This window comes from Lissotriton vulgaris, chromosome 7, assembly GCF_964263255.1.
Source record: "Lissotriton vulgaris chromosome 7, aLisVul1.2, whole genome shotgun sequence".
In the NCBI taxonomy this organism is placed as follows: domain Eukaryota; kingdom Metazoa; phylum Chordata; class Amphibia; order Caudata; family Salamandridae; genus Lissotriton; species Lissotriton vulgaris.
In genome coordinates, this window is record NC_141695.1 from 317,457,160 (window position 1) to 317,745,517 (window position 288,358).

A 288,358-nucleotide genomic window follows, 5' to 3' on the forward strand; every position below is an offset into this window, starting at 1 on the left:
GGGTGATCTGATTGTAGAGAAAGAGTATGTGCAGCCAAAACAAGAAACTCATCGCTCATCTCACGTGAAGATAAAGAAGGAGGATAGACCTTCTCCATATAAACCCCATTTTCAGAAAAAGAAAGTTGCAGCTCTAACGGCTAAGTATGCCACTGACTTTGGGAACCCTTCTCCTGGACAGGAGTTGGGCGGTGATTCCCACTACTGTACAATGGCCATCCTGAAGGAACAGCCACTTGCTCAAGGTAAAGACATTATTGTCGTTTCTGACGAGCCTGCCCTAGATGCCTAGTAACAAAAGCCAGCACCCCTGATGCGAAAGACCTCTACTCTCGTTGAATACAATAGGCTACATCCTTTTCAGCCGTGGATGTCGACTATGTCTTTTATCCTTCTTTGCAAACATAATAATTGCCTTCTTCAATTCTGCCTCTTGACCAATATAAGTCCATCATTTAGACGGATTGTTAGACTCGGCGTTCTCTAGTTGGCAGAGGTATACACTTCTGACAAATAGGGACTCACCTCCTCTAGTCAGGGCAAGGGTATCACACACTTAGATAACCCCTGCTCACCCCCTTGGTAGCTTGGCAAAGCAGACAGGCTTATCTCAGAGGCAGTGCGTTAAGCATTTATGACCACATACAGTAATAAAGTGAAGACACTACAAATGGACACGACACAGTAGTATTATAAAAATACAAATGTTTATATAAGGCTTAGCACAAGACCAAATAACGACAAAAATATACCACAATCTTAATAAATACCTTTGGAAGGGAAAATAATAGTTCACGCGTAGTTTCTTCTTAGCACAAAGTCTTTAGTATCAAGAGCAACTCTTCTTCTTTAGGTCACAGTTCTTGGCAACAATGTAACCCACACGGGAGTCACACAACGTCGAGGCAAAGTTAATCCAAAGGTTCAGCGTCGACCGCGAGGAGCGCTACGTCGAGCCTGGAGTCACACGGACCCCCCACAACACAGTACCTTGGAAAAGTGAAGCACACGATGATCAGCGCCGTCGAGATGTCCGGCGTCGCGTCTTCGGTGTCGATCAGGCCTTGGAGTCGTCGTTGATGTCGATGATGATGTTGCAAGAGTGAGCAGCGCTCACGGCGTCGAGAGGGCTCGGGGTCGAGGCGTCGGCAGCGGCTTCGCTACTAGCGTCGATCGGGCCCAGCGGCCGGCGTCGAAGATGCGGGACACGGGAGCTGCACTCACGATATCGAGCTGGATTAGGCGGCGGCCGTCGGCGTCGGGATTGCTGGATTTCTTCAGAGGTGCTGGACTTTCAGGTTCCAGCAACAAGCACTTTCAGCAAATGGTGAAGTCCTTTAGCCCTTTGACTTCAACAGGAGGCTGGCACTCTTCCAGCCCTTGGAGATTTCCTTGGCAAAGCTTGAGAGTACACACTCAGTTCCTCTGTCCTGGTTCCTTGGCAAAAATAAAGAGGCAACTGCAGGATTCCCCCCAGCAAACAGCACTCTGGCAGAAGGGGTAGGCAAGTCCTTGGATCAGCAGGCTTCTTGTCCTTGGTTCAGGGTTCTGTTGTACATAGCTTATTCCTATCTGTCCTTTCCCTGCCTGTCCTGGCTCCAACCTTCTAGACTGTTAACATGATTCTCTCTGTGTCACGATCAATGATTCTATTCTGGTCAGTTACTGCCTGGCCAGATGGGAAACGGTCCTGTTACTTTTCTGTCTGCTGCAATAAACTACTTACCTGCCACCTTCCTGGATGTGGAGTCTTCTTGCTATTTACCACATTTTGGCGACTTCTGGACGGGAGCATCTGGCCATTTCTGCCTCATTTCGTTTGCAGCTAAAGAAAAGACTGGAAAAACGGTGATCCGTTCCCCAACGAACTCACGAGTTGCAGCGTTTGTATTTCTGTCGACTACATCTTCCGCAGCTGTTTGGCGTCGAGATTTCCGGATCCGAAGGCTTATTTCGGATTTTCTCCGCCTTTTCCTTTTCGGTTGATGTTGTCGTAAGCAGCGTCGCATAGCAACGGAGCCTGACAACAACGGTGCGTATGCTAGTCTCTCTGTTGCCATATCAACTGTCTCGCGAAGAACTGAGAGCGCGAGCAGTGACAAGAGCGTGGGCTATGACTGAGCGTCTTGCGCGCTCACAGGAACACTGAACTATTGGACGCTACGCTTTGCCTACGCGAGGTCATTAACGTGACCTCCGTGACGTCTTACGCAAGCGGCCATCTTTGTTCGTGTTTAACCTGTGTTTACCTTCGGCAGTCCAACGCTGAAAAGTTTAACGCTGAGGCGATTCAGTAATTCCGTGAGTAGACCTCAAGGACTTCAGTACACATGGAAGCAGGCCATCCAAGATACAAGTAAGCTCGTTATTTGCTGTGAGACATTTATTCTTTTAACAATATCGGCAAGCAAGTTAAAAGCGAATGTTGGGTATTGTGCTAAATCCATTATAAAGTTCGTGACCACAGCCTTCAATTCCCATTTTAGCTACTCACTAGCAGCTACATGTTATATAGACTTACAGTGCTTCGTGGTCAGCGATAAGCTTTCTTTAAGTTCAAGACTATTATGGCGCAATCCATAAATGTCGCTCTCCCTCCACAATTCCTGAGTGAACCAGGCAATCCTTCCACTCCTTGGGAGGACTGGATCATTATGTTTAATGATTATATTGAAGCCCTGGATGGAGAAGGTTTCTCTGCCAAAAGAAAGAAAGCGCTATTGATGACCACATTAGGAAAAGAAGGGCAACGACTTTTTAAATATTTACCTCAAGTTCTTTCTGCCACTTCGCAACCTTTGGATGAATTCAAAGAAGCCATTGCCAGGCTGGAGAACAGATTCGGAAGGGAAGAAAACCTAATCCTTTAACGTTATAGATTCTACAAAAACAAACATCTTGAGGGTGAAAGCATAGATGACTTTGTTGCTCGCCTACGTGAATTGTCTGTCAAATGCAACTTTGGCCAAATGGCAGATGAACATATTAGGGACCAATTAGTTGTACAAGCTAATAATAGAAAAATCCAGGAACGCTTGTGGGCCGCAAAGAACCCAACTCTCAAAGAAGCAATCGAGCTTGCTAAAGTAGTTGAGGAGAGCGAGAAATGTATTAAGGAGTTATCAAAGGGTGGTACTGATTCCAAAGTTGCTGAAATATCCCATAAAATGGTCAATAGCGACATTAGTGATGATGAAGCGGCTGCTGTTGCGATAGTTAGGAAGAAAGGTTATGTGTTACAAAAGAAGAATATGCCTCAACAGTCGTTCAATAGGCCGCAACTACAGCCTAGTAACAAATTTGTGTCTAAAATGTGCTCTAGATGTGGGAGTTATTCTCACACGTCTGACGCAAAATTTTGTTTTGCTAACAACAAGGAGTGTTTACGGTGTGGTAAAGTAGGTCATTTCGCAAAAGTATGTAAGAACAGAACCAACCAGAGAGTTACAGTAGTGAGTGATTACAATGACCTAAAGCGTGATGTCAACAAAATACTTGTATTGTATGATTCAGTGTGTGCATGTGTCGAGAAGAGAGAGCGGATAATCAAAGCAAGGTTTTTGATTGATGAGAAAAATGTCGATTTGATGGTTGACACCGGTTCCAAGTGGACTATTATTCCGTCGTCTATGCTGAAGGAAGTGTGGGGAAACAAGTGCTTGGATGTGTGTGATATTTTTCCATCCGGTTACCAGGGTGAGAAAATCAACCTTCTTGGTTACTTTAAAGCGATGATTGTTTTCAAAAATAGGTCAACCTGGGGCAAGATCTACGTGTCTGTGGATGGTCCCGCAATACTGGGACGTTCTCATCAGTACGACCTACACATAATTGTTAATCCCAGAGCTGATGAACCTGTTTTAGTTGTGGATGATTGCCACATTGATGACATTCTTGCCAATCATAGTCAGGTGTTTCGTGAGGAATTAGGTGAATTACAAGGATACACACACAGAATACTGTTAAAGGAGGGCAGTATTCCTGTACAGCACAAAGCGAGGCGAGTCCCTTTTGCCTTGCGTAATGAAGTTAAGGCTGTTTTGGAGGAGATGCTTCAGGGAGGTATCATTGAACCGATTGAAGCTTCTCCATGGGTTTCTCCCGTGGTCATCTCACAGAAACCCGACAACAAAATTCGTTTCTGTGTAGACTTACGCTCTTTGAATAAATGCGTAGTGGCTGACATATTCCCTTTACCCAATATAGGTGAATTGGTTTCCACCCTTAAAGGGGCTAGATTCTTCAGCAAGTTAGACCTTAAGCACGCCTATCACCAGATTCGTCTGGATGACAGCTCAAAACATCTTACAGCTTTTATTACAGGCGAGGGAACTTTTCAATTTACCCGGTTACCCTTTGGACTAATTTCTGCTGCCAGTGTGTTCCAGCGTATGGTTACTGAGGTATTCAAGGGATTGGATAAAGTTATCTTCTTCCAGGATGACATTCTCATTTTTGGGGATACCTTGGAGGAACATAATTGTGTTTTACGCAATGCTTTAGGTAGAATTGTTGATGCTGGTCTCACGTTACGTCGTGAAAAATGTGCATTTCTGGTCAAAGAGGTCGAATATTTGGGTTTCTGTCTCTCTGCTGAAGGTGTAAGGCCTAAGAAAAACCTTTTAGAAGCAATTGAACTAGCGCCTTCCCCTGTGGATAAGGAACAACTCAGGTCCTTCATGGGGCTAATTGAGTTCTACTCCAAGTTTGTAAAAGATTTTTCCACGAAAACAGCTCCCTTAAGATCTTTGTTAAAAAAAGGTGTCAAGTTTTCCTGGATGCATGAACAAGAGTCTTATTTTCATAGCATCAAATCTGAACTTAAGTCCTCAGATGTTCTCACTCCTTTCGACATTAGACGTTTTTCTGTTCTAATGGTCGACGCAAGTGGTGTCGGTCTTGGGGCTGTCCTTCTTCAGAAACATGAGGGAGGTGAAAAAACTGTAGCCTTTGCTTCTAGGCCCCTGTCTACCTCTGAGGTCAATTATTCCGTTATCGAGCGGGAAGCCCTTGCGGCTGCATGGGGTGTTAACTATTTTAGAACATATCTGTGGGGTTCTCGGTTTGTTCTTCGTACAGATCACAAACCCTTAGTGAATGTTTTAGCACCTGGTGGTACAGGTAAAGGTTCGCCCAGGCTAGCCAGATTAGCCTCCCGCCTTCAGGACTATCAGTTCGAAGTTGAATTTGTCCATGGTTGGAGGAATGTCCAAGCCGACTGTTTATCGCGCCTCCCTGCTTCTCCCTCTAATGCCCGAGATTCATTGAGTGAGCTGTGTGATGACAGAGCTGTTGCCTCTTTACAAGATGTTTTGTTTTTGTGTGAGAGTTCTTTTTCTGCCGAAGATTGGTCCAGAGGCATGGATGAGGATCATGTCTTAAAAGCTGTGGTTAATCTTGTTCTCAAGGGGGCAAGAAGAGAAAGTACCTTGGAACCAGCTGTCAGACCCTTCCTTAAGGTTGTTAACGAGTTGTCTGTTTTTGGGAAAAATATATTGATGAGAGGTGATCGCTATATTCCTCCTAGCTCCTTGAGGGGAAAGATTCTCAGTTTAGCTCATGAGGGTCATTTAGGCCAAACCCTTACCCAGCGGCGTGTAAAAGAAAATTTTTGGTGGCCCTCAATCGATAGTGATGCTGTAGACTGTGTGGTCAAGTGTTCTTTATGCATGGAAGGAGAGAAGCGCCTTAAGATTGTTGGCTCCCAATCTGTTGGTAACATTTCCTTTAAAAACATGCCCTGGCATACAATATGCTTGGATTTCATTGGCCCTATGTGCGAATTACCCTTAAATCAACGTTTCGCTGTGGTTGTTGTTGATTGCTTTTCCAAGTGGTTGACTGTACGTTTCATGAGGGAGATTACGACTGACTCCACAATTCTTTTTCTTAAGTCTGTTTTTATGAATGAAGGTTATCCTTCAGTTCTAATTACGGATAATGGCACCCAGCTCACCTCTAACAAAATGGCAAGTTTCATGCGTGAATGTGGTATATCTCATCACCGCACTTGCCTTTACAATCCCGAAAGTAATGGTTTGTGCGAAAGGGTCAATCGACTAGTAAAGGGTGTGATACAAATGTCAGTTGCAAGTGGTTGTTTTTCTGATGAGCGTGTACAAGAGCTGGTTTGGGCATATCGCTCAACGCCCCATGGGCAAGCCGAAAAGTCCCCTTTTGAACTAATGCGCGGTCGTTCCCCTGTTTCTAGGCTGACTCCTGCCTGGTTGAGGGAAGATAGTAAGCATTCTTCTTCTTCAAAAGCTTCTTCTCTTCCCATATCCACTGGTGATTTAGTCAAGGTCAAGCCAGGTCGCTGTACTAAGGGCCTCTCGAAGTTCAGCGGTCCATTTCGCGTTAAGAAAGCTTTTCCCCAGTTTGTTTTGCTTGAGAATGGTGCCAAATGGAACTACAGAAGGGTCGCTTTATATCAGAAAAAGGCCTCAAATGTTTCAGATTGTAACCTTGATTCTCCTGAGATGGGTTGCAGTGGCTACATGTTGTCTGCTCAAAGAGATTCTGATTTGCGTGGTTTACCTGCTGTACGGGGGGAGGTGGGTGGTGGCGATGCTTCTTCATCTGTGTGTGATGATGTGTTTGGGAGTTCTGCCTCTGCTCCTACCTCTGCTATTCCTTCTTCCAACGTTTGCTTAAGGTGTCCACGTTCTCGCCATCCTCCCGCTTATTTGAATGACTATGTTCATTAAGAGTTTTTACTGTTCTTTTGCTCTTTTCTTTTCTTGTTTTCTTTTGTTATCCAAAGGGGGGGAGATGTGTTGTACATAGCTTATTCCTATCTGTCCTTTCCCTGCCTGTCCTGGCTCCAACCTTCTAGACTGTTAACATGATTCTCTCTGTGTCACGATCAATGATTCTATTCTGGTCAGTTACTGCCTGGCCAGATGGGAAACGGTCCTGTTACTTTTCTGTCTGCTGCAATAAACTACTTACCTGCCACCTTCCTGGATGTGGAGTCTTCTTGCTATTTACCACAGGTTCCTTGTCAGAATTGATCTAAAGTCTTGGTTCAGGGGTCCTTCTCTTATACCCCTTTTTGGCTTTGATCCCTTTGTCCATGCAGGGGAACTCCCCCTCATCCCGGGTCTGTTGTGGGTGTAGCCAGGCAGAGGCACCTGGCCTATTCACGGTGCAGGATTGGGTCCTCAGACGCCCAGCGGGTGGTGGAGCCAGTATTGTCACTGGCAGGACCAGAGCTATCCGTCGCTCGGCAGGAGGTGGAGCCAGCATTGTATCGGGCAGGGCCGGCTATCAAGAGCTACTCTTCCCCTACTCTCAATGCAGATGTACCACTCACCCCACACTGACTCATTCAGAACTCTGGAGCCACCCAGCCCCTGTCACACACACACCAAACCAGCAGAAACCAGAAATAGTTAGACAAGAAAATAGTTACTTTCTAAAAGTGCTATTTTCAAACCCAGAGTCCAAAAACCATCCACACAAACAGATGCGTTATCAAACCCTGAGTTCAGGGATACCAAATTCGACATTGCACCATGCTCCCCGAGCCAGCTAGGATCATACCATTAATAATCCCGGCAGCCCATTCTAACTAATGGAGAGCAGGCGACCTTACGATAGTGAAGTACGAATATGGCGGTAGTTCACTATTAGGACATGCCAACTTTGTCAGGCCTGTCCTACCTTATACTTACAATGCACCCTGCCCTCGGGCCTACCATAGGGGTGACTAATATGGAGTTAAGGGAAGGTTTGGGGGACTGGCAAGTAGGCGTACTTGCGCAGTCCGCGTGACAGTACCAGACTGCACGTAGGTCTAGCAATGGTAGACCTGTTAGACATACTTTTACTAGGCCGCTCTTGTGGGTGGCACAACACGTGCTGCAAGCCCACTAGCAGCATTTGTATTTACAAGCCCGGCACTCCGCGTGCACTAGACTAGGGACTGACAGTAAACCAAATAAGCCAAACATGGAATCCAATCAATACAGTAATTTAACATAGGGAGCACTTGCACCGCGGCACTGATCAGTAGTGGCACAGTGCCCAGAGCGATATACCAGCAAAAACATCGTAAACAGAGGAGGCAAACAGAAAAAATGGAGGAGAGACTCAGGCCAATGATGTCAGGTCTAACACGGATGGATCTGCACAAACGGCTATAGGATCTAAGTAGCAGTATTCTGCTGCATGCCATTGTACTGATCTATTTTCATCTTTTAATTTAATACATAAACAACAATTGATAGCCATGAAAAGCGTGACCTATACAATGCTGCACTTAGAGAAAATTTAGAAAAACTCCCATTCACTATAGCTGAAAAGCCTTTTTCGCGGTCTAGTTAATGCATGGAGTTATTTCACTGCCTATATCAACATTTCAATTCACAGCTTGCATGAAACATTTTCCTGTAGTTAGATTCCAACCCATAGGTAGCAGTTACATACATGAAGTATGGTCACTTGCCTTTGCTTATCGTTGTGAACACAGTGACAAGGAAGTCTTTATCATTGGTGAAGAATGCAACTCTACTGTCGGACATTCACTTGTTTGTAAACACATAAAAATTCACCTGCGCATATACCACTTTAGCATGTTCTTTAAAAGGAATCCCGGTTCCCGCAATGCTCCCTTTCATTATGGTACTCTGTAATGGTAGTTATCTTATACTGAGTGATCAAGACTGTTGCAAAATTCGGGCTGGAGTCCCGTCTATTTTGTTTGTTTCCCAGTTAGTCACTTGTTGCAATAATGTCTTGTTTCCTCCGCCGCATGGGATTGTAGATAGCTTGCTATGGCCTTCTAGTCCAACAATTTTTTTTCTTCAAATTTGTTTATTCAGTTTTTTATTGAAAGAATACAAAATACAACATAGCAGCATTGTTACATATTAGCATGAGAAGAAGGATAGTATCTCAGGGGGTGGGGTTTATCAGTTCCCATTCAGGAGGCCATACATATCTCCGTTGTCAGAGCGAAGTGACGAGACCACAGATCTTCCCCTCTATCCTCATTTTGCCATGCATAGTGGCGTACATATAAGACAAAGATGGGGAGCCACTATCTGCACCCATTTCCTTCCTTGCTGCGCAGTCAGGGGGCCCACTGACAATGCCCTCCCAACCCACACCCTGTGTTCTATTAAGTGACATGCATTATTCCGTTCCACTCTCCCGCACTCTTACTAATCGCATCTGTATTGCCGTCCTCACCACCATCATCCCGCCTCTCCAGCTCATCCTGTTGTCCTTTATTTTCATCAAGGACATCCAGCATGCTTGCCCACATCTCAATATTTCTCTCCGCTTGTTTATCCTTATGCACTTTCCTTAATCTACATTCTCAGCTACCTCCCATTCTCTCAAGTCTGCCTTCCACATAAGGAGCGCCGGGGAAACGGGGCTAGCCGAATGGATAGTTTTGCGGCAGCGTGCTAATAGCAGGCTAAGTTGGGCAAATTTATAACGCATCTTTTGCCCCTTCTTGGGGATGGGTAACAAACCCAACAGGGAATAATGGACCGAAACCACCACTGCTACCCTTGTCACCCTGCACATCTCACCTCGTATCTCACTCGTCTGTAGCGGTAGCTTGCCCTTGTCTTGGGCTTCCAAGAGTCTTTCCAACAATGCTGGGAGCAAAGCTGAGGCATGTGCCTGATAGTACTCAACTGGGAGCCCGTCTGTTATCGGGCAGGTATCAGGCATTTCCCCCCTTAACCATCTCCCGAAGCGCCTCCTGCAGGTTGTCCAGCATTGTAACCTCACCAGTCCCTCTGCTTGTGCCGCCGTTAAACTGTGTTATTGTAATTATTCGTAATTTGTAATTACTGTGCCTGTTATCTGTGACTCTGTCCTTCTTTCGTTTTTTGTGCCTGTGCCCTTGTTTTTCCGTGCCTGTTTTCTAACCGCCCTTTTCCCGCTGCTGCTCCCCCGCAGCCCCTGCCGTCCCCGCTCCCGCCTCCCAGCTGAGTTCCCTCCCCCTTCCCTATTTAATAGTGGCCGGAGCGAGGGTGAGCAAGCAAGACCTCTGACCTATGGTCAGGGATCTGCTCTCTCCCACAGCAGCTTGCTGTTGTGCCGCTGCCGCTGATAAGTGTCTGGTAGCTGTTCGAGCCTTACCTCTGCTCTTTCACTGTTGCCCGACTTCCTTGTTGTGCCCGTTTTGTCCTTGTGTCTTTGGCTGTCTATATTGTAATTATTTGTAAATTGTAATTACTGTGCCTGTTATCTGTGACTCTGCCCTTCTTTAGTTTTTTGGCCATGTGCCTTGTTTATCTGTGCCCGGTTTCTTGCTGCCCTTTTCCCGCCGCTGCTCCCTGCGGCCCTCCCCCCTGCAGTCCCCGCTCCTGCCTCCCAGCTGAGCTTCCCTCCCCCATCCCTATTTAATGGCGGCCGCTGCGAGTGTGAGCAAGCATGACCTCTGACCTCTGGTCAGGGACCAGCTCTCTCCCCCAGCAGTGCAGCTGCCTATGATAGGTGTCTGGTAGGTGCTGTTTCCACTGTTGCCCGTCTGCCTTGTTGTGCCCATTTTGTCTCTGTGTCTTTGGCTGTCTTCATTGTAATTATAAGTAAATTGTAATTATTGTGCCTGTTATCTGTGACTCTGCACTTCTTTAGTTTTTTCTGCCTGTGCCCTTGTTTTTCCGTGCCCGTTTTCTCGCTGCCCTTTTCCTGCCGCTGCTCCCCGTTGGCCCTTCCCCCCTGCCGTCCCCACTTCCGCCTCCCAGCTGAGCATCCCTACCCCTTCCCTATATAATGGTGGCCGACCCGCAGGCACGCCGAAGGCAAGTTCGTTAGGGCCCATGCACGACCCGACCGCGACCAGCGCCAGTGACCCTGAATGTCCGACCTCCCACGAGTCTGCTGCCCCCCTCACACTCAACCCCCCGGAAGAAACAATAACTGTTAGCTATCAACGTCAAACACTACCCATGGCCAGTTCTTCTGCCATCACTGCCACCAGACCTTCACCACCCTCCGCACTCCCAGTGTCTCCGCCCCCACGCCGGATACCAGCACATCCGAGACCCTGAAGTGCATCCTACTCAAAGTGCGCTCTCTGCAAAGACAGATGGGACCTCCTTGACACCCTCTTGCCAGATGTCGCCTTCTTCACTGAAACCTGCACCAACGCCTCCGCCGCCCACGACATCGCCACCGCCATCCCTGAAGGATTAAAGATCCAGAGGAAGGATCGCCCCAACTGCCCAGGAGGAGGACTCACCATCACACACAAGAGTGCCCTCCGACCCTCCACCTCCACCACGAGTGACTCCTCCACCACCTCCGAACACCTCCAGGTCCAGATCTAGACCAGCCCTAGAACCACAGTTTGCGGCACCCTCGCCAACAGACCCCCATGTGAGAAGTTGGCCTGGTATATGATGCTCACTAGTTCTAGTGATCACCTTGTACCATGCCAAGCAACCCTTATGATGATCGGTTGTAAGTCAATCTTATAGACCAGTTATCCTAGTGGTAACGTGGACAAAGCAGTCTTAGGCTAAACTCTGAAAGGCATGTGAAGCCAGCTGTATTACCACACACAACCCCCTTGAATACCAAATGAAAGGACACCACACAGATATATATTGAAAATATATATATATTTATTAACTACAAATATCCCCTGAACTTATGAGCACAGAAGCACAAGCGTTAAACAAAACACAGTTTAAAATACACAAATGTTGCACAATATGGATGAGCCCTAGGGGCCACCTAAACCATATAGTAAGAAAGTGGTATAAGAGATACCAATCGAAAAGGAAACAGGCCTAGGGCCTTGCGAATCGCTGGAGCTGATCGGGACTAGTAGTGACTAAGTCGGGAAAGGCCCGCGGGACTCGGGTGCAGTGTTTAAAGTGCACGCACTCACCAATACAAAGTCTATGGTGCGTAAAAGTTAGAAAGTTAGTTAGTTAGGAACCTTCCGAGTGACCTAGAAAGCTGAAACTTGAGACAAAGGCCCTAGAGGTGTGTACCAGTGTGGGAACACCGGCGTTGCTGAGTTACCTCACCCACAGGAAGCGGGTGCATAGGGTCGAAGTAGTGTCGGGTTTCGTCACGCTGGTCGATGGTGCTTGGAGCTGAAGATGCTGCAGGCGGCTCGATGTGAAGAGTTCTGGTGGATCCAAGGGTGGATCTGAAGATGTGAAGACCTGAAAGCAGAGGGGACAATGTTCAAAGTCAGTAGCCAGTGACTACCGTGGAACCAGATTGGAACCAGGCGATGTTGGGTGCAAACAGGCGTTGAGGTGTAGCTTCTCTCTGCAGCCACGTGGACACCGGGGGTCGAGGACGTCCAGGAGTCGGTCACGAGCTGTCCCACGCAGGCTTCTCGCTGTTGGCGGTGTCGGCAACTTGATTGGAGCAAACAGGCCTTGGCTAATGCAAGCCACGCAGGAATCGAAAAAGGCTTACCACTCAGACCAGCAAGGTCAGAGCCGGTGCTCCCTACAGGCAAGTCTGGAGCAACCAGATCCGCAGTGTAGTTCGTCGGTTTCGTCGCCAAGATGGCCGCTGACCACGTGGCTAGTGGCCGGGATGGCGCGTCGAGTGGCACAATGCAAAAGGGCCCCACGCAGATCGTGGAGATGCTGGGGGGCTGGTCTTCGGTGCAAGGGCTGCTCGGTGGTGGTTGTTCTCAGACCCCAAAGCACAATGACGAGGATGCCTCTGATGCTGCACAGTCAGCTTTTCGGGTGTCTTCCAAGAGGTCCGGTCCCACGTCTCTCGGTGCCTCCACGGGTCCCTTCTTTGCAGGGACTGTGGATCGGGCGGTGAGAAGTCTGGGAGTCTGGGTCTTGTCAGGCTCTGGGCTCGGGCTCCGGCGGGAGGCGGGGGCAAAGCAGACGTCGAGTTGCTGGTTGGTGCCTGTGTTCACAGGGTGGCCACTCCTAGGCCACAAGGGAGATTCTCTTCAGTCTTCTGTGCAGCAGAATGTCGAAGTCCAGTCGTCTTCTTAGTTTAAAGTTGATTTCAGGATGATCTGAGGTGCTATGGCACTGCTCCCACTCTTATTCCCAATTTGAGGGGTGGATCACCTGCTAGGTCCCTCCTCTGGGTGGGACCAGGAAGGGGGGCGGTTACACCCCCTTTCCTTTGTCCCGCTCCTCGCCAGGCCTGGTCTGGAAAGTCCCAGGACCGGTTTGGACTGGCTTATGCACGGGGACACCTTGTGTGCCCCGGGCATGTCTCAATCTATTCAGCCCTGTCCTACTCAATACACAAAATCCTGTCTAGGGTGGTGCTTGCACCTCCCAAGGCAGGAAACCCTTTGTCCAAGCCTCCCTCGCTGGAAGGACTCCCAGCAGCAGGAGGTCAGACTTGTGTCTGTGGTGGCAGCATCCATTTTGTGATGCTGAGGCTCTGGTTAACTTTAACCGGGGTTACGGCTATGTACATGTCGTGTCCCTCTAGAAGGGTAGAATGCTATCCCCGTCAACAGAACTGTCGAGGGGATAGTATTCCAAATCGTATGACACCTTACTCGACATGTTTTGATAAAGCCAAACCAAAGTTAGCAAATAACCGCGAGGATTATAATGCACTTAAGAGTATATGGTATGGCAATATCCAGGAACAGCTAAGGGAGTGGTTCCCGACAGCTGCAGACAGGCTCAGCTCATGCTAGAGCACCATCTCACATATTTCCAAGCACTTCCATAGGAGTGGCTGATAGGAACATATGTGTCCAGTTAAGGTTAGATATAGGGATACTATATCTAAGTAAGAGGTGATTACACCAACTTACCCCAGCTGAGTGATCAGCCAGTTGTGTCAAATATGGAGGCCAGGCCAGGGGTGGCACAATACATGCTGCAGCCCCTGGTAGGCCTTGGAAACACCTATGCCCTGGGTACCTAGGGTACACTGTTACAGGGGCCAATAAGGTGAACCAGTATCCAATTGGGTATGCACCTAGGGTACATGGAGTCCATTTTAAGGAGAGAGAAATTAGCCTGGGTCCCTGAATAGCAGGATCCCAGGCCAACTATGTCAAAAACCAGCTAAACACCAGGCAAAAAGTTTGGGGGTAACCATAGTCAGATATCCACCTTCCTACACCCCAGACCTCGCACTTCAATCGCCACCACCATCGCTGACCTCATCGCACCTGCGCCATCGTCTCCACAGACTACTTACTCATCAGAGACCTGAATTTCCACCTCGACAACCCAAGCAACCCCAACTCCACGACCCTCCTGGACAACCTTGCCAACATTGGACTGAAACAGCGTGTCACCACACCTACCCACAAGGCAGGAAACATCTTCTACCCCATCTTCGCTAGTGGGAATAACATCCGCTTCAACCCCCATGGACGGACCACCACTGCGTACACTTCCTCGTCAACAAACCCACGCTGCCCGAACCTGTACCCCGCCCTCCATAAAGAAACTGGATCAAGGCCACCGAGGAGCAGCTCAGCAACACCGTATAACTGCGATGCCCCCACCAGCCAGACCAACGCCAACCTCGCAGATAAAAGAACTCCAGAGATGGATCACCAACTGCGCAGACAAGCGTGCACTCATACGTAATTCTGACAGCGCCCCAGGAAGGCCACCTGGTTGACCACCGACCTCCAAGAAGCCAGACGCACATGCAGACGTCTCAAGAAGAACTGGGGAAACAGCAATTCCGCGGAAGACCACACCACCTACAAGAACGCCAAGACAGAATACCACCAATACATCAAATCCACCAAAAGGATATTCATCTAGAACAAGATCCTCGCCAACTCCAGCAACCCCCAAGGAACTCCTCAGCGTCATCCAGGAATTCACCAAATCCCCCAGCAAATCCACGGACATCACTCACTCCCAGGACCTCTGCAACAAGCTTGGCTCCTAGTTCCATCTGAAAATCAAGGGCCTCTACAACAACTTAAACGACCAGACGCCTGACTCCGAAACCTCTCCCTCCCCCAGCAACGCCAGCCAGCCTACCATCCCCTCCTGGACCCCAGTCACCACCGAAGACATTGCATCGACCCTGTAAAGCATCCACTCAGGTGCCCCCACGGACCCCTGCCCCGCACATCTTCCACATAGCCGCCATCATCGCACCGGAACTTCTACGCACCATCAATTCCACCGTAGAAACCGGCATCTTTCCTGATGACTGGAAATGTGCAGAAGTCAGACCCCTACTAAAGAAACCATCAGCAGACCTCAAGGACCTCAAGAACTACCGAACCATCTTCCTCCTCCCCTTCACGGCCAAAGTCACTGAGAAGACCGTCAATGTCCAACTATCAAAATTCATTGGCGAGAATCCCATCCTCGACCCCTCCCAATCCAGATTCCGCAGCAACCACGGCACAGAGACGGCTCTACTCACTGCCACAGATGACATCCGCACACTCCTCGACCAAGGACACCCTGCAGCCTTAATCCTACCCGACCTCTCTGCAGCCTCTGACACCGTCTTCCACCACACACTCACCGCTAGACTCCACGACGCTGGCATACAGGGAACCGCCCTCGACTTGCTCCGCTCCTTCCTTACTGGCAGAACCCAAAGAATCAGACTACCACCCCTTTCTCTCCAAACACACCGAAATCAACTGCGGCATACCACAAGGATCGTCACTCAGCCACACGCTCTTCAATATCTACATGGCCACCCTCGCCACCATCTTCAGACAGCACGGACTCAGCATAGTATCCCATGCAGACGACACCCAGCTCATCCTCGCCTTTACCAAGGACCCCATCAACACTAGACTCAACTTCCAGGAAGGAATGAAGGACGCTGCATCCTGGTGAGCAACAGTTGCATGAAGCTCAACTCGGAGAAGACCGAGGTCCTCGTCCTCGGACCCTCCACCTCTGCATTGGACAACAACTGGTGCCGTACCGCCCTCGGCAGTCCCCCCACTGACCACGCCCGGAACCTCTGCATCGCACTCGACTCCTCCCTCTCCATGACCCGACAGGTCAACGCCGTCGCCAGCACCTGCTTCAACACCCTCCGCATTCGCCGAAAAACCTTCAAATGGATCCCCCCCAAATCAAGGGAAACCGTCATCCATGCACTCATAACCAGCAGACTGGACTATGAAAACACCCTCTACGCCGGTATCAACAAGTCACTGCTTTGCAAACTCCAGACCATACAGAACACCACAGCCAGACTAGTCCTCGGCATCCCCTGACACAAACACATCACACAACACCTACGCAACCTCCACTGGCTCCTTGTTGAGAAGAGAGTAACTTTCAAGATACTCACCCACGCCTACAAATGCCTCCACAACACCGGACCCCCATATATCTCAACAACAGAATCTCCTTCCACGTACCCAAGAGGAACCTCTGATCGGCGACCTTGCACTCACTGAACCCTAGAGCATCGGCAGAGCAAGAACGGGTGGCAGAACCTTCTCCTACATCGCGGCCAAGACCTGGAACAAGCTCAAGATCAACATCAGACGCGCCCCCACCCTGCACATCTTCAGGAAGACCCTCAATACCTGGCTCTTCGACTGACTGGAGCTGCTCCCCCTTCCCCCTAGCGCCTTCAGACCCTCACGGGTGAGTAACGAGCTTAAAGAATCCCTGATTGATTGATATGACAAATATGTAGCAGATTAAAATTGCCCATTACATTTTTTACCAAGCTTATCGTCTTCCCCATCCATTCAGGAAGGCAATGCTAACCCTCAACCGTCTAAGGTAAGTGTGTGTCCGGTATTGCTTAACAAAGGAAGTGAATACCCGTACATTCCAAGAAAACAGTTTTATTGCTTAAGCCATCATACATTAATTCTGTATGCATCCAACCAATCCATCCCCTGTCCTTCCTTAAAATATTTATGATGTGAGGCCAGAGAAACTCTGGTCCCATCCCTAGTATGGCACTCACTTGTTTGCGTTCCCTTAATGAAAGAAAACAGCTTCCATTCAAAGTTCGTTAATAGTTCTTTCTTTTTATTTCATTGATTTTCGTGATGTTTTTTTTTTAACCATTTAATTCACATTTCATCGTGATTATATTCCTCATACATAAGCAAGCATTATCGTAAGCGTGTCCAATGCATTTCGGGCATTAATGGCATGCCCTTCATCAGGGGATAGACACTAGAAGCAATGATATAAATCAACATTAAAATGGAAAATGATAATATTTGCAAAGTAGCAGTAAAAAGACATAAACAGTAAATGTGCATACAAAAATCCGATGTCACATCATATTGTGCCGTTTTAAAAAAATGGTAGGTGAAAGATTGTGGAACCTCATGCATTGTGAAGGTAAAAGTGTGGGTAGCAGTCGTTCACTTACATGCCTGTGTATGGTCAGTGTCGGAAATCTAGAAGAAATCGGTAAACGGAAAGAGTACGTCAGGTTCTGTAAACAAAGCTGGCTAACGAGGCTCTCCAGCATGTTTGGCAAGCGGTAAAACTAACCTGAATGGTTAAGTGTTGAAGAATTCTGTCCGGTACGTGTCTCCAAAGAACGCCGGTGAAAGCGATGTCTTCCCGCGTTGCTAAATTCAAAACATTGGGGGTCACGTGATGTATCACGTGTGACGGGGGTAGAAAACATACTGCGTTTACGATCGGATCGGATTATAGATGGTCGTGATCCAGCAGAAGACAATTACCTTTTCCGAACAAATAATAACATTTCTGTGATCACTGATCACATGGTCAATATGTTCATGTGAATAATAGAGAAGGTGAAAAATAATGAGTTGGAAAAATAATAAGATGAGGAACCTGGAATCGAACTCGGTTGCGCGTGTGTTTGCCGAATGCGATGACCTATTCCTGTAGCTACAGTGCTATGGGAATGCGAAGGGTGATGGTTAAGGGTGTGTAGTGTCAAAAGGTACATGGAATATACACAATGGCAATCAAGTCTGTCTACAGAGCAATTATATCAAAGATAACAAGAGAATTCGATTCTCTCATTTAAACCCATAGGTTTCTGGGTTGACAATTTATGAATCCAGTAGTTCTCGCGTCTCAAGAGAAATTTGTTGTTGTCTCTCCCTTCTTGTTTGGATACAGTTTCTAGGATGATGAACTTTACTTGAGAAACATTATGTTGTTGTTCTACAAAGTGTGCAGAAAGAGCTGATTTCAAATTTTTAAGTCTGATGTTAGATTTGTGTTCAGTGAGACGCACCTTGATGCGTCGCTCGGTTTTACCGACGTACATCTTCCCACAGGGGCATTTGATCCCATATATTAGGTTACTGGTATCGCAGGTGGCGTTTACTCGGAGTTTAATGGGATTGCCTTGGCTGGGATGGTTTATGATGTGCCCCCTGATAATGTTATTGCAATGGCCACAATTCAGACAAGGTTTGGTGCCAGTATATGTGATGGATTCTGCCGGTTTGTGTTGTAAAATTTCACCCAAATTCTTTGCTCTGGTGTATGCAAATAGTGGGGGTTGGCTGAATGCATTTCTGAAATCGGGTTCCAGGTTTAGGATTGTCCAATGTTTCATAATGATTCGTTTGAATTTTTTGCTGCTGGTGGAATATTTTGAAACCACTACTGTCCGTGTTTGCTCAGACTTCGTGGTGGGTGTTAAAAGTTTGGGTCTTTCAACATTTTCAATCCTCTTTTTGGTTTCATCCACTAAGGTTTTTGGGTAACCTCTTTTCATGAATTTATTGGACATTTCGTTCAGCCTTTGGTTGAGTGTTGTTCCATCTGACGTGATTCTTTTAACCCTTGCCATTTGGGAATACGGTAAGTTTCTTATCAGATTGGGTTCATGGAAGCTGGAGTGCAATAACAAGTTGTTCCTGTCGGTGGGTTTGACATAAAGATCAGTGGTGAATCCATCGGGTGTTACTGTTATTTTCACATCTAAGAAATTAACTGATGTGTCTGAAATTTCCCAGGTTAATTGGATCCTTTGATCAATAGAATTGAATCTGCTCAGTTGTAATCTCAATGTTTCCTCTGTGTCCGTCCATATGATGAAAAAATCATCTATGGACGGACACAGAGGAAACATTGAGATTACAACTGAGCAGATTCAATTCTATTGATCAAAGGATCCAATTAACCTGGGAAATTTCAGACACATCAGTTAATTTCTTAGATGTGAAAATAACAGTAACACCCGATGGATTCACCACTGATCTTTATGTCAAACCCACCGACAGGAACAACTTGTTATTGCACTCCAGCTTCCATGAACCCAATCTGATAAGAAACTTACCGTATTCCCAAATGGCAAGGGTTAAAAGAATCACGTCAGATGGAACAACACTCAACCAAAGGCTGAACGAAATGTCCAATAAATTCCTGAAAAGAGGTTACCCAAAAACCTTAGTGGATGAAACCAAAAAGAGGATTGAAAATGTTGAAAGACCCAAACTTTTAACACCCACCACGAAGTCTGAGCAAACACGGACAGTAGTGGTTTCAAAATATTCCACCAGCAGCAAAAAATTCAAACGAATCATTATGAAACATTGGACAATCCTAAACCTGGAACCCGATTTCAGAAATGCATTCAGCCAACCCCCACTATTTGCATACACCAGAGCAAAGAATTTGGGTGAAATTTTACAACACAAACCGGCAGAATCCATCACATATACTGGCACCAAACCTTGTCTGAATTGTGGCCATTGCAATAACATTATCAGGGGGCACATCATAAACCATCCCAGCCAAGGCAATCCCATTAAACTCCGAGTAAACGCCACCTGCGATACCAGTAACCTAATATATGGGATCAAATGCCCCTGTGGGAAGATGTACGTCGGTAAAACCGAGCGACGCATCAAGGTGCGTCTCACTGAACACAAATCTAACATCAGACTTAAAAATTTGAAATCAGCTCTTTCTGCACACTTTGTAGAACAACAACATAATGTTTCTCAAGTAAAGTTCATCATCCTAGAAACTGTATCCAAACAAGAAGGGAGAGACAACAACAAATTTCTCTTGAGACGCGAGAACTACTGGATTCATAAATTGTCAACCCAGAAACCTATGGGTTTAAATGAGAGAATCGAATTCTCTTGTTATCTTTGATATAATTGCTCTGTAGACAGACTTGATTGCCATTGTGTATATTCCATGTACCTTTTGACACTACACACCCTTAACCATCACCCTTCGCATTCCCATAGCACTGTAGCTACAGGAATAGGTCATCGCATTCGGCAAACACACGCGCAACCGAGTTCGATTCCAGGTTCCTCATCTTATTATTTTTCCAACTCATTATTTTTCACCTTCTCTATTATTCACACGAACATATTGACCATGTGATCAGTGATCACAGAAATGTTATTATTTGTTCGGAAAAGGTAATTGTCTTCCGCTGGATCACGACCATCTATAATCCGATCCGATCGTAAACGCAGTATGTTTTCTACCCCCGTCACACGTGATACATCACGTGACCCCCAATGTTTTGAATTTAGCAACGCGGGAAGACATCGCTTTCACCGGCGTTCTTTGGAGACACGTACCGGACAGAATTCTTCAACACTTAACCATTCAGGTTAGTTTTACCGCTTGCCAAACATGCTGGAGAGCCTCGTTAGCCAGCTTTGTTTACAGAACCTGACGTACTCTTTCCGTTTACCGATTTCTTCTAGATTTCCGACACTGACCATACACAGGCATGTAAGTGAACGACTGCTACCCACACTTTTACCTTCACAATGCATGAGGTTCCACAATCTTTCACCTACCATTTTTTTAAAACGGCACAATATGATGTGACATCGGATTTTTGTATGCACATTTACTGTTTATGTCTTTTTACTGCTACTTTGCAAATATTATCATTTTCCATTTTAATGTTGATTTATATCATTGCTTCTAGTGTCTATTCCCTGATGAAGGGCATGCCATTAATGCCCGAAATGCATTGGACACGCTTACGATAATGCTTGATTATGTATGAGGAATATAATCACGATGAAATGTGAATTAAATGGTTAAAAAAGAACATCACGAAAATCAATGAAATAAAAAGAAAGAACTATTAACGAACTTTGAATGGAAGCTGTTTTCTTTCATTAAGGGAACGCAAACAAGTGAGTGCCATACTAGGGATGGGACCAGAGTTTCTCTGGCCTCACATCATAAATATTTAAACTGACGTCGTTGGACCCTCGACGCCTCCTTATTGAGCACCACAAAATTGATCAACTAACCAAACAACAAATAAATCAAAGCAAAACTAAATAAGCGGTGCATCAATCCAACCACTATCATATTTACCCTTCCTTAAAATATGTCACTGTAACTAACAACAAAAAACACTGTAAATTAGCCTGTCGCCCCAACCCTGGGTAAACATCCCTCAACTCATTTTGTATATGCCCTCCATCCCTGTCAACTCGCCCATATCAATACCGTCACCCAAATGTTGGAGTCTAGTGAGACCTGTTGCGGATGTTACTGTATATAAGGGAATAACTCCTCTCCCAGTCCGCGTCTCCCTCCTATGTGTCCCAGAGTGCCATCCCTCCTGGCTCAGAGAGTATGTATTCAACAGATATTTAAGAAAAGCAACTGACCAATTGGCCAACAAGAATAAAAACAGAAAGCAATGATGTACTAATCAAAAGAAAGAAAAGAGGTACATGGGAGGGGTACTGCAGTCGAACATGTCCAAAGCCCCACAAAAGCAGCTGCCCACATGCATCAATCTCAACCACATACATTACCAATTGAGGTATCTATTAGGAACATACATTTATAGAGTGTCCCCAGTTATATTTCAACACAGGTAAATTTTATGGCAGTGAATGCCCCAAATAGGCACAGCAAAGCCATGTCCAGTGCAAGCACCCCTTCAAAGACAGGGTGTGTATCTTACCAGTAGGTGGGGGTGTGGTCCTTCACACAAAATGCCCAACACTACTACGTCTCCTCACCCCTCAGACCTCTGCAGTGTCCAACGGTGTACCCTGGTCTCCCCCTGTATCTCTAAACCGGTCCTAGAGAACGTCGCCAATGTGACCATTTCGACCAGTGCCCTGGCCTTCGCCTTCGCCTGCTGCTGTGATTTCAAGAAGAAGGTGCCATCAGTCCTCACCACCACTCTCGCGCCAGATCGTAATCTTCTCCTTCCTTCACCTGCTCTGTTTCCTTGGATGTGCCTCCAGTGAATGCCGAGTCGCATCTCCACTCCGCGGTCCTTGCATGCATCCGGTCTCCACCTTGTATCTCAAGCCAATCCCATGTTTCCTCAGATGTAGTGAAGAAGGTGGTCTGGCCATCATAAATCACCTTCAGCTTGACATGGTATAACAACCAACATATATTACAGCCCATAGCCGACATTTTCGGCTTGACAGCACTGAATGATTGTCTCTGTAATTGTTCTGCTATAGAGTAGTCCGGGAAGATACGAATGATTACATTAGCAAATTTCGGGTCACCTTGCTTCTGGACCGTCTGCAAAATTTCGTCACGATCCGTATAGTTCAGGAATTTAGCAATAATCGTTCGGGGGGGGGGGGCGCCTCCGGGCTGTGGAGGTGGGGCCAGCAACTGATGCGCCATCTCCACAGTGAAGAAGTTGGAGAGCCTGGCATTCACAGGTGTTGATTTTATTCATTCTTCCAAGAAGGCTTCGGCCCTCCCCGCTCAGCACCCTCCAAGAAGCCCAGAAATCGGAGGTTACACCAACATGAACCCTCCTCCGCATCCTCCATCCTAGCTTCCATTTGAGAGGGCTTCAAGCGTGCTCACCTTCTTCTTCAACAGGGATACCTCTTCTCTGAGTTCTGTCACCTGTCTCTCTGTCTCCTTTGAGCGTTCCGCCACCTTGTGTAGGTCTGCCCTCAACAGGTTCACATCTATCGCTATCGCCTCCACCGTAGCCTGAACCACCAGGCTGGACGCCTCTATGGCTGCCAAGATCTGAGTCCACCATCTGTTCCGGCACATTTGGGGATGTGCCCCCTCTGTCACCAGCTACCCCCCCCCCCCAGTTTGTGGGGCAGTGTATTAACCAATTTTGTTTGCCGCGTAGAATGTATATCTTTATCCTTGCCCATGATGCAATACGACAGACTCATTGGTCTATTGCTCTTGTCAGCGGTAAGCAGCCAAGTTCCCTAGCCCGGTCGGCCAATACCAGGAGCCCAAATTGCAGGCGGAGTCACAGTCCTTCCCGTCAATTTCCACTGTATCAAGTCGTACCAGGTATGTTTCCGCTGCAGCAGGTACTTCCGTAATGTCAGGGAGGCCTGCGCCACAGCACCATGGCTGCTAGGGCACTGCGGTGCTGGATCCTTCAAATGCACCACCGGTACCCATATAGATCAATGTGACATCCCCAATACACAGTCACTTGCGAGGTTGGCAGTTCTGTTCGGGCCAACGGCAACCTTCCACGCGATCGGCAATCACTGAGCCCTGCTGAGGCCCGACAGGGCACCATCATCACCCTAGCACAGACCACATGCACTGCGAGGAGGAGATTGTGAGTGTTCGCCACATGGGAGGCCAGATGATCCCCCCGTCTTCATTGTACCAGGGTTTATGCTAGGCCAGCACCCATGGTTTCATAGCGTTTCAAAGGAAGGAGTTCATGCAGGTAAAGGCTCTAATAATTCACTCCCCTCTTCCTCTGGTCTGAATTGGAGGTGGGAGAAAAAAGGGGGGCCTGGAGAAGGGGTCTCCAGCACCTCCTACTGCATCAACAACCCTTAGGGGGCTCACCGTGTAGCATATCCCTAGCGCTCACCGCTCAGGCCGTTGCAGCCGCAGTAGACCGAGTCTCTTGTCGCAGCATCCTCGTCAGGCAGCCTCACAGTGAACCGTGGAACTCACCAGTCCACAGCTGATTATTGTCCTCAATTACAGGCAGAATGCAGCTGCCTGCCATCCGTTTTGTGTGCCCGAGCCGACTTGAGGTCCGATCCTGGGGCAAAGCCAGACCCGCTGCGACATGGTTCTCCTCGGTCGGTGCCCTCTCCAGCAGTCCGCCATGATGTTAACATTACCAAAGGAGCAGAACCGGTCATAGGTGTTCTTCAAGGTGGGGCGGGAGGCTCCACCACATATACCCCAGGTAGGACCTAAGCATGGGGGCACAACCAGGACCTCACCTCCGACGCTTCAGCCCCCCGCCAGTGGCTCCAGGGTTTACCGCTCACCCAGCAAGATGGCCACTATGTTGCAGTGGCGGCTCCTACTCATGCCCACAGGCCGTGTTCACGCCACCGACATCTGGCGCTCCATCACTGCCTCAGAGGGCAAATCCATGCCTCTGTTGTAGCCCCCACTCATCCGTGGCTAATTGGCTTTATCCGAGGTAATGGGGGCGGCAGAATGACACTGGATTCCCTATTTGGGGCCGGAGCGAGCATTCAGTGCTGGTGCTTGGCTATCTTGCTGGCTACCCCTACATTCCAACTTTGAAGGAAGATTTCAACTAACTAAGCAGACTCAAAGCATTATTGTTCCAGCAAGAATTAGCTCTTACATCTGCTAACGAGACCTTCGAATTTCAGGTGGCTAGTACTTTTGGTGAAATACAGTCATTGTTAAACACTAACCTTCTCTGAATTAGTGCATCAAATATTTAATGCCTCCAGAAGGGCCGGCCTTACGCACTTAAGTTGTGGACTTGGGCCTTGTTAGTTCTTTTCAGACCACCTTTGGATTAATCCCGGCTTTTATCCACTCCATTTTCTCTAGCGTATTCCGAAGATTCCTGTTACTGTTATTCCTTATTTGGGGCATTCTCATCCTGTTCCTGCTTCTCCATGGTGGGTGCTACTTTTCCTGGCGCTCTGGAACTGGCATCGCTCCAACATTACTGTGAGCGTGTGAATTAAATCTTTAGAATGCTTCTACTACAAGAACTTGATCTTGATTGGTCTTTGACATTTCGGCCCGCCTGGTGTTCCAGTGCATCTGGTGTTGATTCGAGTGGACACTGGAAATAGGCCTGGCTTCGCAGACATTCGCTGCTTTGGAGTTTGGACTGCTAATGGGTTCTTTAGCGAACTATTTTCAGGATTGTCCTTTGGGCTTACAACTTCTACACAATGTGAAGTTTGAGCCATTGGTCTACGAAGAAACATGTGCATCGGTGCTTGGATCACAAGATACAGGCACTGATAACATGGACGCAGGCTGCCTGATAACTGTCTCAGCATTGGCTGAGACTGGAGGGCATGTTTGTTCTTTGGAACTCGTGACTTGGGCTGTGGACCAATTGTTATGTGCGGAGTCAGATTCCTTCATGATTCTTTGGCCTACGAAATGGCAAATAACATTATGGATTCCCCCGGATCACTTTGATTTGATCATTTATTCCAAATTGACATTTTCTTCAGTTTTTAGTTTTTGGTCATTGATATTTCTGGAGCAAATGTTTGAGTATGCTTACTTTCAAATTACATTTTATCATATCTAGTATCTTTGTAAGTGCTACTATCCTGGCCAAAGGGAGGGTGTTCTGTGTTTCCTGCATGGCCCATTGTAGTTTTTCTCTATGTTAGCCTAACTGTGTACGTTGTAGGCCTCATTTTCCTTTGCACGTTACAATAGAAACACATTTGCTTTTGTGCCACATTGTACTTTCACCCAGAACCTGTATATGTTTTCACGTTCTTTTATTGTGTCTGAACACAATAGACAATCTCAAACAACAATGTTCCTTGTTATTCTTTCTGACCAGGCACTAGCACCTAGATATAACACAAGAATACAGCTGTTGATTATTTATTTATTCATTTATTTTTTGCATTTGTATGGCGCTCAGCTACCCAACAAGGGTTTCCCGGCTCCTTTGACATTAAGTTGGTCAAAGGAAAATGCTGAGTAGGTAATTTAGCACAGTTGGTTCTGAAACAGCCAGGTTTTTACATATTTTCGGAATTTGGTGTAGCTGTCCTCCTTCCGGATATGAAGGGGAAGTGAATTCCATAAAATTGGTCCTCTGACAGAAAAGGAGTTCCCTCCAGTTCTTTGTAATTTGAATCTGAGGACGTCGAAGTTCGAGGCCGTTTGGGAGCGAAGGCTTCTTGTTGGCAGGTAGGGGAAGGCTAAGGTTTGTAGATAGGAGGGAGCCGTTTTGTTTTTAATCTTGAACATGTAGCTCAGGGTTTTGAAGCTGATCCGATGTTCAACCCTGAGCCAGTGTAATTCGTTCAGGTATTTTGATACTCTTTCGGACTTTTGAATCCTACACAAGAGTCTTGCAGCAGAGTTTTGAATCATTTGGAGTCGCTTGATAGCTGCTAAGTTTGAGCCAAGATAGAGAACATTTCCTTAGTCAATACGCGATGTTACTAGTACGTTGACTACTGTTTTTTGCGTGTCAGGGGGCAGCATCCAAATGATTTTTTTCAACCATTTTATTATGGTGAAACAGAGTCCAGCGACTTTATTTGCCTGCTGTTTCATAGATAGGGTATTATCTAAAATAACCCCTAGGTTTCTCACCTGAGTAGCTGGCGGGGGAATGTTACCCAGCTCAGGCGGCCAGTGGGAGGGTTTCCAGAGTTCCTTGTTTCTTCCCAGTAGGAGAACCTCCGTTTTATCCCCATTTAGCTTCAACTGGTTGGTGGTCATCCAGTTGAAAATCTCTTGGAGTCCGTTTTTAAGTAGGGAGGGGGCTAACGGGTTTGACTCGGAGAGGGAGAAAATAATTTGGGAGTCGTCAGCGTAGGTCATTAAGGTCAGGCCTGCGCTGTCGGCCAGGTCTGCCAATGGTCTGAGGTACAAGTTGAAAAACAGCGGGCTCAGAATGGAACCTTGTGGTACTCCATGTGGAGCCGGGAAGATGTCTGAGCTTGCGATACTGGATTTATTCTGGAAGGTTCTTTCGGAAAGAAAGGACTTGATCCACTGTAAGGCGTCGTTGCACACATGTCCTATTATGTAGATGACCACATGAGCCAAAAACAGACACATGGAACAAGGCTTCTGAGACAAGAGCACTGCTTCTGCGAAGATGTAGAGCACCCATCTATGATTGCTAAGGTATGGGGTCTGCCAGTAGACCCAGAGATTCTTGAGATATATATAGAATTTTTGCTCTAGAAGGGACTACAGGTCCCATCATGCTACTAAACATTCATGCACTATGCACAAGACCACTGAGGGCATTTAATGTAATTAAGCATGCGGAAATGAAATAAAGAGAGCGTCCTCTATTACAGTCTACGTCAGTGAGCCTATATTAAGATGTAGATTACATCGAAACACGTTAGGCGATGTTAATATTTGTCGGGATGCGAAGAGGAGGAAGGAGTGAAAACCGAATGGTTGTCTGATAGCTGTTTGCCCTTCCAAAGCTTACAGGCATTTGTTGGATAATCTATTGCACGGCTGCCCGCGCCGTGGGAAGGAGCACCATCTCAAGGTAACGAAGGAGAGACTGAGGTTCCGAACTTTTCCAGGACCGAGGGCGTTGTCAGCCTGATTTTAATGGACTCTCCAACCTGTCCCGCTTCCTACAAAGGATTTGAATGACTTTTAATTATGGATTGTGTACAGAGACCCACTTTGGGAGGATTTTTGCTCGAGAAAGGACTACAGGTCCCATCATGCTACTAAACATTCATGCACTATGCGCAAGCCCACTGAGGACAATTCATGTAATTAAGCATGCGGAAATGAAATAAAGAGAGCGTGCTCTGTCACAGTCTATGTCATTGAGCCTATGAATAGGATGTAGATTACATCAAAACGTGCCAGGCGATGTTAATATTTGTCTGGATGCGAAGGGGAGGAAGATGTGAAAACCGAATGGTTGACTGATAGCTGTGTGCCCTTCCAAAGCTTACGGGCATTTGGTGGATAAAAAAAAAAAAAATATATATATATATATATATATATATATATATATATATATATATATATATATATATATATATATATATATATATATATATATATATATATATATATATATATATATATATATATATATATATATATATATATATATATATATATATATATATATATATATATATATATATATATATATATATATATATATGAATCCCAGCCTGTCGATGCTTGACAGGCAGCAGCAGGGTGCAGACCTCGCAGCGCCACAACAGACAGCCAGAAGTCGAGCTCACAGAAAATCCAGACTCAGGTGAGTAGCAGGTTCAAAGCGTTTATTGGAAGGTAACGCGTTTCACTCCACTGGGGGGCTTGGTCACACAAATGCACTCAAGAAAGGTGAGGATATATATACAAGGTGTGGGAGGGGCTTGATTGGGGAAAAGACACGCCCAAAAGGTAAAACAGAAAATAAAGCAACAGTGTCTACATTATTTTACATGTTAAATTCACATGAAAAGCAGCATGTACCACACAAGATTACATGTTTAAATAAGTGATCAAAGCAATCTGAGAAAGGTATGTAATCAAATGCTGACATAATCATAGAGGAGCGCTTCAAGAAAATGTGAGTGGAAGTGGCTGGGTAATGAAAAAATATATGATAAAGCAATGTAGCAAGTGTCACGACATAGTGCCTATTTATGCATTGCCTGAACGATAATAGCCAACCACAGAATAGGAGAGCGCTAAAGACAATCAAGGCATATATATATAAAACCTTGCCACTTCAATCTCCTCCAAGGAGAATAATATATATGTGGCATGTATACTGCATTTCAGAGCACGATAGTTTAAATAAATATTCTAAGCTTCCTTTGTGTCTCATGGTTATCTTATTGTGGATGAGTATGAGTGAGAGAGTGAAAGGATGTGTCCTGTTTCCACAATCCCTGAGAGGGTCGAAAGTGTTATGTTCCGGGGTGCCAACTCACTTGCTTCTCTGGTAAGGTTATGGGGGCAAGTGAAGTTCTATAGCTAGTTGGACTCAGACTCATAGGTACCGAGGAGGTATGTTGTCTCAGTCCGTACATCTTGATGTTCTGTGGTTCGAAGCATTGTTCTGTTCTAAGAGCAGAATCCCTGCAACAGTTCCTTACATTACAAAGGATGCAAACCATAATACCCAGTGAGTCATTATTGGGAGTCCGGGACCCAGGTGTAAGCATTTTTGATGATTTGTACCATAAAACAATACACAAAGCAGATAGAGAAAAGCGTTAATCAAACAAATACCTAATTGATACTATATTTTATTTAAATATTTCTTTCACAAACACATTTTTAAAATAACACAATTTTAATGGAAAGGTCGGACCTTTTCTAAATTCAATTTAAGCCACTCAAGGTCCATATTACATTCTATTTGGTGCACTTGCACTGCTATCACATATCAATCGGAGGATACCAACTTAATTTTTAACCTTTAATTTAAAATTCCATAACATCTACAGAACATTTTAACATTTTCGATTTTAAATTTTTCTTCATTGTTCATATACACTTTTTAATCTGTTAATATTATTACATTTTCTAAGCAGTCGGGGACCCCTTGAGTCGGTTTTTCGGACGCCCAGCAGTTCCCAGACCACAGGTTAAGAATCATTGCTTTAGAGAAACACATCTCAAAACACACAAAAATTCTCAGGATCGGGAACAATCATCTTTTTTCATTAATCGTGTATGAGCTGCCCAAGACCATGCACTGATGCCAGAACTTCGTATTGTTTTTGCAAAACAAATACTCCTCGTTTCTCTACCTGAATCCAGACACGTCTGCACCGATGTAACACTCAGACTCACACTCTGCAGCTCTTTATCTGAATATGTTATTTCTTCCCCTCACAGCAGACTAAAAGAAACAAATGCTATGACGTGGCCATCGCTGGCCGCTTCATAGCGATTTTTATTTAATACCCTGATATCTACCAAACACCCACCCTCCTGTTCACCGCCTGCACTCCATTGCCAATGCCAATAATAGCTTGCCTATTGGCTTTGCTAGTGCTTGTTTACGTAGCAGGTGTTAGCTAACAAATGTATCTCAAGGACTGACAGTATACACGCTTTCTTTTTTTAAAGCAAATATGCACAAAAACACAAAGCTCATATAGACAAACTATTGTGATTACATGTGTAGCATAAAAAGTTAGTGATTTCCAGGTGAAGAACCTCTACCTCCAGTTGTGCCTGTGCATTCACTCCTAGCAAAATGTGTGATTAGTGAAAGCAACAGTACGAAGTTAAATTTCCAGAGAGATAGTTGACCAAAATGTGCCTAGGGATAGAGAGATGAAAGATTCAAACGCTATTCTTTAGAAGATAAAGATACGGTGCAGTGGAGTAGACCTATGCATTTACCTTTTATTACACAATAGTATCTGCATTTGTATGGAATAGGAAAAACATACCAGTAGGACCTAATATCAAGAGAAAGACCCTCAAAATCCATAGAAACCCTACACAAAGTTTGGTTCTTAAGATGGTCTGTCAAATTGCTGAAGTTATTTATAGGTCAGTATAATATACAGTTATAAGTCTAAGGACAATATCCTAATGTTCTTTTTTTGTGTCTTTTATTTGGAAATATATTTGCACTGTAGAATAACAGCAATATCTATATGGATGACTTGGGTGAGTGAATGTTATATGGTATTGTGGTTGGAGCCGGGGTGCAACTAGACTCAAACTTCGGAAAGGGGTAACTTCAGAACCTGAGTCAAAGTGTCTTGTTGGGGTTTCCTTCAATGTTGTGCTTTGTTGTATAATATGGGTAGCCTTTTTCTGGCAAATTATGGCCCATGGCACATTTTAAAACACATTGAACCAAATATGTTAGTCTCAATGTAATAGTTTTAGAGGGTTTAAGGTTCTCGCTTAAGGAATTTTAGCAGTATCAGTGGCGAATGCTACAGTTTAATAAACATTGGGCCAGTAGAGTGAGTAGGATGCAGGATTTTGGGAATAATCAGTTTCAAATAGGGTATTCAAAATGTGTTGTGCTAATTGCATTTATTTCAACATATTAGGACTTCTAAAATTTCTTACAATATATTTAGGCATTGCTCCCCAAAGAGAGTTTTGCAAAATTGGTAACAAATGGTGCAATTTAATCATGTTTTTCAGTTATTGTTCTGTTCATAGCACATTAGGTTTATGGTATTTGCAGAAAAAGCTTATTACAAGTGACAGCTCTTTTGCTGTCCTGTCGAAGAGTGCCTCGTGACCAGGCCTATAATATACAGAATGTTGTAGCTGTATTCAGTAGTACTACATGACACTATATGGTAATCCTAAACTCCTGCTTCCATTATGTATTCATTGTTTTGGTATGCTTGGTTAGTACCATTGCCAGAAATTCAACTCATCTTTGGACAGATGTTGGTGCTTACGGTCCATGAAGCTCAGAAACAAAGCATAAAGTGTGACTGTTCATGTTGCCTCTTCACCACATAAATTAGAGTTAAACAGGGAAATCAGCTGGTGCACTCATTGGCCATTTGCTAACTCTGACACAGTCCTCGCTATTCCTGGTTTTTGGGTTCATCAGTACAGTGTCAGGATCAGAAATTAATTGTGCTTTCTCCAGTATTAGGGGTGTCTTTCATAGATTCACATGCCTGAATCTGAATCATTCCCCGTCGTCGGAGTGGGAGTCCCACGGTATATATAAAAGCAATAAAATGCCATAATACATATAGCAAATATCAGAAATACCCAACCAGGAAGTAAAGTAGCACCAGCTACAGTAGAAAAAACCTTCACAATCGTGACTATCCTAGTCATTATGTATTAGTCCAAACTGCAGCCAATCAGGCGACAGCACCCACCAGAATGTTCTCCCCAGAGGCTCAGGCTCTCAGATTTTCTACCGCACGTCGTGTGAAGGGAGTCTCCCTGAGCTCTGCTCAGTTTTTCTTCAAGATTACTTAGTTTCTTCAAGTTTTACAGATGTCTTCTTCTAAATCCCTGTTCAGGGCCTGTGATTCTTGTGGGAAGCAAAGACTATTCAAAGAAGATCCCCACAAAAAATGTTTATATTGCCTTTATCCTGACCATAAGGCAAAGGAGTGCAAGATATGCCGGACCTTCCCCCCTAAGACCATCAGGGACGACTGCTGTTGTGGCTTAACAGACTCAAGGACAAGGAGGACCCTTTGTCTGAGGTAGGAAGCATTGCCTCTGGTTCTTCATTACTTTCTACTAAGAGGAAGGCTGAAACTGAAGTTTCATCTCCTAGGGCGAAGATGGCGAAGAAGGCCCAATCCTCTCTGGATACTCCTGGGCCTAGTGATTCAAAGAAGACTCTTCCACCTGGTAAGGTGGATAGTACGCCCTCTAAGAAGTCTGGGAAATCTGCAGTTCCCAAGAAATCTTCAAAATCTTTGCCTCCTCAGTTGCCACCTTTGACAATTTCAACGTCAAAAAAAGACTGTGTTTCCTCTCATGTGGCCACGTCTACCACCTGCACTATGACTTTCTCCTCTCCTAAGCCGGCTCTTGTCATGTCTTCGGCCTCATCGCCTACGCTGGTTCATGTACAGATCAGGCCTATCTCATCGTCGACGATAGTCCCGTCGACGACGGCTAGGGTACCGTCGACGAGTTCCTCGTCTACGATTATGATGTCGACGGTTGGCTCCCCGTCGGCGAAGAAAATTTTACCGTCGACGAAGCTCTCGCCGAGGACGTACCGTCGACGATGAAATCCGCGTCGACGACGAAATCCACGTCGACGAAGCTACCGTCGACGGCCTCGACGGCGTCCCCGTCGACGATGTTACCGTCGACGACCTCGTCGACGAAGAAATCCTCGTCGACGATGAAATCCACGTCAACGAAGTTACCGTTGACGACCTCGACGACGGCCCCGTCGCCGATGGTACCGTCGACGAGGCAACCAATTCAGCAGCAAACGGAGATCCCGTCGACGCCGCCTCTATCAAGCTGCACTACCTTACAAGTCTGGTCAGCACAGTCATCAGGGATTCCGCTACCATTACCTGCAACTACAGCTACGCTGTTGAAGAAAAGGGCTACTAATGAGGCGATTCCTTCTACGCTAGTAGTACCAGAGAAACTGTTGGATTCAGATGAGGAAGGATCCTATGAAGATGAAAACTTTGGAGCAGCCAGAAGCCCATCTGACCTCCAAATTAAGGTTCAAGATGATATGGAGGAAGAAATGGATGAAACAGAGCCTATGTCACATGAGGACAGGCCTGCTCCCGGCATGCAGATGCCTGAGGATTTGTTTCGCAATCTACAGTATATGCTCAGTGACTATTATAGGCGTTTCCCGCCTTCAGAGTCAGCTGACTCTCAGGTATCTACGCCAAGACCTAAAATAGCGACGCCGCTTTCAAAGCAGACACAACCAGTGGTTTCTGTGACGTTGGAGGAAGGACGTCCAGCATTGTCTGCGTCGCATATTTCAGCTCCTCAAACAGGAGATGAAGAGTTCTCAGATCATGAGGAGCAAGAAGAAGGAGAATAAGACAATAGGTCAGAATCGTCAGAGTATGAGGATTATAATGCAAACACGCCCTCTCCGGCAGAACCTACTACATCTGAGTCACCTCCTGTGGACATTGCCTCATTCCACAAGATCATGGATAGAGTAACGAAGAGGTTCATGATAACCATGGAGTCAAAACAAGAAGACTGCTTCTTGTATGACTTCAAATCTACACCACAAAAACAGAGTTGGACCATACCTATCATAGAATTCATATGGAAGGAAGGACTGAAGATCATGTCCAAGCCAAATTCTTTGCCAGCAGTGCTCCCGAGAGTAGATAAGAAATATAGGGCACCGAATTCATCTCCAGCGTGCCTTATTGGACAAGCGAAAGCAGACTCTGTGGTAGCGCAGGCAGCGCAAAAGAGGTCTTCTAACCCAACATCTCAGGTCTCTGTTCCGGCAGACAAGGACGGGAGACGTCTAGATTCCATCGGGAAAAAAGTTTCTACAATTGCAGCTACGACCATTAGAGCCGCAAACTCCCTAGCCATATTAGGGAGATACGATAGGCAGATGTGGTCGGACATCTCGCCGTATGTGGACAAACTTCCCGAGCCAGATCGGGCTGAAGCGAAGAAGATCCTTCAGGAAGGAGAGTGCGTCTCGTCGGAGATGATTGATGCTGCAGTGGACGTTGCTGCCACAGGATTTCGTCAACTAGCGGGTGCAGCTGTTCTCAGGAGGCAAGGATGGTTGAAGGCAACATCCTTTCGGCAGGAGGTCCAAACAAGGATCATAGATATGGCATTTGATGGATACTTATTTGGAAAGCATGTTGACGATGCTCTAGAAGTCATCAAAAAGGATACTGAGACAGCACGTTCGCTGGGCACTTTACAATACAGGAAGTCTTCCTTTCGTGGAGCAAGAGGAAGAGGGAATTTCTCTAATAGAGGAGGCTATAACCAACAGCGCTCCTATACTTCCGCCCAGGGAAACCAAAGATTCCAGCCATATCGGCAACAGAATTACGGACAGAGAAAAGGAAATTTCTCTCAGCCTCGAGGAAAATCTAACTATCGAGGAAGAGACAATAAGAAGTGAGGAACGCATCCTGCCGCCACTTTGTCCCAACCCGGGACAAAGTGGCGGCAGGAGGAAAATATTGGAGGAAAAATATCCCAAAATTACTTAAATTGGTCCAAAATTACCACAGACAAATGGGTTCTGGATGTGGTAGCCAGAGGTCACATTTTGGAATTCATAAAAACTCCCCCAAATTGCCCCCCAAGAGGACCGCCTCCAGCACATCTCAAGGAGCTGTTTGCCCAGATCAACACTATGATTCGGAAGGGAGCAATAGAAAGGGTACCTCATCATCAGAAAGGAAAAGGCTTCTACTGAAGATTTTTCCTTATTCGCAAAAAGTCAGAGGAATGGCGTCCCATCCTCGACCTGCGTACCCTAAACAAATTCCTCAAAAAGCTGTCATTCAGGATGCTGACACTTCAAGAAATCCTCCAATTTTTTTCGGCGGGAGAGTATATGGCAACACTCGACCTTCAGGATGCATACTTCCACGTACCAATTTTTCCCAGGCACCGGAAGTTTCTAAGGTTCAGAGTGGCTGGCAGGGACTTCCAGTTCAAAGTTCTTCCATTTGGACTGCGCTCAGGCCCCAGAGTGTTTACGAAGATACTGGCCCCGGTGGCAGCCCATCTTCGGTTGCAGTCGATACAGATATATCCATATCTAGACGATTGCCTTATCAAGGCCAGTTCTTTCGACATGGTGCAAGCTCACATTCAAACAACTCTGTCACTGATGCAAAGCCTGGGTTTCTCAGTGAACTTCGAGAAATCGCACCTCACGCCAGCAAGGAGAAAGACTTTCTTGGGAGTGACACTGGACACCAAGCTCGCCCAAGTATTTATCTCAAAGGAAAGACAGGAAAAAATACAACGGTTGGCTGCAACACTGTTATTAAAAAGGTGTGTTTCAGTGCGCATGTTCAAGTCCTTCATCGGGATGATTTCTTCCTGTATTCTTCTCACCCCCAACTGTCATCTTCGGATGAGGCCCTTGCAAGAGGAGCTCAGTCGCCAGTGGATACAAGTGTCGGGGTCCTTCGAGGATATCATCCAAATAACACCTCGAATGCGAGAAGCGATTCAATGGTGGAGTCAAGGTTGCAACATACAAGTGGGCTGCTCTTTCCTCACAGAAGTGCCCAGGTTCATAGTGACAACAGACGCTTCAATGACAGGCTGGGGTGCACACCTCCAAGGCATGACGGTCAGCAGAAAATGGAACAAAATCCAAATGAGATGGCACATAAACAGGCTAGAATTGCACGCCATCTTTCTAGCCCTGAAGTCCTTTCAGGCGACCCTAGAAGGCGCCACAGTCTTGATTCGGACAGACAACACCACCTGCATGCATTATCTAAACAAGCAGGGAGGCACAAAATCAGCCCGGCTGTCGCAACAGGCACAAGAGATTTGGAGTTGGGCCCTGGCTCACAATATCCATCTGTCAGCGGTCCATGTCCCGGGAATCGCGAATGTGTTAGCGGACTCTCTCAGCAGATCCACAGGCTGCACTCACGAGTGGGAACTACATCAACCATCTCTAGACCACATCTTTCAGACATGGGGGCATCCGGACCTGGACTTGTTTGCGACGCACCAGAACCGGAAATGCCCATACTTTGCAAGTTGGGTTCCCCACAAGGACTCGTGCGGGGATGCCCTTTCGATGAATTGGAATCAAGTGTTCGCTTACGCTTTTCCACCGATACCTCTGATCCTGAAAGTCATCAAGAAGATGAAGAAGCAGCCATGCCGGTTGATACTGATTGCTCCACGATGGGCCCGGCAATACTGGTTCACCGAGCTACTCCTTCTCTCGGAATGCAACTCTATCCGACTTCCTCGCATTCCGGATCTTCTCTCCACCCAGGAGGGCAGGGTGTACCATCCGGACCCGAGCTCGCTGAAATTGTCAGCTTGGCTCCTCAGCACATGGAATTTGCACACTTAAACATTCCACAGGATTGCCAAGAGGTACTGGCGAAAGCCAGAGCTCCATCTACGATCAAGACCTACAGATTTAAGTGGAGGCGTTTCTGTGCATGGTGCCAGTCTAATAGTCTTCATCCCATTCATGCCACACCTGAGCAAATTCTTCCCTTCTTTTTGCACTTGGCCAGATTGGGTTTGGCGCATTCTACTCTTAAGGTCTTCCTGGCTGCCATTTCTAGATTTCGTCAAGATGGATCAAATTCTTTGTTTTCTGTGCGGATCATACGACAATTTTTCAAGGGATTGTTTCGTATGTTTCCGCCTGTTCGGAAACCTCCTCCTGCATGGCATCTGAATATCGTACTAACTCAGCTCATGCGTCACCCTTTCGAGCCGATCCATAAGGTGGACCTGAAATGGATGGAAAGTGTCATTGTTACTAGCCTTAACATCTGCTAGAAGGGTTAGCGATATTCAGGCATTTACATCTATTTATTTATTTATTTAAAGCATTTATAGACCGCGAACGAAGGCCCGTGGGCATCTCGGCGCTAAAAGAATTGCTGCAGTGTTTAACCATCAAAGGGGAGCTAGAGTTTACAGATTAAAAAGCCAGGTCTTGAGTTGCGCCTTTCATCCAATTCACTACGGACTCGGTAGTACTGCGTACTAATCCAACGTACATGCCAAAAGTGCCTTTGGATTTTCTTCTGAATGAGCCGGTTGTCCTCAAGACTTTCTTTCCAACACCACAGTCTCCAGCTGAAAGAGCACTACATTCGTTAGACATTAGAAGATGTCTTAAGTTTTACCTTTCAAGAACCTCTGCCATCCGCAAGACAGACCAACTGTTTGTGGCCTATGGGCGGCAGCGCCAGGGCTGTGCAGTTTCAAAACAGACCATTGTTAGATGTGTCTCCTCTACAATTGGACTTTGTCATCAGCAGGCCGGTAGACCCTTACAGGCCTTGCCAAGAGCACATTATACAAGTGCGGTTAGCTCTTCCACTGCCCTTTTTGCTGGTGTGCCTCTTCGACAGATCTGCAGAGCTGCTACGTGGTCTAGCAGGCACACCTTTACTAGACACTACTGTCTAGATTCAGCAGACGACGCAGATGCTTCGGTTGGAAGAGCAGTGCTGCGCAATCTTTTCAAATAAGGTGAGCCTCTGTTTCCACCTCCTCCTCTATGCTCTTTAGACGTTTTCAGATGTTGATGATTATAATTATTCATTTATACTGTGTATATATATGTATATATATGTATATATATTTGATACTCTGACGTCTACGAGCGTTATGCTAGGAGTACTGCTTACTATTCTGATTCAGGCATGTGAATCTATGAAAGACACCCTTAATACTGGAGAAGAACAATAGTTACTTACCTGTAAACAGGTGGTTCTCCAGTATTGGTGTCTTTCATAGATTCACATGCAACCCGCCCGCCTCCCCCCAGAGACTCACTCAGGCATTATGGGGTTTCACTCCTGTGCGAGAAAATCTGAGAGCCTGAGCCTCTGGGGAGAACATTCTGGTGGGTGCTGTCGCCTGATTGGCTGCAGTTTGGACTAATACATAATGACTAGGATAGTCACGATTGTGAAGGTTTTTTCTACTGTAGCTGGTGCTACTTTACTTCCTGGTTGGGTATTTCTGATATTTGCTATATGTATTATGGCATTTTATTGCTTTTATATATACCGTGGGACTCCCCCTCCGACGACGGGGAATGATTCAGATTCAGGCATGTGAATCTATGAAAGACACCAATACTGGAGAACCACCTGTTTACAGGTAAGTAACTATTGTTCTTCTTTTTTTAGTTCACACTCCTTTGCCTTGTTCAGGGGTTGCCAGAAACAGTTCGCTCCCTGGTAGGTTAGGGGGGTTTACAGTGGCACTGTGAGCTAGCTGGTCTACAGGCCAACATATCCTGCGGGAGTGTCTGGAACCAGTCCAGGCATCAAGCCTTTCGTTTATGTTGTCCAAACAATGTGCAGATCCTACGTATTAGTAGGAACTACATGACATGGCACCGCCAACGTTGGTTAGGCACTCATTCAACAGTCAAATCTGAGTAGTTTAGTTGTGCTTTCTCAGAGACCCCCACTCATAATAAACCGGAGATGTCCATAGTGGGAAAAGGGAATCCACCTTGTGGAAACCATCTTTTCTTAGTTAATACTAAATGCCTACGTTTTCAGGCCTTCACAAAGTTGAGATAATATAATCAGACAAATCTTGTACTTTTCCAAGGCTTGCTCAAGAAGTACACCAGAACAGCACAGGATGCTAGCTTAGCCGCAAGTGTTTCAGCACATTATATTTAGAAATAGTTCTTCTACGTGCTATGATATTGCAATTATTTATATGGAATACTACTAAGGCTAATACATTCAATTAGAGTAGAAAGTCCCAAAGTTGCCACATACTCAGGACACGTGGTCAGCAACAGCATATCTCGGACCATAAATGGTATAACGCAGATTAGGCCTTCACTAAGTGGACAAATATTAAATTCTTCATTTGTGTTACATGCATTATGACGCTCTTTCCTTCTGTGGTTTGTACCAATAAAAGCTGTCAGAAAAATCACCTCTTTGGACTAAAATTATTTCTATTAATCTTATGTGCTGACAGAGAGTTGGTATTATTTGTTTATTTTTAATTCCAGGCTTCTACAACCTTAGCCTAGTAGGTATGTCCTAAATATTGGCTGCAGGGTTTATCAAGCTTGGAGGATTAAAGAATATTCTCATATTGTACAAACCGAATCTCAATAAATTCATTTTCATAAAAACATTTGTCATTTTTACAGTGTCCGGACATGGAGAGGACATTGAAGTGCAAGCAGCTACTCTAAATATTTCAGAAAATTGCAGACAGGCAGTTACTACGAAATTATTACAACATGACCTCCGGCAACGGGTCCAGATGTTACCTTTCTGGTCGAGGTACACAAAGCATTCAGGACAAAGGTATTTTATTCTTGTGTTACATTCCCAGCTGCAGACACATGCACAAAATTGTTTCACACTTACATTAAAGATGAGACACCAGATGAATACGTTCCATACGTGGACATAGTAGTCCCATTAACTTACCAAGAGTCAATACATTGGTTTAGAGGTTCCCTCCCCCACACCTTAGAAAACGTGGCACTCGGTCAGCTCAGTAAAGAGAGGTGACCTGGCCGGTCTTAGCTTTGTATACACCACACCCAGACATTCACAGGTTACCAGCAGCAGAAATGCACACACTATATGAAGATTTAGTATATAATGTACAGCAATCTTACACAATTTATAATACAAACACTTTTAGTTCAGCCTGTGAGGGCTGCTCAGGCTGCACAACCTCAATTGGCTACTACGGTTATCAGCTCTCAAACGCTGATAGCCATAATGGGAAAGATTCCCATCAGTCGGGAGCAAGTACTGTTCTGGATAGCATAAAAAACTGCACAGCTTGAAGCGGTTTTTCCCCCATAGGAAAAACACAGAATTGTAACAATATGTTTTGCCAATGCTGATGGCTCCCCTGATAGAAGATTGTGCCACTCTGGATACAGTCTTTGCTGCTGGTTACACCAGAAATCATGGTAACCTTTCAATAGCGGTAATACCAGATGTATTGAAACAGATACAGAATGAGTAAAGTACAGAACCTGCCCTGGACTTAGGGATGAAACTAATAGGCAAGTGTGCCCAAATTTTAGCAAATATGTTAGGCAACATAAAAGGGAGCCGCGATGGCTGTACGCCAACTCTTGAGGGAATTCAGTCCTATACAACAGTAAAGGGAGTTACCTAAGATTATTGCAGAAAAATACGCTTCTCTGGGAAGAGATAATCTGAAAGCTAGACCTGGGGAACCAGTGGTTAAGGGTAATTCTTTAAAGGATAACACTAAGCAAGCACCCGATTCTTCCAAAAAGAAATGGGACAATAAACAAAAAAATAATAACCAAAATAAACAACAATCATGAGTGGGTCTTCTCAACAGGAACACACTGAAAGGAGATACAATCTCAGAAACTGTGATAACATTAGAAAACCTGACAGGTATCAGGATACTGATACACGTTCCTCTTGTTCCTTTGAGGATCAATCTGAGAAACGCTCAGAGAGAGGACGACAGTCAGATTCAAGATCAGAAGAGCGAGTCAAGCCGAAATGGGAGCCACATCGCACCTCAGACTACATCATCAAACAAGAAGATAAACAAAAATGAACAAAACCGCAATTCAAAAATAAAAAGGAAGCAGGGAAAAAGATCAGAAAAGCCCAGGCTGCTGAGGACTGTGCTTCTGAACGGGGAATGGGCAGTGATGATGCTGGACAGTGCAGCAGAAGTCAAATTGGCACTCCAGAACCTGATGGATTTTCTGGAAGTTGTATCGCTGAGTGAGTATTTCATGGTAGAAACACCTGGTTCGAGAGTAAGTGTCCCACGTTGTTTACACAAAATAACAATCCAAATAGAAAGGGACATACAAAGACAGGTGAAGGGTCTTTTTTGGGAGGACCTGACACATAAATACGACATTTGGCTTTTGGCTTAAAAGGATTGGCCACCTGAGTTTGTAATAGATTGCCCAATGGGGGAAGAAGTCATTTTACCTGCTTTCTCCAACCTCCGAACAGAATCAATTAAAAATGTTTATGCGCAGGAGTGAGCGTCAGCTTTAGTGCCTGCTCTATACCACAATTATGTTGGGTGGTATGATGAGCATCCTCATCACGAGATCCTGTTAAAAAGATCCCTCAACCACAGAGACAGTCCCCAATTAAACATGAGGCAAATAAACAAGTCAGAGAGATCTTAGATCAACTTGAGTAAAAGGCTTTAATAGAAAATTGCACTTCATCTATGAATAAGCCTTTATTTCCCTAATGAAACCTGAAAATTCATATAGTTTAGTCTTAGATTACAAACATTTAAATGCATCCATACTCACATTTGCAGTACCGAATGCACACAGTGCTGCACTCATGAACATTGCATATAGCCATTGTCTAACCCAGGGTGGTGTAGAGTGCAAAAAAACGATGGATTTGGGCCCAGATCTTTTGACTGGGGGAGTGTGTGACATTGATCCACATTCAGTCCATCACTTGTTGTTTTTGCACTCATGAATAACATCATGCGGAAAAAATACAAAACAACACAAGACATCTCAAATTTTTTTTATGCCAGAATATAGCGCCTGGGAGTAGGTATTTGACTGCATTTTCAGTGCTAGGATCTCAGCTGCAATTTTGTCATTTACCACAAGGGAATAAGAATAGCCCTGGACTGTTTTCAGCCACAGTAACAGAGTTACTTCAAAGTATTTCTGAGGGAGGAGTGTCCTATTTAGATGATATTTATCTGACGGACAATGGCTTAATGGAACATTTGGCTAGAGTGAACAACATAATAGTGGCGTTTGCTTACCTGGGCTACAAATTTAATTTCAAGAAATCAAAAATAGCCCACCTCAGTGTCCTTTTTCTGGGACACGAATTTTTAAAAATGTGCACTGCTTCAGCCTTCAACAATTCTGAAAAGACTACAATCCATTTTAGGATTTTTGAATTTTGCACAACTTACATTTTGGATTATGCAGAAAGGATAAACTCTTCAGTGCAACCCAACACAGGAACATACTGATATTTTATACTCCGTGCAAACTGACATGCTTGCTTCCAGATATTTTTTATATATGTGTCAACACAACTAACCTGTTAATCCGCGTAGTAGCTGGACCGACTGTGTACACCTACATCACTTTCAATGAAGGTGATACGTTACCCTTAGCATACAAATCTTATCTGTACACAAATGCTGAAATGTGTTTTACACACTGAGAAAATTATTACAGCTGTACAGACTGCTGTAATGAGAGAGAGAGCCCTGGCTCAGGGAAAATGCATAGTTTTGGTTACCCCAGTACCGACTCTAGACGTGGTTACTAAAGCAAGCATTCGGAATGCTAAGACTCTACATCCAAGATGGATTAAATGGGCTAACTGTTCCACTGCAACAGATGTAGACTACAGATTTAACGCTGCATTACAAACACCAGCATTCCTGGAGTACGTACAAGAATATCCTCTGCCAAATATAATTATGCCTCCGGATTGGTATGGATGTATCATTTATACCAATGGATCTGCTCAACCTGCCGTAGGATCAAAACAGCAATATTCTACAGCATGTGCAATAGTGAAAGGGCACATGCAAGATGAAAAGTTTCTTCTTGAAAAAACACACACTCAGTCCGTAGGGGACTGTACTGCGCAGCTGGCAGAACTAAAAGCCCCGATACTGGCACTACAAAATAGGAATCGTGAATTCCCCACCCTTATCGTGTGTGATTCATTTTACTGTCTTCAGTCTTACAATAAATACCTTCCCTATTGGGGCGAAAATGGGTTTCAAGATTCCAAGGGTTGTACAATCAAGCACAAGATGCTTTGGGAACAAGTGGCACAGCTTAAAGACGGCCTGCCATGGGTTCATGTTATTCATACATTGAGTCATCAGCGTGTTATTGTTCATGTTGAAGGGAATTCAGTGGCGGATGAAGCCGCCAAGGCAACACTTCATACTCTTGCCATTACTTCTATCACTCATTCTTGTTCAAGTATAGATGAAACATTTATGATAGCTGTTAATGATACGCGCAACAGCTCACCACCGCGGAAAGGCTTTCCACTCAAGTACTCTTACAAGTTAGATGCACAAAACATTCCATATGCTCAGATTCCAGGAGTAATACCAAACACTGATCGCAGATTGGGATTGATACTAGCCGGACATGAGGGTCTGAGTACAGCTCATGCAGGGACTACTGCTGCTACAGTTTCACTACTGAAGCAGCACTACTGGTGCCCAGGTCTCACAAAACAGACCAAGAACTTTGCCTGAAATACATCTGCCAGCAGATTTAAGGCTCCACCGTAGCACATCCACCGCAAACACCTTTATTGAGCTCAGACAAACCTCTCGCATGTGCCTGTTTGGATCACTGTGGCCCCTTACACTCTGACAGGACTTACAAGTACATCTTGGTGGTAGTGGATTTATGGTCTAGATCCCTATGGGTTTGACCCCAGCACTTGGCTGACGCCCGGACTGTTATAAAGGATTTGCAAGTCTTTATTGGGACATACGCAATTAGCACACTACATTTCGACCAGGATCTCCTCTCTCTACCTTACAGGAAGTTCAGATGGAAGATTTAATATCAAATGTAGACTCCACTTTCCAAAGAAAAGCAGTGAACAACAATTACATGATACTTCTCCCAATTGAAACAACTACAACTGTACAGTCAACAAGTACATAAATTTCAATTTAAACAATTTACGACGTCTATGTCAACATGCCACAGATCGAGTCATCTTTCAGTTCTACATAACCTGCTGAGCTGCCTAAAATAGACTGAATGGCGTCTGGCTACTTTGTACATTATGATGACTTTTTATCGGATCCAAGTGAACCTGAATTGTCAACACCGCCACTCCCTTTGAAGCTACACGTTTATTCTCTCTATCTTTGGCTAAAAAGACATACCTTGTTGCTCCCTGGATACATCTCTGGGTCACAATTGGATTATGTTTCATGGTACTCTGGATTGATTTGGTCACTGTCTTTTTTTGTACTTCTGAATGGACATTATCTCTTAGAACTCTCTGCAGTCCATGTGAACTTGGTACTAAAACCAAATGCATCATCGCACCGTGTGCTGAGGGACCTGTCCCTGGTGAGCATTACAGTAATTACAGTTCCTGTTGTGGGACAAGGTATCATATGATGTGTATGGTCCTACTGAACTTTTACAAATTCCATAGTTGTTTAAAATTTCTTTAAATTATATCATTACCTCTAGTACATTCTCTGATGATTGGGACATTGCAACTGTGCATAATTTGCTTTCAGATCCAAAGCAATCAGCAGCATTTTCTAAAGATGAGTTCTATGAATTGTACAAGTGTTGGAGTGGTTATAAGAAATAATACCACAAATACAATTCCCTGTCAGCACAAAAGATGGCACAATTTATTTGGGACCAACAAACAATGCAAATACAGGCAGCACGGAGGCAGACAGCAAAGTCACTGAATGCCCAATGATGTGACATTCCTGACAACTTTTATAGGCCCAAACCACAAAGAATGCAGCATCATAATATACACAACACAAATTAAGCATGGGTAAGCATGGGCTATTAGACCAATTGGCAACTGCCTAAGCTGCACCATACCATCTATGGTCGAAAAGTCACTGTTGCTGACCACGTGTCTTAAGTAGGCAGCTTTGGGGACTTTCCACTGTAATGCAATGTATTATGTTGGTACTTTTCCATTAGCACATATCAAAAACATTTCAAAATACAATATGCTGAAATATGTGTAGCTAAGCTTTTCTATTTTCGGATCCTTCTTGTGCGCTTCAAAAGCAGTTTTAATTAAGACAATAAGACAAAATGGAAATGTACAACCATTTTGTGCAGAGATTTCTGTGTTAACTTAGCAGGGCCTAAGGAACGAATTTCAAGCATTTGGTATCATTGGTTATCAAATAAAGAAGGATGCTTCTACATCACCCCATCTGATAGCAATTCACAAATTGGAACCTTGCTCAATTTCATCTCTGTCCCTTCTTCTTCGTGTGTGTGGTGTCTTGTGCTCACACTTCTTGGCACACAGCGAGCACAGCTTGCAGCAAAGGCTGCACAGCACGCCAGACAAACGTTGATCATGATGCACAGAGTGATCTGTACCGTTATCACTATGATGATCAGCTCCAATATCCATGATCCCAAGCTTTGTAGCCATAGTAGAAATGTTTCCCACATTCCTCCTGTATGTATGCTGTGTGCTTCATCCCTGACTTTATCTATTACATCTATCGACTTGTATATATTCTTGCTGTTGTCAGGTCTATTTGAACAGCACTGCTGGTGAATGTAGTGCCAGGCTCCACCCTCTTTGTCCAAGATTATGTCTAACGCAACCCTGTTCTGTATCACTACAGCCCTCATGGCTGTCAGTTCTTCCGTAATATTTCCTAGCCCTGCTGCCGTAGAGTCAGCTAAATCCTCAATCATTTTTGCTAGCTGGTGTATCCTAACTGAGGTGTATAACACACCAGCACCAAGGATCAGGACACTGAGTCCTGTCATTACTACCCACTCCGGTGTCCTTCTAATTCGTCTTGGCTGGTGGCCCTTGTTCTCTATCTGTACCAGGTCAGTGAAGTGGGTCACGCCTTTACTCTTGCCTGTTTCCAGTGGAGAGGGACTACCCCAGCTGACAGAGAGGTATTAATCACCTTCCGGATCACCGGAGCCACAATATCTGAGACCAGATTGAGAACGGTGGGAGGTGCTACATCAGCCGATGAACCAGGTTGCTCAAAAGCCATTGAACCTTAAGGCAGTCAAGAGGGGGGAATGTCTCAAGAAGGGTCAGATCTGAACTAGGCAGCAAAGATAATGCCAACGGGGAATCCCGAAATGTTGAGTAGATATCTGCTATCTTTGATACAAAGAAATTTGCTAACTCCCTACAGCGTGTGTGAGCAAAACGAGGGTCAGCAGTGGGGGCAGGAGGAGTGACTAAGGACCTAAATATTTTAAAGATTTCCCTGGAGGAGCTGGAGGCAGAGGTAATTCTTTCTTGATAGTAATTGGACTCGGTAGTTTTAATAGCCTTTTTATAATTACGTAACACGGTCCTATAGGTATCTTTACTGGCTTCAGGATAGTCTTTCCTCCAGAGCCTCTCTTTCTGCTTGCAAAGCTGTTTAAGGGTTCTAAGTTCTGGAGTATTCCAGGCTTTTTTATTCGCCCCAGTACGAAGGGAGGGTTCAACCTTAGGTAGAACCACGTCCAGTGATTCCTCTAGCCAACGATTATAACGATCGTTTGCTTCTGAGGGATCATTACTAGATTCAGGTAGAGTTTCTACAAGTTTGAGAATCCATTTCTCCTTTGCTAATTTAGACCATGCTCGCCTAGTTTTTTTTCTAAAAACAAGCCTGGCCTGTCTGTTCCTGGCGAGTAAGGGAAAAGGACAGGATGGTATGGTCAGACCAAGGAATTAAGGTGGATTTTATGAACTCGAGCGTGCTTAGGTTATTGTAACAGTGATCCAGCGTATGTCCTGCTTTATGTGTAGGACCTTTGATAATTTGTTTAAGTTGGACCGTGTCTAACGCAGTCAACAAACTCTGACAAATCGGAGTGTCGGATTTGTTTACCTGGATGTTAAAATCTCCCAATACCGTGAAATTAGGAGCGTTACAGGACAAATTAATAACCGAACTTAACAGCTCTTCACAAAATTGTCCGATCGCCCCCGGAGGCCTATATACCAAAAGCCCCGAAAGCGAGCATATTGGGGAAAGAGTGACTGAGAACATCACACACTCCGCCCCAGGGATATTGACCTTTCTCAACTCTACAGCCTATGGATTTTTTATGTACTATGGCAATCCCTCCTCCTCGTCCGTCCGTCCGATCTTGCCTCGAAATTGCATAATTCGAGGGGAGGGCCCGGACAATATCGGGGTCGGAGCCGTCGTTAGTCCATGTTTCTGTAAGGAAAAGAACATCAATGTCCAGTTTCTCCAGTAGCAAGGAGATCTCTAGGGCGTGTTTAGGAAGGGAACGACAATTAAGCAAGGCCAGTGAGAAAGGGTGTTCCTCAGAGGCTATTATATCCGAGGTAAAATAATATAGACAACCCATGCAGGACTTATGATCCTTTTGAGTATCTAACAGGGTATAGTTCATTCCGATCTTACCTTTTAGTTGCAGGAGTTGATTCCTGTTATATGATGTCAGAGGTTTATCAGCAAGCAAAGGGGCAGGGGGGCTGGCCCCTGGGCCCGGCGTGGCCCGGACCGGCCCAGACGGGCTTGCCTTTGGCGCGCCCGCCCGCTGCGCGGACGAGATCCACCGTCCATTTTATGGGGTATAACAGGGCGGGAAGGTGGCCCGACAGCTGGTGCGTTGAGCTAACTTCCCTCACCAAAGATGGCGTCTCTCCGTGTCTTTACCGCAACAGAACCTCAATCGTTCTGGGTGGGGACCAGGGTTCAAGCCCTGCGAGTGCCAGAAAAGTTCCTCATTTATTAAAGTTAACGTATTTCACACAGTAAAAACAGCTAAGGAATGGTGATTGTTTTAGAAAAATTATGGAGCACCTAACCCCCGGCTTTCCGCCTCAGGGGAGAAGAATAAAACGCACTGATCTGTACTGCCGCGCGGGCGAGGTTTAAATACCCCGTCCGGGAAGGCTACCCGACAGCTGGTGCGGTGAGCTAACTTCCCTCACCAAAGATGGCGTCTCTCCGTGTCTTTACCGCAACAGAACCTCAATCGTTCTGGGCGGGGACCAGGGTTCAAGCCCTGCGAGTGCCAGAAAAGTTCCTTATTTATTATAATCAACGTATTTCACACAGTAAAAACAGCTAAGGAATGGTGATTGTTTTAGAATAATTATGGAGCACCTAACCCCCGGCTTTCCGCCTCGGGGGAGAAGAATAAAACGCACTGATCTGTGCTGCCGCGCGAGCGAGGTTTAAATACCCCGTCCGGGAAGGCGGCCCGACAGCTGGTGCGGTTATGTTATGTTATGTTATTATTATACTTCTATAGCGCACAGCCACTCCACGGAGTATCCCGGTGCTTTATCGAAGAAAACCCAACCGAAGAAGGGAGAACATAACACTGAAAGGACACGCAGATACAGGCAGCAACACCCAGTTAAGGGAAAAGCCAAGTCTTAACGGCCTTTCGGAAAGACAGAAGGCTAGAGGCCTGTCTCAAAGAAATTGGAAGGTCATTCCAAGCATGAGGAGCTAAGTAGCGAAAGGACCGTCCTCCTGCTCTAGCGCGTTTGATAATGGGAACACTCATTTTAGATAGGAACGAAGATCTGAGAGATCTGGAGGGGTGATACCAGGACAATCGTTTGGAAATATATTTGGGGCCTATACCATGTAGGGCCTTAAAAGTCGTGGGCAAAGTTTTAAACAAAATCCTTTTAGCAATAGGTAGCCAGTGTAGGGTTGAGAGAAGATCAGTGGCTCTGGCTTTTCTTGGAAGGCCAAAGATGGCTCGGGCCGCAGAATTCTGGGCAATTTGTAGACGCCTAACCAGATATTTGGGAAGTCCCAGAAACAAAACATTTGCATAATCCAGCCTAGAGCCGACCAGTGCTTGGACAATGATTTTCCTATGCTGGATGGAGACTAAAGGGAGAAATTTACGAAGCATCCGAAGGATGCCGAAACATTTCCCAGTGAGAGATGAAATGTGCGGTCCAAAAGATAACTCATTGTCAATAATAACTCCCAAATATTTGGCCTTCAAGGATGAGCTAGTGGGAGGGAACATATCCTGCGGCCACCAGGGTTTCCAATCAGGCTCAGAGGTACAACCAAAGAAGAGCAACTCCGACTTGTCGGAGTTGCACTTCAGTCCATGACGTCCAAACCACTCAAAAACCGCGCTCAGACAGCCCCTAACCTGGGCATTGTCAAACAGACCATCCTTGTTGCTTACAAAGAGGAGCTGGGTGTCGTCAGCATAGGTGACAATCCGGGCGCCGAAAGACTCCGCCGTCACCGCCAGGGGGGCCATAAAGATGTTAAAAAGGAGGGGGCTCAAGATGGAACCTTGGGGAACCCCCACTTCTAGTGGTGACATCTCGGCGGAGTAGGGAGGCGCCCAGATTGTCTGTCGGCGGTCGGCTAAGAAGGATTTAAGCCAATTCCACACCGTTCCCCGCAGACCAAAGTCCCAGAGTCTGGAAAGGAGAAGTGCGTGGGGAACGGTGTCGAAAGCCACCGACAGGTCAAGCATAATCAGTACAACTTTTCTTCCAACATCCAACTCCTCCCTGATGGCGTCTGTGACTTCAAGGAGCGCAGTCTCCGTGCTGAAATTTGCACGGAAGCCAGATTGAGTACTATGCAACAGACCCTTTTCCTCGATGAAATTGGAAATAGATCTGTGAACAAACCTCTCAGTCACTTTCGCCAGAGCAGGGAGTAGGGAAATGGGTCTGTAATTGGCATGGACTGAAGGGCCGAGTGCTGGTTTTTTAATGAGTGGCAGGATCATGGCGCTCTTCCAAGCCTTAGGAACTACCCCGGAAGAGAGCGATAGATTCAGGATTGGATTAACCAGGTCATTTAGAACAGGTGCCATATTTGCTAGACACTTTGCAGGGCAAGGATCCTGTGGAGATCCGGATTTAAGACTTGCCAAGATGTTAAGAGAACTCTCATGATCTAATGGAGGAAATTCACACAAGAAGGGACCTTGGTCTGGCAAGGGACACCCCAGACTCACCGTATGCTGCTGAAAAGTGGACTGGAGAGATTCTTGAATAGTGGTAATTTTCTGTACAAAATAGACAGCCAATTCCTTCAGCCAAGCTTCTGGTGGTGCGGTGAGCTAACTTCCCTCACCAAAGATGGCGTCTCTCCGTGTCTTTACCGCAACAGAACCTCAATCGTTCTGGGCGGGGACCAGGGTTTAAGCCCTGCGAGTGCCAGAAAAGTTCCTTATTTATTAAAATCAACGTATTTCACACAGTAAAAACAGCTAAGGAATGGTGATTGTTTTAGAAAAATTATGGAGCACCTAACCCCCGGCTTTCCGCCTCAGGGGAGAAGAATAAAACGAGATGAGATCTGCTTCACTTTACTTTTTTTCTGTATTCCCCTTATCCTGTTTATCCTATCCTATTTTTTTCCTGTATTCCCCTTATCCTGTTTATCCTATCCTCACATTCGAAAAGTCCCTTTTTTCCTTTAGCCATTTCTGCTAGAGTGCACCCAAACGATGCACATTCTCTAACTGCGTCCTTTTGTAGTAGTTGTGAAAATAAACAACTTTTTCCCTTTTCTCTTATTGGTAGTTTTGGTCTTCTTTTGGGCGGTGTCACTTTATTATTCCGCATACAGGAAGGGGAGGAAAGGAGTTGTTCTATTCTAAATCTTGGCATTTTCAACTCACCTTCTTTCTCTGTTCTCATGTTGTCCCCATCCTCCCTGCCCTTCCATCCCTCATTCCTCGGTGTTCTGTCAAATGTGTTTAGCATCTCTTGGTCTCTCTTTGTTGGTTGCATGTGTATGCATGGGACTCTTTTTATTTTGGGTGGCATTGTCCCCTGCCCTGTTGCAACCGTGCTACTCTCAGGAGGTGCAACTACTACGGACATGTTGTGCTGAGTGAAGAGCATATCGCCCATCAGGACGCAGCCCACGTATTTAGAGACAGGTAGGACATTGTAACTCATGCTGTTCTGTATGTGTAATTTTGGGGACATGTTCTGTTACCAGTATTATGGTCACCATTTGTTAGTTCTCAACCTATGCAGCGCGCTGCATAGGAGGGCATTTAGCCATCGGTCTTCACTTTTTCAAGCACTCCACTCGTGCTTGAAAAGTGAAGACTGCTCTCCTAAGTGCACGTGTGCCTCTCCTCGCCCACATGTCCCGGCCATTCACTCGCTCCGCCCTCTCTGTCTCCGTTTTTTTTTGCTTGCGCTTCTCTTGTGCTTCTTGTTTCCTTGTATGGAAGTGCATCATTCTATGACAGCATAAGTTGTTTTTTTATCAGAAGGCTTAATTTTGAAGACAAACTACACAAGAAATAACATCACTAGTTGAATTAAGCGTACTCCATGGTGTAGTTTGTTACAGAATGTGAGACTGGTGAAACAGAGGGTCTCTTCTGCTGGTTTGGGTGTTGCTGGTGGGTGGAACTCCGGTTGCTCTGTTTCAAGATAAATCGCCATTTCCTTCAAGGGCTTTAAAGAATTTTGCATTCTTTCATGGAGTTGTTAAACTCTTCTTTTTGATGAAGGCTACAATTTTGGCTTTGAGGTATAGTTATTTCTCCTCGATTTTGAGCTCGCTTTTTAACGTCGGAGTCCCGTGCCAAAGACCTCTTCCTCTGCACTAATGCAGCTCTCTCTGGGAATGACTTCTACCCCCTGAACTCTTGATCGCCTTTCAGAATCCCGTCTGGTTCTGAGGGCTTGCTTTCAGGTGTTTCCTTTTAGTTGTTTCCTTTTAGTTTGATCTGTGTGGCTTTTTGGGCCATTGCTATGGCTCTGAGACATTCAAAGTCTAGGTTAACTTCTTTTTTTTGTAGCCGATCAGTTCGGCTCCATCCCACATCCCACGGGTACCATATGTTTTCAGTGTCCTTTGATGACTGTTTCCTCAACACGTTCCCTCTCTCACCATTGATGACTGCGGCAGAGTCCTGTTGCTGAGCAATCTCCGCATCACCGTCACTATGTGTCCTCCGACCTAGGACTGTGTTTCTATGCCTGACATGGAATAGTGTGCCCACCTCTGCTTTTGCCTTACCTAAAGGTCTTCAGTTGTAAGTCCACGCAGGCCGGGCAACCAACCGATATGTGGTCCCTGGGCAGGCACCAATTGCAGACTTAGGGTCTATCCTCCTGCACTAGTTTTTGGTGGCATTTAGGGCAGAACCTCAAAGGTGTATGCTTAGTACCCCACAGCATTCTCTGCACCTCCGGACGAATGCCTCATGGTCCTGTGGGGTTAGCCAGACCAAAGGCTTTCACTTCAACCCCTGTCAATCTCTGTTGGTGTTCATTAGTGTCTTCGTCACATGAAGTATTTTGCTTGTGTTTTTTCTCTTTCTGACAAAGAAGGGCTTTTTCCTCCAATCGTCCAAGAACTATTTCTTCTGCACCCAAACTCCACTGTGGTAAAAGGAATCTAAAGATGGCACAAAACCAAGGCAGACCGGGGCATATGTCTGACATCCAAAGAGGAGGGACAGACCACCAAATGTCAGAAGATGCCCACTAAAAAATACATGCATTGGCATAGCCAATAGGTCTCGCCTTTGGGACCTTATAAGTATTTGGTTATGCAGCACAATATCCTTGATGCAACAACATCAACTGTTGCACGGCTAAACACTTATAAGGCCCCAAAGGTGAGACCTATTGGCTATGCCAATGCTTGTTACAAAAAGCTAGTATGCCACATGCTGTTTACAATTACACCCAATGGGAACACTGCCCAATACCAACGAAAGGTAGTTCAAATATATTTGCAAGAAAGTTTGCATATTTTTCTGGTTGTGACACATCAGACCCAGTCTCTTATTAAGCATTCACGTACATCTGCAAAGGAAAATATGCTCATGAACACAAAAAACCTGATTTACTCTGCTTTCTTTATTTCCCAACTGTCCATACAGGGTTTCAACTTTTGGAAAGACAGTATATACTCTAAATGTATCTGGGGAACAAGAGATTGGCAGATTCAGGGACAATAGGCCTAATTTAGTGCTTGCCTCATACCACATCAAATGATTTTCCTGAATAAAAAAGTGAAACAGACTTCCTGCCTTGATTTAGCTAAAGCAAAAGATTTGAACATACCTTGTATTCCCACATTTGCATGCTTTGAACATTGGTAAAAATACACAAAGTTTAGTGAGAATACATTAGATGCCATGCTCTGCAATGGAACATACAATACATCAGACCCCATCAGCATTGTTGGTGTGTTTGGCCCCTAGACACAAATAAATGTCAGTCTAGATTTCTGGGTAACTCAGGAGGATTTAAGATCAACAGGCCTGATCTAAGCTATGTACAAACAGAACACGCAGGGTTGGTGACATCATATTGTGTTGGGAAGATACGCTTAGATTGGCTACAGACATCAACACTTTCCCAGATGAAACAACACTTGTCCCTTCTTTCCGATTACTTGATTCTCAGGGATTTTTTTCTAGGTCCCAGAAACCCATGTCAAAAGTTCTTCTTGTATGGAATATACAACGAGTTATGGAAGATTTCTCAGCAGGAAGCTATAGAGAGATTGCATGAAATTGACTGGGTACATATATAACAGGCTTTGGCTCTGGCTGACAACGGTATGACCACTTTATCATCCGGAATATATTCACTGGGCAACATTATGTCTTCTGCAAATTACATAAACCAGCAGGACATGTCTATTTTACAACATGAAAAAGGCCTTCAAAACGTGGTATTAGTACTAGGATTCTGGCGCCTCTTGGTAGAGTTACACAAGTTGATTAAGGTTTATAACAATTTTGTTTAGAAATGTGTGTGTAGGTACTCATACACACGTACCAGCATACTGACAGTCAAACGTGGCTATGTGGGATAATAGATATCAGTACCGATATTTCCAGGGGTTTTAAAGACGTATTTGTGGGAGTCCAGACTGATGTAGTAACGGACAGTCAGCAAAAAGCGGGCAGGAATATATTGTATAGAATGCAAAGAGGCATATGCTGGTAAAGGCATTATAGGTATATAGGTGGGGGCATGACAAAATTAAATTGAAGATGTCATCTGCCGACCACGGGCTGCTAGAATATTGTAGACATACTTTGCATAGGACCTTGGAATGGAGCAGATAAACATTGTCAACGCAGCTATGGTCTGCTTTGTGTGTAATGGATGGTCACGCAAGGGATAGGAATATGAGTTAACATATCACTTATAGATTTCACAGAACCCGGAATCATAATTTGAAAGGAGATTGCAAATTGGACTGAATATTGTGGACACGTCGCATGAATTGGAACCCCAATGTGGGTCGGAAGTATCACCACATTTCAAGTAGGTTTTTGTATCTGGAATATAGGGTGGTTTTATTGAATTGGATTACGCATAGTGACTATTAGTACATTGACTAAAGTGTGTTGTACACCTGTTTGTCTGTCTTTCTTTTCATATTACAGAATTTACAGATTTGAAGCATTTAGGTATTTATTTTATTAATGGTTATTAGGCACAATGCCTGACGGTGTACTCACCTTTTCACTGTTTCACCGTCAATTGACTTCGGGATTGTTTTACTGATCACAAGCTGCAGTCTCCACTGTGCACTATTCACTGTAGAGCACAAACACCCGACCTATCTAAATAACGACTTTTCACAATTGAGCGCACTTATGGTAATAAGGTTGCACTTGTAATTTAGTTAGGCGTTTGGAACCTTTTGTTATTAAATCTCTCCATCATATTCGGGTTATAGTCATCCTCGTATCTAGAGGCATGCACTTGTACGGAAATTGGGATTTATCCAGTCTTAACTTATACTCTTAGTATAATCGTGTTGGTCTTACCTTGTGTTGATTAATTGCGTTTCATGGCACTAAATATGTAATTTGTATTACCTGGAAGAGGTCATGTCACATTAAATACATAGGCACTTTGTGTGTTTACATTTATACAGCCTTGAGGAAGTCGCGGGAATACACCCACAAAAAGCAACGAAACAAGTGTTAGCTGTGGCTGTTGACAACTAAAAGACAAGAACACAGAAATAAAACGAGGAAAAAAAGAACCAGATGGAAGTGTTCATAATTTATTTGCATCATGATGATACAATGAATTGTTCTCAAACATAATAGGGAAACCTGTTTGCAAATTTGACATGTGCTGGGGAGTGAAGTATATCCTATTTTACAACATGGACAGTAACAATTACATTCCATCGTAATACTGAGCTGGACGTTGCAAACACTACATTCTGGCCACGTGCCGTGATGTTACATCAACACTACCAGTCTGTTTTCTGAATATGATCAGACTGAAAGACAGATAACTATGGCATGCAGAGATGCCAAATACACCATGTTGCACATTGAAAAATTAGGCCAATTACCTTTTTCTGTGGCAGAGACACCATCCACAGACTGGATTATCCATGGTTATATCACCCTACCGGTCATGAGTCATGACTTTCCAAATCCAATATCATCTCCAATATCAACAGCTAGGCAGATCCGAAGCGCTAGGGGAAGGTTATGTGCACTGGTATTGGGAATTACTTTTCAGGTTTAAATGCAGGGAAATGTACACAGAGGTTTGTCTGAGTGGTTTTGACTGCGAGGAAGCCTTAAGTGGGTCCTTAGCTTGCAAGGACATTTCTCTTCGCAGGGCATGCAATGCTTCTGTTGTGAACTTGTCCTGTTATCTGATGGGTCCCCCAGCTGCCGTGGTACATCCAATTTTCAAATTGCTCTCTAATGGGAGCTTCTTGATGCTGAATGGTCAAGGTTGCTGTGGAATGGAAACGAGCATCACTTATCTGGTGACCGTTAATACCTTAGTCACTTGTTGTACACAAGTACTGTTTCCACCTGCCCGCAAAATTAGGGAGGCAGCGCTGCAGCCTTCCATAAATGTTTTGAACATGGTCTTTGATTCCCTTAGCAGACTAAAAGCCATGCTTTTTCAAAAGGATGTGGCCTTAACTTAAGCCATAGAGACGTTTGATCTTAAGGTTACAAGGTCCTCGTCGGAGATACACACTACTCCACAGTAAGTTCCTGCTTTTTAGGGAGTATGTCCATCGTATCTTCAACCTTTCTGATACTAGAGCAATAATGATTTTTTTTTAATGTATCGGCTCTGGACTGGTTAGCACCTTTCAGACAATCTTCGGAGTTATTCCATCATCCATACACTCCGTGCTGGGAAGCGTTTTTGGAGGACTCCCGCTTGTCCTGCTACTTTTGACAGGAATCCTGATTTTTATTTTTCTACTCCGCAATGGACATCCCAGTTTGATTCGGAATGGAGACAGCATTGCTTATGCTACGATGATGTGAGCACATGGTTCACACGTTTAGCCCACTTCGACTTCGAGAACTGGACGAACATTGGTCCTTGTCCATTATGCATGTTTGGCTTATCTGCATACAACTTGTATTCTACTGCCTGCTTTGCGGCCATGACAAAAAAGAAATATGCCTAGGATCACAACTGGTTGCTCCATTGGACGTTGTGTACTGCTGGACCCATCAACGGCCCATGGGTATTATTGTCCCCAGTGCTTCTATTGCTGATGAATGCATTTCTTGAGCCACCCTGTAATGCTTCGGCTTTCAGTGACTTGGACAACGGCCCTGGGATACGCATTGAGGATGCAGTCTCTCTCTAGCAGCTGCTGTGGGAGTTGGATGGAATCACCTTTGCTCCATAAGTCTGCTTTGAGGTGCACCTCCGGGATTGTCATCTGCGGTTATGGACAGCAACAATGTGTCTGCCACTCGGAACACATGAAATAATTGGCTTTTTTCCATGTGTCAATAATTCAGATGTTTTTATAAACAAAATTCATACAAAACAGTTTTGTTTTATTTTTCTTTTTCTAAGCACCATGGCTTTCAGAGTGCTTAGAATTTCAAACAGTATAACGACTTTAAGGCGTTTTTCGAATATTTTAAAGGGAAGCTTGCTTTTAGATGATGTTAAGAGTAGTTTTTACCTTTTATTCCATTTTTATGATATGCTGATATACTGGCTTTTTAGATAGCTTTTATATATCGACCCTTAGGATGAGGAGTGGGTGTCATATTCCTGAGTTAGGCCCATGTAGCGAATCAGCTTATTTCTTACATTGTCTAATAAAGTAAAATTTCAGCGGTGTACTTTTGCACACATTTGCGTGCACGACAATGTTGGATTTGTTTCTCTGAAACTACTTTATTTACACATCCAGCTTTGCACAACATTATCACGATGCCTTGAACATCATGTACTAGGACTCTCTATGCATCAGACACAAACGTTTTCCTATCCTCATCCACAGGGCCACAGCACTATCTACATATCCATAACATCAATAATCTAGCGTGCACAACGCAAATGCTGCTTTTTATTATAAGTAATAGGCATCCCGTTAGATTGGTAGATGTAGCACTTCTGCTGACACTGAAGGTCCCTGAATGCTGAGAAATCACCATGCACCAGTCCGACATTCCGTGAGGGGTGTCCAATTCAAGACCAAGACAGGGTGCTTCACTCTCTCCTATCAGGTAATGGGGTTGGATCGTCGCTTGGAGGGATTCTTGGCTCTACACCCTTGCACACTCTAGGTGCACTTAGTGTATGGTCCACATCGTATGAGTATGTTAGATTACCACATTGCATATATGTCTGCATATATTCATTGCTTTAGCACTGTGGTAGAAATGTATCTACTGTTTATCCTTCTGGTGCTTGTAAACTCCTTTATTTGCTTCTGACTCCCAATCATTGCAGCAAATGTATTTTATACAAGAATAACGGTTCAATAAATATATTGAAAACACCCCACTGTGTATTCTGTATACTTCTCTGGGAGAAAGTAAGCAGGAGTGACTGAGCGGAAGATTCTGTACTGTTTCCACGATCCCTGAATGATCAGGGCTGTCATGTTCAGTGGTTGACCGAAACTGTTCGCTCCCTGGTTTACAGTGCCACTGTTATCTAGCTGGTCTATGGGCCAACATATCCTGTGGGGGTGTCCGGAACAATTCTAGGCACCAAGCACTTAGTTTATGTTGTCCAAACAATGCGCAGATCCTACGGATTAGTAGGAACCATACGTCTATGCTTTATGAATCATCCTAATTTCCTTTCTCATCCCTTTTGCCACCCATTTATCTTTTTCACCAATCCCTGCCTGTTGTCAGATGCCAAAGACTGGTTACTTATAAAGCACTGCTGCCTATCTGGTGAGATGCCAATGTCATGGGCAAAATCCGTGTCATCTCCAATGCCCTACTTTCCTTCCCTCTGCCTTGAGTCCATTAATTTTCTCTCATTCCACAAATTTTCTCTCCCCCACTCCCCCTGTATTTTGAGATTATTTTATGATGTCTCAATAAGCTACTAGTGCTGGTTCCCAACAATTAGTGCCATCGGGCCCCACTGCAACCACAGGCTCAAATTATCTACTAACAGCACCCACATTGTATCAGCAATTCTTTAAGCTGTCACCAAGCTAGACACCAGCTGTGCTAGTCACCTCCGTGCAGCGGACCTTTAACGCTGCAGCGGCTTGACAACATCATTCGCCGCCATCACCCAATAGACCATAAGCCACGCCCACAGCCGGGAGGCCACGCCCCCTTTCCCTCGCAATTGTATAAGACGTCCTGATTGCTAGCGCGCGGCAGAGGTAAACCTGCTCCTGAGGCGGAAAGCCGGGAGAAACGCTTGCGAATCTTTTAATAATTGAAAACTTGTAATTGTTGTTTTATTTTACCTGCTCCCTTCCTTCTTGGCATTTCGCCCTGATACCAGCTGTGCTAGTCACCTCCGCGCAGCGGACCTTTAACGCTGCCACGGCTTGACAACATCATTCGCACCATCACCCAATAGCCCATAGGCCACGCCCACGGCCGGGAGGCCACGCCCCCTTTCCCTCGCAATTGTATAAGACGTGCTGATTGCTAGAGCGCGGCAGAGGTAAACCTGCTCCTGAGGCGAAAAGCCGGGAGAAACGCTTGCGAATCTTTTAATAATTGAAAACTTGTAATTGTTTTATTTTACCTGCTTCCTTCCTTCTTGGCATTTCGCCCTGACACCAGCTGTGCTAGTCACCTCCGCGCAGCGGACCTTTAACTCTGCCGCGGCTTGACAACATCATTCGCCGCCATCACTCAATAGCCCATAGGCCACGCCCACGGCCGGGAGGCCACGCACCCCTTTCCCCTCTATAACTATGTGCATTCCTCGTACGCGCCTAAGGCAAGCCCGTCTGCGCCCGTCCGCGACCGGCAGGGACCAGGGGCCATGAACCCTGCTCCCGCCCTTACTTACACCTCAGCTCAATTACTTTCCTTAAATGTAGTTCAGTCCATTGACCCCTCCATGCTTCAGCGCATCGTAGCCTTGGGCATTTCTGTCCCGTTGCTCCCTTCGTCTGAACCTACGTTGCTTACTCCCTGGTTACAGGTTCCTCCCCCCCCCCTGCCTCCTCCCCTCCCTCCTCATCTATCACGGCCACTGCCTGCCTGCTCAATACCAGATCGGCAGGCAAGCACCAGCTTGAGTTTTTTAATTTATTGGATACCGACGCCCCTGATTTTTTGTTTCTCACAGAGACTTGGTTTTCGGCCGATTCCCTTCCTGACCTCCTGTCCGCCCTCCCCGACTCTTACTACGCCCTTCGGGCGGATCGTCCAGCTGGTAAAGCCGGTGGGGGTGTGGCGATGATCACTCGCTCGAATCTTCAGTTTCAGCTTCTTCCCCACCCTCCCATACCTGGCGTCGATTTTTTAGTTGCCCGCTCCGTTAACCTCTTGGCCCCTCTTACAATAGTCCTTATGTATCGTCCCCCTCAGAACATGCCTTCCTTTGTGCCCGCCTTGCAAGAACTACTGGCTACCCTCGTGGTCAATAATTCTTCGGTGCTCCTTCTGGGAGACTTTAACTATTGGCCTGGCGACCCCAGGGAGGACTTGTCCTCCAAGGACTTCTCGGCCACTCTTCAGTGTCTTAATTTCCTTCCTCACCTTCACTCCCCTACCAATATTCATGGCCATATTTTAGATCAAATATGGTCAGCTAGCTGTACTATCCTCCCCCCCACAGTCCTTCCTTGCACCTGGTCCGACCATTTATTGATCTCATTTCTTATTGAGCTCGGAGCACAAGAGAAACTCCCTTTGCCCAAGAATGTTACAGCTCGTAATTGGAATCGGGTTGACCTCAATTCTCTCTGTGCCTCTCTCACTATCTCCCCTCCCGACCTATGTATTCTTTCCATTGATCATCAAGTAGACGCTGTGAACCATTGGCTGTCTACGCTCTTGCGACCGGGTGGCCCCCCCTTAGGAAAATTAAGACCTGCCGCCCCCATGACGCCCAAAAATGGTTCACAGACGAGCTGAAAATCCTTAAACTGGACCTTAAGCGCTCCGAACGCCACTGGAGACGCGACTATTGTCCCCTCTTGCGAACCAAATACAAGCTTCTTTTGGTTAATTATAAAAAGGCTATCCTTTTAGCCAAAACCACCTACTTTTCGGAGAGAATATCTTTGTCAGCCAATAAGCCCAAAGAGATTTTCTCCATAGTCCGCAACTTAGTGGCTTCGGATAGGGCCAACCCTAACCTTATCCGTTCCCAAGCCCTTTGACTGTCTCTGAACGAATTCTTTCTAGAGAAGATCGCGAAGATTAAATCCAACATTCCTTTAGCATCCTCGCCACCTCTTTCTCCTCCCTCCCTTGCTCCCCCACTGTCTTTCCCTTCTCTCGATCAGTTTCCACCTATTCCCCTGAATTCCTTTCTAGCTCTACTTCAGAAAGTGAAGTCAGGCTCCCCGGCTGACTGTGCTCCAGCTCGCATTCTGAGAGAGCTTTTAGTTCACTGCCCTGATCCCCCTCTCTCCCTTCTTAACGCCGCTATCTCCTCAGGTCTAGTCCCGAAACTCTTAAAATATGCTATACTTCGCCCCATTTTAAAAAAGCCTGGCTCAGACCCCTCTCTTCCTTCCAACTTCAGACCTATCTCCCTTCTTCCTTACCTTGGGAAGATCTTGGAGAGCTATATTACATCTTGTCTCTCTTCCTTTATTGAGAACAACCACCTCTTGACCTCCCACCAAGCCGGTTTTCGGCCGGCCCACTCTACCGAGTCAGTGGTCCTGTCCGTCCTAGACGAGCTAAAGAGCAATGCGGATTCCAACTTACCTCAAGCCTTGGTGCTCCTAGATCTGTCCGCTGCGTTTGACACGGTCGACCATTCCATCCTCCTCGGCCGTGTCTGCGCAGCGGGCGTTCGGGGCACCGCCCTCTCTTGGCTCGCCTCTTTTTTTAAAGGAAGGAATCAGGCTGTCCATCTCTCTGGCTATATTGCCCCAACCCACTTGGTTCCCTGCGGTGTCCCCCAAGGTTCTTCCCTGTCCCCTCTTCTCTTCAATCTTTACATCCGTCCCTTATTCTTTCTCTCCTTGACATGGGGGTCTCGGTATATAACTATGTGGATGACCTCCAGTTAGTATTTGATCTTTCTTCTCCTCTGCACTCCCTTCCTAAATTCCACTCCACTCTAGTTTTCATCTCAGAGTGGATGAACCGTAATCAACTCAAGCTTAATCTGGACAAGACGGAGCTGGTCCTGACTGGCCCTACCATCTCCCTGTGGTCGGCCGCCTTCTGGCCTCCCATCTTTGGCCCCCCGCCCGTACCGGCTGCTTCCGCCAAGACCTTGGGTATTAAAGTCAGTCAGGATCTCTCCATGCATGCCCAGATTAGCTAGTTGTTTCTTCCTGTTTCCTCTCCCTCCGGATTATCCGGAAAGTGTCCCGTTTCTTTTCCTCTGATGCCCTTAAACATATTATTTTGGCAATGATTCTTTCCCGTTTTGATTACGGGAATAGCCTGTATGTGGGCATTCCGGTATACGAACTTCGTCGACTACAGGCTATTCAGAATCAGGTCGCCCGTCTTATTCACCACCTTCCCAAGTCCTCTCACATCACTCCTGTTTTGAAATCCCTTCACTGGCTTCCCATCTGTTATGTTATGTTATGTTATGTTATGTTATAGGTATTTATTGTGCGCACAGCTGCTCCAGCAAAGGAGCGTCCTGGCGCCAACAACAAGGTAGAACACAACACAACACGCAGCCGAAGACAGAATAGGACAGCTAAAAGAAGAGACTAAAACAGAAATGTTTTAATGGCTTTCCGAAAAAGCATAAGAACCTCCAGCAGACGAATTTCCACCGGGAGGGAGTTCCAAATAGTTGCAGCTTTGACACAAAAGGAGCGTCCACCGGCACGACAAAGCCTGAAACGTGGGACCACGGCAAGAGCCTGGCCAAAAGAACGCAGAGCGCGTGTCGGAACGTAGAGGGACAGAAAGTTAGACAAAATCTGGGGCCCTATGCCCTTCAAAATTTTAAAAGTCAAACAAAGGAACTTAAAATCGATTCTCTTCCTCACAGGTAGCCAATGCAAGGAGCGAAGGACATTGGAGACAGGACAGAATCTGGGCAGACTGACTATCGCTCTGGCTGCTGCATTTTGTACCCGCTGTAAGCGGGTAATTTCTGCCTGATTGGCCCCCACCAGGAGAGAGCTGGCGTAATCCAGGGGAGAGATAACTGTAGCCTGAATTACCAGCTGCCTAGTTGGGGCATCAAAAAATTTAAGCACGGGTCTTAAACCTCGAAAAACGCCAAAACAACAGGCTGCTGTTTTCTTGGTATGGCCGACAAAGGTGAGGCCAGCATCCAGCCAGACTCCCAGGTTTCTTAATTCCGAAACCGGAGTCGGGGCTGGTCCCAGTTCTGAAGGCCGCCACCTGCCACCCCAAAGCTCCACTCTCTTCCCGACAATCATGATCTCTGTCTTGGTGGCATTAAGCTGGAGACAGTTCGCCGTCAGCCAGTTGGCCACCGCCTTCAGTCCATTCTGAAACCTGGGGGCGTCTTGCTCCGCATCCCCGCTGAGAGTAACCGCCAGCTGAGTGTCATCGGCATATGAGACCAGAGTCAGGCCCCACTGCCTAGCGACCTCAGCCAGCGGTCTCACGTACAGGTTGAACAACGTGGGGCTCAGCAAGGATCCCTGCGGAACCCCCATGGCCAGAGGCTGAAATTTGGACTTGAAGTGAGGGATAGCCACACAGAATGAACGATTGTCAAGGAAGGAGCGGAACCACCGTAAGGCCTGTCCCCCAACACCAATCTCCTCTAGCCGGTGCAATAGGATGCTATGGGAGACAGTGTCAAAGGCGGCGCTGAGGTCTAATAATATCAGCGCCGCCGTCTGACCAGCATCCAGCACCGCTCGTAGGTGCTCTACCATGGCAAGAAGGGCCGTTTCCGTGCTGTGCCCAGCATGAAAGCCGGTCTGCGTAGGATCTAAGGCGTTGGTCCGGGCAAGATGTTCTGACAAGGCCAGATTGACATGAGCCTCCACAATCTTCACCGGCCAGGGTAGGAGTGATATGGGGCGATAGCTTTCAGGTTTCGAGGGGTCCAATGTAGGCTTCTTAATGATTGGGGAAACCACCGCCTGCTTCCATTTAGTTGGAACCACACCTGAGTCCAGTGAAAGATTAACTAGGGAACACACTGCAGAGCGCCCCAGAAAAGACTGTTCTCTAAAAAGAGCGGGTCTAACTGGATCCGACGGAGAGCCCGATTTAATCTGCGAGGCAAGTTTATTAAACGCCTCCAAAAGTAGTGGGGGAAAAGAGTGCAAGATAGAATGGCTTTGAACCCCATCTAGGACTTCCAGGACGGTCCCCGTACTGGGGAAGGCCCGGTAGATAGCCTGGACCTTCTCCAAGAAAAAGGAAGCCAAGGCCTCACAGTGGGAAATGGACCCCACTGCCACAGAGAAAGTCCTTTTCGCCAGAAGATCTTTGACGGCCTTGAATATGGTCTTGGATGGGTTTGAGCTGTTGCGGAATTCCAAAGCATAGAATGCCGCACGAGCTCTACAGATAGCACGATGGTAAGTTTTGACGGAAGCAACATAAGCGGCCTTCAAATCAGCTCCATAAGTCTTCCGCCACGCTCTTTCCGCCCGTCTACAAGTACCCTTCAAGGCACGCAGCGCATTATCGTACCAGGGGCTCGACTCTCTAGCACTTACTTTACTTGAAACAATGGGAATCAGGGAGTCCAATGCCCTCGAAATCCAAGTGCAGAACTGGTCATAGCCTGTTTCCACATTATTCAGTGGGCCCAGTGGCTCTTCCGCTAGAAGACGATGCAGATCGTCCAAGTTTATTCCAGTGCCGCCTGGGTACCCTTCTGACCGATGGAGTGGGAGGGGTCTCAGGTAAAGGGAACCGAAAGGTCACCAGAAAATGATCTGTCCACCCTAAAGGGGAGATAGACATAACCCTAGCCTCGCCCAGGTTGGTGAAGAGTTGGTCCAAAATGTGGCCCCCTACATGGGTGGGCTGAGATACCTGTTGGAAGAGCTGAAGAGCCTCTAAATCAGCTAGAATACTGCTCACCGTCGGGTTGGTCTGAATATCAAAATGCAGGTTCAGGTCACCCAAGATGGAAAAGTTAGCACATCCCATGATTAGTGTACTAACAGCGTCTGGAAAAGTGTTTCTGAACACTACATCGCTACCAGGAGGACGGTAGACAACCATCCCTGAGAGCGTAAACTGAGGGCTGATTAAGATCTTAAAAGAGGTGCTTTCGCAGCCAGCGATGTTAAGGCCGCTCCACTTACAGTTAAAACAGGACCTGACTATGAGGGCTATGCCAGAGATCTCTCTTTAAGATGGGCTGCCTGGCATTTATGGCTCGCACTTGCACTGCCCCAGCTTTCATTAATTCTCTCATTACCCCCTACACTCCCAAGCGTGCCCTTCGTTCCTCCAATCAATCTCTCCTCATTGTTCCGCGGTTCCGTAGATCTAAAACTGGAGGTACTAGATTTTCTGTACTAACTCCCCGCTTCTGGAGCTCCCTCCCTCTGTCGCTCAGATCTATCTCAGTCTACTCCCAATTCCGTAAAGCTCTCAAGACTCATCTGTTTTCTATAGCATACTCTAACTGATCTCCTTCGGCAATTCCCATTCTATTTAGCTCTTTACCTTTAGCGCCAGGAAGCCGCTTGGTCGCAGTGCGCTTTATCAAGAATCTTCTTCATTTCATTTCATTTCATTTCATTTCATTTAATGTCTTGCAGTCATGGAGGCATTGCTGTGTCTTGTTTTCTCCTCAAGACAACTCCTACAATGGCAGTGGGTGGCGGCCTTTGAGAGAACTCCCACACCATCCTTACAAAACATTTAAAATATAATGGACAGTCCTCCACCAGTGTAGTGGAGGTATTACTTTTGCTACACAAGAGGCTTTGATGACCTCCCATCTAACCTCAATCAGGCCAAAGTTTTGCTGGACATCTTGAGCTGGGCAAGGTTCTGGAATATAGTCGGTCTTGGACAACAGACTGCAAAATCAAGATGCAGTGAGTAATGTTACTTTTGACTCATGACCTTATTTAGAGTTCCATAATAAGGGAAAAGCCTCTGATTTTAGGAGGAAATGGTAGATTCAGATGACCATATTCCTAAGGGGTCGTGTGGTGGAGGAAATCTCTTGTTATGGATTCCGCTTCAAAGTTAACTAGTCTTTCAGAAAATGGAGGATTTTGTCATTACCCCCATCTCTAAATCAAACCCTTAACCGTTTTAGAATAAGCTCTGTCAAGTGGGAGCTAGGTGCAAAAGGTGTCAGAATCAGAAACAGCATTCTTGTATTGGATCAGTTGGTGCACACAACCACTATCTTTGAATGCATAAAAATGATGTCAGGCGAGAGAGACTCAGAAAGCAGAAGGATAAAGTTATTTTGCGAGTTCAGAAAATCTTTGGCGCAGTCATAAGTGCTTCTATGGCTTAATCCATAAATCAGCGAACGTGTTCCCACACATAGTTTTGTGAATGTTTTGTCAGAATTGCATCTAAATATTTAAACTCTGCAGGACACCGTAACAGAAATCATTGATTCTATCCATTGTATGAAAGAGGATTATTCAGCAGGGTACCTATGCTCTGCTAGATGCCAGAAGCCAGACTCTGTTGCCAGAAAGGCAAAATCCTAAACTTTAGTTATCCCAGCTCCAACTACTACTGACACAATCAACTGCTCTTCTCACCCTTCGTTAGTTAATACATAAGTTGATGATTCCAGATGTTGCATAAAAGGTCCTATAATGATGACTCATATCTTGGACTGGTATATTCTCAACCAGTTCGTGTCTGAAAGTAATGTGACATGAATTAGTTGGCTCATATGCTGGCTCTTGGTGGACCAATTGTTGGCACATCTCGTGCTTGTCACATGGTGCTTCAAACCCAACAGAACTGAAGTTGTGCTTCATGACTGGAAAAAAATGTTAGTCATAAAAACAACCCAAGAGAAATATGTCTGAAATAAAGCAGACTAACTAGCTACATGATAATAGACAAAAACCTCTCTAGAAAGGCCTGCCTGTAGCTCGATGGTTTTAGCCTAAGTGTTTGCGGACTGTAGTATGAATGCCTGTTAAACTTGGTTTGGAAATTGCACTTCTTCTAGCTACTCTACTCCTTTCCAACCGGGAAAACAGAAAGGGAAGTCTCGGCCACTGTTCTCACTGTTTTTAACTCTTGGGGTGACTGCATGTGTCACTACCAAGCATGATTGTGCATTGAAGCTCAGGAGCACTTCCAGGTGGGATTACACCAACAGCCCACATACCAGTAATTGACCCAGCACCCATTGAATGTGATCTTTAGGCGAAACTACAATTGCCTGGGATAGCGATGACCAGGCACGTATCAAGACATACTGGCCGTGCAGATGCAACACAGTATGGAACGACTGAAGTCTGGTGCTTCGATAGACAGAAGTGGAATTGCAATGACTCCTTCCCCTAGGCCAGACACTCGTCTGTTGGAGTTATACTGGTGTAGCAATAAATACATCCCTCCGAAGTGTCAGAGTAATATATCCAAGTACTTGACATTTAGGAATATATAATCACCGACGGTTTCCCAAGAGGTAGAGGGCAATGAAGAAATCATACAATCCTCAGCTAATCTTATGCTATGGTAGTGTTCAAAATAAAAGTTAACAGGAAGCTGGCCCAACATAATCTTCAGCTGAGCCCCTTAATCACTTTTCCGTTGTTTTTATTCAGTTTTTTTAAATGAGCTTCTGATTAGTGAAACAGTATCAAGGTCACTCAATAAAGTAAACATCTTTAGTTTCAGAGAATAGGCTGTCGGGAAAATGATGGGGCAATTAACGAAGGCATTTTTTTACGGTGAGAAATGCCTTCATTTATGCATGAGATGTGGACAAATGTGCAGTAATAACTTCCACGCCATGTGTATTTACTAGTTAGCTTTGTAACTTAAAAAGTATCCACAAGGGGGGCGTGGCCAACTGCCGAGCATGGCGGCAGCTTAACCCGGGAGCTCCGCGAGGCATTCCGGCCCGCACATAAATCCGAATGCCCATCCGAGCATCAACCTGCCTGAAGGGGTGAAATCGGCCCCAGGGACCCAAGCGACACAGAACGATTCGCTTCCAGCGACAATCCGACGCCGGGAAGTGCCCCGTCCGTCGATGGGGAGGCGCGGCCTATAGCGACTCAGCAGCACCGGCCCTGAGTGCGGAGGCGAGCCGACCGGAAGTGCACCTCGCCCGGCCGGGAAAGAACGGAACTAGCCGGCGACCGGTCCTCCTTGACTGACAGTGAGCTCCGCCTCGGCGCTCGTACAGCGCTACACCTGAGGGCGCACTCCGCCCAAGACTCCGATTGCAGCAAGGCCAGTGGGGGACCCGCACATCATCGGGGAAGCACCCCAACAAAAGCGGCGCAAGTAGGTAGACGGCGCCTACATCGGCGCGGCCCCCCCCCACATCACTAAAATTCACCCCGGACTGCCATTAAACAAAGGGGCTGCCCACACTATCGAGGCGCCAGCCCCCGGAGGCACACTGCGACCGCCACACGCATCGGCGCGCTCCACATGCAGGAGTGACAGTATACGGAGTCAAGGACCTCCAAGCAAAGCAGGGACAATCTCTCTACTGCTTTTAAAGGCAGCCACAGACCGGCCGCACCACGGGCTGAAACGAGCCTGAATCCTGCTCTACCAACCGGCTGCATCAACGATACACAGCGGGGGAAGGTCTGCATAGACACGGGCAGCGCTAGCAGGACATCATGGCGGGCAAGAACACGAGGAGCATGTCGGCAACGCAATCGAAGCTGGACAAATTTGCCTACACCCACACCGGTCATTCGCAGGGACCTGGTCGGCACTCAGCCGGAGCCTCATCTGACGCCAATGGGACTGAGAAAGTCACCCTGGAGGCCATCATGAGAACCCTCACAGACGTACAGGCGACGGTCGGTACAATCTCCACGGAGGTGACCCTGCTTCGTGCAGATTTCAAGAAAATATCGGAGAGGGTGGCACAAGTAGAGGTGGTCACGAAATCACTTATTGAGGACACCTCGGACCTACAGGTGGCAATGGAGCGACTAGAAAAGACCACCAAACAACTTCAAGAAAAGCTGGACGACCAGGAAGGACGCTCCAGAAGGAACAACGTCCGTATTCTAGGCCTTCCGGAGTCGGAGGGGAAGGGGGCCATGGACCTGTATATAGAGGACCTTATCAAGACAAAACTGCAGCCTAAAGGGCTATCAGCCTTCTTCTCCGTTGAAAGGGCGCATCGAGTCCCCGGAGGTACACCCCAGCCAGGAGCCACACCGCGACCAGTGCTGGCCAGACTCTTCAACTATCGAGATAGGGACGCCATTTTGCAAGCGGCCAGGGTGGCGCCGCCGGTGAAGATACAAAACTCCACGCTGGCGTTCTTCCCGGACTACACGGCCGAGGTGGCCAGGCGTCGAAAATCCTTCAATGCAGTAAAAAAGACTCTGAGAGACAGGGAATTACCCTACTCGATGCTGTTCCCCGCTAAACTGCGGATTGTGGCCGAGGGGAGGACGTGGTTCTTCGACAATCCTGAGGTAGCGCGAGAATGGCTGGACGGCTGGAGACCGGCGGGCAAACCTCAACGCCCGCGCAAAGACCGCCAAGATCACCGTAAGGAGAAAACACCGGAGCATCGCACGCCCAGCCCGACCACTGAACAGGGAGCCGCCGGGGGACTGGACTCCGATCTTGAAAGAGATCCCTTTGACTCGGGACAGCCTAGCAGGGGCTGAAAGACTACGCTGGAAGCATCAAGCACTGATCACTACACTTGGGACCTTGGGCCGATGGAACCGAGTAGGGCGGGTTCAGGCCGGTGCCTGTAGGGGACTCACCAACCCCACAAGCAAGTAAGACTAGATAGGGGGGGGAATCAAGCACTCTGCCAAGTTGGGGATGCGGGCGGGTATTCGTCCGTGGTGCAGGGGAGCAGGGAGGGGGGGATGGGTTGGGAGTTTTGAAGTTCGAGTTAAAGTTAAGTTACACGGTCACGGTCATCACTATTGCGATCTCACGGGGCATGAAGACCCCACACACTATGGGGGGCGTGCACCTCCTCCGCACTCTGGCAACCTTCTCCTCCTGACAGTAGAGACCTTGGTTAATTCATACACATGGCACAACATAATCAGGCTACGCCAGCGATGGGTACCCAGGCGACGACTGTAACGCCCCCACTGAAGCTCCTTACTTGGAATGTCAGAGGGTTGGGAGACAAAATAAAAAGGGGTTTGGTGCTGCAAACAGTTAAGCGTGCTAAGTCCGACCTGGTGCTGCTACAGGAATCACATTTAGCGGGAACCACCTGTAAGGCCCTGAATAGGCGTGGTTACACCATGGCGGTACATTCCGAGTTCACCTCGGGCTCCAGGGGCACGGGGATTCTCCTCAAAAACAGCTCCCCCTTCCTGGTCACTAGCCACAAGACGGATGACCAGGGCAGGTTTGCAGCACTCTCAGGCCAGTGGGAGGGAAGGGCCCTGAATGTGGTATCAGTCTATATCCCCCCAGCGCTACACGCTACGGCCCTCCCGGCACTTAGCCGATTCCTTATTGATCTTCCAGAGGGAGATGTGATCATGGGGGGGGATTTCAATGCCATAGCGGACCCTCTACTGGACACCTCTCCCCAGCGAGCCCGCCAGAGAGGAGCCGCCACGCTCCAGGGCTTTCTATCTGCTATGGGCCTCATGGATGTCTGGCGTCGCCTGAACCCGACAGAGCAGCGTTACACACATTTCTCCGCACCACACAACACCCTCTCCCGAATCGACTACTTTTTCACTCTGGGGGTTGGAATGAGCTCGGTAGACAGTGTTGACATTATGCCACGGGGCATTTCTGATCACTCCCCGGTCACCCTTCACATTTCCACTAAGGAGAATAGGCGGGGTAGGTTATACCCGATCTATCCCACTTATCTGCAAGTTCCTGGCATCAAGAAGAAGCTTAAGTCGACAACCACACACTACTTCGAAGAGAATACTGGGTCGGTCGCCTCGCCCTCGATTCTGTGGGAGGCATATAAGACGGTCCTCAGAGGGGCATCCATATCTGCCATTACTGGGCATAAGAGGGAATCCAGGGCTACACTGGCCACATTAGAAGCGGCCTTACACACGGCAAACACTGCGCATATGACAGACCCCACTCCGGAGACACTACATGCACTACAGCTTCGCCAGCAGCAACATCAGGCACATCTTACAGCGATCACAAAGGGACACCTCGCGAATACAGCGCACAGGATCTATGACGTGGGCGACAAGGCAGGAAAGATGCTAGCGTGGCTGGATAAGCGGGGTGGCAGCAACAAAGGGATTCACGGACTCTATGATTCGAGCGGCACGCTGCGAACTCACCCAGAGCACATAGTCCAGACTCTAGCCTGTCACTTCCAGAACATTTACACACCGACGCGGCAAGTCACTGAACGGGAGGCTCTGGACACACTCCGCAACATCCATGTCCCGGTGCTCTCACCAGAGGCACAGCAGGAACTGGACGCAGACCTGACTGTTGGGGAGGTCCAATTGGCAATACAGGCGCTACAATCCGGCAAGGCCCTAGGCCCAAATGGGATCCCTGTGGAGTGGTACAAGGCGATGGACTCGGTCCTGGCCAAGCCCCTCCTTGACATGTTTAAGGACAGCCTACAGAAGTCGCTACTCCCACTAGATCAGCGCACGGCCACCATTGTGGCCATCCCGAAACCGTCCAAACCACCAACCGATTGCGCCTCATACCGACCCATCTCACTGCTCAATACAGAAGCGAAGGTCCTGGCGAAACTTCTAGCCAGCCGCCTCACCAAACATCTCACTACACTGATACACCCGGACCAATCGGGCTTTATGCCACATAGGAGCACGGCACTTAATCTGCGCAGGGTGCACGGGGTGTTGGCAAGGGCGCATCTCCTTCAGGAACAGACAGCGATACTTTCATTAGATGCTAAAATGGCGTTTGATTTGGTTGAGTGGGAATACCTTTTTGCTGTGCTAACCCGCATGGGCTTCGGGCCCCTATATATGGCATGGGTGCGATTACTATACACCCGACCGATGGCGCAGGTAGTAGCGAACGGGCATCTATCCTCCACCTTTCCATTAGGAAGGGGAACGAGGCAGGGATGCCCACTATCACCCCTGTTGTTTGCGATAGTGCTAGAACCACTGGCAATCCTGCTACGAGCGACGCCGTTGTTTAGAGGGATCGAGTGGGGCGATGGATGGGAGGACAGGGTCTCCCTCTACGCTGACGACATGTTGGTATACATGACAGACCCGGATACAGGGGTACCCGCCCTGCTGGAGATCTGCGACGAACATGGTAAAGCATCCGGATACACCCTGAACTGGAACAAGACGGTGCTCTATGTGCTAACCGGACAAGCCCCGGTATTGCCGGCGACCTGCCCTCTCACAGTGACCACCTCTTCTTTCAAGTATCTAGGTATTTATGTGACGAGAGAGGCTAAACAGTTTTATGTCGAAAATTTGCAACCGCCTCTGCAGAGGCTGCGTACAGATGTCCAGTATTGGGCTACGCTGCCACTGACCCTCTTGGGGCGCGCGGCTCTCTACAAAATGATGGCTCTCCCGAGGTTTCTGTATGTACTGGAGAACTCTCCATATGTGGTTAACCCGCAATATTTCCGGCGAGTGGCAGCGCTGGTCTCCAGCCTGCTGTGGGATAACAGGCCGGCACGTATAGCGCAGGCGAAACTAGTGAAGAGTTGGTACGAGGGAGGTATTGCGCTACCGGACCTCCAACTATATTACTGGGCAGCGCAGCTTAAAATAATTAATCAATGGATTCATGCTTCCAGGAACGATCCCGCATACAAAGCAGACTGGTTGCAACTGGGGACAGCTGGCATGTTGTCTGTACTGTACGACCGCCAGAGGGTGAAGACCCTGCTGGGCCCAACACTCCACACAGCGACACTCTGGCACATGGCGCAGTCACGTCTGGGGTGGACAGGGAAAATCACTAAGATGACACCCCTTTGGGACACCAAGGCGCTGGGCACACTTAGGACCTGTAAAGGCTTTGAGAGATGGGATGACATAGGTATCTCAGTGGTCGGAGACCTCTGGGACAAGGGCACGGTTGTTCCCCTCCAGCACCTCCAGCAGCAATACGGCCTAGGGCCCACTGAAACATTTCGCTATGTACAGATTCGACATGCACTATTGCGCGCTATCCCACCAGACACGACACTTCCAGAGTCCTCACCCCTTGAGGATAGACTGCTCACCGAATACATGGAACAAAAAGCGACCTCACTCACGTATAAGAAATTAATTAATAACACGCCTAATCCCACACTCAAGCTTAGGGAGAAATGGGTAGCTGAGCTAGATGAAATGGATGAAACGGAGTGGAATGAGGCATTGGCCTCCCCGAGGGAGGTGGGTATATCAGCTAGGTTCCGCCTGATACAGCTCAAGGTGCTCCACCGCACCTACTACACGCGCACACTGCTGCACAAGATACAAAGGGCGCAGCACCCATACTGCCTGCGGGGATGCGGGGAGGAGGGAACTCTCCTTCACACGCTATGGGAATGTCCACGCATAAGGGAACTATGGCGCCAAATTATGCGCACCGTCTCTCAAGCCATGAAAGTGTCTGTCCTTCCGGAACCTCGCAGGTGCCTGCTGAACATTTGGGAACCTACGGACCTGAACAGGTACGAACAAGTGTGGGTCACCCTTGCAATGACAGTGGCCAAACGAGACATTGCACAGAAGTGGGGTGCTCCGGAGTTACCTTCGGTGACGGGGTGGGTACGAAATATGGACCTTCTCATGATCAGGGAAAGGGCAGTGTATGTAATGAGAGCCTGCCCTCGTAAGTGGAACCGGGTGTGGCTGAAGTGGAACGCTTATAGAGGTGACCCATGTGAGGCTTTGCCAGAGGGTGAGGACTCAGACTCAGAGGAGGAAGAAGACTAGTGGCGGTTGAGGAATACTGTGAACAAGGGAGGGACCAGGGGGAATGTTGCACGCACTGACACTATGCACGAATTGCTGATTGTTAACCTGTGAGATGGTAAAGCAGAACGTATGCAGACTCTGATATAGTGATGACGACTGTTTTGGTTTTAGGAGTAATGTTCATTATTCTTGTATGTACCCACTTATGCACTGTAAGAGAAGTAGCAACCTTCTGCCGTTGAACTGTATGGGTGGGAAGGAATTTAGAGGACAGGAAGACGCTGGGCATGATGCGGCATATATCTATTTGTTGAACTTTTGTCCATCAAGCCCTGCATGAACTCGGTAACTGTTACGGTAATCTATGTTGCATGCTGTCCCCACCTGGGGAGCTAACTACAGTTAAGTTACGACAATTGCAAATGACTTACTGCTATTTCTTCTAATTTCCTGTCAATAAAGAATTTAAAAAAAAAAAAAAAAAGTATCCACAAACTTGTACATTTGTCGGCATTCACAATATTCACTTCCAGGATCCCCCCAAAACGAGATGTTGAGGAAGGTTATTTTTCCACGTTAATAAATATTTCTCTAATGGAGGGGGAAAAAAAGTGCATTTGTACATCGGTTAACATTTCCCCGGTGCTTAGCAGTACGCTATGTAGAATTATGCATTTGGGGAAATGGGAAACCATAGAACATCACATGGCATTCTCAGTAGTTTTCCTGTAAATCAGTGCTTGCATTAGCTTTCCAGATGTACTACTGGAAATGTTTCTGAATTCCAAAAATCAGTAAATCTGCACCCATTCACGGGCGTACTTTTATGATTGCAGACCTACTACTTCTTGTGAATTCCCCCTAATGTCTTTTTGCAATGTCTTTGGATTTATGGAGAGCCATAGCCATGTTTTCATAGCCTTAGAAGAGCTTGCATACTCTACTTCCTGAGCCTGGTATCTCTTTTGGGAGGATTGGTAGCATCCTATATTGAAAAAACACAACAACTATTCATTAAGAGGTAGCAAGCGGTTTATGCATTGAATTATGAGATGCAAATTCTGCTCTTGGTAGCGCTGGTAACCAATCACTGTTTTGGTTAGTGCTGTTGCATTGTTAGTGCGGGTCAGTCATGTGGCCGTCTTTTTTAGGTCTCTCCTGAGCCAGTGCATGCGCTGCTCTGGCGAGACTTTTAGTAAGGGTTTCAGAAAATGCTACCACTGTGGCCTAGAGCTTGCGGTTATGCGCGCGGCTGCGCGCTTATGAGCAGAGGCGCCATATGGCTTTCCTCGTCATGCTCTTTAAGCTTATTGCTCGCAGCTCAAGCTCACTTTCACGGCCGTGCCACTTTCACGGTCGTGCGGCCAATGCTTGTTTGGTTTGATCATTGGTCTGGATGCGCATAGAGATTGAAAGGCACAGTTGCATTACCCGTAGTTAGCTAGTCTCTGTGGAATCTGAAGATGATTAAGTCACCACAGTCAGTGGCTATGTTTCGGGGAGTCTATGAAGGCAAATTGAGAAAGACTATAAAGGCAAAATACATTAGTCAAGAAGAAAGCAGCTTAGACTTTGGTAGTGGGAAATGTCTTTAAAGCAATGAAGTATTAGGACTAGTACAGGAGTCTGACAGTAAAAAGACTTAGTTTCTCTGTATGGGAGACATACCAGTGATAAAGTCCAAACCCTGCCTTACGGACGTGAGTTATGTCAGCAATTTTTATATAACGGATCAGTCAAAAAGTCCTGATCGTCGTTATGATCCCCTATATCTTTTGTTTTGTTCGGGGATATTATACTGCACTGCGTCCACATTTTTGGATAGTAAAAAGAACCACCTAATGGCCAACAGTTCTTTGACAGTCACACAGAACAAATCCAGACATCTGTCTGGAACCTAAATCAATGCCAAGTGCGCACCAAATAAAAATCAAAAAATATGTGATGAACCGAATGACACCTCACGGGAACACCACCAACGGGGCAACTGGTATGTAAACTCCAGACTGGGCCCCTTTCTCATCATTGGTCATCAATCGGTTCAAAAGAAAATGTGTCCAAAACAACAAACAAAGAAGTGCAAGAAAACGTGGTAGCAGAGAAACTCTGCTTGTGACAAACAAAAGTGCTTAAAATCAGCAGGCACACCTCTCCACAAAATTATTGAAAAATGGGTGTGCTCTGTTGAATTAAAAAGGCTGGTTGCTATTCTAGCAAACCATTACGTAACGCCGACATGTTTCTCTTCCGTAATATTTTGGCAGATTCATCAGGGCCGCACAATTTGCTGCCACACCACTACCTGACACTTGTTCAATGTACACTGTCAAAGGAAAAGGAGGCACATTAGAAGGATTAAAAACCCAAAGCCACCTTTAGTAAAAATGCATGTCTGGTGTTGTGTTGACAATATTTACCCTCGCGCAGCTTGCTTTGCTCATACCAGCTACCGGGGAACCCAGGAATTAAAATTAGTACTCCAAAGGTGAGTTTTTGTAATCACCACGACTGTGAACATCAATCTAGGAGTCCAATGATAAACACACACTAATGTCAGCATTACTCAAGCATTTGTGATAGTTAGAGAAACAGTTAGAAAAAACTCACAGCTCTCTGATTTAATGTCAAACAAACAGAAACTGCCCATCTAAGTCCCACTCACGTGTAGCAACCTAGTTTATTGCTCTGACTGGTAATGTACTCGCAAATTCAAAATGTACAGTGTGTGGGGCAGCCTTATCCCGATTATGGTATAGAAACCAGCTACGAAATCTATTTTCAAGCACTCTTCAACTTCAATTCAATTCAATTATAGCTTTATTCGATTTTTGAAAATAAAAAACCATAAAAGCACATTTAAATACAAAATTTGTCATCTTAAAATATTTTCATTCATTTAAAACAATATGCATAAAATAGAAATTTGTGTATTTAAAAAATCCTATTTTCAGAAGGTATTATATAAAAACGTATAAAATATTTTTAGTTCATCGACGCTCTACATTTTACTGCGTATTTCAGATACTTAGCTACTGCAGCCACTGTAATTTCATCCTGTACCATATATAATTTGGTCATAGCTGGTCTGCATTGCCTTATGCCCCATAATTTTAACAACGGGGCCAAATATCTCTTTCTCCCCCATTCATAATATTTGCAAAATATTATACAATGGATGTTTGTCTGTTTGGAGATATTATCGCAAGGACAATTCATCAAGTTGGAAGACCAATCGTTTACAGTAGGGAATGTTATCATTCTGAAAAAACAATCAATCCTCATCCTTGTTAGCAATAGTCTGGTATAGACGGAGTATGCAGGAGATAAATAAAGCGGTATGCCTGCCCGGTTCAACAGGATATGATGATGGGTAATGGTTAGCTTATTACCGTCTAGATAGGAGCGCCTATCTTCAAGTAAGCCTAAGCAACATTCTTTAAGGGCCTTTTTTGTAATTAAGGAGCATGATGTAGGATTTTCAAAGAAATCAGAATGCCCTATGGAATTTAAAAATTTACTAACGTATAAAAGCCACGGTATTTTCCGTGAGGTGGCTAGACCCATACAGTCTCTGATCACATCCTTGCTAAAGTCTGTTTTATTTGAGGTCCATTACTTGTGCCACAACAATATTGGGCTTATCTTGATTATATCAGTGATATGGACCCGGGAAAGTTCATTGTGGCAGATAGTGGTAGAGGTAGATCTAGGTACTGCTAGCAAATATCTCAAATAGGCATTCTCACTGATTTGGATCTCGCGGCAATCCGCCATGCCCCACATTCCTGCGCCGTAGATCGCGGTGGAAACACATTTTGCTGCGTAAGTATTGAACAAGATCTGGACCGGCTTGCCGCCCAATTTTTTGGCAAACTTCTTTAGAGCCCCTATTTCTTGAGAAAAGGCCAGGTTGCGTGAATTGATGGCTGTGCTCCATGATCCCCTATTATTAAAAACAATACCCAAATAGGTAAAGGATTTTGTTAAGCTTATCTTTGTAGAATTTAAAAAAGTGTTGCAGTCAACTTTGTTTTTTAAAGTACAGCACATAGTAAAGGTTTTGCCCACATTTATCCTGAGCCCTCTCAGGCCCATAAATGAGGAAAAACCGGTCAGTGCTTTCTGCAGACCTAATTGTGTTCTAGACATTATGACGGCGTCGTCTGCATAAAGTAATATTGGAACTGCCATGCCGTTAATTTTGGGATAATCTACTTCCAGCTTTACCAAATAGTCTGCCACGCTATTTATATATAAATTAAAAAGGAACGGGGCAAGGATACATCCCGGTCGGACACCTTTTTTTATGGGAAAGTTTTTGGTGCATTTTCCATTTTTTCCATACCGAACCATTGCCCCCGCCCCTCGGTATAATTCCTTTATAAATGCAAGTATATTTTCATCAATTCCCAGCTCTATGAGGGTACTCCAAAGTATGCTGTGGTTAAGACAATCGAATGCTGAGCTTAGGTCAACAAAAGTCATGTATAGGTTGTTCTTCTTTACCACAGCGTATTTATTTGTAATCAAGGCTAGATTGAGACATTGCTCTACCGTGCCAAGGCCAGAAACAAATCCGTATTGGAATGTTGAGAGGACTCCATTATCTGTGGCCCAGGCTTGTAGTTGGTTCAGCAAAACTCTTCCAGCTATCTTCATCATGGAGTCAAGCAGGGAGATTGGCCTGTAACATTTTGGATCCATTCTATCTCCCTTTTTGAAGATTGGAATTATAATGGCTTCCTGCCATGTTGTGGGGAAACCTTCTAAAGCATAAGAATTTAGCACGTTTGTGAGAAGGGGGGCCCATAGGGACATATTATCTTTAAATATGTCGATTGGGATTCCGTCAGGCCCAGGAGCTTTAGATTTTGCGCTTTCCAGATTTGCCTGCTCTATTTCTGGGAGTGTAAAATATGTGAGTAATGGGAATGTATCTGTCGGGGGTCTCTGTAAGTCATTCTCTTGTAGTCTCATGGGATCGAGGTTATGAGGTTCAACCGACTCATCTATTTCGTATAACTCTGTGAGGTGGTTGATCCAGACATCCTCTGTAATAGCAACTTCTAGGAGGTCTGTCGACCTCTCCTTGAAGAAAGGAGCGTTCACTTCCCTCCAAAAAGCTGTGCTGTCTTTTAAGGTGCTAGCTTTTAATAACGCCTCCCAGGCAGCATCTTTAAGTTCCCTTTTTCTTTTTTTAATTGACTGTTTGTATGCCAGTCGGGCTGTTCTGATTTCTACTTGGTTTTTTGGTGTGTTTTTTAATGTATCTTTAAGGATATTATGGGCTTTTGAGCATTCGGAACCACCTTACAAGGCAAGAATGATTGGAAACCTGCCTTACAAAAGGTTCTGTTAAACGCTGAGACGTTGATGCGCGAGAGACACGCTCAATCATACATAATGGCCATCTTAAGCTAGTCTCCAGAGGCAGACATAGAGCCATAACGGAGTCATAGTAATATAGTCAGCGCCTTGACAGTATTTAGAGAGAGGGTGTGTTCTATACAAAACGGCTCAATGTATAAAATTGCAATGGAATGGAAAACGCCCCCATCCAAGTAGAGCATTACCAAACCATACAGGTTGGTAGGAAAAAAAATGTTTGTTAGGATTTTTTTTTAGTGTATCTATGTCATATGGACTCACATACCTAGTGTGTTAAATGCAGAACTGGGTATGTATAGCTGGGTAATTAGATGTAAGCTGGTACCTTCAAATGACTCAATGAAATAATAGAGCCAAATGTGTGGTTCACCAGAGCCCTGGTGACACCAAAGAGCAACAGAAAAAGGGGGGTACACCACATTAGAGTCTTATCCTGTTCCACTCAATAATTTTGTTAAGCCCCAACTGGTCAGTCTTTTCTCTAAAAATCCAACGTGCTTCTTTCGATAACAGGACACTCAATATTTTGTGGGGTGCTCTTCAACTTCTCTAGGACGGTCCAAGTAAATGAGTGTTTTTCACTGAAGCAATGCTGCACCAGTTTTGTCGTGAGTTTGCCTGCCTTAATAGTGCTAAGATGTTCTTGCACACTGACCTTTATTTTCCGTGAAGTTAGTACAATATATTGCAGGCCACATTGGCAAAGTAGTCTGTAGATCACATGCGTTGTGTTGCAGTTGCTAAATTGATTTAAAAACCATGCTAACACACCGCTAGTGCTTTTTTTTGTGATTTGTGTGATCAAATGTTGAGAGTATCCTCATATAACTTGCTGCATCTGTGCATCTTTACACTTTGTGTATAGAGTACCAATGGACAAAAATTGCTTAGCTTTTACGGACGAGCAGATAGCCGCAATTTTAGCAGGCCCCTCACTTTTCCCTGGAGCTCCCTTACTAGGCACCACTACAGCGAGGGAGGAATGGGAACGTTTAAGTACTCTTAACCCCTTCGATGTTCATGACGAGCTCAGCACATCATGAGGCACGGTTGAGCCGTGCTGATGACGAGCTGAGCTCGTCATGAACAATGGGAATCGATGATGGTCAGCACAGGAGGGGAATACCATCAGCAGCGATGGTGTTAAAAAAAGACAGGTCAGAATCGCTCTACATGGAGCTTTAATGACCGAATAATATACAGCCGGAGCAGCTCCAGCTAACCTTCTAGTGAGGATTGAGCCCGGTATATTTCTAGAGAGTCCTAGAGAAGGTGAAGGGCACCCCACGAAATATTGAGTGTCCTGTTAAAAGAAGCACGTTGGATTTTTAGAGAAAAGACTGACCAGTTGGGGCTTAACGAAATTATTGAGTGGAACAGGATAAGACTCTAATGTGGTGTACCCCCCTTTTTCTGTTGCTCTTTGGTGTCACCAGGGCTCTGGTGAACCACACATTTGACTCTATTATTTAATTGAGTCATTTGAAGGTACCAGCTTACATCTAGTTACCCAGCTATACATACCCAGTTCTGCATTTAACACACTAGGTTATGTGGGTCCATATGACATAGATACACAAAAAAAAAATTCTAACAACATTTTTTTTTCCTACCAACCTGTATGGTTTGGTAATGCTCTACTTGGATGGGGCCTTTTCCATTTCATTGCAATTTTATACATAGAGCCGTTTTGTATAGAACACACTCTCTCTCTAAATACTGTCAAGGCGCTGACTATATTTACAATGACTCCGTTATGGCTCTATGTCTGCCTCTGGCGACTAGCTTAAGATGACCATTATGTATGATTGAGCGTGTCTCTCGCGCATCAACGTCTCAGCGTTTAACAGAACCTTTTGTAAGGCAGGTTTCCAATCATTCTTGCCTTGTAAGGTGGTTCTCGATGACAAATGCTATCATCAGGCTTAGATTTGGCTTTACAATAGTATCTAATGACTAGGCTAAGATGGCCGCCACGCTCGTTAGACGCTGCACCACGTGACTTTTACGTAGCAGTGCCGCGGCGTTTTACAAACCGTCTTAAGTGAGGCATTTTGGGGCTGATATCCTAGAATGAGACAAGGCGTCTGTCTGGAAATACCACGGTGAGATGTAGAATATCCGGCTTGTAGTGTTCACATGCCCAAGTTGTTGAAGCGTTTGAATGTGTTCGTGTGTATAGGGCGGTGTGATAAAGTCGGAAGCAGGATTTTTTCACGCTCCGTTTTCATGTGCCCCGCCCGGTTTTAGAAGTTTGTATGGGATTGCAACAGCAATCTGTGAGGATTTTAGACAATAAAGTTGAGCATTGCTGGAAGGTGTGACAAGGACGGAAGCTGGCATTTAACACGCTTTGGTTTCACGTGCCTTCCGATACTTTTAAAGACGGTTTAGGTATTACGATAGCATTGTGCAAGGAACCTACACGCACATTACCGATTTAAAGTTGAAGAGTGCTTGAAAGTAGATTTCGTAGCTGGTTTCTACACCGTAATCGTGATAAGGCTGCCCCACACACTGTACATTTTGAATTTGCGAGTACATTACAAGTCAGAGCAATAAACTAGGTTGCTACACATGAGTGGGACTTAGATGGGCAGTTTCTGTTCGTTTGACATTAAATCAGAGAGCTGTGAGTTTTTTCTAACTGTTTCTCTAACTATCACAAATGCTTGAGTTATGCTGACATTAGTGCGTGTTTGTCATCGGACTCCTAGATTGATGTTCACAGTCGTGGTGATTACAAAAACTCACCTTTGGAGTACTAATTTGTATTCCTGGGTTCCCCGGCAGCTGGTATGAGCAAAGCAAGCTGCACGAGGGTAAATATTGTCAACACAACACCAGACATGCATTTTTACTAAAGGTGGCTTTGGGTTTTTAATCCTCCTAATGTGCCTCCTTTTCCTTTGACAGTGTACATTGAACAAGTGTCCAGTAGCAAATTGTGCGGCCCTGAAGAATCTGCCAAAATATTACGGCAGAGAAACATGTCAGCATTAGGTAATGGTTTGCTAGAATAGCTACCAGCCTAGCCTTTTTAATTCAACAGAGCACACCCATTTTTTTTGTTGTCAAATCTGTTTTTATTTCACCCCCCTATCCGGGAGCAGCAATAAGGTGACTAATACACAGCGTTAAGCCTACAACCCAACAGGGCCGGCTGCGTGGTGGCATAAGAAAGTGAAGTAGCCTTGACAATGCTCGAACAGGGATTTATACACAGTGTTTCACCTACAACCCAACAGGGCCGGTAGCGTTACGTTCAAACAACAGTCTCCGTGCAGTCACCGCCTAAGATGACCTGGTCTCAAGACCATCTGGAACAAGTAAACCAATAAGGTAAAACCTACAGGACCAAGAGGGTCCAAACTTCAATAAGATGACAGGAGAAGAGGCATCAGAATAGAGAGGACAGTAGCAATAAGCAAAAGGGAAAGATTAGAGAAGAGAAGGGTCATAGAGCACCGAGAGGGGGGCAGAGGAGGGGAGGAGAGGGACAGGCTCCGCGTCAACCAGCTGAGCTGTCGATTTCTTCGGGAGTGTTCGCGGTCTCACACATTTAAGCCTCACACCAACAGTCTATCTGGGTCAGGGGGAACCACTGCATCCTCCACCAAGCGCAGCGCCCGGAGTTTAGGGGGCATGTGACACGCGCGCTCTATTGCGCAAAAATACTTCACCAAGGGCTGCCACACCGCTTTGAAGCGCGCGTCTCGGGCCTGCAGCCGAGCTGTCAGAAGTTCCATCGTCAGGACATGCCAGAGGCGCACAAACCATGCAGCAATGGGCGGTGCTTCCGGCTATACGGAGCGATAAGCTGCCTAGCAGCTCCCAGCATTTGAAGCGCCAGCGCCCAGTCGCTCCTGGTGAGGGCCCTCAACCCTGTAGGCTTGATTCCCAGTAGCAGTGTGCAGGTGGCGTCAGGCAGAGGGAACCCCAGTATCCCCCTGATGTGGCTCAAAACCTCCTTCCAGAAGAGGGTCAGCAGAGGACAGGTCCACCAGATGTGCAAGAAGTCGCCAGTCGCTGATCGGCACCTCCAGCATACAGGGGATGAGGTCGGGAACATTTTATGTAGCCGCTGCGGCGTGTAGTACCACTGAGTCATTATTTTATATGCGTTCTCCTGCTGTGAGACACTATGGTAAGTTTGGGGTATATCACGCCATAATCTGGACCACTGTGCCGGAGTGATATCTGTGAGAAGGTGGCCTGATATGCAGTGCTCACTATTCTAGTGAACACTATGTATCAGTCCAGCAACCCTTATTGATGATTGGTTGTAAGTCAACCTTATAGACCAGCTATCCTAGTAGCGTGGATACGAGCAGTCTAAGGCTAAAGACTCGAGAGGGCGTGTTAAGCCAGCTGTTATACCACACATATACCCCTTGAACACCAAGTGAAAGGACACCACACAAGTGTTATGAAAATAAACAGTATATTTATTAAGAATCACAACAGCCCTGTACTCTTTATGAGGACAGGGTACTAAGCACAAAACAAAACTCTTACGAAAATACTTAAGTTAGCACAGTATATACAAATGCCCGAGGGGCACGGAAAACCATATACTCTGAAAGTGGAATGCGAAATTACTAGCAGGTAAGTACAGGACTAATAGGCTTTGGAATCGCTAGGACTTGACTATAGAATCGTTAGATTACTTCTAGGAGACCCAGGGGACTCGGGTGCAGAGTGTGCACTCTCACGCGTGATGCGGGACAAAGTCTATGGTAGCTAGATTTCACAGAGTTAGTGTTCTCGGGCGAACCCGACCTGGTAGGAGGAAAACGAAAGTGGATTCTGACCCTTGGATAGTGAGGCTATGCTGGGGCACCGAAATGCCGAAGTTACCTAGCCCAGGGGCTGCAGCTGCATATGTCTCAAAAGACGTCGGGAATCCTCGTAGACGGACCAGGAGCCTGGAAGAAAGATGCTGGCAGGCGACCAGTGAAGAGAGTTCGAAGTGCTCCAAGCCTGGATCTTGAAGAGTGATGACACCTGAAAGCAGAGGGGACCAAGTTTGTGACTACTAGCCAGTAGTCAGGTGGCACCAGGAGGGCACCGGATGGTAGTCACCTCGACTAGGTGAGTGGGCGACGCTGTGCTCTGCAGATCTCACGGACCAGGAGGCGTTGCCGGCGACCAGGATGGAGGAGCGAGCTGTCCCACGATGGATGAAGCTGTCGGCGTCGCTGGACCCAGGATTGGGCAACAAAGCCTTGGCGAATTCAAGCCCACGCGGTGGACTCAAAATGGCGTCTGGAGTGGACCAGGAGGGTCCGGGGTGCTTCTCTCTTGGAAGGAAGCAAGGGCCAGTCTGGAGCAACCAGACCAGCAGCAGTGATGTCGTCGGGCGTCGTTCAGAAGGCCACAAGCCAGCGGGCTAGTAGCCAAACAACGCGGTGAGCAGCAAAAAGCAGAAGGGCCCCACGCAGATCGTGGAGATGCTGGAGGGCTGATCTTCGGTGCTGGAGCTGCTCTGGGTCGGGGCTTCTCGGACCCCAAAGCACTCACCAGAGGGACACTCGGCGGGCTTGTTGTGAAGAAGTCGTGCAGTCTTGGCGATCGTCGGTCCCTCGAGGTCTCGTCGCACTCACGGTTCTCAGCTTGGCTGTAGAGGTGAGTAGAGGTCAGAGGTGCCAGGGAAGCCGGGTCTCGTCGAGCTGTGTCGTCGGATTCCTGAGGAAGGACTTGCAGCAGACCGCAGTGTGGTGCCTGCGGATGCAGGGTGACTACTCCTTAGTCACAAGGGAGAATCTTGAAGAAGAAATCTTGATGTCCTTTCGCAGAAAGTCGTGTCTTGATTCCAAAGATGATCTAATTTGAACAGGGGGCCCGCTCCTATCTTTATACTAAGAAAAGGGGCTGACCCGGTGACTAGGTCCTGCCTATGGGTGGGACTAGGAGGGGGGTGGTTACACCCCTCTCCCATGCCGGACTTTCCCCAGGCCAGGGGCTGGTGTGCCCCTGGAACTGGTTCTGACCGGCCTATGCGTAGTGAGCACCGGGGTGCCACTCAGCAGTCACCTTCCTGTAAAGCCCTGCCTACCCAGGATACACAAAATCCTGTCTGGGATGGTGCTAGCACCGCCCCGGACAGGAAACCCTTTGTCCAGGCTCCCCTCGCTGGAAGGACTCCCAGCTGCAGGGGGTCAGACTCGTGTCTGTGGTGGCAGCATCCATTTTGTGGAGCTGAGGCTTCGTTTAACCTTAACCGGGGTTCACAGTTACATACATGTCGTGTCACTCTAGAAGGGTGGAATGCTAACCCCGTCGCCAGAATTGGCGAGGGGTTAGTATTCCAATTCGTATGACACCTTACTCGACATGTTTTGATAAAGCAATACCAAAGATAGCATTTAACCGCGAGGATTATAATGCACTTAAGAGTATATGGTATGCGATATCATGGAACAGCTGTTAGGACTTGGTTCCGCAAGCTGCAGACAGGCTCAGCTCATGCCAGAGCACCATCTCACACGATTCCAAGCACTCTGCTTTCAGGATTGTTAAGGCCTGCCATAGGAGTGACTGATAGGAATCTGTGTGTCCATTTTTAGGGTTAGATATAGGTATACTATATCTAAAGCAAAGGGTGATTACACGACTTTGCCCCAGCTGTCATGCAGCCAGTTGTGTCAATTTAGGAGGCCAGCCAGGGGTGGCATAATACATGCTTCAGCCCCTGGTAGGCCCTGGGTACACCTATGCCCTGAGTTACAGGGTCTGACAAGGTGGCACAGTACCAATTGGTAAATGCACCTAGGGTACATGTTGTAATTTAGAGAGAGAACAGCCAGGCTGTGGGTCTGATTGGCAGGCCCACAGCCAGAGAAAGTCGTAAACCAGTGAAACAAAAGCAAAAAATCTGGGTGATCATAGGATTGCAGACCCTACTCTCCTACATGACCCCCCCCCCCCAAACTTTGGGACAATAAGCTAACCTTTACCAGGTGAGTCTTCTTGTTCTAAGTGGAAATATCTGGAGAGCCCATCGGCATTGCCATGATCAGTACCAGGTCTATGTTCCACTGTAAAGACCGTCCCCTGTAGGGAAATGGACCACCTAAGCAGTTTGGGGTTTTCACCCTTCATCTGATTTAGCCACAAGAGGGGCTTATGGTCGGTCTGAATCTTGAAGTGAGTGCCAAACAAGTATGGCCTCAACTTCTTCAGGGCCCAAACCACAGCAAAGGCCTCCCTCTCAATAGCTGACCAATTCTTCTCTCTGGGGGTCAGCCTTCTGCTTATAAAAGCAATGGGCTGGTCTTGACCATCAAAATTCAGTTGAGATAGAACAGCTCCCACACCCAACTCAGAAGCATCTGTTTGGACAATGAATGGTTTGGAGTAGTCTGGACTCTTGAGGATAGGTGCTGTGCACATGGCCTGCTTTAGGCTCATCGAATGCTTTTTGACAGCCTGCTGTCCACTGAACCTTTTTTGGCATTTTCTTACTTGTCAGTTCATTTAATGGAGTCACAATTGATCCATAGTTCCTGACAAACTTTCTGTAGTAACCAGTCAGGCCCAAGAAAGCTCGAACCTGAGTCTGGGTGGTTGGAGGAGCCCAGTCCCTGATTGACTGTATTTTGCTCTCCAGTGGCTGAACCTGGCCTCCACCTACAAGGTGGCCCAGGTATACAACCTGTGTCTGCCCTATCTGGCACTTGGTGGCCTTGATAGTGAGGCCTGCTGCTTGCAGAGCCCCTAACACTTTCCTCAGGTGGACCAGGTGATCCTCCCAGGTGGAGCTAAAGACAGCAATATCATCAAGATATGCTGCACAGAAGTCATCCAGCCCAGTGAGAACATGATTCACCAACCTTTGGAAGGTGGCAGGTGCATTTTTCAGACCAAAGGGCATTACCACAAATTGATAATGCCCACCAGGGGTTGAAAATGCTGTCTTGGGCTTGGCATCCTCAGCTAACCTGATTTGCCAATACCCAGCTGTCAGGTCAAATGTGCTTAAGTAGTTGGCAGAAGCCAATCTATCTATAAGCTCATCTGCCCTTGGTATTGGGTGGGCATCAGTCTTAGTGACTGCATTGAGACCCCTGTAGTCTACGCAGAACCTCATCTCTTTCTTACCACCCTGGGTGTGAGGTTTTGGCACTAGAACTACTGGACTAGCCCAAGGGCTATCTGAGGGTTCAATGACTCCCAACTCCAACATTTTCTGCACTTCAGTTTTTATGCAGTCTCTAACATGATCAGGCTGCCTGTAGATTTTACTCTTGACTGGCAAGCTGTCACCAGTGTCAACCTCATGGGTACACCAATTGGTCTGACTGGGTGTTAGAGAGAACATATGTCTGAAAGACTGAAGAACCTGTTTACAGTCTTTCTGTTGATGTTCAGAGAGGCTGCCACAAAAGACAACACCATCTACTGACCCATCATCAGGATTCTGAGTGAGCAGGTCTGGGAGAGGGTCACTCTCTTCCTCCTGTCCCTCATCTATGGCCATGAGCAAGCTCATGTCCTTCCTGTCGACATATGCCTTGAGCCTGTTGACATGGAGCCCCCTGTGGGGGCTCCAGGGAGTTCCAAGGTCCACCAGGTAGGTGACCTCTCCCCTTTTCTCAAGAATGGTGTAGGGCCCAGACCATTTGTCTTTGAGTGCTGCTGGGGCCACTGGCTCCAACACCCACACCTTCTGTCCAGGCTGATAAACAGTCAGGACAGCCTTTTGGTCATGCCAAGCTTTTTGTAGTTCTTGACTGGCCTTAAGGTTTTCAGATGCCTTCTCCATATACTCAGCCATCCTGGAGCGGAGACCAAGTACATAGTCCACTATGCTGGTTGCAGGCTTTTTGAGAGGTCTCTCCCATCCTTCCTTCACCAAGCACAGGGGTCCTCTTACAGGATGCCCATACAAAAGTTCAAAAGGGCTGTAGCCAACCCCCTTCTGTGGGACCTCTCTGTAAGCAAACAGAAGGCAGGGAATCAGGACATCCCATCTACGCCTGAGCTTTTCAGGTAGTCCATGAACCATCCCTTTTAGGGTCCTGTTGAACCTTTCAACAAGCCCATTGCATTGTGGGTGATAGGGTGTGGTGAACTTGTAGTTGACACCACATTCCTTCCACATAGCAGTTAAGTAGCTTGACATGAAGTTTGCACCTCTGTCAGAGACAACCTCCTTAGGGAAGCCCACTCTGGAGAACACTCCAACTAGGGCCCTTGCCACTACAGGGGCTGTAGTGGTCCTAAGTGGAATAGCTTCAGGATACCTGGTGGCATGATCCACTACCATCAGTATAAACTTGTGCCCTGATGCTGTCTGGGGTTCCATTGGACCAACAATGTCAATCCCCACTCTTTCAAAGGGCACCCCCACCACAGGCATTGGTATAAGGGGGGCCTTTGTTGTGCCACCTGACTTACCCCTGGCTTGGCAAGTGACACAGGAGCGACAAAACTCCTTGGTATCCTCATTCATGTGAGGCCAGTGAAAGTGTGAGACAAGCCTGTCCCAAGTCTTTGTCTGGCCTAAGTGACCTGCTAAGGGAATCTCATGGGCCAAGGTAAGGAGGAAACCTCTCTGAGACAAGGGGATAACCAGCCTCCTGGTCATGCCAGGCTTGGGGTCTCTTGCCTCAGTGTACAGGAGTCCATCTTCCCAGTATACCTTGTGGGTACCTGTGGCGTTCCCAGCAGCCTCAGCAGCAGCCTGCTGTCTGAGGGGTTCAAGGGAAGGGCAGTCTAACTGGTCTTTCCCCAGGTCTTCCCTTGAGGGGCCCCCTGAACCCAGAAATTCAACTTGATCAAGTTCGAATTCTTTAGGCTCAGTTTCCCTCAATTCCTGTAGGTCAGCCTCCTCTGAGACTTGATCCACAACCTGGGGCAAGGGGGAAGGCAATGCCTTAACCCTACTGCTCTTCTTCTTGGAAGGTGTCTGGTCCATTGTTCCAGGATCCAGCACCTGTTCAGTGGGGCATCTTCTGGCCTGTGACCTAGTCACAGCAAACACATGTGCTGGCAAGCCTAACATCTCCATGTGAGTCCTCTGCTCCACTTCTGACCATTGTGATGACTCCAAATCATTGCCCAACAAACAATCCACTGGGAGGTCTGAACTAACTACAACCTTCTTTTGGCCAGTTACCCCTGCCCAGGAGAAAGCTACAATTGCCATACTGATCTCCAGAGGCAGACATAGAGCCATAACGGAGTCATAGTAATATAGTCAGCGCCTTGACAGTATTTAGAGAGAGGGTGTGTTCTATACAAAACGGCTCAATGTATAAAATTGCAATGGAATGGAAAACGCCCCCATCCAAGTAGAGCATTACCAAACCATACAGGTTGGTAGGAAAAAAAATGTTTGTTAGGATTTTTTTTTAGTGTATCTATGTCATATGGACTCACATACCTAGTGTGTTAAATGCAGAACTGGGTATGTATAGCTGGGTAATTAGATGTAAGCTGGTACCTTCAAATGACTCAATGAAATAATAGAGCCAAATGTGTGGTTCACCAGAGCCCTGGTGACACCAAAGAGCAACAGAAAAAGGGGGATACACCACATTAGAGTCTTATCCTGTTCCACTCAATAATTTTGTTAAGCCCCAACTGGTCAGTCTTTTCTCTAAAAATCCAACGTGCTTCTTTCGATAACAGGACACTCAATATTTTGTGGGGTGCTCTTCAACTTCTCTAGGACGGTCCAAGTAAATGAGTGTTTTTCACTGAAGCAATGCTGCACCAGTTTTGTCGTGAGTTTGCCTGCCTTAATAGTGCTAAGATGTTCTTGCACACTGACCTTTATTTTCCGTGAAGTTAGTACAATATATTGCAGGCCACATTGGCAAAGTAGTCTGTAGATCACATGCGTTGTGTTGCAGTTGCTAAATTGATTTAAAAACCATGCTAACACACCGCTAGTGCTTTTTTTTGTGATTTGTGTGATCAAATGTTGAGAGTATCCTCATATAACTTGCTGCATCTGTGCATCTTTACACTTTGTGTATAGAGTACCAATGGACAAAAATTGCTTAGCTTTTACGGACGAGCAGATAGCCGCAATTTTAGCAGGCCCCTCACTTTTCCCTGGAGCTCCCTTACTAGGCACCACTACAGCGAGGGAGGAATGGGAACGTTTAAGTACTCTTAACCCCTTCGATGTTCATGACGAGCTCAGCACATCATGAGGCACGGTTGAGCCGTGCTGATGACGAGCTGAGCTCGTCATGAACAATGGGAATCGATGATGGTCAGCACAGGAGGGGAATACCATCAGCAGCGATGGTGTTAAAAAAAGACAGGTCAGAATCGCTCTACATGGAGCTTTAATGACCGAATAATATACAGCCGGAGCAGCTCCAGCTAACCTTCTAGTGAGGATTGAGCCCGGTATATTTCTAGAGAGTCCTAGAGAAGGTGAAGGGCACCCCACGAAATATTGAGTGTCCTGTTAAAAGAAGCACGTTGGATTTTTAGAGAAAAGACTGACCAGTTGGGGCTTAACGAAATTATTGAGTGGAACAGGATAAGACTCTAATGTGGTGTACCCCCCTTTTTCTGTTGCTCTTTGGTGTCACCAGGGCTCTGGTGAACCACACATTTGACTCTATTATTTAATTGAGTCATTTGAAGGTACCAGCTTACATCTAGTTACCCAGCTATACATACCCAGTTCTGCATTTAACACACTAGGTTATGTGGGTCCATATGACATAGATACACAAAAAAAAAATTCTAACAACATTTTTTTTTCCTACCAACCTGTATGGTTTGGTAATGCTCTACTTGGATGGGGCCTTTTCCATTTCATTGCAATTTTATACATAGAGCCGTTTTGTATAGAACACACTCTCTCTCTAAATACTGTCAAGGCGCTGACTATATTTACAATGACTCCGTTATGGCTCTATGTCTGCCTCTGGCGACTAGCTTAAGATGACCATTATGTATGATTGAGCGTGTCTCTCGCGCATCAACGTCTCAGCGTTTAACAGAACCTTTTGTAAGGCAGGTTTCCAATCATTCTTGCCTTGTAAGGTGGTTCTCGATGACAAATGCTATCATCAGGCTTAGATTTGGCTTTACAATAGTATCTAATGACTAGGCTAAGATGGCCGCCACGCTCGTTAGACGCTGCACCACGTGACTTTTACGTAGCAGTGCCGCGGCGTTTTACAAACCGTCTTAAGTGAGGCATTTTGGGGCTGATATCCTAGAATGAGACAAGGCGTCTGTCTGGAAATACCACGGTGAGATGTAGAATATCCGGCTTGTAGTGTTCACATGCCCAAGTTGTTGAAGCGTTTGAATGTGTTCGTGTGTATAGGGCGGTGTGATAAAGTCGGAAGCAGGATTTTTTCACGCTCCGTTTTCATGTGCCCCGCCCGGTTTTAGAAGTTTGTATGGGATTGCAACAGCAATCTGTGAGGATTTTAGACAATAAAGTTGAGCATTGCTGGAAGGTGTGACAAGGACGGAAGCTGGCATTTAACACGCTTTGGTTTCACGTGCCTTCCGATACTTTTAAAGACGGTTTAGGTATTACGATAGCATTGTGCAAGGAACCTACACGCACATTACCGATTTAAAGTTGAAGAGTGCTTGAAAGTAGATTTCGTAGCTGGTTTCTACACCGTAATCGTGATAAGGCTGCCCCACACACTGTACATTTTGAATTTGCGAGTACATTACAAGTCAGAGCAATAAACTAGGTTGCTACACATGAGTGGGACTTAGATGGGCAGTTTCTGTTCGTTTGACATTAAATCAGAGAGCTGTGAGTTTTTTCTAACTGTTTCTCTAACTATCACAAATGCTTGAGTTATGCTGACATTAGTGCGTGTTTGTCATCGGACTCCTAGATTGATGTTCACAGTCGTGGTGATTACAAAAACTCACCTTTGGAGTACTAATTTGTATTCCTGGGTTCCCCGGCAGCTGGTATGAGCAAAGCAAGCTGCACGAGGGTAAATATTGTCAACACAACACCAGACATGCATTTTTACTAAAGGTGGCTTTGGGTTTTTAATCCTCCTAATGTGCCTCCTTTTCCTTTGACAGTGTACATTGAACAAGTGTCCAGTAGCAAATTGTGCGGCCCTGAAGAATCTGCCAAAATATTACGGCAGAGAAACATGTCAGCATTAGGTAATGGTTTGCTAGAATAGCTACCAGCCTAGCCTTTTTAATTCAACAGAGCACACCCATTTTTTTTGTTGTCAAATCTGTTTTTATTTCACCCCCCTATCCGGGAGCAGCAATAAGGTGACTAATACACAGCGTTAAGCCTACAACCCAACAGGGCCGGCTGCGTGGTGGCATAAGAAAGTGAAGTAGCCTTGACAATGCTCGAACAGGGATTTATACACAGTGTTTCACCTACAACCCAACAGGGCCGGTAGCGTTACGTTCAAACAACAGTCTCCGTGCAGTCACCGCCTAAGATGACCTGGTCTCAAGACCATCTGGAACAAGTAAACCAATAAGGTAAAACCTACAGGACCAAGAGGGTCCAAACTTCAATAAGATGACAGGAGAAGAGGCATCAGAATAGAGAGGACAGTAGCAATAAGCAAAAGGGAAAGATTAGAGAAGAGAAGGGTCATAGAGCACCGAGAGGGGGGCAGAGGAGGGGAGGAGAGGGACAGGCTCCGCGTCAACCAGCTGAGCTGTCGATTTCTTCGGGAGTGTTCGCGGTCTCACACATTTAAGCCTCACACCAACAGTCTATCTGGGTCAGGGGGAACCACTGCATCCTCCACCAAGCGCAGCGCCCGGAGTTTAGGGGGCATGTGACACGCGCGCTCTATTGCGCAAAAATACTTCACCAAGGGCTGCCACACCGCTTTGAAGCGCGCGTCTCGGGCCTGCAGCCGAGCTGTCAGAAGTTCCATCGTCAGGACATGCCAGAGGCGCACAAACCATGCAGCAATGGGCGGTGCTTCCGGCTATACGGAGCGATAAGCTGCCTAGCAGCTCCCAGCATTTGAAGCGCCAGCGCCCAGTCGCTCCTGGTGAGGGCCCTCAACCCTGTAGGCTTGATTCCCAGTAGCAGTGTGCAGGTGGCGTCAGGCAGAGGGAACCCCAGTATCCCCCTGATGTGGCTCAAAACCTCCTTCCAGAAGAGGGTCAGCAGAGGACAGGTCCACCAGATGTGCAAGAAGTCGCCAGTCGCTGATCGGCACCTCCAGCATACAGGGGATGAGGTCGGGAACATTTTATGTAGCCGCTGCGGCGTGTAGTACCACTGAGTCATTATTTTATATGCGTTCTCCTGCTGTGAGACACTATGGTAAGTTTGGGGTATATCACGCCATAATCTGGACCACTGTGCCGGAGTGATATCTGTGAGAAGGTGGCCTGATATGCAGTGCTCACTATTCTAGTGAACACTATGTATCAGTCCAGCAACCCTTATTGATGATTGGTTGTAAGTCAACCTTATAGACCAGCTATCCTAGTAGCGTGGATACGAGCAGTCTAAGGCTAAAGACTCGAGAGGGCGTGTTAAGCCAGCTGTTATACCACACATATACCCCTTGAACACCAAGTGAAAGGACACCACACAAGTGTTATGAAAATAAACAGTATATTTATTAAGAATCACAACAGCCCTGTACTCTTTATGAGGACAGGGTACTAAGCACAAAACAAAACTCTTACGAAAATACTTAAGTTAGCACAGTATATACAAATGCCCGAGGGGCACGGAAAACCATATACTCTGAAAGTGGAATGCGAAATTACTAGCAGGTAAGTACAGGACTAATAGGCTTTGGAATCGCTAGGACTTGACTATAGAATCGTTAGATTACTTCTAGGAGACCCAGGGGACTCGGGTGCAGAGTGTGCACTCTCACGCGTGATGCGGGACAAAGTCTATGGTAGCTAGATTTCACAGAGTTAGTGTTCTCGGGCGAACCCGACCTGGTAGGAGGAAAACGAAAGTGGATTCTGACCCTTGGATAGTGAGGCTATGCTGGGGCACCGAAATGCCGAAGTTACCTAGCCCAGGGGCTGCAGCTGCATATGTCTCAAAAGACGTCGGGAATCCTCGTAGACGGACCAGGAGCCTGGAAGAAAGATGCTGGCAGGCGACCAGTGAAGAGAGTTCGAAGTGCTCCAAGCCTGGATCTTGAAGAGTGATGACACCTGAAAGCAGAGGGGACCAAGTTTGTGACTACTAGCCAGTAGTCAGGTGGCACCAGGAGGGCACCGGATGGTAGTCACCTCGACTAGGTGAGTGGGCGACGCTGTGCTCTGCAGATCTCACGGACCAGGAGGCGTTGCCGGCGACCAGGATGGAGGAGCGAGCTGTCCCACGATGGATGAAGCTGTCGGCGTCGCTGGACCCAGGATTGGGCAACAAAGCCTTGGCGAATTCAAGCCCACGCGGTGGACTCAAAATGGCGTCTGGAGTGGACCAGGAGGGTCCGGGGTGCTTCTCTCTTGGAAGGAAGCAAGGGCCAGTCTGGAGCAACCAGACCAGCAGCAGTGATGTCGTCGGGCGTCGTTCAGAAGGCCACAAGCCAGCGGGCTAGTAGCCAAACAACGCGGTGAGCAGCAAAAAGCAGAAGGGCCCCACGCAGATCGTGGAGATGCTGGAGGGCTGATCTTCGGTGCTGGAGCTGCTCTGGGTCGGGGCTTCTCGGACCCCAAAGCACTCACCAGAGGGACACTCGGCGGGCTTGTTGTGAAGAAGTCGTGCAGTCTTGGCGATCGTCGGTCCCTCGAGGTCTCGTCGCACTCACGGTTCTCAGCTTGGCTGTAGAGGTGAGTAGAGGTCAGAGGTGCCAGGGAAGCCGGGTCTCGTCGAGCTGTGTCGTCGGATTCCTGAGGAAGGACTTGCAGCAGACCGCAGTGTGGTGCCTGCGGATGCAGGGTGACTACTCCTTAGTCACAAGGGAGAATCTTGAAGAAGAAATCTTGATGTCCTTTCGCAGAAAGTCGTGTCTTGATTCCAAAGATGATCTAATTTGAACAGGGGGCCCGCTCCTATCTTTATACTAAGAAAAGGGGCTGACCCGGTGACTAGGTCCTGCCTATGGGTGGGACTAGGAGGGGGGTGGTTACACCCCTCTCCCATGCCGGACTTTCCCCAGGCCAGGGGCTGGTGTGCCCCTGGAACTGGTTCTGACCGGCCTATGCGTAGTGAGCACCGGGGTGCCACTCAGCAGTCACCTTCCTGTAAAGCCCTGCCTACCCAGGATACACAAAATCCTGTCTGGGATGGTGCTAGCACCGCCCCGGACAGGAAACCCTTTGTCCAGGCTCCCCTCGCTGGAAGGACTCCCAGCTGCAGGGGGTCAGACTCGTGTCTGTGGTGGCAGCATCCATTTTGTGGAGCTGAGGCTTCGTTTAACCTTAACCGGGGTTCACAGTTACATACATGTCGTGTCACTCTAGAAGGGTGGAATGCTAACCCCGTCGCCAGAATTGGCGAGGGGTTAGTATTCCAATTCGTATGACACCTTACTCGACATGTTTTGATAAAGCAATACCAAAGATAGCATTTAACCGCGAGGATTATAATGCACTTAAGAGTATATGGTATGCGATATCATGGAACAGCTGTTAGGACTTGGTTCCGCAAGCTGCAGACAGGCTCAGCTCATGCCAGAGCACCATCTCACACGATTCCAAGCACTCTGCTTTCAGGATTGTTAAGGCCTGCCATAGGAGTGACTGATAGGAATCTGTGTGTCCATTTTTAGGGTTAGATATAGGTATACTATATCTAAAGCAAAGGGTGATTACACGACTTTGCCCCAGCTGTCATGCAGCCAGTTGTGTCAATTTAGGAGGCCAGCCAGGGGTGGCATAATACATGCTTCAGCCCCTGGTAGGCCCTGGGTACACCTATGCCCTGAGTTACAGGGTCTGACAAGGTGGCACAGTACCAATTGGTAAATGCACCTAGGGTACATGTTGTAATTTAGAGAGAGAACAGCCAGGCTGTGGGTCTGATTGGCAGGCCCACAGCCAGAGAAAGTCGTAAACCAGTGAAACAAAAGCAAAAAATCTGGGTGATCATAGGATTGCAGACCCTACTCTCCTACATGACCCCCCCCCCCCAAACTTTGGGACAATAAGCTAACCTTTACCAGGTGAGTCTTCTTGTTCTAAGTGGAAATATCTGGAGAGCCCATCGGCATTGCCATGATCAGTACCAGGTCTATGTTCCACTGTAAAGACCGTCCCCTGTAGGGAAATGGACCACCTAAGCAGTTTGGGGTTTTCACCCTTCATCTGATTTAGCCACAAGAGGGGCTTATGGTCGGTCTGAATCTTGAAGTGAGTGCCAAACAAGTATGGCCTCAACTTCTTCAGGGCCCAAACCACAGCAAAGGCCTCCCTCTCAATAGCTGACCAATTCTTCTCTCTGGGGGTCAGCCTTCTGCTTATAAAAGCAATGGGCTGGTCTTGACCATCAAAATTCAGTTGAGATAGAACAGCTCCCACACCCAACTCAGAAGCATCTGTTTGGACAATGAATGGTTTGGAGTAGTCTGGACTCTTGAGGATAGGTGCTGTGCACATGGCCTGCTTTAGGCTCATCGAATGCTTTTTGACAGCCTGCTGTCCACTGAACCTTTTTTGGCATTTTCTTACTTGTCAGTTCATTTAATGGAGTCACAATTGATCCATAGTTCCTGACAAACTTTCTGTAGTAACCAGTCAGGCCCAAGAAAGCTCGAACCTGAGTCTGGGTGGTTGGAGGAGCCCAGTCCCTGATTGACTGTATTTTGCTCTCCAGTGGCTGAACCTGGCCTCCACCTACAAGGTGGCCCAGGTATACAACCTGTGTCTGCCCTATCTGGCACTTGGTGGCCTTGATAGTGAGGCCTGCTGCTTGCAGAGCCCCTAACACTTTCCTCAGGTGGACCAGGTGATCCTCCCAGGTGGAGCTAAAGACAGCAATATCATCAAGATATGCTGCACAGAAGTCATCCAGCCCAGTGAGAACATGATTCACCAACCTTTGGAAGGTGGCAGGTGCATTTTTCAGACCAAAGGGCATTACCACAAATTGATAATGCCCACCAGGGGTTGAAAATGCTGTCTTGGGCTTGGCATCCTCAGCTAACCTGATTTGCCAATACCCAGCTGTCAGGTCAAATGTGCTTAAGTAGTTGGCAGAAGCCAATCTATCTATAAGCTCATCTGCCCTTGGTATTGGGTGGGCATCAGTCTTAGTGACTGCATTGAGACCCCTGTAGTCTACGCAGAACCTCATCTCTTTCTTACCACCCTGGGTGTGAGGTTTTGGCACTAGAACTACTGGACTAGCCCAAGGGCTATCTGAGGGTTCAATGACTCCCAACTCCAACATTTTCTGCACTTCAGTTTTTATGCAGTCTCTAACATGATCAGGCTGCCTGTAGATTTTACTCTTGACTGGCAAGCTGTCACCAGTGTCAACCTCATGGGTACACCAATTGGTCTGACTGGGTGTTAGAGAGAACATATGTCTGAAAGACTGAAGAACCTGTTTACAGTCTTTCTGTTGATGTTCAGAGAGGCTGCCACAAAAGACAACACCATCTACTGACCCATCATCAGGATTCTGAGTGAGCAGGTCTGGGAGAGGGTCACTCTCTTCCTCCTGTCCCTCATCTATGGCCATGAGCAAGCTCATGTCCTTCCTGTCGACATATGCCTTGAGCCTGTTGACATGGAGCCCCCTGTGGGGGCTCCAGGGAGTTCCAAGGTCCACCAGGTAGGTGACCTCTCCCCTTTTCTCAAGAATGGTGTAGGGCCCAGACCATTTGTCTTTGAGTGCTGCTGGGGCCACTGGCTCCAACACCCACACCTTCTGTCCAGGCTGATAAACAGTCAGGACAGCCTTTTGGTCATGCCAAGCTTTTTGTAGTTCTTGACTGGCCTTAAGGTTTTCAGATGCCTTCTCCATATACTCAGCCATCCTGGAGCGGAGACCAAGTACATAGTCCACTATGCTGGTTGCAGGCTTTTTGAGAGGTCTCTCCCATCCTTCCTTCACCAAGCACAGGGGTCCTCTTACAGGATGCCCATACAAAAGTTCAAAAGGGCTGTAGCCAACCCCCTTCTGTGGGACCTCTCTGTAAGCAAACAGAAGGCAGGGAATCAGGACATCCCATCTACGCCTGAGCTTTTCAGGTAGTCCATGAACCATCCCTTTTAGGGTCCTGTTGAACCTTTCAACAAGCCCATTGCATTGTGGGTGATAGGGTGTGGTGAACTTGTAGTTGACACCACATTCCTTCCACATAGCAGTTAAGTAGCTTGACATGAAGTTTGCACCTCTGTCAGAGACAACCTCCTTAGGGAAGCCCACTCTGGAGAACACTCCAACTAGGGCCCTTGCCACTACAGGGGCTGTAGTGGTCCTAAGTGGAATAGCTTCAGGATACCTGGTGGCATGATCCACTACCATCAGTATAAACTTGTGCCCTGATGCTGTCTGGGGTTCCATTGGACCAACAATGTCAATCCCCACTCTTTCAAAGGGCACCCCCACCACAGGCATTGGTATAAGGGGGGCCTTTGTTGTGCCACCTGACTTACCCCTGGCTTGGCAAGTGACACAGGAGCGACAAAACTCCTTGGTATCCTCATTCATGTGAGGCCAGTGAAAGTGTGAGACAAGCCTGTCCCAAGTCTTTGTCTGGCCTAAGTGACCTGCTAAGGGAATCTCATGGGCCAAGGTAAGGAGGAAACCTCTCTGAGACAAGGGGATAACCAGCCTCCTGGTCATGCCAGGCTTGGGGTCTCTTGCCTCAGTGTACAGGAGTCCATCTTCCCAGTATACCTTGTGGGTACCTGTGGCGTTCCCAGCAGCCTCAGCAGCAGCCTGCTGTCTGAGGGGTTCAAGGGAAGGGCAGTCTAACTGGTCTTTCCCCAGGTCTTCCCTTGAGGGGCCCCCTGAACCCAGAAATTCAACTTGATCAAGTTCGAATTCTTTAGGCTCAGTTTCCCTCAATTCCTGTAGGTCAGCCTCCTCTGAGACTTGATCCACAACCTGGGGCAAGGGGGAAGGCAATGCCTTAACCCTACTGCTCTTCTTCTTGGAAGGTGTCTGGTCCATTGTTCCAGGATCCAGCACCTGTTCAGTGGGGCATCTTCTGGCCTGTGACCTAGTCACAGCAAACACATGTGCTGGCAAGCCTAACATCTCCATGTGAGTCCTCTGCTCCACTTCTGACCATTGTGATGACTCCAAATCATTGCCCAACAAACAATCCACTGGGAGGTCTGAACTAACTACAACCTTCTTTTGGCCAGTTACCCCTGCCCAGGAGAAAGCTACAATTGCCATACTGTGACTGGTAGTGACATTGCTTGCATTGGTCACCAGGAAATCCGTACCTGGCATGATCTGTCCAGGGTCCACAAAGTTAGGTGTCACCATTGTGACACTGGCACAAGTGTCCCTATAGGCCTGAGCCATTTTTCCATTAATGAAAGGTGTCTGTCTGTATTTGCCCAAAGTATTGGGACTTATATCAGGGGACATATCCACATCCCCTGTACAGACAAGGACAGCCTGAGTGAGTGTGCCAACTAAGTTGTCATACCCCTCAGAACCCAAGGTTAACCCAACTAAACCCTTGGGAGGTGCACTACCACTGCTGACTGTACTAGGGGGCACAGGTGCCTTAGGGGCTGCAGTGGCAGGAGTCTGCCCTCCTCCTTTCTTGGTGCACTCACTAAACCAGTGAGTTTTACTTTTGCAGTATTGGCACCACCTTTTAGATTGGCCTTCTTGATTATTCTTTTTCTGGGGAGCCTGACCCCCACCCTCTTTGGGTTGTTGGGGACCTGTCGAAGACTTCTGGTCATTTTGTTCCCCCTTAGAATCTTTACCCTTCTGGTCTGCTTTCTTCTGACCACCTTGATTCTGGCCCTGGTTCTGCTTAACTCTTGTTCTGACCCATCTGTCTGCCTTCTTTCCCAATTCTTGGGGAGAGGTCAGATCTGAGTCAACAAGATGCTGATGCAACAACTGGTTCTGACAATTGTTTAAAATTTGTTCTCTCATGATCAAATTATACAATCCTGTGTAATCAGTAACCTTACTGCCCAGCAACCAGCCCTCCAAAGCCTTAGTGGCACAATCTACAAACTCAGACCAATCCTGAGACTGAGTTTTCTGGGTATCCCTGAACAGCAACCTGTACTGCTCAGTGGTTAGGCCAAACCCATCAATCAGTGTATTCTTCAGGACTTGGTAATTGTTAGCATCCTCCACTCTAGTAGTGAGGAGCTTGTCTCTACCTTTACCTTCAAAGGAGAGCCACAAGATAGCTGCCCACTGACTCTGGGGGACACACTGTACAGTGCAGGCCCTCTCCAAAGCAGTAATCAATTTGTGGATGTCATCCCCTTGTTTAAAGGGGGGCACTATCTTATTCAGGTGCTTTGTATCAAAACTCCTTTCCCCTATTGCTAGGTACAATGCTGCCACCAGTGGGTTTTGACCCACTCAATTCTTGCTCTCTAGCAAAGGCAAGTCTTTCTTTGGCCAGGGCAAGTTCTTCCCTTTCAATCCTCAGATTGACTTCCCTTTCCTTAGCTTCATAGATTCTCCTCTGAGGGGAGGTCATCCTCCTCAGAGCAGAGTTCTGAGAGCCATTGGTTTGAATGGATCTGCCAGAGCCTCTTGATAGAGACCTAGCTCGTCCATTCCCAATGTTAAGCTGACCTGAGAGGGGTCCCAGGGTTCCCCTAGTACCATTCTCATGCCTGCTTAAGTTGCACCTGGTTAGTCTGCTGACTTCTACCTGTCCCTTGTCTGCCTCATCCCCTGAGGGATCCTCATCCTCTTCCCCTTCATCAGACTCAACTGTGAGGTGGATGAGGTCAGGATCACCTCGGGTTCCCTCTAGGGGAGGCATGTTCCCATCTGGATTAGAGAGGTCTGGGTTACCAGCCCTCTTGGCATCATAGGTCTCTAAGAGACCAATCAGAAAGGGAATTGTAGGGTTAGAACCCTGTTTTAACTTCCTGGATGTGCAGATTTGCCTCATCTCCTGGAAGCTAAGAGCAGCATATCTGGAAGTGACCTATGGAAGGTCGACTGACACAAGGGGAGACTCAGAGTTTCCTCCTTTGTCTGACATGCTGATTCTAGTGTGGTGTAGGTGATGCACCTACCTACACTATGTGTTTGCCTACTGATCCCTTGCTAAGAGTTGCAGCCAAGGTGTGCTAAGCCTTGAGGAGCTGCAACAGCTGGTTCAGTAGAACTCAGAGTATTCTAAGCTAAGTTATATGTACCTTATGTGATCTTTCAACAAGATATTCTTAGGATACGTGTGGTAAAACAACAGCAAGCTCAAATCCCAACCGCTGCTCACCAATGTGAGAAGGTGGCCTGATATGCAGTGCTCACTATTCTAGTGAACACTATGTATCAGTCCAGCAACCCTTATTGATGATTGGTTGTAAGTCAACCTTATAGACCAGCTATCCTAGTAGCGTGGATACGAGCAGTCTAAGGCTAAAGACTCGAGAGGGCGTGTTAAGCCAGCTGTTATACCACACATATACCCCTTGAACACCAAGTGAAAGGACACCACACAAGTGTTATGAAAATAAACAGTATATTTATTAAGAATCACAACAGCCCTGTACTCTTTATGAGGACAGGGTACTAAGCACAAAACAAAACTCTTACAAAAATACTTAAGTTAGCACAGTATATACAAATGCCCGAGGGGCACGGAAAACCATATACTCTGAAAGTGGAATGCGAAATTACTAGCAGGTAAGTACAGGACTAATAGGCTTTGGAATCGCTAGGACTTGACTATAGAATCGTTAGATTACTTCCGGAGACCCAGGGGACTCGGGTGCAGAGTGTGCACTCTCACGCGTGATGCGGGACAAAGTCTATGGTAGCTAGATTTCACAGAGTTAGTGTTCTCGGGCGAACCCGACCTGGTAGGAGGAAAACGAAAGTGGATTCTGACCCTTGGATAGTGAGGCTATGCTGGGGCACCGAAATGCCGAAGTTACCTAGCCCAGGGGCTGCAGCTGCATATGTCTCAAAAGACGTCGGGAATCCTCGTAGACGGACCAGGAGCCTGGAAGAAAGATGCTGGCAGGCGACCAGTGAAGAGAGTTCGAAGTGCTCCAAGCCTGGATCTTGAAGAGTGATGACACCTGAAAGCAGAGGGGACCAAGTTCGTGACTACTAGCCAGTAGTCAGGTGGCACCAGGAGGGCACCGGATGGTAGTCACCTCGACTAGGTGAGTGGGCGACGCTGTGCTCTGCAGATCTCACGGACCAGGAGGCGTTGTCGGCGACCAGGATGGAGGAGCGAGCTGTCCCACGATGGATGAAGCTGTCGGCGTCGCTGGACCCAGGATTGGGAAACAAAGCCTTGGCGAATTCAAGCCCACGCGGTGGACTCAAAATGGCGTCTGGAGTGGACCAGGAGGGTCCGGGGTGCTTCTCTCTTGGAAGGAAGCAAGGGCCAGTCTGGAGCAACCAGACCAGCAGCAGTGATGTCGTCGGGCGTCGTTCAGAAGGCCACAATCCAGCGGGCTAGAAGCCAAACAACGCGGTGAGCAGCAAAAAGCAGAAGGGCCCCACGCAGATCGTGGAGATGCTGGAGGGCTGATCTTCGGTGCTGGAGCTGCTCAGGGTCGGGGCTTCTCGGACCCCAAAGCACTCACCAGAGGGACACTCGGCGGGCTTGTTGTGAAGAAGTCGTGCAGTCTTGGCGATCGACGGTCCCTCGAGGTCTTGTCGCACTCACGGTTCTCAGCTTGGCTGTAGAGGTGAGTAGAGGTCAGAGGTGCCAGGGAAGCCGGGTCTCGTCGAGCTGTGTCGTCGGATTCCTGAGGAAGGACTTGCAGCAGACCGCAGTGTTCTTAAGATGGTGCCTGCGGATGCAGGGTGACTACTCCTTAGTCACAAGGGAGAATCTTGAAGAAGAAATCTTGATGTCCTTTCGCAGAAAGTCGTGTCTTGATTCCAAAGATGATCTAATTTGAACAGGGGGCCCGCTCCTATCTTTATACTAAGAAAAGGGGCTGACCCGGTGACTAGGTCCTGCCTATGGGTGGGACTAGGAGGGGGGTGGTTACACCCCTCTCCCATGCCGGACTTTCCCCAGGCCAGGGGCTGGTGTGCCCCTGGAACTGGTTCTGACCGGCCTATGCGTAGTGAGCACCGGGGTGCCACTCAGCAGTCACCTTCCTGTAAAGCCCTGCCTACCCAGGATACACAAAACCCTGTCTGGGATGGTGCTAGCACCGCCCCGGACAGGAAACCCTTTGTCCAGGCTCCCCTCGCTGGAAGGACTCCCAGCTGCAGGGGGTCAGACTCGTGTCTGTGGTGGCAGCATCCATTTTGTGGAGCTGAGGCTTCGTTTAACTTTAACCTGGGTTCACAGTTACATACATGTCGTGTCCCTCTAGAAGGGTGGAATGATAACCCCGTCGCCAGAATTGGCGAGGGGTTAGTATTCCAATTCGTATGACACCTTACTCAACATGTTTTGATAAAGCAATACCAAAGATAGCATTTAACCGCGAGGATTATAATGCACTTAAGAGTATATGGTATGCGATATCATGGAACAGCTGTTAGGACTTGGTTCCGCAAGCTGCAGACAGGCTCAGCTCATGCCAGAGCACCATCTCACACGATTCCAAGCACTCTGCCTTCAGGATTGTTAAGGCCTGCCATAGGAGTGACTGATAGGAATCTGTGTGTCCATTTTTAGGGTTAGATATAGGTATACTATATCTAAAGCAAAGGGTGATTACACGACTTTGCCCCAGCTGTCATGCAGCCAGTTGTGTCAAATTTAGGAGGCCAGCCAGGGGTGGCATAATACATGCTTCAGCCCCTGGTAGGCCCTGGGTACACCTATGCCCTGAGTTACAGGGTCTGACAAGGTGGCCCAGTACCAATTGGTAAATGCACCTAGGGTACATGTTGTAATTTAGAGAGAGAACAGCCAGGCTGTGGGTCTGATTGGCAGGCCCACAGCCAGAGAAAGTCGTAAACCAGTGAAACAAAAGCAAAAAATCTGGGTGATCATAGGATTGCAGACCCTACTCTCCTACAATATCCACCCCTGAGATAGAGTGCCAACGTGTCTGGTATGACTGGGAGGGCGGGGTGCGTGGGTGTTGTAGAATCTGATACATTTTCGAGATAAGCCCCTTCGTTTCGGTGAAGGAGCGAGCTAACCGTTCAAACGGGGTGAAGTCGCGGGTAGCCGCCTGATATGTGTTGTCTGTCAGCACCCAATGTTTCAGTTGAGCATATTGCAGTCTGGCCTCGGGAGGCACTCGGAATTCCTCCCTGCAGTCCGCGAAGGTCTTAAGAGTGCCCCCTGCAAACAGATCCGCGAGTACCCTACAGTTGCCCTGGGGGCACCTGCGGAGGCCCCTGCCCGATGCGCCGGAGGGAAACTTGGGTTTCCTACGATAGGGGTGTGTGAGGACGGAAAGGTCGTAATGCCCTTACGCACCACTATCCTGTCCCAAATCTCCAGCACCGTTTTCGTAGGCACCGCTAGATATGCGCTTGGAGACCGCCCCGCCCTAGGTTTCCACGCCAGGTCCCTGATGGTACGCCCACTAACGGCTCTATCCATGTGGAGCCAGCCCTTCTCGCTCTCCGTCGCACCCCATTCCACTATATATCTAAGGTGCGCAGCCCAATAGTACTCTACCAGGTTGGGGCAGCCCAAGCCCCCCCGGCCCCGAGGCGCCATCAGGAGAGCCTGAGAGAAGCGGGCCGCTTTCCCCCCCCCCATACAAACCTGGTGAGATCGCGCTGTAGGCCACGTATGCTATGCAGCGGTATTGGGGTGGGAAGGCACTGAAACAAGTACAGGATCTTAGGCAGGATGGACATCTTAACGGCGTTGATTCTGCCCAGCCAGGACGGCACGAGTGGTCTCCACCGCCGTAAGTCCTCGAGGACCGATCGCCCACACTCTCTCCAGTTGGCTTGCGTCCAGCCATCCAACGAGGGATTCAATTGCAGGCCCAAGTACCGGATGTTCTGGGTCGACCATTTATAATGGGCGAACCGCTCCAAGTCGGGAATTTCAGAGTGCGGGATAGTAAGGTTGAGTGCCCAGGACTTGCTATGGTTAATTTTCAGACCAGAGGAGCGCTCAAAAAGACATAATGCTTGATGCACTGCTGGTAAGGACTCTCGGGGCTGTGCAAGCGCAAGGATGAGGTCGTCCGCGAAGAGCGCCACTTTGTTTTCCTGGCCGCCTAGAGGGATACCATGAATATTGGAGTCCCTCCGTATCATATCTGCTAGGGGCTACATTTCTAGCGTGAATAAAAGGGGCGAGAGCGGGCAGCCCTGCCTGGTTCCCCTTCCGATGGTGATCGGCTTCGTGAGCTGGCCATTAACACGTATCCTGGCTCGCGGTGCAAGGTACGGGGCCATGATCCGAGTGACCATCCGTGGGCCGAGTCCCACCCTGCACAGCACTGCCCGTAGGGAGGACCAGTCCACCCAGTTGAACGCCTTCTCAGCGTCCAGCGAGAGAAGGCAAGCCGGGATCTTCCAGTGGTGGGCTTTCCCCACTAGGTGGGCAATCCTGCGGACATTATCCGCCCCCTGGCGTTCGTGAATGAAACGCACTTGATCAGGGTCTATCAGGCCCGGCATGTGAGGGCCCAGTCACTTCGCTAGCAGCTTGGTGTAGATTTTAAAATCTGTGTTCAGCAGGGCAATCGGGCGGTACTACGCGCACAGTGCAGGGTCTTTCCCAGATTTCTGGATTAAGGCAATTTCGGCCAACCCCATGTCGGGGGACGGTCCCACCTCCTCCGTAAAAGAGTTGAACAGACACAAGAGGTAGGGCCCGAGCTGCGCCTGAAACATGCGATAGAAGGATAGTGGCAGCCCATCAGGCCCTGGCGTTTTCCCCAGGGGAAGGTCACGGATCGCTGACGCTATCTCCTCCTGCACTATCGGTTCCTCTAGTTCCTTCACGTAGTGAGGGTGCAATGTCGCTCCCCCATAGCGCTCCAGCACCTCCTCCACCAGCTCCGGAGGCGGTTTCTCCTCCGTATACAGCGCTGTATAATAGTCCCGAAAGGCTCGACACTTATCCTTAGCCGCCATGACTCTAGACCCGTCGGGCAGTTGAACATTCGCTATATGTGCTTTCGTGGCACGGGCTCTCAGCCTCCTCGCCAGCGGCTTTCCAACCTTGTCCCCCCCTTCAAAATACCGTTGCTTCAGCGTCAGGAGCTATTTCTCCGCCCTATTTGCTCGCAGCAGCCTGAGCTGCCCTCTAAGGTTCGCAAGCTGGCGTCGCGATCGCCGAGTAGAGCAACCCTGATCTTGCTTTTCCGCCGTATTTAGGTCCCCCGTAAGCTTGTCCTCCAGTGCCCGCGCCTCGCGTGCCCGCGCAATTGAGAGAGAGGTGATATGCCCCCACATGGTAGCTTTGAAGGCGTCCCAGACCACCGGGAAGGGCGTCTCAGGGAGATCGTTATTCTCAAAGTAAGAGACAATAGCCCCCCTGATGTCCTCAACATCCGTCGCATCCCGAAGGATACTCGGCGGGAGGCACCATCTCCGTTCCCGGGAAGGACAGGCGGCCGGGTCCTGTAGCAGCAATTCAACGTGAGCATGGTCAGAGAGAGAGATATCAGACATATCGACCCCTAGGGTGTCGCAGAGGAGGTCAGTGGTAGCAAACAAATAATCTATGCGAGAGTAGGATCGGTGGACATGCGAGTAGTACAAGCACTCCCTCTTGTCCGGAGAGAAGTACCGCCAGGCATCAAACAGCCCGAGGTCAGCCAATTGCTTGCGCAGAGCCGCCGACATTGCCCCCGCACCGCTGAAGGAGTTCTCACTCCGGTCCGTCGCCGGATCCCATACCAAGTTAAAGTCCCCCCCTACAATGAGCAATGAGCCGCCCTGCGGCACCCGCCCCCCCAGAAGGTCTCAAAGGTAACGATCCTGCGCCTGATTAGGGGCATACACATTGTACAGCGTGATGCGACGACGCCCGATCTCCACACCCACTGGAAGAAAGCGTCCATCACCTGGAAGGGCCTATCATTCCCCCGCCTGATGCCAGCCCTGCACAAAATTGCCACTCCTGCTGTCTTGGTGTCCGCGATTTAGAAAAGGGGGTGGTGATGAACAGAGTGTCTGAGTTAAACAGACCACTCTTACCCAGTCCAAAGATCAGGGCTTGATCCATCACCGTTATTTATCTCACTGCCCCATCCCAGCTCAGAACCTGGCTATATGCAAATTAGTCTGTCCCTGGCCCAGTGCATCATGAGAACAGGGCAGACCAAACTACCAAGCCAATTCTTCACCAGAAAGGAGACAAGCTACCGGGGACCGGTTTCTGGCATTTCAGCCTTCTTCGGCCCGGCTTGCTTGAATCCTGATGGAGCAGTGAGAAAGGGACTCATGTCTGAGTATACCCTGCCACACCTATAGTGGCCAAAAACGATTTAGAAAAGGGGGTGGTGATGAACAGAGTGTCTGAGTTAAACAGACCACTCTTACCCAGTCCAAAGATCAGGGCTTGATCCATCACCGTTATTTATCTCACTGCCCCATCCCAGCTCAGAACCTGGCTATATGCAAATTAGTCTGTCCCTGGCCCAGTGCATCATGGGAACAGGGCAGACCAAACTACCAAGCCAATTCTTCACCAGAAAGGAGAGCTTTCTGCTTAATTCAGAGACTCTGTCCCTCACCACCCCTTGTTGTAAATATTTTTGTCCACCCTAAGCGTGGAAGGGTATTCTCAGATGTGAGACCCTTGCTCATTGCACCATCAGGATTCAAGCAAACCGGGCCGAAGACGGCTGTAATGCCAGAAACCGGTCCCCGGGAGCTTGTTTCCTTCCCAGTGTAAGAATTGGCTTTTGTAGTTTGGTTTGCCCTGTTCCCATCATGCACTGGGACAGGAACAGACTAATTTGCATACAGCCAGGTTCTGAAACTGGGATGGTGCAGTGAGCTAAAAAACGGTGTTGGATCTAGCCCTGATCTCTTGACTGGGTGAGAGCTTTCTGCTTAATTCAGAGACTCTGTCCCTCACCACCCCTTGTTGTAAATAGTCTTGGTGTCCGCTGCAGACCAGAACTGAAGTGGGTAGCTAGGGTGTGCCATCGCGCAGTGTCAGCCTGCAGAAGGTGCGTCTCTTTGAGAAATATGATGTCAGGGTGCTGCCGAAGAAGGAAGTGCCATACCTGCTTACGTTTGTTAGGCAAATTAAGGCCCTTCACGTTAAGGGTCAGGATCTTCAAAGGGCTAGGTGCGTTCACCTCCATGTCAAGATCTTATCACTGCCCCACCACACTCTCGCAACACACACCCCGCACACCCCATTCGCACCCCATTCACTCAAGCTCACAGTCTCACCCCAAGCCCCAAGTCGGCGCCCCCGCCCCACGCCCTCCAGGAAAGAGAGAAGAGGGAGAGCAGAAAATAGCAAGAAACAAGAAAAGTAGGAAAAGAGAAAAGAAAGAAGGAGCAGTCAGAGGGGCCACTCACCGTTAAACAACAACTGTGGCCAAAGGGGCCTCGATACACTGTCCCCGGTATAGAGCATCCTACACCCACAGGTTTGGACGAGCTCTGGGATGTCTCTCCCTGAGGGACAGACTTTGAGGGGTTGCGGCGGTCGTAGAAAGTCAATACCCAAGGAGCACCCGCATCCACTCCACCCTGCACATCGGGAGCCAGGGTGACAGGATAGGAGCCCCTGATCCTAAGTGGGGGTCCCCCACTGCAAGAGAAGCAGAGGGGGCTTGTAATGGCCCGTAGATCAGGGTGTCGGGGAGCGTCCGTCGTGACCTTCTTTATCATCCTCAAGGGAGCGAATATGGGCAATAATGTTTCGCTTAGCCTGTGAGGGCGATCGCTCAGCGTCAGACGATGCGCGATGTTGCCGGCTCACCGTAGTCCAGGACGGCGCAGCCGCTTTCCTTTCCCGCCTAAGCGATGGGGCTGGGCTCGCCGGCAGGGTTGTCGACAGTCGGATAAGTTGCGCCGCTTCTGTGTACGATCTTATGATTCTACGCTTAGATTCCCACTGGAAGATGAGTGCGAAAGGCTGACCCCATTGGTAGGCGATGCCCAGACTGCGCAATTTTTCGGTCACCGGCCGGAATGCCCGTCTCCTCTTCAGGGTGTTTGCCGCTAAGTCTTGGAAAATCTGAATGCTGTGACCTTTGTAGCGGAGGTCCGGTTTTTCCCGCGCAGCTTTCCAGATCGCCTCTTTTTCAGTAAAGAAATGGACCCTCGTCAGGATGTCTGGCAGAAGTCCTGGTCGGCCCACCAGGCCGGCCACGCGATGCGCCCTATCCAAAGCCGGAGGTGAAGCATTGTCGTCCCCCCAGATGTCATGAAGGAGCTGCGTCACATATCCCATGATGTCCTCCCCCTCTTCTCCAAGTGGAATTCCCCGAATTCGGAGGTTGTTGCAACGACTTCTGTTCTCTAAATCTTCTTGCTTCACTTGGAGCTCTATGTTCTGTTCCTCCAGGGCCGCCAGGCGCTGCCATAGATGTTGCTGGTCCTCCGTGCGCACATCCATCATCTTCTCCAGCCCGTCTACTCGGTCCCCGAGCTCCGTGACCTCCTTCCGTAGTTCCTTCACGCACATGTTCACTTCATTCCGCAGCGATCCTATCTCCGACTTCAGTTCGGTCATGAAGCTGGATATGAATGCCTGGGTGACCGGCGGAGACTCCTCGGCGATCCGTGAGGGGCCATCCCCTGCGGCCGCTGCCCCCGTCTTCCCCCACATCGCAACAACAGTGTTGTCCTTGGGGGCGGCAGACGACTCAGCTTTGTTCCCTTTGTTGGAGCGTGTCATTGCGAGGTATAGTTGCGCTCAGCCAAGAGACACAGGTGATCCCCAACGCATCTCAGAGGGCAGATCAGGGCACAGAGGGCTAAAGTGAGGTGGAAGCCAGGGTCTGCACCCACTCCCTCTCCCTCTACAACACACTAGGCCGTTAAGACCGCCCCTCCACCCACAAGGCACAAGCCTACAACACGTAGCCACCAGCGCCGCTCCCCAAGGTCCAGGGGGAACAGATTCAGAGGAGGGGCCGGACAAATGGCACCCCACCAGGTAAGTCACCAGCGGTAGCCTCAACGAGGGTGTCCTGGGGTGTCCTGGCGGCGAGTACCTCCCGCCTATGATTATAGCAAAGGCCCTGCAGCTATGCTTCCAGGCGCTCCAGTGCCCAACCCCCCAAGCACCCCACTGGGCAGCCACCCACCTGTGAGGACAGAGGTCTGCAAGCAGGGAATGAGGGACAGCCAAGAGCCACTCCACCCCAAGATGTGTGCTTCCAGCCACCAGTCTCACGGGGCAATCCCCAGTCTCAATGGTAGAAGGCAGGTCGCGCCGGCCACTTCCACGCGGCCCCCTGGGTCCGCGCTGCTCACCTTGTAGATCGACGGCGTCCCAGGTCATGCCCAGAGTCAATGACCAGGCCTCTCCGTAGCCGTCGCTCGCCGCTTCAGGCCTCTCCACCGTCGATCAGGGCTCCAGGGAGTCGCCCACTCTACAGGCCTCCCTCGTACCGGCAGAATCAGCTGCCACCCCAGAGTCACCAGGCCACCACCAGCAAGGGCCCACGCCACAGGGTAGCGCAATTGCTTCCACACCAGCGTCGCTGCAGCGAGCTCTCAACTCCGCATGTTCTAGGCGCCTCTAGACTGCACCACAGTTCGGGGGGAGCACCTTCCGCACCACAGGGCCACCAAGCGCTCAGGCCAGCACCACAGGATTCCAAGCTCGCTAGATGGCGGGCCGCAACACCTGCTCCCCCTTAAGGAGGCAGGCACCAGGCCCACAATCGCAGGGTGCAAGGGCTGCGCCGCTCACCTGAAGGTTCGACGCCCGCTCGAGCGGTCAGGGTCAGCAGTGCAGGTGCGGCAGGGGTCCGGGCTTCGCCACCGCCGGGCAGGGGCCCGGATAGTCGCCCACTCCACAGGCCTGGCAGCAACAGGACCCCCGGATCGTGCACCACAGCAGGAGGCTTTTAGTCCCTGGGGCCGAGACCTGGCCACCGCCAGTAATGTTCGACGTCGCCAGCCTCCTCCGGCAGCCCAGCGCCTCCGGTCCCTTCCGCCGCACACAGGAGGGCTCCACTCCCTTCTCAGGAGCCCCCAAGCGCGCAGGCCTCTGCTGGCAGAAAACCGCTCCCGTCCCACAAAATGGCGGGTCGCGGCCCCGCCGACTCCTTCACCAGCCGGCCACTCAGATCAAGGTCGGGGGGATGGTTCGGCAGCTGAATCGCCCGGGGCCGCCCCACAATCGCCACCCCCACACTTCCACGTCCTGCAGGGGGGGAGCCGGGCAATCAGACGCTCCGCTTCGGGCCGACAGGGAACAGGCCCAGGCCGGAGCACCTGCAGCCGCGGCTCCAGTTGCCGCTCCACTCCGCCTCCCAGAGCAAGGGTCCGCCGACACCCTAGAGGCTCTCCAGCAGGAGCCACACCTCTGCGAGGGGCCCCGGGCACCTCACCCGCAAACGGCCCTCTCAAATCTCCACAGTGGTTAGGGCCCAGTATGTTCCGGAGGCGGGAAGAAATGGCAGGCTCAGTCCCAAGTGTCCGATCGGACCCAGCCAGGCATCTACCGCACCCCGGGGGGCTGAGTCCCTCTCGCCTCTCTGCCGCGGGTCTCCACGTCGAGTGGTCACTTCAGGGGCCAGCCACTCGACTCTCCCGCACTGGACGGATCCCCGGGACCCAGGGCTCAAAATGGCGGCCGCACCGTCCGGGCTGCTGCACCTCCTCACCCCGGCAACCACTGTCACGTCTCAGAGGCCTGGTCACTCCGTCCCCCACAGCCCAGGTATCCACAGGGCACCGACACCTCCCGGATGGCAGGTAAGAACCCTGGCTCCGCAATAATGGCCTATAACAACTGTGAGGCTGCGGGAGCTCCTCCGGAGCACGTCTCACCGCATCGCTGCCCAAGCCACGCCCCCCGCACACCCATTTTTCAATACATTTGTGGAGAGGTGTACCTGCTGATTTTAAGCACTTTTGTTTGTCACAAGCAGAGTTTCTCTGCTACCACGTTTTCTTGCACTTCTTTGTTCGTTGTTTTGGACACATTTTCTTTTGAACCGAATGATGACCAATGATGAGAAAGGGGCCCAGTCTGGAGTTTGCATACCAGTTGCCCCGTTGGTGGTGTTCCCGTGAGTTGTCATTCGGTTGATCACACATTTTTTGATTTTTATGTGGTGCACACTAGGCATTGATTTAGGTTCCAGACATGTCTGAGTTTGTTCTGTGTGACTGTCAAGGAACTGTTGGCCATTAGGTGATTCTTTTTACTATCCAAAAATTTGGACGCAGTGCAGTATAATATCCCCGAACAAAACAAAAGATATAGGGGATCATAACGGCGATCAGGACTTTTTGACTGATCCGTTATATAAAAATTGCTGACATAACTCACGTACGTAAGGCAGGGTTTCTGTTGTTGACAAGTTTTTTGAGTGGAGGGCAACCCTGTCCGTTTTTCCCTCTAAGCTCCGTTTGTGTTATAGATTGAAGTTACTAGTAACAAATAAAGTATTTGAATTGAATTACATCAATACGGTGCTGCTGCTTGTTCTATATGTTTTATTGTTTCCATTTTGCACACATTTCACAAAATGTTCTCGGTTTTTAAATAGCTCCTCCAATACTGCCGTACCTACCTACCTTTCCTGGGGTAAATTTGAGGCACAGTTCTTACTCATCAATTCTAAGTTTTTTATCAAGTTTTTGTGCTATTTTTAGTTAATTAGTTTAGAGATTGCTCCCATTTCATATTAAAAAACAACAACAAAAAGAAGTCTTTATTGAATTTAAGACTTACTGTAAACTTACTTTAAACTTTGATCTGTGGAGAAAATGCTTGCTTCTTTCTTTAATCTTCTGCTTGATGCTGGCTGCAGTACTGCAGTCAAGGACATGGACGTAGGGGAGAGACACAGTGCTTGAGGGTGTAGTGTCCGCCATTTCTGCTCAGGACTCTTGGACGCCATTTTGGTTGGCATACTAGGTGTCTTCGGGCAAGTAATCAATGGATTAATTAATAAAGAGGACAGGGGAGTGCGGCTGCACAACAGATGATTACAGCGTGCGCACCGGCAAGCCCATCTGCGCCTGTTCTCACACTGGCTACCGAGAGAGCCAGCCACTCTGACTGTTTTTCTGCAGAGGCAGGTCCCTGTCCCAAGGTAAGATATGCAAGACATGTTTTACTGGTCATTCGGCTGGGATGACTGGATCAATTAAGCTGCTGTGTAGTTGTAACTTCCCACAAGAGATGAAATCTTACCTGTAACTGCAGTTATCCAGTATTGGTGTCTTTCATAGATTCACATGCCTGAATCATTCCACGTCGTCGGGATGGGAGTCCCCATTACATAAATAAAGTAATGTCCTATAGACATACAGAGAAATAGGCCTACAGGCCTTACATTAGTAACATATCATGTCCATATGCAAAAAAGACCAAACTCTAGAAGAGAACCAATCAGCTGTCATCTCCCTCTAGAACCTTCCTGGAAGGAGCCTCAGTCCCTCAGATTTTCTACCGCACGTTGTGCTAATGAAGTCTCCTCTGAGCTCTGCTCAGTTTTGTTTCTTCACAGCTGTTTTTACAGTATTTTGGGACATTTCTTCATATCTCTTCAGTGACTAGGGTATATTATGGCTGACACACCTAAAAAGGGTCTCTTTAGGTCCTGTGGTTCTTGTGGAAAGAAAAGGCTGGCTTCGTCGACGACAGCATCGGCGACGACCTCGAAGACTAAACCAATACCGTCAATGTGGCAACCGTCGACGAAAGGAATTACTTTACTGTTGACGACAGCCCCGTCGACGATATCATCACTGGCTATTACGACAGCAGCAAGTCAGCCCGTCCACCGTCGACGATCACACCGTCGATGGGCTCGTCGACTTTGATAGATTCTAATCTACAAGCTACATGCGTGCGTCTAAAAATCACAAGAAAGACGCTGACGCTGAACATCACCAAGCCGGGTACAACCAATTCCGCCGGCATGTCTGCTCCATGAGGAGGATTCTGACTAGGGGGACATGTTCCAGGCGACAAGCCCTTCAGAACTGCATGTAAAATGCCAGAGTTCAGATGAGGAGGATGTTCAGGAGCAGGTATATCATCCACCTCCTACTCCTATGGTTTGTCTTCCAGCATCTCTGGTGACGGATTTACGATACCTTATCCAGAATTATAAGCAGAGATTTCCAGAATCTCCAGCTCCTCCGACTACCACAGTCACTGCGTCGCCAAGACCACGGCCTCAACCCTTGAATATTCAGACGGAAAGGTTGGTTTTACCCCATCCTCCATCTTCGGATGAGGAAGAAGAGGGAGAAAGAGAAGAAGAAGACCAGCAGGAAGAGGGTGAACTGCAAGACAATCAGTCCTTGCATGACTATGTAATCCCCTCTCCGGCATCTACCGTGCCCGCAACCGCAATTGATCCTTCAGGTTGAGCTTGTCATGTAGAATGATTCCTAGATTTCTTGCATGATCTGTGGGTTTGTGTGTTGGTCCTAGCTCCGACAGCCAGCAGGTGGAGTCCCATGGAGAGGTCTTATTGCCAAAAAGTCTTGCTAGCGTTTGACTGCAGGCAGTTGATTCGCATCCAGTCTGCAGCCATTGTTGTTCAGTTGATGAGTTGGTCCTGGTCGCTTTGTCTGTCAGGGATAGGATGAGTTGGGTATTATCAGCATAGGAGATGACAATGATTTCTTGTGGTCGGATGATGTTGACAAGCGGTATCATGAATATGTTGAAAATGGTGGGGCTGAGAGACGATCCCTTTGGGACTTCGTATAGTAATCTCTTGGTCTCTGATGTGAAGAGTGAAAACCTGACCCCTTGGGTTCTTCCCGTGAGGAAGGAACAGATCCATTTGAGAACTGATCCTTGTATGCCAATCTCCTGGAGTATTTTGATGAGGAGACAGTGTCGAAGGCTGTGAAGAGGGCAAGCAGGATGAGGGCTTCTGTTTTTCCTCAGTCCAGGATGATTCAAATGTCATCAGTGGCCGGGTTGAGTGCTGATTCAGTGCTTTGTTTTTTCCTAAATCCTGTTAAAGTGTTGTCTAGAAAATGGTGAAGTTCGAGGTGGGTTGTGAGTTGCTTTTTGATGGCCTACTCAATCACTTTGGATAGATAGGGGAGCAGGGATGTGGATCAGAAGTTGCTTATTTGATTTGGTTCGCCTGTGGGCTTCATGAGAATGGCATTGATTTGTGCAAGTATCCAATGATCCAGAAAAGTGGCGAACATTACAGAGGTGTTGATGATGTGGGTTAAGGTGGCGCTGATTGGTGATGTTCCCAGGTTGTATAAACTTTTTATTGGGGTTTCAGCATTTTTCAGAGTAAAACAATACATCATTGTCGATTGAGACTATGTTCCCAGGTTGTAGATGTAGTCAGGTCAGGTGGGGCCCCTGAGTGGATGGTCCATAGGATTGCCGCAGCGTAGTTTCTAGTGAAGGTTGTCCATTCGGTCAGGTGGGGCCGTCTTGGTTTGTGGTAGGTGGGTTCTCTGGGGTTGGATTGGTTGGTGTGCGAAGTTGCTGCAGATGTTTGTGATTTTGCTGTGGAAGAATTTGGATAGGTTGTCACAGAGTTTATGGGAGGCAGCTATGTTGACCATGGCTAAGGGTGAGGTGAAATCCTTAACGATGGAAAAAATCTCCTTGTAGCTGTTTCAGCTTCTAGCTGACCACTTGTGATGAGGGTTCTCTGGAGGGAGGAGGTTACTGAAAAACAAAATAATAAGGGGACAGATTTGAAGTTACTTACTATGGGGAAGAAACATTTAGGGAAAACGGGCAACATCTGTGAGAAAATGTTATAATGGTTGGTGGAGGTGGACTAGAGGGATCCGATGTGCATTGATTAATGCCCGTTCAGGGCTCGACAAATCCACTCACCCGCTCGCATTTGCGAGGGGTAATTGATGAGGTCGAGCTATTTTTAGGTCCTACTCGCCCTTTCTGGCGAGTAGGAAGACAAACTAATTTTTGTCCTCTGTCTCTGAAAACGGAGTAAAATGACAAGATAACAAGATTTAATGGCATTTTTATTGCTCACAAAGTTAATGAGCAACAAAGATGCCTTTAAATCTTGTTATCTTGTCACATTTGCTCCGCTTTTAGAGCAGTTAGGTCGAGGAGCTTTTTCAAGGTACTAGTCCTGCAGGACTAGTACAAATATTTGGATTTTTCGAGCCCAAAGCATGGTCTGCCATGCTTTGGGACTACATGAGCTCCTAGTGCCAGAGACTTTAGCTATATTGTTTATTACAGAAACTTGGACTATAGATTCAAGTTGCCCTCATAGGTCTGCTATGTGTCTACCAGCTAACACTATTACTCACTTTGTCTGTCCCAATCTTAGTGGAGGAGATGTGGCGATTATAGCACAGGGAAAATGTGTTGTACGGGAACTGGGCGTTCTGGACCTTTCTATGGCGGAATATTGGGCTTCACCATTACAACCACCATCGCTACACTTTTTTACAGTTTGCTTCGCTATTGTCCTCCAGGCCCAGCGAAGACTTTCGTTGACCCAATTTTGGACCTAATCCATTGGTTTATGCCAATTTTGTAGTACTAGGAGGCATTAATCTGTGGGTGGACACTCCTCTGAGCCTGGCGGCCGCTAAATTTATTGATGGTATGACGGCTGTTTGTGATGTCACCTACCATGTCATGAATGATGTAATATGTGTCGTAATCAGCAGTGCATTGTGGGACGCGAGCTATAGTTAGCTGAACTAACTATAACGGGGGAATTTCTATGGTTTTGTACAAGTGAAATGTCCATCTAACTATAACGTCCCTGAAACCTATGGATTTTTTCGTTGAATTGCTAAGGTTTTTTAATTGCTAATTTCTAACTATAACATGCCTGAAACCTAAGGTTTTTTCAGTGAATTTCAATGTTTTTTTAAATGCTAATTTCTAACTAGGCCTACAAATTTAGGACATGTGAAGAAATAGGAAGAAAAGAGCAGCAAGAAGCAAGACAAATGCAGAAAGAGGCAACAGAAGTCCAGAAAGACAAAGAAACGTGCAGGAGGAAGCAAGAGATGTGCAGAAAGAACCAACAAGGAGCAGAAAGTCCTCCTGTGTCCCCAACTTTTAGTGACTCTGACTAACCAGGACCGGTGTCAGTGCTACGCTAAAAGACACTTAGAATACAGTGGAAACACCTACATACGTTGGGGTACCCCTGTAATGAGCATGACCTCCTCTGTATTTGCCATCAGTTAGTGCCTTCATCATTGCATGAGTACATGGGTAGTGACTGGATGATTAGAGTGCTGCAAGGACAGTGCAAGGTGGTTTTATAACTGCTTGGGTTTTGGCGGAGTGATTGAATAAGTACATGATGCTGGATGGATGATTGGAGGAGTCCATAGGTAGTGACAGAGGGATTTCTGGAGTGCATGGGTACAACCTAGTTAATTGGAGGAGTGAATCAGTACTTTGTAGGTGGTTAAAGGTCTGCATGGGTAGTGCACGGGGGATTGTAGCAGTGCATGTGTTAGTACCTGGGTCACTCTATGAGTACATGGGTACTGAACTGAAGATTAGAGTACTGCAAGGTGAGTGCATGGTGAATATATAAGTGTCTGGGTTTGGGCGGAGTGAATGGATAATTACACAGGGCTCGCTGGGTGATTGAAGGAGTGCATGGGTAGTGACAGGGCAGTGGCTTGACTGCATGTGTACTGCTCAGGGTATTGTAGCAATGCATGAGTTAGTGCATGGGTCATTGCATGAATGCATGGGTTTGTGACTGGATGATTAGAGTGCTGCAAGGAGAGTGCATGGTGTATTTATAAGTGCTCATAGCTGCCAAGGTTTCAGATTGCCATGTGTGACATTTTCATAATTTCAGTGTAATTATGAGTGACATTTCAACGACTATGAGTGACACTTTATCATAAGCAAAATCAAGCAATGAAGGTGTGCGAAACATATAAATTAAACACATTTGAGAAACTATAAACCTAACGATTTTAAAACTGCCTCAAAGCAAGCACCTGAAATGAAAGGGCACTGCCTGCACTTGTGTGTCAAGCGCCAGGAATGAAACGGCACTACCTATACTTGTGTGTCGAGGGCAGGAAGTTGAACACAGGTGTCGATCTTCTTGGAATTTAACACAGCCAGCACTGGGCAGCAGCAGCAATTCATCGGGACCCGGTCTGACGATAAAGGTACCAGAATGTTAAAAGCAACTATTTGCCACATATTAATGGGGAACAGGTACTAGTGCTGGCAATACACGGATCTTCTCTGCTGACTTAATCGATGACAGCTGGCTAAATATCACAAATTAATTCCTTGTAGGTTGTTTTTAATACATATTATATCATAAATGAAAGAGTCAGTAGTCAGATGACTCGCAAGCCGCCGCAGACAGCAAGGGCATTGGCAAGCCTCAGGAGAGTGAGTATGGCGCACTAGTGCAATCAGGACACTAACTTTCTGAATACAGTTGACTTCAGCAATGCACTGCTCAAGCCTAATCCAAATCATTAGCGAGCTGTGAGTGGTGTCCGCCCTGGTCAGTGCGCCGCCACCCGCCCTGCCCAGCCCCAGATTACATCAATAGACTGTCACAGAGCAAATTAATACTTAACTGCGATGATGGCCGTGCGGAAAGTAATTTGTTGGATGGCACCAGTATTGTGATCCTGCGCAAGCGCTATTCAGTGAAAGCACATTTGTAGGTCAAGCAGAGTTAAAAGAGTTCACACTCCAGGCTGCACCCACTTTGCTCCGAGGCGAGTGGCAATTATTTGCACAGGCCGCCTCATCATGGCATCAACACCCAATGATTCTGAGGCTGAGCAACTTCGCGAAGAGGCCAGTGTCCTCCTCTGTGCTCAGCAACTTCTCAACACATGACTACACATACGGCATTGGCAGATGCCTGGCCATTTATTACTTACTTCTATCTCTCTGTCTCACAGTCACAATGCCGGCGGTGAGCTACACGGGGTCTCCAAACTCTTCCGCAATCATCTTAAGGATCACGATGCCTGAGGCGCGGGCCCCTTGCAGAGACTGTAGTGACAGTCACAGTGAGGGTTGCGGCCGGGTGGTAATAATATTTAAATGTATGCGCAGGCTGAGAGGCAGCCAGGCACTCAACTCACTTGTCTGTCTCTGTCGAATCCCCCGCCGCTTCTAACGACCAGGGACCTCACTTCCTGTGCAGGCAGCTACTGCAGCCTGGGTAAGGTGGTGCATGCACCCCTTAATAAGATATAGGTTACCTATATCTACCTTAAATCACTGCACATAGAAAGTTATCAGTCACCCCTCTGGCAGGCCTTATCAATCCTGAAGGCGGGTGCTTGGTTTCATGTGAGAGGGTGCCCATGCATGAGCAGGGCCCCTGTGCAGCATTCGGAACCTATTCTCTGGGGCTGTTCTGTGATGCAGCCAGACCATATACTCTTAAGGGCATTATAACCTCGCTGTAAATGCTAACTTTGGAATGACTGCACAGAAACATGTCGAGTTTGGTGTCAAACACTTTGGAATCGCCAACCTCTTATCATTCAGAAAAGAGCTTAAGACATGGCTGTTCAGCCAATAATTTCACCTGTGTCTTTCGTTTTCTGCCTGGATGGGTCTGTCAGCGCTGGGACACTCTTTCTGAGTAGCTCAGCGCTATACAAATCCCCTAATAACATAACATAACATAACAATCCTACACCTGCCAGTCCTGGCGGCGGGGGTAGAATTCCACCCTTCTAGAGGGAGAGACATGTACACACCGGTCTACCCGGTAACAGTTTTAGAGAGCTCTGGAATCACAAAATAGATGCTGCAGCCACAGACACAAGTCTGGCCTCCTGCTGCTGACCGAAGCTCCGCAGGGGAGGCTTAGACAATAGGTTTCCTATCACAGGGAGGTGTAACCACTTCCCAGACAGGCCTTAGTGAATTGGGGCTGGGTGGGTGCACTCCAAGAGTACTTTGAAGTCTGCACCGGGGCCAGAATTGGTGTCTCTGTGCATAGCCCAGTTCGAACTGGTTGCAGGGGCCGAACGTTCCAGCCCCGATCTACCCCGGACAATGCCGGCGGCCGACAGATCTCCCCGCACTGCTGCTCTGGGGAGCTATTGAGCACGCCTGGAGTTTGTGTCCTTGCCAGCATTGAGGTTCTCTGGGAGCGAGGTGCGCTACATACACTGGCGGACTGGCTATGGAATTCACAACGCGAGACGTCCTACTGGCTCTTAAAGACCTGCACTCTGCTCTGTGCAGTCGCTGGACGAGTGTGGCTTCCCCACAGGCGACGGTGAGTTGCATAAAAGTGGATGGCCACGTTATCGAGCCGGAGCCCGTCCTTTCCCGGTCTATCAGCAATGGGGACTCACTAAAGAGTGTGCAACCGGACAACGAACTTGGTGGGACATGTGGCCGAACTGTTATGTTTGTTGACATCTACGCCCTCCGGCTGGCTGCCTACGCTCCTGATTTGCATCGCCTGCCTTCCTCGATTGCTAATGTGCTATGGAGTTGCTCTGCTGTGTGGACTTTTCTGGTTTGTTTTGCTGCTGCACTGGCTTTAAAAGGGACTGCGGACTCATCGACTTTGCTTCCTCCCGATGCGCGATGTTATGCTGCCTCAGTTCGTACCGGCCAAGGCTGAACTCGGACTTATGTGCTTATTGGATGTTTCTGGTGCCGGATGCAAACATTGCTTACGATGGTGACTTGGGGTGATTGGGACGATTTTGTATTGCTGCGTGCCCTCCATTATGGTGGGCTCCCTTGGGGTTTTCAGGATGGGCGGGGGGGGGCGTGTTAGGGGCCGGTGCTTGGGCCCTCCTCCTTTTCTCCCTTCTTTGGGGTTTCTTGGGTCGACAGGCATGCCTATGGGGGGGGGGGGGGGGGCCGTGGCCTTCCGCTGCATGCAGGGTGGGGGGTGGGGTGGGGGACGTGCTTTTTGTTTCTTCTTTGTCTCTATGGCCCGTTCTTTCTTTTTTCCTTCTTGTTTCTTTACGATATACTCTTCCTCTTCCTCTTTCCTATAGTTGGGGTCCGGGGTATGGGTTCCATGGGAGAATCATTGTTTGTGTCCCTTTATGCCATGAGGTCCTGTCGATATTGCTTGCTTTGTGAGTGGGTCACTGCAGTTTGGTGGGTCTGCTAGTATTTTACTTGCCTATTGTTCTCCCATTGGTACGTTCAATTGAAGGCTAATATCCTAGTACGTAAATAGCTTGAACCTGGTATCGTAATATTGCCTTTCCTTCAACTTTATGGTAAATTGGAATCCTCATGTATCCTGTTGCACTGTGGGAAATATTGGTCGCTAATCTTGATTTAATACTGCCAGTCGGGCCTGAGTACGCAGTGTGATTGTCCTTTGTTGCAAGCTATTTTGACATCTGTTGATAATGTATGGGGGCCTTTTGGCCTTTCCTTGCTTTGCACATGATGTAATCCTGTGGTTTCCTAATAAATTTCTTTTTAAAAAAATGTAAAAAAAAAAAAATCTAATTGAAGCGATAAGAGGCCCACTTAATATCCTGTATGGAACGTTAGTCACAGTAAAATTCTAACAGGAAAACAAAAATGACGAGTAGCCTCACTATTATTGAAAAAACGTTATATCGATACTAAAGAATAGCATAATGAAGAAGAGAATCCGAAGATAGTATATACCTTATGTTATTTCAAACGTTCTTGAAATACAGAAAGAGGTCCGAGCAATCGATAGAGCTTTTTCGGTAGGGCAAATAATCTACAACGATAAAAAGGCACAAGGCCAACGCAGTAATTTATAGCGTGTAACAGATAACAGCTCTGGAATCACAAAATAGATGCTGCAGCCACAGACACAAGTCTGGCCTCCTGTTGCTGACCGAAGCTCCGCAGGGGAGGCTTAAACAATAGGTTTCCTATCACAGGAAGGTGTAACCACTTCCCAGACAGGCCTTAGTGAATTGGGGCTGGATGGGTGCACTCCAAGAATACTTTGAAGTCTGCACCGGGGCCAGAATTGGTGTCTCTGTGCATAGCCCAGGTCGAACTGGTTGCAGAGGCTACCAGCCCCTGCACCGGTGCGAACCTGGACAATGGAAAGGGGTGTAGCCACCCCTCTTTTTAAACCCTCCCATAGGTCGGTCCGCAGAGTTAGTCCAACCCCTTTCTTAGGTATAAGTAAGGAACCCCTGGCAACAGGACTTTAGATATCCCTGGACGAAACTCTGCAATTGAATCCTGGAACTTCGACACTCTACTCAAGACTAGAGGATGGATGAAAACTCCCTTGGGATCAAGGAGTGACTCCCCTGCTTGGCAGGCACCAACGAAGCAATTTACGGTCTGCTTCTCCGAAGCTCCCGACGGACTCCGAAGTACCTGCAGCCCCAGAAGAGGATTTCCAGACTTCTCACAGGCCGATCCGATTCCCCAGCAAATTTGAGACCCGCAGCCCTCACGAGTGACATGGAACTGGAACTCCTTGACACCGTGCACATTTACAATTGCATCCGCTTCTCGACGTCTCTTGAAGCTGTGATCACAATCTCTGAGTCCTGCTCTATCTGACCTATATGTATTTTTTGGCCATCACCCGTGTTATAGATTGCAAAAGAAAACAGATATCTCTTAGTGCAGCTTACTTGTGGTTCATTTAATCAAAATAGAAATATGTGGTATTCTTCACAGGCTGGGACCTAGGAACTTGATGCGAGGTCACGGTTTAAGCAATTTAAATAATTCCTGATAATTAAAAAAAACAAAAAACAATATTCAACAATATTCCTTGATGTATTTAATGGTCGATAGCAAGTATAGTTTAAAAAAAACAAAAAAACATATTTTTTATAGAAGGATGGTATGGATGACCTACTTTTTACGGAGGATCGCTTTATAGAGCCAAATGGAGATCAAAAAACGTGATATAGTTTGTTGACACCATATATTCAGATGAAGTTCTAAAAGAAGTTAAAACAGGAAATTACTAAGATAATAACCCAACGTTTTGGTGTAAAGCAGTATTATCAATATATTACTAGCAATCTAAGTCCGGGTGATTTTCTTTAATGAGTATTAATTTAGGAATATTTCTGTCAAAGATCAAATACTCCTACAACGATGTTTAATAAACATATATTGTTTATCTTAGTAAGATGATTGTAGAGTTTACCTTCAAAAATACGAATTGAAGCGATAAGAGGCACACTTAATATCCTGTATGGAACGTTAGTCACAGTAAAATTCTAACAGGAAAACAAAAATGACGAGTAGCCTCACTATTATTGAAAAAACGTGATATCGATACTAAAGAATAGCATAACGAAGAAGAGAATCCGAAGATAGTATATACCTTATGTTATTTCAAACGTTCTTGAAATACAGAAAGAGGTCCGAGCAATCGATAGAGCTTTTTCGGTAGAGCAAATAATCTACAACGATAAAAAGGCACAAGGCCAACGCAGTAATTTATAGCGTGTAACAGATAACAAATATAATGCACAAACGTGTGGATAGCACAGGGCGGCATACCTTATTTAAAACAGTCCTCTCATGAAATTGGAGACAAAAGGGGTCTGCACTGGCGTGGATATCGCTCGGTCGACTAGGAACAATGTGTAGCCGCCATATAAGAGGCGCATCACAATGACGTTTCAAGTCATGTGACGAGTGTGACCGGCAGTGGTATATTTAAAGGGATTATTCCAAACTCGTCCGACTCGTGTACATCACGAAATTAAGAGCGAACTAAAAAAATAACATGGCTCGCTATGTAGATATTGCAATCAAGGAGCTACGGCCATCTATGTAGAAAAGAAATAAATAAACTCTAATAAAAAGGCAGAATAATAACATCCAAGTAGGATATTGGTGGGCTACATGTAGGTTTTTGGTTACTAATTCCAAAGAGGGAGGTGCGGAATGCACCACAAGATTTACACGAAGAGCACCTTATTGTTCCTTTTATGGGCTTACCACTGTCAATGGTTTTCTGTATAAAGGGGTCTTCTGTCATTTTTGAAGTAAACCGAGAATGTACTATTAGATCTTTGATGTTTTTATTCCGGCGATGAGCAAACAGTGGTTTTGCAATCTTTTTCTGATTTGTATTACTGTCTAAAAGATGCCAATTAGAATTTATAATCTGTTTAACTTGGCTGTTTAATGTAGAGTGTTCTGTAATACAAACTAATTTACATTCTGCTTTATTATTATTAGCATTAAAAAGGTGGTCTATATCATAATTGCGGGCTCTTTTATATGATTCCCCTACCAGCCGGTGAGGGTAACCTCTTTCTAAAAAGTTATTTTTCATTTCCACTGCTTGTATATCAAAATCAGAGAGCTTAGTGCAATTGCGCCTAACTCTCAGAAATTGGGAGAAATTGATACTTTGCTTTTGACAGAGCGGATGATTGCTTTCGAAGATGTTTCTCGCTGTGGGCTTTACGAATAAATCCACCTCGAAAGTTCCCTCGTTATGTTTTATGACAATATCTAAAAATTGATCACGTTCATGTTTTTTTTTTTTTAATTATAAGGACTTATTTAAATTGCTTAAACCGTGCCCTTGCATCAAGTTCCTAGGTCCCAGCCTGTGAAGAATACCACATATTTCTACTTTGATGAAATAAACCACAAGTAAGCTGCACTAAGAGATGTCTGTTTTCTTTTGCAATCTATAACACGGTTTATGGCCCAAAAAATACATATAGGTCAAATAGAGCAGGACTAACAGATTGGGATCTTTTTGTCTTTTCTAATCACATCTAATACCTTTCTTTACTATATCACTCCTAGATAATGGTACCACAGGTATAAACTAGAAATGTAACAACTGTGCATTAATCTTTGATACAGTATATTGTATATGTATCAACAAAATGAATATGTATAACTATATTCACTTCCTTCTTGCTTTTTTATATTATGACAGACAGTAACATACCCTCTGTATATGTATTGCACAAAATGGACGTCTAAATTGTAACGAAATAATGAGAATGAGTTTTTATGTTAATTGCTTTTAAATTATGTTTTAACACCTTCAGCGTGGCGCGAATTTTCGCGCTGTGTTGAAGGTTCTAAGAAACGGGCGTGGCCGTGACGGAACGGTTCCGTCAAGCACAGCCCAACCGGCGCTCGTGACGGAACCGTTCCGTCACAAGCATCGAAGGGGTAATTAAATTCTAGGTGTTCTGTCATCTCCTAATGAAGACACTCTATGGTGTCGAAACGCGCTCGCAGATTTACCCCTTGCCACTTATATCTTTTTAACAAATTGACATTTTTTTGTCATTGAAATGTTTTGCTTGTTAGCATGATTTTTATAATTTTCATTAAAGATTGTTTAATATAGTACCTTTTTTTAACTCATTTCTCAGTTTAAAGTTACAATTCCATTGTTGTGTCTTTTAAGTTGCTTGGGAATAATAATTTCCACTGTGTCTTTTACCCTGTCCCAAGAACTATATTAGTTTTCAGGGGGTCCTTATTACTCACATGTGAGTCAAGCTTCACCTCCTTCATCTGAAATCACCCGACATCGGTGGGCCTTCTACTATCGTGCCCCCGGTCACTGGCTAGTGACCCAGACTCTGTCCCCTCTGTTTTCAGGTTCTTTTCATCTTCAATCCAGGCTTGGATCATCCCGTACATTTTCAACTTCGACCGCAGAAGCACTTTGCAGCAGATCGCCATTGAAATCACTGACAATTCCGGACACCAAAAGACACCTATGCACCTGCCTTCCCTGGGTGAGGTAACTCGAGTACTCAGGTGCTCCAGTGGGTGTTGGCCCTAGAACCCCTTAAGTCTAAAGGGGTTTGCTTAAAGTCTTCTCCTAAGTGTCCCTTTTCTTTGAATTTCCAACGGCGACTTTCCCCATCTCCATAGCTACCACTAGGATAGCTTTCAATAAAGGTTGTTATTTAAACTATCATCAATAAGGGGTTTTTTGGACTGGTGCAAGGTGCCCACTATAACTAGTGGACAGCATATGCCAGGCCAACTTCTCACATTGGTGTGCAGCGGGTGGGATTAAAGCCTGTCATTGTTTTTCCAGATAATCTCAAGTGATTGACTAACTGAAAACCACTAAAGGTACCTGAGGTACATATAATACAGGCTTAAACTACAGTAAGTTCTACTGAACTTAGAGTTGCGTGTCAAGGGCTTAGCACACTCTTTCTACAACTCAAGAGAGTTTATTAGGCCACACCAGAGTAGGTAGGTGCACACATCCCTCCCTCACTAGTGATGTCTTCAAGGCCAGGAACCAGTGGGTCCCTGCCAGATGTCAGTACTGTACTGGCATCCAAGTACGACACATTCCCATTCTTAGAATTGAGAGCACTGTGTACTACAAGGCGATTGAATACAGGCGGAAGTGCCAACACCCAACTCCTCATAGAGGTTCTACTGCTGGATGATCTTAGAAAGGCTTCAGGGCCTGATGGGCTAGGCAGTGGGAGTGGAGCAGCAGAGGAGGAAAGGCCCAGTAGTGAAAATCAGCAGGACCAGGACTCTGATGCTGACCAGGAAGGTGACAATGACCTTACCCTGGACAATGCAGCTCCTACTGGAGATAAGGATGAAGTCCAAGGTAGCCCTATCTTTATCCCCTCAGGACGAGTTGGAAGTGTGCCTAGAATGCCAAGATCTCCTTCACAGGGATCTACCCATTCTGACACATCTGTAAAGACCTCTGTCTCTTCTCATAGGAGGGAATCCTCCCAGGAGAAGAGAGAAAGACAGATGAAGTATGAGGAAGCCCAGCTGAGAATTAGAAGACAGCAGGTAGCCTTAGAAAGGGAATACCTAGAGCTTGAGAGAGCTAGAAAAAAGATGGGACTAGAGTCCCATGGTGGCAGCAACTTCCCTAGTGGTAGAGAGAGATCTCATGAGCATAGGAATTTAAACAAGATTGCCCCTCCCCACCAGAGTGGGGATGACATCCACAAATGGATAATTGCCCTGGAAAGGGCCTTTAAAGTTCAGAAGGTCCCCCAGGAGCAATGGGAGCCATCTTGTGGCTCTCCTTTGCAGACAAAGGTAGAGATAAGCTCCTCGTTGTTAGAGAAGAGGATGCTGGTGATTATACAGTCCTGAAGAGTGCTCTGATTGAAGGGTTTGGCCTAACCAATGAACAATACAGGATACAGTTCAGAGATACCCAAAAGGCTCGGACTCTGGACTGTGTTGACTTTGTTGATTGTGCTACTAAGGCTCTGGAGGGCTGGTTACTTGGCAGTAAGGTGTGTGATTTCACAGGATTGTACAACTTAATTATGAGGGAGCAGAGCCTTAATCATTGTAAAAATCAGCTGTTGCATCAGCACCTCGTGGACTCTGATCTGACCTCTCCCCAAGAATTGAGAAAAAAGGCAGACAAATGGGTCAGAACCAGGGTGAAGCAGAAGGTACAGAACCAAGGTGGTGACCAGAAGAAGCAAGGTTCTAAAAACTCTGATATGGGTGGGGAAAAGGATAAAGACCAGAAGTCTTCTCAAGGTCCCCAAAAATCTTCTCTGGTGGGGAATCCCAATCATCCAGGAAACGGCCAAAAGAAACCGTGGTGTAAAATCTGTAAGCAGAAAACCCATTGGACTAGTGATTGCAATAGGTCCAAAAACTCAACTCCAGCCACCATTGCCACATAGGCAACCGTTCCTCCAAGTAGTGGTACTCAGAATAAGGGTGTAGTACTGTTTACCCTGGGTTCTGAGATGGACTCTGGCCTAGTCAGAGTTCCAACTCAGGCTGTCGTGATCTGTGATTAAGGCATGGATATATCCTCCTTTGTGAGCCCCAGTAATCTTGACAAATATAGGCAGCCGTCTTTGATAAATGGCAATTCAGGGACACAGGGGCAAGTGTCACAATGGTGACACAAGACCTTGTGGCTCCTGAGCAGATCATACTTGGTTAAATGTACCAAGTGACCAGTGCTAGCAATGTCAGGACTGACCATGCCCAGGCAGTTATTAATTTCTCCTGGGGAGGGGTAACTGGCTTCAAGAAAGTTGTGGTAAGTGCAGACCTCTCTGTTGATTGCTTGCTTGGCAATGATTTTGAGACTTCCGCTGAAGTGGAGCTCAGGACCCATGCAGAAATGTTGGGAATCCCTGCACATGTGTTTGCTGTGACTAGGTCACAGGCCAAAATGTCAAAAGCTGAACAGGCCCTAGATACTGGAAGAATGGACCAGGTGCCTTCCAGGAAAAGTAGCAGTAGTGTTATGGCAGTGCCTTCCCCCTGACTCAGAATACAGATCAGTCTCTTGAGGGAGATGATTGTAGTCCTGAAGAAGGAACTGTCCCAGATGAGCTTGAGCCTGTTGGGTTGAGTTCCTGGGGACAGGGGGCCCTTCCAGGGCAGATCTGAGCCAGGAGCAGCTGATCTGCCCTTCTCTTGAACCCCTCAGACAGCAGGCTGCTGCTGAGGCTGCTGGGAATGCTAGTGGTACCCATAAGATATATTGGGATGATGGACTCCTGTACTCAGAGAGTAGAGACCCCAAGCCTGGTGCAGCCAGGATGTTGGTTATACCTCTGAAGTTCAGGGGCTTCCTATTAACACTAGCCCATGATATTCCCTTATCAGGTCACCTGGGCCAAAATAAGACTTGAGACAGGATTGTCCCTCACTTTGATTGTCCCCACATGTCTGAAGACACCAAGGCGTTTTGTCGCTCCTGTGTCACCTGTCAAGCCAGTGGCAAATCAGGATGTACCTTAAAGGCCCCCCGATACCACTACCTGTGGTGGGGTTCCCTTTGAGAGGGTTGGGATTGATATAGTCTGTCCCATGGATCCTCTGACAGCATCTGGGCACAGATGTATCCTTTTGGTGGTGGACCATGCCACTAAGTACCTAGAAGCCATTCCCCTTAGGACCACCACAGCACCTGTGGTGGCAAGGGCCCTCTTGGGAGTGTCCTCAAGGGTGGGTTTCCCTAGGGAGTTAGTTTCAGACAGAGGTGCAAACTTCATTTCTAGTTACTTGACTGCACTGTGGAAGTAATGTGGAGGGAATTACAAATTCACCACACCCTATCACCCACAATGCAATGGTTTAGTTGAAAGGTTCAACAAAACCTTGAAGGGCATGATCAAGGGTCTCCCAGAAAAGCTTAGGCGCAGATGAGACATCCTTTTGCCCTGCCTTTTGTTTGCATACAGGGAGGTTCCTCAGAAGGGGGTTGGTTACAGCCCTTTTGAACTTCTGGTTGGGCATTCTGTAAGAGGTCCCTTGTGTCTGGTGAAGGAGGGATGGGAGTTTCCTCTCAAACCACCTAAACAGGACATAGTGGACTATGTACTTGGTCTCCGCTCCAGGATGAGTACATGAAAAAGGCAACCAAAAACCTTGAGGCTAGCCAGGAATTGCAAAAGGCCTGGCATGACCAAAAGGCTGTGCTGACTGTTTACCAGCCAGGACATAAAGTGTGGGTGCTGGAGCCTGTGTCCCCAGCATCCCTCTAGGACAAACGGAGTGGCCCCCATACAATTGTTGAACAGAAGGGAGAGGTTACTTATCTGGTAGACCTTGGAACTCCCACGAGCCCCCATAGGGTGCTTCATGTCAACAGACTGAAACCATATGTTGACAGGGCAGACATGGGCTTGCTCGTGGCTACTGATAAAAGACAGGAGGAAGAGAGTGATCCACTCCCTCACCTGCTCTAACAGAACCCTGATGATGGGTCAGTGAATGGTGTAGCCTTGGCAGGCAGCCTCACTACCCAGCAGCAAGTTGATTGTAGACCTGTGCTCAATCAGTACAGACATATGTTCCCGCTGACTCCAAGTCAGACTACCTGGTGCACTCATGGAGTGGGCACTGGGGACAGTCTGCCTGTTTAACATAAGATTTACAGGCAACCTGGCCATGTCGAGGAATTGTATCGGGACTGAGGTCCAGAAGATGTTGGATTTGGGAGTTATTGAACCCTCAGATAGCCCTTGGGCTAGTCCAGTAGTCTTGGTGCCTAAACCTCACACCCAGGGTGGAATGAGAGAGAGGAGGTTTTGTGTATACTACAGGGGTCTCAGGGCTCAAAAATCTGAAAATGGTACTAGCCCTGCAGGTCTGGTACCTTGAAAAATCTCCTCGCCCTAACAGTAACCTACTTGACCTCTGTCTCTGAAAGCGGAGCAAACGTGACAAGATAACAAGATTTAAAGGCATCTTTATTGCTCATTTGCTTTGTGAGCAATAAAAGAACACTACTAGTCTGTGGTGATGCCCTTTGGTTTGAAGAATGTACCTGCCACTTTTCAAAGGTTGGTGAACAAAGTTCTAACAGGCCTGAAAGACTATAGTGCAGCTTATCTAGATGATATTGCTGCCTTTAGCGCCAGTGGGAGGATCACCTGGTCCACCTGAGAAATGTTTTGGAGGCCCTGCAGAAAGCAGGCCTAACTATCAAGGCTACTAAGTGCCAGATAGGGCAGAGTCAGGGTGTGTACCTGGGCCACCTTGTAGGTGGAGGCCAGGTTCAACCATTGTAAATCCAGTAATTGTATAGCGCACAAATCACCCCCGAAGAGGTATCTCAGCGCTGGGGGCCATTGGGAAGATTAAGCGAGCTATTGCACAGAGTCGCATGGTGCTGGGCAGACCCCTGCCACCGGAGCCAGGGAACCATGGCAGAGCAAAATCCAGACCATCATGGACTGGGTTGCTCCAACTACCCAGACTCGGGTCAGAGCTTTATTGGGCCTGACTGGGCACTACAGAATATTTGTCAAGGGGTATGGATCCATTGTGACACCCCAGAATGACTTAACTTCCAAGAAAATGCCAAAGAAAGTTCAGTGGACAGTTAGCTGTCAAAAGGAATTTGATGACCTGAAGCAGGCCATGTGCACTGCTCCCATTCTGCAAAGTCCTAACTACTCCAAAGAATTAATTGTCGAAACAGATGCATCTGAGTTGGGGGTAGGGGCTGTGTTATCACAATTGAATGATGAAGGTCAGGACCAGCCAGTAGCTTTTATTAGCAGAAGTCTAACCCCTAGAGAGAAACGTTGGTCAGCTATTGAGAGGGAGGCCTTTGCTGTGGTTTGGGCTTTGAAGAAGCTGAGGCCATACTTGTCAATCACTCACTTCACTGTTCAGACTGACCATAAGCCCCTCTTATGGCTAAAACAGATGAAGGGTGAACACCCCAAACTTTTGAGGTGGTCCATTTCCCTACAAGGGATGGACTATACAGTGGAACTTAGACCTGGGAGAAACCATGCCAATGCAGATGGACTCTCCAGATATTTCCACTTAGAACATGGAGATCAACTGGTCAAGGTTAGTTTAGCTTTCCTGCATTTTTTTGGGGGGTGGGGGGGGGTGTAGGGGAGTAGGATCTGCTTACTATGGTTACCCCAACTTTTTTCATTGTTTGTCGACTTTAGTCTGACTGGGGCCCTGCTATCCAGAACCCCAGCCTAGCTGCTTCCTCTCTAAATTGATTGCATGTACTATAGGTACACTCCAGTTTGGTTACTGGGGTACCCTTGTGAGTCCCTAGTATATGGTCCACTAGGTACTAAGGGCATAGAGGCCTACCAGGGGCTGCAGCATGTATTATGCCACCCCTGGGAAGCCTTCCAAAAGGACTCCACAGGACTGCTACTGCAGCCTGGGTAAGGTGGTGCATGTGCCCCTTACTAAGATATAGGTTACCTATATCTATCTTAAATCACTGCACATAGAAACCTATCAGTCACCCCAATGGCAGGCCTTATCAATCTCGAAGGCAGGGTGCTTGGTTTCATGTAAGAGGGTGCCCATGCATGAGCAGGGCCCCTCTGCAGCCTTCGGAACCTATTCTCTGGGGCTGTTCTGTTATGCAGCCAGACCATATACTCTTAAGTGCATTATAACCTTGCTGTAAATGCTAACTTTGGAATGGCTGCACAGAAACATGTCGTGTTTGATGTCAAACGCTTTGGAATCCTACCCCTCCCCCCCGCCAGTCCTGGTGGCGGGGGTAGAATTCCACCCTTCTAGAGGGAGTGACATGTACACACCGGTCTACCTGGCAACAGTTTTTAAGAGCCCTGGCATCACAAAATGGATGCTGCAGCCACAGACACAAGTCTGGCCGCCTGCTGCTGACGGAAACTCCGGCAGGGGAGGCCTGGACAATAGGTTTCCTGTCACAGGGAGGCCTTAGTGGATTGGGGCTGGGTGGGTGCACTCCAAGAGTGCTTTGAAGTCTGCACTGGGGGCACAATTGGTGTCCCTGTGCAAAGCCAAGTTCAAACCGGTTGCAGGGGCGACCAACCCCTGCTCTGGCACGAAACTGGACAAAGGAAACAGGTGTAGCCACCCCTCTTTCCAAACCCTCCCCAGAGTTAGTCCAACTCCTTTCTTAGGTATAAATAAGAAACCCCTGGCAACAGGACTTTAGATATCCCTGGATGAAACTCTGCAACTGAATCCTGGAACTCCGACTCTCTACTCGACTAGTGGACGGAAGAAATCTCCCTTGAGGTCAAGGAGTGACTCCCCCGCATGGCAGGCACCAACAAAGCAATTTATGGTCTGCATCTCCGAAGCTCCCGATGGACTCCGAAGTACCTGCAGCCCAGGAAGAGGATTTCCAAACTTCTCAGAGGCTGATCTGAGTCCCCAGCAAAGATGAGACCCGCAGCCCTCACCAGTGACGTGGAACCGAAACTCCTGAACACCGTGCACATTTGCAAGTGCATCAGCTTCTCGACGTCTTTTGAAGTTGTGCTTTGGGTTACTTGTAGCCCACGCTCGAGCACCTTTTGCACTGAAGATTGTGGGACTACACTCCACACTTGTTTTGTGAGCCCGCTTCTTGCATTCCCGCTCGAGGCTCCTTCGCGATCCCTGGTCGGTCGACTGGTGGGTCCTCACGAAGGCAACTCTGATTTTCCATGGGCTTCCCTGGTTGCTCCAGACATGCCCTGACTTCCCACCATGTGGTGAGTCCCTCGGATGTTGCTGGTCAACACCGAAGCATTTCTTTACTTCCTGCGTGGGTTGCTGTTGCCAAGGCTTGTTGGGTCCAATCTGGGCACCAACGCTGCAACACTCGACATCCTTTGTGGGACAGCTCGATTCCAGATCCTGGTCATCGTCGACGCCTCCTGGTCCTCGTGGCTGAAGAGTCAAGCTTCACTTCCTTCATCTGAAAACACCCGACATCGGTGGGCATTCGACTATCGTGCCCCCGGTCACTGGCTAGTGACCCAGACTCTGTCCCCTCTGCTTTCAAGTTCTTCTCATCTTCGATCCAGGCTTGGATCATCCCGGACACTTTCCACTTTGACGGCAGCAGCACATTGCAGCAGATCACAATTGAAATCAACAATGATTCCCGACGCCAAAAGACACCTATGCACCCGGCTTCCCTGGGTGAGGTAACTCGAGTACTCCGGTGCTCCCGTGGGTGTTGGCCCTAGAACCCCTTAAGTCTAAAGGGGTTTGCTCAAACTCCTCTCCTAAGTGTCCCTTTTCTTTAAATTTCCAACCGCGACATTCCCCATTGAAGTTAACGGCAATTCACGGCTGTGTTCTCACACTGCACGCGTCCCCGTGGGTCCCCTGTGTTAATACCTTGGGTGGTTCCTTGTGACCCCAACTCTTCTATAGGCTCTAGACCTTGTGTCTAGTCAAGTCGTGGTTCTTATACCACTTTCTTAATATATGGTTTGGAACGCCCCTAGGGCTCAATGTATATTGTGCTAATTTACTGTGTGCTATTAAGTGTAACTTCTCTTCCAGGGGATCCTCATCAATAGTCATAAGCATTAGAATATTCCCGCCCATGCGCGGGACCCCGGAAACACTATATCATACGTGCCCCACATATATATATATATACATATATATATATAAATAAACATATATATATATATAAAAACATGCAATAGCAGCCAAATAACATCAGAGCTAAAATATGCTGTGAAGAATTTCTACCATACATGAATATTCAGCATTAGAAACATGAGAAACAACACCAAAGATTGTTTAGAAACTGTTTTCATGCTATGAAAACAGCAGAAATTCTCATAACTCACTGGAAGCATAGGAAGCTCCCAGGCTGCACTGCAAACACACAGTCTAAAAAGACTGAAAAGCTAACCTGTAGCTGAATAGCAATAAACTGACACCGTGCCTTTAAGGCACTCATGACCCCCTGTATCCCATCATGCCCCAGGGGTGACAGTTAGGTCTGTTGTTCTTTCCGGCTCCTTCAGGAAGGATCCTGGTTACAGAGCTCCACTAATTTTCTGTTTTCTGACAGAAAACTGCTCACTTTGAACAACTTTTTTTACTTTCTTTGACATTTTTCATCTTGTCAAGTAAGGAGCTGCCTTTTTTAAGTCAGTTTACTGGGCATTTTCAGTGAAAATGCCTTCACTTTTTGATAAGTGTCCTTCTTGTGGTAACAAGAAAGCAAAATCAGACAACCACGATGTTTGTATCCTGTGTTTGCCTGAAGAACATGATCCAGGCACCTGTCCTCACTGTGAGCACCTGTCAGGAAGAACTCTCAAAGACAGGGAGAGAATTCGCATCTATGGCCTGGCTCATAGGTCATCCAGAGGAAGGTCTCCGGGGAAGAAGGTACTAAAATAACTCTTAATTGTGTTACGTCTGGCACTCTCTTTAATCTGTTCACCAATATTTCACTGTTCATTTGTGTGCTACTCTCTCCTTTAGTGCTTTGTCTAAGGGCACTGTTTCTTCAATGTATAACAATGGAGTAAATGGGGGTCCCATTTGCAAGTGGAGGTGTGCACAATGTTAGCAAGACCTCATTGGTCTATTGCTGGTCCTTTCACCATTTATATCATAAAAAATCTTGATTACTTCCAATTTTGATTATCTCATCATTATTTATTTATTTTCTTCATTTTCAGAAAAAATCTGTTTGAATTAATTCATTCATTTACAACAGTTCACTCCTACCCAATGCATTTCGGGTCAAGGGTGACCCTTCTTCGGGGGTCTATGAGGAAAACAAAGAATTACATGAGTGTTACTGCTACTTTCAATTTCTCACATTGATCAGTTTCTAACACTTCATTATCTTACTGGCAACTCCATATCAGTACTGTAACCACATTACAAAAATGCATGAAAGATACTTTAGTTCGATTGTCCACGTAAATATTCGCAAACAAAGCATGAATTGCACCCTGTACCACGATTAGGTGTATACCCGTTCTATGTCCATTTACCAAAACAAACGCTGTATAGGCAATAGCCCCATGTCATCTGTCTTTAATATCTAGCTACACAGATTTATCAAAAGAATAATACTATTCTTCGTGCTAATCAGCTCTACAACGAGCGTTCCGTTCTTACTCACAGTTAAATCTCAAGCTTCGCGCCTCGTCTTCGTTCAGCCAATCGCTATGCGTTAGACATTTCCCATTGTGCTTTAACTCGTAATCACGCTCGTGATTGGTTCAAATCCCGATCACATGATCGCAACGCGATCTCTAGCAAGTTGTATATCACAACAGTAAATTGTAATCATCATAAGCCGCTGTGAAGCATATTGGCAACATCTAAACAATTGTTTATATGTGCCCCCTTATTTACGCGGTCAGCGCAAGCAATTATTGACAAAAACTTATTATGAAAATCCTGCTCAATAAGCTGTTTTATCAAATTTTCAGATAACTGTGGGTTACCTTGTTCATAAATAAAATATTTAACTGGATAAAAAGACAGCATAAACGTTTAAACATTTAGACATGACATTATGTGTCGGCCATCTTGGAATGGGATCATGGTTCATGTGCTAACTACAGGAATATAGAAAAGCCCTTCTAAAATGTTCATAAGAAACAGGATAGTTCTATCCTGTCATTTAATCCATGAGGATATAAGCTTCCCAGTCTATGAATCCAGAAGTATTCGGATCTTAATCTCCGTTTGTGTGTGTCCTGATCTGTTCTTGGTTTAATCACCTCCAATATGGTGAAACGTAACTGTGCTATGTTATGGCCTGATTCTGCCCAATGGGTTGCCAGTGTAGATTTGACATTCTTCAAGCGAATATTGCTTTTGTGTTCCGTGATCCTTATTTTGATTTTACGTTCAGTTTGTCTGATATATAGTTTCCCACATGGGCATTTGATCCCATACACTACTCCTTTTGTGTCACAAGTGCTTGAATGTCTTAATGAAATAGTTTTTCCAGACATGGGATGTGTGAATGTTCTTCCCACCATTACATTGTTGCAATGCATACAATTTTCACATTTCTGCATGCCTTTATGTGTCACTTCCAAATCCTCAGGTGTTTTCTTTTTCATTAATTCCTTCATATTCTTAGATCGATGGTATGCAAATGTGATGTTTTTGGAAAACAATGTTTGTAGATCTGGCTCTTCCGTAATCAAACTCCAATGTTGTCGCATGATATTAGCAATTTTCACTGATTGCATAGAATGTTTCAGTGCACATACTGTTGGTTTGTTATCCGGCTTTTCTCTGGATTGCAGTAGTGTTTCTCTATTCATATCTATTACCTTGTTCTTGGAATCTTCCAACAAAGGCTCTGGGCACTCCAAGCATTTGCCACTATCTCAATTCATCCGACAAAAGAGGATTACATCTGACCCCACTAATTTAGCTGCCACGTTCGAAAAACAGATCCAAAAATACTTGAAACGAGGATACCCAGAGCCTTTGTTGGAAGGAGCGACGTTCGGCATCGAGGACCAAGACCCCTCCGCCGTCGACAGTAACTCGTCGATCGGCGTCGAGGACACAGTCTCCGTCAGTGTATCGTCGACACTCGGCGCCGAGGGGGCCCAATACCCCTCCGCCATCGTCGCACAGGCACTCGACGTCGAGACAGAAGACTCCGTCGATGACTGGTCGTCGCCGTTCGAAGTCGAGACAGAGATCTCCGTCGACGGCCGGTCATCGCCGTCGAGAGACCATGGATCCTCACATAGACATTCGAAATCGAGATTGTTTGACCCGCCGACTCCCCGAAGGCGTTCGGCGGCGAGGGAAGAACGCTTGACGTTGAGGCATTCAGATGTTATCATGGTAACGGAGTCTGCTTCCCATCATTCCTCTTCACGGTCCTCTGGCTCCTCAACTGAATTTTCAAGGTCCAGAAGGCCTGTGCGCAGATCTCCTGAGCGTCGGCCAGATCCTTCGGCTGAGCAAGTCAGACTGCCACCTAGATGGTACAAGTCTTTGGACCATTGGCGAAATTCTGGGGCTACCAAACGTATGCAAGAATATGCCAGTCCACAACACAAATCTCCTCTTCAGAATCTGGTAGACAAGCGTAGTCCTCCCAGGCGCAAATCACCTGTGAGAACACCAACCAGATCTCCCAGAAGATCCCGATCTCCCAGAAGAAGACCTCGGTCAGAAGATCGGATCAGATCTCGCTCTCCTAGACGGGAAGAGCGTTGAAAAAGATCGCGGGAGCGGAGGCACAGTGTTCACCGTAGGCGCCGACGAACTCCGTCTACTTCATCTACCTCTTCGACCAGGTCGTCCAAGAGGGACTACTCCCCTACGTTGACGGACAGTCCTACGTCCAGATCCTCCCCAGTGGATGACATTGGCACGTATCTGGATGTCCTGCAAAGAGGAGCACTGAAACTGAACATTGAAATGTCTGTCCCTCAGGTATCAACGACAGTCATTTTTGAGACTTTGCACAAGAAAGCCATCTCCCGTCCACTGCTGCCTTTAGTCCTGGGGATTATGGATCCTGTCAAAGAGGTTTTCCTAACTCCAGCGGCTATCAGAGCGGTGCCAGCCCGCATTCAGTAAAAATACAAACCGGCCTCTTCTGACCCGGTTTTTGTAAAATCTGACCCTCCAGGAGACTCTTTAATTCTGGCAGCGGCGCGGAAGACGCACTCAGTCGATGGTTCCTCTTCAGTCCCACCAGACAAGGACAGCAAATCTCAAGACTCCTGGGGTCGAAAGGTTTGCAACTCAGCTACATCCACTCTGAAGGTTTCTAGTGCAGCTGCCCTTCTGGGTCGATACGACAGAGCCTTATGGGACTCCATGGAAAGGTTCAAATCCAAACTGCCAAAGGAGGACCAGCAGGATTTTGAAGAGACTGTGACAGAAGGATGTCTGGTGGCGAATCAGATGGTAAGCACGGCTGTGGATGGTGCAGTACTTTCAGCGCATTCCTATTCACATAGGGTTTGTGCCAGAAGGTCGGCCTGGTTGCGCCTTACAGGTCTGAAGCCGGATGCTCAGCATCGCATCCTTAATCTCCCCTTTTCGGGTTCCGCTCTCTTCGGGGAACATGCTGATGAAGAAATGGCCCGAATGAAGACGGAACTAGACACAGTGAAAGCTGTGGGTTTGGAGAAGAAAAAAGAATTCAAACTCCGCTTCAAGACCAACAGGGGGAGAGGGGCTCAACAGAGGGTTCAAACCCCTCAGTAGTCCCAAATTAAGAACCAGGGGAAATCCCAGTTTCGAGGCAAACCCAGCAGAGGTAGAGGAGGTCACCAACAATCCTCTAACACCACAAGAGGATGAAAGGCCTGAGCAGTGGCTTCCTCTGGCGCCGTTACCCACTCCAGTGGGAGGAAGTGCTTCACAACACCTGGCAGAGTGGGTCAGCATCACAAAGGATCAGTGGGTGCTGAATATACTGCGCAATGGATACAAGCTACGTGTCCGTGTGCCTCCGGAGAGCATTCCTTCAAAGAGCTCTTGCCCTCACCAGCTAAGCTTGCTCCGAAGAGAGGTGAAAGTCCTACTGCAAAAAAGAGCGACAGAGGAAGTTCCTCCCGCTCAAAGAGTTTAATCCAGATACTTTCTTGTCCCCAAAAATGATCAGGAGGACTAGTTCAGACCAATACTCGATCTGCGACTCTTAAACAAAGTCATCGTCAGAGAAAAGTTCTGCATGCTAGCTCCTCACCAAATATGCCCACATCTTCAAGCCGGAGATTGGATGTGTTCGGTGGATCTGCAAGATGCGTACTTTCACATCCCTATTGCTCAACAACATCGCAAGTTCTTGAGGTTTGTCGTAGGGAACAAGCACTACCAGTACAAGGTGTTACCCTTCGGTCTCAAGTCCGCACCACGAGTCTTCACCAAATGCATGGCAGTGGTGGCGGCTTTTCTTCACAAAAAGGGACTCTTCATCTACCCATACCTGGACGACTGGCTCCTAAAAGGCCCGTCTCCGGTACAGGTAACGTACGATCTACAACTGTGCCTGCACCAGCTACACAGGCTCGGCCTCCATGTGAACCTGGAGAAGTCAGTCCAGCGGCCTACACAGTCCATCCACTACCTAGGCTCCGTTCTGGACACAAGCTCGGGAAAAGCGTTTCCTTCGGAGGAGAGACTTTTTTCCATGAGTCAGAAATGTGGGATTCGGCTAAAGTCTCGGCTTCCAACAGCCCGACAAGTAGCATCCCTGCTGGGTTCCATGGCGTCCTGCATTTTTCTCATCCCAAACGCCAGGCTGAGAATGCATCCTCTACAACAGGCTCTAGAGGACCAGTGGGACCAAGCAACAGGACGTTGGGAAGATCGTATCACTCTTTCCCAAGCAACGAAAGATGCCATCAAATGGTGGACTCAGAGAAAGAATGTACTGGTGGAGGTGCCGTTTCACCAACCCATTCTAACCCAGTCTATAGTGACGGATGCCTCCCTGCAAGGCTGGGGAGCACACATGGGTCCGCTTCAAATTCAAAGCCAGTGTTCTGCGCAGGAGCAGACTTACCGCATCAACATGCTGGAACTCAGAGCGGTATTCCTGGCTCTCAAAGCTTTCTTTCCAGCGATAGAGTCCAACTCAGTCCTAGTTCAGACGGACAATACGACCACCATGTTCTATCTGAACAAACAAGGAGGCACAAGATCTCGCCCACGCTCTCGAGAGGCTCAGACAATCTGGCATTGGCTACTCGCTCGAGGCCTCACAGTAGTGGCAGTGCACCTTCCGGGCGAGTTGAACGTAAAAGCAGACGCACTCAGCAGGCACTTCGAAGATCAGCCAGACTGGGTGCTAAACAACGAAGAGTGGAAGAGCTTTTCCGTTGCTGGGGTCGTCCATCCACAGACTTGTTTGCAGACGACGAAAACGCCAAATGCCACGCCTTCGCGTCCAGGTTCCACCGGCCAGGAAAGCAGGGGAATGCTATACTGATGGATTGGTCAGGGACATTCGCATACGTGTTTCCTCCCCTGGCTCTGATTCCGAGAGTAGTTTCCAAGCTCCTCAGGTCGAACATGGAAATGATCCTGATAGCTCCGGATTGGCCACGACAGTGGTGGTACTTGGACCTTCTACATCTGTCTGTGTGTCCACACAGACGACTCCCTTGCAGGCCGGACCTGTTGAGCAAGATGAACGGGAGGATAATGCATCCCAACCTCCCATCACTGAACCTAACAGCATGGCTCCTGAGGTCCTGCAATATGGACATTTGAACTTGCCTCCCGAATGCATGAACATTTTAAAGGAGGCTAAGAGGCCTTCCACGAGAATGTCCTATGCGTTCAAGTGGAAAAGGTTTTACTTATGGTGTAGGGATCATCACTTAGATCCGACTAAAGGGCAGGAGGACGTCATCTTGCCATACCTCCTTTCCCTGGCAACTGCTGATTTAAAGTACACTTCTATTAGGGTGCATTTGTCAGCCATAGTAGCATACAGAAAATCGCCTGATCAGATTTCTTTCCTTCAGGTTCCAGTGGTTAAGGACTTCCTCCAGGGGTTGAAAAAAGTGTATCCCCCTGTGCAAAATCCTTCTCCTCCATGGGAATTAAACCTGGTTTTATCCAGGTTAATGTCACCTCCTTTCGAGCCCATCCACAAGGCCTCCTTACAACATCTCTCTTGGAAGGCAGCCTTTTTGGTGGCAATTACCTCTGCGCGCAGAGTAAGCGAGATACAAGCGCTCTGTGCGAAGGAACCTTATACTGTTTTCCACCACAACAGAGTAGTCATAAGGGCTCATCCATCTTTCTTGCCTAAAGTCATTTCTGATTTTCATATAAAACAATCCATTTCCCGCCCTTTGTTTTTTCCAAATCCTACGACCCCAGCCGAGCGGTCACTTCACTCCTTAGATCTTAAAAGAGTGCTCAAGTTCTATTTGGAAAAGACTAAAGGGATTAGGAAAATGAGTCAACTGTTTGTGAAATATGGTTCATTGAGGACAGGTTTTCCAGCGGCCAAGAGGTCCATCTCCAGATGGATTGTCTCTTGCGTTAAATTGGCCTACCAGCTTGCAGGCAAGGCTTTATTGGTGTCACCCAAAGCGCATTCCACTAGAGGGAAAGCCGCTACAGTAGCCTTCTTGCATGACATTCCAATGTCCGAAATATGCACGGCTACAACCTGGAAATCAGTTCGTACCTTTACGAGGCATTATTGTCTCGAATCTGATTCCAGGTCCGATACTCAAGTAGGGCAAGCCTCCTTGAGGAATCTGTTTGGGTAGCCTATAGCCTACTCAGACTTGTTGATGAGATTACTGTCTTATCATTCCTTTGCCCGCAGGGAAGAGGAGAGGCTCGCTATTCTATTCTAATGCTTATGACTATTGATGAGGATCCCCTGGAAGAGAAGGATTAGTTACTTACCTGTTCTCCTAGTTCTCTTCCAGGGGTATCCTCATCAAAGTCATAAGCAACCCTCCCGCCTCCCCAGGCAAAGGATACTCTTTAATAAGGAGATATTGTTAACCTATTTGTTACTGTTTTTTTTTTCAGTCTCCGAAAAGAACAACTGACCTAATTGTCACCCCTGGGGCATGATGGGATACAGGGGGTCATGAGTGCCTTAAAGGCACAGTGTCAGTTTATTGCTATTCAGCTACAGGTTAGCTTTTCAGTCTTTTTAGACTGTGTGTTTGCAATGCAGCCTGGGAGCTTCCTATGCTTCCAGTGAGTTATGAGAATTTCTGCTGTTTTCTGAGCATTAAAACAGTTTCTAAACAATCTTTGGTGTTGTTTCTCATGTTTCTAATGCTGATTATTCATGTATGGTAGAAATTCTTCACAGCATATTTCAGCTCTGATGTTATTTGGCTGCTATTGCATGTTTTTATATATATATATATGTTTATATATATATATATATATATACATATATATATATATATATATATATATATATATATATATATATATATGTATATGTATATATATGTGGGGCACATATGATATAGTGTTTCCGGGGTCCCGCGCATGGGCGGGAATATTCTAATGCTTATGACTTTGATGAGGATACCCCTGGAAGAGAACTAGGATTACAGGTAAGTAACTAATCCTTATGTGCTTTGACCTCTAGCCTCATAAAGAGACTAATATGGTGTGTTTAGAATAAAGTAACAACAAATAATAGCGGTGGGTCAGGACAAAAAGGGAATGACTAACTATGCAACTGACAGACTGTGCCCTCAAACCATGTGGTGTAAACTGACAAGACTAGAATTAACAGGGGTACTTCATTCAGGTTTGAAGAAAATACCCATCAGTATTCGACCAGTTAAGAATTCACTAGTAGCTATTAGTTAAAACTACTAGATTCGCACTACTTTTTTATTGATTTAGAAGCAGCGAGGTGTTTATTAAAGTTCTTTGCCTCCTGTCTATCTAATTTTAATAACACCTTTTTGTTTATTATCACACCTTTTTCACATGCACTGCTTGACAGTAGTCTCCTGTCGCCCTAACTATCTATCTATACATCACTGGGTTACATTTTAGTCTACCTACAAAAAACAACTATCGTAGACTATCTTCCTTCGTGGTTTGGAGGAACCCATATGATGAAAAGGGTGGCACAGGTCGAATACTGATGGGTATTTTCTTCAAACCTGAATGAAGTACCCCTGTTAATTCTAGTCTTGTCAGTTTACACCACATGGTTTGAGGGCACAGTCTGTCAGTTGCATAGTTAGTCATTCCCTTTTTGTCCTGACCCACCGCTATTATTTGTTGTTACTGTATTCCTGGGGGCTATAGCAGTGTGTGGTCAATAAATATTCCCTTGGACCCTCAAATCCCTGTTTTGTTCATGTTTGTGTTTAGAATAAATACATACATTTTATATATATATACCTGGTGTGGTTCTCCTTTCATTTGGTGATTACTGAGATTATAGACTGGTAAAACAAGCTGCTTTACATTCCTTCAAGACTTAGCCTGAAGGCTGCTCTCCATAGCTACCACTAGGATAGTGTTCAATAAAGAATGTCTTTAACCTATCATCAATAAGTGGTTGTTTGGACTGGTGCAAAGTGCCCACTATAACTGGTGGACAGCATATGCCAGGCCACCTTCTCACACTTGGGTTTTGGTGGAGTGATTGCATAAGTACACACGTCACACCAGTCCCCGCCCCTCCCGTCACTACTGTGCAAACACGCCCCCTGGCAGGTTTTAATTTGGTGAAATACTTCCCCTCAAATCCTGAGGGTCCCTGGGGGCCAACTAGCCCATTATGTACCTCTAGTAAGCGCTACAGAGCTCATTGTAAGATGGCCGCTCTTGAGATCGTTCAGGTTTCAATAACACTATTGTGAAATACGGAAATGACGGGCCAGTGGGAACACAGAGTGGGTTCTAAAAGGTATATCGAACACATCTTAAGATGGCCTCCATAAAATGAATGAATGATTATGAATGATTACACATTTCTATAGCGCATGGTTACCCTGAGGCATCCCAGACTGTGTCACATCACTAGGGAATGTCTAATTGACGATTGATCGTGAATATTTATCACTTTGTAGATCCTGCTAAATGCAGAACGGCAAAATTAATATTTCAACTTTGTATTACAAATACGCGTTAGAAATTAAGATCCGACGATAAAATAGACCCAATTTTTAAGTTCCGGGTCGATATATCTTACGTGAGGATAAATAAGGAACTGTCCTGGAAGTAGTTCTTTCCAAGTTACTTCCGGAATTGGACGCTTCGAGCAGGGAGGCCCCTCGAAATATACAGGTACAATCGTAAGAAAGCGGTGAATTAATATGGAAAGCGCCTTTTAGGTTTTAGACTATCGTATTGGAGGGGCGACTCTTCTTTGGTCCCCAGATTGGTGGCCTCTGGAACTTGGCCCCATCCCCAATCCCAAACAAACAGCAAAAAACCTAGGTGTTAAACTAGACCAAGCGCTCCTGCTTAAAGAGCACACCACGCAAGTGGCAGGTGCCTGCCTCCATGTGGTGGGGCTTCTGAGACGAGCCTTCCCGTTCTTACCCGCTAACCATAGGAAGACTCTCATCCAGACCCTTATCATAAGCAGAATGGATTACTGCAATGGGCTATACATCTCAGCTAATGAAGCACAGCTAGACAAACTTCAGGTTGTACAGAATACGGCGGCTAGACTGGCCCTCAATGCCCCTCCCAGAACGCCGTCCAGTCCCTTACTTCGCCAACTCCACTGGCTACCCGTAAAGCAGCGCATCAAATTTAAAATCTGCAACGTCATACACAGATGCCTGTTTAGCACCAGCCCCAGCTATCTAAAAGAAAAATTCCTGCCCTACATCCCTGCCCGCACACTTCGGTCCAGCAACCATCTCCTGCTTCAGGTCCCAAAGATTAGAAGGGCCAGACAGGGAGGCCGAGCACTGTCCTACAAAGGGCCTATTCTTTGGAATTCCCTGCCCACTGAACTAAAACAGACTAGGAGCCTGGAATTATTCAGGAAGAAACTGAAAACCTACTTGTTTACTATGCTTTAAATTTTTCAGGTTCCTCCCCTCTTCTCCTCAGCTCTAATCATTGCAGTAACCCTCTAATATGCGAGCATCAGCGCAGAGATATCCTTTCGGGAATTGATTCATGCGCTTAACAAGAAAATAAATAAATAAATAATATCTTGTGATAGTGAATAGGCAAATAGATTAAATGCATTGACTCCAACAAATGTCCGCCTGTTCAGATTAATTACTAACATTTATTAGCCGTACTAAATAATATGCAGAAGATTCAATAACGAGCAGTAACTGAACAACGTAATGGCTACCGCGTGTATTATGTTTTACCGCGTGCAATACTAAGCAGTAATCGAATAGCGAAAAAATGCTGCGTGCTACATGTTATGCAGAGCTGCCGAAGACTGAATAGTAAAACGTCTGAATCTTTAATGCACAACCTATAATACTTATAGCATTAAGCGTAAGTATGGGTATTAGAACAGTAATGCCCGATTCTAAATCTATATGTAGCTAAGAAAATGGGGAGCCCAAAGCAACTCTAGTATATAATTAACTATATCATACATATACCCATAACAAATTGAGGTATTAGTATTAGTGGAGACAAGCCGGCTGGTCGAAATGAGATCGATACTCACTAAAGTCGGGGAGTGCATAACGAGCACATTAGTTTACAAACACACAAAAGGAACATTTTAAACAAAGAGTCATGTATAGTCTTAAGATTGCTGGCAAATGATACAGAAGATTGACAATCGTCCGCATTTTAATCCTAGATCTGACAAACTTACCCGAATTGAAGAGAATTGCCACTCAACATCAACATTAAGGTGGAAGGAGTTCAATTCTTCCAAGATGACATTCTGGTCATGGGGGCATCCAAACAGGAACATAATGAGAAACTACACACCGTGCTACGCAGATTGCAAGAAAACGGGCTCACTGCAGAGTGGACCAAGTGCAAATTTGGTGTACCGTCAGTAACCTACCTCGGTCATGAAGTCAGCGAAAAGGGGATAGAGCCAAAGAGAGCCAACATGCAAGCGATAGTGGACTCGCCAGCCCCAGGGAGGAAGGAAGACGTCAGGTTATTCCTGGGAATGGGCGAATACTATAGCAAATTCATTCCCAACTTTGCCACCAAGACGCACTGCTTGCGCCAGTTACTGAAGGATAGAAATGGCTTCAAGTGGAACAAGGAAGAACAGGAGGAATTCGAGACATTAAAGCAAGAAATGAGTGACGCCATACCACTGAAAGGGTTCGATCCGGAGGCTGAGTCCATACTCACCACCGACGCCAGTGACTAGGGCCTGGGAGCAGTGTTAATGCAGAAGTCAGGCAACGGAGAGACATCAACGGTCAGCTTCGCCTCCAGGTCCCTGGCACCCAACGAAGAAAGATTCAGCGTCATCGAAAAGGAGATGTTAGCTGTGGTGTGGGCGATGGAACGCTTCAGACAATACCTCTGGGGTGCCAAGTTCCTAGTCCGAACTGACCATAAGCCCCTGATAAAGGTCCTAACATCTAATGGTCATGCCCATGCTACACCAAGAATTGCCAAAATGACACTACGATTGCTAGACTTTGTGTACGAGGTGGAGCACATACCGGGACCACAGAACAAGGTGGCAGACTTTTAGAGCGGCGGCTAAGGAAGGAGCTGACAAGCAGGAGACGCCGAGGTGGGAAGGCTACATGGTGGCGACCGTACAGGACACGGAGAAAGTGATAAGTGCGCAGGAATGGGAAGAGGCCTACAAACTGGGCGAAGACCTGGAAGTGATAAAAGGATACGTCGTCCACGGGTGGCCAGAGAAGAGGCACTTGAAGGAGACTTTGAGGAGTAACTGGAAAGTAAGGGAAGAACTGTCACTGGGGGAAAAACCCCTGTACCTTCTATGGGGTGACAAAGTCATTCCCCCCCAGGGGATCATAGATTATTTGATGGCATTGTTGCATGAAGGGCACCAGGGGATCACAAAGACCAAAGCCCTAGCTCGACAAGCGTATTGGTGGCCGGCAATCAACGCGCAAGTGGAACGGTACGTAAGACTATGTGACTCCTGCTCTAAGGCGGACAAATCCCAGTCTATGTTGAGACCACCGTTAGGGAAGTTCCCTGTGCCGGAAGGACCATGGGAGATGGTGTCTATCGATATCATTGGACCCATCCTGAATGTGGAAGGCATACAGAAGTACGCCATCGTACTGATTGACAGGTACTCCAAATGGCCAGAGGTAGAAGTGAAAGACGCAGTGGATACCGAAATGGTGGTAACATTTCTGAACGCCATATTCATCAAAGAAGGTATTCCCAAAATCATCACATGCGACAATGGACCACAATTTACCTCAGCGAAATGGGAGGCTTTCATATCCAGGAATGGGATTGAGGTCAAGCACACCCCCATATACCACCCCGCTGGGAACGGACAGGTGGAATGTTTCAACAGGGTAATAATGGGCACAATACAAGCAGCTATAAATGATGGACAGGATTGGGAGATGGAGTTGCCCAAGTTGTTATGGGCCTACCGTATCACACCAGGCTGCACAGGATACAGCCCCTTTAAGGTGTTAAGGGGAGAGAGCCATTTACAAAAGACAATGTTGCATGGAGGAAAATGGTTGTACAGAGCAAATGGTCACCAGCCATAGTCAGGAGGAATCTGGAGAAAGCGCAGGAGATGTACACTGAACATTTTAACTAGAGGCGAAATGCACAAGGTGTGTCACTAGAGAAGGGTGACTGGGTGAGAGTGAAGGTAGCGACCATGAGAAGGAAGGGAGAAAGCAAGTTCACACCGCCCCTACAGGTACTCGAGCCGTATGCCAGATCGGCATTACTCAGCGATGGCAAAGTATGGTCGCAGGACAGAATGGTGAAGTGCAGCAAAATCCTGAAGTGGGGAGCTGAGACAGGTGAAGAGGATGAGGATGTAGAGAGGAGGCGTGAGGAATGTCGAGGAAGGAGACAAGAGCAAGTGGAAGAGGGCACGCAGCAAGTGGAAGAGAGAGACATTGAACAGGACGGGAGTATCGGAGAGGACGAGAACGGAACTGGCAGGAGCAGGAAAGGAACAGAGAAAGAGAGGCCTGGAGGTATAAATGAAAGAACGGAGAAACGAGGCACGTTGCCGGTATCGGAGATGCAGGGAGGCGAAAGAGCAGATGGAGTGGTTAAGACGAGAGCAGGAAGAATCGTAGAGATTTAAGGAATTTGATATGGACACTAAGTAAGAGTGTGTAATCTTGTTATATGTTGTTGATTGCATGAAGGGGGGAGATATGTGGTAACAGTCTAGTTGTTTTAACTAGAGCCGGAACCGGAACTCGGGTACAGGAACCGGAAGGCGGCTCGATAGAAGACGTAGCCCCAGCGCTCTGGGGAATAAAGAAAGCTAAAACTCACAACGGCTCATGTCTCATGTGCAGAAGGGTTCCTATAAATGTCATCCTCAATCCCACAAATATTTCTAATGCTGCAATTTCAATGCTGGTGATGCAAAGTAAAGTGACTCCGTGCACTTTTACAAAAATCCAATTAGTGCCTACGGTGCGACGAATAGTCTTTTGTAAAACAAACGGATCCCAGACCATAAGGAAGTAGCCACATGCTGCTTCTTTCTCTCTTGCTCACCTATCAATTGCCATAATCCAGGGAAAATCCAACTGTGGCACAGAGGCAAGCGGGTCGTGCTCCAGCGTCCGTGTCAACAGCCATCAGTTCCTCTTTTAAAGGAGCATAGACAATGCAGGTTAGCTTCATCATGACCGGAAATGTAGCGCCTGTGGCACAATTCAACAGGAAAGGGGGAGTGTTGAAGCCAAGGCTTGACGTCCCAATGCTTTTATTTCCATAAATTAAAAAGTGGCAACGTGCATATCATAGCCATAGTCCTGACATGTTTCGGGTCAATCCTGAGTCTTGATTTCAGGTGAAGCAGGTTACAATTGTTAGGTAACCACGTCATTTCAATGCAAGCTACAGTATGCCAGATAATCCAATAGTACTACAATGACCAGCATGCCTCTGGATAAAATACTTAATGTCAAAGTACTTGCAGTGCTAATACAGGTTAAATGCTTTCCTTAACGCCGCAGATATTTGTAAAGTGACTGCGTGCATTTATACTACAATCGAATTAGTGCTCAATAGTCTTTTGTAAAACAAACGGATCACAGAACATTGCTGCTTCTTTCTCCCTTACCAACCTCGTCTACATCAACCCTTATGTCCACCTGCCACGCCAATCTAGCCTTCGTATAGTGGTTGGTTCGATAGTCCTGAGTCACCTTGTATAGCTTAGAAATAAATAAGATTAGGGGTGTCAGTTCTAATTATATGTGTGAGAGCAGCCACTTCAGGTGGCTCCGCCAAGTCACTGCCCAAATTCTCAAGTAATGACCGCCTCCTCTGGGAAACTAAAACCTAGCAAGTGGCATATGATGTTAAACCGCCAAGGCCAAATCATCCCATGTTCTAACTATACCATCTGAGAAAATGTCACATATCGTCTCAATGTTAAGCGTATTCATTGCCCGAGTCACCCCTCTATCTGTGCACGCAGGGAGCCAGCTGCACCATTCCAACAGAGTGTGGGGGGAATATAAGATGACTCCCGCTTGTAGTTTCAAGAGATGCTACCAGGCGTGCCCCGTTGTGTTAATCGAATCTAAGATACCAATCCTACGGCCAGGCAGGTTGAATAAGAGCGCTGGCAAGGGGAGCGGAGTAGCAACCACTTTCTCAATCTGTACGTGCGGAGTGTCAGCCAGGCCTCTCAAATGTACTTATCCTGTAACAAAGTACACTTGTCCCTTTGTTGCCATGTAGCGTGGCAATAAATTATGGCAACAAACATTATATAAGAGCTCTGATAATAGTCTCTCTGATTATGCCAGTTCATAATATAGTAGGGATTGAATATTAGCAATTCCCTTATTATACCACCTTTCCACAGATCTACATACTGGGGCTGAAATTAGCGATAAGCGATAGTTCCAGGATTGGAATGCCCTTTTGAGTATATGCAAACCTACTAACTTGCATGTTTTAGGGATTTTCACTAGCTCTTCTCTCATCTTTTCCCAAACTGAGAAAGGTTGGAAATGTAGACCTGGCAAGGGCAGAAGTAACACTTCTTCCAAGGTTCAAAAAAGTTGTTGGAGGGAAAGGGAACGTGTAAACGCTCTACAGATTTTCACATGAGCAAATATAAACATGGATATTTGCATGTGCTAAAATGCAGTTCAAAAATATTTTCTAGGAGTGCAATTTCCTGCCATACTTCTGTAAATTCTTGTGATTTATACCATCAAGAGAGAAGTGTGGCTCAATGGTTAGAGCTGCAGACCCTGATGCAGAGGTCTTTCCCGGGACCAGGGTTCAATTCCCGCCTTGGCACAATTTCCTCGGACCTGATAATTCTCGCCCCGGTGCCTATTCTAATCATCATTGGTCCCACTCTGCAACTCTGGGCAATAGCTTGCATAAGCTCCACAACGGCCCCAACAGTGCTGGGATGCCTGGCTTCACCTTGGGGGTGCCCAGGGGTGGACATTTCACAGGGAAAAGCCAGGAAGGATTCCACAGCGGTATGCGTTACAGCGCCAGGACATCCCAGTTGGGGTATTAGTGCACTTTACAGGTACAAATTACATTTACATTTCATGAAGACTATAAATCTGTACTAATGCAAGGACTTATATCATGGGTGCAATTTTGTGAATTCTGCCCCTAATTAGGCCTGCGGTAATCAAGACCTTTTGTTTTTAAGATAATTCTAACTCTCTCTCTCAGCTATCTATCAGTCGGATTCACTGTGAGTGACAGCATTCTTCTCTTTCACAAGGACCATATTGGCACACAAAGTAGTTTTGTTCTGTTCCAGGAACTACTGTGGCACTGTGTAATTTTTTAGACCATTTTCATGTTTCACATAATGTTTCTGAAACTGGCTACACTGATTCTCCATTATGGATATGGTTTGCAAATACTAGCATGCATCAACATGTTTTACTAAATGATGCTTTAGAGAAATAATACCTAAAATTTCCCAGTAGTTTAGCAAAACTTATTTTCCTAGTTGCATTTTTCGTGAACAATTTATTTTGAAAGCAATGAATCATCAATCTTGTTTTCAAGCTTCTGCAGATATTTACATCTAATCAGACCGCATTCTTGGAGCATTATTTGTAGCCTAATAGTGTAAAACTTTGCAAATGTGTGTACACATTTTTATCCTGGGACCACTGTCAGTAGTGCATTCAGTGCTTACAACATTTCCTAGGAGTGCTCACCCTAATGATGAAGTCTTGGTATTAATAAACCCCAAATACAAGTTCAAACAACATTAACAGGTGGGCGCAAATATTACCTTAAATGTCGATAATGCATTTCCCTGACCCATAATGTGGCACTGTAAACTGGCAGCCAAGGGTTTTGTCACTATCAGATTTGAAGATTTTCCCCGTGGAACATGTCTCAAAGAACTACTGGACTACTGGGAAAACTTCTGGATGTACAGTTTAAAATCATTGCATCCAGATGGACTGAACATTACTGACAATACAACCTGATTGCTGCATATCTCAAGAACTCTCAGGACTGCATTGATTCCACATTCCAAATGGAATCTTCACTCATGATGCTTTTTGAAAATTCAGCTGCGTCATCTGTGCAGCCACTGAGCTTACCATCTTGAAACTACCTGAGGAAGGCGGAAGCTGAAACGTTGTAGTCGAAATATATTTTTGTTCTTTGGTGAATCTATCTGTTTGAGTCACTTCTTTCTTGGATATTTTATTTTTTTGTGACTCGTATCCCTTTGGATCCATATTTTTGCCCTGGCTGGCTCTTGTGATCCTTCATCTTCACTTCAAGTATATATATATATATATATCTATACTAGCAGCCCGTCCCGATGTTGTCCGGGTATGAATTGCTGCCGGCCAGTAGTATATTGTTTTGTAGGACTTCGTTTTGATAGCATTTCTTATCTGTGTCAGGCCTGTGAAACGCTCGTATTCACAGTGCACTGCTGATGCACTTAAGAGTGCGCGTTCAGTAATGTGTGAACTCGAGTTTCCCTACTTTATTTTTCCTTGCAATATTACATAGCGCAAACTCGATAACATGGCATGAGCACAACATACATTACAGAAGAACACATTCATTTGTGGTAGGCTCGGGGAGACAAAGCTATTTGCCTGGAATCACAGGATGCTGAGCTGATGCCGAGATTTGAACGTAGTTCCCCAGCTCTAAAGTTCGTAATTCTAGAACTTGTGGCGGGAGGTGTGTCTAAAAGTGTATGTCGGTGCTGGCCATCAATGAGAGAGACCTGTGCAATTTTCAAATGGGTGGTGAAAAAATATGAGTATGTTGCTGAAGATGTGGGCCGCCGTGCCACCAATGTACTTACCGGGGGAGGGTAAACACCCATTATTCCTCAACTTTCTTTTTGCATACCATCACCCCGCATACTTTCATTACGAAAGTTCCATGACTCCACAATGCCATTATAACGCATGGCATTACATTTTATATGCTTTTACCACGCATACATTTACAACGGAATTCGTTGTAAATGCATGAATGGTAAAAGCATGTTTTTTTTAAATGTTTGGATAAGGTAAGTATGGGTATAGGGGTATATGTTTTGGGGTACTGAGGTATATGTTTTGGGTTGTTTGGGTATTTTAAGGGTTCAGATATAGTTTTGGGTTATGGGGTACAGGGGTATTTTAAGGGTTCAGGGCTAGGTTTGGGTTTGGGGTACAGGGGTATTTTTAGGGTTCAGGGCTAGGTTTGGGGTGGGGGTACAGGGGTATTTTAGGGTTCAGGGGTAGGTTTGGGTTTTGGGGTACAGGGGTATTTTTAGGGTTCAGGGCTAGGTTTGGGATTTGGGGAACAGGGGTATTTTTAGGGTTCAGGGCGAGGTTTGGGTTTTGGGGTACAGGGGTATTTTTAGGGTTTAGGGATAGGTTTGGGTTTTGGGGTACATGGTATATTTATTGGGTTAAGATGGGTTAATGTTTAAGGGTGTTGGGGTATTTTAAGGAGTAAGGGTGGGTTATGATTATGGGGTGCAGGGGTATTTAAAGGGAGCAGGGTGGGATTAGTTGTTAGGTTGTAAGGGTAATGAAATAATAAATAAAAATAATATAAATAATGCAATTTAAAAGAATAAGGGCCCGATGTAGGAGCCTTAATACCGGTCGGAAACGGCCGATTTCGGCCGTTTCCGACCGGTAAATGGCCATTTGGTATGTAGGTGCCCGTTTCCAAGGGCATATGTAGGTAACTGCACATTTACCGAATCGGTAAAATTACCTAATCGGTAAAATACTGATTCGGTAATTCTACCGATTCGGTAAATTCCTAATGTAGGTGGGACTCTTCTGAGTCCCACAGGTGTTACCGAATCGGTATTTTACCATGAAATACAACTTCATGGTAAAATACCGATTCCGGTGTGCATGCACATGTGTGCATGCACACCTATGCCATGTGGCAGGCAGACCTGCCCCTAGGGCATGTATGCCTGCCACATGGCACCCAAGCCTGTATTGGGGGTGCTAGGGGGTGTCAAAGTGACACCCCCTGCACCCTTGCAGAAATCGGTAATTACCGAATCGGTAAATACCGATTCGGTAATGCCCTTTGATTCCTATGGGCTTCAAGGCCCATAGGAATCAATGGGGGATACCGATTCGGTATTTACAGAATCGGTAAATACCGAATCTTACAGATTCGGTATTTACCGATTCTGAAATACCCACATCTCCCCCTCTACAATTTACCACTTCTCAAATACCCAATCGGTATGATTCGGTATTTAAGAAGTGGTAACTTGGAGTTTACCTACATCGGGCCCCAAATGTTTTAATTAAATTAAAATATATATATATGTATATATATACATATATATATATATATATATATATATAAATACAATATATTTGATGTTTTAATAATGTACTTTTACATTGTATATGACTTTACCACACATGCATTTGCGTTATAATGGCATGCGTGATAAAGTCATATGCGTTGTAAAAGTTTTAGAAATGATGTCTTTGCGGAGTAATAGTCCTGCGTTATAAAAATTGCGGAGTGATGGTATGTGGGATGTTGGTTTGCAGAATAGCATCACATATTCCCGGGGGGAGGGATAGTCTCTTTCTTGCTATTTCCGTGGAGGCGGGCCTTGCGTCGGATGTGCGTGGCTCGAGGCCTGTGCGCAACAGAAGTGAAAAATCTCCAGTGTGCGCTTCAGGCGTCACTGGAAGTTAAAGCGAGATTACATTTTCTGCACAATGGCCCCTGTTTGCGCTCCTTCCGGCCCTTGGGAATAGTGCCATGCCTGACCTCCATACAGTAAAGCAGGTGCATGTCACTGGGAGAGCGGGGCAAGCCCACCCGGAGCTGGAATGTACAGAACCTGGGAAGAAAAACAATGAAATATTGGACACAACGCTCGCTTTTTTCCGTAATCCCGCGCCCCGCACACGCCCACGCCCCCAGCACACGCCCACAGCACACAATATGAGACATGGCATGAAGGACGGAACGTACCACACGCTCCCAGCGTTTGTCATGCCCCCCAGCACTCGCCCACAGCACAACGCTGACACACCCACAAGGGACTACTTTGCTGGCATGGTTCTTTTACCTTTTAAATGTATATGGTGAGCGTCTGCATAGCCTATGTCCTTCTGCTGCAACTGCCCTTTCCAACGCTGTATTGGGTGTTGTGTTTGGTGCTGTGGTTCCTGAGATTACCCGCCTCAAAGGTTTGGGCTCTCTTTTTATTATTAGTATATATATATATATATATATGTATATGTATATTATGTATATATGTATATGTGTGTGTGTATGTGTGTATATATATATATATATATATATATATATATATATATATATATATATATATATATATATATATATATATATATATATATATATATATATATATATATATATATATATATATATATATATATACACGCCCAGGTTGTCTTCCTCCATAAAAGAAACAAGGGGACACAGCGGGGTTTCAGGGAGACCGTTTATTCAGAGCCTGGCTTGACGCGTTTCGGCGATGCCATCCTCAGATGCCTGTGGCGCTGTTGGAGTCCATTTAAAATTGCTTTGGCCCATCCCCTAAAGTAGCGTGGGACACACCTGTGTCGCATTGCTCTAAAATATACATATATATCTCGAACAGCAACTCCAACTACTTCCACCACAGCGCGGCAGCGAAGACAGAGAAACGGACCACTTCGACAGGCAAGATGATTTATTTAACCTTTTCCATCCAGTACGGCATAGGTAGATGACGCGTTTCGGGCTCAAGAGCCCTTGATCACATATATATATATATATATATATATATATATATATATTAGGCCTGGGCGGTAAATTCCGTTCCGCTCGCGGAATTTGGGTAATTTCGTGTTCGCAGAGAACGCGGAATTGCCAAACATTCCGCGATCCGCAGCTTTGTGTACATTTTTGCTTATTTGCACTTTCAAAATGCGTGTTCGCAAGATATTGCCCCCAAGCACGCAAACAGCGTTTGCGAACAGGAAAAAAGCATTGCGAACGGGCGGGAAAAGCAATTCCGCGTGTTCGCTGAACTCTGCATGCTCGCTGAGATTTTTTACCGTTTTGCGGAGCATTCTGTAGCCCGACTACGCAAATAACGCCCATATATATATAATATTTTCCTGTGCTATAATGTCATTACTTTCATCATGTGGATTTAACCTGTGACTGTTTTTTATGTGTGCTGTTTACATTTGACATTTGCAGCAAAAGTCTTTTCTCACTGTTGTTACTCACGTGACACCGGAGGTTACCACCAGGGGGTGGTAACAGAGTGTTAGCATATTCATAAAAGGCTTGTAATTGTTCATTTGGTTGCAGCGTGAACAAGGGCACTTGTGCTCGAAACGCGTCGCTGGTTTTGGTTCTGTGTAGCTAAATAAATAACAACATTTGCTGACTTTTGTGGTCCGTATCCTTTTTGTTGTTGGCGCGGAGGCTGGGACCACGAGCGCAGAGCAGACAGAGGAGGAACTTTGTGCTCTTATATGTGACCGGAAGAGGATTTGCTTCTGTAACGGACCCCTCCGCCTTTAGCCGACAGCCGCCATCAAATCACTCTGCTCGGATCTCGTTTGGGAACTACAGCGGCTGTTCCCGTGATTGCTGTAATTTCACTGGCGAGTGTCGGCGGTGGGAGTAGTCTTGCTGGGTTGTGTCGGAGGACGCGGAACAGGGAGCGGCTTCCGCCGCACACAAGCGGTGAGTTAACTAAGCATTGCATTCACGGCGGCGAAGTAATTAAGCAGCGGAATAGTGGCAGACACTGTGAGGAATTAGTCTGCTTGTATCTACATTCATACAGAACCAAACATGAACGAAGACGAAATTGATAAATTGTGGGAAGAAGCCGCATTAACAATGTTTGATGGGACCAATAGCCGCCTAGACAAAGCACCATCGCAAAGTGGCACAAACACTACTCAAACGAGGAATATAAAACAGCTATTTAAGGAATTGGAAAAGTTGCGAAAATCAGAGTGCACTAAATGGTGGGAGCACAAATCCCTAAGCAAATATGAGGAAGTAGGTCGTGTTCCTCGTGGACTGCACATTCTACTAGCGCCTAGTTTTGATAAACCTGATCCAGCAATGTTGCTTGAATGGGGTGAGAGTAACCTAGCGGCTTCGATGAACCTCGTATGTATTTTAATTAAATACGCCGCCAGTGACCGCCTCAAACTCTTGGACCAGATTAAAGTGTTGGAATCAGAGATCAATGCTTGCCCAGACTCACAAGAAGTAAAAAAAACTAACAGACAACATGACCGAACATTTGCGCAAGTATGAAGAAAAAATAAAAGAACGCAAAGCCTCTAAATTTGCACGTGATGCAGAGGATTATAGCCAAGGCCGAATATTCACGTTTTCGCGCAAGTATAACAACGCCAAACGGCAGGCTTATACAAAGAAAAACACAACGGAAAACCTGAATAGCAATGCCTTACCTGCTCCCAGCCTATATACAAGCTCCACCAACGTTACAGTCTCTGCAAGCGAAGATAACAGCAGTAACTCAACATCACTGCAGAGCGAGTATAGTAGTGATTCCTTATCCTCCTGCTCTTCCACCTCGGATTTAAACGTAATAGGACTTGCCAGATTAAATCTTCAGCAAGAAATGGATTTTGTGGTGGAGGAGAGGTTGCAGACTCTGCGATCATGGCAGCCAAATTCGCAATCAAACAAAAGCGGAACCAGCGCCGGAAAGCAAGGAGGCACAAATGGAAACCGCGCCGGAGGGCAACAGCAGAAAAAGAAAAAGAAACCATGGGTGAAACGCAGATAATGGACAATACCATCATTAACCTGTCCAATGTAACACTTGATAAGGCGGAAGAACAACTACTATCCCTTGGCTTAAATTATTCACCAATCCAAAGCTTCAACTACGCTATGACCAGGGTGGATCTATTCTGTTTTATTAGAAAACTTAAGCTATAACACTATGCTTTCAAGTCCACCAAAGAAACACGCGATACCAACATGTTGAATCTTGAAACCACTGCTAGTGACATAGCCCTTTTGAGTGCGGCAGACACACACACATTCTTGGATGCCAATGAGTTACTAGATGGAACTAATGAGACAGAACTAGATCCAGATGAAGCAACTCAGAATCGGCTGCGCAGAATATCTATTCACCAAACTGGAGCTGGTCTTAGCCCGTTTCGTAGCAAATCCAAATATATGCCTCTAATGCCTAGGGATGCAGTGGATGTGTTCCACGATTGCGTAATCAACGAAATAAAAAAACTCTATTCAAGATCAAATAGCAAATTTCGAAAAAAAGAGGTACACAAAAAACGAACATATGACAAACTAATGAAGAAGTTGGGCAATAATCACAAGATTGTCATCAAAAAATCGGACAAAGGCGGGAATTTAGTAATCTGGCCTAAAGCGGATTACATTATTGAGGCCAAACGACAACTATATGATCCCATTTGTTACATGAAAACCTCTCACAAGGAGTATGAAACTGCTAAGAACAAACTGCACAAAATGTTAGGCCAATGGAAGCGGGAGGGCCTAATTTCATTTGAAGAATTTAAGTGTATGTGCATTAGTTTCCCTGTGTTACCTTCCTTGTATCTAATACCGAAGATACACAAAGCTGTTATACCCATACCTGGCAGGCCCATTTTGTCTGCCATAGGGAGTGTGGGCGAGAAAGTGGGGGAATATATTGATTTCTTTCTCCAGGATTTTGTAAAAGAATTGCCCAGCTTTGTGCGCGACACCAGTGACTTTATCAGTAAGATTGAAAACATCACATGGGATACTGATATGTGGCTCATTTCACTTGACGTTGAAGCGCTTTATACAAGCATAGATCATGAACAGGGGCTTTCTGCAGTCAAGCATTTTTTGTCTAAGCGCTCCATCATATATTATGAGCACAACAAGGTTATCATCAGCCTTATGGAATGGTGTCTCCATAAAAACTTCTTTTCCTTTGGCAAAGAAATCTTTCAACAGCTCAGGGGTGTGGCGATGGGGGCCTGCTTCTCTCCCAGCTATGCGTGCTTGCACGTTGGCTGGTGGGAGGAGCAGGTCCTCATGGTACGCCACAAGGTATGGATGGATAATCATGTCTTATGTTTTTTAAGATACATTGATGACATTTTTATTGCCTGGAGAGGTACTAAAGTAGAGGCACTTGCATTTATTGATGAAATCAGTGATAATAATCTCAACCTTAACTTCACTGCACACGTCGAGAAAGAAAAGATCCAATTTCTTGATGTGGAAGTGTACATTAAGGCTAATAAAATCAACACTACCCTACATAGGAAATTGACTGCTGGAAATGCCACTCTGCACGCAACTAGTATGCACCCTAGGCACATGATAGCTGGTATCCCCTATGGCGAAATGTTGAGACTAAAGAGGATTTGTAGTTCGCCATCAGATTATGAAGTATGTCTCAAGGATCTTATAACACGCCTTAAAGCCAGGGAGGGGGTACTCAGAATCAGTGCTCAAAATTGCCTACAATAAGTCTCTTTCTCGGACGAGAGAGAGCCTGTTTCCTATTAACATCTTAGAAACAGTGACTCCTATTGCTAGTGAGCCCCCAATATCTTGTCCGCGCATGATCACTACTTTTAGCAAGGAAGAAAGAAAAATTAGGGCCATCCTTAATAAGAACTGGCCGATAATGCTTAGTGATCATGTGCTCAATACTAGATTACCTTCTGTTCCTCTTGTTACTTTTAGAAGAGCGAAGACTATGGGGAACTATTTGGACACTGCAGCTCCTGAGCTTAAAACTAAAGCACCCTGGTTACGACCTACCAGGGGCTTCTTTAAATGCTCAAGCTGCCGGGCGTGCAAATTTGGCATAAACATTTCACACTATGACACTCCTTTCAGCACGGTGGCGAAACCCATTCAAGGCAACTACTCCTGCAAAACGGATCATGCCGTTTATGTCCTAACAATTTACAAAAAGGGGGTGGTGATGAACAGAGTGTCTGAGTTAAACAGACCACTCTTACCCAGTCCAAAGATCAGGGCTTGATCCATCACCGTTATTTATCTCACTGCCCCATCCCAGCTCAGAACCTGGCTATATGCAAATCAGTCTGTCCCTGGCCCAGTGCATCATGGGAACAGGGCAGACTAAACTACCAAGCCAATTCTTCACCAGAAAGGAGACAAGCTACCGGGGACCGGTTTCTGGCATTTCAGCCTTCTTCGGCCCGGCTTGCTTGAATCCTGATGGAGCAGTGAGAAAGGGACTCATGTCTGAGTATACCCTGCCACACCTATAGTGGCCAAAAACGATTTACAAAAAGGGGGTGGTGATGAACAGAGTGTCTGAGTTAAACAGACCACTCTTACCCAGTCCAAAGATCAGGGCTTGATCCATCACCGTTATTTATCTCACTGCCCCATCCCAGCTCAGAACCTGGCTATATGCAAATCAGTCTGTCCCTGGCCCAGTGCATCATGGGAACAGGGCAGACTAAACTACCAAGCCAATTCTTCACCAGAAAGGAGACAAGCTACCGGGGACCGGTTTCTGGCATTTCAGCCTTCTTCGGCCCGGCTTGCTTGAATCCTGATGGAGCAGTGAGAAAGGGACTCATGTCTGAGTATACCCTGCCACACCTATAGTGGCCAAAAACGATTTACAAAAAGGGGGTGGTGATGAACAGAGTGTCTGAGTTAAACAGACCACTCTTACCCAGTCCAAAGATCAGGGCTTGATCCATCACCTTTATTTATCTCACTGCCCCATCCCAGCTCAGAACCTGGCTATATGCAAATCAGTCTGTCCCTGGCCCAGTGCATCATGGGAACAGGGCAGACTAAACTACCAAGCCAATTCTTCACCAGAAAGGAGACAAGCTACCGGGGACCGGTTTCTGGCATTTCAGCCTTCTTCGGCCCGGCTTGCTTGAATCCTGATGGAGCAGTGAGAAAGGGACTCATGTCTGAGTATACCCTGCCACACCTATAGTGGCCAAAAACGATTTACAAAAAGGGGGTGGTGATGAACAGAGTGTCTGAGTTAAACAGACCACTCTTACCCAGTCCAAAGATCAGGGCTTGATCCATCACCGTTATTTATCTCACTGCCCCATCCCAGCTCAGAACCTGGCTATATGCAAATCAGTCTGTCCCTGGCCCAGTGCATCATGGGAACAGGGCAGACTAAACTACCAAGCCAATTCTTCACCAGAAAGGAGACAAGCTACCGGGGACCGGTTTCTGGCATTTCAGCCTTCTTCGGCCCGGCTTGCTTGAATCCTGATGGAGCAGTGAGAAAGGGACTCATGTCTGAGTATACCCTGCCACACCTATAGTGGCCAAAAACGATTTACAAAAAGGGGGTGGTGATGAACAGAGTGTCTGAGTTAAACAGACCACTCTTACCCAGTCCAAAGATCAGGGCTTGATCCATCACCGTTATTTATCTCACTGCCCCATCCCAGCTCAGAACCTGGCTATATGCAAATCAGTCTGTCCCTGGCCCAGTGCATCATGGGAACAGGGCAGACTAAACTACCAAGCCAATTCTTCACCAGAAAGGAGACAAGCTACCGGGGACCGGTTTCTGGCATTTCAGCCTTCTTCGGCCCGGCTTGCTTGAATCCTGATGGAGCAGTGAGAAAGGGACTCATGTCTGAGTATACCCTGCCACACCTATAGTGGCCAAAAACGATTTACAAAAAGGGGGTGGTGATGAACAGAGTGTCTGAGTTAAACAGACCACTCTTACCCAGTCCAAAGATCAGGGCTTGATCCATCACCGTTATTTATCTCACTGCCCCATCCCAGCTCAGAACCTGGCTATATGCAAATCAGTCTGTCCCTGGCCCAGTGCATCATGGGAACAGGGCAGACTAAACTACCAAGCCAATTCTTCACCAGAAAGGAGACAAGCTACCGGGGACCGGTTTCTGGCATTTCAGCCTTCTTCGGCCCGGATTGCTTGAATCCTGATGGAGCAGTGAGAAAGGGACTCATGTCTGAGTATACCCTGCCACACCTATAGTGGCCAAAAACGATTTACAAAAAGGGGGTGGTGATGAACAGAGTGTCTGAGTTAAACAGACCACTCTTACCCAGTCCAAAGATCAGGGCTTGATCCATCACCGTTATTTATCTCACTGCCCCATCCCAGCTCAGAACCTGGCTATATGCAAATCAGTCTGTCCCTGGCCCAGTGCATCATGGGAACAGGGCAGACTAAACTACCAAGCCAATTCTTCACCAGAAAGGAGACAAGCTACCGGGGACCGGTTTCTGGCATTTCAGCCTTCTTCGGCCCGGCTTGCTTGAATCCTGATGGAGCAGTGAGAAAGGGACTCTTGTCTGAGTATACCCTGCCACACCTATAGTGGCCAAAAACGATTTACAAAAAGGGGGTGGTGATGAACAGAGTGTCTGAGTTAAACAGACCACTCTTACCCAGTCCAAAGATCAGGGCTTGATCCATCACCGTTATTTATCTCACTGCCCCATCCCAGCTCAGAACCTGGCTATATGCAAATCAGTCTGTCCCTGGCCCAGTGCATCATGGGAACAGGGCAGACTAAACTACCAAGCCAATTCTTCACCAGAAAGGAGACAAGCTACCGGGGACCGGTTTCTGGCATTTCAGCCTTCTTCGGCCCGGCTTGCTTGAATCCTGATGGAGCAGTGAGAAAGGGACTCATGTCTGAGTATACCCTGCCACACCTATAGTGGCCAAAAACGATTTACAAAAAGGGGGTGGTGATGAACAGAGTGTCTGAGTTAAACAGACCACTCTTACCCAGTCCAAAGATCAGGGCTTGATCCATCACCGTTATTTATCTCACTGCCCCATCCCAGCTCAGAACCTGGCTATATGCAAATCAGTCTGTCCCTGGCCCAGTGCATCATGGGAACAGGGCAGACTAAACTACCAAGCCAATTCTTCACCAGAAAGGAGACAAGCTACCGGGGACCGGTTTCTGGCATTTCAGCCTTCTTCGGCCCGGCTTGCTTGAATCCTGATGGAGCAGTGAGAAAGGGACTCATGTCTGAGTATACCCTGCCACACCTATAGTGGCCAAAAACGATTTACAAAAAGGGGGTGGTGATGAACAGAGTGTCTGAGTTAAACAGACCACTCTTACCCAGTCCAAAGATCAGGGCTTGATCCATCACCGTTATTTATCTCACTGCCCCATCCCAGCTCAGAACCTGGCTATATGCAAATCAGTCTGTCCCTGGCCCAGTGCATCATGGGAACAGGGCAGACTAAACTACCAAGCCAATTCTTCACCAGAAAGGAGACAAGCTACCGGGGACCGGTTTCTGGCATTTCAGCCTTCTTCGGCCCGGCTTGCTTGAATCCTGATGGAGCAGTGAGAAAGGGACTCATGTCTGAGTATACCCTGCCACACCTATAGTGGCCAAAAACGATTTACAAAAAGGGGGTGGTGATGAACAGAGTGTCTGAGTTAAACAGACCACTCTTACCCAGTCCAAAGATCAGGGCTTGATCCATCACCGTTATTTATCTCACTGCCCCATCCCAGCTCAGAACCTGGCTATATGCAAATCAGTCTGTCCCTGGCCCAGTGCATCATGGGAACAGGGCAGACTAAACTACCAAGCCAATTCTTCACCAGAAAGGAGACAAGCTACCGGGGACCGGTTTCTGGCATTTCAGCCTTCTTCGGCCCGGCTTGCTTGAATCCTGATGGAGCAGTGAGAAAGGGACTCATGTCTGAGTATACCCTGCCACACCTATAGTGGCCAAAAACGATTTACAAAAAGGGGGTGGTGATGAACAGAGTGTCTGAGTTAAACAGACCACTCTTACCCAGTCCAAAGATCAGGGCTTGATCCATCACCGTTATTTATCTCACTGCCCCATCCCAGCTCAGAACCTGGCTATATGCAAATCAGTCTGTCCCTGGCCCAGTGCATCATGGGAACAGGGCAGACTAAACTACCAAGCCAATTCTTCACCAGAAAGGAGACAAGCTACCGGGGACCGGTTTCTGGCATTTCAGCCTTCTTCGGCCCGGCTTGCTTGAATCCTGATGGAGCGCCTGTGGGCTTAGGTACGTTGGCAGCACTAAGCTCCAGGTGCATGTGCGGATATTACAATACTTACGGGCTATATTGCATAACGACCCTGCCTATCCGGTCGCTAGGCATTTCAATCAGGTCCACAATAGGGACCTATCTTGCCTCACTTATTTCGTGATCGGGTCTGTTCCTTTGCAGAGAAAGGGAGGTAACAGGGAACTATTACTGAGAAAGCTTGAAGCTCGGTTTATCCTAGAGCTCGACAGTGGTTGGCCCAACGGGCTTAATAATATTGAAGAAATGCATCACTTTTTAGAATGATTTATTGCCCTATCATTCCATCGAACCTTGTGTATGCATTTCTAGTCCCTGTCTTCCTTTCTACGGTCTTGGCCTTAACAGGAGCATTTCTTCACAAGTTAGGTTCCCTATTTGTGACATGCATTTTATTTGCCCACACTGGTGCTGAGGTAGGTGTTTAACGGAGTGCTCTTTATCATGTAGATACAATTTTTGTACATTGCTCCGCTCTATTCATTCATGATATAATGTTTAGTATATTTGTCTGTGCCCTATGAAATGTGTATTTGATATTGTGCTTTGTCTTTTTATCTTGTAGATATATGGGATATAGTGCTTTTTTTTATATATAGACCCATTTTTAAATTTTGATATGCTTTTTTGATACTAGCTTTTATCATATGTGATTTTAGAGTGCTGTTATCTATTATATATATTGGTCATTTTTCTCAGGGATCTGAGTTTTTATGAGCAATTATATCTCATATGGTATCTCTTGTCCTGTGATAATGCGGCTTACTATGCACTTTGGCACTTTTCGTCACAATCACTTTTTTGCACTTTATCCATTTATGCACTTTTTTTCCCTTTTGCTGATACCAAATTTTGCTACTTTGCACATGACAGTCGATATGTTTACATTTCCCTATTATCAGCTTTTGTTTGGGAATTTAAACTGTTTGTACCATCGTTTATCTTGATGGGTTAGTAATGTGGCTAGTAGATCACTTCAATTGTGATGTACCGAGTATTTGCACTTTATGAATTCATTCCTGAATCCTAGTTCCTGGATTTAACCAGTTATTAATATTTTCCTGTGCTATAATGTCATTACTTTCATCATGTGTATTTAACCTGTGACTGTTTTTTTATGTGTGCTGTTTACATTTGACATTTGCAGCAAAAGTCTTTTCTCACTGTTGTTACTCACGTGACACCGGAGGTTACCACCAGGGGGTGGTAACAGAGTGTTAGCATATTCATAAATGGCTTGTAATTGTTCATTTGGTTGCAGCGTGAACAAGGGCACTTGTGCTCGAAACGCGTCGCTGGTTTTGGTTCTGTGTAGCTAAATAAATAACATTTGCTGACTTTTGTGGTCCGCATCCTTTTTGTTGTTGGCGCGGAGGCTGGGACCACGAGCGCAGAGCAGACAGAGGAGGAACTTTGTGCTCTTATATATATATATATATATATATATATATATATATATATATATATATATATATAATATATATATATATATATGAGAGCACAGGATTCCCTCTCTCCAGCTCTGCGTACGCGGTCAAAGCCTCCACGCCAACCACAGGAAGGAAAAACGGACCACCAATCTAGCAGGCAAATAATGTTTATTGCAGTTCACAAGCCATATACCAGCGACGCGTTTCGAGCACGGATGCCCTTGCTCACGCTGCAGTGCAAGAATAAAACAATCACAAGCCATTTTTAAATGCAGGTCACCTGTGTAAGTTACCACCCCCTGGTGGTAACTTCCCATATCACGTGATAAATACTAGTGAAAAAAGACTATCGCTGCATTGTAAATTCTTTCTAAACACACTTGAAACAAGGGAGCAGATGTCAGGTTAAATCCTGAATTATTTGACAACGTTTATAAATTGCACTAGATGACTGGTTAAATCCACATATTTACTAAATTTCTCCCTATTATCATTGCATAAATAACGCATTGTATGTACAAAGATGTTACTTGTGTAGGAATTGGGATCTCATAAGTGCAAAAACGTCAGAACCATAGTGTAAGTGTGCAAAATATAGCAATGTTATCTTAGCAGCAAAATAGACCATAATAAAGTGCATATGTGACAAAAAAGTGCAAAAATAGTGATTGCGACGAAAGGTAATCATCATCTATGGAAGTACATATTGAGCCACGAAACCACCAAACAACGGAAGCCATATCAGCAAATATAACTAAATTCAGAGCCCTGAATTAAAATAACTCATAAATACATATAGGCAATCGATGTCATGAAAGGTAAAAGTAGTATCAAAAGTGTAGAAAAAAGTGTTAAAAATATGTTAAAAAACGGGTTATCAAAATTTACAAATATATCAATATATACAATCAATTTAGACAGATCAAATTGTCATCAATATGAGGTTAGGTCGTGCAAATGTGCAAATAGTAAGTACAAAAAGTACTGTACACAGTGCAAAAGTCAACACACAAACATCTAAACGCAGAATTAGAATACTCAAACTGTACAGCATGGCAGGGATAGAAACAAATTCAGATTAATTAGTACATAAATAGGGAACCTAACTTATGTAGAATTTGTAGTCTGACAGACAAATGAATGAATAACTGGGTAAGGAATGGGCACGCCTATCTAGACATCACAAATAGGGAACCTAGCTTGAGATGTCTACGAGCTTACAAGGAAGTTCTTATGAGCTGGAAGAGAAATGCAGGATGGAATGTCATTCTAAAAAGTGGTGCATTTCTTCAATGTTGTTAAGCCCGTTGGGCCAACGGCTATCCAACTCAAGTATAAATCTCGATTCCAACTTCCTAAGTAATAGCTCTCTATTGCCACCTTTCCTAGACAAAGGTACAGAGCCAATTACAAAATAAGAAAGGCAAGACAAATCTCTTTTGTGAGTGTGATTGAAATGCCTAGCGACCGGGTAGGCCGGATCGTTATGAAGTATGGCTCGTAGGTGCTGTAATATGCGCATGTGTACCTGGAGTTTGGTACTCCCCACGTACCGAAGTCCGCAGGTGCATACCAAAACGTACACGGCATAGTCAGTTTTACATGAGTAGTTACCCAGTATAGGTTTGTCTTCAGAACTAAATGGGGTAGTGTAGTGGGTAGTGGACATGCCAAATTTGCATGCCCGACAGCTGGAGCATTTGAAAAACCCTCTAGAGGGTCGTAGCCAGGCTGCTTTAGTTTTTAGTTCAGGAGCAGCAGTGTCTAAGTAGCTACCCATAGTCTTAGCTCTCCTAAAGGTCACTAAAGGGGCGGGAGGTAATATTGAATTGAGAATATGGTCACTTAAAACTATTGGCCAATTTTTGTTCAGGATGGCCCTGATTTTCTTTTCTTCTCTACTAAAAGTAGTGACCATACGGGGGCCTGTATCTAGAGGCCTGCTGGTGGTGGTATTCTCAATATCAGGGTTGTTCTCAGGAAATAGGCTTTCTCTAGTACGGGATAAAGATTTTTTGTAGGCTTTCTCTAGCAGTGCCTCCGAATATCCCCTAGCTTTAAGACGGGATTTAAGGTCCTTTAAGCATGATTCAAATTGGAGCTGCATATTCTTTTAAGCCTTAACATTTCACCGTAAGGGATGCCTGTGATGGTATGTCTAGGGTGCATACTGGTACAATGTAATGTGGCATTACCCGCTGTCTTTTTTCTGTGTAAGGTGGTGTTGACCATGTTATTTTCTATGTACACTTCCACATCTAGAAATTGAATTCTTTCTTTCTCCACATGGGCGGTAAAATTGAGATTAAGATTGTTTTGGTTAATGTCATCTATAAATTCAATTGCTTCCGCCTTAGTGCCCTGCCAAGCTATGAAAATGTCGTCAATATAACGTAAAAAACTGTTGACATGTGTGTCCATCCAGGCTTTGTGGCGTGTCATGAGGACCTGCTCCTCCCACCAGCCTACGTATAAACACGCATAGCTGGGAGAGAAGCAGGCCCCCATCGCCACACCCCGAAGCTGTCTAAATATATCCTTGCCAAAGGAAAAGAAATTGTGATGAAGACACCAGTCCATTAAATTAATGATGACCTTATTATGTTCGTATAATTCAATGGGGCGCTTGGATAAAAAGTGTTGTACAGCCAAAAGTCCTTGCTTATGATTTATGCTGGTGTAGAGCGCTTCCACATCGAGAGAAATGAGCCACATGTCTGTGTTCCATGTGATGTTCTCAATTTTCTTAATAAAGTCACTAGTGTCTTTTACAAAACTGGGTAGTTCCTTGACAAAGTTTTGGAGAAAATAGTCGATGTATTCTCCCACCTTCTCTCCTACACTTCCTATGGCAGACACAATGGGTCTCCCGGGCACAGGTGTAACAGCCTTATGGATTTTTGGTATGAGATACAAGGAGGGCAATATTGGGTGATCAATGCACATAAATGTATGTTCTTCAGATGAGATGAGGCCCTCTCGCTTCCACTGGCCTAGCATTTTGTGCAGTTTTGTTTTGGCATTCTCATAATCTTTTTGCGAACTTTTCTCCTAGCAGCTGGAATCATCGAGCTGTCGTTTGGCTTCCAAGATATAGTCTGCTTTAGGCCAGATCACCAGGTTGCCCCCCTTGTCTGATTTTTTGACGACAATTTCATGGTTCTTGCTTAATTTTTTCATTAGTGCGTCAAATGCTTTTCTTCTGTGTATTTCTTTTTTGCGAAACTTGTTATTTGATCTTATATACAGCTTTTTTATGTCATTAACAACGCAGTCATGGAAAGTGTCCACGGCGTCTCTTGGCATCATGGGTATGAATTTGGACTTGCTGCGAAATGGACTTAAGCCAGCCCCTATTTGTTCCATAGATATTCTGCGTAGGCGGTTTTGAGTGGCTGTATCCGAATCGGTTTCTATAGGATCAAAGTTGGTGGTTAATTCGTATGCGTCCAAGAAAGTGTGAGTGTCTGCTGCGCTTAGTAGAGCGGTGCCATCTGAGTTGTTTACAGGATTGGCGATGTTAGTTTCATCAGTTGTTTTAGTGGTTTTGAAAGCAAAATGTTTTTTTAATTTCAATTTGCGTATAAAACAAAATAAGTCCACTCTAGTCATCGCATAATTGAAACTTTGTATTGGTGAAAAGTTAAGACCCAGGGAGAGCAGTTGCTCTTCTGCTTTGTTTAAGACGATGTTGGATAAGTTGACGATAGTGTTATCCACTACCGACGTTTCCCCCAGGTTTTCTTTTTCTTTTTCCGTGGCTGCCCTCCGGCGTTGCTTCCACTTGCGTTTTCTTGCCTTCCGGCGTTGGTTTCGCCTTTGTCTACTTGTTGATTGGGCTGCCATGAGCGCAGAGTCTGAAGTCTCTCCTCCACCACAAAGTCCAATTCTTGCTGTAAGTTCAATCTCGCAAGTCCTTGTAAGTTTAAATCTGTCGTGGAGGAGCCCCTGGATGAAGCATCACTACTGTAATCGCTTTGTAGTGGTGTGGAATCATTGCTCTCATCGTTAGATATGGAGGTTGCTACATTGCCAGAACTGGTTTGCTGAGTGGAAACAGATAAGCCCTTGTTGCTGGAACTTTCCCCAGATTTCTTGTTGGAATAAGCTTGTCGCTTAGCATTGTTGTACTTCCTGGAGAATGTAAAAATGCGACCTTGGCTGTAATCATCTGCGTCCCGTGCAAATTTGGAGGCCTTTCGCTCTTTTATCTTTTCTTCGTGTTTCCGAAGGCGCTCAGTCATTTTATCAGTCAATTTCTGGACTTCCTGTTGGTCTTGGTGGGCATTAATTTCTGATTCTAGAGCTTTTATTTGATCTAAGAGTTTCAGGCGGTCGCTTGCGGCGTACTTGATTAATATGCAGACCAAGTTCATCGAAGCCGCCAGGTTGCTCTCCCCCCACTCCAGTAGCATAGCCGGGTCTGGTTTGTCGAAGCTGGGCGCTAGTAAAATACGCAGCCCACGAGGGACTCGGCCCACCTCTTCATATTTACTCAGGGATTTGTGCTCCCACCACTTGGTGCATTCCGACTTGCGGAGTTTTTCAAGTTCTTTGAACTTTCGAACTCTGAGCCCTTTTGGGCATAATCAGGACGAAGAACTACATTGCCACCTGTAAAATTGTACTTACACATTTCTCAGGAATAACTGATACCTACCCTGCCCTAATTCATATATGTAATCCTCACAATAACTTTCTTCATTTCGGACATGTTGGAATATTGTTCATTCATTAGCACTGTTAATTTTAAAGACTCATGAATTGAACTGCTGCTGAACGGTTATGCCCACTGGAGGGCTTTATTCTTTTGGTTGTCTAATTTTATAGCATTGGAAGTCTACAAATGCATACAAATGGGTGTTAATATCAGGCATTTACCTGTTGGACAATTTAGAATGCCCACTAGAGGGCCACAATTTATGTTTTGAATGGCTTAAAATGATTCTCCGTTAATATTAATTTGGACACAAAACTGAATCTTATGCATTTATGGTTGAGCAAAAAACGTCAGTTATCTTAAACTACATGTCCCAGAATGCCTGTACGAGATACAGGAAGTGATGTAACTTCAAATATTTTTTTCTTTATTTAACTGTGAAAATAATGTCGACTCAGTTAACCTGTGAGCAAGGTCTCCGTAGAGACCGAAACGCGTAAGGTGTTGCTGGTTGCTGAATAAACTACTTACAATCGACTTAAACCCAGTGTGGTTTGAACTTTATTTGTCACACGGGAGTGCATGAGGAAAAAACTTCCCCGCAAGGAGAAAATCTGAATTCATATAATCGCAGCGGGTCCTGCTGCGCCTCGCGTGCACCGCCCCAGAGCACCCGAGAGCCTCCGAACTTGGGCCGGATTGAATCTATTTCACCAGAAGGCTCCGGTGAACGCCGACATTGGAATTGGAAACACTGAAATCACGAGTGTTGCGAAGAAACGTTGAAGGGAACCTACGGGCGCAGGCTGGAAACGGGAGACGGCGGTTCCGGAGGGAGCGAGTTTCTCCGAAGTACCCTGCAGCCGGTAAGCAACCTCAGCGGGACTCGCCTGCAATTTCATATAAAATTTAACAACGCACTAATGCTAAACTGTCGGTTGGTCTCCGGTACATGTCATAATCACTGTTACAAAACATACGAGTGAAAGGAAATACTCGGGGAACTGAATTCCTGAAAATTCACAGTGTAAAAGAAACCTGCTTAGGTTTTGTAGTGACATAAGGAGCCGTGTGCAAAAAGAGAATAAAAACAAACAAGACCTACAAAAATCATTGAGCTATATTCTTGAAAACAGCTTAAAATTTACTAACTTGCACATCATGGATAAAAGGGAGGTATCACGGAACACTCTGATACAAACTTGCTTTGAAGATGAAACAGCAACAACTAGTGAAGGAGCAGGCGCTCGCAAATCTGATGTGAGAAATAAACTACGTGCATGGGAGAAATTGTCTAAAAAAGAAATCAATAAATGGTGGGAGGTTGCAGCCCTCAAAAAATACTTGGATGTTAAACGCATACCGCGAGGACTTCGCATTAATCTCATGCCTAGCCACCAGGATACAAGCAATGAGTTATTAACCGAGTGGGGTGAATTCATTTTGAAATCGTCACTAGGATTAATGGAGATTCTAGTCAAACATGTGGAGATTGCGTTGGAAAAAATCACAAAACAGTTAAAAGAAATGGAAAAAGAATTGGCCACAATTGAGTTAAATCCTGAAATGAAAAAGTTCAAGGAAGATCTGGAAAAATATATTGAAAAACACAAAGAAAATGTAAGAGTCAGAAAACAAACTAAGTTCCAAAGGGACAAAGAAGATTACGAGGACGGTCGCATTTTTACTTATGCCAAAAAATACGAAAGATTCAGAAACAATGAATACGGAAGCATGTCCTCAGTCTCTTCCATTGTGTCAACGGAACCTAGCCTCAGTGGAGGGGAAGAAGAACAAAGAGAAGCTAGAGCAAGGAGCTCTTTTTTAGACGATCTGAAATTAGCTTTCAACCAAAGGACTTGGGAAAAAACAATGGGTCCCCCCAGAAACACAAATCAGAGAGGGAGAGGAAGAGGAAGAGGACGGGGAAGCATACCCCAAAACAAACCAGGAGAGGCAAGCGAAAATACGGCACAAGCTTCTGGCACAGACCGCGCAGGGACCATGACACGCAACATGAGAAAAAAGTGGAATACTTAAAGAAACACCAGGAAATTCCAGAGAAAGATCAAAAAACGGCATTATCAAATGAAAGACAAGACGACACGTCCAATGACCAAGAATTACAAGTTATCAACTTATCATCCAAACAATTAAGTGAATTGGAATTACAGGTTCTCAAACGGGGCATGAACTTTTGCCCTACCAGTGGCATGAATCTGGCTGAAACACGAATAGATCTTTATAAATTTGTGAGAAAAATCAAACTTGCAAAACTATTCATTGATAAACCAGACATGGCAAATTACAGAAGAAATATAATCCAACCGACTTTACAAACACCAATACAGGATGCTGAACACTTTGTAAACCTGATGGAACTAAGCCAGACCCCTCAAGAAGGGGGCGGACAAGTACAGACACACTGTGTACAACTGGGAGCAGGAATCTCCAAAATGAAACCACAGTCTAGATTTTACCCACAATTACCACCTGGTAATAAAATAGACTTCTTTCAAGAATGTGTCGTAAAGGATCTTTATCAACTAAAGACACCGTCCGCCAAAGACAATTTATCCAAACAAGAACGCCAAGCCCTTAACTCACTTCAAAAGGATGACACCATCGAAATCAAAATTGCTGATAAGGGTGGCAATGTCGTTGTTCTAGACAAGGAGGCATACATGCGGGAAGCTCATTCACAACTACAGAACAGGGAATACTATGAAAAATTAAAAACCAACCCACTACCAAAACTAAAAGAAGACTTGGATAAAAAATTGGATTCGTGGCTCAATCAGAAACTGATTGACAATGATGAGTATAAATACCTCCAAACTAAACATCCCAAAATGGCAACAATATATTTCTTACCGAAGATTCATAAACATGCCACTAGACCGCCAGAAAGACCAATAATCTCTGCCAAAGGAGCATTATTAGAACCCATTGCAAACTACATTGATGTATTTCTACTTCCTTATGTAAAAGGCCTAACCTCATACATAAAGGATACAGGCGACATGTTGAGAAGGCTACAAGACACTCCATGGCAACCTACATACAAGCTGATCACGATGGATGTTGTATCTTTATATTCCAATATTCAAAACAAGATTGGCATGGAAGCCTGCAAATCTTTCCTCATGGATAGAAGCATACAATTCATGGATCATAACAACATGCTTATGGAGATGATCTCTATGTGTCTGGAGCAAAATATCTTTTTTTTTGGGAATGAAATCTATCGTCAAGCCAAAGGCACAGCGATGGGTTTTTCCTTTAGCCCGTCGTATGCATGCCTTACAATGGGACAATGGGAGAAAACATGGGCATGGAGATCAGAAAACGATGAAGCGGTACAAAAAACCATAGCGTGGTTAAGATACATAGATGATTTGTTGTTAATTTGGGAGGGAACAAATGAAGAATTCGAAACTTATTTCAAAATTCTAAACAATTCCAATTTTGGTTTAAATTTCACCTACACAATCAGCGACTCCAGGGTTGTGTTTCTAGACACGGAGATCTTCGTTAAAGACAATGTACTACACACAACACTACATCGCAAAAGCACCGCAACAAATGCGGTCCTACATGCTCAAAGCTTTCACCAACCAAGCCTCATACAGAACATCCCATACGGAGAGTTTCTCCGAATAAAGAGGATTTGCTCAAACGTAGATGACTGGCAAAGACATAAAAATCTAGCCACAAATAGATTTGAGAAAAGGAAATACAATCCAGCATGGATTCAAACAGCTTCAAACCGCTCTGCCAATATAAACAGAACTGATTTACTTACAGACAAACAAAAATCAGAGGATGAGGAATCAGATAAAATTCGCTTCATCACTACACACTCAACGGCCAACCAAGCAATCACTAAAATTCTCAGCAAAAACTGGCATCTTCTTCATATGGACCCGAAAGTGGCTGAAATTGTGGGAGATCATCCAAATGTGACTTATCGAAGGGCAAAAAATTTGAAAGACAAATTGATTCACAGTCATTTTCAGGAACAAAAAAAACCAGAAGCATGGCGGAGACCCAGAGGATTTTATAAATGCTCTGGATGTAAAGTTTGTTGTATTGCCAAAACAACCAAGGAGATACAGATGGCAAATAAAAAAACATGGAGAATTGAGCAACTAATAAACTGTAAATAACAATTTGTTGTATATGCCTTAGAATGCCCGTGCTCCTTAAAGTACATCGGAAGCACTAAAAAAGAACTGAAACTTCGCATTTTGGAGCATGTTCGAGCTACCATTAACTCTGACCGCAGTAATGCCATGGCAAAACATATGGAGAAGGAACACAAAGGAGATTGGAAATCTCTAATCTTCTATGGAATTGAAAGTGTTGGACCGAACCAAAGAAGTGGAGACCGTGAAAAGGTGATGAGGCAAAAAGAATCCAAACACATCATGAACTTTCGAACTCTGAGCCCTTTTGGGCATAATCAGGACGAAGAACTATATTGCCACCTGTAAAATTGTACTTACACATTTATCAGGAATAACTGATACCTACCCTGCCCTAATTCATATATGTAATCCTCACAATAACTTTCTTCATTTCGGACATGTTGGAATATTGTTAATTCATTAGCACTGTTAATTTTAAAGACTCATGAATTGAACTGCTGCTGAACGGTTATGCCCACTGGAGGGCTTTATTCTTTTGGTTGTCTAATTTTATAGCATTGGAAGTCTACAAATGGGTGTTAATATCAGGCATTTACCTGTTGGACAATTTAGAATGCCCACTAGAGGGCCACAATTTATGTTTTGAATGGCTTAAAATGATTCTCCGTTAATATTAATTTGGACACAAAACTGAATCTTATGCATTTATGGTTGAGCAAAAAACGTCAGTTATCTTAAACTACATGTCCCAGAATGCCTGTACGAGATACAGGAAGTGATGTAACTTCAAATAATTTTTTCTTTATTTAACTGTGAAAATAATGTCGACTCAGTTAACCTGTGAGCAAGGTCTCCGTAGAGACCGAAACGCGTAAGGTGTTGCTGGTTGCTGAATAAACTACTTACAATCGACTTAAACCCAGTGTGGTTTGAACTTTATTTGTCACACGGGAGTGCATGAGGAAAAAACTTCCCCGCAAGGAGAAAATCTGAATTCATATAATCGCAGCGGGTCCTGCTGCTTCTCGCGTGCACCGCCCCAGAGCACCCGATAGCCTCCGAACTTGGGCCGGATTGAATCTATTTCACCAGAAGGCTCGGGTGAACGCCGACATTGGAATTGGAAACACTGAAATCACGAGTGTTGCGAAGAAACGTTGAAGGGAACCTACGGGCGCAGGCTGGAAACGGGAGACGGCGGTTCCGGAGGGAGCGAGTTTCTCCGAAGTACCCTGCAGCCGGTAAGCAACCTCAGCGGGACTCGCCTGCAATTTCATATAAAATTTAACAACGCACTAATGCTAAACTGTCGGTTGGTCTCCGGTACATGTCATAATCACTGTTACAAAACATACGAGTGAAAGGAAATACTCGGGGAACTGAATTCCTGAAAATTCACAGTGTAAAAGAAACCTGCTTAGGTTTTGTAGTGACATAAGGAGCCGTGTGCAAAAAGAGAATAAAAACAAACAAGACCTACAAAAATCATTGAGCTATATTCTTGAAAACAGCTTAAAATTTACTAACCAGCACATCATGGATAAAAGGGAGGTATCACGGAACACTCTGATACAAACTTGCTTTGAAGATGAAACAGCAACAACTAGTGAAGGAGCAGGCGCTCGCAAATCTGATGTGAGAAATAAACTACGTGCATGGGAGAAATTGTCTAAAAAAGAAATCAATAAATGGTGGGAGGTTGCAGCCCTCAAAAAATACTTGGATGTTAAACGCATACCGCGAGGACTTCGCATTAATCTCATGCCTAGCCACCAGGATACAAGCAATGAGTTATTAACCGAGTGGGGTGAATTCATTTTGAAATCGTCACTAGGATTAATGGAGATTCTAGTCAAACATGTGGAGATTGCGTTGGAAAAAATCACAAAACAGTTAAAAGAAATGGAAAAAGAATTGGCCACAATTGAGTTAAATCCTGAAATGAAAAAGTTCAAGGAAGATCTGGAAAAATATATTGAAAAACACGAAGAAAATGTAAGAGTCAGAAAACAAACTAAGTTCCAAAGGGACAAAGAAGATTACGAGGACGGTCGCATTTTTACTTATGCCAAAAAATACGAAAGATTCAGAAACAATGAATACGGAAGCATGTCCTCAGTCTCTTCCATTGTGTCAACGGAACCTAGCCTCAGTGGAGGGGAAGAAGAACAAAGAGAAGCTAGAGCAAGGAGCTCTTTTTTAGACGATCTGAAATTAGCTTTCAACCAAAGGACTTGGGAAAAAACAATGGGCCCCCCCAGAAACACAAATCAGAGAGGGAGAGGAAGAGGAAGAGGACGGGGAAGCATACCCCAAAACAAACCAGGAGAGGCAAGCGAAAATACGGCACAAGCTTCTGGCACAGACCGCGTAGGGACCATGACACGCAACATGAGAAAAAAGTGGAATACTTAAAGAAACACCAGGAAATTCCAGAGAAAGATCAAAAAACGGCATTATCAAATGAAAGACAAGACGACACGTCCAATGACCAAGAATTACAAGTTATCAACTTATCATCCAAACAATTAAGTGAATTGGAATTACAGGTTCTCAAACGGGGCATGAACTTTTGCCCTACCAGTGGCATGAATCTGGCTGAAACACGAATAGATCTTTATAAATTTGTGAGAAAAATCAAACTTGCAAAACTATTCATTGATAAACAAGACATGGCAAATTACAGAAGAAATATAATCCAACCGACTTTACAAACACCAATACAGGATGCTGAACACTTTGTAAACCTGATGGAACTAAGCCAGACCCCTCAAGAAGGGGGCAGACAAGTACAGACACACTGTGTACAACTGGGAGCAGGAATCTTCAAAATGAAACCACAGTCTAGATTTTACCCACAATTACCACCTGGTAATAAAATAGACTTCTTTCAAGAATGTGTCGTAAAGGATCTTTATCAACTAAAGACACCGTCCGCCAAAGACAATTTATCCAAACAAGAACGCCAAGCCCTTAACTCACTTCAAAAGGATGACACCATCGAAATCAAAATTGCTGATAAGGGTGGCAATGTCGTTGTTCTAGACAAGGAGGCATACATGCGGGAAGCTCATTCACAACTACAGAACAGGGAATACTATGAAAAATTAAAAACCAACCCACTACCAAAACTAAAAGAAGACTTGGATAAAAAATTGGATTCGTGGCTCAATCAGAAACTGATTGACAATGATGAGTATAAATACCTCCAAACTAAACATCCCAAAATGGCAACAATATATTTCTTACCGAAGATTCATAAACATGCCACTAGACCGCCAGAAAGACCAATAATCTCTGCCAAAGGAGCATTATTAGAACCCATTGCAAACTACATTGATGTATTTCTACTTCCTTATGTAAAAGGCCTAACCTCATACATAAAGGATACAGGCGACATGTTGAGAAGGCTACAAGACACTCCATGGCAACCTACATACAAGCTGATCACGATGGATGTTGTATCTTTATATTCCAATATTCAAAACAAGATTGGCATGGAAGCCTGCAAATCTTTCCTCATGGATAGAAGCATACAATTCATGGATCATAACAACATGCTTATGGAGATGATCTCTATGTGTCTGGAGCAAAATATCTTTTTATTTGGGAATGAAATCTATCGTCAATCCAAAGGCACAGCGATGGGTTTTTCCTTTAGCCCGTCGTATGCATGCCTTACAATGGGACAATGGGAGAAAACATGGGCATGGAGATCAGAAAACGATGAAGCGGTACAAAAAACCATAGCGTGGTTAAGATACATAGATGATTTGTTGTTAATTTGGGAGGGAACAAATGAAGAATTCGAAACTTATTTCAAAATTCTAAACAATTCCAATTTTGGTTTAAATTTCACCTACACAATCAGCGACTCCAGGGTTGTGTTTCTAGACACGGAGATCTTCGTTAAAGACAATGTACTACACACAACACTACATCGCAAAAGCACCGCAACAAATGCGGTCCTACATGCTCAAAGCTTTCACCAACCAAGCCTCATACAGAACATCCCATACGGAGAGTTTCTCCGAATAAAGAGGATTTGCTCAAACGTAGATGACTGGCAAAGACATAAAAATCTAGCCACAAATAGATTTGAGAAAAGGAAATACAATCCAGCATGGATTCAAACAGCTTCAAACTGCTCTGCCAATATAAACAGAACTGATTTACTTACAGACAAACAAAAATCAGAGGATGAGGAATCAGATAAAATTCGCTTCATCACTACACACTCAACGGCCAACCAAGCAATCACTAAAATTCTCAGCAAAAACTGGCATCTTCTTCATATGGACCCGAAAGTGGCTGAAATTGTGGGAGATCATCCAAATGTGACTTATCGAAGGGCAAAAAATTTGAAGGACAAATTGATTCACAGTCATTTTCAGGAACAAAAAAAACCAGAAGCATGGCGGAGACCCAGAGGATTTTATAAATGCTCTGGATGTAAAGTTTGTTGTATTGCCAAAACAACCAAGGAGATACAGATGGCAAATAAAAAAACATGGAGAATTGAGCAACTAATAAACTGTAAATAACAATTTGTTGTATATGCCTTAGAATGCCCGTGCTCCTTAAAGTACATCGGAAGCACTAAAAAAGAACTGAAACTTCGCATTTTGGAGCATGTTCGAGCTACCATTAACTCTGACCGCAGTAATGCCATGGCAAAACATATGGAGAAGGAACACAAAGGAGATTGGAAATCTCTAATCTTCTATGGAATTGAAAGTGTTGGACCGAACCAAAGAGGTGGAGACCGTGAAAAGGTGATGAGGCAAAAAGAATCCAAACACATCATGAACTTTCGAACTCTGAGCCCTTTTGGGCATAATCAGGACGAAGAACTATATTGCCACCTGTAAAATTGTACTTACACATTCATCAGGAATAACTGATACCTACCCTGCCCTAATTCATATATGTAATCCTCACAATAACTTTCTTCATTTCGGACATGTTGGAATATTGTTAATTCATTAGCACTGTTAATTTTAAAGACTCATGAATTGAACTGCTGCTGAACGGTTATGCCCACTGGAGGGCTTTATTCTTTTGGTTGTCTAATTTTATAGCATTGGAAGTCTACAAATGCATACAAATGGGTGTTAATATCAGGCATTTACCTGTTGGACAATTTAGAATGCCCACTAGAGGGCCACAATTTATGTTTTGAATGGCTTAAAATGATTCTCCGTTAATATTAATTTGGACACAAAACTGAATCTTATGCATTTATGGTTGAGCAAAAAACGTCAGTTATCTTAAACTACATGTCCCAGAATGCCTGTACGAGATACAGGAAGTGATGTAACTTCAAAGAATTTTTTCTTTATTTAACTGTGAAAATAATGTCGACTCAGTTAACCTGTGAGCAAGGTCTCCGTAGAGACCGAAACGCGTAAGGTGTTGCTGGTTGCTGAATAAACTACTTACAATCGACTTAAACCCAGTGTGGTTTGAACTTTATTTGTCACACGGGAGTGCATGAGCAAAAAACTTCCCCGCAAGGAGAAAATCTGAATTCATGTAATCGCAGCGGGTCCTGCTGCGCCTCGCGTGCACCGCCCCAGAGCACCCGAGAGCCTCCGAACTTGGGCCGGATTGAATATATATATATATTACGCTCAATCTTTCTTTTGAATCCTCAGAACTCACAGCACTCAGGAGGGTACAGGTAACCGCATGTTTATTTGAATGCAGGAGCTACACAGATGGGTTTCGGCGTGCTGCCTTCGTCAGTGTTAGTAACACTCAGTAAGAGGCATGTTAATAAAGTTACTCATTTGTTATTCATAGCATGGACACAAACATAGGACTTAACCTACCAAAGATATCATGGACGCCATCTTGGAGTGCCCGTAGATACATACAATATCCACGTCAATGAATCTCACCTAACCTGCAGATAGATTACTGTCCAAGGTCAGAGGGTGTAAATCATCTTAATATGTTATTCTCACATTGTTATTAGGCCGTGGATCGGCACGAGTCCTATGTCGAAGTGGTCCCCATCATGCTATTCTTATTAAACTATAAACTGAGTCAAAAAACAATGGCAGTTCAATTGAGTGAGAAAATGGCCATCAAGAAAACCATTCAATAAACATTCAAAAATATTCAAAGAAATTCATAAAGCAGATCAGCTAAATCTATGTGGCAGGTTTGCATGAATATAATCTCAGTCAAGTCATTCCATGATACATCCAATAATTCATGTCATGAATCCTCAAAAATATATATATATCTATATATATATATATGCTAATCTTCATATACTTTCGTATGCGTATATAAAAGTTCATATGTATCATGTCAGACAACAAATAAATTCATAGTAGAACATGTTTAGAGCTTACATTCTCCAGTATTGGGGTGTCTGTCATAGATTCACATGCTTGAATATTCCCCGTCGTCGGAGTGGGAGTCCCACGGTAAATAAAATAGCAATAATATACTAAATATATATATATAAACATATATACCCATATATATCAGAAGAAATAACCTGAAATATGTAATAGAAGAGGCATAGATTGCCTACCCAAAATTCTACATAGGAATGCATGGGAATGGAAAAGACCTAATGCAGCCTATCCCTGTCATTATGTTGGTCCAAACTGCAGCCAATCAGGCGACAGCAGCCCTCTAGAACCTTCTCCTCAGAGCTCAACACCTCAGATTTTCTACCGCATGTCGTGTGTAAGAGAGTCTCCCTGAGCTCTGCTCAGTTTTCTCTTCTCTTCAGGTTTTTTTCCTGTTCTCTGCAATGTCCACTAATAAGAAGTCTCTTTTCAGATCCTGTTCATCCTGTGGAAAGTTAAGACTTTTTCATGAGGACCCACACAGTAAGTGTATTTACTGTCTTTACCCTGACCATGAGGTGGGAAGCTGTAAGTTCTGTAGATCTTTCTCCACAAAGACTTTAAAAGATAGAGAAGGCCGTTTACTACTCTGCCTTCAGAGACTAAAGGATAAAGACAATGTACTTTCTGATGCTGAAAGTCTAATTTCCGGCCATTCTAAAGCAGCTTCTAAGCGTGGTAGTGTGCAGGAGGTGCCTTCTCCATTTTTGAAAAAGAAGAGGATGTCTCTCTCCTTAACCCCTGCGGTGTCTTCACCACATCCTACCACTTCTGGGCCCACGACACCTGGCTCTCAGACTCCTTCTGCTTCTACTTCCAGTTTCTCTGTGAAGAAAACTGATTTTCCGTCGACGACGGTGGCTACAGTTCGGTCGACGAGAATGGCTATCTCTGGATCAAAGTCGATGACGACGGTCACGACGACGCTTGCTTCTGGATAGTCGTCAGCTCCTGCGTCGACGTCATCGTCGTCGATGAGGGTCATTCTCAGTTCCAAGACTGTGTCATCAACTATCCCAATTTCGTCCTCGTCGACGAAGAAACCTCCTTCGTCGATAGTCCGATCGTCGTCGACGAAAGGCTTGAAGATGTTGATTTCGTCGACGCCTTAGACGACGACGACTGTTCCGTCGACAGCTGCTCCGTCGACGGCTGTTTCGTCGACTAAAAAGTTGAAAATGAAGGTTCCGACGACAGCTACGTTGATGAAGCTCCCGCCGACGATGTCCTCATCGATGACGATTTCGATGACGACTTCCTCAAAGAAGACCACGAAATCCATCGCATCGTCAATGACTCAGATGGCTCCGTCGACGGATGGATTGCTGTCGACAAGGTCGCAAGATGCAGTTTCAATAACAACTTCTACATTTGCCACACTGCCTTTGTTGCCGCTGTCTTCCAGCAAATCGGACCACTTTGCGACTTTTACAGAAGGGGGAATGACTCTTCCACCCTCTCCTTTATTTGCTACGGACTCGGATCAGGAGTCTGATGGCCAGGCTCAAAGTCCTTCAGACTTGATTATAAAGTCCCAAGACTTCAGTAATGATGAAGAAGAGCAGTATGGCCAGCATCATGAAGTTCAGTCTCAAATGCCTGCTGCAATGTTGCCTTTGTCAATGATTTCAAGCCTCCAAAGCATGTTGGATGATTATAATCGGCGTTTCCCGCCATCACCACAAGTTTCTACTGTCCCATCGCTTTTGAACCCGATTACAGAGCCGTCAGCCGCTCCTTCGCAACCAACACCGCCTGTTACGTTCATAGAAGCACATCATTTCAGGTTCATGGAACTCTTTATCCTGATGATGACGATGATAAACCTTCCAGAGCGTGAGGTTGGAGAAGTTTCGGATGTGGATGGTGATGATGATCAGATGGCGGAGTGGGATGTCTATTGTGCATAGACACCATCCCCATCTCAGGTGACACCAGGGGATTCTCCTCCGGTGGATATTGCAAGCTTCCATCAATTGATGGACAGGGCGGCACAACGTTTCAAGTTACCACGAGTCCAGAGAGAGGAAGATTGCTTCCTGTATGACTTTAAGAACCAACCGTTTAAACAGATTCACACTGTCCCAATTATAGATTTCATCTGGGCTGAAGGAGTACAACTCATGAAGACTCCAAACTCTTTACCAGCACAATTACCAAGATTAGAAAAGAAATATAAGGCGCCGGTGGAATCTCCGGCATGCCTTACGGGCCAGCCTAAGCCTGATTCTGTCGTTACGCAGGCAGCTCAGAGAGGATCGCGAAATCCAGCCTCTACTATCACCGCTCCTCCAGACCGTGAGGGCCGACCCCTTGATGCAATAGGTCACAAGTTTAACTCAATGTCTTCTACGACTGTGCGAGTGGCTAATGCTATGGCCATTTTGGGTCGCTATGACCGTCAAGTTTGGGCAGATATGTCCGCCTATGTGGCGTTACTTCCGGAGGCTTCCAAGGCGGAAGCGCAGCAGCTTCTGCAAGAAGGTGAAAGAACATCCGAAGAATTAATTGATTGTGCAGTGGATGTGGCCTGCACTGGTTTTCGGCAACTCGCTGGAGCGGCCGTCTTACGCCGACAAGGTTGGCTGCGCTCGACCTCTTTTCGGCAGGAAGTTCAAACAAAAATTCTTGATATGCCATATGACGGCGAATCACTCTTTGGAGCGCACATTGACGAAGCGTTGCAATCCATAAAGAAAGACACTGACACTGCACGTGCCTTAGGTACCCTTCAATTTAAGAAACAGCCCTTTCGGGGTGCTCGAGGACGAGGCACTACCTCCAATTTTCGAGGAGGAAACAATCAATATCGCTCCTATAACCAAGGCAACCAGCGTTTCTCCAGAAACCAACAACAGTCTTCTCGTCAGCAGCCTGCCAAAACCTATAGAGGAAAGTCCACTTACAGGGGAACTCTCAACAAGCGTCAATGACTTGCCTTCAAATCTACAAATTGGAGGTTGAATCTCTCTGTTTGGTTCTCAATGGTCCTCCATTACAACGGACCGTTGGGTACTCGACATTGTAGACAAGGGCCATGCATTGGAATTCGTCGAAGTACCTCCTCCGACGCCACCTTCCGGACCGACATCTCCGCACCTCAAGGAACTATTTCATCAGGTTCGCCTTCTGATTCAGAAAGGTGCGGTAGAAGTAGTGCCAAGGACTCGGAGAGGACAGGGGTTTTATTCCCGATTTTTCCTAATCGTCAAGAAGAACGGAGAATGGAGACCCATATTGGACTTGAGAGCGCTCAATCAATATCTCAAGGATCAATCCTTCCGTATGCTAATGCTTGCAGAAATCTTGCATTTGCTCTCGGTCGGAGATTTCATGGCAACCATCAACCTCCGAGACGCCTACTTCCATGTCCCAATACTCCCAGGTCATCGGAAGTTCCTACGATTCAAGGTGGGGCACCTGCATTTCCAGTTCAAGGTCCTTCCATTTGGCCTCCGGTCCGCCCCCGAGTCTTTACCAAGATATTGGCTCTGGTCATGGCTTTTCTTCGCCTCCAAGGTGTCCAGATATTTCCATATCTCGACGACTGCCTCCTGAAGTCGCAATCCCGCTCACAACTGTTGCACCATACCTCCATTTGTCAGAGGGTATTTCGTTCCTTGGGTCTGTCCATCAACCTGGAAAAATCCCAAATCCATCCGGCAACTTGCAAAGATTTCCTAGGGGCCACACTGGACACCACGCTGGCAAAGGCTTTTGTCTCCCTGGAACGTCAACAGAGTATTCTACGCCTAGTGTTTCTTCTACTGTCAAAACGGTGCATTTCAGTTCGACTGTTGAAGTCCTTTCTAGGGATGGCTTCTTTGTGCATCGCTCTCATCCCTCATTGCAGACTACGTGCCCGACCCATTCAAGAAGAACTGGACGGACAGTGGAGTCAAGTCACCGGTTCCTTCAACGATCAGATTTGTGTCACAACTCGCATGAGAACAGCGCTCAAATGGTGGGCACAGCCACTGCATCTTGCAGCAGGAATGTCGTTCCTGTCAAACACCCCAGATTTGACGCTAACTACGGACGCATCTCTGGAGGGTTGGGGGCTCACCTCCAAGACCTGTCCATCAAAGGGAAATGGACTCTACACCAGAAAGCCTGGCACATCAACAAATTGGAGCTCACAGCTATTTTTCTAGCCCTGAAATTGTTTCAACCCGTGCTGCAAGGAGAGTCTGTCCTCATACAGACAGACAACACAACCTGCATGCACTACATAAACAAGCAGGGCGGAACGAAGTCTCCGGTGCTATCCCGCCTGGCACAGGCTATTTGGGACTGGTCGCTCAATCATCAAATCACAATCACTGCAGTTCATCTCCCGGGGTTGTCCAACCTCCTGGCCGGTTCCCTAAGCAGATCCCGATCATCAACCCACGAGTGGGAACTACATCAACCGACATTCGACATGATTTTTCGTCGCTGGGGTCGCCCAGCACTGGACATTTTTGCAACTCCAGAGAACCGCAAATGCCCAGCTTACGCAAGATGGCATCCCCACAAAGGGTCACAGGGCAATGCCCTTTTGATGAATTGGTCGAATCTGTTTGCTTATGCCTTTCCTCCAATCCCTCTGGTGCCTTGAGTGCTTTGGAAGATACGGAGAGAACCCTGTCACATCCTTCTCATTGCTCCCAGGTGGCCACGGCAGAGGTGGTTCTCGGAGCTGCTCCTTCTGTCTCAATGCGAGCCCATCCCTCTTCATCCTCGGATGGATCTTCTTTCCATGGACAGGGGCCTCGTCTACCATCCGGACCCCTCTTCTCTGAGCTTATCAGCCTGGAACCTGAGCACTGTGAATTTGCACATCTAGCCATTCCTCAAGAGTGTCGAGACATCCTTGCTCAGGCCAGAGCTCCATCAACTGTAAAGACTTACAAGTTAAAATGGAAACGCTTCTGCCATTGGTGTGCTGAGGCCGGTGTGCATCCCTTGCGTGCAACGCCCGCTGAGCTCCTCCCTTTCTTTTTCAACTAGCTCAGTCTGGATTGTCTCATGCTATTTTAAGAGTTTTTCTGGCGGCAATTTCAAGCTTCCGCCACGATGGCTCCGCCGCCCTATGTTCCTCTAGGACAATACACCAATTTTTCACGGGATTCTTTCGTAAATTTCCACCAGTTCAGCCTCCTCCTCCTGCATGGCGCCTCAACATTGTCTTAGCACAATAAATGAATGCACCATTTGAACCAATACATAGAGCGGACCTCAAGTAGATCACAAGGTTGCGCTTCTTCTTGCTTTGACGTCTTCACGTCGAGTGAGTGACATTCATGCATTCACGATCAAGCCACCTTTTCTTCAGTTTAAGCCGGATTGTGTGCTACTACGCACTAACCCTACTTTTCTTCCTAAAGTACCTTCAGATTTCCATATCAATGAGCCTGTTATTCTAAGGTCTTTCTTTGCTAACCCGCAGTCTCCTGCGGAACAACGCTTGCATTCCTTGGACATTAGGTGGTGCTTGAAGTTCTACATCAGCAAAACAGCCCAGTTCCGAAAATCGGATCAACTTTTCGTGGCCTATGGCCGCTTTCAAAGGGGACGCCCAGTCACCAAACCTACAATAGCCCGCTGGGTGTCTTCGGCTATTGCTTTCTGCCATCACAAAGCAGGCAAACCTTTGCAGGCTGCAGTAAGGGCCCATTCCACTAGATCCATGGCGTCCTCTACTGCACTTTTTGCCGGTGTCCCGCTGCATCAGATTTGCAGAGCAGCCACGCGGTCCAGCAGGCACACGTTCACGAAACACTACTGTCTGGGTGCCAAGAATGAAGGGGATACCGCAGTAGGACAAGCTGTGCTTCGTAATCTTTTTCAATAAGGTGTGCCTCTGTTCTACCCTCCTCCTATTAGTTTCCATATGATTTATGACTGTTTAATGTATATATATATTATATGTATATATTTTTATATAGTGCATGTGTTCTATACACATAAAATTTTCGGTCTTTTGTTATGCATTGTATCTATGGAAACTTTGTCTTTTAGTACGGACTGCTAACTATTCTATATTCAAGCATGTGAATCTATGAAAGACACCCTAATACTGGAGAAGAACAATTGTTACTTACCTGTAAACAGGTGGTTCTCCAGTATTGGTGTCTTTCATAGATTCACATGCGACCCTCCCTCCTCCCCTCAGAGGGTCTCTTCTCCTCATAGACTCTTTTGGGTCACTCTGTGCTACGAAAATCTGAGGTGTTGAGCTCTGAGGAGAAGGTTCTAGAGGGCTGCTGTCGCCTGATTGGCTGCAGTTTGGACCAACGTGATGACAGGTATAGGCTGCATTAGGTCTTTTTCATTCCCATGCATTCCTATGTAGAATTTTAGGTAGGCAATCTATGCCTCTTCTATTACATATTTCAGGTTATTTCTTCTGATATATATGGGTATATATGTTTATATATATATATTTAGTATATCATTGCTATTTTATTTACCGTAGGACTCCCACTCCGACGGCGGGTAATATTCAAGCATGTGAATCTATGAAAGACACCAATATTGCAGAACCACCTGTTTACAGGTAAGTAACAATTGTTCGTATGTCATAGTCCAACATCACTTTCCCAAATGAAACGCCATCTCTTCCCCACTGTTAAGACCCCTTGGGTATTTCGTGGACAGATCTATAATGTACCTAGACTCTAGTCTACGGAGCCGCCTCAGTCGGTCTCCGCCCCTGACATTTGGTGGAATAGTGTCTAGGCCAAAATACTGCAGGAAGGATGGATCTGCCTTGTCGATAGCCCTCAAATGTTCTAAAATTCGTAGTTTGAGGTGATTAATGGTACTGCCGATGTAGCGTAAGCCACATGGGCCCAGCAAACAATAGACCGCGTAAGGGGTGCTACATGTGATGAACTTTTTTATATGCATTATCCTCTCTGTGTCCGGTACCTCATACGATAAAACCTGCTTACTGCCTGAGCAGGCCTTGCAGCGCCCGCAAGGATAAAATCCTTTCATTTCTGTTAATGTACTGCTCTTAGGTATGGGTTTCTCCAAATGGCTAGTGACTAGCAAATCCCCAACTGACCTTGCTTTACTGAATGTCACCAGTGGATGCGCAGGCAGGTCATCACTGAGCACACTATCCGTTTGGAGAATGTGCCAGTTTTTCTGTAGCATGGCTCTCAGGTCATTTGCTCCCGAGGAAAAGGGAGTTATCATTCTAAACTTCCCCTTGCCCTTTGCGTCATTTCTTCCTCGATGTCCCTTTAGTGACCTAGCTTTTAGTAGTGTTGTTCTAGGGATCAGTCTCACCTTCCTCAGTGCATTTTGTAACAATGCTTCACCGTACCCCCTCGCTTTAAATCTCGCCAAGCATTCCGCAGCTGCTACCTCAAAGTCTTGATCTCTCAAGCTATTCCTGCGGAGCCTCAGCAGCTCTCCGAATGGAATGCTCCTGACAAGCTGAGGTGGGTGACTGCTGCTGGCAAAGAGTGTTGAATTGCCAGCAGTCTCTTTCCTATATAGTGCAGTGTGTAGCTGGCTCCCTTCAACGAACACCCTCAGGTCCAAGTACTCCGCTGCCACCGGACTGATTGTACCTGAGAAATGTAAGTTGTACTGGTTGTCATTGAGTACCTTGATGTATGCTTCTGCTGTATTTACTGTGCCATGCCATATAATAAACAAATCGTCGATGTAACGATGCCAACACACTGTTTCACCTTTATCCTGCCACACCATGCAGCTCCTGGGCACCTGCTCCTCCCACCAGCCAACGAACAAGTTTGCATAGCTGGGGGCAAAGCAGGTGCCCATCGCCGTCCCAGACACTTGTTTATACAGTTGTCAAGATTACGTTCCGCAGGATCCGGTCGTTGCTAATGGGGGTCCACCTCCTAACGTTACCAGCTCCCTGATCATATAACACAGGGAATTGGAACCATTAGGCGAGGGATATCAGGAACGGGGAGGGGACTGCTGGGACAAAGGCTCTGGAACGATATAAGAACAGAATAAACAGTTAAACATAGCATAGCAACAATATGACTACTCTCATCAATTCTCGCTAAGAGTGAAATGCTTGTTTGGCACATAAACACACACCCGAAACATAGTCAATAGATACCCAGCAGAGTATACAGAGGTAAAACAAGGATGGTGTTTGAACTCTCCAAATGAGAGAACCACGGACTCTCAGCAACTTCCTGAAAATGCCGCCAAAGCAAAGTACACCAAAGGTTCCTTAGGTTAGTATCAATGTTTCTTAACAGCTGAAATATTGTAAAGCATATCCAGCTCGTAACAAAAGGGAAATCGGGATGAGGTTGAAATCACACCGCAAACAAAACAAACGATAGGAAGTGGCAGCTACCGCTGTAATCCGCTCTCTAGTGAGTTAAGTACCCCCAAGGAATCACGGCAGCAAGTGGTTGGCCAACACACCTTGCTCCGCTACACTCGTCGGAATGATTAATCATTTACGGTAGCGTGTAGCCGGTAACACACGGCGCTCCGCTCATAGGAAAAAAGGGAGAACACAGTAACCTGTGGCAGCCACCGCTAAGTTCCGCGATCCAATGTAGAATAAAGGAAGAACTGCAGGGACGCGTGGCCAGCCAACACACAGCGTTCAGTAAGCAGGAAAAGCGCAGCCGCGCTGAAACACCTCGGAGCCCCGAGGACAGGAGAGAGCTAAAAGATAATGGTAACGTGTGGTCGGATGACTCACGACGTTCCGTTACAAGTGGAGGGAGCGCTCAGCCGAACACTCACCCGCTGCTGCAGCGAAGAACAAAGAAATCCTCTGGACATCGAGGCGGATGCAACCAAGCAACGAAGTGAGACCCGTTCCTCCGGACAACAACCAAGGAACTGGAAAACCAAACAGAATTACGCGCATCCGCACATGCGCGTGAGATCGTTAAGTATCTTCCTATTGCGGAGGCTCATGGGACTTTTAGTTTATACGCTAGGTAGGCGCAAGGAGAGCCCGAAACCTGACAGTAGGTCCTCCTCCTCAGCGCCTCCTAGGGCCAGGCTTAGCCGGGAGTCTGGCATGGAAGCGGCGCACAGCCGCAGGAGCATGAACCTTCTGACACGGCTCCCATGTATCATCCTCAGCCGAATACCCTATCCAGGCAATCAAATACCACAGGGCGCCACGTTTCCATTTCGAGTCACGTATGCACCTAACCTCGTACTCATCACCACTATCGACAACACCAGAGGAGGTGCCCTCCTGGCACTTGACAAAGCGGGTTTTAGAAGACTGCTGTGGAACACAGGGTGGATTTGCATACTTGCAGGCAGTTTCAATTTGAAAGCCACAGGATTCACTTTCTTTACGATTACATACGGACCAATGAAACGGGGATGAAACACACTACGCAGCTTGAATCTTATGTTCCTGGTAGAGAGCCAGACCCTGTCCCCCACCTGATAGTCAGGACCATCCCTACGATGAACATCAGCCCACCGTTTGTAGGCCACCTTGGCCCTGGTTAAATGCTTGATGAGCTGCTTCTGGACTGAGTGTAGCTTCCTTACTCTGTTATACACAGTGGGTTGAGCAGACACGCTCTCAGGAATCTTAACAGGAAGGATGCTAGCTTCAACCCCATATGTGGCATAAAAAGGAGACACACCTGCAGAGCTATGCCAGGCATTGTTGTATGCCAATTCAGCCATCCACAACAACGACACCCATGAGTCCTGTGCTGCGTTGGCATAACAACTGAGGTATTTCTTTAGTGTCTGGTTTACCTCTCCGTTTGACCATCCGTTTGAGGATGAAAGCTTGTGGACAAAGATGACTTGATCTGTAAAGCAGTGCACCAGTATTTCCAGAATCTGGCTATGAATTGGGGGCCCCTGTCTGAGGCAATGACCTCAGTTACCCCGTGTAAACAAATCACTTCCGTGAGGATCAGTTGTGCCGTTTGACCAGCCGTAGGTAGGTTGATGCAAGGTTAAAGTGTCCCAGTTTGGTCAGGCTGTCCACTACTACCAGGATCGCCGATTTGCCCTGATCAGGCGGCAACCCAGTCACAAAGTCTAAACTTATCGTTTGCCAGGGTCTTCTGGGCGTAGGCATGGATATCAGTTTACCTCTCTTCATTCCGCTGTCGGACTTTGAACGTGCACACACATCACAACGGGCTACCCATAAGGTAACGTCTTTTCTCAAAGTCAACCACCAGAAGTGCCTCTGGACCAAATGTATTGTTTTGAGCACTCCCTGATGACCTGCCAGAGGAGCCACATGACACCACTGAAATGCCTCTTGCTGTAAAGCAATGGATGGCAAGAATAACTGGGTGTTAACAAAAGGCAATCCTTTTTTCATGGATCGATTGCTGTCTTTTGCCGCCCAGGAATTCCAAAGCAAAGGGGTTTTAGCGTTCCGCACCTTACTCAAGAATTTTTCCGCACAAACTACCTTTGCGGGTTCCCTTATGGATTCCATTGCAGGAAGAGTGGCGGTATCACCTTCGTCTTGTCTGGACAGTGTGTCAGCCTTTCTGTTCTCACTGCCTGGTCTGAATGTAATGACAAAGTTGAATTCAGCAAAGAACAGCATCCATCTCAGCTGGCGTTGAGACAGATGCCTGGCCTTTTGCATGTATTGAAGATTCTGGTGATCGGAATACACTGTCACCGGGTGTTCAGCACCCCAAAGGTATTGTCTCCATTCCTGGAAGGCCCTCTTTACCGCCAAGAGTTCTTTTTCAGCGATCGTATAGTTCTTTTCGGCTGTGTTCAATTTTCTGGAAAGGTAGGCCACAGGATGTAGTTGTCCGGTCTCCGAGTCTCTTTGCGAAAGAATAGCCCCGAGGGCCTCATCGGAGGCATCTGCTTCTACGATGAAAGGCAACTCGGTCTTTGGATGGGGCAACACCGGGGCTGAAGTGAATGCCTGTTTCAAGCACCCAAAGGCCTGCTCAGCCTCCAATGACCAACAGAATTTGACTCCCTTCCTGAGCAAACGTGTCAAGGGAACCGCCATCTGCGAGAACCCCACAATAAAATGCCTATAATAATTAGCAAAGCCCAAGAAACTCTGTACCTCCTTTACTGACTTAGGAGTGGGCCATTCTTGGACTGCTAAGACTTTACGATCTGACATTCGCAGACCCTCGGGGTGTAACATAAACCCCAAGAATTCAACAGAGTCCACCCCAAACCCGCACTTGCTAAGCTTGCTATACAGTTTATTTTCCCTCAGTTTTTGGAGTACCATGTTGACCTGTGCTGTATGTGTGTCAACCTCCTTAGAGTAAATCAGAATGTCATCAATATATACAACCACGCAGATGTCCATGTACTCTCTTAACACGTCATTCAGGAAAAACTGAAAAGCGGCAGGGGCATTGCAAATTCCAAAAGGCATGACCAAATATTCATATAAGCCATAATGGGTCATGAATGCGGTCTTCCACTCATCCCCTGCTCTGACGCGGACTAAGTGGCAAGCCCCTTGGAGGTCAAGTCTGGTATATATCTTGGCGTTACGAACCTGCTCCAGTAATACCGTAATGAGGGGTAAAGGATATCTATTGCGAATTGTAACCTTGTTGAGCTTGCGATAGTCCACACAAGCCCGTAGATCACCGTTCGCCTTTGAGATAAAAAAAACAAAGAAGAAGCAGAAGGTGAGCGTGAAGGCCTGATGAACCCTATCTTCACGTAGTGGTCTAGGTATTCCTTCATGTGCTTTGTTTCAGGGACTGATAATGCATATACCCTACACGTAGGGATCACTGCGCCTTCCACCAGATCTATACGGCAGTCGTACTCCCTATGTGGGGGCAATTGCTCCTCTATAGATTCACTGAACACATCCTGAAACCCTTGATAGCAGGTAGGTAGGACCACCACCTTTTCCGCCGCAGTGGCTAGACAATGGGAGTACGTTAGCACGACTACATGGGGAGTCTGTTCAGACATTATATGGACCTTACAACCAGGATCTATGAACTGTAGGGTCTTTTCTCTCCAATCCACCAAAGGATTGTGGTGGCTCAGCCACGGCATACCCAGAATGACTTCATATTGGGATGCCTCTATAATGTTTAGACGTATCTTCTCGCTATGCACCACCCCCCCCGGGGGATAGGCAAGGACAACACCAGGTCTTCCGTTTTTTTCAGTTATGAGGCCTGATTTCAGCGGTTTGCCATCCACCGCCCATACTTCCTCGGGGCTGTCTCTCCTAATCCTGCTTAATGCCAAAGAGGTTACTAAGTCGCTATCTACAAAGTTCCCCGTAGCCCCTGAGTCCACCATTACCGTTACTTGGTGAACCTGAGCCTGGTTTTCCAGGGACATGGTGAGCACAATGTGCGACTCATGTTCCTGTATCTTTGGGGCTGTGAGAGAAGGGAGTTTCCAGTTCCTCTCTTCCCTCGCTACTGGGGTTACTTCCTCCGTAGATATTGAGGATACGGTTGCCTTCTTGTTTCTTGACCAAGACCCTGGAGCCCTAGGTTTTGTGGGACATTCCCTGACGTAATGGCCCTTTTTCCCACAATACATGCACAGGCCTAGGACTCTACGGCTTTCCCTCTCTGCTCTAGACAAAGGGGCCCTTACAGCTCCTATTTTCATGGGTTCGCTGCCTGTGTCTATAGGTTGACTTACCTTTCGAGGGGAATACTCGGGGCGATAGTTCTCTCTCTCTGCCTTGCGTTTCACCCCCTCTTTCTGTGAGCCTCCCATCCAATCGTAGGGAAAGGTCAATCATGTCAGAGCATGTGAGAAGTTGAGGATCTATTTTATTTATTTTTATTTTTATTTAGGAAGTTTTCTATAGCGCTGTCAAGACCCGGAGGTAGCAGAGCGCTTTACAGTAATAGAATGACAAAAATCTGTATAAACATATGCATAACATAAACATAAACATGAACATAACATATGTAGGGTATAAGCATTCAAAGATTGACATTGTAAGCGGTGTAGCAGGGTTTCCGTTCTCCCACAGAACTGTGCATAGAGATCTAGAACCTCAGTGAGTTAGGATGATCCAAAACTCATCTCAGTATCAGAAATCCCCTTACCTAGCTAGCTACAGTGTCTAATGGATCATTATGAAATGATCCATGTCTTAGACAAACCAGAACATGATCTTTAGAATACCTCAGGAATCGTGGAACACATGAACACTCTTTCGTTATATAATCATTTCAAACCAAAACTGAGAGTCAAAGAACACACGTGCAAGTTTGAAATATTTATTATTCAATGCAAGGTTCTCAAACGCAGTATCTTGTATAATACCAAAATGCATATTATAAAAATCAGAGTTAGCAGCATAGTCACTAATCCATAGTAAGCAAAAGGTGATAGCATGTTACAATGCAAAATCTATAGAAATCTATATCACCTATATTTTGCGCACCCTATTTAGCATATTATATTATATCTAAGAAGGTCTCATTCGGGTTTTAGCAGGGCGGACCCATACCTCTAAATGTCAGTAGGAGTAGATCACATCAACAGCTACCAGCTCTCTTCATGCGCAGCACCAAGTGTCTACGTTCATTCCCTGTAACTCTATCTTAAACCCGCGTAGAGCCCAAATGTTGGCATCAACATTATTTGTGTTATGTCTAATGTGGTGCGAGGATCAGGCCTCCCAGCAACCTTGTGTTAGGTTATTCTTAGAGTGTGCAGCTCTCAGTGTGCAGACAGTTGTACCAAGTGTACCAAGCAAAACTGATAGCATAGTAATAACATATTATTCTCAAATAAATCACATCACCGCTTCTAGGGTGAAAGCGACAACAACAAGTAGGTGTTGTGTGCAAAACTGAAGCCGAAGGAAAAATGGCTGTTTAGACATGTAATACACTCATGCTAACTTAACGCAATATATGTAACGAAGTATCCATATGACACCCCCCCAATGATCCGAGCACCGTCAAACATAAGGGAAAGGCAATACTAAATCAAATACATAAAATGAAAGCAAAGTTCAATAATCTTGAGCTAAAATAATCTAAAAAAATATGTATGAATGAATATGTATGAATGCCTACAGTGGCCTCAAATATAAAAAAAAAAAAAAAAATTTCGAATCAAAAGTTATCCGCCAGGTCTCCAAAATATGAAATGTAGGACTAGGTCGCATTAATTCAAATGTCTGTAAGAAAAAAACAAGGCACTTATCCGATATCCAAAGTCATGTGCCACATTAACGTCATTCTCAGCGACATCACATGATTGAACTCTCCATCATCTGAACACAGTTCATCCCTCCAATTCAGCAAGGGGAAAGTCATATTCCATAACAAAGCAATCCTCCCAGGCATCTCACGATTGGACAGTATATGCAAAGTAAGTTGCAACAGCTTCCAGTATGAAATCACTGCCATCATCCGAAAATAGTTCAGCAATCCAATTCAGCAATGGGAAAGAACATACGTGCTCCTCCAGCATCGGATCCTCCTGTAATGTCAGAGGACAACTCGGTGGGTTCACCAGAACGCTGTGTGTCAGAAAGGCATGCGCCGCTGCAGAGATCTCCCATTGACCCAGTACTCCATTTATCGCTGCCAAGGCCATAACTCTTTCGCCTGAACAAATCAGCTCGTGAGCCACTACGGGACGCATTAGCTGATCAAAATCGACGTCAGGAGCAGTCTTCAAGCACAAACACAAATCAATGGCCCAATCGAACTCGCAGCTCAGGAAGTGAAACACAGGTTGGACACACGTGAAGTCAGTGAACCAAAATGACAATCTATAAGCCGTGCTTAATGCTGCAAGCGGCAATGTTCCATAGTAATTGAGCATCCGATTACGGCACAGTGTCAGGAGGCGTTGAACGGCTTCTTGCGCAGGATGGGCATCCATGTTTTATAAAGAAAAACAATAACAAAATGCCCGCAGCCACAGCCAGTAAAACAGGTAGTCCACCAAACAAACTTGAAAAAATAGAATGGAAAAACGTGGGAATGATACCAAAAAAATTTTCAAATGTAGTCACGAGGCCACTGCTAACCAATTTAAAAAAATGTGCGAGCCCAGTCGTGGAAGATGCATTAAAGATCTGGTGCACCAGCTCACAGAAATGAAACGGCAAGTCAGTATTCAAAAGTGCCTGCACCTCTGTGCGTGTGTTAGCTATGTGAAGGACATAATTTTCCCGGGCCGAACTCAGGGTCACTTGTTGTTGAGACAAAAGGGCCCTTATTCTGCTTAAACCATTGAACTTCGCTTTCAAGGTTGGTATCCGTGGCCAGATGGAGACATCTGAAGACCCATGCGTGGGTGGGTATAGAACGTTTTTGCAACACACCACACGCTCTGATACAGTTACCACATAAGCCACACCAATTAATAACCCACAACATACTTCGTTGTTTAAAAGCAAATAACTACCATTAGTCAATAATGTAAATGTGGGAACTACTGCTGGAACTGGCGTGCCTTTTAAAACACATGCTAAATTTGGCCGGTCCTGATTACAAGAACCGTGTAACTGAATGTGTCTGCATATTAATGAATGGTCAGGTGACTGTGTGCATTCCTCACCATTAAGATTTACTTCTTTTCCATCCTTCAGACATCTGCATGTGTATGGTAACGACCATGCCTCATGGAGGAATGCATTGCCTAGTGGTTCATATCGTCATATAGCAATATACCGCATACAATTAGTAAATTTGTATAAGGGAAATGGTAATGTAATTAATCCATGAATAAGCCATGTAGCAGTAGTGGTTTCAGCAACAGAGAAAGGTAAGGATTCTAGCCTTTCAATATGTAACATAGAAAATGATGCATCACGCATTGAAAGCATGCGTTGCTTTTCAGTCAGATTAAAAGGGGCGAAAAGGGACGAAATGTTCAATGAGTTCCAGGGAACTCGACCAGACTTAAGTGTCTGTAGGGTCCATGCAAACTGCATTACAGAGCGTAATTGATTCTGACCATGGTATAACGTGGACACTTCATCATGCACAATATCAACAACAGAAGAAACAATATTATCCAACGTGTAAATCCTGGAAGAAAGCATGTTAATACTGTTATCGACCACCGCAAGCACTTTTTCCAAATTTGCTTGATCAATAGCTCTCAGGCGTTTAGCTGCCTCAATCTGTGAAAATTTCCAAATTTCATTGTAAACAGCATAAAGCCAGCGCTTAGACCTACCCTTAGCCGGGCCTTTTATAAAATCATTCAGCTCTATATTCTCATTCAACTGGGACAGATGTAGTTTAACTGCAGCCAAAGTGGAATGTTGTAACCAGTTCTGACACAATTTTCCCACTGAATAAGTAGTAACAGTGTGACCTGTTTCAAAACGGGGATCTGGCCTTATGTGTGTAAAACCTTCAGACAAACCCAAAAAACGACGTTGGCAAGAATCAGAGCTTCTTTGCCACAAAAGCCACCCCTCCGGATCAAAACTGGTAATATTAAAGGAGGAATTGTGCAAGAGTGCTTGTATCTCACTGATGGACAATGTAGTGAAATTATTCCAACCTGAATATTCTTCCAAATCAGGGATAGTTGGTGCATTCAATTTTTTAGATGTAGCCAATCCAAAGCATGTTGTTTGGGAAATGGTAGAATTTAAAAACAACATGTGATTCGGGATGAGACATGCACGATGCAAAGCCTCAGTGCCTTGTACCTGCCAATCTTTGGTACCCCAAACCGATTTAAGGTCAATAACCTCCTTCCATAACTCATAGCCATCTATAGCTAACCCGTCTAGAAAGGACTTCGAATACAATAATTTTGTATCGGTAAGTCTAACTTTGGACATGAATTTCTGTGTCACTTTAAAATAAAACGACTCAGGATGTGATTGATTAAAGTCTGTAAAATAAGAGTATTTACCCAGAAATGTACTAGAGCTCCCTTGTAAAGGAGCAGGGCAATGTTCCCACTGTGTGTAATTCACAGGAACCCTCCTGGAACTTGTTTTATGTAAGAAATGATTTCCATAATGTTGAAAACAAAACAAATCACCATAATTGACAGAATCTAAGTACAAATCCTCAGCATCAAAGGCCGCATAATATTTTAAATCAGAGAACAATGCTTCCACGGCCTGAAGATCCCAATCATCAGAATGAATATTTTGTTTAATCACATCTCCCATGTTTACTCTAAGCACATTAGGAACATTAATAACTTCTGTGGGGCCATGTATCTGAAACCTAACCGCATCCCACACAATCCCATCAAGGACAGGCCAAGCAGTAATCTCTACTGTATTTAAGTCTCGTTTTAGTCTGTGTGCTGAATGTGAGGAGGAAAGAGGGGCCAATGTTCCATTAAGGTACCGAATTCCTGTTCTTTCTTTGACATAATGGCCATCGATCAGGCGGAAAAAATAAAGCACAAAACCAATTGACATAAAAAGATAAAATGAAAATAGTATCAGCCAAACATATGTCCAAGGTGGAATTAAAAAATGTTTTTTAAATAACGTGGTATATTTTGCAATAGTCGATGGTTTCTTTGAAAGTTCCGAATCAGAGTCAAAAGAGAATCTGGACTGGTTAGCCAAACGAGCTTGTAAATCAGGCATAGATAAATCAGCAGGATATGCATAGGTCAGCTCATCAATGTTAGTAACAGGAATAGTATTTAATAAAGGACTGGATATAGCAGGCATCTCGAGGGACACCTCCTGTTCTGCACCAGATGTAATAGCCAGCACAGAGTGCCTCACCATGGAAGGACAGGATACAGCCGGTGTCATGCTATGAAGAATCGGCCACCCTGTGTGCCTTGACATTGTCAATAGAAATAAATCTGTTTTCTTTACGACCTGGAATTGGTGGTAATATGACTGTTCTTGTGCCCTTCACTCCAAGAACTCGAACCGGTGCTCGATATGAGGGACCAAACTCTTTCTTGTTATCGATCTTCTCACGAACCAGTTCTCCAACTTGGGGTAGCCAGCCAACTACCGGGATCTGCAACGCATCATCCGACGTGGAGGGCAAGTGTTCCTTAGCAAGACTGTCTCTGGTCTTTTGTAGATCCTGTAAAACATTGCAATGTTCATCTACGTCAAAGGCCGCGGCCTGGGCCTGGCAGTCTAAACCATCGAGGTCAGGGACGTACATCTTGATACCAAAGAGCATTTCGTATGGGGTCCGCCCACCCAGAGACCTTCTAGGGAGATTATTAAGCGCACGCTGCACGTCATTGAGGTGGGCCAGCCAGTTTCTACCAGTGTCTATAACTCGGGCTGTCAAAGATTGCTTTAAGTCGCGGTTCATTCGTTCTACTACACTATTGCCCTCGGGCCTGTAGGGACTTGAAAACTTGACTTGGACTCCCAACGAAACCATAGCATCCTTGTACGCCTTAGAGGCGAAAGCCGGACCCTGGTCCGAATGGAAAGTACCACAGGCAAAAATTCCCACAAAGACACGCAAATCCTTAATGACAGTCCGCGAATCAGCGCTTCGATGTGGCCATACCCACACAAAGCGTGTGCATGAGTCAACTGCTACTAAGATGTATTTAAACGCAGTATCAGAAGAAAAAGGACCGCAGTGATCCAAATAAACGCAACCAAGCGGTTTATTAGAGATGTACAACTGTGTCTGAGGCGGACGCGCAGCAGTAGAAGGCTTAATCTGCTGGCAAATGTCACACATAAGGACATAATCGCGCGTCTGTTTGTACAGTCCCCGCCACCAGAACCTTTGTTGTAGCTGAGTTACAGTGGCTGAGACGCCCGCATGCGCAGACGCCACACCTTCATGAGCCGCTGTAATCAGAGAAGCCCTGCGATCCGAGTTGGGAACTAGACGCTCGCCAACTTCAGGAATTTTCACATAAGGAACCTTATCGGGACTTAAGTGGTATGTGTACTTCGAAGGGAACCCCGCAGGATATTTACCTCCCTTCTCCGTGGCAGCAACAGCCACCAAGATGTCATCATCTATTTTGCTTTTGGACCTTGTGACTGCTGCAACTAAGTATTTTGATACCGCAGACTTCCCTGCCTCATCAGCAAGCGAATTTCCAACAGCGTGGACCCCCACGCGCTGATGGCCGAGAGTATGAATCACAAACACGAGCGGCAGTTTCTCTTTAAGTTCCGCCACTCGGACCCAGATCATTTTATGTTTTATTGTGCTACCTTTGGAATCACGAAAATCATTCTGAATCCAAAAGAACAAGTTCTCATTGTAAGACTGGACACAGTAGTAAGAATCACTTACGATTAAAGTCGTCACACTAGGATCAGCGTACTCCAATGCGAGCATTAGAGCGCGAAGCTCTGCTAATTGTGCGGTGCAGTCCCCTAGTGTTTGCGTGTGCACGACACTGGACTTGAACTCATCGTTCACCATGGCACCGACCACAATGGCGCAAGCGGAAACGTAAGCATGTTTAGAGCCATGCGCAACCTGCGCCGAACCATCAGTGTAAATGATACAATGGAAATCCTCCAACGGCCGCATCGCTAAAGGAGCCGGATGAACAAATTCATACTGTAAATACTCCTGCGACCGTAAAGCGGCGTCAAAAATAAACGTGACATCCTGGGATGTCAAGGATGTAGCCCACTGAATCCACCGAGGGTGCAAAGCTTTAGAATTTGGTACACTGGCTTTCGTGACTGCCTCCAAGGCAGGACACGGGGTAACAACCAACATGCGCTTTCCCTGCGACAGGGCACGTTCCTTAAGAATTGCCATCTGCACAGCCGTTAACACTTTCTCCACAGTGGAAAAACGCAGTTCAGCCGAAGTGTACAAGTGTGACTTGTAAGCAATAGGTACTGTATGTCCTTCATTAAAAGTCAGGTACGTGAAACCCACCGCCCCAGGGATAATTCTTATCACCAGGTTGGTCTGGTTATCACGAGTCTGTAAGTAGTCAGAAGCGAGCAAATCAGCCTGCAAAGACTGCAGAATGTGTGAATGCTCAGGCAGCCAGCATGATTTGGAAAAAGATGGTTGTATCAAGGCATACAAAGGCTTGATACGCTGGGCATATTCCGGAATGTATGTCCTCCCGAAATTTAAAAAACCCAGTAAAGACTGTAATTTTTTCAGCGTTGTCGGAGAGCGCAACTGCGCGCACTTCTCCAGGAAGTGAGGAGCCAACCCCTTTCCTTCGTGGTTAAGTTCATAACCCAGAAACAACACTGTGTACTCCGCAATGTGTGATTTCGCAAAGTTAAACTTGTAACCCATGTCTGCAAAGTTACAAATTATGCTGTTTACTCGACACAGATGCTCCCAAAGTTCGTCGTCTGTGAGATAAATGTCATCCACATAAGAACAAGCAACTGGATCGAAGCTCTCCAAAAGAGAGACAATGCGGGCGGAAAACACTCCAGGACTATTCTTATAGCCCATTGGGAGTCGTTTAAACATTTTTTGTGCACCGCCGCACGTAAAACTGGTCCATTGGGAACTTAGACCATCTAATCTGTGTGCATAAAAACCATTGGAAATGTCAAGCGTGGTTTTGAAACGTTTACGCTCAAGACTATTCACTAGGGCAGAGCCGTGAGTATTCTGTACTGCACAGTTACGGCAATGCGAGTTCAAATGCCGGTAATCCAAAACCAGACGATATGAGCCGTCCGGCTTGTTCACAGTAAAAAGGGGATTATTCATTGGTGACACACACGTTTCAATTACACCTTGATATTCCAATTGTTCAAGGATAGCCGCGACAGAAGCTTTAGCTTCACGCCGTATGGGATACTGAGGTTGTGGCTGCGGCTGTGACCGTAAAGGAATCTCATGGCTAGGAGACAATTTATCCCAGCCACACTGATTTCGGTACACAGCCGGCGCAAGCGCCAGAGCCCACTTTTCTGCAAAATGCAGCGCTTCCACTCTCGATACAGTGTGCGCGAAACTGGGGAGGATCACCTCCTCCCCTCGCGGAGCTGCGAGAACAAAAGGTGGGGGCCAGTCAGCCTCCGAAAGTAAAATGTCATACGTAGACGAAAGATTTTCCCAAAATACCCCTTTTACAGTTCGCTGCATGTCACCTTCTATTAACAGTACAATTTCAAAAAGTCGTTCAGGGGGAGCAACATGTGTATCAGCCGTTTCAATCACAACATAAGTGTCAGTCGCTGTCACCTTCAACAGTGGACGGAGGGCCTCTCTCACTATGGTAATCTCCGCCGCGCTGTCCAGCAAGGTCAGAGCCCACGTCAGATTCCGAAGCCGCGTTCTCACTATCTGGGGCATATTGATGCGCCGTTAAGGCTGCGACCTTCTTCTTGGCAAACTGAGGTCTCTTGGGCGTAGAGTCGTCCCGCTGATCCCCTTCACTTCGCGGGCGGGGCTGACCACGTCCTTGCTGGCCACCCCTGCCCCTGCCGCCCCCTCCACCACCGGTTGACGGAGCCGATGAGTCCTGAAAGGAACGAGGAGAGCGTTGGTCAGAAGCCTGAAATCTTTCAGGCAATTTAATCGTCGCACGATCGCGCAAATCATAAACTCTATCCGACTGCGCAGGCAGCGAAGGCGCAGGACTAGAAACCGGTGTCTGCTGTTGTTGTTGTTGCTGCTTACCCTGATTCTGCTTTTTCGGCCAATTTTGTTTTTTGGACTTGGGTTGTCCACCCGTTTCCGAAGACTGTCCCTGGGGCTGTTTCCTCTCCTTTTCAGAAAAAGCCTTTACACCCTTAGAAGTGCGGCCAACCATTTTATAAGCCGCCACAATAATCCTTGCTAACTGACGGGGTTTATCGGCATCGGGAACTAACGCCAGAGCATTGGCCACCTGAAAGTTCACTGCATCCCCCTTGACATTCGCAAGGATGAGTTCGCAAATCACATCAAAGGAGCCACTCAGACGCATACCCAATTCAACCGCCGACTCCGGTCCGTGATCATCTTGAACACGTTTAAGGACCGCAGACAGGTTGGACACAGTCGGGGTGCCATAGCACCTCGAATAAACCGCTGCAAAAGACTTACCCCATGTCTCACAGTCAACAAGTTCAGGGGCTAAATCTTTCGGTAAACTGAGCGTAAGAATCCGGTGTTTCTCACCAGGAGTCGTATTAGGAAACACAGCCTCCAGCTGGTCGAATTTCTCGGCAAGCCAGAAAGGAAAATCATCCTTATCCTGGGGCTTCTTGCCCATAACGGAATTCACCATGACAGGACTGATTTTCAAACCAGCCTGTTCTGCTCGAAGCTGCGCACCTGCGGGGGCTGCGCCATGAACATTACGACCAATGTAATGAACAAGCGCCCCTAATCACTCCAACCGCGACTTCATGAAGACGCCGCAGGTCAGCCACATTACAAGTGGCGCGATTAGGGTGAGGAGTAAATCCACCCAAAGCGGGCCAATTTGTGCCCGGAATGGACAAAGGACCTAACCTCGGATTGGTTAAAGAATGGGGTAGGGCGCCACCAAACCAAACTCCGTGCTGCCAAACATCTATAGGTACTTCCAGTGCCCTGTACGGAGCATAAGCCACCGGTACAGCCGAGGCAGTGTATGAATGGAACACACCAGAATTAGCGTCCACTGCCAGAAATGTCACCCATGAATAAAACAATTCGTACGGGTACGCATGTTCCGCACTCACCACTAGAACCACAGCTAAGCCATCCACAGGGACATTATATGCCCGCAAGTGGTCACGAACCGCAATGCGGCTATGCTGTGGGATGTCCACGGCCATGTTAGCACAGGAAGAGAAAAAAGACAAAGAACACTTTGTAGCACAACTGGGTAGCAAGTCAAAGAAACCGTTTTAGAAGAATTCAAGCTTGAAAAGACCTATTTTAAAAATAGGTAGGTTTTTCCGACACCACCGTTTTCCGGAAACGGGAATGAAGGTGTTAAGGTTTGAATGATATACTACTCGAGTGTCATGATATAAGGCCAACAACGTACGGGCGCCATGTAGCAGGGTTTCCGTTCTCCCACAGAACTGTGCATAGAGATCTAGAACCTCAGTGAGTTAGGATGATCCAAAACTCATCTCAGTATCAGAAATCCCCTTACCTAGCTAGCTACAGTGTCTAATGGATCATTATGAAATGATCCATGTCTTAGACAAACCAGAACATGATCTTTAGAATACCTCAGGAATCGTGGAACACATGAACACTCTTTCGTTATATAATCATTTCAAACCAAAACTGAGAGTCAAAGAACACACGTGCAAGTTTGAAATATTTATTATTCAATGCAAGGTTCTCAAACGCAGTATCTTGTATAATACCAAAATGCATATTATAAAAATCAGAGTTAGCAGCATAGTCACTAATCCATAGTAAGCAAAAGGTGATAGCATGTTACAATGCAAAATCTATAGAAATCTATATCACCTATATTTTGCGCACCCTATTTAGCATATTATATTATATCTAAGAAGGTCTCATTCAGGTTTTAGCAGGGCGGACCCATACCTCTAAATGTCAGTAGGAGTAGATCACATCAACAGCTACCAGCTCTCTTCATGCGCAGCACCAAGTGTCTACGTTCATTCCCTGTAACTCTATCTTAAACCCGCGTAGAGCCCAAATGTTGGCATCAACATTATTTGTGTTATGTCTAATGTGGTGCGAGGATCAGGCCTCCCAGCAACCTTGTGTTAGGTTATTCTTAGAGTGTGTAGCTCTCAGTGTGCAGACAGTTGTACCAAGTGTACCAAGCAAAACTGATAGCATAGTAATAACATATTATTCTCAAATAAATCACATCACCGCTTCTAGGGTGAAAGCGACAACAACAAGTAGGTGTCGTGTGCAAAACTGAAGCCGAAGGAAAAATGGCTGTTTAGACATGTAATACACTCATGCTAACTTAACGCAATATATGTAACGAAGTATCCATATGACAGCGGAACATGGGTGAGTTGCCGAGCTTCCTTGGATATGGAATTCACTGTAGTCACATAGTTCAGGGGTTGCTTGCTGACCCCGGTTATCCGCAGCCAAGGGAGCGGATCAGGAACAGGGATTTGAGTTGCCTTTTGAATTCCTCAAAAGAAGGAATAGTTCTGATGTGCGGGGGGATGGAGTTCCAGATTTTGGGGGCGTTTCCAGTGAAGGAGCAGTCTGCTGTTCTTTTCTTTCTGGTATTGCGTAGGATGAGCAGGAAGGAGTTAGAGCTTCTCAGATTCCTGGCTTGGCCTGCTTTTTTTAGTTTATTTGCCAGGTATTCGGGTTTGCCGGTATGGAGGGCTTTGTGTGTTAGGCAGGCCGTTCTGAAGTTACTACGCATTTCTACTGGGAGCCATTTGAGTTCCTTGAGTGCTGGGGAGATGTGATCCGATTTTTTGATGCCGGTAATCATTCTAGCTGCAGCATGTAGTGTTGTTTTGATCGGTGCCAAGTTCGATTTCGGGATGCCTGTTAGGATTGCGTTCCCATAGTCTAGCCTTGACAGTACCAGAGATTGAGTGGCCAGTTTGAGATCCTTGTTAGGAATGTAGGGTTTGATCTTGTTCAACAGTCTGAGGTTAGGGAGGAGCCAAGATGGCGGCGGAGACGGACGTATAGCCTCCCGGCTCCTCGAGCCTTTGTCTCCCGCAGCTACACTCTGCTTCCTATCCTGACATCGTTCTACGGCGGGAGGACGGTGAAGGAGTGCTGAGGCTACTGGTGTTCCTCCGAGGGCTCTACCAGCCCCCCAGCCGGAGATATTGCAGAGCTACGTTAACGGCCGCTCCTAGCCCTGGAGCTGAGACCCGGGCGGCTCTGGAAATATGGCGGCTGCCGGAACTCCGTGAAATGACTGCGCTGGGGCACGGCTGGCGTACTACCACGGACTGCACGCCGGGACTACTCACACCAGCCTCTATCGCGCAGTTTTCTTTCGGCTGCCTGAAATGTGCTTAGGTGAGACGCGCTGTACTTCCCCGCGTTGGCGTACACCCAGCTAGCGGAGCCTGCTTCTGGTTTTGCCCCCACCCTGAGTTGACCGGGGAGGGGGACTCCTCTTGTGGTCCTCCCGCTGCCAGTGGCCCTGGATTGCATTGATGGCCTGGGACCTTACTTTCACAGCTGGCAGGATGGATAAATCGCCTGGATTGAACTGCGGCTCCATTTTATTAGCGCTTGCCAATCTAATGGCTGAATGGCGTGAGAGCGCTAGAATGCTGGGCAGAAAGCTCGACGATGCGAGACTTTCAGAGGCGCCTATGTCTTCAACTTGTGGCCCTCGCGGTGCTGATCTAACCTCACCGAGCCCCGACTGCGATACAATGTTGCCGCCCGAGCGTATTGCAGATTGTTCTACTGGCAGCGCTACAGTGTTTCCCTCCCTGCTGGAAATCGCTACTCCATCCGTGATATTGCAGCCCTTGTCCACGGCGGCGTCGGCGCAGCAACTGGCTCTCCTGGCAGCTCCTGATCAGCAAGCTCCGCTATTTCTGAGCTACACTCTTCGAACCCAGTCGTCCCTGAAAATAACATTTCCTTGGGACAATGGACCTGGTAGAGTTTGGTGGCGTCCATTTTACTCCTGGATTTCTCGACTCTGCCGAGGGTGGCCATCTTGTGTCTTTGTTCTCTTTGAGGTGAACGCTTGTCGGGAGCCATGGCTGGGTGGACATTTACGATCTGGTCAGGGCTAGGTGGTTTTCATGTGATGATTTGTGCTGGGATGGCTGGTGGGGACTCGGCCTGGGACGCTTCCTCGGCACGTATTGCAGTGATGACTCTTTCCACCTCCTTTTGTATTTGTTGCTTATTGAGATAATTTCATGTAAGGGGTGGGGGAGTACAATTTCTGGCTTGGGAGTCCGGGAGGCTCTGGATTTGGCCCTCCTCTGGTAATAACAGGTTTCTATTTTCTTTTTCTTCCTTTTCTTTGCTACTATATTTCGGGTTCTTTAATGGGCGACAGACACACTGCTGGGGGGGGGTGGACCATAGCGTCTGCATGCGTGTAGGGTGGGGGGTTGAGATTTTAGTTACTGTTTTTAGTTCTATGGGCCTTGTTTTTCTCCTTATTATTGAGTTCTTTTCTTTTCCTATTTCTATCTTGGGTCCGGGAAGGGGATTGGTAGTGGGTGGGCGACGGTGGGCACGGTGTTTATTGCTTGGTTTCACTATCCTGTTATGTATACTCTTGTGCCGCCATATTCACTGGGGGGTTTCGGCTCCTGTTGTTGTTGATTGTCGCTTGATGAAGTCGCCTAATTGGGTCGTGAAGTGTTTGCACGGACTCTGCTCTCCTTGACTTACTATTTTTAAAAAAAAGATAAACTTGATAATTGGGACAAAAATCTTAAAATTAACCTTCACTGCTCCTGGGACACGGTAACACGGTGGGATCCGGTGTAACTCTAATTGTTCGCTATGTTGTTTTGATGAGCTACTGTGTCGCCGCATTGTTTGCATTCGTGCTTTAAATGATATCGTGGCCGGCCTGGTGGTTGTAGGCCCGTATTTGTTCTCTTTATACTGCACAATAAAGGTTTCCCAAAAATTAAAAAAAAAAAAAAACAGTCTGAGGTTAAAGAAAGCACCTTTGGCTGCATTCTTGATGTGTTTTACCATGTTTAGTTTGGGGTCTATGATGATGCCAAGAGATTTAACAGAGTCAGCTAGATTAAGATTTCCTTTAAGCGCATCGATAGCTTTTAGCCATTCGGTGATTTGCGGGTTGTCTTCCTTGTTCGAGATGAGGAGTGTCTCAGTTTTGTCTGGATTCAGTTTCAAGTGATTGTTTGTCAGCCATTGTTGAACATCTTTCAGGACAGCATTTAGTCTATGTATGTCAGTGAGAGAGGAAGTTTCCAGATATATTTGTGTATCGTCCGCGTAGAGGTGAAAGCGGATGTTGGCTTTTCTGAGTAGCTTGGAGAGTGGTTCCATATAGATGTTAAAGAGCTGGGGCGAGAGCACCGAACCTTGGGGGACGCCCTTATTGACCTGTTGGATTTCGGAGGTGAAATTCTTGATTTTTATTATTTGTGTTCGGTTGTGTATGAATGAGGAGAACCATTTGAGAACTACTTCGCCGAGGCCTGCTCTTTCTTGAAGAGCCTTGGTGAGGAGTTTGTGATCCACCGTATCAAATGCTGCAGAAAGGTCAAGGAGAATGAGGAGGCAGCATTTGTCTGAATCTAGAGATCCGTGGATATCGTCTATGATATTCAGCATCGCTGTTTCTGTGCTGCATCCTTGTCTGAAGCCAGACTGGAGGGGGTCTAGGAGATTGATGTTGTCCAGATGGTGAGTCAGTTGCAGGAGTACACATCGTTCCAATGTTTTGGCTAGTAGAGGGAGGTTAGATATTGGTCTGAAGTTGTTCATGTCTGTTGAGTCAAGACCTGTTTTTTTCAGCAGGGGGGTAACTTGCCCAATTTTTAGGCAGTCAGGTACCACTCCGTTTTTTAGGGAGCTGTTTATGATTTTGCCCCATATAGGTGCAAGAGAGTGTTTATCTATCTGTGCTATGACATCTTTTAAGCCCTCGCATAGCCCTTGATAGTATATAGACATTCTCTTCTCTTCAGGCCATGCTGTCTCTGCTATTAACCTGTTAAAGGTGGTAAGATAGGTTGCCAGATCCTGTCTCCCTTGTCTTAACTCTAATAGCTCTCTATCAGCGCTAAAGGTGGTGGCCCTCCTATCAAACACCTTCTCAAACTCCGCACGGAATGCCGTCCAGTCGGACAAGATGGCATCGTCATTCCGCACCAGAGGCACTGCCCAGTTGCTGCATCACCACTTAAATAAGAAATCGCGAAAGCTACACGCGAATGATTGGAAGGGAAAGAAGAAGGCTTACAAGGAAAGTGCATCAATACTTGAGTCAAGAAAACCTGAATTTTAGTTGGATCGCCAGAATACCTCTTGGGGTTAGCCAGTGGAATGGGAGGGGGTACCATAACCTGAATAGGAGGAGTAGCAGCTGTAGCGTCAAAAGGATTTCTGGCTAACTTGTCCACCTTTTCACGCAAAGCAGCTGCTTCAGACTTAGAAGCAATCAACTCCTGCTGCACTAAGACTAGTGCTTGAAGCACATCATCCATGGTGGCCATGATTCCCAGAACCACCGGATCGGGTGGAACACAATTCGTGGGCGCGTAATTCTGTCAAGATTACGTTCCACAGGATCCGGTCGTTGCTAATGGGGATCCACCTCCTAACGTTACTAGCTCCCTGATCATATAACACAGGGAATTGGAACCATTAGGTGAGGGATATCAGGAACGGGGAGGGGACTGCTGGGACAAAGGCTCTGGAACGATATAAGAACAGAATAAACAGTTAAACATAGCATAGCAACAATATGACTACTCTCATCAATTCTCGCTAAGAGTGAAATGCTTGTTTTGCACATAAACACACATCTGAAACACAGTCAATAGATACCCAGCAGATTATACAGAGGTAAAACAAGGATGGTGTTTGAACTCCCCAAATGAGAGAACCACGGACTCTCAGCAACTTCCTGAAAATGCCGCCAAAGCAAAGTACACCAAAGGTTCCTTAGGTTAGTATCAATGTTCATTAACAGCTGAAATATTGTAGAGCATATCCAGCTCGTAACAAAAAAGAAATCAGGATGAGGTTGAAATCACACCGCAAACAAAACAAACGATAGGAAGTGGCAGCTACCGCTGTAATCCGCTAAGTACCCCCAAGGAAACGGCAGTAAGTGGTTGGCCAACACACCTTGCTCCGCTACAATCGTCGTAACGATTAATCATTTACGGTAGCGCGTGGCCGGTAACACACGGCGCTCCGCTCATAGGAAAAAAGGGAGAACACAGTAACCTGTGGCAGCCACCACTAAGTTCCGCGATCCAATGTAGAATAAAGGAAAAACTGCAGGGACGCGTGGCCAGCCGACACACAGCGTTCAGGAAGCAGGAAAAGCGCAGCCACGCTAAAACACCTCGGAGCCCCGAGGACAGGAGAGAGCTCAAAGATAACGGTAACGTGTGGTCGGATGACTCACGACGTTCTGTTACAAGTGGAGGGAGCGCTCTGCCGAACACTCACCCGCTGCTGCAGCGAAGAACAATGAAAGCCTCTGGACATCGAGGCGGATGCAACCAAGCAACGAAGTGAGACCCGTTCCTCGGACCACAACCAAGGAACTGGAAAACCAAACAGAATTACGCTCATCCGCACATGCGCGTGAGATCGTTAAGTACCTTCCTGTTGCGGAGGCTCATGGGACTTGTAGTTTATACGCTAGGTAGGAGCAAGGGGAGCCCGAAACCTGACAGTAGGTCCTCCTCCTCAGCGCCTCCTAGGGCCAGGCTTAGCCGGGAATGTGGCATGGAAGCGGCGCACAGCCGCAGGAGCATGAACGTTCTGACACGGCTCCCATGTATCATCCTCAGCCGAATACCCTTTCCAGGCAATCAAATACCACAGGGCGCCACGTTTCCATTTCGAGTCACGTATGCACCTAACCTCGTACTCATCACCACCATCGACCAACACCGGAGGAGCTGCCCTCCTGGCACCTGACAAAGCGGGTTTTAGAAGACTGCTGTGGAACACAGGGCGGATTCGCATACTTGCAGGCAGTTTCAATTTGAAAGCCACAAGATTCACTTCCTTTACGATTACATACGGACCAATGAAACGGGGATGAAACACATTACGCAGCTTGAATCTTATGTTCCTAGTAGAGAACCAGGCCCTGTCCCCCACCTGATAGTCAGGACATCCCTACGATGAACATCGGCCCACCGTTTGTAGGCCACCTTGGCCCTGGTTAAATGCTTGATGAGCTGCTTCTGGACTGAGTGTAGCTTCCTTACTCTGTTATACACGCTGGGTTGAGCAGACACGCTCTCAGGAATCTTAACAGGAAGGATGCTAGCATCAACCCCATATGTGGCATAAAAAAGAGACACACCTGCAGAGCTATGCCAGGCATTGTTGTATGCCAATTCAGCCATCCACAACAACAACACCCATGAGTCCTGTGCTGCGTTGGCATAACAACTGAGGTATTTCTTTAGTGTCTGGTTTAGCCTCTCAGTTTGACCATCCGTTTGAGGATGAAACCTTGTGGACAAAGATGACTTGATCTGTAAAGCAGTGCACCAGTATTTCCAGAATCTGGATATGAATTGGGGGCCCCTGTCTGAGACAATGACCTCAGTTACCCCGTGTAAACAAATCACTTCCGTGAGGATCCGCTGTGCCGTTTGACCAGCCGTAGGTAGGTTGATGCAAGGTATAAAGTGTCCCAGTTGGGTCAGGCTGTCCACTACTACCAGGATCGCCGATTTGCCCTGATCAGGCGGCAACCCAGTCACAAAGTCTAAACTTATCGTTTGCCAGGGTCTTCTGGGCGTAGGCATGGATATCAGTTTACCTCTCTTCATTCCGCTGTCGGACTTTGAACGTGCACACACATCACAACGGGCTACCCATAAGGTAACGTATTTTCTCAAAGTCAACCACCAGAAGTGCCTCTGGACCAAATGTATTGTTTTGAGCACTCCCTGATGACCTGCCAGAGGAGCCACATGACACCACTGAAATGCCTCTTGCTGTAAAGCAATGGATGGCAAGAATAACTGGGTGTTAACAAAAGGCAATCCTTTTTTCATGGATCGATTGCTGTCTTTTGCCGCCCAGGAATTCCAAAGTGAAGGGGTTTTAGCGTTCCGCACCTTACTCAGGAAAGTTTCCGCACTGAGTACACAAGCTACCTTTGCGGGTTCCCTTATGGATTCCATTGCAGGAACAGTGGCGGTATCACCTTCGTCTTGTCTGGACAGTGTGTCAGCCTTTCTGTTCTCTCTGCCTGGTCTGAATGTAATGACAAAGTTGCATTCAGCAAAGAACAGCATCCATCTCATCTGGCGTTGAGACAGATGCCTGGCCGTTTGCATGTATTGAAGATTCCGGTGATCGGAATACACTGTCACCGGGTGTTCAGCACCCCAAAGGTATTGTCTCCATTCCTGGAAGGCCCTCTTTACCGCCAAGAGTTCTTTTTCGGCAATCGTATAGTTCTTTTCAGCTGTGTTCAATTTTCTGGAAAGGTAGGCCACAGGATGTAGTTGTCCGGTCTCCGAGTCTCTTTGCGAAAGAATAGCCCCGAGGGCCTCATCGGAGGCATCTGCTTCTACAATGAAAGGCAACTCAGTCTTTGGATGGGCCAACACCGGGGCTGAAGTGAATGCCTGTTTCAAGCACCCAAAGGCCTGCTCAGCCTCCAACGACCAACAGAACTTCACTCCCTTCCTGAGCAAACGTGTCAGGGGAACCGCCATCTGCGAGAACCCCACAATAAAACGCCTATAATAATTAGCAAAGCCCAATAAACTCTGTACCTCCTTTACTGACTTAGGAGTGGGCCATTCTTGGACTGCTAAGACTTTACGATCTGACATTCGCAGACCCTCGGGATGTAACATAACCCCCAAGAATTCAACAGAGTCCACCCCAAACCCGCACTTGCTAAGCTTGCTATACAGTTTATGTTCCCTCAGTTTTTGGAGTACCATGATGACCTGTGCTGTATGTGTGTCAACCTCCTCAGAGTTTATCAGAATGCTATCAATATATACAACCACGCAGATGTCCATGTACTCTCTCAACACGTCATTCAGGAAAAACTGAAAAGCGGCAGGGGCATTGCAAAGTCCAGAAGCAATGACCAAATATTCACATAAGCCATAATGGGTCTTGAATGCGGTCTATCACTCATCCCCTGCTCTGACGCGGACTAAGTGGTAAGCCCCTCGGAGGTCAAGTCTGGTATATATCTTGGCGTTACGAACCTGGTCCAGTAATACCGTAATGAGGGGTAAAGGATATCTATTGCGAATTGTAACCTTGTTGAGTTTGCGATAGTCCACACAAGCCCGTAGATCACCGTTCGCCTTTGAAATTAAAAAACAAAGAAGGAGCAGAAGGTGAGCGTGAAGGCCTGATGAACCCTATCTCCACGTAGTGGTCTAGGTATTCCTTCAGGTGCTTTGTTTCAGGGACTGATAATGCATATACCCTACACGTAGGGATCACTGCGCCTTCCACCAGATCTATACGGTAGTCGTACTCCCTATGTGGGGGCAATTGCTCCTTCATAGATTCACTGAACACATCCTGAAACCCTTGATAGCAGGGAGGTAGGACCACCACCTTTTCCGCCGCAGTGGCTAGACAATGGGAGTACGTTAGCGCGACTACATGGGGAGTCTGTTCAGACATTATATGGACCTTACAACCAAGATCTATGAACTGTAGGGTCTTTTTCCTCCAATCCACCAAAGGATTGTGGTGGCTCAGCCACGGCATACCCAGAATGACTTCATATTGGGATGCCTCTATAATGTTTAGACGTATCTTCTCGCTATGCACCCTCCCCCTCCGGGATAACCAAGGACAACACCAGGTCTTCCGTTCTTTCAGTTATGAGGCCTGATTTCAGCGGTTTGCCATCCACCGCCCATACTTCCTCGGGGCTGTCTCTCCTAATCCTGCTTAATGCTAAAGAGGTTACTAAGCCGCTATCTACAAAGTTCCCCATAGCCCCTGAGTCCACCATTCCACCAGATCTATACGGTAGTGAACCTGAGCCAGGTTTTCCAGGGACATGGCAAGCACAATGTGCGATTCATGTTCCTGTATCTTTGGGGCTGTGAGAGAAGGGAGTTTCCAGTTCTTCTCTTCCCTCGCTACTGGGGTTACTTCCTCCGTAGATATTGAGGATACGGTTGCCTTCTTGTTTCTTGACCAATACCCTGGAGCCCTAGGTTTTGTGGGACATTCCCTGACGTAATGGCCCTTTTTCCATAATACATGCACAGGCCTAGGACTCTACGGATTTCCCTCTCTGCTCTAGACAAAGGGGCCCTTACAGCTCCTATTTCCATGGGTTCGCTGCCTGTGTCTATAGGTTGACTTACCTTTCGAGGGGAATACTCATGGCGATAGTTCCCTCTCTCTGCCTTGCGTCTCTCACCCCCTCTTTCTGTGAGCCTCCCATCCAGTCGTAGGGAAAGGTTAATCATGTCAGAGCATGTGAGAGGTTGAGGATCTATCTGTGCTATGACATCTTTTAAGCCCTCGCGTAGCCCTTGATAGTATATAGACATTCTCTTCTCTTCAGGCCATGCTGTCTCTGCTATTAACCTGTTAAAGGTGGTAAGATAGGTTACCAGATCCTGTCTCCCTTGTCTTAACTCTAATAGCTCTCTATCAGCGCTAAAGATGGTGGCCCTCCTATCAAACACCTTCTCAAACTCCGCACGGAATGCCGTCCAGTCGGACAAGATGGCATCGTCATTCCGCACCAGAGGCACTTCCCAGTTGGCCGAATCACCACTTAAATGAGAAATCGCGAAAGCTACACGCGAATGATTGGAAGGGAAAGAAGAAGGCTTACAAGAAAAATGCATCACTACTTGAGTCAAGAAAACCTGAGTTTTAGTTGGATCGCCAGAATACCTCTCGGGGTTAGCCAGTGGAATGGGAGGGGGTACCGTAACCTGAATAGGAGGAGTAGCAGCTGTAGCGTCAAAAGGATTTCTGGCTAACTTGTCCACCTTTTCATGCAAAGCAGCTGCTTCAGACTTAGAAGCAATCAACTCCTGCTGCACTAAGACTAGTGCTTGAAGCACATCATCCATGGTGGCCATGATTCCCAAAACCACCGGATCGGGTGGAACACAATTCGTGGGCGCGTAATTCTGTCAAGATTACGTTCCACAGGATCCGGTCGTTGCTAATGGGGGTCCACCTCCTAACGTTACCAGCTCCCTGATCATATAACACAGGAAATTGGAACCATTAGGCGAGGGATATCAGGAACGGGGAGGGGACTGCTGGGACAAAGGCTCTGGAACGATATAAGAACAGAATAAACAGTTAAACATAGCATAGCAACAATATGACTACTCTCATCAATTCTCGCAAAGATTGAAATGCTTGTTTGGCACATAAACACACACCTGAAACACAGAGTCAATAGATACCCAGCAGAGTATACAGAGGTAAAACAAGGATGGTGTTTGAACTCTCCAAATGAGAGAACCACGGACTCTCAGCAACTTCCTGAAAATGCCGCCAAAGCAAAGTACACCAAAGGTTCCTTAGGTTAGTATCAATGTTCCTTAACAGCTGAAATATTGATGATCAGGATGAGGTTGAAATCACACCGCAAACAAAACAAACGATAGGAAGTGGCAGCTATCGCTGTAATCCGCTCTGTAGTGAGTTAAGTACCCCCAAGGAATCACGGCAGCAAGTGGTTGGCCAACACACCTTGCTCCGCTACAATCGTTGGAATGATTAATCATTTACGGTAGCGCGTGGCCGGTAACACACGGCGCTCCGCTCATAGGAAAGAAGGGAGAACACGGTAACCTGTGGCAGCCACCACTAAGTTCCGCGATCCAATGTAGAATAAAGGAAGAACTGCAGGGACGCGTGCCCAGCCGACACACAGCGTTCAGTAAGCAGGAAAAGCGCAGCTGCGCTGAAACACCTCGGAGCCCCGAGGACAGGAGAGAGCTAAAGGATAACGGTAACGTGTGGTCGGATGACTCACGACGTTCCATTACAAGTGGAGGGAGCGCTCAGCCGAACACTCACCCGCTGCTGCAGCGAAGAACAAAGAAAGCCTCTGGACATCGAGGCGGATGCAACCAAGCAACGAAGTGAGACCCGTTCCTCCAGACCACAACCAAGGAACTGGAAAAACAAACAGAATTACGCGCATCCGCACATGCACGTGAGATCGTTAAGTACCTTCCTGTTGCAGAGGCTGATCACAGCAAACCTCAAAAGTAGGTAATTGCAAGTGGCACAACGAACTTTGCATCTCAGAATCACAGCAACAAGAAAAATAAAAAAACACAAGCACCAGAATGCACAGCGGCTCTTTGCGGGCGTTCTATCGAGGACGACATAATAAATCAAGACACCTGAGTCAGGTTAAAGATCAGCAGCAGTGGTGACCTACATCCGTGAAGCACAACCTTTGAAAAAGTTCTGAGAGAGAACGAAACATGTCGGATTGCTAACGGAATAAAAGTGAAATGGATGCAAGCCTCGTTGTGATGTGCGACTCATTTCTTCTCTGCAGGGGAAGTTTGGTGAAATATTAAACAGTGTGGTTCTACCGGAGGACGCACTTCCAGCAAGCGCGCAACTGTTCGCCCACCAGGAACCGTCTTTGTATACCGCGAAAAGCGACTCAGGGTGGACAAGCGCCGCCAAACACTGGCTTTGGCATGGATCACAGCAAACCTCAAAAGTAGGTAATTGCAAGTGGCACAACGAACTTTGCATCTCAGAATCACAGCAACAAGAAAGATAAAAAACCACAAGCACCAGAATGCACAGCGGCTCATTGCGGGCGTTCCATCGAGGACGACATAATAAATCAAGACACCTGAGTCAGGTTAAAGATCAGCAGCAGTGGTGACCTACATCCGTGAAGCACAACCTTTGAAAAAGTTCTGAGAGAGAACGAAACATGTCGGATTGCTAACGGAATAAAAGTGAAATGGATGCAAGCCTCGTTGTGATGTGCGACTCATTTCTCCTCTGCAGGGGAAGTTTGGTGAAATATTAAACTGTGTGGTTCTACCGGAGGACGCACTTCCAGCAAGCGCGCAACTGTTCGCCCGCCAGGAACCGTCTTTGTATACCGCGAAAAGTGACTCAGGGTGGACAAGCTCCGCCAAAGACTGGCTTTGGCATGGATCACAGCAAACCTCAAAAGTAGGTAATTGTAAGTGGCACAACGAACTTTGCATCTCAGAATCACAGCAACAAGAAAGATAAAAAACCACAAGCACCAGAATGCACAGCGGCTCATTGCGGGCGTTCCATCGAGGACGACATAATAAATCAAGACACCTGAGTCAGGTTAAAGATCAGCAGCAGTGGTGACCTACATCCGTGAAGCACAACCTTTGAAAAAGTTCTGAGAGAGAACGAAACATGTCGGATTGCTAACAGAATAAAAGTGAAATGGATGCAAGCTTCGTTGTGATGTGCAACTCATTTCTTCTCTGCAGGGGAAGTTTGGTGAAATATTAAACGGTGTGGTTCTACCGGAGGACGCACTTCCAACAAGCGCGCAACTGTTCGCCCGCCAGGAACCGTCTTTGTATACCGCGAAAAGCGACTCAGGGTGGACAAGCGCCGCCAAAGACTGGCTTTGGCATGGATCACAGCAAACCTCAAAAGTAGGTAATTGCAAGTGGCACAACGAACTTTGCATCTCAGAATCACAGCAACAAGAAAGATAAAAAACCACAAGCACCAGAATGCACAGCGGCTCATTGCGGGCGTTCCATCGAGGACGACATAATAAATCAAGACACCTGAGTCAGGTTAAAGATAAGCAGCAGTGGTGACCTACATCCGTGAAGCACAACCTTTGAAAAAGTTCTGAGAGAGAACGAAACATGTCGGATTGCTAACGGAATAAAAGTGAAATGGATGCAAGCCTCGTTGTGATGTGCGACTCATTTCTTCTCTGCAGGGGAAGTTTGGTGAAATATTAAACGGTGTGGTTCTACCGGAGGACGCACTTCCAGCAAGCGAGCAACTGTTCGCCCGCCAGGAACCGTCTTTGTATATAGCGAAAAGCGACTCAGGGTAGACAAGCGCCGCCAAAGACTGGCTTTGGCATGGATCACAGCAATCCTCAAAAGTAGGTAATTGCAAGTGGCACAATGAACTTTGCATCTCAGAATCACAGCAACAAGAAAGATAAAAAACCACAAGCACCAGAATGCACAGCGGCTCATTGCGGGCGTTCCATCGAGGACGACATAATAAATCAAGACACCTGAGTCAGGTTAAAGATCAGCAGCAGTGGTGACCTACATCCGTGAAGCACAACCTTTGAAAAAGTTCTGAGAGAGAACGAAACATGTCGGATTGCTAACGGAATAAAAGAGAAATGGATGCAAGCCTCGTTGTGATGTGCGACTCATTTCTACTCTGCAGGGGAAGTTTGGTGAAATATATATATATATATATATATATATGAAATCACAAAGGTTACCCAGCATGGAAACGCCACAAGACTGAAGGTTTGAACGCCTTTTATTCAGGAGCCACAGGTAGGTGAAAGCAGCAGTTCACACACCAGGAGAGTAAGTCCCAACGCGTTTCGAGCACCGATGTGCTCTTGGTCACGGGCAGTGAAGGCGGTCACACCCAGCTACTTAATGGGACACCTTGATAAGCTGTTCCAAGTTCCGCCCACATGGGCGTGTGCCAGAAGGCATGTTGGTCTTTGTAGTCCCATTATTGTGATTCCCAGTGGATGCCGGTGTTCGCCAATTAAAATCACAAGCTGTGTTATCCCAGTGGATCAGATGCGTGCTGCCTCTTGCACCATCTGACATTAGAAGTTCCTGTACCGGCCCTTCAGTTCCATAGTGCTCCGGTTTGGAACACGAGTCCGCGCAGTGACGGCAGGGCGTTTCCGCGACCCGGGCGGGGCCGCATTCAATGAAATCACAAAGGTTACCCAGCATGGAAACGCCACAAGACTGAAGGTTTGAACGCCTTTTATTCAGGAGCCACAGGTAGGTGAAAGCAGCAGTTCACACACCAGGAGAGTAAGTCCCAACGCGTTTCGAGCACCGATGTGCTCTTGGTCACGGGCAGTGAAGGCGGTCACACCCAGCTACTTAATGGGACACCTTGATAAGCTGTTCCAAGTTCCGCCCACATGGGCGTGTGCCAGAAGGCATGTTGGTCTTTGTAGTCCCATTATTGTGATTCCCAGTGGATGCCGGTGTTCGCCAATTAAAATCACAAGCTGTGTTATCCCAGTGGATCAGATGCGTGCTGCCTCTTGCACCATCTGACATTAGAAGTTCCTGTACCGGCCCTTCAGTTCCATAGTGCTCCGGTTTGGAACACGAGTCCGCGCAGTGACGGCAGGGCGTTTCCGCGACCCGGGCGGGGCCGCATTCAATGAAATCACAAAGGTTACCCAGCATGGAAACGCCACAAGACTGAAGGTTTGAACGCCTTTTATTCAGGAGCCACAGGTAGGTGAAAGCAGCAGTTCACACACCAGGAGAGTAAGTCCCAACGCGTTTCGAGCACCGATGTGCTCTTGGTCACGGGCAGTGAAGGCGGTCACACCCAGCTACTTAATGGGACACCTTGATAAGCTGTTCCAAGTTCCGCCCACATGGGCGTGTGCCAGAAGGCATGTTGGTCTTTGTAGTCCCATTATTGTGATTCCCAGTGGATGCCGGTGTTCGCCAATTAAAATCACAAGCTGTGTTATCCCAGTGGATCAGATGCGTGCTGCCTCTTGCACCATCTGACATTAGAAGTTCCTGTACCGGCCCTTCAGTTCCATAGTGCTCCGGTTTGGAACACGAGTCCGCGCAGTGACGGCAGGGCGTTTCCGCGACCCGGGCGGGGCCGCATTCAATGAAATCACAAAGGTTACCCAGCATGGAAACGCCACAAGACTGAAGGTTTGAACGCCTTTTATTCAGGAGCCACAGGTAGGTGAAAGCAGCAGTTCACACACCAGGAGAGTAAGTCCCACCGCGTTTCGAGCACCGATGTGCTCTTGGTCACGGGCAGTGAAGGCGGTCACACCCAGCTACTTAATGGGACACCTTGATAAGCTGTTCCAAGTTCCGCCCACATGGGCGTGTGCCAGAAGGCATGTTGGTCTTTGTAGTCCCATTATTGTGATTCCCAGTGGATGCCGGTGTTCGCCAATTAAAATCACAAGCTGTGTTATCCCAGTGGATCAGATGCGTGCTGCCTCTTGCACCATCTGACATTAGAAGTTCCTGTACCGGCCCTTCAGTTCCATAGTGCTCCGGTTTGGAACACGAGTCCGCGCAGTGACGGCAGGGCGTTTCCGCGACCCGGGCGGGGCCGCATTCAATGAAATCACAAAGGTTACCCAGCATGGAAACGCCACAAGACTGAAGGTTTGAACGCCTTTTATTCAGGAGCCACAGGTAGGTGAAAGCAGCAGTTCACACACCAGGAGAGTAAGTCCCAACGCGTTTCGAGCACCGATGTGCTCTTGGTCACGGGCAGTGAAGGCGGTCACACCCACCTTACTCTCCTGGTGTGTGAACTGCTGCTTTCACCTACCTGTGGCTCCTGAATAAAAGGCGTTCAAACCTTCAGTCTTGTGGCGTTTCCATGCTGGGTAACCTTTGTGATTTCATTGAATGCGGCCCCGCCCGGGTCGCGGAAACGCCCTGCCGTCACTGCGCGGACTCGTGTTCCAAACCGGAGCACTATGGAACTGAAGGGCCGGTACAGGAACTTCTAATGTCAGATGGTGCAAGAGGCAGCACGCATCTGATCCACTGGGATAACACAGCTTGTGATTTTAATTGGCGAACACCGGCATCCACTGGGAATCACAATAATGGGACTACAAAGACCAACATGCCTTCTGGCACACGCCCATGTGGGCGGAACTTGGAACAGCTTATCAAGGTGTCCCATTAAGTAGCTGGGTGTGACCGCCTTCACTGCCCGTGACCAAGAGCACATCGGTGCTCGAAACGCGTTGGGACTTACTCTCCTGGTGTGTGAACTGCTGCTTTCACCTACCTGTGGCTCCTGAATAAAAGGCGTTCAAACCTTCAGTCTTGTGGCGTTTCCATGCTGGGTAACCTTTGTGATTTCATTGAATGCGGCCCCGCCCGGGTCGCGGAAACGCCCTGCCGTCACTGCGCGGACTCGTGTTCCAAACCGGAGCACTATGGAACTGAAGGGCCGGTACAGGAACTTCTAATGTCAGATGGTGCAAGAGGCAGCACGCATCTGATTCACTGGGATAACACAGCTTGTGATTTTAATTGGCGAACACCGGCATCCACTGGGAATCACAATAATGGGACTACAAAGACCAACATGCCTTCTGGCACACGCCCATGTGGGCGGAACTTGGAACAGCTTATCAAGGTGTCCCATTAAGTAGCTGGGTGTGACCGCCTTCACTGCCCGTGACCAAGAGCACATCGGTGCTCGAAACGCGTTGGGACTTACTCTCCTGGTGTGTGAACTGCTGCTTTCACCTACCTGTGGCTCCTGAATAAAAGGCGTTCAAACCTTCAGTCTTGTGGCGTTTCCATGCTGGGTAACCTTTGTGATTTCATTGAATGCGGCCCCGCCCGGGTCGCGGAAACGCCCTGCCGTCACTGCGCGGACTCGTGTTCCAAACCGGAGCACTATGGAACTGAAGGGCCGGTACAGGAACTTCTAATGTCAGATGGTGCAAGAGGCAGCACGCATCTGATCCACTGGGATAACACAGCTTGTGATTTTAATTGGCGAACACCGGCATCCACTGGGAATCACAATAATGGGACTACAAAGACCAACATGCCTTCTGGCACACGCCCATGTGGGCGGAACTTGGAACAGCTTATCAAGGTGTCCCATTAAGTAGCTGGGTGTGACCGCCTTAACTGCCCGTGACCAAGAGCACATCGGTGCTCGAAACGCGTTGGGACTTACTCTCCTGGTGTGTGAACACTGCTTTCACCTACCTGTGGCTCCTGAATAAAAGGCGTTCAAACCTTCAGTCTTGTGGCGTTTCCATGCTGGGTAACCTTTGTGATTTCATTGAATGCGGCCCCGCCCGGGTCGCGGAAACGCCCTGCCGTCACTGCGCGGACTCGTGTTCCAAACCGGAGCACTATGGAACTGAAGGGCCGGTACAGGAACTTCTAATGTCAGATGGTGCAAGAGGCAGCACGCATCTGATCCACTGGGATAACACAGCTTGTGATTTTAATTGGCGAACACCGGCATCCACTGGGAATCACAATAATGGGACTACAAAGACCAACATGCCTTCTGGCACACGCCCATGTGGGCGGAACTTGGAACAGCTTATCAAGGTGTCCCATTAAGTAGCTGGGTGTGACCGCCTTCACTGCCCGTGACCAAGAGCACATCGGTGCTCGAAACGCGTTGGGACTTACTCTCCTGGTGTGTGAACTGCTGCTTTCACCTACCTGTGGCTCCTGAATAAAAGGCGTTCAAACCTTCAGTCTTGTGGCGTTTCCATGCTGGGTAACCTTTGTGATTTCATTGAATGCGGCCCCGCCCGGGTCGCGGAAACGCCCTGCCGTCACTGCGCGGACTCGTGTTCCAAACCGGAGCACTATGGAACTGAAGGGCCGGTACAGGAACTTCTAATGTCAGATGGTGCAAGAGGCAGCACGCATCTGATCCACTGGGATAACACAGCTTGTGATTTTAATTGGCGAACACCGGCATCCACTGGGAATCACAATAATGGGACTACAAAGACCAACATGCCTTCTGGCACACGCCCATGTGGGCGGAACTTGGAACAGCTTATCAAGGTGTCCCATTAAGTAGCTGGGTGTGACCGCCTTCACGGCCCGTGACCAAGAGCACATCGGTGCTCGAAACGCGTTGGGACTTACTCTCCTGGTGTGTGAACTGCTGCTTTCACCTACCTGTGGCTCCTGAATAAAAGGCGTTCAAACCTTCAGTCTTGTGGCGTTTCCATGCTGGGTAACCTTTGTGATTTCATTGAATGCGGCCCCGCCCGGGTCGCGGAAACGCCCTGCCGTCACTGCGCGGACTCGTGTTCCAAACCGGAGCACTATGGAACTGAAGGGCCGGTACAGGAACTTCTAATGTCAGATGGTGCAAGAGGCAGCACGCATCTGATCCACTGGGATAACACAGCTTGTGATTTTAATTGGCGAACACCGGCATCCACTGGGAATCACAATAATGGGACTACAAAGACCAACATGCCTTCTGGCACACGCCCATGTGGGCGGAACTTGGAACAGCTTATCAAGGTGTCCCATTAAGTAGCTGGGTGTGACCGCCTTCACTGCCCGTGACCAAGAGCACATCGGTGCTCGAAACGCGTTGGGACTTACTCTCCTGGTGTGTGAACTGCTGCTTTCACCTACCTGTGGCTCCTGAATAAAAGGCGTTCAAACCTTCAGTCTTGTGGCGTTTCCATGCTGGGTAACCTTTGTGATTTCATTGAATGCGGCCCCGCCCGGGTCGCGGAAACGCCCTGCCGTCACTGCGCGGACTCGTGTTCCAAACCGGAGCACTATGGAACTGAAGGGCCGGTACAGGAACTTCTAATGTCAGATAATGCAAGAGGCAGCACGCATCTGATCCACTGGGATAACACAGCTTGTGATTTTAATTGGCGAACACCGGCATCCACTGGGAATCACAATAATGGGACTACAAAGACCAACATGCCTTCTGGCACACGCCCATGTGGGCGGAACTTGGAACAGCTTATCAAGGTGTCCCATTAAGTAGCTGGGTGTGACCGCCTTCACTGCCCGTGACCAAGAGCACATCGGTGCTCGAAACGCGTTGGGACTTACTCTCCTGGTGTGTGAACACTGCTTTCACCTACCTGTGGCTCCTGAATAAAAGGCGTTCAAACCTTCAGTCTTGTGGCGTTTCCATGCTGGGTAACCTTTGTGATTTCATTGAATGCGGCCCCGCCCGGGTCGCGGAAACGCCCTGCCGTCACTGCGCGGACTCGTGTTCCAAACCGGAGCACTATGGAACTGAAGGGCCGGTACAGGAACTTCTAATGTCAGATGGTGCAAGAGGCAGCACGCATCTGATCCACTGGGATAACACAGCTTGTGATTTTAATTGGCGAACACCGGCATCCACTGGGAATCACAATAATGGGACTACAAAGACCAACATGCCTTCTGGCACACGCCCATGTGGGCGGAACTTGGAACAGCTTATCAAGGTGTCCCATTAAGTAGCTGGGTGTGACCGCCTTCACTGCCCGTGACCAAGAGCACATCGGTGCTCGAAACGCGTTGGGACTTACTCTCCTGGTGTGTGAACTGCTGCTTTCACCTACCTGTGGCTCCTGAATAAAAGGCGTTCAAACCTTCAGTCTTGTGGCGTTTCCATGCTGGGTAACCTTTGTGATTTCATTGAATGCGGCCCCGCCCGGGTCGCGGAAACGCCCTGCCGTCACTGCGCGGACTCGTGTTCCAAACCGGAGCACTATGGAACTGAAGGGCCGGTACAGGAACTTCTAATGTCAGATGGTGCAAGAGGCAGCACGCATCTGATCCACTGGGATAACACAGCTTGTGATTTTAATTGGCGAACACCGGCATCCACTGGGAATCACAATAATGGGACTACAAAGACCAACATGCCTTCTGGCACACGCCCATGTGGGCGGAACTTGGAACAGCTTATCAAGGTGTCCCATTAAGTAGCTGGGTGTGACCACCTTCACTGCCCGTGACCAAGAGCACATCGGTGCTCGAAACGCGTTGGGACTTACTCTCCTGGTGTGTGAACTGCTGCTTTCACCTACCTGTGGCTCCTGAATAAAAGGCGTTCAAACCTTCAGTCTTGTGGCGTTTCCATGCTGGGTAACCTTTGTGATTTCATTGAATGCGGCCCCGCCCGGGTCGCGGAAATGCCCTGCCGTCACTGCGCGGACTCGTGTTCCAAACCGGAGCACTATGGAACTGAAGGGCCGGTACAGGAACTTCTAATGTCAGATGGTGCAAGAGGCAGCACGCATCTGATCCACTGGGATAACACAGCTTGTGATTTTAATTGGCGAACACCGGCATCCACTGGGAATCACAATAATGGGACTACAAAGACCAACATGCCTTCTGGCACACGCCCATGTGGGCGGAACTTGGAACAGCTTATCAAGGTGTCCCATTAAGTAGCTGGGTGTGACCGCCTTAACTGCCCGTGACCAAGAGCACATCGGTGCTCGAAACGCGTTGGGACTTACTCTCCTGGTGTGTGAACACTGCTTTCACCTACCTGTGGCTCCTGAATAAAAGGCGTTCAAACCTTCAGTCTTGTGGCGTTTCCATGCTGGGTAACCTTTGTGATTTCATTGAATGCGGCCCCGCCCGGGTCGCGGAAACGCCCTGCCGTCACTGCGCGGACTCGTGTTCCAAACCGGAGCACTATGGAACTGAAGGGCCGGTACAGGAACTTCTAATGTCAGATGGTGCAAGAGGCAGCACGCATCTGATCCACTGGGATAACACAGCTTGTGATTTTAATTGGCGAACACCGGCATCCACTGGGAATCACAATAATGGGACTACAAAGACCAACATGCCTTCTGGCACACGCCCATGTGGGCGGAACTTGGAACAGCTTATCAAGGTGTCCCATTAAGTAGCTGGGTGTGACCGCCTTCACTGCCCGTGACCAAGAGCACATCGGTGCTCGAAACGCGTTGGGACTTACTCTCCTGGTGTGTGAACTGCTGCTTTCACCTACCTGTGGCTCCTGAATAAAAGGCGTTCAAACCTTCAGTCTTGTGGCGTTTCCATGCTGGGTAACCTTTGTGATTTCATTGAATGCGGCCCCGCCCGGGTCGCGGAAACGCCCTGCCGTCACTGCGCGGACTCGTGTTCCAAACCGGAGCACTATGGAACTGAAGGGCCGGTACAGGAACTTCTAATGTCAGATGGTGCAAGAGGCAGCACGCATCTGATCCACTGGGATAACACAGCTTGTGATTTTAATTGGCGAACACCGGCATCCACTGGGAATCACAATAATGGGACTACAAAGACCAACATGCCTTCTGGCACACGCCCATGTGGGCGGAACTTGGAACAGCTTATCAAGGTGTCCCATTAAGTAGCTGGGTGTGACCGCCTTCACGGCCCGTGACCAAGAGCACATCGGTGCTCGAAACGCGTTGGGACTTACTCTCCTGGTGTGTGAACTGCTGCTTTCACCTACCTGTGGCTCCTGAATAAAAGGCGTTCAAACCTTCAGTCTTGTGGCGTTTCCATGCTGGGTAACCTTTGTGATTTCATTGAATGCGGCCCCGCCCGGGTCGCGGAAACGCCCTGCCGTCACTGCGCGGACTCGTGTTCCAAACCGGAGCACTATGGAACTGAAGGGCCGGTACAGGAACTTCTAATGTCAGATGGTGCAAGAGGCAGCACGCATCTGATCCACTGGGATAACACAGCTTGTGATTTTAATTGGCGAACACCGGCATCCACTGGGAATCACAATAATGGGACTACAAAGACCAACATGCCTTCTGGCACACGCCCATGTGGGCGGAACTTGGAACAGCTTATCAAGGTGTCCCATTAAGTAGCTGGGTGTGACCGCCTTCACTGCCCGTGACCAAGAGCACATCGGTGCTCGAAACGCGTTGGGACTTACTCTCCTGGTGTGTGAACTGCTGCTTTCACCTACCTGTGGCTCCTGAATAAAAGGCGTTCAAACCTTCAGTCTTGTGGCGTTTCCATGCTGGGTAACCTTTGTGATTTCATTGAATGCGGCCCCGCCCGGGTCGCGGAAACGCCCTGCCGTCACTGCGCGGACTCGTGTTCCAAACCGGAGCACTATGGAACTGAAGGGCCGGTACAGGAACTTCTAATGTCAGATGGTGCAAGAGGCAGCACGCATCTGATCCACTGGGATAACACAGCTTGTGATTTTAATTGGCGAACACCGGCATCCACTGGGAATCACAATAATGGGACTACAAAGACCAACATGCCTTCTGGCACACGCCCATGTGGGCGGAACTTGGAACAGCTTATCAAGGTGTCCCATTAAGTAGCTGGGTGTGACCGCCTTCACTGCCCGTGACCAAGAGCACATCGGTGCTCGAAACGCGTTGGGACTTACTCTCCTGGTGTGTGAACACTGCTTTCACCTACCTGTGGCTCCTGAATAAAAGGCGTTCAAACCTTCAGTCTTGTGGCGTTTCCATGCTGGGTAACCTTTGTGATTTCATTGAATGCGGCCCCGCCCGGGTCGCGGAAACGCCCTGCCGTCACTGCGCGGACTCGTGTTCCAAACCGGAGCACTATGGAACTGAAGGGCCGGTACAGGAACTTCTAATGTCAGATGGTGCAAGAGGCAGCACGCATCTGATCCACTGGGATAACACAGCTTGTGATTTTAATTGGCGAACACCGGCATCCACTGGGAATCACAATAATGGGACTACAAAGACCAACATGCCTTCTGGCACACGCCCATGTGGGCGGAACTTGGAACAGCTTATCAAGGTGTCCCATTAAGTAGCTGGGTGTGACCGCCTTCACTGCCCGTGACCAAGAGCACATCGGTGCTCGAAACGCGTTGGGACTTACTCTCCTGGTGTGTGAACTGCTGCTTTCACCTACCTGTGGCTCCTGAATAAAAGGCGTTCAAACCTTCAGTCTTGTGGCGTTTCCATGCTGGGTAACCTTTGTGATTTCATTGAATGCGGCCCCGCCCGGGTCGCGGAAACGCCCTGCCGTCACTGCGCGGACTCGTGTTCCAAACCGGAGCACTATGGAACTGAAGGGCCGGTACAGGAACTTCTAATGTCAGATGGTGCAAGAGGCAGCACGCATCTGATCCACTGGGATAACACAGCTTGTGATTTTAATTGGCGAACACCGGCATCCACTGGGAATCACAATAATGGGACTACAAAGACCAACATGCCTTCTGGCACACGCCCATGTGGGCGGAACTTGGAACAGCTTATCAAGGTGTCCCATTAAGTAGCTGGGTGTGACCACCTTCACTGCCCGTGACCAAGAGCACATCGGTGCTCGAAACGCGTTGGGACTTACTCTCCTGGTGTGTGAACTGCTGCTTTCACCTACCTGTGGCTCCTGAATAAAAGGCGTTCAAACCTTCAGTCTTGTGGCGTTTCCATGCTGGGTAACCTTTGTGATTTCATTGAATGCGGCCCCGCCCGGGTCGCGGAAATGCCCTGCCGTCACTGCGCGGACTCGTGTTCCAAACCGGAGCACTATGGAACTGAAGGGCCGGTACAGGAACTTCTAATGTCAGATGGTGCAAGAGGCAGCACGCATCTGATCCACTGGGATAACACAGCTTGTGATTTTAATTGGCGAACACCGGCATCCACTGGGAATCACAATAATGGGACTACAAAGACCAACATGCCTTCTGGCACACGCCCATGTGGGCGGAACTTGGAACAGCTTATCAAGGTGTCCCATTAAGTAGCTGGGTGTGACCGCCTTCACTGCCCGTGACCAAGAGCACATCGGTGCTCGAAACGCGTTGGGACTTACTCTCCTGGTGTGTGAACTGCTGCTTTCACCTACCTGTGGCTCCTGAATAAAAGGCGTTCAAACCTTCAGTCTTGTGGCGTTTCCATGCTGGGTAACCTTTGTGATTTCATATATATATATATATATATATATATATATATATATATATATATATATATATATATATATATATATATATATATATATATATATATATATATATATATATATATATATATATATATATATATATATATATATATACCTAAAAAGTTTGCATTAATCATACATTTTACGAATATACTTGATAAGTCAATTAAATGTGCCACATGTGATGATGGCACTTCCACATTTTTTATTTGTTTCTGTTTTCAATTGAAAAATTGAATTTGCTTATGAGCACTAAAATGTAAAATCTCTCTCTCTCTCTCTCTACATTTTAGTGCTCTATAGAGCGAGAGAACGAGATTTTACATTTTAGTGCTCTATAGAGAGAGAGAGAGAGAGAGAGAGAGAGAGAGAGAGAGAGAGTAATCTATTTAAGACAGTAATTGAAACTAAAGACACAATTGATTTCGTAGGTAGGACATACAGTCAATGAAATGTAGACATGGTGTTTTCTCCTGCTTAGTGCTACTCCAAATCATGTCTGATATGCTACCTTTGTAAACATGCTATGAAAAAGTTCTTAGTAAAGAACTGGCATCTTTCGAGTCATGGAAACATCACCTTTTACCATTGACATACCTTTATTTGCCTTTTGTAATGCTTAACAGTTGGATTGCTAGATTCCAATTCTAGTGCATGCTGATAGAGGTCTCTAAGTCCAGTTTTTTTAGACTGATACACTCAGAATCCCTGAATACAGACTCCCAAAGGCTGACCCCAAAGTGTCCCCTGGTTTATTTTCCTGAGTGTCCTTTAGATTGTCACTTTCACCCATCTTTCGGGTATCCATATTCCGTGTCGCAGGTATTACCCCCTTTGGTAGGTTAAAGTTTGAGTATTTCCCACTCAGTGGCGGCTGATGACATTTGAAAGTGGTGGGGTGTAAAATGTTTGTCATACCGCAACGTAGTGAGTGAGCATTGTGAGCGAACCCGAACAACCTAAGAGAGGTTCGGGGCGTTCTCCCCCGAGAAACTTTTGAAAAAAGAGTGGACAAATGGTGCATTTTCAAGCAAATTTGAGAAAGCATGAATTTTAATAAAGCAATAAAGCAGTAGTAAAAGACACAACTGGCAACGCTTATTGGCAGTGGTGAAAAGGCTGACCTGCACTATCCCGGTTTGTAAAACACGCAATTTAGTTTTAATATTAACCCTTGATGTTGTTAAATTCAAACCACCATTTAAGGACACACATCTGGCAGTCTGCAGGTCTACTAAAGACTTAGGGCCATATTATCAAGAAAGGGCAATACATTATCACCGCTTTTATCTGCAGGAAACTGCAGCTAAAGCAGCGATAATGGACTTGATAATATGCTCTTGTGAATTCCCATAGCAGCCCAGGTTCTAGTGTTAACCTGGGCTGCTAAGGGAATTCACAAGGGCATGTTATCAAGCCCATTATCGCCGCTTTAGCGGCAGTTTCCTTCCGATAAAAGCAGCGATAATATATCACCCTTTCTTGATAATATGGCCCTCAGTTCCAATCTTAATCTTTTTATCACTCAAATGAATACAAAACATCTGTGTTGTGCCCACTTCTTAATCTGGATAGACCCGCAGACAAGAAACCTACAACAAGTCTACTTGAGATCTCAAATTTTGTAGAAACAAATGCTGGTTTACAATCCCCCGCCTTTTTGGAACTGGGTCGAGCGCCCTGATAACATGGTATATACACCTAAAGATTGATAAAGACCAATGACCAACAACAACACATAAAAAGCTTCTTTTCATTGCAGTTGCATTCCACGAAAAACATGGCCACTACAAGACGCCGACAACCTTGGTCTCGTCTCATCCTGCCTCATATACGTCATCAATTGACTTTGAACCCAAGACTGCACGATTTCCCTGCTGTTGAGCAGCATTCATGCTTCCGACACCCTGATATAAGCACTGGTGCCTTAGTTCTTGTTTGGAATTGCAGCATTTGACACTGACTGAGATCCATGAGACTGAAGCTAGCGGCCCTATTTTCCTGGGTCAAAGACAGTCAAAGATTTTTCAAAGAAATGCTCCTATCATTTTCATACATTGTAAATACAGTCGCCTCTACTTACATAGAGGTACTTTCACACTGTCGTATTTTTCAAAAAATAAAGTTTTACTATTTCTTTTTTTTATATTTCTTTTTATTAAAGCAAGGCATCAATAAATACACCGGTGCATAGTACAGAAGAGGGTCGTTCCCAAATTCAACATGTGATACAATAAATATTGGCGAGGGGGGGGGTATGGAGCACAAATGTCAAGCAGATTCACATGTAAGGGTCATGGGGAAAGTGGAGCATCAAAGACAACAGTTGCAGATGGTACACAAATATTTCCTCTGTACTGATTCCAAGGACCCCAGACACTGTTCCACTTCCAAGGGCGAACCCTTGCCAGATAAACAGTTTTTTCACAGAACATACACCAATCCATACTTTCTTTCCACCCCTCTATCGTAGGCGGCCTTGCAGATCCCCACTGCTGTGCTATATTTCACTTACCTATCATGGCCTCTAGAGTAACCCATCAAGTTTGTGCAGTATTCAGGTCTGTAGGCTCCCAAATATTCAATAGACATCTCCTAGCTTCCGGCAAGAGAGACACACCAGTTACTTCCTGCATAACATCATGGACTATCTTCCAGTAGTCTACCATATATCGACATTCCCACAGGATATGAAGGAACGTCCCCAACTGACCACTGACTTACACAGACCTTCCTCCGTTAAACCCATTCTAATCAGACCTGAACCCGTGACATAAACCTTGTGCAGTATTTTCAACTGGACGAGCCTCCATCTCGCCGGAATCTCAACTTCTTTAGGGGAAGAAACTGCAGATTGCCAATCTTCGTCGTCAAGTTCAATACCATTGTGCGTCCACTTGTCCCTTAAATCTGCTAAAAGATCCGCTCTTTGATTTATCAGTTTTTTATAAATGAGAGAAATGGTGCTATCAGGTAGATGCCCATCTAGTATTCGGTCTTCTAATAGGGACGCCTCCGTTACCTCTCCCCCCTCAGGGTATACCGACCTTAATGCATGCCTGACTTGTGCATAGCGAAAGTACTCCGTCTCACTCAGCTCATATTCCGTTTGTAGTTCAGCAAACTACTTAACCCTTCCCTTTGCCCAAATATCTCCCACAGTAGTAATCCCTATCAAGTCCCATTTGTCAAAACCCTTCGTATTCCATAACCTGCCCAACCTATCTGATCCAAATAGTGGGGCAGCCAAAGTCAAACTATTTTTCCATCCCAGTGAACTAGTAACATCGTGCCATATATGTACCACCACTCTGGTTGGTCCCGTTAGACTATTCCCAATTGACCTGGTATACAACGCTCTGCTATAATTACCACCAGGGAGCATCCATCTATCCATTGCATAACCCGGATCCGTATTGGACCCGTAGGTACCATGATTTATAGCTCCCAACTGCGATGCCCAATAGTCAGACATGGAAGTTGAATATCCCTCAATAATAGGCACAAATCTTCCTCCGGTCTATCTGAGACGGAAGTGTAGACGTTACGAAAATAATCCGCAAAACTATCCACTATCCCTTGCGGGTCAGTTATACAAGTCCCCTCCTTCGTCTCAATCTCGGGAACCACCCGGTCCGCTCTGTCCTTCTTATCCAACCAAGCAATCAGTTTTCCGGCCTTGTCCCCCACATCATATAGACACCCTTGTTGTTGTAGGCTCAGGGCTCTAGCACTGTCTGTGACTAGCGTCCTGTACTCAAGCTGCTCAAGTTGTAAAACATGCAATCTAGCACGGTCACCTCCTGTTCTATTTCCATTTCGATGTTTGCTATTTCCGATTCAACTCTCACCACTTCTTCCTCTTTCTGATACTCTCAACCCCCAACCCCATCACGAAACATAAAGAAGGCCCAACCCTCCTCTGATCCCCGCACCAGAAATAAGCAATTTTGAAATACAATGCCTTGCAAAAACACAGAAAACACAAAAACAAAACGAAAAATGAACACCCCTCCCCACCCCTCCAAACTTCCCGTTACACTACCCCCCACCCTGCACCCCTGCTGACGACTATCAAGCCTCCCCAACTTGCAGTGTGCCTGCCTCCCCAACATCTAGACTAAACTACAAAAAAAGGGTAAATCTGAGGAGGAAAGAGACCCACCGATAGCCCGTTGACCCTCCATAGTTACTGTGCTAAAACATTTTATCGGAAACATTACAGCAATTGCCCATTCCCTAACTTTCCCCAGGTCCCATGGTAACAGTACTTATTCTTGTTCATGCGAACCTCTCCTTCATCCCCACTCTGTCTCTGGGGCTCGTTCTGAGCTGTTAAAGTGTCCAACCAGTCCGCTGCGATCTCCGGCTTGTCAAAGAAGTAAACTCTCTCTTCATGTTCAATTCTCAGCTTGGCCGGGTACATCATGGCGTACTTAAGTCCCTTATCACAACGCTTCCGTTTAACCCCCATAAAGCTCATTCTCTGCTTCTGGACCGCCTGCGTAAAGTCAGAGAAAAAACTGATAGATGAGTTGTTGTTTTTTCAACTCTTTATTTGCGGCTGCATATTATAATTTACAACATATCATTGCCTTTGCATACAACATAAAGTCCATTTTAATTTTTCGCTCCCAACATATTCCAACAGGTTAAATGCTGGTAACTGAACAAGTCTCGGTTCTTAACAGGTACAAAAAACAGAAAGTTAAGTGCGTTCGTAGACTATGTGCAGAGAACCATCAATTTGTTTACCGTCATTATGCAGCACATCATAATATGCACAAGTCATGCAGGATTGACCAAAATTACTCAAGTCCGTTACCCGCTCCTCCCCCGTCTCCTGGTGCATCCAATCTGGAGGGTAACATCTCATAACTTAATTCTCAAGTGACTTAGCAAAGAGCGTGCAGAGTCTAAGTGATTCCACCCTGCGTGGCTCTGGGATCCTATGCTCCGGCATCTCTTTCGCCGCACTCGTGACCTAGCCCACCATTTACGATCCATCTACTTGCGATGGTCCAAGTTCCATCTCTTTTAGTTCTATTAGCATACGTTCCCAGTCTTGTGCAATTGGGTATTTCCGTTGCCCTCTTTACTCCTCTCTGCGCAAGGCTGCGCCTTCTGCCCTACCCCTTTTCAACAAATCAGAATGCCACCCTGTTAGTCCAGGGGGTCTGGGAGATTTCCATCTCATTGTTAAGGCTCTGATTGCTATCAGTAGTGCCAGATCTAAGAATCTCACTTGAGCCTTATGGTATCTGACCAGGTGTCCTCCTGAGCCCATATAATAGATCAGGTGGACCAGTTCTGTTGTATAGGTTTATCTCGTTATGGGGCCCATGTGTGTCTTATGTAGTGTGATACAGCAGCATGTAGAAGGAATAAGCCTAGTGGGGCCCCTGTGGTTTGCAGGAAGGAGTCGTGATCTAGCAATGTGTCGTCCCCGAAAAAGGCCCCTATGTCTTCCACCCCAGCTTCCGTCCAGGCCAATAGCCTACGTTGATTAAGCTGTCCGTGCGGCGTTGGAATGCCTAACAGGGGAACATTCGTTGCGAAGGGCGCAGTCGTGGAAGTGTATGTCAGAGCCTTCTGTAGGAGAGTAGGGTCTGCAATCCTATGGTCACCCCAGATTTTTGCTTTTTGGTTCACTGGTTTACGACTTTCCCTGGCTGTGGGCCTGCTAATCAGACCCACAGCCTAGCTGTTCTCTCTCTAACTTGACATCCATGTACTTTAGGTGCATTTACCAATTGGTATTGGGTCACTCTTGTAAGTCCTTGTACAGTGTACCATAGGTATCCAGGGCATAAGTGCACCCAAGGCCTACCAGGAGCTGCAGCATGTATTGTGCCACCCCTGGCTGGCCATCTAAACAGACACAACTGGCTGGTAACACAGCTGGGGCAAGGTGGTGTAATCACCCTTTGCTTTAGATATAGCATTCCTATATCTAACCCCAAAATGGACACATATACTCCTATAAGTCACTCCTATGGCAGGCCTTAACAATCGGGGAGGCAGAGTGCTTGGAATTATGTGAGATGGTGCTCTAGCATGAGCTGAGCCTGTCTGCAGCTTTCGAAACCAAGTCCTTTAGCTGTTTCCATGATAACGCTATACCATATACTCTTAAGTGCATTATAATCCTCACGGTTATTGCTAACTTTGGCATAGCATTATCAAAACATGTCGAGTAAGGTGTCATACAAATTGGAATACAACCCCCTCGCCAGTTCTGGCGACGGTGGTAGCATTCCACCCTTTTAGAGGGACACAACATGTATGTAACTGTGAACCCTGGTTAAAAAAAATGGATGCTGCCACCACAGACACAAGTCTGACCTCCTGCTGCTGGGAGTCCAGCGAGGGAGGCTTGGACTAAGGGTTTCCTGCCTTGGGAGGTGCTAGCACCACTCCAGACAGGATTTTGTGTATTGAGGTAGGACAGGCTGAAAGGAATGAGACATGCCTGTGGCAAACAAGGTGTCCCTGTGCATGTCCCGGTTCAAACCAGTTGCTGGGGCACTCCAGCCCCAGCTCTGGCGCGAAACTGGACAAAGGATAGGGGGTGTAACCACCCCCCTTCCTGGTCCCACCCATAGGATGGGCCTAGTCATAGTACAGCCCCCTTTAGGAGAATAAAGGTAGGAGCTGGTCCCATTCCAAATTAGATTATCCTGAATTGAATCTACAAGAAGAAACTCTGGACTTCGACGTTCTGCTCCACAGAAGACTGAAGAAATCTCCCTTGTGGCCAATGAGTGACCACCCTGCTCAAGCAGGCACCATCAAGCGTCCTAGCGGTTCACTTTGTCGTCCTTCCGGCCGGAACCAGACTTCAGAGCCCGACGAGATCCAGACTTCCAGACCTCTCCAACCTCTACCTACATCTGCAGCACAGCTGAGATCCGTGGGTGCGACGAGACACGTGGGACAGGCCATCTTGAAGAAACTGCACTTCGCTTCCAGCACGACTTCAGAGGCATCCTCAAGAAAGTTCTTTGGGGATGGAGAAGCCCCAGCCCCGAGCAGCTCCTGCACAGAAGATCAGCCCTCCTGCATCCACGAGATCTGCGTGGGGCCCTTTTGCTTGATTGCTGCTCGACGCGTTGTCTGGTCACTTGCCGGCTGGCTAGTGGCCTCTTAAACGACGATCCTTGAAATCTACACCGCTGGTCTGGTTGCTCCAGACTGGCCCTTGCTTCCTTGCAAAGGAGAAGCACCCTGGCCCTCCTGGTCCGCACCAGACGCCTTTTCCACTCACCGCGTGGGTTGCCTTTGCCAAGGCCTGTTGATGCCGAATCCGAAACCAACACCACCAACAGCGAGAGCCTGCGTGGGACAGCTCGTGCCTCCATCCTGGTCGTCGAAGACACCTCCTGGTCCACGTGGCTGCAGAGTCAAGCGTCCACTCTTCACCTGATCGCGACAACAGCATCTGGTTCCTTCCTGGTTCCACTCCGGTCACTGGCTAGTGACTTTGAACATTGTCCCCTCTGCTTTCAGGTCTTCATCTTCCTTGATCCCCCCTTGGATCGCACCGGACATCTTCCACTTGGTCGCCTGCAGCATCTTTCTTCAAGTCTCCATAGACTTCAACGCGGAAACCCGACACACTTTCGCACCTATGCACCCGAAGCCCGTGGGTGAGGTAACGAGATCATTTCAGTGCTCAAGGGTAGATTGACTCTCCTAGTGTCCAGATATCCTGTCGTTTTAGTCCTAACTAGTCGGAACTGTCTATTACTTACCTTTTCGTAATTTGTACTGTCCATTGACTTTATCCCGCATCTCGGTGTGAGTTCACACTCTGCACACGCGTCCCGTGGGCCTCCTGCCCCTTACCTAAGGTTAGGGTAGTGTAGTCCCAGCGATCCTACAGCCTCTGGACAGCTCCATTCCTTCTATCGATTTCCTTATACCATTTACTTGGTATATGGTTTGTCCTACCCCTAGGGCACCATTGTAATTTGTGCAACTTATCATGTGCTTAGCCCTCTGATCTCATAAAGAGTTCAGAGGTGTTTGTTAGTAATAAATATATTGTTTATTTTCATAACAACCTGTGTGGTGTCCTTTCATTTGGTATTCAAGGGGTTATATGTGGTAAAACAGCTGGCTTCACATGCCAAAAGAGATTAGCCTAAGACTGCTTTGTCCATGCTACCATTACGATAGCTGGTCTATAAGGTTGACTTACAACCAATCACCATAAGGGTTGTTTGGACTGATACAAGGTGATCACTAGAACTAGTGAGCATCATATATCAGGCCAACTTCTCACACCTTCTTCCAACACAACAGGGCCGTGCGCAGGAGAGGGTGGCAATCCTGAGGAATCCTGGTCTTAGGCAGTAACAGATAGTGGAGCTCCCCGCTCGCCATTCTGTCTGTTGTAAAGTCGATCTCGTCCAGTTTTCTACCTGCCACCCATTGCGTCATTGGAGCTGACTAGCATAATAGTATCCACGCAGATCCGGCACTCCCAGATCACCCAATCTAGTGCTTAGTTGGAGTTTTCGGAGGCTTATACGTCTCCGTCCGGATCCCCAGACGAGAGTTATCAAGATCGTGTTCAATGTGTTAAATATCTGCTGCGGTAGGATGACCGGCAGATCAACAAAGTAATAGAGCATGCGGGGAAGCATGACCATCTTTGAGATGGCGACCCTCTACCCATGACAGACAGGGGCAGTGACGTCCAAAACCCCACACTACTGCGGAGGCTAGCAATATCCCTTCTAATGTTGTCCTCAATTTGGTCTTCAGGCGTTCTATAGACTTGAATGCCCAAATATTTGAACGTGGTCTGGGCTATTGGGAACCGGTATCGTCCAAATTGAATGAGAGGGGGGTGTTGCGAATCCCTGAAATAAAAGCCGATAGACTTTTCGGGGTGAATAGCTAAGCCAGATATGATCTCAATTCGTGTAAAGGTGTCGGCTATGGCCGAGTGATCCTCTTCCAAATCACGGAAGTACAGTAGGATGTCGTCTGCATATATTGATATTAGACTGTGGGTCCCCCCAAAGGTAATACCCGTCCTGTCTGCATGAGCCCGAAGGGCTATGGCCAGGGGTTCCAGCGTTAGTACAAATAGGATTGGCGACAGGGGGCAACCCTGCCGGGTTCCTCTGTATACCAGGTAGCTGTCTGAAATGTACCTACCAATGCGCAATCGGGCAGAAGGGTCCGTGTATAACAGACGCACCCATTTCAATAAGGACTCCGGGAAGCCGAAGCGCCGCAATACCTCAAACATGAAGGACCATGACAGGGAGTCGAATGCCTGCCTGAGGTCCAGCGCAATACAGCCAGCCCGGGGAAGATCTTGCGGTGTGGCAGCCATGAGGGCGTGAAGTCTCCACGTATTTTGGGATGTACTCCTGCCCGGGAGGAAGCCACATTGGTCTGGGTGTATCAGGGCGGTGAGATGGGGCTGTACCCGTAGAGCAATGACCTTACTGAGTATCTTGTACTCTGTAGATAAACATCGAGAGAGGCCTATAGTTAGTCAGTTCGAGCGTATCTCTGCTAGGTTTAGGTATGGACGTGACCAGAGCTTGCATCGTCGAGACGGGTAGATGACCTTCCGTAAATGACGTCTTATATACCTTCTCAAGAATGGGTACCAGTGTTTCCGAATATGTCTGGTAAAACTCTACTGGGAGCCCATACATGCCAGGCGTTTTATTGCGGTTGAGGGATCGGATAGCCAATCTAATTTCCTGTTGTGTTATGGGGCCGCCAACTGCCTTCTGCATGTCCTGAGACAGGGCTGGGAAGAGCAATTCCTGCAGGAATTCCACGATTGCACCCGGATCCTCTGCGGGTAAAGGAGCGTATAATGCCCGCAAATGGTCATGGAATGCCTTATTAATCTCGGACTGCGTGGACACTATGTCACCCGACCTGGTACAGATCTGTGTGATTACCGGGGGGTCAGGACTATCTCGGACAAGGCGGGCCAGCAGGGCGCCCAACCTATCCGTTTCGGCGTGTTGACGGCGTAAGTATTCTTTATGATCTATGGTTCTCAACGTTTCCAACAGTTCCGCGTGTTATATATTCCCCACTTGCAGTTCTCCTCTCTGTCCCGGGTCTAAGCTCGCCTCCTTTTCTAATGTCTTCAGGCGACTTTCTACCTCACGGAGACTCTTATGGATTTCCTGTCGTGCTCCCACCAATTGCCCAATGGCAGCACCTCGTACGACTACCTTCATCCCCACCCTGCAGCCCATGTCTGAAATGTCTCAGCTAGTTTAGTGATTCCATCCTTCTGGAGAGGTGGGTGCGACCTATCCAAGCCTATGTCGAACACCATGTTCCAGTCTCCCCCTAGAACCCAGGGGATGTCCACCCAGTCTGATAATGCCCGCCCCACCTTAGTAAGGAATTCGCCCTGATCGAAGTTCGGGGCATAAATACTGCCAAGAACCAGTAGTGTGCCATCCAATGTGCCTTTCACCAAAATATATCTCCCTTGGTCGTCCACTTTCCTTTCTATTTCTATAAAGGGTGTTCCATGACGCACCCAAATAGTCGCCCCCCTAGAGAAGGCAGAGTAAGAAGTAGAGTATACAGTACCCCTCCATCTCTTTCTAAGCGTGTGTATTTCGGATACTGTTAAATGATACTCCTGTAGGAATGTGATCTGTGTATGGTGTCGTAGTAAGAATGCATGGATCCTATGTCTTTTTTGATGACCCTGAGCCCAAGCACGTTCCAGGTGGCCAGCTTATATTTCCCAATTGTGTCAGCCATAGCCATTTCCTTCCTGACGCATAATGTTAAAAATAACCAGGAGACGTGTCCTTTCCCACCCAAGAACAAAACTAACTTGGCGCAGTCTAAGAACATCACTGAGCCTAACAAGAAAATTCTAAACAAAACAAACCAAGTATTGGTGCATACGCCATTGTGGGGGTGGCCAAGCACTGTCCTATATATCGGGGCTGTCCATCCGGACGCAGCTGGCTCAACGGTTCGTCAACCCAGGGACACCATTATCAGGACATTATTCACAGTCGTCTCCTGGAAGACCCCAGTAGTGGAACTACACAATCAAGCGGGACCCAGCATTCCAGGTGGACCTACCTTCTGGACTCACCCTTCAGTAAAACTTGTGTGCCCTGGGGCCCATCAGATAGAATTTTAGTCATAATAAAGTCATCCACCTCCCCTATACCCGTGCCTGTGCTACAGACACTAATAACCACCAGGTATTAAAAAAAGGATATGAAGGGCCCTCAAGGGAGCCATCTAGCTCACGTAGAGTCTTGTCTCCTTTCAATTGTCCAGTATGTAATCTGCCGCCCTGGGTGTCACGGTTGGGAATAAAACCACACTATTCTCCGAGTCCGAGTGGAGCGCGCTGTCGTCCGTGTCCGTGTTAATTTTCTCCTGCTCCTCTCTGAAGTTGCCCACCAAAGCAACTGCTCCCATCTGGTCTTCTTTCTGTTGCTCCTGCGAGGGTCTGCGTCTTCCGGAACTCTTCCCTAGGCCAAGAGAATCTCCATCAGTACGCCCGAGTCATGCCGGGATCGGCCGCCAAACGTGTCCTGAGTGACTTCCTGGCTACTTTCTATGCCCATCACCTCGAGCCACTCCTCCACATCAGTGGGACTTTCAAAGAAGTGTGTCTTTTTGTCGTACACCACCTTTAGTCGGGCCGGGAATAGTAACGCATAGCGCAGTTTGACCTTTTGGAGCCTTTTCTTGACCTCTAGGTATGAAGAACGTTGTTTTTGTACCACGTTGGTATAATCCGGGTACAGCGAGACGCGGCGGTTCTCATATTCTATAATAGATTTCTCCCTCGCCTTTTGCAACAGGACATCCCTGTCCCGATAGTTAAGTATTCGAACAATCAAGGGACGCGGCGGCCGGCCCGGTTTGGGCCTCCTAGTGGGGACGCGATGCGCTCTCTCCACACAGAAAAGTGGCGACAGCCCCTCCGTGGTGACGTGGTCGCAAAACCATTGTTCCATGAAGTCCGCTGCATAGGGCCCCTCACAGCGCTCCGGAAGGCCAATCACGCGGATATTGTTACGCCGATTACGACCTTCTGCATCCTCTACTCGGCCCATCAAGGAGGCAACCTGTTGTTGCAGTTGCTGGATGGAATTAGTATTGGCCTCCACCGTCGGGGTTATATTCGTTATCGTCGCTCCCTGGTCCTTGACCTTGTCAGCCAATTTTGAATGATCTGCTTTGAACAAGGAGAGGTTGGTTGTAAGAGTTCCCAGTTGTGACTCCATCGCTAACCTGGAGTCTCTGATCTCTTTTAGAATCAGGTCCAGTTTGTCCATGTTTTGCCCCTCCATGGGGTTCAACTCTGCTGCCCCCGAGAAATTCTCTCCTGCGTTAATGTCCTGATTGTGCTGCGTCGCAGTCGGGCCATCTCGGCCCTCTAACGCTTTCGCCCCTTTCCGGACCATAGTCAGGGCAGTTCAAGGCACTCCGCGCCTCCTCACACCACTCCGCAATCTCTTCCTGCGCTGATGCCTGATGCGTCTTGCAGAGACCCACCACAGCACTCCTGCGTTAGCCCTTTCGTGTCCAAGACAACTCAGCCGCTCCCCTCGGCGTTCACGGGTCTCCTGCGCGCCGTCCAGGCAGTATTCAGGTGTGTCTCCGGGTCACGGGCCAGCAGGGCGCCCCCTCAGGGGTTGTGGGGGGGGGAACAGGGACCAGGGGACCCCAACTCCCCTTCCAGTCCTGTCCCGACGTCCAGGCTTAATTTGGGGTCAGCATCCCCCTCACTGCGGCCATCATTCTGCAGCGCCGCGTTAGCAGGTGGGGGAGGTGGGGAGAAGGGGGGAAGAAGAAGAGGGGGGCAGCGGGGGATCTCTCCCCTTAAGTATCGCCCCTCTTACCCCCTACCTCCAGGCCTCTGTCCTCAGGGCCGCGCTCCAGGCATCCAGGTTTCAGGATCCAGCCCCTCTCTCAGGCCGGCTGCCCTCGGCCACCTGGGGCATATCCACAGCCCCTGTCACGCCTCACTCGGGTGCTCAGGTGCCAGTTCGTGCCGCGTCGCCTCGGGCCTAGGTTCCGGCACTTCCGGTCACAATGGCCCGAGACAGGCCGGCCTCGCCCCACACTCCAGCCCCCGGCTTCATCCGGGAGGAAGGCCGCAGCAGGCCCAAGTTCGCCGCCGGCTTGATAGATGAGTTTTCGTACTTCAAAGGGCCCCCAGATCTGGAGGCCTGGAGGATCGCATCTCCGTCCCTAAAATTAAATATTCTCGCTATTAAACGCTGGGGTGGGGCACCGAAACGCGGTCTACCTACGGGAATTCTGTGTGCTCTCTCGACAGTAAAGAAATTGCTCAGGCCTTTGGGCCTAAGATGGTTGAGTACTATATCTTCAACGAAGAGATCTGCAGCCTGCCCCTCCGCCTTTTCCGGCACTCCAATGATAAGCACGTTATTCCTCCGGCCCCCCCCTTCAAAATCCTCCAGTCTACAGATAATCAAGTCATTTGAGGCCTTCAGAGTCCGAACTTCCGACTGTAATTCTGTTACATCATCCGTAGGACTAGCCGACTTAATGTCCAGTGATTTCACTTTCTCACTTGTCTTCGTGAGGTCTGTCCGAATCAAGTTAACCTCAATAGACATAGTGTCCAATTTATGAGCCAGGGTCTCCATCTTCTGTCCGAGAGAGGACTTGATCCCATCAATGGCGGCCACCACGTCTTGTAATGTCGGCTCCACTTCCAGGACAGAGGCTTCTTTTGCTCCTTCTTGTGACTTTCCCAATCCTCTAGGCGACCCTTTAGTTTGCGCATATCGGTCCATGTTGTTAGATTGGGTATACCTTCCCCCCTAATGGACTTCGATTGTCGTTTATCCCGCTACGGCTTGGTCGCCATGTTGGGACAATCCAATGTTCGTTGTCCAATTCGGGGTGGCTGTGCTCGATAGTCTTTGTAGTTGAACCAATATTGAGTTCTTTGATTTCGACTCTTTAGAATAGTCTGTTAGCCATCCGCAGTTCCGTAATGCCCATTAATCGGCAAGAAGCCCAGGCCGCGGCACCCTCACTGGCGCGCACGCAGCCAAAATCCTCGCTTTCGATTCCACAGGTATCCACTCTGTTGAAATGTCCTCACAACATGGCCCACTGTCGTTGACCAGGGTCTCCGATAATCGTGGGTGGACCCCGGCGGGCTCGCTGAGAGTTTCAGGTGAAATCAAAAGTGAAACCAAATGAATTTGCGAGGCCAGGTCGGCCACGTCCGGTACCCAGTGCCGTTGTTTTCGCACTACAGCTCGGGCACAATGCCAACTCAAGCACCGGACATCCGAGAGGAACAGGCCTTTTCGACTCTCCAACTCAGGTTTCCGGGGCACGTTCGCAACGCGGTTTTCAGTATCCGACACTCTTTCGGTTCCGCTGCAAGAAGCACTCCACAGTAAACAGGATAAACAACAGGATATATTCAGGGGCTACGGGGGTCTCGGGAGCCCTAAGCTCACGCAGCCATCTTGGATGCGTACAAAGCTCCTTCTGAAGTATTACTATTTCTGATGTTATTGCTTCTTCTGTATTTCCCTGTTCAAAAACACCTTTGATTAATTTATTTTGAACTTTTTTGTACAATAATTTTTTCGTAGATAGGCTCTTTGACATTTTATCAACTTCATGCTACCCTTGAAACGGGAAGTGAATTCGCATTGAAGAGCAAACTGCAAATCCATTATAACAGCAAAAGCTAACTGATAATGCTTCTTTCAACGTGCCTAGAGGAAAACTGAGAGCCCACCCAGCCGAACGGCGGACTCTTAGCAATGTGTAATTCATAAGTGTCTCACGGAAATGCACACTTACATCTATCAAGATTCTCAACAATGATCAGGATCTTTCTTTTGGTGACAAAAATGATCTAACCAACCAAGGCTGAGAGGTGATCCGAGTACACGAGCCACGAGCAGTAGGCACTGAACACAAGGTGTGTTGTGTGGCGCGGTGAAGGTCTGTTGCGAAAACATCACTTCACAAACTAAATGACTAGGCTTTCCTGTTTTCAGTTTCTATTTTTGGTATATTCTGGTGGGGTTTTTGCAGTGTTTTCAATATCCTAAAAAACTGTTGTTATCAGTGGTTACACATTTTCGCGCCACTAAAAACAACCGAAAAAGTGTTTTTCCAGTGTTTATGGAACGTTTTGATTTTATTATTGCTTGCTTTCTGCACTGAAAGAACATGATATAAAGACAATGTACTTATAGTGTATATGAGGTCCAAATATATTTTTGCAAATTAATCTTATTGTAGCACACCATACAATATTTCTTCAGTGAGTCTTTGGGTCATGTGCGCTCACTCTTTCCTTCCCATGTAAACTTCTGTGAAAAGGCCCTCTCAGCATTCATAGCCCCTTGGGCTGAGAACCATCAGCTAAGGGACACAGTTGGGATGACTTTTTCTTTGATGACACATAAAGCACAAAATGATAACTATTTTTGTTTTAGTTCCTGTGCATAAGAAAACATTGCACCAGAATGGACTAAAAAGTCAATAGCATCCCTCATTAACTCTGAAGATTGTAAAGATGCTTTCAGCATACCATCTAACAAGTGGATCCCTACAAGTCGATCCCTACAGGGAATCCCTTCAGCTCGGGTATCAATTTTGACACGTTATCACACAACTTTTTTATATACGTAGCTGAATCACTGCAAATACAAACAATATCACTCCAATCTTTTTTGAACTTGGAAATACCTTTTTTGCAGAGCATTACAAGTGACACTGCGTTCCATGTTTTCCAAAAGTCTAGTGTCATGTTTTCACCACTATCCCAGATGCTTGGTGATATATATACTTGTCACTATACCTTGCATTGAATGTTTAAAGCCTGAGGTGTTGGCAATTCACCTACCATCAATACTGACCCAATAGAAACTATGGTCTGATGTATTAAGGGTTTTTACCCATTCTCTGTGGGTAAATGTGATGACACAAATTAGGAAAGATTTTTATGAAACCAGCCATTTTACCTATCGGTGAAAGAATCAAATGCAGCCAAAATATCAAATATGAGTTTGATATTTCCTGATTCTCTATAGTTTATAAAATATTTAAACTAGACCTAAAACATGAAACTAAACCCTGCATCTTTAGACCAAAGGCCACAAAACTGAAAAAAGTAAAAGGAAGAAGAAACAATATTTTAGCGGCATCCCTAAAGAACAAAACTCAAGCAGAGTTAGTCTTTCTTACTGCTAGCTTGTATAACAAAGTTACATTGTATTCACCCCTTCAGGAAGAATTTTTTTTATTTCACTCTCTTTTGCCTTTCTTTGAATGGCATTTAGTGTGTGGTTGTTGAGGTGTTTTTTCAGTGTTTATATGTTTTCACCGGTGAGGGCTATTTTTCTTTCAGTGGAGTTTTATCAGTTATTATAGGTTTAAACCTAAAACCCCACAGCCTATAAATGACCAATCACTGTCTGCATGGCTTCACATAAGCCACAGTTATTGGCCATATGTTTTCACCAAGAACAGCAGTGCCAACCACGCGCGGCAACCAATGCTATTTATGCCTCAGACTGCGCAGTGTCTCAGCCAATCCAGATGCTGCATTAGCAGCGCCAGGATTGGCTTGAGCAGGAATACTCCCCGCCCATTAGGAGACTGGAGGCTGCAGCATGTAGCAACCCTCGCCCTCCTAAGGGGAAGGCTAGTGCGCATGTTCGGGCAGGTCGTAAAAATGACCAGCCCAAAACCGAACATGCGCACTATTGCTGCTGTGCTTAGTGCGCTGTCACAACAGTCTGTCAGTCAAACCATGAGTGCTGCCGCAGCCCCACCCTCTTCAGTGTCCGATTGCCTCAGGTGTGGCCTGGCGGAATTACCATCAGTGAGCGAGTTATTTATTATAGACAACTTAGAACTAGAAGTAGAACGAATTTATGAATGGGGCCATGTGGCATTAGTGGGGCAACACCCCAGCACCCTAATGGACGCATCACCACAGTTTAAACTAGCACTCTAGAAAGTCAAGGAAGAGTGTGAGGGTACAGAGTTTGTGGGTGGATGTGAAGTCTTGCCAGTGCCTGAATCAGTTAGTGATATTTGAGCAGCTCATGAAGAGTGCTCTAACTTGCTCAGACAGTACTTATTTGACCTTATTTAGGAGAATCCAGAAAAGCTTGCTGTGTTAGCTGCAAGCGTTTAACAAACAGGGTGAACATGGGACTGGAGAAGCATGTTTCCATGCCAGAAGGGGAGAAGAGCTCTTAACATAATGGTTTTCAGGTTGGAACGGAAGTTTAGCATGGATTCACAAGGCCCTTACTGGGACAGATGTTTCAAGAGAATTCAAATCCTACTCGTAACCAGAAAGAGAGGGTAGAGAAAGAGACAGGCCAAGGGAGTAACCTGTTTTAGATGCTACAGGGAAGAGCATTACAAGGACCCTGTGCCATCAGAACTCTGATAGACCCTAAGTTCTCAGCAGGGGTGGGTATTATTGAGGGCCCAGAGACACTCATCCCTGTCTCTCTGGACATTTAGGAAAGGGATCCAGATGCTCCTAAGCACATTCATCCAAACACTGCCGGGTGTGTCAGTGAGGTAGATGGTTTCTGCCATAATGGATGCTGACACATAAGGATACTGTTTGACAGGAATCATCTCAAACTTAAGACCTTTTCCCTGACATGATGGCAATGGCCTGGTAGTCAGTAGGGAAGACTGGGGGCACATGATTCTGTTTACCGTGGTTGAGATAGAAGTCTGCTAGATGGTTGACATAGGTGTGTGAAATGAACAGGATGCTGGATGGCTGCTAGGCAATGCCCTGATTGTGCCTGTAATTCCAGAGGTCTACATGGCCTGGACAACATCTCCTGTGCTGATCAGTGTACCAGGTCCATGTCAGCCTCACTTTCAGTCTGGGATCACTGCTGGACTGGGGGATATCAGGAAAGAGTAGCGTTGTGCGGAACAGGGCAGGTTCATGAGAAGACATTGTTTCACTCAGAGAGGAGGATGAAACCCCATGGCAGAACGTGTTTTGGAGTCTGGGTCCAAAGCGGAGCTTCAATAGTTGGTAGCTGCTGGAAGACCGTCCTGAGGGGAATTCGCCAGGCACAAGAAGGGTGATTTACTCTACTTACTTTATATACGGTGTCTTAGAAATATTCTGCCACGTGAATGGTTGGCAAACGCAGTATGGTAATAGAGGATGGGATAGTATATAGTGAATCTGTAATTCCAGAGCCAGGATCTAACAAGAGGCTTGTGATTTCGCAAGCGCACCTAATTTTTATGTTGTTGCTAGCCCAATAGGTGCTTTTAGCAGGGCACCTTCGCATCATAAAAATCAAGGGTAAGTTAGAACCTTTCACTACTTGCCAGGTATGGACTGAGATATAAAGAGGCATTGTTCACTTTGCCTGAGTTGTCGAGTGGCAAGTTTGGGGGCAAGTCTGAACCACCTTTGGTTCCTCTGCCTGGAGTTGGTGTGCGATTTGAGTGGGTGGGCCTAGATATAGTTAATTTAATCTGCACTTCCATTTTGTGAGTTGGAGATTACCTGTGCCCCAGCAAAGTCCAGGAGGCAAGTGACGATGGAGGTACGCAGAGGCAACGCAGAGGACACGGAGGGTGGCGCACAATCCGAGCAGGAGCTGATGCTGCTGAATCGCTCATCGCGCAATAAACAGGCCGCGCAGATGTCTAAGCGTAAAAGGCCATTTATTAGGACCAGGCTGCACAACAATAACCAGTAAACACAATAACATCAACATCAATAACAGAAACCCCTATCTCAACTCTTCCTTGCTTCACTCTCTTCACCCACTCTGGCTCATGTCTCCAACCACTCCATGCCCCTTCCATACCTCATCCATATCTACAAATCACCTAGCATCCTACCCCGATAGCCTCTGGCATGCCAGTCATGCCTCCAGCTCCCCACCTCATTCAATCTCTCCCCCTCGAGGGATGGGTGCGCCTGCTTTTGAGCCCCCTACCCCTCCAAAGTATTGCCTACCCTCAGCCCGGCCTAAACTGACACGCTACGCCAACCCTACCCTCAAACCCTAGTAACTGCAGGGTGGGTGGGTGGCCTTTCAAAACCTCCCTCCCGATGGTGCCGAGCGCAGGAAGAGGAAGTTGCCTTTCTCCCCTGCGCTCTTATACCCACCCCCTAACTCTACCCCTTACCCCTGCCTGGTCCTACCCCCTGCGCGAATGACTAGTCTGCGACTCTGCTTCCCCCGGGGCCCGGCATCACGTAATAAACAGACCACTCAGATGTCTAAGCGTAAAAGGCCACTTATTAGGACCAGGCTGCACAACAGTAAACACAACAACATCAACATCAATAACGGAAACCCCCATCTCAACTCTTCCTTGCTTCACTCTCCTAACCCACTCTGGCTCATGTCTCCCACCACTCCATGCCCCTTCGGTACCTCATCCATATCCACAAATCACCTAGCATCCTACCCCGATAACCTCTGGCACTCCAGTCATACCTACAGCTCCCCACCTCATTCAATCTCCCCCCGAGGGATGGGTGCGCCCGATCTTGACCCCCCTACCCCTCTAAAGTATCGCCAACCAGGTAACCTCCTTTAAGGAAGTTACCTGCCCCCAACCCCCCCACCCCGGGGCCATACAGTGGATCTTTCAACCACATCCACTCACACAGTCCTGCAACACCAAATCGCTTCATTCCACAGCTTACTGACCACATCTCTCATCTCCTTCATATAATAAGCATTCCCCAGTCTTGAAAGATGCACTCCGTCATCCCTGAACAGTTACGGCTCCTCAAGTCACAGTCCAGCGTGAGAAATAACCTTAATGTCCTTGTCCCCACAAAAGAGTCTCATCACTCTGTGGAGCTTCCTCCGGGCCTTTTCCACACCCCCTTGTTTAATCACACCCCTCCACACTTTTCTAGGGACAAACTCAGTCCAGGCAATGCTAGTCCCTGCAAGCCTGTGCTTTAACACCTACAAGTCCCTCTGCATCAGCTGCAAGAGTGCCAAACCCGACAGCTGCACCAAATCATTCTCCCCCAAGAGTATGATCAGTAAGTCTGGGCATCCCTTCTAGGGAACCATCTTTGCGAGCCAGGGCGATAGTGCCCCCCATTGCATCCCCCCTTTTCCCCACCAATGCACCTCATGCTTTTTGTCCTTTGAGACCCAGGTTACAGCTGTACACCTGCTGCTCTGCATACATGGATGCCCAGTGAACGAAGGAATGCCCCACAATCCAAGTGACCGTCTTGGCCCCCGGTCCACCCACGCAACCTATGAAAGATAAATATGTTGGAAGAAAGCCTAGCAATCAACACTAGTCTTCAACCCGCTATCCAGTGCCCCCATCTTCCTCACTTCCGCACATACCGCTTACAGCACCTAGACTTCCACCTCCCAATCTGTCGAATTCTATCCCAAGACCACCCCAACCGGGCTGCCGCTGTAGCGGCCCCAATGCGGAAAGAGTGAGTCCCAAAACCAGCCGGATCCATCCCCAATCGCTGCAACGCCTTGCCACAGTCAACAACTGCCCAAACGTTACCTTCGACCCAGACCTGTGACAAAATATTTCACCACATGCACCCTGTGAGGCAGCCAAAAACATCCTCCATTCAGTCACCGGACCCCCCCACCCATCTCACAGAGCCAGACTCACTTGCCACGGCCCAACTGATCCTTCTTAGAGTGACTCAACCAAAACCTCAGGCGCTCGCCATCCATCCTGATCTCCTCATACAGCCTGCCACACAGCGACCTCCTGCCCATCAACACCCAAAAGGCCCCAAAAAACATCAAAATCATGCACAAACGAAAAACCCGCACTTCAAATGAGTCATACAACAAAACGGCAAAAGCCCAACCAGCCGAACCAACAAATCTAACGTGATTTCATCCCGCAACACCCCTCCACCCCCCTTCTCTCCCTGCCCCAACCTCTGAGCAACCTACTGATAATCACATCCTTCATAGGATCAAACCCCAAAAACAAGCTACAGTAAAAGGACACTCCTGCCAATTTTCCATAGATCGTCGCAGCTGTTAGCCCCCTATCAATGCAATGCAATACGAATTGCAAAACCCCTTGCTCCACCTCTGACCGGTCCCCAAAAACAGAAACCTCACGCCAACCCATAAAGGAACCAAATTCCACCTAAGCCAGTTGGTATGATCTTCTCGTGGTATCAGCAATAGATTTTTCACCCAGGCCTATCACTCTCACTCCCCCAAGGCCCAGATGCGGGCCGGCAGCTCGGTCTTGCACTGATCCGCTCCTGGAGCCAGACGCCGGAACCGCTGCCACTGCGAACGAGACAAAGCATCCGCAATGTCATTATTCGCTCCAGGGACATGCTTGGCTCTAAAACCCACATTCAATCGCAAGCATTTCAACATGATCCCTGGCACTTTGACGGTTAACCAGCTCAACCACAGTCATATGTCCACATGGAACAGCACAGATCAGTTCTGAAACTCGGAACCCTTCACTTCCAGCGCCACCAGCCAGGGAAAGAATTCCAAAAAGGTGATGCTCCTCCCCTGCTTCACCTAGTGAGCCGGCCAGCTCTCTGCGCACCACCTGCCATCCCAAAAGATCCCAAAGCCAGCTGCCCCAGCTGCATCAGAGTAAATTTGACATTGCCAAACCGCCCTCTCATCATCAAAATTCAGGGACACACCGTTGAAATCCGTCAAGAACGTCAGCTATGTCCTCAAGTCTGCCCGAACCCCCATGGAGATCTGGACCCTGTGGTGTGGAAGCACTGCCCCAGACATGACCATGTCGAGCCGCCTGCAGAACGTCAGACCCGCCCTGACCACCCTGCACGCGAAATTCAGGAAACCCAGCAGCTGCTGCACCGCCCTCAAAGCAATCCTCTTCTCTCCAATTGCCCACAACAGGCACACCTGAATTTCCGCCACCTTCGTATCGTATCGTATCGTAAGGGGTGCTTATAGAGCGCACTGACACCATGGGTTTCCTGGCGCTGCAGGGAGCAGGCAGGGAGCCGAGCCATCCAGTGTATGGAATCCAGCTCAATCCCAAGGAATGTCAGGCTGCATGATAATGATTTCCATGTATTTCATTAGTGCTATGGCCCTCTCCTGGTGCTTCTCACAGTAAATACTAACGTAAATGAGAAACGCCGAAGTCCAATTCTCCATAGTCACCAGAACCCTGGGCCGCCTAGTCAACTCCCACTCCTTCCCTTTGGAACCCTCCTTCGCCTGCACCTCCCTGTGCAACAACTTAAACACGCCCACATACTAGTGCTTCCAGATTCTGCCCTTAATCTTGTCAGAAAGGTGAGACCCCAGGGGCATGGCCAGTCCCATGTAAGGAAGCTTCTTCTGGTGCTTACCGTCCAACTTGTCCCCCTTATCGTCCTTCCCTTCCACCTTGTCAGTCTGCACCCCCGCCGTAGAGACAGCCTTACCTCCCACCTGCTTGTCAACCAACGGCGTTATGTCTTTAGCGGACTCCCCGGGCTCCCGCACAGATCCATCCACCGACCTACAAGCCTTCTTCTTACCCCCCTTTGGCCCACCATCCCAAGCGTTCCACCAAGACCCCTCACCTGCTATCGATGAGTGCACCTCTCCGGGCTGTCCTCTGGGGGTAGAAACCTTGTTCGTCCCCGCCTTCTCCTTTCCTTTCGGTTGCCTAGGGACCTGCAAAACACCAAGTCAACTGTTGTTCTTGGCCCCCCGTCCTGTCATCGTCATCCCTCACTTCCCCGTCCTCAAGCTCCTCACTCTCCTCATCATAGTCCAATTCAACCTCAGGCTCCACATCCACAGGCGCACACAACACCTCTCTCTAAACCCTCTTCACACCCTTACTCTTCACCGCACTCGCTTCCCGACTACCAGACACCCCCAACGCCGTTGCCCTCTCCCGCGTTGAAGGGATGTCTGCCAAGGACCGCCCTGCTGCTTCAAGCCGGCGTCCCGGGGCCGTCTTGCGCCCCGCCGGGCCACCCCGAACTCTGCCGACCTCTGCCGGCTTGGAGCCCCCCCTACCCCCCAGGTCGCTCCAACCTGAGTGGGCCTCAGCACCATCGGGCCTCAAAGCCATCCTGGCCAAATCCTGCTTGAAGCTGCTGACTCTTGCCACGCCCTGCGCCACCCTTCCTGCCCTTCTCTGCCCTGGCCGCCTCTTCCAGCTCAGCCCACCTCTCCTCCTTCAGAAGTGGGGGTAGGTGGCGGGCAGTAGCCCAGTAAACCCACTCCAGGTGGGAATAACCAAGCCTGGCCCCCTCAGCCAGGGGGGCACCCCCTTCCTTAATCTCGACTGCCACTGGGCCCTGAAGGATTCCCCACACCCCCCGGGGCCGGGATGCCCACCGTGGAACCTCTAGAGAGGTCATTGGGATCGTCCACCCATGGCCCCGATGTGACCCCCCCATCCACAGGGGGCAGCTCTGTCACGGGAGCTAAATGCGTGGGCCCCTCGCCCCCTCCACTAACTCTTGTCCCTAAACACCAGGAGCCTCTGAACCCAGTCGTACGGCCGGCGCCTCCTCCTTCCCCCTCCCGCTCCAACCCGGTCTTCACTACACATTAGAAGCTCCCTTGTTCAGGAACGATCTGGCATTTTGGTCCAGCCACTTAACTCCACTGTTCTTACACAGCTTAGAGACCAGTATCATCCCAGACTCTTGGCGGGGCAGCTTCCTTCTGCCCATACACAAATCAGGGACACCCTCAGACCCAAACAACTACAGACTAGAAGCTAAGATCTACGCATCAAACTTATTGGCAGATCTGTAGACCTGGGTCAGCAGCATAAATCAGGTTTGGAAAATGCAGATCGGATTCCGGGCCGGCATGGGGACCTTAACAAATATATTGGCAGTCACCCTTTTAGCCAATCAAGCAATTGTCAAGTGAAAGATCCTCTATGCATGTTTCATAGATCTAAAAGCAGCTTATAACAAAGTGCCAAGATCATCTAATCCTCACCACCGAGTTAATACAAAATACCCGGATGACAACCTTAAAGCCTCCCACTCTGTTAAGAGAGAGGAGGCAGTACTCTTGGTATCTGCAAAATAGGAATCAATATTGTCAAGTAAGTCTTGACAAAACCCATATCATCCAATACTGACAGTTGTAAACCCCAGGACAGGATTAGCGTCAGTTGCTGGCCTTCCCCAGGCTAGCTCCACCTGCAGGGGGTTATGGTTGGATAGTGACCGAGCATAGTATGATATGGCCACCACCGAGAGTGGATACCTGGGGTGTTGTGTAGTTCCTATAAATCCATAAAGGATCTGAGCGTTTAGACAACATAAACTGTGGGATTCGTGTCCAGACTGATTCTAGAAACCCCCGCCTGGTATGCTTGCCTGTATACCAGCTAGCTCACAGTGCCACTATGAACTTCTCTTACCAAGGAGGAAATAGTTTCTGGCAACTATCGCACATGATACCCCTGTCCCATCAGCGATAGTGGAAACAGTACAGTACTTTTTGCTCAGTCAGTCGTGCTCACTTTGTCTCAGAGAGATACACAGAATAAACGGTGGGGACGGTTTCAAAAAGCATTTATTGAACCGGCGTCATTCTAGTGTAAAATAGGTGTGCTGAAACAACCATAAGACATAAACAGATAAAAACGATTATATGCACCAACAGAGTAAATGGAAGGTGGATTTCTGCCATAGTGCTAAAACAATGAATATATATGCAAGCATATATAAACATGACAGTAATAATGCGTACTCCTAAGATGTAGACCTACCTAGATGTACCTCGCATGTATGTAGGTGTAGAGCCACAAATCCCCCTAGGATGAGACCAACCCCATTACCTGGTGTGAGAGAATGAAGGACCCTGTCTTAGTCTCGAGAAGGACACTCCGTGAGGGATGTCAGATCACTGCATGCTGGAGTGTCTGCGTGCAGGAACCTCAGTGTCTCGTGTCAGTGTGTCAGCATGGAAGTCTTTCTCCTCTTCCTGCCCCGGCAAAGATATGGTGTTTATACCCAAAAGGTACTCTCAGGCGTTCTACCTTGCAGTGTCATGTCGGCCGAGGATGACGAAAGGGATAGTCCTTATACATAGTTATTATGCAGATGATGGTAATTCTGCTGTGATTCTGAGAATCATCATGCATAATCAATAAGATTAGTTTTCTGGGAAAACCGCACAACATTTTATGCAGCACCTAACTAGGTAAAAGGCCAATACCAAAAACCGTTATGTGGAACAATGGCAGGGAAAATGTAGGTGAAAGGTTTGGTGACCACCCAGGCCTATATTAGGGTACATTACAAAACATAACAGAGGTACCCACAAATCTAGGGATTCTAGAAAGACTGTGGAGTACTGGGGAATAAAAAAGAAATTTGAAGCAGGAATTTTGAGCACCAAAGGTCTTTAAGCTTTCAACCGTCAAGCCAGACTCAGAATGCTTGAGCAGCTGGAATGGCCAACAAATGTGAGAGTGGAGGCGTAGAGCGATCCAAAGATGTATCAGGCACACAATTAAAGTCTCCTCCCAGGACTGAAGGGGTTTTACTTAATTGAGCAAACAAGCAGACAAGGAGATTCAAAGGCTAGTTTAGCTACTTCATGGGAGCATATACCTCCCAGAACTAATGGCAAACCATTCAGCCGGCCCCAAAACAATACATAATGGCCATCTGCATCAATCTAGGTTTCCTCAGCCTCAAAAGGTACTCCTGGTCTAATCCAAACCACAACTATTGCATAGGCAGAGAAACTAGTCCCAACCACTTAACCTCATTATGTGTGGCAGAGCTTGTAAACCCCTGGGGCCAATAAATGAGTCTCCTGTAAAAAGAGCCATAAGTGTTTTCCAGCAAACCAGCATAGAGCAAATTTTTCTTTTTCTAAAAACATTATAGCTCAAGGTGAGCACATGACATCCTGAACAGAAGGGCTATATTAAAACTACTAGAAGTACTCCTATCCCTTAGTTATATAAAATCCGACAGCATCGAGTTCAAACCAAATCCAAACCAAACAGGCCCACAATCTGGACCAATCACAGTTTTATAGAACAGATTTTTCAGCACAGGGAAGAGTTCTCTAATTGTAGTATAGAGTTTAAAAAGGTGGAACCCCCTCGGTATCCAAGCCCGCTACAACAGCTAACACAAACACGGGGCTTCCTAAAAGGTGCAAAAGGCCTGGATCAGACTAATATCAAGATAGAAGATTGACGCACATTCAGACAATTTACTATCACAATAGCACACCGAGAAGCACAGTACGGAAGAGAAAAAGGTGGCTTATCGACCTTCATATCTATCGACTTTCTCTGGAGACTTAAATATGAATTTAATTCAAGGACAGGAAAGAAATCTAGCTGGCTTCATACAGCCAAGACAGGGGAATACAAGCAGACAAGATACCTTGGGAAAGAAATGTGCCGGAAAACTGAACAACCTCTTCTTGCATATGTTAAATGGGAGAGGTCCATTGGACAGTCCGTCTGCATTTAGGAGGGTCACAAGGAAAACAGGCTCAAAAATCGATTTCACTCTAGCCAACCATGATCTTTTCCTCTACATAACGGAATTTCAAATACAGGAACGAGTCGAAAGCGACTATTACCCTCAGACCTTCACATTAACCATCACCCCAAATGGGTCCAAGCGAGCTAACCCTCTCACATTACCAACGCAACTCTATAATTTAAGACTGTTAACCTGGAATGAAAACAACATCGACTCCATAATGGAGACATGCTGCTCATTACTAACATCCTCAGAAGCAGACCAAAACGTCATAGAGATCTGAGAATTATTTGTCACTAACATAAACAGAAACTTTTAATTTAACTACAACCACCATAAAACCCCTTACAGATAACTAAATAAACAACTAAGGTCACTTCGAACCAAGGGTTCTCCAGTATTAGGGGTGTCTTTCATAGATTCACATGCTTGAATATTCCCCGTCGTCGAAGTGGGAGTCCCACGGTAAATAAAATAGCAATAATGCTAAATATATATAAATATATATAATATATATGTACACATGATACATGATAAAGACGAGGAAACATAATAGAAACCTCAAAAAACGATTCCTACATAGGAATGCATGGTAAAGAGAAAAAACTACTTGTAACACCTTAGTGTCATTATGTTAGTCCAAATTACAGCCAATCAGGCGTCAGCACCCTGTAGAACTTTCTCCTCAGAAGCTCAAGCCCTCAGATTTTCTACCGCACGTCGTGTGAAGGGAATCTCCCTGAGCTCTGCTCAGTTTTCACCTCTACTCATCTAGTTCCAGTGTTTTTTCTCAATATGTCAAGTAAGAATTCTTTATTTAGACCTTGCTCTCCTTGTGTGAAGCTGCGCCTTTTTGAGAAAGACCCCCACCAGAAGTGTATATACTGTTTATACCCTGATCATGAGGCTGGCAGCTGCAAGTTCTGTAGAACTTTTTCTACAAAGACTCTGAAGGACAGAGAAGGCCGCCTTCTCCTTTGGCTCCAACGTCTAAAGGACAAGGATTCAGCCTTGTCAGACGCAGAAAGTTTTCATTCTGGACTTTCTTCAGCAGCATCCAAGCGTGGTAGTTTACAGGATGTTCCATCTCCTTTCCTAAAAAAGATGAAGTTGGCCATGCCTCTGGCTCCTGGGGCGTCTTCAGCCACTCCTACCACCTTTACGCCCACGAGACCTGGCTCTCAGGCGTCTTCTGCTGCCTCTCGAGGTGTTTCCACGCCTCTTAAAGCTCCGCCGTCGACGGGAGCGTTGACGAGCGCTTCGACAACGAGAACGGCATTTGTTGCATCCTCGACGACGACGCTGACTACTCCATCAGCTTTTTCTTCGCCGACGACGGTCTCATCGACAGCATCCACACGACGAGGGTTTCAATGCCTTCTAAGCCAGTTCCGTCGACGAAGAAGAAAGAATCCTCGTCGACGAAAGTCTCGAAGAGATCTTCGTCGATGGCGACTTCGTCGACCAAGATCTCGTCGACGAAGATACCGTCGACCAAGGACTCGTCGACGAAGACATCGTCGACCAAAGCCTCGTCGACGAAGACTCCGTCTACAGAGGTTCTACTGGCGTCGATGACCGTTCCGTTCCGTTTACGATTGCTTAGTCGATGACCTCGTCTACAACTGATCGCCCATCGACAGTGGCCCTGACTACGACTCCGTACCGTACCGTCGACGATAAATTCTCCAAAACTATCTTCATCGACGAGCAAGTCAATATCTTCGACGTTAACGACGACGGCACCGTCGACGGTGGCACCACTTTCCTTTGCCTCGTTGCCGTTAGTGCCTTTGAAGACTTCAGAATCTTCTCATTGTCGCGATAAGGCTCCATGTCACCAGCTCTCTGATCCAGAGCTGCAACCACCTTCTCCAATGTTTGCTACTACCTCTAAGCCTGATACTGACTCAGAACAAGAAGGGGATACCTTTGGAGCAGCACAAAGTCCATCTGACTAATAATTAAATGTCAGGACTCGGATTCTGACGAAGGTGACGGTGATCAACAGTCTCAATCTGAGGAACAGCTGGTCCAAGTCCCTATGGCTACCATTCCTTTAACTCTAATCTCAAATCTTCAGCATATGCTGGATGATTACAACCGCCATTTCCCATCTACGCCACAGAGTACACCGGCACCATCTCCGGCTCCCGTAGCACTGCCTCCACCTTCTCGGCCGCCTGTGTTACCACCTACAACTTCGTCTCAGGTTCAGGCGTCTATTAGGATCCATACAACGGTTTATCCACAGGATGCGGACGATGAGGCTGTCCGGGAGCGTGAGGGTGGAGAGGTCCCAGACAATGCGGGCGACCAGGATTTGGCGGAATGGGATGATTATCGGGCACAGACGCCCTCACCTCAGCCAGGGAACTCTGGAGATTCACCTCCTGTAGATATCGCCAGTTTCCATCTTTTAATGGATAAAGCAGCTCTGCGCTTCAAATTACCAAGATCACAACGTGAAGAGGACTGTTTCCTTTAAGATTTTAAAGACAAACCTTATAAGCAGACCCACACAATTCCTATCATTGATTTTGTTTGGAAGGAAGGAATTAAACTCATGACTGCTCCAAACTCCTTACCTGCACAGATACCGCGCCTTGAGAAAAAGTACAAGGCCCCGATTGGCTCTCCGGCTTGCCTGCTTTTTCACCCCAAGCCCGACTCGGTCGTGACTCAGGCCGCACAGCGTCGAGCCCGGAACCCAGCGGCTCCAATCACAGCCCCTCCAGGTAGAGAGGGTCGACGCCTGGATGCTATTGGCTGCAAGTTTTCAAAGATGGCTTCCAAATCTGTCCAGGCAGCCAATGCCTTAGCCATCTTGGGACGTTATGACCGACAGATGTGGTCAGACATTTCAGATCTGATAGAACTCATACCTGGTGCTTCCAAGGCTGATGCTCAACAGATTCTTCACGATGGACCGAGAACGTCAGAAGAAATTATCGACTGCGCAGTCGATGTTGCTAACACAGGATTCCGTCTGCCTGCAAGTGCGGCTGCACTCCGACGACAAGGTTGGCTCAAGTCCACATCCTTCCGGCAGGAAGTCCAATCCAAAATACTGGACATGCCCTATGATGGGGAATCGCTATTCGGATCCCATATTGATGACGCCCTGGAGTCCATTAAGAAAGACACCGATACAGCAAAATCTTTGGGCACGTTACAATTTCGGAAGCAGTCCTTTCGAGGTGCGCCGGACGCAGCACTTCTTCCAACGTTCGAGGTGGTCAGCAATACCGCTCATACAATCAGAGCGGCCAAATTTACACGGCCAATCAGCAATCTCGTCAGCAGCCCTCCAGGCCTTACAGAGGAAAGACCTCTTACCGGGGATCCAACTCTAAGCGCCAATGACTTTTCTCACCATCAAAGTGTTGGAGGTCGAATCTCTCTGTTTTATTCTCAGTGGTCCTCGATCACCTCGGACCGCTGGGTTTTGGACATTGTACGACAGGGTCATGCCCTAGAGTTTGTAGAGATTCCTCCTTGTACTCCACCTCGTGGCCCGCCTTCTCCACATCTCGAGGAGCTTTACCATCAGGTTTGTCTTCTTGTGTTAAAAGGTGCAGTCGAAGTGGTCCCGAAACATTAAAGAGGAGAGGGGTTTTACTCTTGATTCTTCCTCATACTCAAGAAGACCGGAGATTGGCGACCCATTCTGGATTTGAGGGCTCTCAACCAGTTCCTAAAGTCCCAATCGTTCCGCATGCAGACGCTACTGGAAATCCTGCGTCTTCTATCCAGCGAGGATTTCATTACCACCATAGACCTTCAAGACGCATACTTTCATGTCCCAATTATTCAACAACATCGCCAGTGCCTGCGTTTCAAGGTGGGACCAATGCATTTTCAGTTCATAGTTCTGCCCTTCGGGCTGCGTTCAGCTCCTCGTGTGTTCACGAAGGTACTGGCCCCTGTGGTGGCCCATCTGTGTCTACAAGGCGTTCAAATCTTTCCATATTTGGACGATTGCCTTCTAAAGTCTCAATCCCACCTTCAGCTATGTCAGGACGCTCGCCTTTGCCAGCAGGTGTTTCAGTCTCTGGGGTTGACCATCAATGTCGAAAAGTCACAGTTTGCGCCTCTACAAACCAGATCCTTCTTGGGAGCGATCCTAGACACGAAGCTCTCAAAAGCGTTCGTCTCCAAATAGCGACGTCACAAGATCCTTCGTCTGGTCTCCCTCATTCGAAGAAAACAGTCCGTTTCTATTCGAACGTTAAAATCATTCATGGGAATGGCTCACAAGTGGAAAACGAACATGAAAAGAATCTGGGATCCCCAGCTCTGACTACCCCTGTTGAGAATACTTCACCTGTAATGGCCAATACGTCTCAGAGGTCGCAGGTATCTGGGACTACTTTGAATATGCTGCATCAAGTAATGGTGCAGCACCGGGAAGAAACCAGAGCTGAGAATTTGCGTACGCAGGTTGCAGTGCGCAAACTTCAAAACAATCTCAGAAGAGTGGTAAAAACCTGCAATGAAACATCTACTAGAGTGCAAGAGGCTGAGGGGAGAATCTCAGCTATTGAAGACGCTATGACTCAACAGGCTGCACAGCTTACTACGCTGGCTACTACAAAGGAGGACTTCAACTGGAAGTTAGTCGATTTAGAAAATAGGTCTAGGCGCAATAATTTACACAAGGAGGAAGATATATCATATTCTTCAGAGACATTGCTAAATTTTTGCGGGCCGGATAATATTTCAAAACTAACCGATACTCAAGCTATAGCTTTAGAGGCTGAAATTTCATGGGAGGAAATAGAAACGGCTATTCTTTCTCTGGCTACCGGGAAAGCTACGGGGCCCGATGGTATACCCTTAGAATTTTATAGAGTTTTTAGAGCTCTCTTAAAACAAGATTTATTGCAAACATGTGTAGAAGCACAAAATGCGGTAGCACCTCCCTCATGGAGTCATTCTATAATAATGGCATTCTTAAAGAAAGACAAACCCCCTCTTCCCTCGTCGTTTAGACCGATTTAGCTTATAAATGCGGATAGCAAGATCTTCTCGAAGATCTTAGCCTCTCGCATATCAGGGGTAATCTCTACAATAGTCTCGCCGGTTCAACATGGCTTTATTCCTGGTCGGGACACTTCAGATCACGTAAGGCGTGTAATTACTTTAATGGACAGAGCTGAGGCGATGAGCGGTGACCTTGGTATTACACTGTTGGATGCCGAGAAGGCATTCGACAGGGTAGCCTGGCCATATCTGTGGGAGATGCTAGCAATTAAAGGTTTTGGCCCCCGGATCATTTCTGCCATAAAAGCGCTATATGCATTACCTACATCTTGCATAAAACTGGGTTAAAAAAAATCTGATTTTTTTTCCATCTCCAGAGGCCCCCGCCAGGGCTGCCCTGCTTCTCCACTTTTGTTTGCGTTGTATTTAGACATATTTTTAAATAAACTGAACTCAGCACCGGGGATTCCACCTGTCATAGTAGCGAATATGAATTATAGAGCGCTTGCATACGCTGACGACATAGTGGTGCTTACAACCAGTCTTCAGGAAGCCTTGCCAGTAATAGAAGATCTCGCTGCTCGCTTTGGGGCATTCTCCGGCTACAAGTTGAATATAGCCAAGACTCAAAACTTATTTATAGGCCAGACACCCCCTTCATCGATCCCATTGGTTTCGGTAGCGACGTATCTGGGTATTAAGATTACCTCTCCTATATCATATATCCCAGCTATGAATTTTAACCCGATTTTTCAAAAAGCAAATGCTACACTTGATCATTTTCATCTATCCTTATTTGGCCGAAATAATGTATTGAAAATGACAATACTTCCTAAGTTTCTTTATATGTATCGCTCTATTCCACTTGAGTTCCCCCTTATGTTCTTTAAGCAATTAGAAAGGATGACATCTAAGTTTATATGGAGCTATAAAAAACCTCGTAGATCCTATAAAAAATGGTTCTACCCAAATCTAGGGGGGGGTGGGGTATCCCGTACTTTTTGTATTATTATGTTGCGTCTTTCTTACAGTTCATTTCCCCTTTGATTATTGGTGAAAAAGTAAGGATCCCACAGAGTCAATCTCCCTCCATCTATGAACTTATAATGGGCGAAGAATGTCGTGGATGCTTCCTAAAAAATATAGAGTCAAGTTATTATAAAAAAACTAAATTTAAGACGCTGAAAGCAGCCTTTCGAGTTTGGAAGAGAGTTAGGCAACTTCTGGGAATTAGGAAACTCTCGATATATACACCCTTTACTGCCCATAAAATATTTCCATCTGTGTTTCAAGATCTGGCAATGGTTCGATGGCGAAATAAAGGAATACAAGGGGTGAATGATCTATGGCAGAATAATCGGCTACTTACTTTCCTGGAACTTACAACCAGATATAATCTTTCAAATCAGGACTATTTTAAATATCTACAGATACGTAGCTTTTTAACTCCCTTTCATCTGTGGAAGTCTCAGGTATTACTAGGATTTCATTGATTGATGACCTGTTCACCAAAAAAAGGATTGGATATTATTATAGAGCTCTTCTGACTTTATGCCCTGACGATTTAGAGATCCACGCCGCAGGATGGGCAGAGAAATTAGGGGTGGCAACTTTTTGTCTAGAGGAATCAATTACACTAGCTAACACTGTGTTGGTCACTGGCAGAGCCCGTACACAGCACTACATGGCTCTTTATGACCTATATTATACACCGCTAAAAATTTCAAAATGGGGTGCGACGGTGGGCATAACATGTAATAGGTGTGGGTATCACGCTGCTGATTCGCTGCATATGTTTTTTGTATCTACGTTGTTAGCCCCCTTCATAGAGGCAATTCAGACCTTTTTGAATACAGTGCTAGGGTATTCCCTCAAGTTAACGGGGGAACATGTCTTAATTGGAGTAACCCCTGAAGTCCTACTAGAGGGGCACAAAGGGCTCATATTCATATCTATGGCTATAATGAGAGCTTGTATTACTCAAGAATGGATTAGCTCTTCCCCCCCTCCATTCGAAGCATGGAGAGCACGTCTATTAGCTGCATATAATATAGAGACAGCTATATATAGTACAAAAGGTAAAAAGAAAAGATCGCTGGGAATGAAGATCTGGGACCCAATTCGGCAATGGATTCAGGGGGAGCTGATCTGATAATTATAATCTGTCACTGCATTTACTTTCTGATAAACTCGGTTGGGATTTATTCTGTGCTTACTGATGGTAGTCTGGGCTTTAGTTTGGCTGTATAATTCTTTGATTTGATTGGTTATTATTATTGAATTAATCCTGTATTGCGTGCAAAAAATAAATGTAAAAATGATAATAAAAAGATTGAAAAGAAAAAAAAAAAGGGAATGGCTTCATCTTGTATCGCACTGATCCCAAATTGCAGGTTGTGAGCCCGTCCCATTCAGGAAGAACTGGACTTACAGTGGCGTCAGGTCTCCGGGTCCTTCAACGGCCTTGTTGCAGTCACAACCCGCATGAGAAAGAGCTTGCTTTGGTGGGCACAACCTACAAACCTGGAAATGGGAACGTCTTTTCTCGTTCACGCATCAGATCTCACGCTGACGACAGACGACTCCCTGGAGGGGTGGAGCGCTCATCTCAAGGGCCTATCCATCAAGGGTAAGTGGACTCCGCCCCAGCGCAAGTGGCATATCAACAGGCTGGAGTTGATGGCGATCTTCCTAGCGCTCAAGTCATTCCTCCCTGTAGTTCACGGGGAGTCAGTGCTGATCCAAACGGACAATACCACCAGTATGCACTACGTGAACAAACGGGGAGGAATCAAGTCTCCTCATCTATCTCACTTGGCCCAGTCGATCTGGGATTGGGCTCTCCGCCACCAGATCACCTTAACAGCCGTCCACCTTCCGGGCGTGTTTAACATTTTGGCGGACTCTCTGAGCAGGTCCACTTCCTCAACACACGAATGGGACCTGCACCAGCCGACTCTAGATCTTGTCTTTTGCCAGTGGGGTCACCCAGATCTGGACTTCTTTGCAACACCGGAGAATCAGAAATGCCCGTCTTATGCAAGTTGGCATCCCCACCCTGGGTCGTGCAGGAATGCCCTTTTGATAGACTGGTGCGATCTATTCGCTTACGCTTTTCCGCCGATCCCATTATTACCGCAGGTGCTGTGGAAGATGCGGAGACAGCCTTGCCACATCCTGTTGATCGCACCTTGTTGGCCCAGACAGGCATGGTTTTCAGAACCGCTTCTGTTGTCCCAATGCGAGCCCATTCCTCTGCGCCCTCGTCCAGACCTGCTATCTATGGACAGAGGCCTAGTGTGCCATCCGGACCCCTCCACGCTGCAATTGTGGGCATGGAACCTGAGCACCTTGAATTCGCAGATTTGAACTTATCTCAGGAATGCAGAGACATCCTGGCTCAAGCTAGGGCTCCGTCTACCATCAAAACGTATAAACTCAAGTGGAAGAGATTCTGCCATTGGGGTGTTGCAGCCAATGTCCATCCCATCCATTCCACTCCAGAGCAGCTTCTTCCATTCTTCTTAAGCCTTTCTCATTCTACCCTGAGAGTTTTCTTAGCTGCAATATCTTGTTTCCGACACAATGGCTCTTCTTCCCTCTGGTTATAATGGAAAAAACCTGGAGAGCCCACATTGAAGCAACATATAACACCACAGCCCCCTCGAGTGCAGCTAGCACTGCTGATGTACTCGAGGTCAAGGACAAGATCGAAATGCTGACTAGTCCGAGCATAACATCCGAAGACCTGAACCAAAGCATCAGAGAGGAACATGACTCTTCTCATAGACAACCATCTACGGAGTCATTAGGTAACGATACAAAAAACTTAACCAAAGTCAAGCACTCAAAAATAATTCAGAGCCACCCAAAAAGAAAGTCGAGGGTAAATCAAACACAAGCTAAGGGAAGAACAAGTACAGAACAAGTACAGATCACTCAAAAGCAGGTCTTGAACATAATGAAACACTTGAGACCAGACGGGGCTCCCGGCCCTAACGGCCTACTGAACGCCTTGTTGAGGAACGATCTGGCATTTTGGTCCAGCCACTTAACTCCACTGTTCTTACACAGCTTAGAGACCAGTATCATCCCAGACTCTTGGCGGGGCATCTTCCTTCAGCCCATACACAAATCAGGGACACCCTCAGACCCAAACAACTACAGACTGATAGCCCTCAATGATGTAGAAGCTAAGATCTATGCATCAAACTTATTGGCAGATCTGTAGACCTGGGTCAGCAGCATAAATCTGGTTCGGAAAATGCAGATCGGATTCCGGGCCGGCATGGGGACCTTAACAAATATATTAGCAGTCACCCTTTTAGCCAATCAAGCAATTGTCAAGTGAAAGATCCTCTATGCATGCTTCATAGATCTAAAAGTAGCTTATAATAAAGTGCCAAGATTATCTAATCCTTACCACCGAGTTAATACAAAATACCCGGATGACAACCTTAAATGCCTCCCACTCAGTTAAGAGAGAGGAGGCAGTACTCTTGGTATCTGCAAAATAGGAATCAATATTGTCAAGTAAGTCTTGACAAAACCCATATTATCCAATACTGACAGTTGTAAACCCCAGTTCAGGATTAGCGTCAGTTGCTGGCCTTCCCCAGGCCAACTCCACCTGCACGGAGTTATGGTTGGATAGTGACCGAGCATAGTATGATATGGCCACCACCGAGAGTGGATACTTGGGGTGTTGTGTAGTTCCAATAAATCCATAAAGGATCCGAGCATTTAGACAACATAAACTGTGGGATTCGTGTCCAGACTGATTCTAGAAACCCCCGCCTGGTATGCTTGCCTGTATACCACCTTGCTCACAGTGCCACTATGAACTTCTCTTACCAAGGAGGGATTAGTTTCTGGCAACTATCGAATATGATACCCCTGTCCCATCAGCGATTGTGGAAACTGTACAGTACTTTTTGCTCAGTCAGTAGTGCTCACTTTGTCTCAGAGAGATACACAGAATAAACGGTGGGGACGGTTTCAAAAAGCATTTATTGAACCAGGGTCATTCTAGTGTAAAATAGGTGTGCTGAAACAACCATAAGACATAAACAGATATAAACGATTATAAGCACCAACAGAGTAAATGGATGGTGGATTTCTGCCATAGTGCTAAAACAATGAATATATATGCAAGCATATATAAACATGACAGTAATAATGCGTACTCCTACGATGTAGACCTACCTAGATGTACCTCGCATATATGTAGGTGTAGAGCCACAAATCCCCCTACGATGAGACCAACCCCATTACCTGGTGTGAGAGAATGAAGGACCCTGTCTTAGTCTCGAGATGGACACTCCGTGAGGGATGTCAGATCACTGCATGCTGGAATGTGTGCATGCAGGAACCTCAGTGCCTCGTGTCAGTGTGTCAGCATGGAAGTCTTTCTCCTCTTCCTGCCCCGGCAAAGATATGGTGTTTATACCCAAAAGGTACCCTCAGGCGTTCTACCTTGCAGTTTCATGTCGGCCGAGGATGACAAAAGGGATAGTCCTTATACATAGTTATTATGCAGATGATGGTAATTCTGCTGTGATTCCGAGAATCATCATGCATAATTAATAAGGTTAGTTTTCTGGGAAAACCGCACAATATTTTATGTAGCACCTAACTAGGTAAAAGGCCAATACCAAAAACCGTTATGTGGAACAATGGCAGGGAAAATGTAGGTGAAAGGTTTGGTGACCACCCAGGCCTATATTAGGGTACATTACAAAACATAACAGGGGTGCCCACAAATCTAGGGATTCTAAAAAGACTGTGGTGTACTGGGGAATAAAAAAGAATAGTCCTGCTGAAGCAGGTATTTTGAGCACCAAAGGTCTTTAAGCTTTCAACCGTTAAGCCAGACTCAGAATACTCGAGCAGCTGGAATGGCCAACAAATGTGAGAGTGGAGGCGTAGAGCGATCCAAAGATGTATCAGGCACACAATTAAAGTCTCCTCCCAGGACTGAAGAGGTTTTACCTAATTGAGCAAAGAAGCAGACAAGGAGATCCAAAGGCTAGTTTTAGCTACTTCATGTGAGCATATACCTCCCAGAACTAATGGCAAACCATTCAGCCGGCCCCAAAAGAATACATAATGGCCATCCGCATCAATTATGTTTCCTCAGCCTCAAAAGGTACTCTGGGTCTAATCCAAAACACAACTGCCCTTGCATAGGCAGAGAAACTAGTCCCAACCACTTAACCTCGCTATGTGTGGCAGAGCTTGTAAACCCCTGGGGCCAATAAATAAGTCTCCTGTAAAAATAGCCATATGTGTTTTCCAGCAATAATACTAATAGGTTAGTAACTGTCACCGTATTATGTTTACAGTGTCGATTCCCTGATGAAGGGCATTCATATAATGCCCGAAATGCATTGGATATTATGAAAAGACATTTCCTGTAGGTTATTTGGTTAAAACCCACTTGAAAATGTTACGAAGATAAGGAAACTGAAATTAAGTATAAATGAATTAAACAAACACGCATGTACCAGCAAATAAAGGAGTGGAAGTCTTTTTTTCAAATAGGAAGACAACATATCGTGTGCCTCAAAGGGATGAAACTAGAGGTCCTCTAGTTTCACTATTATTCAATCTGATCGTGTTAGGCCAGAGACGAGTTTCTGAAATATTACTCTTGATCGTTTATGCCATTATAGGGGTACAAATGGATAACAGCCGTATAGGGGCAAAAGGTCACAGTATTGATCGGGGTCCTAGATTAGAACGCGACACCCACTCCACGAATTTATGTCCATCAAATTACTAAAAACTATAGCAAAAGATGCATGTGTAACATTACCCACTCCAAAATACATATTTGCATTTGAAATGGCGTATTTGAAATACATGGATTGTACTGTACGTCTTCAAGCATAGAAATCATTCAAAATTATAGCATATGTAATAAATGAACGATTTTGCGAAAAATTACACATGAAATATCTCTTAATACGGAAAAGAAGGGCGAGATAATTTCATCACATAGAAATGCAATTGCTGTAACATGTGCTAGAGGCTGATGTAAAGTTATTATGTCTCTAGATTTACCTAAAAATAGAAGCTTCTGTTCTTTATGAATAGGTCTACTTTAAGCAAAGAATTTTGTGCCAGAAAAGGGTAATTTTTTTTTAAAAAAAGTGTTTAATTAAAAAAAAATCTTGGTGAACGGGGGAATAGAGTTCCAACGTTTTCAGTAGTTTTTGTTGATCAAAACTGAAGGCCGAATTCAAGAGTTCATGGGAACGCTGTGTGTCGGAATGCTTTTAAAACATTATTGTTTCTGTTCAGTGGAGAACATCATATCAGACAGGTTCTCAAAGAATTGGTCTACAAAATCAGGTGACAGTTCGACCAAGTTCGATAGTGCTGTAACGTGGCAGGTGTGAGAATGATTGCTATCATCAAAGTCTGGATCAGCAATGCTCACAGAGGGTCGTACCTGGGTGATGTTGCTTTTATTTCTCGCTCCACTGTCACCACCTAGTCGTAGCACAGGAGTCTCAACGAATGCCGTCATCAGGATTGGTAGCCGCTGGGGACAACACAATGCGTGAGCCGTTATAGGACTTAGCAAAGTATCTATATCCATTGGTACTGCTGATGTAAGTGCAAGACAGATGTCCAACACACACTCATCTCCGCATAGCATACATCGAAGCACAGGTAAGATGCAGGTCTGCCATATAGGTCTGAATGAAAGAAACCAGGACATGTTCAGATCTCTCAGCCTGGCCAATCAAAGGACTCTAGTTATTCGGTCCCGGTAGCGTATTGCTAGGATCGTTTCTTCCATCCTTGTCGGAGTCATGTCTGAGTTTTGGCTTGCCATATCGGAGCAGGAGGGTCAAAAATAAAATGCCTGCTACTAGTCCCAAAAATAGGGGTATGCCGCCAAAGACTGAATGGACAAAATTAGGAATGATTCCTAGAATTGCTTTGAATGGTGTTAGCAGTCCCGTAAAAATTGTCTTAAATATGCCTGGGATGCCTATGGCACTAGACATGTTAAGGATTTGGCTAAGCATTTCTGTGAAAAGCACGGGGCAATTTATTGATAAAAGGTCATGAATCTCTGATGTTGTCCTTGCAACTTGGAGTTCATACGTCTCTTTTGATGACGTGATGGGCACTGTTGTCTGCAAAAGCACAGACTTCATTCTGCTTAAAGTATCAATTCGTATAGAAGAGAAATTCAAACGAGGCCATATCTCAGTGTCTCCAGGGCCGTTTGGAAATAATGCTTGCATACAGCATTTGACCATGGAAGTTACGCTTACGAGATATGCTTTCCCTGGCAAAAGGCCACAACAGCTGCGATCCGTTATTAGAATGTAATTCCCATTCGAGAGCTGCTTAAAGAAAGGCTCTATCTGCGTTGCAGGTGTGACATGCTGGTGGCATGAAAGGTTGTTAGAATTTCCTTCACAGGCTCCGTGTAAATTAATACCCCTGGCACAAAAGTATACTGCTTAGTGAATGTTTACACTTTTCACCACTAAGAAATACATTTTTGTTGCTGTCACTATAGGATGTGTGTGTGTATGGTAATTTCCATGCTGACTTAATGTATCCTTTACCTAATTGTTCATACTGGCCAGTAGGTATGTATTCAAGAGATTATTTAAATCGGAAAGTTGTTATCGGAATTGTGATAATCCTGTGTATTATCCATTCAATGACAGGACTTTCTGACATTGTCAAAGGTGATCTCAAGTCTTTCGATGCTCAGGATTGTATAGTCTGCTCCTTTCTGTGCCAAGCTGATTTGTTTATCAGTAAGGTTAAAGATGGAAAACAATGACGTTGTGTTGATTAAACGCCAAGGCACATAGCCTGAACGAAGATTTTGCAGCGTCCAGCCTAACTGTACAATAGAACGCAATTGTGACTGGCCATGCTGTAACATTAGCAAGTCTTTGTCTATTATATCTATGGCAGATGATACAATACTGTCTAGTGAATATATTCTGGAGGACAGAGTCATTAACCCATTGTCCACTACAGAAAGTGATTTTTCCAAATTAATACGATCAATTTCTCGTATTTTTTCAGCTGTTTCAATTTGTGTTACTTTCCAAGCCTTGTTGTAAGCCGCATATATACTGGTCACTATGAAACGTTTTTGACTCTGTTTGCGAGGTCCCAGAATGAAATCGCGCAAATCAGCACCATCTTTAAGTAAAGATAAGTGTTGCTTAATTTCAGCCAGTGTGGATGATTCTAGCCATTCAAGGCACAGCTTCCCTACACTGTATGTTTTTACTATCCCTGGATGTTGTCTCTGGGAGTATCTAGGGTCTGGTCTGGTCATTGTGAACCCCTGTATTTTATTCAGGAATCTATCTTGACAGTTGTTTGTGTCAGTAGGCCAGATTAACCACTTTTTCCAATCAGGATGTGTTCTGTTTAGATGTAAAATTTTTGATACGTCTGTCTCAATATCTGTTGTTGCATTATCAGGTATTGGCTTTGGAATAGACGGTTTGTTAAGGTCTTTGATCTTAGCTAGGCCAAGACAGGTTGTTTGGTGAATTGTGTCATTTAAAAACATTAATTGTTCTGGGATCATGCAGGCTCGAAATAATGCTTCTAGGCCTCGTACCTGCCAATCTTTAGTACCCCAGATGGTTTTTGTTTCAATGTTATTTTTCCAATAATAAAAACCAAATGTCATCATTTTTTCATAAAATGCTTCTGAATATATCAATTTAGTATTTTTCAGCATTGTTTTCAATCCTGTTTTATCTAACAGTTTATAATAAAACGTTTCTGCATTACTGGTGTTAAACCCTGAGAAGTACTGAAATTTCTCATAGAATGTTTTAGAACTGCTTTTAGGTAGAGTAGCACAATGTTCCCATTGGTTATATTTAAAAACATTTCTAGGTTGTGCAGATTTATGCAAGTAATGATCCCCATAATGTGAGAAGCAGTACATCTGTTCATAACTAGACGAACCTTGTAAATAATCATGTTCTGTAAATCTTGCTGACAACACTAAATCAGACATCATATTATTAATACTTTCAAAATCCCAATCATCAGAAAATGTACTTGGTTTTACAAAGTCACTTAAGGAAACCTTGAACTGGTGAGGATATTTAAGGATGTCAACCGGACCATAGATTTCATATTCAGTTTTGTCCCATACTACTCCGCCGGGTATTGGAATGGCTGTGACATTAACTGTTGACAGTTCTCTTTTCTTCACGTGGGATGATCTGTGTGGTTTTAGGACTAAGTTGATGTTCTGACTTGCTGTGTCCATTGTATTGTAATAAACTTTCCTAAAATTAAAATTAGGCATAGTAGGAGTAGAAATACCCCTGAAATAATCCAATGCTCAATCAAAGGTGCATCCAGATATTCTTCTTTGATTTGATGAAAGAGTTCTGTTGCTTTTTCTTTAAAAGTCTTTGTTTTTGGCATCACTTCTGGGTTGCTTTGATCCTCAGAAAAGTTATCGAAATTGATGAAGTAGCCAGAGGCAGTTCTGTCAATTGTTGGAATTGTTTTCTCAATTTGTCTTTCGGTAGCACATTCTGATGCCACATCATTGTAGACTGGTGTTTCTTGACGAACTGTTTCAATCTGTGTTCCAAGTGGCAGGAGTTCCATGGCATTATTGCATAGTCCCTCTCTGTGCACTGCAGGCTTATCAAATGTGATTAGTCTTTCAGTTTGAACCTCTTGGATTGTTGCAAGTTTGGGTATTCTGTTGTTTCTCGGGAGTCCACTGGGCCTATTGTTGATTATAGGCCACATGATTGTGGTTTTACCAGGTCGATTGATACAACTCTGTTCTCCTTTTTACCAGCAAGGGGCGGTAGTACTACTGATCTTGTTCCTTTGATAGCTAAGACAGGTACTGCTTTTCTGTAAGAAGGCCCAAATTCCTTCTTCACCGCTATTTTTTCTCTGACTAGATCCCCAATCTTTGGAATCCAGAAAGGCCTTGCTGGGGCTGGTGGTGCCTCGTCAGTGGTAGATGGCTGTTGCTTTAACTTTATGTTGCTTAAGGATTTTCTTGTTTCATTCAAGTCCTGTAAAACAGCCAAACGGTCTTTGATGTCAAAGTCTGTATTCTTATCTTTTACCACTGATACCTGACTAGCTAAGTCCTGAATGTACATTCTAGTTCCGAACAATAGTTCATATGGGCTGAAGCCTTTTAGAGAATTTCTTGGCAAATTGTTAAGACTTAACTGGACACTTATTAAATGTTTGACCCATCCATCACCCGAACCTAATACCTTCACTGTTATAGATTGCTTTATGTCCTGTTTTTTTCTTTCTACGACACTGTTCCCTTCGGGGTGTGACGGACAAGAGTACCGCAAGCCAACGCCCATGCTGGCCATGGCCTCCTTATAAGCTCGAGAGCTGAAAGCAGGACCCTGGTCAGAATGGAACATGGCAATTGCGTATGTGCCGATAAAGACTCGCAGATCTTTTATAACCGTTCTGGCGTCAGCCGAGCGCTGGGGCCACATATTTTAAGTGGATTTTGTCTTAATGATTAATAGGACGCTGGATGGCATGTAGACAGCATTACGCTGTTTCTGATTGGTAGCCGGGCAACAGACTGGACCAGTTCACTACTGCGATCCCTGTCACAGTCGGGACAGTTCTTTACATATATTTGATGTTGCACGCTCATTCCCGGCCACCAGTATACTGATTGTAATTCAGTCAGAGATTCCTTGATCTTTTTGTGCCTAGAACCCAATCCCATGTGTGCGTCCGCTATTAAAAATATTCTCCTGTTCATGTTTGGAATTACCCTATCCCCCACTCCAGGGATTCGAGCAAAAGGAACGGTGTTTGCATCAATTACGCATGCATAATTGAGTGGATAGTTCACGGGTAGTGCTGCACAGTCGCCTTTTACGGACGTTTTTACTGCCAGCATGGTTTCCCCGTCTATGTATTTTTCTGAACGCTTTTTTGTGGCTACGGAAGCCGGTTTAGTTGCTTCCGCTATGGCTGTATTAGCCAATGATTTCCCTGCAACGTGAACGCCATCAGTTGATGACTCAGAGTGTGTATCACGTGAGTCTTTTGTAGTTCTTTCTGTAAAAGAAGTACTTGTTTCCAAAGCATTTTATGCTTGGTTGTGGCACCTGTGTCATCTTTGTAATCATTTTTAATCCAGCTCTGCAACTTATTATTGTAAGAGTTGACGCAAAAATGCGAATCGCACACAATTAGTGTCGGGAATTCACGTTCTATTATACAGAACAAGGGAACCCAAAGGAATTTTAGACAGGGACCTTGGGCAATTTCATGTTATAGAGAACAGTGGTCCCTATTCACGTTCTGCATTTTCAAGCGCCATCTTTAAAGATCTGATTTCAGCTCTCTGAGCCGAACAGTTTCTAACGGATTCAGTTTTTGTTATTTTCGGTCTGAATTTACCGCACAGCCAACGACCATTAACAATCGCACAGCCTGCATCGTAGGATTTGTTCCCTACGTTAAAATGCTGTATAAATCTATCTGTATAGATTATACAGGCGTACTGTGGGAGAGGCAGAAGTTCGATTGGCAGAGGATATTCTTCTACATAAGTCAAATCATTCAGTTTTTCGAATTGCGGGGCGAAATAGTATTTCACATCTTCCGCTCCAAGAGAATCTACACACTGTATCCATTTTGGATCCAGTGACACTGTAGGCAGGTTTACGGGGCTGAATAGCGCCTCGAAGGCGGATTCCGCTGTGAGGATATTAATCCTTTTGCCGTGTGCTAGTTCTCGTTCATTTGCTAATGCAGTTTCTACTGCTTTCACAGTATTTTCTGTACGACTGAATGTTTTTTCTGCTTGTGTGTACAAGTGTGATTTGTAAGCTATTGGTACCTTTTCTCCCTCATTAGAGGTCAGGTATGTGAATCCGCATCTTCCTGGTATGATTCGGATTACAAGATTGCGTGTGTTGTCACGTGTATCTAATTTTGTTTTTGCTAACATGTCTGTTTGCAGTGATCTCAAAATTTCTGTATGTTTTTGAGTCCAAGTGATAGGTTTAAAATCAGGTTTAATTAGTTCGTAGAGAGGTTTAACTCTCTCCGCATAATTTAGAATGTACGTTCTACCGAAATTCAGGAAGCCTAGAATCGATTGTAAGTTTTTCAGCGTTTTTGGAACTTGGAGTACAGCGCACTTCTCTAAGAAGTTGTCCGCTAGGCTTTTTCCTTCACTTGACAATTCGTATCCTAAAAATAATACTGTCAGATGGGCAATTCGTGACTTTTTAAAGTTGAATTTGTAACCTCTGCTGCGAACCCAAGTATAATGGTGTTCACTCTTTTCAAGTGAGTATCCAAGTCGTCGTCTGTGAGATAGATATCATCTACGTAAGATAATGCCTCATCATCATATATTTGTAGTAACTCTGTTACTCTGGTTGAAAATAGTCCTGGGCTGTTCTTGAATCCCTGTGGGAGCCTACAGAAATTTTTCTGAGACCCCATTACTGAGAAAGCGGTCAAGTATCTGCTTTCTGGTGCAATATTTTGACAAAAGAAACCATTTGATATGTCTAATGTCGTTTTATATTTTTTCCTAACTATGTTATTCATTAGTGCAGCACTATGTGAATTCTGTACTGCAAATGTTTTGCAACATGCGTTAAGGTGTCTGTAATCCAAAACTAGACGATATGAATTGTCTGGTTTGGAGACAGGAAACAAAGGATTGTTCATTTGAGAGGTGCATGTTTCAATCACCCCCTGATATTCAAGTTGATCTAAAATCTCCCTGACTTGTTTTTTAGCTTTTTGCTTAATGGGATACTGCCTTTGTGCAGTCGGTTGAATTTTTAACTGGATTTTGTGAGGAGGAGAGTCCTCATCCCATCCTACATGATTCTTATATAATGCTGGTGCCTGGGCTACTGCCCATTTCCTTGCATAGGTATATTTTTTGTGAATCGGAATGTGATTCGAGAAGGCAGGCATAATCATTTCTTCGCCACGAGGGCACTCCCTGACAAACTCTGGGGGCCAATCTTTTTCAGCTAACAGAATGTCATAGCATTTTAAGAGTTTATCCCAAAATAGACCCCTTATTTTCCTAGTCTTATCACTCTCTATACGCAATGTTATTTCATATATCTTATGGGGCTCGCAGTTGGGGCTTTACCGGTTTTCCACCCAAGCTGTCTCTATCTAGTTCTTCATAACATTTTTCTATAATTCTGGCAAGCTCAATTGGTTGATCTGTTACATCTGTTTCTGGCGGATTGTTTTATCCTCCATTGTCAATTGAACTAATTCTCTATATGCCTTTGTTAATTCTCTTATTTTAACTAGGAGTTCTTCACTAGACATTTTTGCAATGTCCAGATGTGGTGTGTAGCTGGCTAGAACCGGCCACGTTGCTCCTGGTCTACCTAGTGGACCGAGCCTGGTAATATGATCATTATGTTTTAGGGTGCCTTTAAACCAGAGCAAATGCTCTTGGAATTTTAATGGGATTTCAATCTCCTCGAAAGGAGCGTACTCATCCGGTGGATCCCCTACTATGTAGTAGTGGAACTCGTGTGTTGCGGCGTTTGCCGCTGGAAATTTTATCCAAGAATAGAATACCTCTGTCTGCCGATATTCGTGTGCCTCTATCACGAAGACGACTGTGCCACCTTGTGTGGTCAGTCCATTTTCTATAAGTTTTGACGTTATAGATTTTCTTAGATGTGCCGGGATGATTATTGCACCCGGTTCAGTAGTACCGTCGGGACCCTGCTCAGTCGCATTTACTGCGGGTGCAGCGGTTCCGTTTTCTCCTGGCATTGTATAAATGCAATGTTTGCAGAGCGGGTCTCCAAGGAGACAAAGATTAGGTGCACAATATTTTGGAACACTGTATGCTTCAACGTTGAATAAACCAGAGCTTTACATAGGAATCTCTTCCTACTAAGTTCGGGCGGATTTTAACCTTTCACCCACTCCAGGCGTCTATTGGAGTATTTACGGTAGAAAGGGGTCTGTGTGAAAAATGCACGACTGAGTTACTCTAACGTCTTGCGTTAGTTTTATCGCCTTACCAAACGTTGGGCGCCATGTAGTGTAGTTCCTATTTTCCCAATAGGCCCTGCGCATTGGAATAACATAAACAGTAGTATAGACGTAGAAGTGCGGATCTTCCAGGTCTCCACTGACTATGCTAAACTTAATTGGGTTTGTTACCAACTAGCTCAGTGGTCACTGGAAACTTTCTTGACTGAATAGGAAGTGATCCGCTTCCCTGGTACAGACAAGAAGGGATTCAGTTTTCCAACAACCGCATAAACATGACAACTTTGCTCCTTAGAATAAGAGTCAATCTCTAGAGTTGTGTGAAACAATAGACAGTTATTTTACTCAGTCAGTTGTGCAGTTTACCTTCACCAAGATGCAGAGAAATAGAGAGACGGGTGTTTTCAATAAAAAGGTATTATTTATTGAACAGTCTTTGTTCTCATGCAAGAGAAATGAATTGCCACAATTGCAAGACTAGTTATTATAAAAAGTTCATACAGTAAAATGAGGATTGCGAAATAATACTGTAAAAGCATTGATATGGTTTCTTAGCAATACAATGATTAAAATGAATAAAATATATACATTCATATATACATTTAGCTAACGTACTCAACTGGTGCTTCTAACTACGCCTACCTCAGTGTACCTGACCTAAGCCTAATACTTGGGAGGGAGTAAGTAAGTAGCAGTTTTAGTTAAGTTGGTTTTGCCAAGATTTGCTTCAAGAATTCTCTCTAAGGGTTTAGTCACCACCATACCTCTGAAATAGAATGTTGGAGGTCTTGTATCACCTTCCAGGACCTATATAAGGGTATGAATCGGGAAAATTACACTAGGGTCCTAGATTCATTTACAACAGGAGGTTACTTCCACGGGAACAGAGGTGGAGTGCAATTGAGCGTTAGGCATTTGCTGTGGTCTGGGCACTGAAGAAGTTAAGACGATACTTGTTTGGGACTCACTTCCTGGTTCAGACCGACCACAGGCACCTCAGATGGCTGATGCAAATGAGGGGTGAGAACCCAAAGTTGTTGAGGTGGTCCATTTCCCTACAGGGTATGGACTTTACGGTGGAACGCCGCCCTGGTACAGAACACACCAATGCTGATGGTCTGTCCAGATTTTTCTGCCTTAGTGAGGAGAACTCCCTAGGGGAAGGGTAGTTCTCCCCACATTTCAGCTGGAGGGGACACGTGTTAGACCTGGCATCATTTGCGTGAGTCTCCCTTCCATTTTGATGGATTGCCTCCTCTGTTTTGATTTGTTTTTGCTGGATTTATGCTTTGGGCACTGTGCCACTGCTAATCAGTGCCACAATGCAAGTGCTCTTTATGTTAAATTGATGTACTAATTGGTTATTCCATGATTGGGTTATTTGATTCATCTGTCAGCCCCTAGTAGAGTGCACCATGGGTCCCCAGGGCTTGTAAATCAAATGCTGCTAGTGGGCTTGCAGCACTGGTTTTGCCTCCCACAGAAGCAGCTTATAAAGTGTGTCTCGGGCTTGCCATTGCAAGGCCTATGTGCAGTCTAGCACTGCCATGTCTACTTGGCCAAGTGCACCCACTTGCCAGTCCTTAAACCTTCTCTCTGCTTCATGTTAGACACCCCTATGGTAGGCCCAAGGGCAGGGTGCATTGTAAGTATACGGTAGAACATGCTCTGATGTGTGTAACATGTTCTAATAGTGAATTACAGCCATTTTCGTTTTTCACTATTGAAGTCTTCCTGTTCTCCATAGGTTAGAATGGACAGTTAGATTATTACATTCTTATAATCCTAACTGACTCAGGGAACATGGTAGAAATTCGAATTTAGTATGCCTGAACTCAGAATAATAAAATGCATCTTTTAGTAAAGTTGGTTTTAATATTCTGTGTTTGTAAATACCACTTTTAAAAAGTAGGTATTTTCTTGCCTAAGTATCCAGGCCTGCCTCTGCTGGGTTGTGTATTCCTTGTCTGGGTTTGTGAGTGACAGGGCTGGGGGATTCCAGGAGACAGGCTGGGGCAGCCCGGTGGTGAATAGAGAGATCTGCATCTAGATGGGAGGGAGGAGTTGCACCTGGGACCTGAATAGGGCTGGGCCTTCAATCTACAATGCTGGCTCCAACCCCCGTGGCTTGTCTGATGTCTCTGCCCTGCATCTCCCTGGAAGCGTGTGTTCATCAAATCTGCCTGCTGTCACATCACCGGAGAAGCGTGACGCCATTGAGAGTGTAGTGTAGTTCCTATATTTCCAATAGGCTCTGCGCATTGGAATAATATATCCTATAGATTTGACATAGGACTTAGGTCGACTTGGTGTCTATCGAATATATTAGACTTAATTGTGAGTGCCAGCTAGCTCAGAGGTCACTAGAAACTTTCTCGAATACACAAGAAGGGATTCGTTTCTGACAACCGCATAAACATGACAACTTTGTTTCCCCAAGATAAAACGTCTCTTCAAAGTTGTGGAAACAATAGATAGATATTTCACTCAGTCAATCGTGCATGCTTCTTTTCACCAGAGATGCAGAGTAATAGGGAGACGGGCGTTTTCAATGAAAGTATTTATTGAACTTCTTTCTCATGCAGAAGAAATTAACTGCTACAATCATAATACTGGCTGTAAAATATAATGCAAACAGCAAGAAGAGTATTATAAAATACTACTGTAAAAGCATGGTATGGTTTCTAAGCCATAAGATACATACATAATTAACAAAGACTAAAAGTACTCAAACTGGTGTTTCTAAAATAGGCCTATCCGATGTACCTAACCTAAATCTATTACGAGGGAAGAAGTAAGTGCATAGGTTTAGTTTCTTTGCCAAGAATCTATCCAAGATTTATCTTAGAGTCTAATCAGCTCCGTACCTTGGTTTAGAATGAAGAAGGTCTAGTATCTCTGTCTCCGGACTCGAATTCCCAACACCCCGCAAGGGGAGCTTGGAAACACTGGAGCTGGATTCTCAGCGAGAGAAAGGCAGCCTCTCTATCAGTGCGTCAGCTGGATGGTCGGCTTCCTTCGACACTTGCTGTAGCGAGCTGCGTCGGGCAATTAGATAGACGAACTGCTCTAAACCACTGTGTGTTTGCTAGGGCAAGTGTGGGCATATTTATACCTTGAAGGTGCCTGGTTTGACGTAAAGTCGGACATAATAACGTCACCAAAGAACTGTAGTTCTTTGAAAACGCCATGATTTCTAGGACCAATCAATATTCAAGAAAGGGGATGTCCCTGACTGCTGAAGCCGAGTTTTCCAAGAAATCGTTGTGGCTTTTTGGAACTAGTGGAAGTAGCCTTGCCTGTATTAGGACTGCATGGGCTGTGTCTAAATATGGGTATGATTTCTATGCCTACATAAGGGTAATGTGAATTATACCTCTATAAGGGCATGAATCGGGAAAATTACACTAGGGTCCTAAAACGCTATACAACACCCACTCCACTTTATTATGTTCGATGTTACTAAATTCTAAGGATTAAAAACATATCTGAAGCATGATGTGTTTACAATCCCTCCCAAAATACAAAAAAGGCATTCGAATTGGTTGTACACGAAAATGAGCATTTGTGATGTATGCATTTAGAAAAAAGGCATTATTTTCATTCAAAGCATGTAGTGTGACATTGGAATGCTTATCAGAATGAGTCATGAAATAACATTTATGAAATGGCTCTGAGATACAGAAGAAAGGTCGAGACCATTTCATGACAGAATATAAAAACTGTTTTGGTTGTGAACGAGGTCAAATATTGTCTCATGGAAGTGTTCAAAGAATTCATATTCTCTAAGAATAGTTCTACTTTAAGCAGATTACTTTGTACCTAAAAACGTTCAATTTGGAAAAAGTTAAATCGAAGAAACATAGAGTTCTAAAGTTAGAAGTTTTGTTTTGAAAAGTGAAGGTCGAATTCAGAGTTCATCAGAACGCTGTGTGCTAATTTCGAAAATCATTCTCGCTGTTAGGAGAAAACATCAAGTCTTCTAAGTTTGAAAAGAATTTGTCTACTACTGTAGGTGAAAGTTGGACTACCTCGTTAAGCAGATCAATTGTACACAGATGAGAAGCATCCCGTCAACGTCCGTCGCATTAGCAATGTTCGCAGTAGATGGTACCTGTCAGCTGCTTGTGCTGGTGAGACCACCATGAATGCCATCATCAGGATTGGTAGCCGTTGGGAACAACACAATGCATGAGCCCTTACCGAACCAAGCAAAGTATCAACATCCGTTGGCAGTGCTGATGGAAGTGTTGGACAGATGTCTAGCACTCATTCTTCTCCTCATAGCAGGCATCGTAGAACAGGTAAGATGCAATCTTGCCAGATTGGTCTGAATGAAAGAAACCATGTGGTATTCCGATCTCTTAAACGAGCCAAGCCCAAAATATGTATTATTCGCTCACGACACTTCATTGCCAGGAGAGTGTTCTCGATGGTAATCTGGGTGTCAACAGCTCATGCGCACGGTGGATGTTATCGGTCCTCGCCAGTCAACAGCTCACACGCGTGGTGGATGCTATCAGTACTCGCCGGTCAACAGCTCATGCGCGTGGTGGATGCTATCAGTACTCGCCGGTCAACAGCTCATGTGCATGGTGGATGCTATCGGTACTCGTTGGTGAACAGTTCACGTGCGCGGTGGATGCTATCGGTCCACGCCAGTGACCATATCGAAGCAGAAGTAGCAAAAAAAATAATTCCTGCTGCGAGTCCCAAAACGAGAGGCAGTCCACCAAACACAGAGTGCACAAAGTTTGGAAATATGCCGAGGACTGCTTCAAAAGGTGCTCACAGTCCTGAAAAAATCGTCTTAAATACATGTACAATACCACTGGTATCAGACATGTTTAAGATACGACCTAACATTTCTGCGAAATGTATGGGGCAGTTTGTTGATAATAAGGCATGTATCTCCTCAGAGGACCTTGCAACTTGCAGATCATACGTCTATTTGGACGAGGTCAGTGGCACAGTTTTTTGTAAAAGAATGGCTTTCATTCTGCTTAAAGTATCAATTTGAATAGAAGAGATGTTCAGTGAAGGCCATATCGGCGACTCCCCGTCTGTCTTTGCTATAGGAAACAATACTTGCATACAACAAGTGACCCTGGCTGACACACTACGAGACTGGCATCATTCCTCAACAGCTGTGATCATTCAAAATGATGTAGCTCCCATTGGAAAGATGCCTAAAAACTGGATTCATCACTGCTGCCGGAGAACCTTGCGGGTGGCAGGATAAGTTGGTCAAAGAACCATCACAGGCTCCGTGTAAATTAATACCCTGACATAAAAGTGTACCGCTTAGTGCGTTGTTACATTGTGTACCACTAAGAAATACTTCTTTCCCCCACTCCAACATTTGTGTGTGTATGGTAAATCCCAGGTTGACTTAATGTATTCTTTACCCAACCTTCCATGCAGGCCTGTGTTTCAAGCAATACTGAATCTGGAAAATCGTCACTGGCAACGTAATGGTGCCATATGGCTGGTTTCTCAGAAACAGTCAATGGTAATCTTTCCAGTTTTTCTATGCTCAGCATCGTATACTCTGCTCCCCTTTGTGCCAAAGAGATTTGTTTATCTGTAAGGTTAAATCCAGTAAACAATGACGTGGTGTTGATTAGATGCCAAGTCACATAGCCTGAACGAAGATTTTGTAACGTCCAGCCTAGCAGCATTATAGAACGCAATTGAGACTGTCCATGTTGTAACATGAGCAAGTCCAGTTCCATTATGTCTATGGCAGAGGATACAATGCTGTCCAAAGAATACATTCTGGATGACAGAGTTGTTAACCCATTACTACTACAGAGAGAGCTTTCTCTAAATGAATACGATCAATTTCCTATATTTGTTCTGCAGTTTCCATTTGCGTGACTTTCCATGCCTCATTATAAGCCGCATAGATACCGGCGTATATGAAACGTTTATGACCTGGTTTATTAGGCCCTAGTAGGCAGTCTCTCAAATCAACGCCATCTTTAAGTAAAGATAAGTGTTGCTTAACCTCTATAAGTGTAGATTTTTGTAGCCATTCGAGGCATAGTTTTCCTACACTGTATGTTGTTACTATCCCTGGATGTTGTCTCTTGACATATCTTGGGTCTGGCCTAGTTACTGTAAACCCTGTGTCTTGTTCAGGAATCTATCTTCACTGTTATTCGTGTCTGTGGGCCAGATTAACCATTTTTTCCAATCAGGATCAGTTCTGTTTTTAAGTAAAATAGTTTTTACGTCGACCCCTCCTTCTGAAGAGTTTTTGCTATCAGCTGTAGGTACAGGTATGGGCGGTTTGTTTAAATCTTTTATCTTGGCTAGGTCAAGACAAGATGTTTGTTGAACAGTGTCATTTAAAAAAAATTATTTGTTCAGGAATAATACAGGCTCGAAATAAAGCTTCTATTCCCTGTACTTGCTAGTCTTTTGAGCCCCAGACAGTTTTTGTTTCTATGTTGTCACTCCAGAAGTCGAAACCTAACGAGGACAGCTGAGCATAAAAGGCTGCTGAATAAATTTGCTTTGTATTTGTTAACATACTTTTCATTCCTGTCTTATTAACATTTTTAAAGTAAAACGTTTCCGGATTTGTGGTATTGAAACCTGAGAAGTATGCAAATTTTTCATTAAATGTTTTTGAGCTACCCTTTGGTGGCGTTGGACAATGTTCCTATTGATTATAAGTATAAACATTTGTAGGCTTTGCAGAATTTTGCAAGTAATGATGACCATAGTGATTGTAACAATACATTTGTTCATAATCTGATGAACCTTCTAAATATTCAGACATCTCTAAATCTGACATCCTATTATTAACAGTCTCAAAGTCCCAATCATCAGAAAATGTAGTGTTATTTATTTAATTTTTAAATTTTGTAATTTTTTTTATTCCTCATATACCGATGATGGGTATTCTAGATAGGGTATCTCCTCCTCTCCATATTACGATGTACCAGCCTCAGGGATTCGATCCGAAGGATTTAATCCAAAATAGGTGAGGAAAGAGAAAACTCCTCTAGGCTTAACTTTTTGATAGGTCCACTCCATACCCTTTAAACTGGGAGACCCTTGGTTGGGTTGGAGACCAAGCGCCAACAGTACCCAGGTGAAATCCTAGGAATACTCTCATCTGTTCCGCCAAGCCTCTAGGGCCGCCCAGGTCTTATCAAGGCTAGAGATGTCGCATGCTATATCAGATTCAATAATATATGTAATATATTTTAAGCAGTCAGCAAAGATGGGAGCATTCTCTGACTTCCAGCCCTTACAGATTTCCCGTCTAGCTAAAATCATTACATAAAATATGAATTTAGTCCTCATATCATTGAGCTGGTACTCTGCCCCTAGGCCAAAAAGAATAATCTTGGGGGTGATGACAAAATGCATACCCAAAACTTCTGTTATAAATTCTTCAATTTTAGACCAAAAGAGCGACAATCCTGGACACTCAACAAACATGTGTAAGTCGTCCGCCGCAGAAACCTTGCAATGTGGGCAACAATATTCAAGGTTCGTGATCTTTGCCAATTTTTTAAGGGATATATACGCTCTATACAGGGTGAACAAATGTGTTCGTTTTAAGGGGGCTGATTTCACCACTGTATTTAGCAATTTAAAGGAATCTCCGCATAGAGCTGGTAGATTGTCACATTGCAAAACTTCCGCTTCTCCCCACAGCTTATTAAGTTCTAGTTCTGTAACTTCATCTTTCTCATTTAGTGCCTCATACCAAAAAGAAATCTCTTTTTTCCAGTTCCCTTTTTTCTTTACCAGTTCAAACTTCGGGTTAGTTGTTAAATCCCAAGGTATGGTAATCCACCAGCTAGATAACTGATAAAATTTGAACCTGGTGAGAGTTCCATTTGTCAGCCTAAAGAGTGGATCCCACCCCAATAACTTTAACATCAAAAAAATCCTGCCGCTGCATGATGCCAGCTGTTTTAAGGGGGAGCGATAAGTGGTCTCTGAGGCCTTCAGGTGTTCCCAGGGAATCCCAAATAGGGGCCAGAGGTGTATAATAAAGGATGCCTAGTTTTTTCTGACAAACACCCAATTTCTCAGAGCCGTGTCCAAAACCTTCAATCTAACCTTCCTGTAGATTTTTGGGTCCCCAAATTTAAATAAGAAAGATTTGTGTCCTAGGGGAATACCATGTAGTAACGCCTGGAATAGTCGACCCAGGCAAGATGTATCAGCTTTATTGGCCATTGGTCTAAAGTTTTTAAAATGAAAAGAATGGCAGTAGTGGAGAATATCTGGCATGGCGAGTTCACCTGTTTTCATTTTTCTTCTTAATTTTTTCAGGGAAATTCTGGACGATTTAGAGTTCCATATGAAAGATCCTTTTCTTCCGTGTAATTTGGCAATATCCTTGGGATTAAATGACAAGGGTATCGAATTAAAGAGGAAAGTGATCTTTGGCAGAATAACCATTTTTATTAGGTTTACCCTCCCAAAGATATTCAATGGCAGTCCCGACCAGCGATGCAAGAGTCCACTGATGTCCTTGTAGACTCTATCCAAGTTAACTTTGGATGTCTGAGAGATGTTCTGAACCAGATGTATTCCTAAATATCTCATCCAGGGCTTCGTTTCAGGGAGTAGGTCCTCGTGATTCCACTGCATGACCTCTGTTTTTTCTTTTTTTGATTCTATATCCAGAGGCCTCTCCGAAGGCTTCTGCCTGATGGAATAATCGACAGATTCATACCTCGGGATTGGAAGTATACATTAAAAGATCATCCGCATATAGAGCGAATTTTAGATCTAGTTCATTCATGCGGAAAGGCTTAATTATAACATCCAATCTTAACTGGATTACTAGGGGCTCTATATATAAGTTGAACAGTAAGGGAGAGAGGGGACATCCCTGTCTGGTGCCGCGTGTTATTTGGACCCAGTCTGTAAGTGAGTTGTTCACTAGAAACTTGGCCTTGGGGTGGAGATATAATGCTTTCACAGATGCTATAAAATTAGTTGGAATACCAAACTTTGACAAAGCTTCCCACAGGTACAGCCAGCTAACCTGGTCAAAGGCCTTAGCGGCGTCAATTGCTACGATAGTTAATGGAATTTTTTCCTCTGTAGCAAAGTCGATGGCCGCAATAGCCTGGAAGGTCAGCTCATTCAGCTGCCTGCCAGGCATGAAACCCCTTGATCCTCGTGGACCACAGACTTGATTACTTTGGCCAATCTCGCTGCCAGAACACCCGCAAAGATTTTATAGTCTATATTTAGCAGCGAGATTGGCCTGTGGGACTCAATGCTAATGGGGTCCTTATTCGGCTGACCGTAGCCTCTAACCAGGTCGGAGGGATAGGCTTTCCAGCCTGATGTATTTTAATAAATAAAGATGTAAGGATGGGGACTAAAATATCAGAACCTATTTGGTATAGTTCTACTGGAAGCCCGTCTGGGCCGGCTGCTTTTCCCCTGGCCATTCTTTTCAGTTGATCATGTATCTCCCCCTCTTTGATCAGAGAATCCAAGAGCAAGCTATCTGCCTGAGTTAGATGTGGAAGGCATAGCCCCTCTAACCAATGAACTGCACCTTCAGTTGATGTTTTATCGTTATTCCCCATGTATAAGTTCTGCATATATGTTTTAACTTCTCCCAAAATCTTGTCATTGTCAAATGATATGTCCCCAGAGCTCTGTATCTTTAAACTACTTATCTGGTTCCTAGCTCGATCGGCTCTAGCCTTCCAAGCCAAGATACGACCACATTTCTCCCCATAGGAGAAGTTCTGTAATCTGCTTGCGTCCCACCTTTCTTTAATGATTTTATCCAGGTTAGCCTGGTATTTAGCTTTTAAGCTCTCAAACTCCTCCTGTATGGAAATCAGTCTGCTGTTCAAGGGAGGCTTTCTGTAGCTCTTGCTCTTTTTGTTTTATTTTAGATAAAAAATCATCCTCTGCCTTCTTCCTAATTTTATTTCTCCGTATCATTATAGTTGTGAATGTCCCCCTTAGATAAGACTTGAAAGCTTCCCATATTGTTTGATCGGATGCTGTGGCTTTATTGAACTGAAAGTACTCCACCATATGCTTCAATAAATCATTTTTTAGACCTTCCTGCAATAGTAGGGATCTATCCAAGGTCCACCGTCTGACTTGAGTACCTTGTGGAAATGTGACTATTAATTCTACCATAGAATGGTCAGATAATATGGCCGGAATATAAGAGGTAGACACAGTCTCAGAAAGTAGGCCTTGGTCTGTTTTTCTGATTCTTAACCCTCCAGACATCTAGTAGGTTGAAGTCTCTCATCATATTTCTGAGCTCTCTTTTACATTTAGGTAAAGGGGGCGAGGCAACCTTAGAGGTGCGGTCCAACCTGGAGTCAAATACAAGATTAAAATCCCCACCTAAAATAATGGGAGCATTTAGTTCAAGAAAACTAGTTTTTAGGCTAATCAAAGCCTCTGGAGAATCCTGATTTGGTCCGTAATATATTGCACATGTCAACTTTGTATTTTTTATGGCTAGAGATGCAGTCAGCCATCTGCCTGTATGATCAGTTTTGTTCTTCTCAACTCTTATCCCACTATTAGTTCTGATAATTATTGCCACTCCTCTGGTGTTACCCCTCTGTTCAGAGCAGAGGAGGTCCTGTGTCCACTTTTGATTTTTAAAGGCTGCCTTACATTCCTGCTGTTCAAGGTGGGTTTCTTCTAGAAGAAAAATATGGGCCCCAGACTTATTCAAAAATTCGCAGATTCTCTTAAATTTCCTACTTTCCCTCAAACCGTTGACATTCCAGCTTATTATTTTTTATTTTATTCTCCATATTTCATCTTTATCATAAAACAAAGGGTATTCAGTTATCAATTTAGCTCCAATGTCTACTCTATTTAAGAATTGAATCGTACCTATCTCATCTTTTCTAGATACATGAGGAAAATTTTTCTCTTTAACACCCCAACCCCCCCAGCACCTCCCTCCTCCCCCCTTGAGGAACTCCCCGCTTATTACCTTTGGCGATTGTACCGCCATTTGGGGGGCCCTACCCCCGATCTGGATTCTTCCTCCAGTTGTGTCGGCTATGTGAAATAATGTACCTAAACCTGTTTTTGTTGTTTTTTTTTATCTTAAATGTTGTGTTTTTTATTTGTATTTTTTTCCCTTTATTTATATATATTGTTTTATTTTTTTATTTTACACCCTTATATTTTGTGTATTATCTATATATCAATATATGCTGTGCTCCAAATATCTAAGCCCCGTATATTCTTGCCATCAAAGTTTTGTGATATCTACTCCTCTCATATAGTTAATCATAATATATAGTTATCTCTGAGCTTCTTTCAGACTAATAAGAAAACTGTTGACTTCCTGAGGGGACGTAAAGTTATACGTTTTATTGTTCCATACCACCCGCAATGAGGCCGGGAACTTCATCATGACCTGTGCACCTAACCCTCTTAATTCCTGCATCTGGGTCCCCAACTCCCACTGCCTCTGCGCTGTCACTCTGCCAACATCAGAGCGGATTAAGTACTTAGAGGAATCAATCTGAAGTGTGGGATCAATGAGAGCCCTCCCTAGTATCAGTTCCTTTACTGAATACGAGAGAAAATTTAGCAAAATTTTTCTGGGGGCATTCCTATCTGGATGACGTCTAAAGGGATCTCTATGTGCCCACTGTATTTCATTCTCAAGATTGATGTCAAGTCTGTCCTTCAGGACTCCTTCTCTCAACAGCTTACAGACCAGGGACTTTACGTCTCCATTTTCAGCTCCTTCGGGGATTTTCAAAAATTTCAGATTATTACGTCTCGCATGTATCTCCAAACGTTCCATATCCTGCTGCAAAGTCGGATTCTGAGCTTTTAATTCAGATATTGTTTTTGAATGTGCCTGAGAGACTCTCGTAAGAACTGCTACCTCTCCTTCAAAGACTTCTGTTCTTGTGCAGATATCATCCAATTTACTTTCAAGGTTAGTACACTTCTCGGTAATTTCTTTCTGATTTCCTTCAGATATTTCAAATTTGGGTAGTAGTTTTGCCAGTTTCGCCAGAAGGTCTTCGCGTAGGGATCTAAGTAAGCCTTCCATATTCTCAGCTTTCTGTTGCTGTTGCTGATCTGCTCTTTGGCTGTTCACCCCAAAGGGGTCAGCTACCTCAGATAGAAGATTATTAACAGTCTCAAAGTCCCAATCATCAGAAAATGTGCTGGTTGAAACAAAGTCACTCAAGGAAACCTTGAATTGATTTGGAATCTTTAGCAGCTCGGCCAGACCACAAATGTCATAATCAGTTCTGTCCTATGCTATACCACCATGTATAGGAACGACTGTGATGTGCACTGATGATAGGTCTCTTTGTTCACGATCAGATGATTTGTGTGGCTTCAGGAGTAAGTTGATCTTCTTACTTGCTGTGTCCATTTTACTATATTTTCCATCTATCAGCTTTCCCAAATTTAGAACAAGAATAAGCCAAAGTAGGAGAAAAAGTACACCTAACACAATCCAAAATTCAACCAATGGTGAAACCAGATAAGTCTTTTCTAGTTGCTGAAAAAGTTCTGTTACTCAGTCTTTAAAAGTTTTATTTGCTGGCGTTGTTTCAGGCTCACTGGGATCCTCAGAAAACGTATCAAAGTTGATGAAATAGCCAGAGGCAGTTCTGTCAATTGTTGGTATTGCATCCAGATTACTTGAAATCCCTGGAGCTCCTTGGATCCTTGTCATATTAGTATAGTCAGAGGCTATATCATTGTAGACAGGAGTGTCTTGACAAACTGTTATTTGGGTTTCCAGAGGCACAAGTTCCATGGCTTTGTTGTATAGTCCTTCTTTTCTTACTGCAGATTCTTCAAAGGTGATGAGTCTCTCAGTTTGAACCTCTTCGATTGTAGCAAGATTCGGTCATCTGCTACATCTTTGGAGTCCACTGTGCCTACTACTTATTATCGGCCACATGATGTGGTTTTGCCAGATCGATGGACACAAACCGATTCTCCCTTCTTCCAGCAAGGGGCGGCAGTAACACTGTTCTTCATCCGTGGATTGCTAGTACAGGTACTGGTTTTCTGTAAGAAGACCCAAATTCCTTCTTATCCACGATCTTTTCTCTGACTAGATCCCCAATCTTTGGAATTCAGACAGGCCTTGCTGGGACGGGTGTTTTTTTTTTTGCAGTGGTTGTTGGCTTCTGTAATGTATTGCTTAGACTTCTTCTAGTTTCATTTAAGTCCTGCAAAATAGCCACGGTCTTTGATATCAAAGGGTTTTTATTCTACCACTGAAGTATGACGATCGAGGTTTTCGACAATCATTCTAGTACAAAAAAGGATTTCATATGGAGTGATTCCACCCAGAGGATTTCTTGGCAGATTGTTAAGACTATGTTGGACACTTATTAGATGTTTGACCCACCTGTCACCCGAGCCCAGTAACCTAGCTGTTATAGATTGCTTTATGTCACGGTTTTTTCTTTCCACTACAGAATTTCCCTCAGGATGGAATGGACTTGAGTACCGCAATGCAACACCCAGACTTGCCATGGCCTCTTTGTAAGCTCGAGAGCTAAACGCAGGAATCTGGTCAGAATGTAGTGTGCCGATTGCGTATGTGCCGATAAAGACTTGCAAATCTTTAAAAACTGTTTGGGTGTCAGCCGAGCGCTGAGGCCACATCCAAATGAATCTTGAGCTTGAATCCACTGCGACCATGATATATTTATAGTTGCCATCCCTGTGTAAGGGACCACAGTGGTCCAGGTAAACGCATGCTAATGGTTTATCTGAAATTAGAAGGGGTGTCTGCGCCGGGTGTTTCACGGTTGAAACCTTCATTTTTTGGCAGATTTCACATTCCAAAACATAGTTTCTGGTCTGTTTCCTCATGCGCGGCCACCAGTATCTTTGTTTTAGTAATGACACTGTGACGAAAACACCTGCGTGTGCAGAGGCAAGCCCTTCATATGCTGCTAAGATCAGTGCTAATCTATGTTCCATGTTTGGAATTACTCTATCCACCACTCCAGGGATTCAAGCAAAAGGAACATTATTTGCATCAGTTATATATGAGTACTTGAGTGAAAAGCCTTTTGGTAATGTTTTACCGCTGTCTTTGTTGGAAGCGGAGACAGCCTGCATTATTTTGTTGTCTATTTTTGTTTTTGAATGAGTGATTGCAGCTACGGAAGCCGTTTGCACAGCTGCCTTCGCTGCTTTAACAGCCAATGAATTCCCTTCAACGTGAACGCCATCACGTTGATGACTCAGTGTATGGATCACGTCAGTCTTTTGTAGTTCTTTTCTGTAATTGAACCACTTGTTCCCAAAGCAACTTATGCTTGATCGTGCCACCTTTTGCATCTTTGAAACCATTTTGAACCCTGTTCTGCAAGTATTCATTGTAAGACTGAACGCAGTGATACGAATCGCACACTATGAGTCTGGGGAATTTGCGATTGGTATTTTCAAGCGCCATCTTGAAAGCCTGTAGTTCAGCTCGCTGAGCTGTACAGTCTCCTAGGGATTGAGTTTTTGTGACCATAGGTCTGAATCTACCATCGCGCCAGCGCCCTTTAACAATCGCGCACGCAGCACTATAAGCTTGTTTACCCCCAATTGCGGGCTGTGCTGATCTGTCTGTATAAATTATGCATTCGTTCTGTTCTTGAGGCAGAACCTCAGTGGGCAGACGACCTTCTTGTTCATGTTATGAAAATTCTTGAGTCTTCAAGTAGGGGTCAAAAAAGTATTCAATGTCTGTTGCAGCAAGAGAGTTAACCCATTGTATCCATCTCCGGTGTAATGCCTTTGCATTAGGAATGCTTGCTTTTGTCACTGCCTCTAAGGCAGGTACAGGAGTAACGACCTTTATGCGTTTACCTTGTGCAAGAGCTTTCTCTTTTGCTACTGCAGTTTGAACCGCAGTCAGAATTTTTTTTGTTGAAGTGAATTTCATTTCAGCTTGTGTGTACAAGTGAGATTTGTAAGCAATTGGTACTTTTTCTCCTTCATTAAAGGTTAAGTATGTGAATCCGCATCTTCCTGGGATGATTGGGATTACAAGGTTGCATCCGTTTACGCGTGTCTGTAAATGTGATGTTGCTAACGTCAGTTAGTACTGAACGCAAAATTTCTGTGTGTTTTTTGAGTCCAATTTGTTGTTTTAAAATCAGGTTTGATCATTTCGTAGAGAGGTTTAACCCTTTCTGCGTAGTTTAGAATGTAAGTTCTTCCGAAATTCAGGAAACCTAGAATTGACTGTACGTTTTTCAGTGTTTTTGGAGGTTGGAGCAG